The sequence below is a fragment of the Ammospiza nelsoni genome, chromosome Z (genome assembly GCF_027579445.1).
Source record: "Ammospiza nelsoni isolate bAmmNel1 chromosome Z, bAmmNel1.pri, whole genome shotgun sequence".
Taxonomy (NCBI): Eukaryota; Metazoa; Chordata; class Aves; order Passeriformes; family Passerellidae; genus Ammospiza; species Ammospiza nelsoni.
This window is the reverse complement of record NC_080669.1, coordinates 38,369,074-38,657,431: the sequence shown is the minus strand read 5'-3', so window position 1 is coordinate 38,657,431 and position 288,358 is coordinate 38,369,074. Positions and strand designations below refer to the sequence as shown.

The following is a 288,358-nucleotide window of genomic DNA, read 5'->3' as shown; positions in this document are numbered from 1 at the left end:
CATTGTATTTTTCTATAAAGTGCAGAGAGGTCAACAAGCAGCAACTGACTTACTAGTGGTAGAGTAGTTGATAGGCACTAAAACAGATTGCCAGTTGGATGAATGCTAATCTGTGGTAACTTAACTGGGCATTGGAAGTAGAGTTTGAATTGGCTTTGAAATCCTTTCTTCTTTCTCAGATTCTATCTTTTATAATTTTAGCAGAAGATACACATTACAAAAAATGCTGTTAGCAAATGGTAAGGCTGTCACAGTTTTAAACAGTCTGTCTATCTTAATGTTTATGAGAAGTGTACATGTTCATAAGCAGAAAAGGCTGCCCCTGTAGATGTGAGCATCTCAAGAATGCACCTCATCTCATACAAATTTTTCCTTGAAATATTTCTGCTATCACTTGGAAGTCAATTGAAAGCTTCCAAAGAAGAAATCTTTCTACACTATATTTCACCCTTTATTAAAAAGCTCCAGCTAAAGGCACTATTATCAGAGTTTTTAAAGGTTACCGCTGTCCTTACATGGTCCTATTAATCCAGAGTGATCTGGAGTTTTTCCTAACCATTTGGTTTTTGTCAGTGTAAAGTAATGAGCACTAGCATGGAGTCTGCATATTTTCTGTCAATGCAGAAGTAAAAGTGTCTGTGGACTCAATAACTCACATCACCAACACTGAATCAGCAACAATGTTAGGTTCATCTCCCATATTGCACCCTCCTTTAACGTTAATTACATTCTCAAACAGGACATGTCTTTTCTTTAAACCACATATAGCATGTGTTGAAAATGTAGCTATGGTCAGAATAGTAACTATACAAAATGGCATCTTAAAACTTAACAGGTTTATGCATAGAAAGCATTCTGACCTAAAACTGACTAACTTCTTACCACTATGAACTGGCCCTGCCTTTTCTTTATTGTGATTCTGTTAGCTCTATGACACTAATCTTACTATGAGAGAGTAAAATATATTCTGGCTAAGACATAACTGATAAATTGTTCACACTTTAGCTCTAGCTGAAGACTGCTTAGGATCTGGGTTATAGAACTACATGAGAAAAGATGAAAGCTGGGTCCTAGAGACTTAGCTGACTTTCCCAAGCACAGATACTGGGCATTCAGGATTTAGTATTTCTCTAATTTCGTACTAATTTTTATTGATATATTTGATCTGAGACTTGAAAGAAAATTTTCTTTCAATAGAAACACCCAAATTAACTACTGTACATTATATAGTGCATATAAACACATAGTGTATATATATATATGTATATATATATATATATATATATATTTTTTTTTTTTTTTTTTAAGCATTCCTGGTATCTTGCCCTGCAGCTGAAGATACAGAACATTGCACACAAGTTTCAGCGAGTCAGAATTACTATAGGGTAGATACCTGCTCTTCTACTGAGTCACCTTTGGTGAAAACCTGAGACGTTTTGGATAAAGCCTTCAGATATGTTGTAAATTACTAAAATAATTAACGATCCTTATAATTCTTGATCCTATACATGTATCTGCTTCCCAGAGTGTAAAAGACAGCATGAAACTTTTGCTTAAGAATAAGAAAGTTGCATATAAAAGTCAACCTGAAACTCAATTCCATGTAGGAAATGTAGGGACTTTAAAACTTAATGTAAGATGGCAAACAGAAGAATAACCAGTTTTGAGTGCAACACCTTCATGTACAGATTTTCTGAATGGATTTGGATGGATTTTATATAACAACTATAAAATGCCACTTGAAATTATAAAAATGTGCACTCTTACTAACCTGAATTTACATAGGCTGTGATTTTAATTCTAATAGCAAGTTGTCTTTCATCTTAACAGGACAAATTCACCTTTAGATATACACAACTGTTTGCAACTTAGAAAAGGATGCAAACATTTAGTATGTGGTGACATGGACTTTATTATGGTGAGAGCTTTCCCTACTGCTAACCTGATATCAAAGTCTCACAGTAGTATTTACATTTCATATCAGCTAGAGCCAAGTGAATTTTGAAGAATTTTCTAAATCAGCATTGATCCACTTGACACCTAGCAAAACATCTTCAGGTAGAAAATGGCCTGCTTTTCATTGTTTCCCACAAAATTCAGGAAGGCTGTTTTACCAAGATAATGGGACACAAAATTTCACAATTATGAGTACACCTCACCACAAAAAAAAGGTTTTAATTTGACACATAAATAACCACAAATTATCATACTCATAGAACTATATAACTATAAATTAATTGGGGCTGGAGGGATCAGCCATAAAGGTCATACAGTTCCAACCCTCCTTTCATGGAGTGGGACACCATCCTCATCTGCCCTTCCAAATAAAAGCGAGCCAAAGGTAGGACCAATTGAAAATTTTCATGGTAAAATAGCTTCTATGTCAGCAAAGCCATGAGACTTGAAAGTTGTCACCTATATGCAACTGAAAAATTTTTGTCTCTTGATAGCTTGAACAACACAACCACTTTCTTAAGGACAGAATGAGTCCAGAAAGGCTGCAAATTTTTTTTTCCTTCTATTCCTTTCTTTCCTCTTTCATTTTCATGAAAGAAACAGAAGAATTTTCACTATTTTCCAAAAACATTTAGTGTTGTCATATTTAATATTTCTGTTTTCTCTGTCAGTGATAGAGTAAAAAATTTCAACAAAAATCTGCAGCACAATAGCACATTTAATAACATTTGATGAAATGAGAATGCAAAAATTATGAATTCAGGTAGATATTTTATCAATATCTTTCCAAGCTCTATAAAAGACTAGAAGAGAAGTCTTGTAGGAGTTTTCAATCTGGAATAAAGTTCTGGTGCATGTAACATTTTTTTTGAGTCCTTGAACAAAAGATTGGCTTTGAAGGTTTCATGGTGCATTCAAAGCTTTAAAGACTTTTCATCTAAAATTACATCCATTTCAGCAGAGTAACATTCTTATTGCACTGTTTATTTTACTTCTGTAGTGCCAGTATATGCATACACATAACATACATGGAGTCAGTCATATGTGTCCCCACTTTGACATTATGCTATTAAGAATGTGGTCTCAGAGCTTTTAGTTGGATTTGGGTCTTAAATGTCCCCTACTATTAAGGCAGGGGAAAAGAATGCATAAAAATTCGGCCCAGAAAATAAAATTCATCAGATAATTTTGTTTAAAAAAATTCTAATTTTTTTACAAGTTTGGTCTAAGATCACAGTAATGATTGTATTCATACATGTTTTTACTCTTTAATAAGTTTTTAAAATAGCCTTTATGTACAAAAAGGGTGGAAAAAATCTCCCTGTAAAAATTAGTAAGTAGATCTTCTACAAAAATTATAGAAGATTTTTGAGCTAAACCTAGATGGTTTTGAACAGTTCTAGATCTTTAATCACTGCTCAGCTCTCAGACTTCAAGCTCCGGTGCAGTCAGAGATATTTTATACACACAGCATGTGCTTCACTATAAAACAAAGCAATCAGCTTCCAGCAGAGATCCCAACAGAAAATTGTCTGTATATGTGATTAAGTTTTTTCCATGTTACTCCAGTTTTGGGAATCATGCTGTAAAAAACCACAAAAGGTAAAATGAGTTCTTGATTTGTGAATGTGTAAACTGCAGAAGCATTTTATAAAAGGAATAAAAAAGGTAAAGAGAAGCCCTCTTTAGTATTGTGCAGCAGGAGCACAGACCCTGCCATATGAGACTCACCAGGGAAATTTAAAGTAGAAGTTCTAGCAATGTAACGTGATTTGGCAAGAGCTGAACTTGAATGTGGTTGTGAGGTCCCCACAAGCAACATATGCTTTCACTAAGCTGCAATATTCCTTCCTTCCTTAGCCCAAACTTTGAAATTATTGCTTTGTATTTAAGAAAATTATATAGCTCTGCGCCAAACCAAAGTTGTTAGTTCTTGATAAAACTATCATATTGTGAAATTGCAACTCATCCAGAGAGAGAGAGAGAAAAAGTGAATATTTAATTTTAACTGCTTTAGGGGAAAAAAACGAAAAGAAACAAAAGTGGAGAGAAGGAGGGGGAGAGAATGAATGAGGAAGGAGAGGGAGGGAGATATCTGCTTATGATTATGAAATGAACTTTGAATCTTCTCTATTTCTGCAGCCAGGAATGTCTGATTTTTTTAATACCTTACTGGAGTAAAAATTTGAAATATACCCTGAATGTAGAAAACTTTTTCTTACGTGATTACACGTAAGAAAAAAATACACGTATATTAAAATGGAAAACAAACACCTTCCAGACACAACTGGAGATTGAAACCCATCTAAAAGCAAAGTTGCCAATCTGGAATTTGGAAACAAAGAACATACTTTAATTTCTTTTGCTTCCCACTCAATGAGTGGGATGACAGCGCTGCCCAGGAAGGTTCTGACATGCCCTCAAATTATTCTGTGTAGTTTTACTTCCTGTATTCTTTGTCATGTGAAATCTGACAAACTTTCCTTTTCAAACTAGATTAATTTAACCATCTTAATAATATCACCCTTCTATTTCTTGTATTATTATTGTTAGCACCACACCAGTAGCATGCCAGGACAGGAAAACCAGCTCTAACATACAAGTTCAGAGACTTATCACAAGACGAAGAGAACAGGAACTTATTCTGAGGCTTGCTTGCTGAAGGAAGACAATGCAAGACTAAAGGAGAAAGACTAGCAGTTTACCAGAATGATCACCTTATTCTCAAGTTACATTTCAGAAACCAAATGTGTTGCTGCCCATAACCCAATCCCTTTTGTAAGGGTGTGGCCCTGGTATGACATAGGTGCTCTCTGCTCTTGCTCTTGTGGGACGGCGCAGGACCCTGAAGGAAAGCGGTGTTTCTCCATGAACCACAGCCTGACTCTGGAGGAAGGATTACTTCCCAGTCTTTCCTTTGTCCCAGATGGGATGTGTCTGATGAAACACCTTCAGATCTTTTCCAGTGGGTGCTTTAGGCTCTTATTCAGAGTGCATCTGCAAACTGCAGGCAAGCTGCCTTTAAGAAACCTGGGCTTTTCTTATGAAGCTAGGGCTGGGAAGGGAGGATTAGGGAGTATTTTCCAAAAAAAATAACCCCAAAAAAGCTGAAATGAAAATGGATATCCTTTAATACCAAATAATAGGGAAAAATCCAGCATCAGGAGGGGAAAAAAAACCAAAACAAAACCACAAACAGAAAAGAAAACATCCTCCAGAAGAATCCCTACACTGCAGTTTGTTTCAAACTAACAGAAGGTACTTGACAGAATCTTCTTACACCCAACAAGTACAAGACCAATGAGACAAGGCATATTGCTGAAAATGATGGTAAATTGTGTGCACTGCAGAGTGACCAGAAGTACTGGCTCATACATTTACATTGTTGGGAGCAACTAGCTTCTATCAATTTTTGTGACAATTAGATCAATATTTAGGTGTGGAGCAACAGGATTGTACCAGACCTGGGAATAGAAATGGGGATTTTTTTTCTCATGGTTGGAGCTTCAGTTTTCTGGTTTGATCAAAGAAAAATTTTCTGAAAGCCATATCTTCTTAAGCACATCAATTCCAATAGGCTAGACCTGAATAACATTGCCACTGCGTTTTCCAGTGCGCTCCCAGCTCTGACCCTGATTATCATCTGGAGCCATCGCTGTGAAACCACATCACATGTGAAAAACATGAAATTCAAGAGGGACCAGTGTAAGGTCCTGCACCAGGGTCAGGGCAAACAGCAGTATCACCAGATATTGGGAGGTGAATGGATTGGGAACAGCCCTGTGAAGAGGGACTTAGCAATACGGGCAGGTTAAAATTTAGACGTCACCTGGCAGTGTAGACTTGCATCCCAGGAAACCAACCTTCATCAAAAGAAGCCAGCAGGTGGAGGGAGGTGATTCTGCTCCTTTAGTCTGCTCTTGCAAGACCGCACCTGGCCAACTGCATCCAGCTCTGAGGTCCCGAAACATGATCTGTCCAAAGGAGGCCAAAAAATTATCACAGGACTGGAACATTTCTGTCATGAATGGCTGAGAAAGCTTGGGCTGTTCAGCGTGGAGAAGAGGCATCACTTAGGTCATCTGGTAATTTTAAATGGGCCCAATAAAAAAGAGGGAGGGCTACATTTTATCTAGAGAGAGAGAGTGATAGGTAAAAGAGGAACAGTTTTAAACTAGAAGAGATTAGGAAGGAATTTTTTATTGTGAGGGTGGTGGGGCACTGGCACGGGTTGCCCAGAGAGCTCAGGAAATTCCAGTGCCAAAAATGTTCAAGGCCAGACTGGGTGGGCTTGGATAAACTTGGTCTAGTAGGTGTCCCTCCCCAGGGCAGTGGGGTTTGGAGCAGAAGACCTTTGAAAGTCCCTTACAACCCAAATCATTATATGACTGTATGATCCTTCATAACAGGAAACTGGAAGCCTTCATGACAGCATCTTAAAACTGATATTTTGAGCTTCTTCAGAATAAAGTGCCCCACCAGAACAACAAATGCTCATAAAAGACATGAAAGGCAGTTCAGCTTGTCTTTTGACTAAGAGGCCATGGCAAAAACATTAATAAATTGGTTTAATTCATCTATTTTTATAACTAGGCAGGCAGGAGTATTAAACAACCTATCAGAATCATTCAAAACACAGAAATTTCAAACCTTCTACTAAACTCAGCCTCATATTCCTCATAGCACGAAAACCTATTTCTGATAGCAAGAAAAATCTAAGCATCCCAAGCTCTGAGGAAGTTCTGATTTCAAAGCCAGCAGCTTGCATAATTTACCATTTACCTATGCAAATATGACCTCCAGGAATACACATTTAAAATAAAAAATAATTTAGGCAGACACCAAAAACCTGACAATAATTTCCAAATAAGAAATATTACACTAATTAAATGCCACAAAAAAAAATCTGTAGGAGTGAAAAAGCACAATCTTAACCAACCAGGGCATAATTTATGCCTCTTACATGTCTGTTGTATCTGATGCCTCAGTAAATAAATGTTTTACGTGGTACATTGGTGATAAAAAGAGCAAAATTTTATGTTATTAAATTCTAATATTCAAAAATATATCCTCAAAACCTGTATTTGTGTGTTTCTGAGCTACTCTTACTTAATTGGCCTCTAGATATAGCCATTGTTTTAAAATTGATAATCTGCACCTAAATTCTCTTTCAATAAGCAAATGAAGGGAACGTAGTGCTAAAGTATTTCTAAAGTGTTTCTTTTTTTCTTCATGTTCTGGGATATTATCAAATGGTCAGAAGAGGTCAAATACAGCTAAAGGCCAGATTTTCTACTGTAGTTTCCTTAACCAATATGACTCTAGATTAACAAAACAAAACTAAACCAAAACCCTAAGAAGGAAAACTTGTAGCAGAAAAGTCTCTTGAATCTGCTTTGTTGCTGAAATTTTTAAGTTCTTCTCAGTGAAAAATATAGTTCCTGGAACACTATGAAACTCAGTAACAGGGGATGATAACTGGCACAGGAAACACTAGAACATTTGCTGTGGAGTAACATTATTTAAAATAATTTTTCATGTTGGGTTTTTTCTGTGTTGCTCTTCATGTTATTGAATAATATTTCTTAAAAAACCTTTTTTTTTCTTTCTAGCATATTTCTTACTACAAAGTTCACATGTAAAATTATCAAGTGCTACTTATATTTTCTTACTTCATAATCAATCAATAACAATATAGGAATGGCATGTTAATGAACTGGTCAAGTCATCACAGTCTAGAATTAAAGATAGTATGAAAAAAGAATTGAACACAGCATTGTTGGTGACCATCTCAGCTAATTTACTTTCTCCAGTTATAAAATAATTTCCTCTCTTACAGTAGTATGAAGATGAGTTTGATTTACTGGGCAAAAATTTTCACAATTTTCAGACACAAATTTCTAAAGGAACATTACAAAAAAAAATCTTACTGACAAGGCCAATGAAAGAATCATAATATCACAATATACTTTGGCACTTAGCTATTTACAAAAAAAATTTTTTGCTATTATTTTTTGGAAATTATTTAGGAGAAATTTTCACCTGCATTTGTGAAATACTTTGCCATTAATTTACTGAAGTTTCATATTTATTTCTGAAAGAGCTCTAGCACCATTCATTCCAAAGTTTAAGAAACAAAATTAAAAGGGTGTGCCTTTCTTATTAACCTGGAATAATTTAATAATTTTCTCTAGGGTATTTTTATTCCTCTTTTTTAATTACTAAGACTACTTGCTAATTTCATCTACTTTTCACATTTTTGCTTCTGGCAGAGCTTTTATTGTATAAAAGAGTAGTTTTATTGGGTTTTGGTTTTTATCATTTAGCAGAAAGCCAAAACAAAGTAGTTGGAAATCATTTTGAGTGGAATTTTGGCAGTGGAAAAGAGAGATGGGTAGGTATAGTGTGTTCCTGGATAATACAGTTTTTCTTTTTCTACAGAAAGTTTTTTCTCATGTTGGCAAAAAAGTCCCAACACCCTAATGCTTTATTCTGTTCTGTAATTTCTCAGCATGATGACTGGCTTACCTTGCATAAGAATGACAATTCTTTGCTGCATTTTCATGCATTCTTACAAAATTCATTGTGACAAAATATTCTGCTTTCAGCTAGGAGAGTAGCTGCTACAGTGCTGCGTTTTGCATTCAGAATGATAATGTTGTTGGCAATGCACTGATGTTTTGGTTTTCAGCTAAATTGTGTCTATCCTAAATAGAGGATTTTTCCTTGTCTCATGCTCTACCAGTGAGAAGGTGAGTGAAAGAAACTGGGAAGGAGCACAGCCAGAACAGGTTACATGAACAGTCCAGAAGGAGATGCTACACCATAAAATGTCATGCCCAGTATATAACTGGGAGGGGTATCCAGAGGGGTCAATCTGGGTTTGGGAAGGGGAATCTGGCACCAGTTAGTGGGTGGTGAGCAATTGCATTCTCTTGATTTTTTCCTTATTATTACAATCATTACTGATTATAGTTTACCATTATTACTGTACTTTTACTTTATTTTCAATTATAAAACTGTTCTTATTGCAATCTACCGGTTTGACTTTGATTTTTCTTCCCATTCCACCTGCTTGAAGTAGGGAGAGGAGATTGATCGAGAAGCTTAATTTCCAGCTGGGCTTAAACCACAACATGCTTCAGAAGATAATCACTGTGCCATTTAAATGATTCAGCTTTTTGTTGTTGTTCATGCTATAAAAAAATCAATAAGACATAAGAAAAGAAAACATATAAATATATCCCTTACCAGATAAAGAGCTATAATTCTTTAGGTATTTTGTAATTTTCTAGTAGTACTCACATTCAGTGACATACATACTTGTTTACTTTTGAGTCATGCATTTTTTATGTACTACAGTAATAGAGTTATACAATAATTGAAATTAATCCATGCTATATTTTTTCAACACATATAAAATGGGAGAAGCCTTAAAAATATTGAGGAGTGTTAGGGTTTTTTTGATTCCTTCTTTTCAGTTGTGTTATTGGGCAACTCAAAGATAAAGCAAATTTAATTTCCATCACTGCAGACTTTAGGAGGTCAGAAAGTCAGACTTTGCATTCTGCACTTTGCAGTAACTTTCTACCTTTAATTGGTAGAATCAGATGAACCTGAATTCGTAAACTGAATGCAAGAAGCAGTGAAGAATCCATTTCTCATTTCTGCACTCTGTTTCCCTATTGCAATAGGACTTGAAGTGCTGGACTAAAACCAGCAGTACTTAAATATTTTGGCATAGCAAAGAGGTATACCAGTATTGGAACAAATATTGTGTTCAATCACGATCCCATTGTTTTACTGTTTCTACCAAAATTGAAGCTTGAATTCATAATGAAAGAAGGGGAAAGAAATTTCCAAACGCGAACATGTTTAGATTTAGATGCTAAGCTTCATATTCCATTTTTAAACTCTATCCACTCTTTAATTAAAAAGAAATAATGCTCACCCAATTAATATTACTGCTGACCATTTAGCATGGCAATGGATGGGAAGAGGAAACCCAATCTGCAAGCAGAAACTACTCACAGCCACCGTGAATGGTTAAGTAGTAGCACTCATGCAACAGAAGGACACCGAAGTCAGGTGCTGACTGATTTCCCTCTCCCTCTGTCTTGCTCTACTCCGCTCCCCAACTTTTGTTAAAGTTTGGCCCAAGCTGCAGGTATCTAAACTTAGCTGCTGTACCTCATTCCAACAAAACAAATCAAGCATGAATCACAGCCCTTCCTTCCCCTGAGCATTGCCAGTAGATCTGAGGCTTCTGTTCAGATCCAAGACTTTGTCTTTTCCCTTCTACTGCCAACTAAAATACATTTGGTAATATTTAATTAGGGTTCCTATTCAGATTATATGGTCTCTACGCTAAGAACAAGACTTAGCTACCCAACTCCCAGTGGCATGGTTAAAGATACAAATATCAAATTGGGAACATAACCCTTCATTTAGATTTAATATGGGGAGTTATTGTGAATTAAATAACTATCAAGTGATTATTAAACTTTACCTAGAGATTAACAAGCATTATTAATTTCATAGCAGTTAACCCTCTGTAATTGTGTCTTTTGTAATCTGTTGGCATTTACTTATTAGTGTTATCGAGAGTTGTCACAGCTTTGAATGTTATGCCACTGTTTTATCCTATTACAGATACTTTAATAGCCTTTAGTTATCTGTATTATGAGAAATAGCCACCTTAACTAATTACAATTTTACATATTTTTGAGAGCTAAAATTCAAAGTTCCACCTAATGAGCATATTACAGTGTGAAGTCAAACAACAAGAGGCATATTGGGCGTGTATTTTTTTCCTCATGTGGGAAAATGTTTTACAAGCAGAAGCTCACATTTAGCAGTGTTAAATAGTGAAGCAGGCAATATTGAACACAATATCTGGCATTTCAAAATTTAGTGTTGTGCACTTGATTCTGAAGAGCACATGTGTAGGTTACTATAAGTATTAGTGTAAGTGCAGTATAAAATGTGATGAGTACAGCAGGAAACAATATGATCCCATATTCTTGAAAGTTTGTGATGTAGTCACTGAGAGCTGCTGTCTGTAAAAAGAAGCAGTACTCAAATAAGAGTCACTAAATTTACTTCACTGGCTGATCCTCTCCCATGAGCTCCACCTCACCCAGATCAGCTTGCTACATAACTATGCCATATCCATTTTTTCTCTATTTTCTTTTAGCAGCCTAAGGCTTGGCAGTAATTTCTCAGTAATTTCTCAGTAATCACTCATAGGTAGTGGTCATTTTTTCACTACACTGTCACTCCCATAGATTTGTGTTGGTCGTGAGCATTTAAAATTTCTGTAATCAAGATGTGTGATTAAAGGTTGTGTTGTTTGAAGTTCCTTTTTCTATTTCCTTTCTGGTTTTTACATCTACATCTATGTACCCATGGTGCCCCATACAAAATCAATATTTTCAGCTTCGCTGACAGCTGGATGGGAATCTTAAAATCTGGCTGCAAAACCATCGAGGTGCAAGGGAAGGATAGAAACCAGGCAAGAACATACAACACATCACTGTCCCAGACAGCACAGAGGTGCATACCTCTGTGAGAGAGTCACTCTCCCTGAGTTTAAATCAGAGCATAGGAGACTTCTCTCATTTGAGTTTTAGATCCTAATCATGTTTCTGTCCTTCCCATGTACACAGATACATCTATGAAACAGTGGGTCTTCATGGTACACCCGCACTAACAGTTGTCCTGGGGAAGAGCTGGAGCATCACGTGAGTGGAAAAAGGGCTGTCCCAGACCTGTCAGTCTCATACTATGGAGATGTTATTAATCCTTGGCAAAGACAGCTTGATAGTCCAGGCATGCTTCCCCCATATGGTAGAAGTCCAATTGTTCCTTGTAGGAATCCTTCTAAGTCTGCTAGCACTTTCCCCAGCCACTCACCTAGAACACCTTCATGTCCATAGAGAATAAGATAATTTCTCATGATATTAGGATAACAGTGTCCACTTTTTCAGGGGTTTTTGAACCTTACTTTGCCATGTGGAATATAGTTCATCTCCTGAGGTTGTCTGGACTAATCTTCTACATATGCAGTACACGGAAAAGTCTAGAGCTTCAGGTGTCAGCAGTACCACGGTCCTTCCAGGTCCTTTTCTGGATGCCCTTTTGCTGCTTTCAGACTGCAGAAATGTTTAAACCCTCTGATAGGTTTGGGGCTATGTGCAGGGATAGCTAAATGAAGTTTTAATGGCCTATGATGTACAAAAGGTGAGGTGGGGTGATATAATGGTCCTCCCTGGCCTATTTAATAAATCTCAGGAAAACAAATTTCAGAAATATACCTTCAGGGATATTTTTTCCTCCTTTTTATTGCTAATTTGGCAGTACTTCTGTGTTCCAGTCAACTGTAGGTATGTCAGACTGATGAAAGGCCGCCCCTGGCTCACCCCTAAGTGGGCTGATGCAGCCATGTGGCACCAGTTCAAGCAAGAACATTTCCACCCCATTTCTGCTATCTGCTATTAAAAACTGTTTTCCCGTGTAGGTGGTAGGAATGTAAGTGTCTGCAAACAACTTGTACCAGCCCAACCATTTTGTACAAACTAATGAAATTACATCACTGGGCAATGACAGACCCAGCCCTCACGGAGACCACATTAAACCCTGAAGCAGTTCAACTCCTCTCTCACAACTGTCTCAGACTATGGGGTAGTGACAGTTTGGAAGATTTAGAGGGTGAAAAATGCCTCTGCTTTTACTTGGCACTGAAAAGAATGACACCAATTATATTTTTAAAAAAGAAGAATTTTGTCTAACAGTAACAACTAAAAGTTCTATTTTCTCATTTTTAAAGACTTTCCATGCAAGTTAGCTGACTGATTAACGGGCATCATTAAATTACTGTATTTAGAAAGCTGGAATATGGTCAAGTGTTGGCTTGTTCTCCTTCCAGGACCAAGGATATGAAACACATTTGTAATTCTATAAAGATGCTTCCAAAAAGGAAAGTCACACAGAGCACATGCCTGCTTCCTCTGTGAAGTAGCTGGTATGTCTCCAGTGGCTTCAACAGAGCAGGCATGATTTATGCCAGCTGAGGGTCTGGCCCACAGTATCCATTTTTTCTCACTAAAAGAAGCTTCTTTTGCCTGCCTTCATTCATGCAAAGATATTCAGCCTATAATCAAAGGATGGTAAAAAGCACTAGGACTACCAAATATGAAAAGAAACACTTCCAGTAGTCATCCCTGGAGCATACCTAAACATCACACATGGGCACAATGATGACATCAACTTACTGCAACTGTTCATGAAAACCAATTTGCATCTTCCCAAAGAGTTAAGGGAACACAGCCCAGCAGGGAAGGGTCATCCTGGTTAACACCTTCTCCCAGCCTGAGCATAGGTGGAAGTGGCCCAGGATAAGAAATGCTTTTGAAAGAAATCTCTTGCACTTGGAAATTTAGTCTCTAATAGACTGAAAACCTGATATCTCTCATTGCACAGTGTGCTGATTTTCAACAGATTAGAAATCCTTAGAACTCGTCAATAACTCACAGTGTATCTCAGAGGTTGTTGAGAGGTTAAAACATAAAATAGACCACCTATGTAGGGAAACTGCCATGTGCCTTTAAAATTTACTTTGTCAAAGAAGGACAAAGGAATTGTTTTAATGAGGTTGTTTTCAGTTGTCTTTTGTTTCGTATTTTACACAGGAAAAAGGAAAATATTTCTTCAGTTCAGGGCATCTGAATCATATTTCCAATGGGACAGGCACTTTTAGGACAGTAAGTTCTGAGGTATAAATAACCTTCAGTGAATTGAATCATAGTCGTTTAGCTTTTACATATGTGGAAACACTCAGCTTCCAAAGGCTGTGCTAAAATTCTGTTTTAGGGAGGTACTACATCTGTGTTTAAATGAAAGGTATTTTGGCACATAAGATCTCAAAACTACAGATTGAGCAATACAGAACTTTACACATTGATGAAAAACTCAGCTGTATCAATAATGCACATTTATTCCAGGTTTCTGCATACAATCAGCACCTTTGGTCCATAAATTGCAAAAGACTAAGTTCAGTGAAAATTTAGTCTAATTGCCAAGTGCTGTTAAAAAGGGAAAATAGGGAATAGAAAAGAACAACACTTAAGAGTTGAGGACATTCATTAATCCTCTTCTCAGAAGATATTTTGAATGGATAAAGTAGCATTCTTTTTGTTTTTCTGCTTGTTTGTTTCAATTCTTATGCTAAACAGACATTATAGGTTCAATTTATTTCTCCAAGCTTTCATTAAGGTTATTCTGAATATCATAGTCAGGAAAATGCAGAATATCACATTTACTGCAGTTCAATTCTATACCTTTTTCTTTGATAGGTGAGGATCTTGATTACAAGGTAGAATAATTTTTTTAAAGTGCATTACTTTTAAAAGTAACAGGTATGGGTGTCCTGGAGTAATGTACCCAGGAAGATGTGATGACCAAGGCCCCAATTTCACAGCCTTTTCCACACAATCTACAAATGCCCAGATCCTAAAATGGCCCCAGAAAAGACAGTCCTTTGGTTTAGAGTTTTGACATCCCTGCCCAATGCCTTTATGTTTCTAGATGTGTGGTGACAGTTTAGATATGGTCTTGGAGGTGCTGTTTGTTTTATGAGCAGAAAGGGACACAATGCTATCATAAAAACACAAACCCCTCAGATTGTGTCTTTCTGGTTCTCTAGAGTAAAATAATTTTTCTGGTTCTTAAGCTTTTGAAGCATTTCAGTGGCTTATAACTCAAAAACAATACAAGTTAAATCTGCTTTAAATGAAGAAAACCTGACTATTAAGTACTGATCATAATGGGTATTGTAAAACACATACGCAAAGAAAAACAGTCAAGACTGTTTCTCATACACAAAGAAAAACAGGTCAAGACTGGCTCTCCATTTGTACCATGAAAGACTTTTACCAAAAGAGCAGTGAAGTTGGCTACTCAGAGTCAAAGTCAAGATAAAACTTTTGGGGTATTAGAACAGGTGTAAACTGCACACAAACAGCAGCTTTCACTATCTGCACATTTTAAATTTCCAGCACTTTCAGGACTCTGAAGAAAACTAACAATGCGAGAAGAATGAATGCTTCTTCTGAAGCTGTGTTTGCTTCATGGAAATACCTTATGTCAAGAACTATATCCTCGTGTATGTTTGTACACTAAGCAGTGAACTTGTTTCTGCATATGACAGCTATGTTAATGACAACAATAAAAATGCAGCATAAGAAACATGATATAAAAGTAATTGATTCAGCTCGCAAGCATTTCAGAAGTTGGAAGAACCGTTTATAGAGAGTGAATTAAATATAGTGCTCCTCATTTATCAGCAATAAATCACAGAAGGGTTTTAATCACTATAAGCCATGTCTTGATGTCTTGATGCTGGGACAGTGCTCAGAACTTAGGCTGGTCTGGCCTCCCCTTCCAGTGTTTCACAAAACTGTCAATGGCTCATGCTCCCATCATGTTTCTGTGTTCAATGAAAGCAAAGAGCATGAAAGACATGGTGATGACCATCATCTTCTAGATGAGAATTATATTAATTCTTATTTTCCTTGCTTTTTTTTTTGCTTATTTTTTACATATTTTTTGTGCAAAGAATGATCTCTAATACATGGTCATCATGCAAATATTAACAAAATATGAGTGAAACCATGCACTGATCATCTGAGTCCAGCAATAATTGGTGGGCTGTGAAAGAAAAAATGTCTTGCTGAAAAGAATAAATTATCCATCCAAGTAAGAAGCATGGCACAGAAAATGGAAGGAAGGACTTGTTATTGTTTAGCAACTCCTCTTTTTCAAACAGCTCTTCAGCCTTGAAAAAATGCAATTAATATTGGTTATACAAGCTACCGTGTCAGAAAACTATTGCTGCTGACCCAGATCAGGTGACTTGAAGTGAAAACCATAAATGATCCCAGAAAAATAAAGATTATTGGCACCATTTCAAATATTAAATCTACCTCATTTTAAGTTACCAATTTTTTTTTTTTTTTATTTCATTAAAGTATCACTAAGTTTTAAATTCAGAACCTATATAGTAAAACATGCAGAATTTAAAGATTGGCTGGCTAAGGGTGTGGTTTATGATGACTAAAAGGACATACTTTATAAAACTTAATAGGAGTTTATAGGAGTTTCAGTTTATCACATATAAAATTTTCCTCTTGTAACTCCCACGATTTGCGCTGAAAAGGGAAAAAAGATACATTTAGATGTAGTCAGAAGTTACTCAGATTCCAGCAAGAAGTTACTCAGATTCCAGCAAAGGAAAAACTATCAAACTCAAGGAATATTTGTCTGAAAAATTCCACAATCAATAAATAGCAATAAAAATAACTCCTCTGTTTCTATCCCTGTGTTTTTCCTTTATTTTTTATAATTTAAGCTCATTATTGGGGAACTTGTCTTACCCAAAAATCATGCTCAAAAAAACCTGTGTGCCCATCTACAGTGGGAAAAGGGGCTTTTTGAAGTATTTTCAGGGGAAAGGCTCTAAATGTAATGTTTAACTTACTTTAAAAGTAAGCCTTTCTTAAAAGATAGGTAATTAATTATATATTTAATGAATTTTCAAGGGGTAATTAAGAAGCTTATCATAGGCATGCTAACTATGAAGACCGCATGTTTATTTCCTGTAGATAGAAAAGTTTGCCACAAGTTTTTATCTCAAAAACTTTTGCCACTTTACTTTTATGCCAGAAGACCAAAGAAGACTTTAACTATGAGTATTGGGTAGAAAAATTTAAAGAACTTAAGAGATTGTTCATCCACGACAAAACTACCAGGTCTCTTTTTTGATCTGAATTGTGTTGCAGTTTCAGATAAGCTTAGATGGAAAAAAATCAGCTGCAGAACGATTACTTTAGCCTAAAGATTGTAAAGATTACAACACTGGTAGCCACAGAAAGCGCCTCCAAAAAATAAATGTCAAAAAATTCCATCGATACAGTCATCCTCACCTTCAGTTCTTTAAACCAAATAATGTGTGATCCTGAGCTCATCTCAGAGCTCAGTTTGATAGTAACAGATCCATTAAAAAGATTGTGAAGAACAAGCACAGACAGGTGACAAGTGAGAAAACACTTTCATTGCAAAGCCCAGCATGAACAAGAATGAAACATGAATGATTGAGCACTCTTTATAGCCTTTTCATCTTTGGATGTTAATTCTGTTTCAACACCTGGAGAAACTGAGACTCATGATTAGATAAGCTGACAAGTTAAAAGAAGCAGCAGCAAAATTAGGGTGAAAAAAAGAATGAATGAGAAGCAGTCAAGACAAAGTTCAGCTTCCTCGCCCAGAATCCTCAACATTTTGGGGACATACCATTGGATTTGAGGAACTCAGCCTGGGGAAAGATCTATGGGGAATGGCTGCAAAAGTGCAAATAAGACCCCTCAGAAGCAGTAAGAAAATTATGAGTTTGGTTTGGCACAGCTGTTCTTGATTCTTCTCCTTAGTTATGTCCACTACTCTATCCTCTCTTTATTTTATCTTTTCTCTCACGTTTTTTACCTTCCTTTCACCCAAACCTTTTAATTAGCCTTCATCACCTCACCACATGTTCCCCCCAACCAGCACACCACTGGCATCTGCCGCTGTTGCACTATTCATGTTCCTTATTGCAGCTGAGCCTATTTGTCTTGTTTTTCTCTATTCCATTCAAAAAGTAATTCAGAGCAATTCTGAGATACTTTTTTTAAAAGCTTCTAGGTCCTAGCATTATAATAGTAATTAATTACATTGAAGCAAGGAGCCAGCAGTCAAGATAAGAAATCTCTACTCCCAGTCTTCTGTTGAGATTATGCTGTTTTGCTGCTGCAGTATAAACAGATAGCTGGATCATCTGCCTCAGTTCTTCTGGACTAAAAACTTCTTGGCTGCCTGTGATTGTGCATTTTGCTTTGTTTTCAGAAACATTACTGTACATACTCAGACCTGGCATAGCTGATGAGGTTAAATAGTTCCACTACCTTCAATAGGTTTAATAGCATGAAACTCAAATCCTCTGTCATGACAAAATAGTGCTAAGTGACATCATGTGAAAATCTAAACCATATACTTCAAAGAGTTGTTATTATCCTCCTATCATCCATCACTAACAACAATTAAAAATAATGACTTCAAGAAACAAAATGGACAAAAATTTGTGAATATAAAGGGGAAAATTCTTAATTTCTGTTTGCAGCCTTCTAAAGATATGTCTCACTACATGATTTTAAGTGCTTAGAAATAACTGCTGAGCACATCCAAGATGGTAAAAGAGATGTATCCTGTAATTAAAATAAATCAATTAATGTTTTTGTTCTCTTCAGTTTTACCTATAGGCTATGTACTTCCCATGGAACTAGGCCACCCATTGAAGCAATCCACCCCAGTGTGGCATCTGTTTGTTCAAAATCCCCACAGAATAAAACACCTTTCTATCTCAACAAGTGTGAAGAGACATAATTATTTGTACTCATGTAACTTACAAATTTTCTACTCAATCTCAAAAAAATATAGTTTGTTTTTCTTCTGCTTTTCCTCTCCTCACTTTTGATGTGAGATTAAATATGACAACCCTTATCAGTCAGCAAAATGAAACAAACTCATTCAAAAGCCTCAGGGGTAAGGGATTTCTTTAATCACATTCACACAAATTATGAGGATTTCAGATAGATGAGGTAATATAGTTGAGTATTAGCGGTTGTAATTTAACTCATGAAGCAACAAAACAACCAAACCCAAAACCACATAGGTTATGTCTGCTTTGCTAAATAAGTGATAAGTGCAAATCATTGAAATATATTTGTACATCAGGTGCCTTGTTCAAGGAGTCCAAGGTGGAAGATGGCTCCTGATAAGAATGTCTTGCTGAGATTGCATCCAGGCTAGTTTACAAATTAACTCAGTGCAAACTGTGATCATGTCAAATTTCTTAAGCTGCAGAAAGGGAAGATCATCTAATTGTGTGTCATCAACACAGGGGATGACTGAGAGGTAGAGACAAGAATTGTGCAGTGGTCAGCCAGGAAAAATTGAGAGTTAAACCTGCCTTCATTTTTGTAGTGGCAAAATATCACCCAGGACTAACATACCTTAAAATCTAGTAAAGAAATTACTGAAGTAAATTACCAAAGAGGCTCCTTTACTCAAAGGAACTCCTAAAGCTAAAGCTGGACTGGGATTTGAAAAGCCTGTTTGATTACTTTTGAGAGAAAAAGTCATTGTACAAATGCAGTTGAGATAATGAGGCACTGTGTGGAAAGTGTGTCTGCTATTTCCAGCTTTTGTGCTAGAAAATAGTAGAAAGTATTATTTCTTAAATAAAAGGTGAATTGAATCTAGGGGTTCTGCAGAATGTCACATGGAGCAAATTCCTGTGCCAAGGACAGAGGAAACCAAGACTGTTTTCTGAAAAGCTTTGTAATTGCCCAAGAATTTCCTCTGTGAAGAAGAAGAAACAGCAGACAGGTAGATCTGGTCTTTTTAGACAAGAAGACAGACATATGTTAAGGTTATTTGTTGTGGTGGCCCTACACAACAAGAATTCTGCTCAGAACCTACCTGTGAAAATGGAGAATGTGAAAACAGGTTGTGCTTATTTTGGTTTTATACTGGATTTGAGTATGAACTACAGGGGAAAAAAATGAGCTATTGTATCTCAGTATCATTTAACTGAAAACAATTAATTACACAAACCATTCAGATGACAATTACCCCCAAAGGTATAGGTATAAGATCACTGAGTTAAGAAGAAACAGATGCAATAAACAAGATTGTAACAAAAAGAATAAATTAAAAGGATGAACAGAAAGAAGTTCTATTATCCATTCCTTGATTGTAGTATCATGGATGGTAGCATAATGAGGAGTGAATTTTATGGTGCACTGATAACTGCTAGAGAAGAGAAAGAGGCCAACAAGAAATACTCTCTATATATTAATATTCTGAAAACATAGTCTGCAAGTTTGGTTGAGAATCCCAAAAGTCAAAGCTTCAACCAGCAGCTCAAGACTAGTGAAATAAATGAAAGCTTAATGCATAATTTTCTAGGCAATTCATTAGTAAAGCAATAAAATATTTCAAACTCATTTTTCCATTTTATACTAAAAAAAATATCAGCATGAAATGTCATAAGTGAATATTTTAATTTTATTATTTCCTTCTTCTAGTCCTTACTGTAACACTTAGAAAATTCTAAGAAGAATTGAAAAAAGCAACAGAGATTTCATCAGGTGAGCTTATACAACTTCATATCTGCAATCAGCTATTTGATATTCCCCAATATGACAGTTACTGAAGTTGACTAATATTCATCCAAGAGCTAGAAAACTCCTGAAAGAAGTGACTTGCTTCTCCTGCAAAATCTTCTCACAGGCTTACTTATTTTCCCTGTATCATAAACAGACATTTGGTTTATTTAGTCACCTTAGAAACACAGAAATTGCATTGACTCAGAGTAACACCATGCAAACATGTCTTTCCACCACACATTGGTAAGTCTTCCTTGCCTTGCCTAGTGACACATAAAGGTAACTCATCAGAGTCCTTCAATCTCTGTGTTGCATTCCCAGTTCCTGCTTCCCATTTCTGAGGTACTATTTCCTCTCAGAACAGTATTCTACATTTCACCATCTTCCGCGTCTCTTCTCCCAATTCCTGGTGTAGGTAGTGAGAAACTTTGTCACAAGCTAAGACTTCAGTGGTGGGATTAACCTCAAATCTAAACTGAAATAGTGGCTTTCTACACAAATGCCAGAAGACCAAACTCTTTTTAAACAGAATATCTCATACCTCTGACTGCTTCAGGTGCTTCAGCAGTCACTGAAATATATTCAAGTGTTGAAAATCACGGTGAAAATAATCCCCATAGTTACTGACCATAGAAGGAACTGTAGCACTTCACTTATCTTTCTGGTAACTCGTTTCCCTTGTGAGAGACAAGAAGAAAGTCTCTATTCGACTGCTACCTCCCTCTGTGTCATGTATCTGGAAAACTCTCAGAATCACGTCTGGAGGTTTGATATATCAGCTGTGCTATAAAGGTCAGTATTGCAGTTACAGTCCGAGCGCTTCCTTGTTAGGAAGGACTAAACAGTTACCAAGACTCAGCCAGACATCTAGTTCACTTTTCACAGTTCCACCAGAACGAATTGCTGTAAGGATCATGGAGAAACACTGGGGTGTCTTAGGGCGTAGTCCATATCCTCAAACCTAAAAGATTCATTGGCAGCACCAGTGGTGCTGTGCTATCAGAGGTGGAGCTTTGCTGTGGGAACATTTGCAGTCCTGGGAGTTAATTCAGGTTAGATGTGCATGCCAAAAAGTCAGATTAACTATGTAGTAAATGTCTACACTCAAAATTGATTTGTAAGATGTTTGATTTAGGGGTTTTCTTACTTATCCACTATTGGCACCTTTTTAATGGCACATGACAATGAATTGATTGATTGGATAGCACTGAGACCCTTGGAAAGGGCTGCAGCAGAGCCTTTCGAGCTCCCAGACACCTTACAACGCAAGCATAGATTGAGCTTGTCACCTTTTGAGGAGCAGAGAACAGTCAAGGTATGCTGAAAAAGCCATTTTTTAACTAGGAAGCAGAGTTACTTCAAAGTTGACAATATTTCTGCAGATGTCTTTAGACCCCTGACATGAACTGTCATTAAATAATTTGTCATTTTCATCTAATTAGATTACAGTATATCACAAAACCCAGCAGCAACAGAAAGCACACGTTGTTATCCACCAAGTACAAGTCAATGGATGCACCTGGCATACTGCAGTTCGATATCCTTAAGGCATTTCAACAAACCAGGGTGGGGAGGCAGGATGGGGAGAATATTACAGCTGCCAGACCACAAGATGAGGCAGAGCTGATACAAGTGTGTGATAGATCCAAGTGTTTATTTGTACATGTACATCATTCAAGCATTCCAAGAGATGTGCTGACATCTTCCAAGATGAGAGCATGCCAGCTGGCCTGGTTTAGGATCTGTGTTATGAGGGGAACCAACAAAAGAGGTTTCATTCTACTCAGAATTCCAATACCTTCAAATTTGTTCATTTTCCAAATCAGAACAAATAGATCACTTTAAATGCAATGGAAGGTAAAAATTTTCAGGCATTTGTCTTTAATTATAAATAGTTCTGATATGGTGGTGGCATAATTTATAAAAGGCAAATCTGGTTGAGAATTTAAACAACTTATTTAAACAATTTCTGTTACAAGTGAAAGTTATGAACTTCAGGAAGCAGGGGGTTGGGGGTTCATTTAGTTTTCAAGTGTAGAATTTTTGCCAAAAATAAATATAAGCAACTGACATTAGAGTATTTTTAAACACAAACAGAATTCAGACCATTGTCTCAGGCAGGATTCAAGGCATTTCTTTAGAAATTGATCAAATCTGCCTTCACCCATCTGAATGCTGATTGATTTTTCTAACTGAATTAAATACAATGAGAATTAAGTAATATTTTTCTTGCTACAAACTGAGGCTTAACTACATATTTAGCTAACAACCTTCTGTAAAAACATATTCACATGCTTATTTAAAAGGGAAGTTGTCCATAATCTAGAAGAAACCTTTTAAGCAAAATAGGTTCATATCTTATAAAATGTGTCATAGTAAAATGAAAATATAATATTTTGACCACATTTTATCCTAAATAATCCTTCCCTTCTTCTTTTAAGTTTTCCAATTTTAGGGAAATCTAATTCCCTATTTAACATTTATATGACCATGCTGTACCAGTTCACATCTGAGGGTAACAGAGGAATTATATAAACTATGTAATAATCTCTCTCTAGAAAAGTCTTTTGACAAAATGGGATATTTCAGTGTATTCATAAATCTCTCCAGAAACTGCCATTTTACCAGCTTTACCAGAACTGTAACAGGTGTGAAAAAAGCCTCCAAGACAGTAGCAAAGAAATAAGCACCGAAAGCAGTTCAAACATCTTCAGCCTTCTCAATTCCATTTCTAAGAAATAAGGAAAGAGAAAATAGCTCTCTGAAGGGCTGCTGTGGAATGCAAGCTGAAAACATTCCCATTTCTAGAAAGAAGATGGCAACATGAGGAACAAAACAGGATTTAAAGCTCATTACTTTTTATGATACTGAGACATGTCAAAAGGCTCATTTTTGAATATGAAGACTGTTACGGAGCATTTCAGAAAAAGGATAAAACCAACTTTTTATTAGCATATAAAGTAATCAATGGTGAAAACACTTCTCTAGGACGATATTCAGAATGAACCATATGTTGATGACATCTACACGCTGGGTTTTGAAAATCAAACAGGGTTATGAAATCCATACAGCAGGTGTAATGTTTTGTAAGCAAGTGCTTTCATTAGATAGTATTTCAAGCATACGCAGAAAGTTACAGAGTTTGGTTTTGGACTTTTTTGATTTTCTAAATGTTCAGTACAGTAAACTATTTGAAGTGGTCAGGATGGATTGTGATCTACCTAAAATTCACACTTACATCATTGTCTGTTGTCACTTTCAGCTTTCATTTAGACCATGGAAAAGAGATTTGTATCCCTGGAAACATTCAAAACAGGAGAGTAGTTTAAGTTTTCAAGATAAAATTGTAAGAGACAGCATCATCATGGTCATGTCAGGCTTTCATTCATCTGGATGGGCTGAATGGCTCTAGCAGATGCCAACATGCCAAATTTTGTTTCCTGAATTACATCCTTACCATGTGAAATCCTGCCATTAAAAACATCCCTCCACAGAACCTCCATATGAAGTAGGCCAAGCAGAAAAGCAGCTGAAAATGGGGAATATATACATCTTGCCTGTCCAACTCTGAGGCACTGGTGACACTTTTGAGCAGATGTGCCAGCTCAAAAGCTGTTCACAGTAGACTGGTGGGTTTTTGGCTCCTTCAACCACTCAGGTTCCTCAGCAGACCCCTCTACTCTTTTTTATTTCAACATCCACTCCATATGCAGATATTTTATGTGCAAAAAGAAAGTGATTATTCTGTGTTAAAAAATAAAACCAATCCAGAACCTCAACAAACAGAGTTGAAGAACTTGTTTTTTTTAATGGATGTTCTATTTATTTAATTACTTTTGTTATTTGTTTTTTGTGAATAGCTCCCCAGGTGAGTTAACACAGATAAGACCAAAGAAAATGCATGCTGATTTTGTCATTTTTCTGCTTAATGTCTCTTACAGTATAAAACTGGGGCTAGATGAAAAACCTGCATGATTGATTTTAGGCACAAGATGTTCTCATCCAGCAGTAAAAAGCAAACTCTCTGAGGCAAAAATTCTTTACCTTGTAAAAAGTACACCAATATAATGTTACTGGTGTGCCTCAACAAAGTGCAATTCTTTTAGTTAAAGGTATTAGTGAGAATGGCATGTTCTGACAGCATCCAGCTTAGAACCGCCAAAGAAATATGTTTCACATGTGCTTAATATCAGCAGCACCAACTAAAGAACAATGCTCTGGACACTTGAAAAGATGCTGACCTCCAGTGTCTTAAAGTGGTCAAACCGACCTCTGCTTTCTGCTCATAATGTTCAAAATAACAAGAAACCTTGATGTTTTAAGTCAGGGCGAATACCGGAAACAGCAAGAGGCAGCAGTCAAACCCGAAATATTTTAAGGTGAAAATATGACATGACAAAGATCTACCTATCCTGGGGACTTATCATACCTGCATATTAAAATGGTGAGGTATATGTTCCCCATTATTTAGGTCTACATTATTGCAAATTTTCATACTTATATTTCTTGCAAAGATTTCTTATCAGATAGATACTCCTCATATCCATAAAACCAGAATTCTGTTACCTCTCAACAGGTTGCAGAACAGACTGACATATGTCCTGGTCTTGCGAAGCAACAAGTCCATTTAAAAGCTTAATTGGAACACCAAACGTTTAGCAGTTCCATTGCTGTGAAAATGCTATTTATTACAAAGTGTTTCCATTGATATAATTGGACTTTTTTTTGCTCCTCTACTCAGATTCACAGCAGTGTTACTAATTCTGAGAATGAATCAGAGAAAAATAAATATTCCTGCTGCTTATTTGTGTGCTTACAAAGGTCATTAAATTTGCCTGCTTACAGGAGTTATATTCCCTACTTTTCCTGGAAATCAAATGACAGAAAAACAAACTTGGAATGAGCCCAAACCCCAAAACCAGATCCAAACCTACAGCAAACATCTCTAAAATGTGAAGTTATTTATAGAAAGGGTGGTGGTTTCGGTATATCTCTAACCAAAACCTCAGACTGAACTTTGGGTTTGATTCAAAGTGTTAAAACTATAGGTTCCTTCTGATTCTCTCTAAATTATTTGGCTCATTGCTTGTCTGAGGTACAAATTAGTCAAGCAGGAATTCTCTGGCAATTTGTCCATGGAATAGTGATTAAATCCTGTCTGCAAAGACATAACATTAGAGCTGATACAATACAGTTTGCATTCAAAGATGAAGCATTTGCAGTTGGAGGTGGCCCACACTGGAAATTCCTTAGGAGGCCTTTAAAACCACAAGCTACTTTTTCCTTTCCAGGGCCCTTCCTTATTATTCCTTTTTTTTTCATCTCAGACTGCAGTTTGAAACTTGATCCTGTTTCACGAGATGGGGGCTGGTGTGGAGTAAGAGAAAAAGGAAAAGAGGAAATTTTATGCCAACAGAAGAAACACAACAGTAACACTCCAGAAATATGCTCTATTGTAACTAATAATGCGAAGTTACAAAATCATGTAGGTACAATTTGGAGACAGCACTGGGCACAGTAAAGGCTCATCACTTTGCTGTCCTCTGTGTTTACTCATTAGGAAGATTGTTTCAGACTGCCTTTCCTGATTCCGAGTACTCACCCTCCCTTGGGTTTGCAGCATTCTTTCCTTTAACTGCCTTATTGTCTCTATAAACCATGGGCAAATCTCCCAAAGGCAAAATAATTCAGCGTACTTCGTCTCCTTCTCTGTTTCCCATCCCTCTCCCTTGTCACCTTCACATGCCATTTTTACTTTAATCACAGCTCTGGGATCAGGGCTGACAGGATACCATTCACCTTCTTGACTCTCTGTGCACACCCCAGCCAGGTCCCAATATCTTGAGAGAGAAGCCAAGACATCTATATTAGAGGCAAGCAAAAGCCTGATTTCTGAACAGAGAAGACCTTAGAGATTTCCTGTGCCACAGTTTCAACACAGGCAGTATTCTTCCTGCATATGCATTGCCTAGCAGTGTAGTTTGATCCTCTCTGCAGCCTCTCGACATTATTGCCATGCTGCTAAGAAATGTTGAGCTGTGAAGTGAGAGCCAGTAGGAAATTAAATCCTCTTCATTTTTCTTGCTTTCTCTTGCCTCTCACTTCCCTGCTCTCCACCCTTTCTTTTCCATGACAGAAAACCTGAAGATTTATTTTCCTCACCTCTAACTGGCATATTTACTGTTGAGCAGCAGATCCACCATTAGGAGTTCTTATAGGAAAACCAGAGAGAAATTTTGAAAACAACTTTTCTATTAAAAATCTGGATTAGAAGACAACTGCTGTCAACACTGCCCACCTGCTGTTCTTAAACACTCTTCTATGAACAGTTCAAACACTAATTATGCCCCTATGCTGTTGGTGCTGAACAAATAACCAAGAATTTTACTGAAGAAGTGAAAACACAGAAATAGAGAAAATTGTTTGAAAGGGAAAGGAAAAGGAAAATTCAAGTCTCTCAGAGATATCTTAATGGAAGGTGTGTCATAGAGCTGGGGACACAGTATGAGCGACCTGTGGCTATGCTACTGTCATGATAAACCCATGTGGAAGTTGTAGGAGGCTTTTTCCATTATAGCACCTCAACAGTTAAATTACAATTTTCATGGTCAGTGTTAAGATTCCCATGACACGGTGCACATATGCTATAGGTGCAATGTGCCTACCACTGTTTGAAATTTAGGACAAAATTGTGGTAATGGGAGATTGTGTTCATTCCCAACAGTGTAAATGCTGCATTTATACAACAGCCTTGCAAGAAGACATGCTGTTGACACCATCCAGGGTAAAACTAGCATCTTGCTGAGAGCTAGTGAGCTGTTTTGTGAAAGCTGGTTGCACACCTTGTTGTGATGTGCAACATAGCTAATAAAACTTTTGAACCAGGCTGGATGATGTGATCTGACTGCAGTTTGTTCAGCTTCATTGAAGAGGTAATTAAAAATAACTTGGAACAGCAATACTTTTAATCCAGCAGGTGAATTGAAGACCTGACTAATTTTATACTGGATAATTCACATTTTGTGAATCTTTCACTTAAAACAAAAAAAAAAAAAAAAATGAAAACCAAAACCAAACACCAACCAACTAAAAAAAAAACACAAAAAAGAAAAAATGAACAAACAAAAAACGCCAACCCTTCCCCTTTCCCCACTACCCCAAACAAATCAAAACACTAAACAACCCCAAGCCAAACAAAAAAAAAAAAAAAAAGAAAAACTAGCCTGGGGAGAAAAGCAGACCCCAAAATGCATAATGAAACACTACTGCAATTGGCAATGTCTGTGGACTTTAGGCCTCTCTACTCTCAATTATAGACACAAGGCTCCCGATAGACAGTAGGTTAGTTTTGTTTTATTTTTCAGTGTTCTGTGTTTCTTTTAGGAGAAGTATTCAGGTGAGCTTACCCAGAAAAATGGCTGGGATGGAATCTGGGGCTGCCGGGAAAGAGGTCATGTCCTGGGAAAGGCTGAGTGAGTAGCCACAGAAGCCAGATGTGGTAGAAAGAACGTGTTGGTGACCAAGGCAGACTGCAGTGTCACCAAAACTCTGAAGATTACAAAAAGCAATTCAAAATAAGTATCCAACCTACCTTTTAGACCACAATAGGAAGTGGAAAATCTTTGTATAAACAATACTTTTAAAAATAAGCCTATTTTGTCTCCCTACATTTTATGCTTTCCTTTCAAAAGCTGAATGACCCACTGGGTTCTTTTAATAAAGCCTAATGATGATGATGATGGTGATGATGATGATAGTAGTAGTAGTAGTAGGAATAGTAGTAATAATAATAGTAATAATAATAATAATTTTCTCACACTGGGAGATGATCTCAGCCTATTCATATCAAACCTCTGTTCAGTTTAGTTCCTGTACTGTATAGAGGACTGTGATCTTGCTCACTAACACCTCTTGCAAGAATTTTTAATGACCAGGGGCCAGCATTTTCTCTTGCTGGAGCTGTACCTTAACAGTTAAAATTCTAGAGAAAACACAGTCAAGCAGCAGCAAGGGAATTTCATTATTTGGAGAGAGTTGAAGTCCTTCACAGAATAGAGCATAAATCCTGCAAGTATCTTAAGCAGTGAGTATCATTTCATACTACAAAGGACTAGACAAATCAAGAAAGGACCTGTAGTCTCTTTATATTTGCAAAAAAGAGTTCCAGAAAAAAAAAAAAAAAAGAAGAATAGTAGAAAGATTACTATCTCAGAGCTAGCCTTGTCTCATGTATTTGATGTTTTTAAACTCAAGTTAGACCCAATTTTTTATTTAACTACCATAGAGAGGACTAAGAAGACAGCATTAACAAATGGGTTTATAGGAAGCTATATGACACATATGAGTGAGATTCTGTGAAACAGAGGATATAATTAGAAGAAAATATATGTCAGTAGTAGATGTAGGTGAAAGGTTAAAGAATGCAATACAGAGGCAAGAGGTCTACAGCAGCTACTGGAATAACTAGAGTTAACCAATACAAGACAGTCATGTGTCTGAAGCCAAAGCTTATGGAAGGCCAACAGTGTTTTGGCACTCAATGCTCTTTAAATAACTTCAACATATTTCTAAAAAGAAAGGCTATAGGAACTCCACATTACAGGAAAATTACTAATCAGACACAGGTTCACATGTTATTGCAAACAGCAAAAATCTGTACCATAACCAGCACATAAAAAGAAATGCAAAGCTTTTAACATTTTGCAAGCATCAGCAAAGTGAACTAAGATAATGAAAACATCACTAGCTAAAAATTTTGAGGGGAAGATGGATGCTGTAGAAGAAATCCTAATCTGAAATACCATTCTACCTGAAGATTCTGTGCATTAGTTTTAATCTGGACATGAGAATTTAATGAATAGTAAAGAAAAAAATTGTATTATAAAAGAAGAAAAACTACATGCATTAGGGAACAGAATGTGAGAACAAGGAAAACTAACTACATTTTTAGAGGCTGATGTCAGTTACCAAACTTGCAGATAGGCACAAGGGACAGAGCATGCAGAGCACATACAGAGAATGCAGTAGTATACAAAGAAAAACAAAAGCCAGAGTAAAAGAATGATTTTGAATTGAGCGCTCCACCATGAGAAAAATCTATTTATCTTTTTTATTAATGAGAACAATTCCAAACTGCAATATTGTCACTGTCAGGACAGGTTAAAATTCACACACATAGGCAATGCCATTTCTTCCATTTTACCTATCCAAAGGCCCTGAAAGAAGATAATAAGCTGCTTCACATCTCTCTTTTTGTTAAAACAGATTACAGGCAGTTAAAAAGCCAAACAGGGCAGATTGAAGAAAGAGAGATTCAGGAAACAATGACCAGAACAAGTGGCATTTATTCTTAACAGCTGCAGTGTTTATTTTAGAAGAAAACGTGTGCATGTCCAGGTGCAAGACACCTCAGGGTTTAATCAGGAATTCTTATGAAAGTCAGCTATGAGGAGCTCTATGAATATGTGTAATTGTGTTTTTGCTGTTGATTGAAGAACTGGACAGTTAATTTTTGTCTGGGATATGACGTATTATGGCACAGACTGTGTCTCTCCATGGCAGAAAAGCTAGGCACCAGGGGTGTCACTGTCATTCAGAGTTAGTCAGTCACTCTTTTGGAGACTAAAGCCATTGTTTGACAGGAACCACAAACTGTAAACCCTGGACTGTGAAGGGGAGGCAAGGCATTCTCATTCAGTGTACATATGTATCTGAGACAAAAGGATTCATGCCTTGGTACAAAACTGATTATCAGCCAGCACTAGTAAAAACTTCTCTCATGATTAAACTGTTCCATGACTTTGTGCCTTGCAAGCAATTTATGTTGTCCATGAAGACACTTAGAAATTCTTATAGACAATAAATTGGCCTAGGCTGTTCATAGGTTTGTTTCTCTTCTGTAAATAGTATACGATAGTTGCAAAGATTTTGTAAATATTTCTGAAATAACTTTGTTGTACCAGAGATTCAAACAGGTTGGACTTGAAGAATTAGCACTTCAGGTGGCTGAGATTCTTCATCCCCATTCAGAGGTTGCTTTGGCACAGAATCTTTTGGTCAATCTTCAACTGCCAAAAAGACATTAGGAAAATCAGAAATAATTCAAAAATGTGCCATTAGTTGTCTAACTATGTAGATAAATATTTTAATCCTGTAAAATATAGATAAAACATAAACATTGAGTTTTCTGTGTGTCCATTTTCTGCTAAATAAAATATTTTAATACTTCATAGTTGTGTCCAGTCACCCACAAAAAAGTAAAACACCATCTCAGGTTTTTATAATAAAATTACCTGAAAACTAAGTGAAAGAGTAATTAATCAGTTATGTATGATTGCTGTCTCATTTTTAGATATTCATACTGCATTCTTAACACAATTACTATATACTGGGGAATAAAACTCCATTGGCAGCACCCAGTGCCATTGTCTTCTTTGCTTCATTTCAAGTGTAATCATCCTGGGTGTGGGTTATTCATCAGAACATATAAACTTATAATTTTCAGTATTTTTCTTCTTCTTCTGTCAGCAGACCCAGAAAGACACATTCACTGAAATTCAAATTTGTTGAAAATATTATTAATATTGATTAGAATTTAACAAAACTGTGTTAAATATGTATTCTTGAATCCCTTCTAAAACCACATCTCTTCCTCAGAGCGTGGCTTTGGTAAAGCTTTCTGATTAAAGAGAGCAGTTACACTATAACTTCAAGTAAAAAGAGGAACAGAAAATAGAGCAGAATTTTTTTATACTAATACATAAAAATATATTGTTGCATTAACATGAACAATACTAGCAATAGTTCTAACAATTTCAATAAGAGCATTTTTTTCCTAGGAGGTACGCTGGCTGGAGTTTAAGGAGATACGATAGCTATGCGAAAGTGTTTGAACCAGAGGTCATTGAAGGAAAGAGCATGAATGATTTATGTTGGAAGAAAGCTGTGGATATAATCTGCCTTGTTCAAGCAGATCCAACTGCCCTGATCAAGCAGGACCACCTGGAACAGCTGGACCAGCTCCAAGGAAGGAGATTCTCTGGGCAATCTGCATTAGTGCTTGGTCACTCTCACAGTAAAATACTTCCTGAAGTTCACAAGAAACTTCATATATTTCAGTTTGTGCCATTTTCTCTGGTCCTGTCTCTTTAAAGAGCCCGTTTCTGTCCTCTTTGCATTCTTCCTTTAAGTATTTATATGCATTAATGATTTTCCTGGAGAGCCATCTCTTTCCAGCCTGAACTGTCTCCAGTTCTTTCTCAAAGAAGAAATGCTGTATTTCCTTTATGGTTTTAGTGGCTCTTTGCTGCACAATCTTCAGTATGCCCATGTCTCTCTTGGACTGGGGAGCTCAAAACTCAACCAGGACTCCAAGGGTGGCCTCACTGGTGCTGAGAGATGAATCATAGAACCATTACAGTTAGAAAAGACCTCGAAGTCCAGCCATCAGCTTGGCACCGCTATAAAACCATAACCCTAAGTGCCACACCCACACACATTTGAAACCTCCTCTGGCACACCTTTAGGCCCCTTCCTCCTCCTGTCCTGTCACTTGTTACTTGGGAGAAGTAACAAAATCCATGCCTTACCACAAACACCTTTCAAGCAGTGGTAGAGAGTGACAAAGTGTCCCCTGAGCCTCCTTTTCTCCAGTCTGTACTAACCCAGTTCCCTTGGCTGTTCCTTGCAATACTTGTGCCCCAGACTCTTCACCAGCTTCTTTGCCCTTCTCTGAACATGCTCCAGCACCTCAGAATTTTTCTTCTAGTAAGAGGCCCAAAACTGAGCACAGGTTTTAAGGTGAGGTTTCAGCAGTGCCTAGGACAGGGGGAGGGGTGTGCAGTGAAGGATCGCCTCCATCGACCTGCTGGCAATACTTCAATGCAGCACAGGATGCCATCTGCTCCATTGGCTATCCTTTTTGCAAGGACACATTGTTGCCTCATGTTCAATTTGGGATCTACCAGGTTCCCTGAGTCCTATTTGCCTAGCTGCTCTCCGGCTGAGTGGCCCTCAGCATACAGTCAAACATCAGCTTGTTTATCCCCAGGGGTGAGACCTTGCACTTCTCCTTGCTCAACCTCACCAAACTCTGGTTGGCCCATTTCTCTGGGCTGTTAAGATCCCTCTGGCTGGCAACAGGATCATCTGGTGTATCAGCCACTCCTTCCTGTATTGTGCCAGCAGCAAATTTCCTGAGGGAAAATTCTGCCTCATCAGCCAGACTATTAATGAAGATGTTTCACAGAACCTGACCCAGTCATGACCTAATATTTTACTGTCATTATTGGCTTCCAACTAGACTTGGTTTCACTCTCTGGGCCTGGGCATTCAGTCAGTTTTCAACCAACATCACTGACAGTTCATCCAACATTAACAGGGATCTTATGGGTGACAGTGGAAAAGGCCTTACTGAAGGCAGGTAGGCAGTATCCTCCGCTCTCATATCATCTATTAAACCATCATTTATGGCAGAAGCTTATAAAGTCAGTCAGTCATTACTTCCCTATGATGAAGCCATGCTTCTGTCTCATCCTTTTTTCATCCTTCATTTGCTTAGCAATGGTTTACAGGACTAGGTGCTCCACCACCTTGAGAGAGATCAAGGTGAGGCTGACTGACTTATCAGAAAAAAGAGTAGATCCACAATGCTCAGACAATGCATGCAGATTGATTTTTTGGTTTCAAATAGTTTAAATGTATTATGACTCAAGCAATTTTTAGGCCAAAAACTCCATAGGCATCCCAAACACAGAGTAAAGTCATTAACAAATGAGCAGGAAACAAAGCGCTTTTGGTCGTTCCACTTCTTTGCTGCATTGGAGTTCACTATAGGAGGATTCATAAATGGAACAGCACAAGAGGATTCATTATATTCACTGCGCCACAGCTTAGCCTTTCAAAATTCTACCTTACACAAAACTTTTCTGTCTCCTCCCACTCTCTACTTCCAGTTCAAGAACATTTTATTTAAAAGGAATGAGAAAAAATAAGCCCTATATCTGCAGTGCTTCAAGTCCACTCTAACTAAACTTGGACTTCAAAGTTAAGCACTGTGCCACACATATTGGTATTTGCCCATCTCTGTTTTTTCCCCTTAATGTAGAAATGCTATTTTTTTTGTTGAGATAATGTCATGTGCCAGAGGTGGATGGAAAGGAGTCAAAAAATTAACTAAGCTCCTGCTGAACATATAGCAATTTTCTCCTTCCTTTTCCTCATAAACAGGTTGGTATTTTTTGTCTTCTCAGAGCCATTATCAACTTCTCCTTAACTGTTATAAATTGTGGGTAGTGGACAACCTCAAAATTAAAACATAGAAATGCAAAGAAAAGTGAGAAAAGTGCTCTGTAAGGAATTACTTCTAAAAAAATTTCATGTTCCATAATGGAATGTTATAACTATGTAAGTGCAATCCCAATTGAAACCTTGTGTTTTGTTAAAAATAAATCTTGCTTAAGACATCAATTATTCATTTCCAGACTAAATAGCAAACTTTCAACATGCTGGGAAATAGGTCCCTTCAATTAGACTACCTGGCAGTTGCCAATAACATGGTTTCTTTGATATTTATCTTGCAGTTTTTATTGCTAATTTATTGCTATTTCCTGAATATTCAGGTATCTGATTTAAATCCCAGTAAGAAAAGAATAGGTAATGGCTCCATACCCTTGATGAAGTACCTTTCTTAGTACAAGATGTTTGCTTGTTCCACACATAGCTACCATATTTGTTTGTTTTCCCTGTCTGATCTTATCTGATTGTTCCACTGGACTTTCTTGCAGGCTTGAACTATTTTCCAATCTAGAAGTGACCTTATGACAAGCATCAAAGCCCATCTGGAGAGACAAACGAGAGGCTCCCAGATATCACACAGTAGCACTTATGCCAGCTCCTTGTCTGAAGGGTGGAGAAAGCACCTGGTCTTCATTAGGATCACTGCACTGGTTAAGGAATTGCAGGTTTAAAAGTATATAGCTAAAATCTTACAAAATACCTTTCGTAATAATGTTAGATCTGCCTCAGGTATGTTTTGTCCTGCCTTGAAAGCTTGAGCAAGCCATGTCCTGTAATTGTGAAACCAGAGTAATCATTTACTGGAAAGAATTCTTTAACAAATTGTAAATAATTTCTCTGAAATTACCTTAATTTATGATAAAAGCATGGCTAAACTCTTGTCTCTATCACCTTCCCTTTTATCTTTTTGCAAATATGATTCCACACTATCAAATTGGCCCAACCAGTCATAATGAACTGCTGCAGCTAGTTCTCTGTTTAATGAATTTGGAACTGGACATGTTTCATAGATTATACTTTCTGGATTGTTGCAAAATTATTTAGTTCATTCCCTGTCATCACTAATTTTTCCCTCCCACTCAAGGCATTGGTGGTTGGATATAAGATATTGTTTTAGTCTCTTATACAGAACAGAAACAGTAGAGGAGACTGGTTCTGTTTGAATTTCTCCAAATATGCTGAGAATGTGGACAAGACTTTGAGTTTTATCTCAATTCAACACCTCAGGGAGGCAAAAAAATGCTTAAAGATCTTGTTTAACTAACTTCTTGCTGGGTAAGATGTAGGTTTGTAAACATAGACAGATATTCATTTTTTTATTATTTGTATTATCAACTTCAGACACGATATCCATTTTTTCATGCTAGGAAGATAAACTGTTCAGACGCAGACCTTAATATGGAAAAGGGAAATACCAACTATTTCACTATATAGCTGCACTGAAAAGAATTATTAATGAGAAACAAATTTTTTCAGATAAATGAAATTATTTTCTGTGTCACATGTTGTCTTAGGGCATGGTAGATTTCTTTCTGAAGTAAGAATACAATATTTTTTTTCACTTCACTCTCTTCTTTTTATCTCTGTGTCATTTAGAATACAATTTTAAACCCATTTTCTTATAATATCACTTATTAATTAAATCTAAGTCCCTAGTAGCAGCTGTCCAAAGACCAGCAATGGTGCATCTGACCTATAAGGAATGATACACGGTAGCAGCTTTGTTCATTTAGGCAGATTTGTTCTGTAGTGGAGAGAAACATAATTTATCCAAGAACAATTTTTTCTTTCTTGCTAGCCATTGGTTTGTTTGTTTTTTTGTTTTTTTTTCTTGGGGGGGGGGGTGGTGTCTTGGTTTGCTTTGGTTTGGTTAGTTTATTTGTTTTGTTATTTCTTTTGTTTTGGGATTTTTGTTTGCTTTGGGTTTGTTGTTGTTGTTTATTGTTGTTTTGTTTTGTGGCTTTTTGGGGGTTTTGGGTAGTTTTTAGGTTTTTGTCTTTTTGGTTTTTTAAGTTGGTTATGGGTAATACAACTTGTGTTAAAACTGGATCTCAATGAGTAGACATTCAGACATTACTGAGATAATGAACTCTGATACATTCAGGCATTTCTTTACCCATCTAATATATCAGTTTTGGATCAATCTTTTCATCAGGAATTTGTCTTTTCAGAAAGTTCTATTAGAAACCTCATGGAATGCAGTCACAAAGGAGTTAAACCACAGAAAAGCAGCTGGGACTAAAATTGATGTTTTTATTCAAAATTTATTTTAAAATTTTAAAGTTTAATTTAGAGTTTAAAAGAAAACTTCTTAGACTGTCCTTTGGAAAGTATACTGAACTCCCTCTAAGCAATTTTATTTATAGGGTTTCCTTTTTCCAGCATGAGATGCAACCGGTGGGCCATAAATCAGTTTTGAATTTCTTTAACGAAAACATTCCTTTCCCATTTAATGCTTCCCATGCAGGATCATGTTCTCTTCTGTGTGACAAGAATGTGTGAATGCTGAACTCAAAAGCACAGACTCCTAAACTACTATAATCACAATCTACCTGCTCCCTAAATGTTTTCAGCAATTTGTTACCAATATTTTGTTACCAAACATATTTTTTAAAATGTAACCTCATTACAATGACTGTCCAGCTTTAAAGCAAATTATATTTTGTACATCTCATTACACTTGTATGACAAATGTATATATGCATGCCATTAAGAAAAGATTTCCCTCACCTTTTTAAATTAAAATTTTGGCTTCCTTACAGAAATAATAATTTCTTCATTATGCAGCAACAGAGCTGCAAACCTTATAGTATGCTGATCTGCAGCATTTGGATAGTCTTTACTTTCAGAGTGTACATGAGTCCTGCTTCTTCGAGCAGGTGGTAGAAGAGAGGCAGTGAAAAGGGATCCAGTTGCATATACAAAACATCTTTCATCAAAAGGCCTTTGTTAACCAGTTAGAGTTTGTTGGATGTAGTTCAGGCTCAGTGACCCCTTTCCTTCTACATATTGAACCTTTCAGCTGAGAAACCTCTCATTCAAGGTTATTAGAGACAGTATGGTGTATAGAGGAAAGTCTCAGTGGGACAGGAGTGTTGTAAAGAGTTCATTACATCACTATTGTTCTGGGCATAGCTATCATGTAGTAATTTTTGCTCCTTTCATGGAAAATTTCACTCTGGATTCCTGTATCCCAAGATCCAGTAATAGGCAAGACATTAGCACCTTTTCCCACTGACCTGTAGTTGGGGATGGACCAGCTGTTGTACAACTCCACTTGCTTCCTTCTCGGAAATTTTCTGTTCTAGAGCCAAATCCTAAGAAGAGTTTCCTACTACTTTAGCCTACCAAACCAAAAGCCCAAAATATTTATCTGATTTATTTCCTGGCAGTACATTTCAGCCCCTCTGTACATATCTCAAACAGCTCCCCACACCTTTCCTCCCCAGAAGAATGACCAAGAACTATACAGCAATCTTCAACAAGTTTGTATTGAAGCAATGGATCAATTCCCCCTTTTTTTAATATATATATATGGCTTTGTCTCGCCAGTACATCTGCAACATCCCCTCTGATTATTCCAGCTGCTTCTAACTGCGATATTCACAGCCATTTAAATTTCTTTTCCTTTAGTGAAAAAGTAATGAAATAATTTTAGTTTTCTCCTTATACTGCAATTATTTTAAATGGCTGAGAAGTAATACGCCTTTTAAAGTAGCAGATACCTTTTACACCTAAAAATGATACTACAGAACAAATATGTGTTAACTTTAAATACAAATGCATGCAAATGCAAAATCTGAGTGGAAGAGAGCCCAAGTTTAGTGCCTGATTCAGGGGAATGGCTGGTAGCTCAGATACCTGCTTTAAGAGGTCGTAGCTGCCCTAGGAAGCTGGCATGGATCCCAGCCCAGACCAGTGCTTCTGCCTGCTCCTTCCCATCCAGTAGGGTACTGATCTCTCCACTAGGGAGATTCAAAAGGAGTTTGAGGTACATAGAGGGTAAAGGCTGGCTGACAACTACGGTTATAACGGTGTGGTCATGGAAGTTGAAAACAGACTCAAATTCACTGAAAATCGAGCATCATTAATTTATTTCACTCACATACTTTAATTACTGTTCTTTATAATTCACACTCCATTCTTACCAGCATTCTTTAATGATCCTAATTTATCATGATTGGTCTTCTCCCAAATTCTTTAAAAATGCCATGATGGAGTAGTTTATAGTAAACTTGGACAAAAACACACTTAAGTGATATCAGAAGAGTTAATTTCAGCTACAATATATTCCTGAGTGAATTCACTATTAAGTGTGTATTTTATGTCGTTAAAATGAATTTTAAAAAGGTGGCAAAAACAGGCCAGTAAGAAGGTAGTAAAATACTTTCAGGATTTTTAGAGGAAAGAAGAAAAACCTCACAATATTTATGTTTGGATAAATTCTGGTCACAGAAATAAACTTCAATGCAACATTTTCAAATAATAAAATTATCTTTTTTATAAAGTAAGTGTGAAGTTGTTTGAGGTTTTGTTGATTTACATAGTGTGGAAGTGAATGCCTTGCTTAAACAGACCTTAAAATTTCCAGTCTAAAAATTTACCCTAAAATGGAGTGCCTTGTGCGGTATTCTGAACACTAATTGGTGAAATATTGCAGTTTGACAGGGAGCAGGCACTCATGAACTCATAATACAGATTTTTTTCTCCAGGCTCCGCCCTTAAAACTATTCAAGGTTTTGCCAGTCTGCTATCACTTGTCAGCACTGCTATCATTTAGTTCTACACAGCTTTCTGTTCCAATTTCTTGTAAAATTTTACCAGTTCCTTCTTAAAGGATTAAAGATTTTAACTTGTTTTTCCTAAGGTAGCTATTGGTTTGAAAGATTACAGTAACTTTGGAGAATCCTTGAAGTGTTCTAAGTCCCTTTAACCATTCATTTGAAGCACAGGAACTTCTGCCTTCCTTGCAAACAACAGAAATTTGATCATCATTCAGTTTCTGTTTGCTGCTAATTGAGTGGCATTATTCCCCAGCCTTTTATTTGAATGTGCCATATAGGTACAGTATATACAGTATATGTTCATGTATCCCAGCAACTGCAACAACCCAATTATGCTGATACAGGAATTCATTTGCTCCAAAACAGGCATGGGAATGAACCTTAATGTTTGTCAAAGATCCAGCTAACCAATGTCAAAAAAAAAAAAAAATTCAGTCTGTATGTAGAGCTCTCCCAGTCAGGTAGTCCCAATTGTCCACCCTTTCTCTCACTTTTTCCATACAGTGGTAACTCATCTTTGTCAACATTAAGATATAGATTGACACCTAGGGCAATAAAACCCTAGCGCCACTTAAACCTCAAAAATATCAAGTAGTAAATTGCTGTGCTACTGTCATCTTAGTGCCCCTTCCTCAAGTTGCAAAATGTTCACGCAGAGGATAGCAGGGGCATTGTTTCTCTTCAAAGAGAATGCCTATTTCCTGTAGTCCTTGTCCCACCAAGGCAGACTTGTATGACAGTAAAAAAATGAAACTCAATTTTGTTTTGCTTAAATTACAATGTCATAACAATTCCTATCAAAATGCAAGTATTTACATAGAAGACTTCAAGCTGTTCACTAGATTTTACTCTTACGCAGACACATGATGAGCCTATACATGAATATGTATATTCAGGCATATGTATTTTTATTTTGTGTGCAGTTACATATTTGTAATATCTCAATCCACATACAGAGACATCAATGCATAGATGTGGAGCTCTAAAGCTAGGAGTTCTGATACTGTTGCTTTGTAGCAAAAAGAAGTGAAGAGAGCATCTACTCCCCCAGCCCTCCCATCTTATTCTTCCTGGCACACTCACTTCACTCCTCCATGATTCCAATACCAACTTAATAAACAGCACTGAGATTAGCTGAGCTTGGGCTGATGTTTTGGCAATTATTCTTATACTTTAGCTGAGTCAGGAACATTTTCCAGGTAGCTTTCACACAAAATTAAACTATGTAGAGAAGTTGAGCCAGGGCAGTATTTTTCTCTAATACTACAAGAGTTCATGCCAGAGTTTATCTCCTGTCTCTTCCACAGACTTTGGTTCATGTGTGCCAGTTCAAAATCCTCAGTGTCCTGACAAGTTTCAGCTAAGGAACTCAGGATGAAAACTTCCCTACAATTTGTCAGCCACAGAGGAAATCAAGTCAAGTGGCCTGCATTTCGCATAGCTTCTGGCTTGCCTTTGTGGTGCTTGAAGCAAGGAAACAGGATCTGCAGACTAGTCACAGTTGGATATATTTAGCCACTGTCTACAGACTTCGCATGTTGCCATTTGGCATTTCTTCTTGACACAAGCCAAGTGTAAAGAATAAGAAAAACCACATGCCAAGCTGTTATGCACCTCCAGCAAGACAATGGTCTAATTGCACTGTGGTCTGTCTTAAAGACTTTAATGTTAAGTGGAAGAAATAGTTTCTTCGATGTGTGGTTTGGAGCAAGGCAGAGGATAGAATGGAAAGGTGTGCAGTTTGAAAGACAATTAAATAGCAAGACATGATAAATCATGCATTTTTATAGTAGTCATTTCACCTTATGTGTTACCAGCCTAAAATATGACTTAGAAGTGTCCTGGTTCTGTATGTCACTTTGATTTGACTTAGGACATGAAGCATAAAATGTGTGATGCCTTTGCTTTGAATATTTCTCAAAATATTAACCTCTGCCTGCTGAAGTGAGCAGAGTGTAGCAAACATTTGCACTCAATCTCCTTTCTCCCACAGACACAATTGCTAGTTGAGCTGAAAGGCTTTAGTTCCTCTCCACACCTCTTCACCTACAGCACCTCGAGCTTGGAGATGTTCTGTGTTATTCACTGCATTTGAATGGTGACTCTCACTCTTCCAGAAGTCAAAACCACAGCTGATCTGCCTTGGAGATGTTCTGTGTTATTCTTCTGATTTGAGTGGTGACTCTCACTCTTCCAGAAGTCAAAACCACAGCTGATCTGCCTCTGGCCTGCTAGGCAAATTGAGTTTTATCTCCTTTTTCTGCCTTGGCTTTCCCAAGTGCAAAATGACAAGGATGTTATTTCAAGGTCCATAGGTTTAAGTTTGTACGTCTCACTCCGGTAACTGGCCTTAGAAGCTGCTTTGGACCTTATTGTCTCCCAGCTGCTTCTTGCAGACTCATACATACAAAACCAACTCTCTGTGTTAGCTGCTTCAGACTGGTGGAAGTTACTATCACCAAGTTCAGACCCTGGGTCTCTGACTTGAATCTACTGTCAGTCCAGTGGACAACTCTCAGACCTTCTATTCTCAACTGTACCCAGTGCAGGCCACCCCAATTCAAGGCTCCCAGACCTTTTACCCTATTTACCACTAATTTCTCCATTGCAGGCACCCTGTGCACACCCCTGTGACCCATGTGATCCTGTGACCCATAACTGGCACTGAGCCACCACACAAGAATACTCACAGACATGCCCCATTCAAAACAGAAATGATGATCAGTGAGAGGACAGACAGTGCTAAACACACCCTGCTCATACATGTCCCCTTGCAGTAAAATACTGGACCTGTAGGAAAAACATGGGAGACAGGGCCACACTATCTAGAGCAAAGTTTCTGGTTTTCCTACAACTACACACCAGGATGTATTTTTCTTCCTGCCACAAAAGGGACTTCTAATCACCTCTTGTATCATGAAGGCTTTACAGCAAAGTGAAAGGGTTCCATTTTCTTGCTAGATAGAGGAAAATTGGAAAATGCACCATTAGTTTTTCTTGTAAATATAGGTAGATTTAGTTTAGTTTTGTCCCTCTGTTTACTTTTATGATCTGGTGAATGAACTGATAATGGTGGGTAATTTTCACATAATGACAGAGACATAACATCCTAAACAAGAAGTAGACCAATGAAACCCCAGGAAAGTAATGTCATGCTGTTCCTAAAGCCTTTCAATAAAAACGTATCCCATTGTCCATCAGATTTTGTGAGGCTGAGGATGTTTGGATGAAGGAGAGCATGTAAGTGCAGCATGGGAGTAGGGACTTTTTTTAGATGCTTTCAGTCTAGCGCACTGTATTTGTTTTACTGTTCTGATTATAAAATGATTACATCTGGGGAACACATTTCAGAGCTGTAATTCTGCACTCTTCTACCAGTGTCTGTCTGCAGGTGACAGCACAGACAAAAGGACAAATCCTATCATCTGCCTAGCACGTTATTACCTTACTACACATGTAGGTCCACTAATTTTAGACTGCTCATTGACTTTGATTTGACAATGATCAAAAGAAGAAAGTACCACAAAATGCAGAGCAGAATAAAGTAGGCAGATGTATGATTTTTTACTGACCAAGTTGATTGAGAAGTAGACCAACGAAAAGCTGGTCTGAATGTTGATTAGAAAAAATTAGATATTGCCCTACACATGAATGTTGTTACACAGGCCTGTAGTTAGACATTTTTGCAGTATCTCTTTTTTTTTCTTTTTAATGAAAAGCTAAGCACAAATGAATAGCCCCTTTGTAGAAAAAAGCACCTATTGTTTTTTGTCTTAATTTGTTTATATTTTAAATACCATTGGCTCAGGAAGTCTGACAAATCCTGTTTCTCAGAAGAGAGAAAAACATTGTTGACTGACAGGGTTTTGGGAGGATAAGTATTGGCGCAAATCATCCCACCCTTTTTGCTAAACATTTTTTTTCAAAGGCAGTTGGGCAACTAACTAAATGATTCCATATCCAGTTTGATAATTTTGATGCTATTCTCAGTAAAATTTCCATTGTGCAAATATTTTGCAATTCCTCTTGTTTATATTTAGTATCTTGTCTATTGTAGGCTAGGATGAGATTTGTATCAATAACCACGAAGGCCTCATTTTTACTCCAAAGCCAAAAAAACAGAAGGCAAAATGGCAAGTGCAATAACTTAACCCCACAACTACATCTCACACACTTACAAAACTGCTTTATAAAATTCATCAAAACCATGGTTGGCTTCCTGACAAAGTACTGTAAGTGTACTCTAAGTACACGACCACTCTGTGGAAGTAAACCTGGCAAGACTGAAAAGTGGGAAGGGGGACTGAGAGTATCTTAGTATGCACAAAAAAAGTACAAAACCAAAAACCTTAAACCAAAACAGAACAAAAAAAAAAAAATCGCTGCTATGGAAAAGAAAACATGTACACTCATAAAGGAAAGCATGAGTAATTCAATGGAGCTGCTGTTTAACAACAGTTTGTCCAGCTGAAAATATTACTTCTGTAAAGCAGCCAAGGTGAATGCCAGCTTAGGTTATCTGCTGTGGAAGTGCCAGAGATGTGGGTGAGATCTTCACAGGAAGACTCAGCAGACACGTACTTAGCTGTGAGGTCCAACTTCAAGTTTTCTTTAGTCAATTTTACTGCCATCTCTTTTTGCTTCTTACCCATCTTCCTGTGTGCTTTGCAGACTCCCTGCTCATCTTACCTTCTCATTCACCCCTTCTGAAGAGATATTCTTGGGAGAACATTCTGGCTAGTATCAAGGGTATTTAGGTACACAGGGGTTTTTTCTCTACAATCCATAAAACACAAAACATGAGACATTTTAAACTGGAATAGCCCTTTCATAATCTTCTTTGTGTTTTCAGGAATGAATCAGCCCTTTCCTCAACCCTCTGCAGAGTTTATCTCCTTCCTTTGAACTTGCTGGACGTAAAAAGCCACAAAGTTACTTACCTTGGAAAAGAAGAAAGTCAAAAGTTATTTGTCCAGACAGAAACCTGTGTTCAGCCATGATTTTGCTAGTCTCAATCTGGAGTAACTCTCTAACAGTCCTAATGCACCTGAGTAATAATGGCATAAGACCTTGCTAAGCCATAACCTTTTCAAAAAGATGCTGTTACCAAGCATCAACAGAGTTACAGCACCTCTAATGGTGAGCTACGATCCCACATTAATGGCCCAAATTTTCCTGCTCTTCAATAGACTCTTTAACTTGGAGTGATGGGATCCCAGACTTCACATTGTTCCCAGACATTTGGACACACTGTATGTAAAGGATATATTTCCAGACAATGCTACTTAGCTTCAGGGAAAGCATTTTCTTATTTCCACATTTATTAGCTGAGCAAAGTCAACACTTTACTGCATGGTCATCCACTGCATGTCATATGAAAGAAGGGGATCTTAGTAGACAAAGAATCGGAGCACTAATAGAAAAGTTAATAAAAGCTCATTATAGCTGCAGCCTGGTGAGCAGTCTTGGCATTCAATTATTCCCTAAGAGAGACTGATGTGTAAAGAATATTTCCTGCTCTCATATGCACTCTGTCCCTCTCCTAGTAAAGAAAATGAATCTTTCTTTAATTAATTTAGTGCAGGCCAATAGTGTTCAACATCGGAAATAGTGTATTACCTACATTTTTATAAAGAATTTATAGTTCCACTCAAAAATATCTTTCAAAGGAAACTGCTAGAAGGTGACCTGACTCATAAAGTCTTAAAAGGAGTGAGGGAGTGGGACAAAGAAACATATTTCATAACCAACAGGATACCTAGGAATTGTGATGGCTAACTCTTTACCACTGGAAGGGGTTTTGCAACATCTTCAACAGTGTTCATATCAAAAAGTTACAAGGAAAGATCACTAAGTCTGAAATTTCATAATCATTACATTACCAGTTCCTCCTCTGTGTTTAAAAATAAAGAAAAAGTCATTTTTTCTTCTAAGGTATCTTCTGAGATGATCTGTTGTTCAGCACTCAGTCTCTAGGAGGACTTCCTTCTTCTGTAACTGCTACCCTCTTTGTTTTTCCTACTAAATCCAAAAAAAATAGTGCTAATGGCATTTTTTCTTGACTCTTGATGTTTTGTACAGATATTAATAATCTAATGCCGCAGTTCCAGCAGAAAGACGAAGCAGTTAGGTGCTCATGGTGATAGAAGGAGGCAGTGACATAACTTGCACTAGAAGATATGCTCAGCTGACTAAGTGACTGACTGCTGCATAAAACCACATTTCTCCTTCACCAATTTCTTGATGTTTGAGTCACAAGTGTATACACACATGAAAGAAAAAAAAGATAAGAGAGCAGACAGACCTCTTTTACTCCTGTTAAAATGACACTGGTCACTTCTGTGAATCATAATAAAGGTGAGATTTAAAGCAAAACTCAAGCTGCACACAGACTGTTGGAACCATGCTTTCCCTTGAGCAACCCCAGTAATATACAACTTTATTAATCTGGTTTGCTTTATAGAGGATATACTTCCTATTTTTCTTTCCTGTTTCCCAACACTTTCCTAATAGGAGCCTGTTTTGTGGAACTGTTTTGTGGAAATCATTAAAAATTGATGGAAGTTTAAATTTTGCTGGCTTTTTCTGAGAAATGGAATGGAAGCATCAAAACAAGAAGTCATCAAGCACAATTAAGTAACAAGGTCTGCTCAAAATCAGTAATTTATCTAGGACCTAGAGACAGCCACTTTCAGCTCTGTAAAAGTGCATTGGGGCAAACAGTACAGTATCTCTGGCATCAGTGCACCCATATCTGTCAGATAAAATGTTTAAACCTGCCCCACTCATTATATATAATTAAAAAAAATATTGCTCTAATAGAACAGTGTCAGAAGATCAGCTGTTTGGAAAATAAATGCTTCTGCATTCATGAACCAGCAGGAGGTCATTGACCTATTCTAGTCCATGGGCATTGGCTCTTAATTATAAATCATTTTAAAATGTTCTGTGAAATGAATATTTATTACAAATATTTTGCTAGAAATAAAGGGTTTATTAAGGAATTTTATGATCAGCACACCCCAACAGCATGTCTTTAACATTCTCTTTTCATATAATGAGGCTATAGAGGCAAAACCACGAGTTAGGGACACCAGGACACAGAAGAAATCACTTCTTGTCTCTCCAACAAATACTTTTTGTGGCTTCCCAGAATTTATCATCATATTAGAAACTATTATATATGTATGTCTCTTTAGTAACTCTATTTGTCCAGAGAACCACTTTTTGAGGCTAGTGTGCTGTTCTTAACTAAATTGGATTCATTATTATTTTGTAGGTTTGTGGTGATAACTGTTTCCTCTTTTTATTTAAATTCCTCAGAAATAGAACACAGCAAACACTTCTATATACGTTTTTAATATTAAAAGCCTCAACTTTACAGTAATAACTTGGAAAAGAGGAATAATTAACTAATACCTGTAATTCAAATATTAATGTTTTATTGGTCAGGATTCTTTCTGACCTTAAAAAATAAAAAGTATAATAAGAAAAGATTATAATATTACTAACACTTAAATTTCTAAATATGATCCAATGGTCACAAATTTTTCTGTGTAGTCTTTCAGTTTAAAAAAAGGGAAAACTCAAAAAGCACAGCCTCTGGATACTCCTCAACAGGCATCATCAGAAAATCTGACTCAAAGCTCCAAAACTAGGAAATTTCCATGTCTCCTTACTACAGTCTTCTGTGAGAAAAATGTATACATGATAATCTGCCAAGAGACCCTGAAAGAGTGGGTCAACTTACATATGCTTCAGGTACACCTGGAAACCTCTATGCTTGACTAACCCTGAGCTTTTTCAGAAAATGTGTATCTTTAAAAAGAAGTAGATGACTGAAACACCATCAGTCATCTTTTAATTCTGTTCATGCAGTATGTCTGTTACCATCCCAAGTACATAAATTGTCCATTTCACATCAGCTCTAAGATTAAGTCTTTGATGTATTTTTTAGGATGATTCTGAGCACAGAAAGGACATCTTGGAGCAAGTCCAGCAAAATACTGTCAAGTTTATTGGAAAGATGGACCACCTCTGAGGAGGTGAGGAAAGGCTGGGGGAACTGGAGTTCTTCACCTGAAAAAGAGAAAACTCCAGGTTGACTTAATTGCAGTGTTCCAGGACCTGAAGGGAATCCACAAGAGAGATGGAGAGACGCTAGTTCTGTAGTGACAGGACAAGGGGGAGTGGCTCCAAACTGACAGAGAGTAGATTTGGACGAAATGCTAGAATAAAATTCTTTACTGTGAGGGTGGTGAAGAACAAGATGCCCAGAGAAACTGTGGGCACCTGGGAGCGTTCAAGACAGGGTGGATGGGGCTCTGAGCAATCTGTTCCACTGAAAGGTGTCCCTGCGCATGGCCACGTGTTTGGAACTAGATTCTCTTTCAAGTCCCTTCCAACACAAACCATTCTATGATTCTATTGGTAAAGCTAAAATACCATGCAAAAACTGCATTAAAATTTTTATGAGTCATCTTTAATGCATCCTCTAACTCTCTAGTGTAACCACTACACATTTATTTTAAATCTAATTAGAGGGTTTTAAGAAAAGACAGCTATGATTGTCCATACATCAGGGGCTGTGATCTGTTTTAGGCCTCTCACTACAAGACATTAAGGACTGTGTCCAGAGAAGGTCAGCAAAGTTGATTAAAGGTCTGGAGTTCCGTGAGAGGCACCTGAGGGATCTGGGGTTGTTTAGCTGGAGAAAAGGAAGGTCGGGGGGGACCTAATCACTCTCTACAACTTGGGCTTGTGGCAAGGTGGGATTCTGTCTCTTCTCTTGTGTAACAGGAGACAGAATGAGACTGAATGACCTCAAGTTGCATCAGGAAAAGTTTAGATTGGATATTAGGAAACATTTATTCACAGAAACCAGACAGGCATTGAAAAGGGCAATCCAGGAAAGTGGTTGCTTCATTCTCCCTGAAGGTACTTAAAAGAGAGGTAGAAGTGGCATTAGTAGTGAACTTGCCATTGTCAGGTTTATGGTTGGACTCGATGATCTCACAAGTCTTTTCCAACCTAAGTGGTTCTATGAACAATGACTGGATTATGTGGACCTTTGTATTCACTCTAGACTTTAGCAGGTTTTGCAGTCAACACAACTGTAGCACTGTAACAAAAGATTTTATGCTGCCTTGAACTTTTGAGAAAACAGGTCCTATTTGCCTCCCTCAAGCAACATCATAGGAATACATGTGTTCAATTCACAGAAGTCACATTTAAAGAAAATTTTCACTGAGCTTTTATAGCCCTACCAGGTGCTACACTGCCAATCTTTTTTAATTAAAGAGAATACTGCTTGCTTTTCTGCCTGTGCATTCACATGAAGATGGTCTTTTGATTTTAATCCTACTTGCTCAATAAATTGAAAAGTTTTGAATTACTGCCCATGTGTCCATAGTATAGGTCTTCAAACTACAAATTTTTCTTCAATGCCTTTGAAAATCATGTTTTGGTATATAATTCCTGGCAATACCGTAAATGCCAACCAAAAATTCTGGGAAGCAGGTTTACACCTTCTGCAAATACTTAGCAACACTATGTCTTTGCTTTATTTCTTGTGTGAATTGTGGTCTTACCTTTAAATGCTCTGGCTTTTGTCACTCTAGGCTTCAGTCGCTGCTCTTGTCACTATAATTTTGTCAGAGAATTATCCAGGCAGTGCAGAATGGGCAGGAATACTCAGCACAGCAGTGCAATCTTTCACATTATCCTAATACTGTCTGGCTTGGCTGTATTAAAGTACATAGCTCTAAGACAGGCAGCAGTGGAAATGTAATTTGCAAAGACTTATTGGAAGGCAGAGAGCCCCTAATGAGATGAGTAATTTAGAAGTCATGATACCAATCCTATTTCTCCCAGTAGATTCTTTGGCAGCTTACTGGTTTCTCTTTTCCTCTCTGCCCCACACCCACTACTTGCCTGTGTTCAAAGGGTTAACAGCAAATCAGGCTGAAGTGGCATGTATTACCATGTCTTCTGCATGACTGATACTGCAATCGATCTGCAGCGGTTCATTTTCTCTCTGGAATCTCTGCCCACTGAGAACAAATACAAACACATGTGGAACCAATAGGAAGCAGACCAAGGGGTTTAAGAGTGTGTACCAACCTATGTCAGAAAGTTCTCACTTAACAGATGGGGCAATTAATAAAACAGTCAAGTGGTATGACTGCGTCAAGGTGCCTTTAAGTGCTAACAATCCTCTTTTGTCTTACTACTGTAGTGTACAGATGGATTTCAGCTGAGAATAAGCAGTGCATTGTGCCCATGTTTGCCATCGTACAGTGTCACAGTATTTATAGGGTGCCAGGTGTCCAGTGCCTATTATTTTAAGTATAAATAGGAAACTGGTTCCCTCCCTTCTAATTCCCCCCTGCTCTAAGTATTTCAAGTGATGAAGTGATCACTAATCAGGATAGAATTAAACTTTACAAGTAAATCAGCCTTTTTATCAATTTATAAAGGACGGATTTGCCATAAAGTAAAGCTAACATAATGCTGCCTCAGTTAACACGCATTTTTGTGCACTGATCCCACACAAGAAAGTGCTTTATAGGGTAGTCCAAACCCCACAGTATGCCTCATGACATCATATGTTGATTCTCAGAATAAGATAATAATTTTTCCCTATATGAATGAATATGAATTGCAAAATTTTCTATTTCCTATTTATGACTTTCAGGGATTCTTTACCAAGATTATTAAGCTTTGTGTCCCCACAAATTCAGCTGCACTCCTCTGCACTTCTGTCTCATGTTCATTCTCCTTTTCTTCTCTTCCTTTTCCCTTTTTCTTTCCTATTATCTTTTTTTTTCTCAAAATTGCATATCATAGCTTGCACAGAACATCTCTCATCCTTGGACAGGACTGTTTACAGTTAACCACAAATAATTTTAGTGTCCTTTGAGATAAAAAAGCTGTAAAAATACTTTTATGCTCAAAATAAAGTACAATAAATGTTGGTCTGTATTTTGTGTACACCAAAAATTCCTTCTCAATCCAGGACAGAAATAGAGCAGTGAAGGTGAGATTGTTTCCTCAGGATCACTGACTTAAGCCTTGGAATCATCATATGCTGCCCAGCTGCCAGTTATTGTGCTAGCAGTGCACTAGAGGAGGGCATTTAGCGACACACTTGATGCACAGGCAGCCTGATATATTTTGAATTTTACTTTCTCCTTTTGTTAAACTGCTAAATGGAGGAGTGAAGTCTAGCAAAACGATGACATTGCAAAATATTGGAGTGTTTTAGTTCTACTGTTGTAAGGAGTAAGTATTTGATTCCATTCCCTTAACATTACATGCTTTGTCATTACATTCTGCATAACTAATAATATTCTTTATTGTGCATTATTGGTTTTATTTGGGTTATCGCTATAATGCTTCTTACCTCAAGTACGCATCAAAATAAAAATGGAAGACTGATTTAAACCTCAGAGCAGACAAGAAAGTGTATCCCTTTATCAGCACCAGAAATATTCTATTGATGGTAAAAAGGGAGGAAAAAATATGTTTGTTTTGATCTTTTTTTCTCCTTTATTTCGCACATAACAAAGGCATTGACTCACACTATTTTTCACTCTGGTGAGTAAGGTTTGCAGGATCAAGTCCTGGTTATTATAAATGTAATGAGCTTGTCAATTCACCAAAAATTGATGGAGTCACCCCCACCCATTTGTGAAATCATTAAATTAGATGCCACTCACAGAGAAATCTCTTACTATGACTGATGATGACTACATGCAATTTCCCCAATTATGTTTGTTCCAATTTAAAATAGAATTTGCTCCTGGCTTTTCTTTCCCTTTTCTGTGTTCACTCAGCTTGTACACCAGTTGGCCAGTTCACCATAGGGAGAATATTTTTACTCAAGACAAGACTTTTAATTAAGGCTGGAGAGCATTGTAGGAAACCTGTGTAGGTTAAAAATTAAAGAAAATTGCTGTAAAATCAAAGACCGAGTCTTTATGACAAACTAATTGCAAACATTCATAAGCTTGAATCTGAAGAAAAAAGAAGCATCAGCCAGGCCTAACTAAAATGAGTAAAATGAGTCCTACGGCTCACTAGTGTTAGTCCTTTAGATGGTAAGCTTTACAGGCATCTCCCAGTCTATTGCAAATTACCCATGTGGACTGAGAGAGTAGCATGTTGCCACATCTGCCCACACCTTCGCACTGGGTTGCAGAGCATGTATAATAGAGGTGGATTTACTGCCATGTCTACAATATGACATCCTTGATCAAACATCCACTAGCCACTTACAGTATTATGGAGTGACAATGGTAGGGGAAGGAAGAACATGTTAAATTTCCACAATAAACATTACAGCATCCTTTCCTCTTGTGGAATCTTTATTGTCTTTTTCATGACTAAAGTCTGGCACTAAAGTAGCTGCAGGGCTCAGTTTGGCTAAAGCTGGTTGGTTTCTTTGTTTTATGCTGCGCATGCGTTGTTTGTAGATTAAGACACCTTTGGAGGAGAAATAGTCTCCTGGAGTTAGACCAGATTCTCCTTTTCTCCTCCAACACACCTTGGACACCTAGTGTACCTGCCTATAATTAAGGAAATAAATGTCTCTACCGAGATCCATTGACATGTAGATGACTCATCTGCACAGGAAAGAAAGGAACTCTAGACACAGCACATCAGACAATTCTTTTCAAGTTTTACAGTGTGGTGGGAATACACTCATGTCCAATGGGGTGATGTGTTCTACTGATTTCCATAAAGTTGTAACTGTTGTCTCACCACAGCATTATCTGCTCCACATTTCAACTTACCCTGTCATTTTTGCAGCATAATAGTTCTTGTATGGCTGGCAGATTCTGAGTAGGTGGAAAGCATGTGACTCATGAGAAGCATTCCATTTTGTTATGGTTTAACCAAGCCAGCAAATAAGCACCACACAGCTGCTCATTGAGGCCTGCACAGTGAGATGGGAAAGAGAATTGAAAGAGTAAAACAAAAAGAATTCATGAGTTGAGATAAAAACAGATTAATAGGTACAGCAGAAGCCACACGTACAAGCAAACAAAACAAGGAATTGATTCACTGATTCCCATGGGCAGGTAGGTTTTCAGCCATCCCCAGGAAATCAGGGTTCCATCACATGCAACAGTGTCTTGGATGAAAAAGCCTACTCCAATTCCAATCCTACTCCAATCCAACTCCAAATGTCCCACTTCTACCTTCTTCCTCCAGCTCAATATGGTGAGCGTGTCACTGCGTGGTGACATCCCTTTGTAGGTTAGTCTGTGGCAGATTACATCCCTTTGGTCAGCTGGGGTCAGCTCTCCTGGCTTGCTGCACCCCAGGACCCTCAGTGGTGCAAGGGGCAGTGCAAGGAGCAGAAAAGGCCTTGATGGTGCATCAGTGCTGCTTAGCAGTAACAATGACATCCACCCTTATCAACACTGATTTCTGGCAGAAGTCCAAAACACAGCCACACACCAGCTACCACAGAGAAAGTTTACTCTATTGGCTAAGACCAGTACAAATATTCACCAGCAGAAGTTTTGCTTTTCATTGGGTCTAGCACTGTAAGGCAACACAAATGTCCTTGTTTATGACCAGTGAACAGAAACTCAACTTTCTCATTGTTATTCAAACTTGCTGCCAAAATTCATTACGCTCCTTGCTTGAACCACCATTGATATTAAGCAATTGCTACTGCAAATGTGCCAGATGGTATCACACACTAACTCAAAGCTGACATCTTTTAGTTCAAAGCCTTTCACAATAGTAAAAAATCTTTCACAGTTGAACAAATTGCAAATAATTTGCAAACCCCCTTTTTTAAGAACTAACTTCAATTTATTTTGGTGGTTTCAGAAAATGCTGTTGACTCTCAGTGACTAGATGGTACATTTCTAGATATGCCTACTGGAAAGAATGGGAAAAAAACCACAAATTCCACTTCCCAGTTATGACTGTCCTTCAAATACAATCTGATTCAACAATCCCGTCCTAACAGGCTTTAACTTCTTGTGTGCTGTATGGAAGGCTAAACTAGTTATCTGGTTGCCTGTAGAGATGTATAAAACCCACAAATTGCTCCAGACTACTTTTCAGGAGAGAAGCATCAAAGAAAGCCAGAAGGCTTAAGAGTAAAGGACTCCAGTCTAATGAAGAGCTGTCTCATTTTCCCTCATTGTAGGAGCTTCCAGATTGCAGCTCAGCTCTAAGAGTTTTGGAGAGTGACTGAGCAGGAGATGCTGCCCAGGCAGCTGGGAAGCATGCTTGCTCAGCACACACACTGCAGCTTTGGCCAGCTGGACTTGCATACAGCGCCACACAGAGATTAAAGCTAACCTTCTGTACAATGCCAGAGTGGCACTAGTACAACAAAAAAAACTGGTCAGCTTTACGGTTTGAGCTGTGATACACCCAAAAAGTAGAAGGACATCTGCTCTGGACACTGATCATGGGGACTGACCAAGTTAATGTAGAAACTACTGCCAATACAGTGTACTAGAAATAAACCCCACTGGGATGGACACATACAGATGGGTGGTTTCAGCTCCATGCATTCTACAGTGTGGCTGAAGCACAGCCTATGAGAAAAAAAAGTGTGTGTAATATGCCAGTTATATTTAGCCTCAGTTATATATTGAGAAATCACACCCTCTACCCATTCCTCCCCCCACTTACCCTTGCAACTCAATTAATCTAACAGCAAATATTTTAATAAAAGGCCCCTTTGGGTATGTATCATGCCATTGTTTTGGGAAAACAAGTTTATAGTTTTTGTAATGTCCATCTTCCCCTTCCCCAAACACTCTGTTTCCTGCCAATCATACAGGAACACAGAGTGCCAGGCACATTGACAGGATGTTTGTTTGCTGCTGACGTTAGCTGAGTTGCAAGTCTCAGCACTTATACTGAAAATCCAAGCACAAGAAAATTCTCAAACAATTATTTTAGCATTAGTAGGGTTGTTTATACTCTAAATGAGCAATAGATTACTCCCAAGTGAGGAAAACTTGCTGGTGAACCCATAATCTTCAACAGTTTTCATATTCTAATAGTTCTGCAAAACAGACACCAGAAAACATAAAATTTTAAGCTTTTAAACACAACTAGGTATTGTCAGTAAAGAAACAAATAATATCAGCATTTTGCAAGCTGAGGGATCTAAAGACTTTTTTTTTTCCTCTAAATTAATATTAAATAGTTGTTATTTAGCATTCTATAGGCAGGCTTCTACTCTGATAATAAAACATAATTATTTCGGTACATCAGTACATTGTTGTAACAGGGTGATATATAGTGCAAAGACAATCAAAAGACATTTCTAGGTATCACACTAGTGCATTATGTATTTTCTATGTGCTGCTCCACTCTCTACTGCTAACCTGCTTGTGGATCTTCCAGATAAAACTCAACCGTGTCATGTTTGCATCACTATAACTGAAGAGGCTGGGTCACTTTAAGCAAAACAGTGAAAATTTTGCCTGTTTGGACAGAAGAAAGCAAGGACTCCAAGATAAATTTGATCCCTACAACTGGTTAAACAGTAATAAGTGTAGTATTATTACTCTGTATTAACTAAAAAGCCACACAGCAATTCTGATTAATTCAGAACAAAAATGTTCACGCTTGTCACAGGCTAGAGGATTATTCTATTCACAGGCTTCTGTCCCTCTCTGCCAATCTATTCTTAAGAGTTGGAAAGGTTCTGTTTATTTTTTCTTTCAATATTGTATGCCTTCATACATATCTCAAGTATAGCGAGTGTGCTCAGATTCGGAGTCCTATTTTTTTAATCAAAAATGCAATATGTGACTACAGCTAAGTTAACATTTTAAAAAGGACTTTAAAAAGCTGCAGGTTTCTGAAGACATATTCCGGAATTTACCAAGATTCAATTCAAAGTAAGAATATGATGCACTAATTATCAGATACATGTTTGTGAGATGAATATAGTGAAATCAGTGCACAACTCTGAATGATGGAGTGTGTCTATTTCCAAACTAAAAAATGCTTACCTTCTAGGCTTATTCATAGTTCTTAGGTTTCCAGCTTGCACATTTTCTTAGAGCAATGAGCCGCATTACCCCACAACATCTTTCAATGCCTGGACTTGTGGGTAACAATAAAAAAAAGCAGCACTAGAGAAGCTTTCAGAGTGGGGCTTTCCTGAGTTGTTGATTTGTGCATATCCAGAAGGGGCCAATAAATGACTCTGAAGACATCTATTAATAGCATACTGACCTAGGAACAGAAAGGATAGTCAGCCTCAATAGACAGTACTGATCAGGTTTTTCTGCTATGGACTTTTTGTCAAATTGCCTTTGCAGAGATATAATTCTAACTGAGATAATATTCTACGTAAATAGAAACATATTTGTGTCATAGTTCATTTATCCTACCTCTTCAGCAGTCTCTACGCTGTCTTAATGGCCTGAGACCAGTGCCTGTTGATTATCTACTGGCTCCCCTTTTTACATGTCCAATACAAAAGTCTGGTCCTTCATCCTGACAGTCTCAGTGGACTGAGGGCAAAGTGACCTCTCATGTCCACATGATTTGCAGCATCTCCAAAGAACTGCAAATCACATGTGTGAGAATCATCTATGTCTTCAATGAATCTTATAGAAATTAGGTCTTGTGCTTAAGGACCTTACAAGGACTCAGAACAGGAAAGTAAGTTTCTTTTGCTGCCAGCAGTTTCTTGTTGTGCCATAGGTACATTTGATTTCCTGTCTGTACCTGGGCTGAGTGGAGGATTGATGTCATTACACATGCCATGATCCTATCTTTACATTTGTCAGGACTGGTGTGTGGTAAAAGTACTCCCTAGCTCTACCAGGCCCATGTACTTTGGCAAAAATCCAGACTGAAGAGTGCCATCCTGGTTCTTTGTCTTCCCCTGGAGAGAGCACTGGAACAATATCTGGGTCTGGGAAAAGTGGGTCTGGGAAGCCCTCCTGAGACTAGATATGACCTTTGTCATAACTGTTCTTCTGAAGACTCACACACACAGAAAAAAATTGTTTCCTTCTGCATTTTGACTCAGATTTGAAGGTTTGTTTCAGGTACTGAGCTGCAAGGTTTTGTAAGTGGGGGATTCATGTTTTCATAACATGCACTTACTATATCTTCTAAGTAGGCAGTCTATCATACATACAAAATGATGAAGATGACATGCAGTTTCTGTGCAGCTGTGAAAAGCTTTGCTTGAGATCAGAGCATGCTCTAGGCAGACCATTTCATTTCCCTGTGGAAAACTATCCTTCCATATCAGCTGTTCTTCCGCAGAAAAAACATAGATTACAAAAGCAGAGAGAGAACGTGGAAAGATAATATAATGATATGAAGAAACAAATCCAGCCCCCTTGAAGTAACAAGAGTTTGGTTTGGGTTTTGGGGCTTTTTTTCCTATGCTGCACGTTAGCATTTTGGTACTGTGGTGAATGAATATCTAACTAAAACAGACACATCAACTAGATTAAACAGCCAACTTTTTTTTTTCTTTTTTTCTTTCTTTCCCATGGCTGGAAGTATCTGTGAATACAGTAAAAAAGGTTTGAGGAATGTTCAGGACCACAGAGATCACTGACATTATTGTCCTACCCAGGCATTTTAAAGTGGGAACACCAAAAACAGCATGGGAGACGTACTTCTTTACGGCTTCAGAGAAAAATTATTTTCAGAAAAAAATGCACCAGAAATCATAGCACAGTCTTTAGTTACAGTTGAAAAAAAGTACAACCAAAATTTAAATTGTATGACTGAAATCTCGTTTAAAAAAATATGGTCATACAGATATTGAAAATATTTTAATTTTAGAAACTAAGCTGTAGTAATTCTCTTGAAAACAACACAAGAATAATGGGCTTGTTACAATAGGAAGCAAACTTCACAAAAAAATGGAAAGGAAAAAAAGGAAAAATTAATGAAACCAGGGGTTAAGTGAATTTAGTTTTGTTCTTTACATAAGTTTCGGTGTTGTAAAATATGGCACATTTAGTACTGTGCGTTCACTCAGAAAGCCAAACAGAAACTTGTCATCATGGTTTGGAGAGCACAAGGGCTCTCCTTTCTCATGTTTCAACTAAACAGTCTCCACTTGGGCTGAGGAACATATCATATATCATAAATCACTCTCTGATAGATATTTGGCAGCTAGTCAGAACCCCAGGCTATGCAACATACAGTATGGAACATTTTTAAGGTGGAATCTAGATTTTGTAACTTAAAGACCTAATAACAACTCAAAATGTTTTATTACTTTCTGGTATTAAAAAAAAAAGAAGGAGAATGCCTAAGAAAGAATTCTCCATATGGTTTTGGGTTCTGAAGAGTGCATAATAGTGCATATACACATGCATGTACATACCTAACTACATACATAGGTACATATGTACAAAGAGTCATGGAACTTTAAACCTGAAGGGTTTGTTCAAATGAATAAAAATGGAAAAAAAAAATTAAGGAGCATGATTACAGCTAACTCTTGAAGCTATGAAATATCTAAGAAATAGCAAAGAAGCTATGAAATAGCAAAGAAATACTGGAATCTATTTTTCATCAGTTTAAGGTCTTAACTATTTCATTGCCTTGGAATGCAAGAGGTTTTAAGATACCCAAGCACATGTACTCCAGATTCTGGTCGTTTTGATAAGAAGATTACATGCAAAGGTTTTATCTTCTTATTTATGAAATGCCATGTGTGCATAAGGTGGAGAGAGTACTGATGACAAAAATGGTGTTGACTACATCACTGTTGGTAATTAACCCCTTCATCAAAGTGCGTCACTGATCGGTTCAGGAAGGCATGCTTTATCACAATTTCAGGGCTGTGGCAGCTTCTAGAAGTGTGAATTGATTGACAAGATTATGGAGGCACTGTTTCCCTGGGTTTGTGCAGTGTGTCACGGGACACTTAAGGGTTAACTTTATGTTTTTGGAATGTGTCATGGTGTTCTCAATGTACTCAGTACTTAGACTGAGCAGTTCTTAGAAGGGTGAAATGGAAATAGGAGAAATTGCAGAGCATGTGGTATGGGGGTTGGACTGGAAGAAACAGAGACACATGAGAAAAAAAGAAAGCTGCTGCAAAAAGTCCAGAGCAAGTTAAATTAAAATTGGGTATTTACTGATTTTTTTGGAGAACAAAGGAGTAATTTTCAAAATGTTTTCTAATTTAGGTTCTAATCTTATTAACATGCAGGACAGAAAAAGATTGCACTAAAAATAATTTTGTTTACATTTGATTATGCCACTTTTGTTAAATTTATGCAATGCTTTTCAATGTTTTATTTTATATAAAATGAGAATATGAAAAACTGCAACTCAATCACTGCTTTGCCTATGACTGTGACAAACTTAGACAGATTCTGTGCTGAAACCCCACAAAAATCAATTTAAGCTTAAATTGATTAAACCACTACTTGATTATCTAGCTTACATCAAGGAAAAGGAATCCAGGGCCATGCAATCATGAAGCGCTACGATATAGCTGTTTTGCGTATTAACTTCTCTTTCTAGAGTTTTCTAAAGCTAGGCATACATATAAAATTTAATCAGCAATTAATGTTGCACTTTTCCAAAATGGTCAGTACAATTAAGTGGAACACAGATGATCATCCTGGTTATTTACATGTTTGAGAGTTTCACTCTTCGTCTGATTATCAAGCTGATATAGTACATTAGTGAAAATACACTTTTCTGCTCTATGAAAAGACAGTTCTCTGAGTAGGTAGCAGGCTATTTAAGACATCAAGAAATGAGAATTATTTATGAATTTCTGTCCTTGATGCTCTGACTGCTCCTTCAATTCACAGTCTAAATGATTAACATCCTGTTTATATGTATGCATATGGCTACTCAGACATCCTACAATAACATGTTACAAAGGTCATACAGTGCTTTCTATTCTAGCCCTCTTGTCCTGTAGCTCTGAATTTCAATTTATCACTTTTCAGTCTTAAAAAAGACTGCCGAACTCTGCATTCTTGGTTTATACCTGGAGGAGACTATTTATTTATTTATTACTTTGCAGGTCAAGCAGGTCATGCTTAGCTCCTGCGGTTCTCAGGATTTCCTACCCGGCATTTCTTGTTGTAAAAATACTTATGTCCATGTTTATAAACTATGTTGTACTCTCTGAGAACTTTGATAAGGTTTAAAAAAGATACAGTCCACAGATGTGCGGATCTGTGGAACAAGATCCAAAATCAAGAAACAAGAAACAAGATTCCAAAATTCCTTTTAAGAGTTTGTGAATATATATATATTTTAATAAAATAGTAATTCAACATTAATTATTAATTAAACCATAGCTGCAGTAAAATTAAAAAAATTTAATCCAGTAGACAGGGGTATTACATGCAGTATTGAATCCTGATAGTCTGGCCTAAATCATCATGAAAATAAACATAATTAATCCTGTAGTTTACAGAACAATTTGAATATATAACAAAAAGCTCTGCTAACTTTTCAATAAGTAAGAAGAATGTTCTTCTATATGCTTCATCTATGTGTTTGCTTTCATAGCATCATAGAATTGTTAAGCAAAGCACCTCTAATATAATTGATTCCAACTCTTAACTGAGCACTGCCATATTCAGACCTAACCCTTGTCCCCAAGTAACATATCTCCTTTATTTTTTTTTTTTTTAACACTTCCGGTGATCCCGCCACTTCCCTGGCAGCCTGTTCCAGAGTCTGAACACGCTTTCATAAAAGACACTAATCAAGAAGTTGTCAGAGCTTAATTTTGTTTTTTAGATCTATTTTGACTATATTAAGTGTTTACAGGAAGAATAAAAGGATTACCATGGAAAAACCTTGCCACTTCCATAGTAAGGCAGCTCTAACCAGGTATTTTAAAGATCACACTTTGATCTTCTTTCTTTTCACCTTTGTCTTAGATCTCAGGTGACTTCTTACACCTGAGGATATTTTATGGTCATGTTTAAATCTTCAAAATACTTTTTTAAGTCTGCCGATAAAGCTAATGTTATCTGTCTGCTGCTAATGAAAATCAGTAACCTGGATAACAAATCTATAAGGTACCTTTGAAAGTGTTAGGCTTGTTCTACTGAATAAATTGTTAACTTGTAATTAAACTTTTAGTTTCAGCCTTCATTTCAGTTTAAAACAGAGAAAAGCAAAAACTTCTCTTCCTAAGTTATTTTTGAACAGCGTCCACTCATGCCAGCCTTTTAGGACTGTTACTATTCATAGGGAAATAAAATTTAGTAGACTTGTTACAATGAATTCTAAAATTTGATTCACACATCGTTTTAATTCCTCTCCACTTCTTTTCTATCCAATGACTGTTTAGAAAGAGTTGAAAATGTATCAGCAAGGGAGAAGGGAAATGGATCCTCGTTATTAGAGTCTGTCAGTATTAGTCTTCTTTGCCTTTGAAAGAGCAGCCCTGAAGACTAAAAAAAACTTGATATTTGGGGAGTCGGAGAACATTATTCAGTATCAACTATAAAATAGGCTATTTAAAGGGGAAAAACTGTCATGCTAATGAAGTTTCAAAGCTGTTACTTTCTATAATTTAGTAATCATATTTATTAAACAAAACCAGAAACAGCGCTTTCACCAGTGAAGTTAAATAAGGGGTCCCAGAAAATGTTTAGGTTTTACAGAACAAAACTTTTGATTTTGTGTCTGGCAGCACAATTTAAACAAGGCATCTTGGAGGAACCAACATCCATTTCCAAGAAAACTGGCTTGGGTATTTTCTCTTTTTGATGTTCATAAATTGGCCATGGATGTGTCCAAATCCTAAAGTGTTTAAACAAGATGTCAGCTACAGGAGTAAAGTTTTACTGTTTCCTGAATAATCTTTACTCTTCTTCACAGAATGGATCCCAGCCAGCTACCTTCCAAGCTGTGAGAACACTTTCCATAAACTGCTACTTCCACGTGAAGAAAAACAACAGCAGAATCCTTTACACTCACAGGACAGAAAAGAATATGAGACAAAAAAGAGGAAATGAGGCAGTAGCCTCTCCAATGAGAGAGATAAAACTCACCTCACCTCATTGTAGAGGTGCAATTTATTAAACATTTTCTAATTGTAAAGGTTCCAGCGAATCCCCTGGAGAGAAGAGCATGTGGAAGGTAGCCTGCCTGCTCATGGGGCTTCAGGTGAATGTGAGCATTTCTGGTAAAGTGATCAGCGGGCATACGAAGCTGCAGTACACAGTGCTTCAGGGAATAGCAATGAGTTTGGCACAGGGGAGTGAGGAGTACCTGAGCGCTGCTAGGAAGACATCCCCAGAATTTCTGCAACACTACTAACAACAGCTGAATGTGGCATTTTATATTCACCTAAAAGGCAGCTTAGCAAACTGGTCTGACTTTGCACAGCATTTTGTTTAAATGGAGCTGTAGAGTGGTCTTTTCTGATAAAAGAAAACAAGAAAACACCAAAAAAGCCAAAAACCCCCCACCCCATCTCCCCAAAACAAAACAAAACAAAAAAACAAAACAAAACCTCTCTTTGAAATTAGTTTAATTACCTAATGTTAAAACAGCACTAAAAAATTTATTTTTGGATATTTTAGCTTCACGCTGACTGAGTAAATTAGTTTTCCATACTTGTGTTATTTAACCTGATGTCCTAGAGAAATGAACTCCCACCATTACTTACCATAAAAAAATCTACAGTGTTTTATTCGTTGAAAAGGAAGACGCATCTTGGCTGGATTCCTTGGGGAAAGATAGCCTGTCATATTTGAAAAGACTTATTTGTGAAAATACACTCAAGAGGATTTTTTTTTTGCCCAGCCCTCCTTGTTTCTGCTTGGAGCACCATTATCAGAAACCGAGTTTCGGGATTCATTTGAAATCATAATCATGAGAAGTGAAGAAGGACTTTTCTCTGTAGTCATTGGCTCTTCCACTTAGTTATTCAAAATTTCCTTGTAATTATTATTGCATATTTCAAAGTCACGCATCTGGTTCTCCTCCATTTGTTTCCCTGCTCCCAAGATAATTGCATTTTGACAAAAATTTATTGAGACATCTGTTTTTTGCTTCAGATCTCCAGGTCATTCTGCAGCCATAACAGCAGCGCAGCACGGCTCAGCCATTTTCACCAAGGAGGGGGCTGCAGAAACTGAACTGATGGCCAGGCTGGGGAGGCACCTCAGTATAAATTTGCCAGCTGGTTTAAGGTGGAAAGAAAGAGAATGCTTATGAATGGAAGGGCAGATAAAAAGGAGCATCTTTCTGATAATACTATCCTTCCAGCACTTGTAGTTCACTTCTAATGAAGTTAACTTGTACAAAATCAGCAGTGCCAGCAAGCAATCACTTGGTCAGGAAAATGCTGAAAGTACAGCAAGGCACAGGGACAACTGGCAAAAAGTAAAAGGAAATTTTAATAACACAGCAGACAGAATCTCAACTAGAACATTTTGTGAAGGAGCAGGCAGGAATAAAAAAATTCATTGAAAGAAGGGGGCCATGTCTTTAAGTACATGTGTTTAAAACTACTGCCTTTCTGGCTGGCCCTAATTAGGATCCATGACACTGTAGTCCAGATAAATTACATTTCAGTATACAGTCTTATCTTAGTTATTTTAGAATTTAACACACACAAGCAAAATGGTATGATTTAAAGACTGCATAATCAGATGATATTCAGGAGAAGCAGAAGCTAGAATGCTTTATATTTGCTACCACCACAACTTAGTCCTAAAATAAACTGCCAATCCCTTTAGTAGCAGTAATACCTCCTAATTTTCTCTATTCACTTTTAGGATATGTTACAAACATTATGTGCATGATCAGTTGTATTTCCCATTTCACGAACTACCAAAATAAAGTCCAAAATATTCAGTGAATGTTGACATTAGCCAGTATTTATGTTCAGGGTAGGGAGAACTTGCAGTTCTCTTACTAAAGTTTTTTATTAAGAGCCTAAAGCGTATTTTATTAAATGTCTCCCAAATCCCAAACAAACCACAATTTATCATTATTAGGCCTCATCTTAGCTAAATCCCACATAGTGAAAAACTTCCTGTTGCTCTATAGGATGCATCTCACAAACCCCAACAGAGCCTTTCTAAAGTTAACAGAAAAAGTTACTTTTCCAGTTTTTCTTTAGCCAACAAATTTTCCATTTGGTACTGTTACATCAGTAATCTGTTGCCTTATTGCATTTTGTAAACCTGGAGATATTTTCCTGCAGTAACAAAAGTTTGTCTTTCAGCTGTAGCAAATTACCTGCCTCTTTTGAAGAAGTGCTGTTCTCTTCATACTTCAGGGCAAACCATATAACTTATACTCTAGCCACTCCCTTAGTGCAGTTGAAGAAAGGCATAGTGATCATGGGTTGAGAAAAAGAGGTATTTTATGAACTATTTTCGTGTGAATTGAAATTAGTTAGTAATCATCCCCTGAAGAGAAAGATGTACCACAAAGAAACAGGGGGCCAAAACAACAAAAAAAAAAAAGAGTAACAAGTGCTCAGTTTTGTTTGAGGTTTTTTAATGTTTGAGGTTTTATAATGACACAGCACTTTCTTGGGTTAGGCCATTAGGTTTACAAGGAAATAACTTACAAATAGCACTATGCAATTGTAATTGCAAAGTTTAACTGGCTTTTACAGAGACTTTTCCCCTTGCACCTCAAACTGGGCATTTTTCTTGCTAGACTGTTTTCTGATCAGTAATCTTGGTAAGAAGTTTCCCTTCTTTTCTTAGTTTCTTTTGTGTCATCTCTGTTTTAATGTGCTCTTTGTTGCATCTGAGCAAAGTCAGTTTGACTTTGGGAAGTAGTGTGTTTTGGAGAATGGAGGAGGGAAGTACTTATTATGTTAATTCATCCCTATACCTCTGGGAAGATAAATGTTTCCTCGTCCCTCCATGATCCTGGGGCAGAAGCTGAATGCAGGGTGCTTAAACTGGTGAGCACTTGGCCCATTGCCAAACATTCTTCCACTTGTTCACTTAAACATTTCCCTTGAGAAAATACCCTTTATTTGATATATGAGGTGTAAATTCAACCTCCATCTTCACTCTTTTCTGTCATTTATTGAGCTTACATTTCCAGCCACATCAGTTGGACTAGTGATGAGTTTACCTGTCAGTTTACAGGTTACCCCAAGAGGCCCTGCAAACTTATCTCAAGTGTAGAACTCATTTCAATATCAGATGAGATCATTCAGATGAGAGAGACAGAGAACCTGCTTTCCTTTTGGCAGTGTGAGGAATGTGCATCATTGAGAGATGCTTATAAAAGCCTACTTAAAAAAAAAAAGGACCTCAAGCACAGTACACTTTTTTCATTATGTGTTCTGTAGACACTAGTATGATGACCCAAGATATTTCTACTAAAACCGAACTGAATATGCAGGAAATAAAACAAATAAATAAACAAACAAAATGCACAAAGCAAAACAAGACATTCCTTGATTTTCCTATGCACTGACTGAAGAAAGTACAGTTTGTTTAGCGTAATGAAATATCTGACAATGGACATGGACACGAATGATTAAATGTATATAGGACAAAGGAGGTCTCAAACCCCTACATCTTTGTAAAAGTCAGATGTTTTGCTGGCTGCTCAGGTTTGATAAATGTTACATTAGTAATGACCACTGTATAACAAGAATTTAATCTCACAGACTCATTTACAATTTTTTCCCATGCCATTGCTCAGAAAGGCACAATATTTGTGTTTTATGAAAACATAAATGTTTCTGTAATTGTGCTCTTATTTGTTGGCTGTTCTGCGTTCCTGTGTTTTGATGTATCTGTTTATGTCACATTTGCTATGGCAAGTTTTGTCTGACACAGAAAGCATTTTGATTCCTGAATTATTAATACACAAATATGAACCGTGATTGAACAAGAGCCATTGAAACTCAAGTCTGAATGAGTATAATATTTTGGTTTAATCTAATAAATAAAGCAGCAAGTCCTTCTTGAGTGTTCCAAACTATTCTGTTTTCACAAGTAGCAATATTTTAGAAGTCTTCAGGACTCTTCAAGAATATATGCAGTAAAAGAATACATAAAAATATAATTATTGTTACCATACACGTTGTATTTACACAGTTCATTGTACTGTTTTGGTCAATTGGCTTTTTGGAAATATGTTAATCCTGTCAGTTCTCCAATGGTGTTCCTACACAGAGACAAGCAATGCTGTTACTCTTACTGTACCTCTCCCTGATGCTGGGCTCCTTTACTGTGTTCCCACTCTGAATTTGAATTTAGTTCTGCTCTAAAAAAGAACTCTTAAAGTATTGTATTTGAACCTGTGTGTCATTGAATTGTAACACAAGATAGTGTAATCCTAAAAGGCACAGCAAGAACAAAAATATTTTAGCTGTTTAACACACAATCTTGAAACACTATCTCAGTCATTGTGTGGACAGTCATTAGCCAGAATACCCTAAATCACACCCAAGAGACACCTTTTTACTTTCTTGACAGGAAGGAATGATTTTGTATTTTTAAAAAAAATATGCATCAAAAAAAATTCTTTTTTTTGTTGTTGTTGTTGTCTTCAAGCATGCAATATCACAAGAACCTGAGTGTCTTGTGACATGAGAATTACCACAATGAGCTGGCACATGTGGGAATGCTATACATGGAAAGGTCTGATTTTGGAGTCCCAGATCCTGAAATACCTGCCAGTACTCCAGGTGATGTCAAACACTTGGGCATACCAAACAAAGGCTGAGAAAATGCAAGCGGTATTTGATGCAAAACTTTTCTACTGGCTTTGCCTTCACCAGGAACTCCTGTGATAGGGCTGCAGCCCACTTCTGTGTATTTCCCTTCACTCCAAAATTATTGTGTGAGACAGGAAAAACACCTGGCTTCTGGCATCATTTTGTTTTTAGTACCTTATTGTTAGTCTTGGGTTTGTTTTGTACGTCGTCTCCACCTCTTTGCAATCATGTACAAGCCTGCTCTAATGGCTTGAAGGGATTAAAATAATTTTGAAAAAATCATTAATCTTAGCTAGTCTCTGCACAGCTACCATTTAACAAAGGGCCACACTATTTTTTCTTCATCCCTGGGAAGAGTGTGCATAAATAGTGACAGCCTCTCACAAGTTAGATCAGCCCTTAGCCCACTGCACACAGAGAGAACTGTAGTTGCTCATATTCTCTGTGATGTTAAAACGTGTGCAGCCATAAGAATTTGTTCTGTTGGGCAGAGCTTAAAAAGGAAGGACGTTCAATTTATTCTTTTATCCCTAGAAATAAAAAGAGCCTGTCTTTTCTCTGATGACCAGAATGAGCGAGGCAACTGATCAGTTCAACTTGTGCGTAAGTTTTACCTACCATTGCAGTCTTCATTTTCTTGTCATTAATCAGTCACAAGGCTTGCTGCTCCCTCGGCCCTCAAAGTAGCTTGCACAGCAACAATAACGTCTGTCTCCACTCTTCCACCTCAAGAAGTGACTGGAACATTTTCTTTTCCTACTACTGAGCTAGAGCCCTTTCAAAGGAAACTGTAATGCATCTTGTTTTGGAAGTTAACAAGAAAGGAGCTATTTCAAAGTGCTCAGATAAACAAACCCACAGCCACAGGCTGGCTCTCTGCCCTCTGCTTCAATTCCCAAAATTTATTCCCCTTCCAAGTACAGCCATTGAGAAGCTCATCACTCCCTCCATAACTTCATTCAAAGAATCATTTCTCATCAAAATCAAAATTGCCAGTAGGAGGAATTTTATATGAGTGGTTCCACAAAATAAACTTTGGCTACAAAAACTTTTCTGTTTTCTTGCAGCATAAAGTACAGTTATCTAACCTCTAATCCTAAGGATAGATCAGACAAAGGAAAATGACAAGCCTACTGAATGTAGGGGTCAAGATGTTGGTATGAGTTTGCCTCTGTGGAAGAATTTAGTGTGCACTGTGCTAGACACAGGCAGTTCCAACAAGACCCATCACAGGACTCGGCTGAACCCATCAGACAAGTTGTGACACCTTGTGGAAAACATATTTAAGACGTAGCAAAAAATACTGCACAGATAGTGAATAATGGGGGGAAGAGGCTGAGCAATGGACCGTGAACGCCTGGGTCGGAAAAGGAGATGGAGGGAGAGATAGAGCAGACCACACTAGAGCACTTAATTCCCTGTAAGCCATGGGAGGAATACACCAGAAAAGATATCCACACTACTGGCCATGGAGGATCCCATGTTGGATCAAGTTCTTGTTTCCTGGAGGCCTGCTTGTATGAGTTACCTCACTTTGGAGCAGGGGAAAGGTGTGAGGAGGAAAAGGCAGCAGAGAAGAGTTGTTATGGACAGACTGTAACCCCCTATTCCCTGTCCTCTTGTGCTTCTTGGGGAAGGGGTAAGGTAGAGGATTTGGAGTGAAAGACTGAAGTTGTTCCTTGGAAAAAGGGGGAGGTGGAGGGAAAGAGATTTTTGGTTTTGTCTTTGTTTCTCAGCAGTCTATTTTTAAATGGCTATAAATCAAATTATTTTTACATATGCCAAGTATGTTTTGCTTGTGAGGGCAATTTTTAAATTATATACCTGTCTTTATCTCAATCCAACAGCTTTTTCATCTTATTTTCTCTTAATCCTTTTCAGAATGAGCAGTGACAAAGCAGATGGGCAGGGGTCTTGCAGCCAGAAAAGGTCAGCCCACAACAGACACAAAAGGAGAAATTCTGATTTCAAGAAAGTTGTATTTCCAGCATACACATACAAACAGTTTACCTGTACAGTGGTCATCCTAAGTTTGAATAGCCTGATAAGAAAAGAGAAGAAAAAAGTAAAAACACTTAAAAATTAAACCTAGGTAGAACTCAGGAAATATTTCAATATATTACTGAAAAAAAATTAAAATATAAATAGCAAATCAAAGTTTAAATAAAACTGATGGAGCCTCTCAGACAGAAATAAAACTTTTAAAACCAAACTTGGATAATGTGCAGACTTTATTTTGAAAGTATAAGGCACAGTTCAATAGCCATTTGGTTTCACAACTGAGAATTTTTTATTTGTACAAAGAGTAAAATGGTCAAGAAAGAAAACCTTCAAATAAATCCTGCTTCCACCAGTTCTTCAACAATCATCTTAACCTATTCCTTTTTACTTTCTTGTTAGCAAGTCACTCCTTGGCAAAGATACTGAAAGATAACAGAAGGAATTAAGGCATTACATGTTCATGAACAGGCATCTGCAAAAGGCGCTAAGTAACACAGTATGGCACCAGTCTGGTTTGAAGTCCAATCATTACTGTTTAGTTAATTTTATCCAGATATTCTTATTTTGATATGAATGTAATTTTTGCATTGGGTGGAAAAACAGCTTAAGAAAAGATGTTTAAAAAAGTATTTTATTTGAACCTGAGAGCTGAAGACTCTACCATCTCTTTTGGTTGCTTTGTAGTAACATCAATCTTTAAAAAAACCCAAAATCTACGTGTTTTTAAATTTTAATTGCCCTGCTTCAGCTTAAAGGCATTTTTCTACTACTGTAAGTCATATATAGTTGATAAAGAAACCACTCTTAATTTTAAGTACTCTAAATTTCCCACAATCTTTTTTTCTCAATTCCAAGTATATAAAAAGATTTCTTCCTCCAAGATGATCCATTCTCACTATAGCTTTGAGGTATTCCAGGACAACCATAGTACTTTCACTGTCATTGCAGACACACAAAGCCACAGCAATGCCCCGGTTGGATGGGAGTGTTAATCTGCTGGATGGTAGGAAGGCTCTGAAGAGGGCTCTAAACACTCCAGCTCGATGGGCCAAGGCCACTGGCATGAGCTTCAACAAGACCAAGTGGAAGGCCTTGCCCTTCAGTCATAACAACCCCATTCAAAAAAAACAAAATAAAAAGCAACTGTCTGGGGGAAGAGCAGCTGGAAAGTTTACTAGTGGAGAAGGACCTGGGGGTGGTGGTGAACAGAGGCTGAGCATGGCCTAGCATGTGGCCAGGAGGGCAAGAAGGGCAATGGCATCCTGGCCTGTATCAGCAGCAGTGCAGCCAGCAGGAGCAGGGAAGAGATCATTCCCCTGTCCTTGGAACTGGTGAGCCTACACCTCAAATCCTGTGCTCAGTTTTGGGGCCCTAAAGGCAAGAAGGACATTGAGGTACAAGAGTGAGTGCCGAGGAGGGAAATTAAGCTGGTGAAGAGTCTGGAGCACAAGGTTCTTTAGGAGTGGCTGAGGTTGTTTAGGCTGGAGAAAAGTAGGCTCAGGGGAGGCCTTGCTTTGTTCTAGAACCACCTGAAAGGAAGTTGCAGCAAGGTGGCAGGCAGTCTGTTTATTCAGGCAACTAGCAATAGAACAAGGGAAAATGGCCTCAAGGTGCATCAGGGGACATTCAGGTTGAATATTAGGAAAAAATTCTTTACGGAGAGAGTAGTTAAGCATTAGAACAGGCTGCCCAGGGAAGCAGTAGAGTCACGGTTCCTGGAAATGTGCAAAAAACAAGTAGACTTGGCACTTTTTGATAAAGTTTAGTGGGCATGGTACTATTCAACAGAAGGTTGGACTTGATGATCTTGGAAGTCTTTTCTAACTTTAATGGTTTGGTGATTCTATGAGTAATTCGTCTGGATTTTATCAGTTCATATTACTTTTTATGATACAGTTATTTTTTAAACCACCCATTCAAACTTTAACATTTTTTCAGGCTTTTGGAACTTCTATGGTGCTTAATATTTTTTTAAGTTAACATGTTGCATAGAATCATAAGATAGTTTGGGTTAGAAGGGACTCTAAATATTATTTACTCACAGATCCACATTTATATACTTGCAGGTACAAATCACCTTTGACTCTCCTCGAGAACCTCCCTGTGGCCCTGTGCTTTGCAGATACTGCTCTTCAACCTTGGCAAAGAACTGAGAAGCATGTCAACATCCTGACGACATACAGGGACTATTTTCTGCTTCTTTGCAAATAGGAACACCTTTTAGGGACCACCTCTCTGGAATCAGTCTCTCCAGCATCATTATGAAATTTTCATCATCTCCATTTGGTAATGGTCCTGTTTTGCTGCAAGGGTTTCTTTGTTCCTAATGTATCTGGCTCCTCTTTATTCTGAGCCCATTACTTTTTAAGTATGGGGGATTTTCCCTCTATCATTTTTTGTCATGTTACATCTCTCCTTTTTTGTACATCTTTTTAGCTTCTCTTTTTGCCTTCCTTTCTTCTTTTTGTTTTTTTTTTGAGATGGTTTTCACTTTTGGTTTGTTTCGATATTGTTGCTGCTCTTGCTGTTTTGGGGTTTTTTGAAACATTGTATTCGGATGCATCGGAAAAGATGTCAGATTAATTTCTTTTCACTTAAGAGGACTGAAATCCTAAATTATCCATGAAAGTGTTCAAGTTGGGAAAAAAAAGTCTTGCAAGGTGATTCTTTTGTGCTGGATTAGTTAATTGCTGTCTAGGAGAAAAAGGCATATCCCATCAGCATAAACCTAATCAGAAGACAAATCTCTTCTAAACGTTTAAGGCAACAAAACACATAGTAAATGAAGAGAACAGACGTTGCAACTCATGCTACACATGTTAACAGAACAAATTAAATAAATTAGGTTGGCTCTGGGCATATTATTGGCAAAAAAATATGATTTAAAAATTTTTACAGCCTATGCAGCATACAAATTCCCTCACGACAAATGACATAGACACAAGGCAGACTGAAAAATGGCAATAACTCATTCAATAGTGTCTAAAGGCACCCCTTAATTACTTTTAGACAATGCTTGGTTTTTCTATCCCAGCCTTCTGACCTAGACACCAAATCCCATCTAGAAGGTGGGTTCCTCATTTGCAGATTTTGACAGCAAAACAAAGGAAAAGCATCAGGTAAGACCAACAAGAGTGCTCCTCCTGCCACTCTTGACCCCTCTAAATTGATCCTTCTAAATGGAAAACCAGGCCATAATTCAGCACTACATTCCTGCCCTTTATTGACAGCAGTTCCTGTCATCTCTTTACAATGTTTGCCCTGCAGATTTGTTCATCAGGTCACCTCTGCTGTGCTCTCAGAGCAGCTGTTCAGCTGCAAAATGCAACACCACTGTATGGGACACTTGTGTTAGTTTAAAGCTGATTCATTCATTTGTGAGCTGACTTGCCATCCAGATATATATCACCTTTTTTAATCAGCTTCAGCTTTTTAAATTTTGATCCCTTTCAATGAAGATTCTCATACTTTGGAGAACATTTTCAAAAAACAGGTATTTGGTAAGGGAACAAAGACTTCCATCCAGGTTCTGAATGTACAATCAAAATGGAAACAGAACCATACAGATCATGCAAATTGTGGAAATGAACACCAGCAATCAATTAATTTGATAACATTTCCTCCAACTGAAGAATTCTTTTTGCCTCTAAGTATAATCCACATCACTTAAATAGCTGAAAAGAAAGAACTTAATACAGAATGTGAAAATAGTAAATGGGGACAATGTCAAAAAATTGTAACACTCAACTTGGGGAACTTTATTCTCCAATTATTCCTGCATGTAGTGTTCAACATTTCCAGTGGCCTGCTGTGGAGGTAATGCATTGCTTATATTGAATCAGGCATCTCAGCCATGAATCCCCAGGTACAGGGCCCATATATACAGTTATGTAGTTTTCAGGAGAATTTTTTATCTTTCTTCCAAGTATCAGATTTTTTTAACTCAGCCACTTAAGGCTGTCTTTGCTGCAAAAAGTTTCCACTTTTCCCAATTCCTCTTCAGAGAGGAAGTCTCAGCACTAAAATACAATATAACACTGCATTTTTAGCAATGCAAAGGCTCTCCCTTTGAGCAGCAGTCATATTAATATTTCCTTTTCTCCTATAACTGCTAAGGTGATGACATCACTGGAAATCATATCCCTCTATTTATTTCATTAGCAGGCGAGACTTCTGCTTAACCAAAGACCAGTTGTCGAAATTAGATGATTTTACATATTTCACTAACAAAAAAAGCAAAGTAGTACTAGGAGCCAAGGCAAACAGGTGAATGTTTTCATAGTTTGCAAGGTTTCTGACTTGCAAGAAAACTTTGACTGCAGAGGAAGTGATTTTGATTCCTTCACTCAAGTTAGAAAACTTCAGCTTGAAGAATTTGAGGTCTGTTAAAACTCTTAATGTAGCCGAGTGACTTCCACAGAGAAAGCACTGATCATCACTCAGACTTTGTGAAAATAAGCTATGTTAGAAGGTTGCCAAATCTGGTTCTTCCAAAAACGTGAATTTCGTTTGTAATAGTAGTTTCTTACTTATATTGATGGGAACACGTAGAACCCTCAGTGAAATCTAGGCACATAAGTTTTTATAAGCTAAGTATGTGCTGTTATCCTGTTTGGCCATATAGAATCAAAGATACAGGAAGGTTAAAGCCTGACTATTCCAGCTTTCAGCCTCCATGGGCTTTCATTTTGACAATGTTTATTGGAAATCATAATTCAGTTTTGCTCTTGCTAAGAACACTCACAATTAAGCCTTTGATGGTGCACATACATATTTTATCAGCAAATCAACTGGAAAGTTCAATGTGTGGCTCTCAAAACACAACCTTGAAAAAATACTGGCTTCAAGATCTCCTTTTTTCTTATGAAACAACATTAAAAATTGTTGCGTCTTAGTGACCTTTATAATCTTCAGCATCTGCTCCATTCTCTACTAAGAGTTAATGATAATGATTATGATTTGACCCATGCCCCTCAGGAAATACCTGCATTTTTAAAGCAGGTTTTTAATTCAGCCCAAGTATCTTTACACTTGCATAGGTGTCATCAGTGTGCCTGGATAGTGGCACACAAGCCCAAGAGCAGAGCACACAAGTTTGGTGTCATTACACCGGGCTGGATGGAGGCATTAGAGATTAAGCTCCTGCTTGCAGACTGCTTTTAATATTTCTGCTTTTAATCTCCTATAGAGTCTGTGGTACAGCACCTGGAGCCTACCAGAGTGCTACACATACCAGCAAGCACAGAGCAGAGTTTGGTCCTAGGGCAGGCTCCTGACCCCAGCTTACACCCCCCTGCTTTCTCAGCCTGGGGACTTGACTGAAGCACCCAGCCCCTGAGGCATGCTTGTCACAGGGAACAGGGAGGGAAGACATCCTTGAAGCTGCTTTGAGGTGCCATTAATTTGAAACATTCCCTTTCTATACCAATCCTTCCTTCATTTTTATAGATTGTCCCCAATCCACTCTTTTAAATGATGCAAGAAAACATCATTTAAAACCATAATTTTGCCTTATACTATGATCAAGCTGCAGGAATTTTCTTTTTGCTGGATACTTCTAGACAGGACCTCCCCACCCACTGCTCCACTCATGCCTAGCAAAGCCCTACAGAAAGGCTTTGTCTACCAGCATAACTCAACCATCTTTGTTCTTGCTTTCCCCACAACTCTTGATCAAATATGTCAAACGGAGATTGTTTTTCCTTACAATATTAAAATCACTTGACTTTCTCTACAGGATAAAATAACCCAGCCCCAGCAATAAAACTCTCAACTTTTGTTCATTTATTTTAAGTCACCATTAAAAACTGGATTTAAGTGCAGCCAAGACAGAATATACCTTTACCTGAAGATTAAATTCTGAGATGACTGAGCCCAGCAGGTCCCACCTTCTCAAGAGACATGAGGTCAGCCAGCCTGGAGATGGTCTTCTGATATAGTGGTGCTGTGGCACAGCTACTCCTTGCAGAATTGCTGCCACTGGAGGTGAAGAAGAGGGTAGGATATCTGCCATCTCTGCAGGTGCTCTTGGTGTTCATTTATCTCTCTACTACTCCCTGGGATGAAAAGGGATCCTACCTGAGCTCAGGCTCACCCATTGTTTGCCACCTCCCTCCTTGGGGCAGAGCGATCCAACTCTACCACCTTTCATCCTCAGGAGAGACAAGGAGGGCACACGGCATGAGGGAACTTGTGATTGACATCAGGCTGAGATAGTGGGGAATGGCAAGTAAGGAGCCTTAGAAATTGAAGAATGAGGGCAAAGACAAGAAGAAGAAGAATAAGGCCTAATTGAAGAATTAGGGCAAAGATTAGGGTAGAGTGAAGGGTGTTTACTGGCAAGAATCCAAGCCTGCAGAAAGACACTGACAGGACTGGCAGCAGGAATTGTTTATGAAGGCAGCTGTTAGTCTGGATATGTCAGCTGCCCATCTCTTCAGCCCTAGAACATTGGGAATAGAGAGTTTTAATGTTTCACAGTGAGATGCTGTGCCAAGCTAAATTTCAACGTTGAGCACAGGACAAGACACTTCCATTTCTAGTTTTACCCTAATATCATCATCCTGGGATACTCTGAACAATTCTGAACAATTATCAAAATTCAAAGTGAATTAACTTGTAAATGTATAAGATAGCAGGGGTTTCTGTTCCTCACATTGTTCTTTGCCTGAAACATCAAAAGTCTGAACAGAAGGCTTATATATCAAAAAACTGCCGTGAAGGGTCCATGCATATATCCTTAAAAACAAGATGATATGACAGGAAAACTAGCTACTAGAAGATATCACTCAATTTATCTTCCCTATTCCACTCTACGTAAGTGCTCCAAGACTTCTTAGGACCAAAGACAGAAAGCCACTGTCCTAAAGGAGCACACCATCCCCAGCAAATATTGTTGGAGCTTCCTATTGATACACCAGTCCAGGCTTGCCAGGACCCCACAGCTCTTGCTGCTGTGTCCTCCTGAGCAGAGAGATCCTGGCCCCTCTAAAGGCACAGTCATCCTAGGGTGATGCTAGCTTGGCATGCCCAGAAAGCACGAAGTAAAAATGATTAACAGGTGGACATCTGATTGCAGCAATTTTTTTTTAGCATTATCCACTTACCTTACTTTCGCACTGTCTTATCTCCAGTCCACATATTATTATTTCCAACTTGTGCAAGCTCTGAGTCTTAGAGGCATCATGTATATTTAGTTAATTTTCTCATCACTGTGTGGATTTTAGGAGTACTGTGGTGTATGTCCTCCTCTCCTGTTCAAAGTAAAACCAAACTAACATACATTAGATACTTTAGGTATTGGATACAAATGAATTCCTATATCACATTCCTTCAAAAGGAGGGACTGAGGGTGGAAGATCAAGCCACCTAAAAAGAAGAAGAAAAAAAAAAGGCAACAAAAGGAAAACCACCAAAACACCACCAAGAAAAAAACCCAAACTTATCTTTGTATTTTTGTCTCCATGAAAGAGAAAATATACTCAGTTTCTAATGGTTATCACAAATCAATGTTTTCTGGTCCGTGAAACCAGTCCACTATAAGTAACTGTGATATTTTTCCAGTGTACTTCAGCAGAAAACTACACTAAGGGAAATATTTCTATCTCAAATAATTTGAGAGAGAGGTGTTTTACAAACAGAAAAAATCCTGGAAAATGTTTAAGTACTAAAGCCCCCACATACCCTTGGGTGACCTCATTGCATTGTGTGGAATTTCAGTGCTCTAACTGAGAGAACCATTTGTTTCTTGAAACATCAGCAACTATCTGATCAGAGAGTTTCTGAAAATTGAATAGATAGCTGCTTTCAATTGATATAGTTCCAGCTTCACAGTGCTGCAGTGCTTGATTTGTCAGTTATGTAGAGACATATTGCTTACTCCTGCCCCAGTCCTTGGTGTATCAGACTTTCTTGCCTGTCTGCCCACAGCAATGAGTGTTGGTTTTGGCAGCTGCAGTACATCTAAACAAAGCCAATGGAGACAATTGTTTTGTAGTGAGCATCTTAGCTGCAGAAACTATTATTTTCTGCTTTGAACATCTGCTTTCACCCTAAGGCACCCATCTCAAGGGAAAAAAGAAAAAGGTATAGATATTAAGGCCTGGAAAAAATGTTCACCTTAATTTTAAGATGCTTTGGCAGCAATATAGGTGTTTTCTAATAAGACCTGTTAGAAATCAGTTGAGGGATTTCTTTTAATTCCTAGTGGCATCAGTCAGGTTTCTCAGAGGAGATATCCCACCTGCTCCTCAAGCCCTCTCTTTCTAAAGCAGCAGATTCTGTTCAGATACCTGATAACAGCATGTGCAGACACCCACTATAAGAGAATGTTGATATGAAAGACTGGTGGTGTCCTTATAAATCCCATATGTTTCTTTTTCCTTAAATTTCATATTTTTCAATGTCCTCTAACTTTGTTCATTCCATTCTTTCTCTGGAGAAAATACTGATATGACAGAGTAAGAAAAGTGGATACAGGGTATACAACATAATGGTGAATGCCATAAAAGTTAAATTGAGACATAGAGTTCAAGACACACTTAAATGCTTGCTCACCTCTTTAGAGCTCTCAGTATCTCAGTCCATCAACATTTCTGGGTAATGGCCTAGGTCATTGTGGCTGGTCTCATGTCAAGAACCTTAAATAAACTACTTGTGAACACTAAAGATGCATTTTACAGGTAAAAGTAGGATATCTCTTCTAATGAAGATCTTGGTTAGGTCCTGTCTGTCAAAATCTGACAATGCCAACAGTTTGCTTTAGTTTGGACTCTGTTCTTAAATCTTAGTGGACATAGTTCTACCATTTCTTGGGGTGACTTATATAACCTATCTATGAAAAAATCTTGTAAAACAATCCTGTAGTTACCTTACCAGAAAGACTTGAAGTTGCAGCTCTCGAATGAAGATGTGAAAAAGCGCATGAGAATCACCTGGATAGCAACAATCTTCTTCTCTCCAGCAAACTTCAGACAAAATTTGGTTCAGTCCTGAGAGTTCAATAACCTTGTGTTCATAGACACTCCTGGATGTGACTCAGATACTGGCAGTTAAACACTCCCAAGGGTCCCCTAGCATTCAGGAGAACAGATCCAAAGAAACAGAATGCCAGGGGAACATCTCCAAAGAAATGGACACCCATGGGCTGAGGCTCACAAGCAAGATGCCAAGAAAATGTTTGGTTTAACCATTACCCAAGAAATCAGAAGCTGATTGACCAACAGTTTTACTGTGCAAATTTAGATCTGTAACCAACATAAAAACTAAGATAAGACTCAAAAAGAAACTCAGATACAACAAAGATTTCAAAACTTAATGTAATGACTTGAGCAGCAAAAATCTTTGTGGTTCCTCTGCACAGTTCTACTTTGTTGTTCGTGCATGTGTTTGGATCTGGTGTCAAGACTTATGTTGTTTTTCAATTATAATTTTTATGCTCATGGGAAAATACACAAAAATAACACTGGACCTGTTAAAAAACAACTGTTTGTCCATTTTTTTTCAAAAACCTTGTAAATGGGAAAGCAGAAAGCCCTGAGCTAGAAGTGTTCCTCTTTTTGTACCATCACAACGTTGCAAGTCATGCTCTTCGCATTCTCTCCTTCCTGCTACTTTCATATTGGTGGTATAGGACACTGCGCTGTGTATCTTGAGCATGGCATTGCAGCTCTGGCTGTGGCGTTGGCAGTCTCAGGCAGCTCCATTCTCCTTCCAGCTGTTTGCACCAGTGTCACCATGGAGCTGGCATGCATGGAGTGGGGCTCAAGGTCGCGGAGGATTGCCGCACCCTTCATCAGCAGCCTGCTTTGCAGTCAGCTGAAGAGCGGCTGGAGAAGTAGGGCAGGTTTTTATCAGAAAGAGGAGGCTGAACTTAATTGTCTCTGGATTATTTCAGGAAAGTTTTCTGGTTTGGAGCTTTAAACATGGAACCTGAGGGCCTTAATATAGTCTTCAAATCATGGCCAAATGGCACCACTCAAAGAAACCCCAACTGGAAAAATCATTTGAATTTCCTAAATTTTCATGCCTGACAATTTGTTTTAGAAATACACACACACAGAAAAGGGCCTCTCACAGAAATAAATGAGTGCATTTAATAAACAAATAGTCATTGTGTTAACAAACCAGTAGGGAAAAATTTAAAAAAATATCTATTTCACACTACTAGTTGCAGCTGGATAAAACTTATGCTCTAAAAACTGAAGAATATTTTCATCTAAGTATATGGAGAGCTGTTTCACTTCACTGTGGGACAAAATTTTATTATTTATATATAATCCAGTTTAAATGCTGGCACTCTTATCCCACCAGTAATTTGACCATATTCATGTTACTTGTTAACTGTTGGTACTGATTTATGGAATCCTAGTGGTTCAAGAAGAAAACTTTCTATTTCCCAGAACATGAACTGAATGAAACATCCCATATGTACATCTGATTCACACATACGAAAAATAGTTCTTTTGTAGAGTGGAAAGATCTTGACCTAACATAAAGATTCCTGTTTCAGGAAGAATTTTGGGAAGATTGGATCTTCCTGTTTTTATTCAACAAAAATGTAATCATGAAGATGGTTAAGAAATCAAGGATTGACTGTCTGTCACAAATCAATAACATTAAAACAAAACAGAGGTCTCCTGACCTTCTGCTATCATGCCTAATTTTACATCACAGGAGATGCAGTTCAGATTGATGCCTTTTTCTGCTCCCTGAAATCATGAGCTAGATACAATTAGGTGATAAAAGTGCAGCTACTTTTTATGAAAGGCCCCGTCAGGTAACATGCTGAAATAAACACCAAAAATATGCCCAAAATGCGCACATGACACAGAGGAAATACAGTTCTATAAGTTTAGAAAATCAGCATAATTGACAAGAATCCCCAGTTAGAAACACGGGTGTTGAGGTAATTCCCCCTTTTGGTTCTACCCTCTTCAGAAGCCTCCTTTCCTTGCTAGCTGTTTGTGGGACAGTGTCTTGACCTTCGTTCTCAGAAGAAGGAAGATAGGACAGGGGCCTAGGAATGTAGTTTGTCTTTCTGTCAAACAGGATAGGAAACTACTAGCACAAATCTATATAGTTATGCCATAGTAAGCTACAGAGCTACAAATATTTCTGAACAGTATATAAAAGAAAAAAATAGATCTGGCATCAAGACCACCTGTATAATTACTATGGTTGGTTGAATATGATGAAAACTAAATGTAAAATTTAAATTGAGCTGATTACCTGATTGCATCTCTTTTGCTCTTGTTTTCCTCCATTTACAGTGTAAGTTAAGCCCAAATGTGTGCAAACAAATATGTAAATCTAAACTAGGTATACACAGAATTCCATAAGTTTTGCCATACTATCAGGCTACAAGGTTTTAGGTTTGTTCCTAAGATATTCCCCATTATGACTTTTAGAGACAGAAAAGAAAACATAAGGCCAGGTCTGTAGCATAGCTCATTTTTATTGTTTAAACAGTTTTTGCATAGGAAATATATCCGCTTCCAGTAATTGACTGCAGTATGAGCAGCTGCTAGCAGTATAGGCTGGATATAACAGTAACAATCACATTAAGTCAAGCTTGATTTACACCAGTTTAAAACTTGTGGCAGTTGAGTTCATTTGTAACCTAAAAAAAAAAAAAAGTACCAGAAAGAACACTTTATCCTCCAACCAGGCACAATAAAAACCTTTGTTAACACTCAGGCTAAAATCAGGTCTGATGCCAGAGGGCTCTAATTCCAAAATTAAGTAGCTGTACTGTAATGCATCCTACTAGTGAAGGTTCATTACACAAAGACTCTGCACGCACCTTCTTTTTAATTAAAATGTAACCTTCAGGATTTATGGCCTACAATATGGGAAAAAATGCCAAAAGTTTTAAAATGGATCAACCCTGGTATGTAGCTAGCAAGCAATAACTGACTACTTGTCACCTACAGTTGTACTAAATGTATCTAAAGAAACACACAGCCCTACAAAAGTTTTCTCAGAGAAATATCATTGAGATGGGGTGCCTCTTCCCAGATTACTAAAAGTTCTATATGATATAAGCACAAATTAACAGCTTGATGAAGACATAATCTAATGCAGCTCTTCAGAAGCCTATGCCTGGGACTGAGGAACCCCTCACATTCTACAATGTTGTAGAGATTATTTTTGAAGAAAATGTTATCTGAAACATATTTACAACTGAACTCAACAGAGACTGTGAAATTGAACAGGCACTGCTCATTTGTTTGAGTTTTTGGTAAACATTTTGCTGGTTTTTGTTTCTTTCTCATTTTGCATCAACTTCTATCAGTCTATGCAACTTCAATGCCCTCAATGAAAAATGCATAATAAGCCATACTTCTTAAAAAACTTCCTTCTGCATATAGAGATACATTTGCCACATCAGTCCCTGTAGCACAGTTTTCAAAATCATTCTGTCAAAAATACAGTAATACAAAGACTAGCTTTAGTGTCACTAGCTCACACTGCTCTCCATTTATTTAGGCCACCTTTTGTTTTACTGTACGGTATCATGCAATGAAAGTATCAAAGGCTTATTCTATTCATGATGCTAGTGGCACTGAAGCCCTTTTCACAAATTCAACATACATCTGAATTGCAACACACAGATATTTCTAAAGAGTACTAACTAGTGAACCCTTTTATCATAAAAAAAAAAAACCAAACAACTACTTACAACCATTGAAGAAAAAATTGCGACAAAAAAAATGTAAAAATTGACCGTCTCCAACTTGTCCCCTTTACTATTGACAACGTGACCAACAGAGCTGTGGCATGGAAACAGTACAAAGAGTTGTCATGGCAATAAGTTTGGCTGATGCAAAGGTCATTGTGCAGGGTTAAAGGGCAAAATCAGTGGTCCATGTTATCCTCCAACTGCAGTGCTCCACCACACCCACACAATTTTGAGGAATTAATGAAACTGGGGAACTAGCAGAAAGTGCAAATAAGAAGGAGGCGGTTTTCAGCTCCTTCAGTATGGAGAAGAATATTCAGCTTTGAGCCTTTCCTATTTAACTTGATTAGCTGGCATGGGATTTTACTCTCTTTTTTTTTCCCCTAAAGTTTTCTGTAGAAACCCAATAAAAAAATCCAGGAGCATACAGCTGGTTAACGTTAACAAAAGACCTTGACAGGATCATGTAAACCATAGAGGATGTCATGCCTGGGGCCTTACTGCCAGCAACATTAGAGAGTTTTTCATTAAAAGTGAAAACAGTACACTGAATATGGGAAAACTTTCTGCAGCCTTCATAATCTCACACAGTACATATAATTTAGGTTTAGGTACAGAACACACTCTGGTGTCACAGATGTCTTTGTGCAATCTCTTTCATTAAGTCCTTATGAAGCTACAAGTTGCAAATCCAAAATTCTGCTCCCTGAGGACACAGCTGTGTGAGACTTAAGTACTGTTTTAGCTCTCTGCCTATCCTGAATAGCTCTGTGAACCTAATCTTAAATACCATCATGTAACAATCACAAAAACTTTTGCTAAAGGCCATATATACTAATAAAAAAAGACAGTGGTGCTTCCAACATTTTGAAATGCTCTGAAAACCAACTTTTCCAATACTAAATACAACAAAATAACCTTCATAAAATATAATTTTCTCCATTTACATTTTTAAAGGATTAGTACCTATGCTTTTCAAGCATAGGAATATGCGAAATAACTCCTAACATGGACAGACTTTTTTTAATACATAAATTAAGAAACTGGAGAGTTTTAACCCAAGTCCAGTTTCTAAACAAAGAATATTCTTGTTTAAAAATGGAAATGCATTTCCATTATAATTGTTAAAAAGTTAGCTTTACAAACAAGGGTATTTTAATTAAAAAAAAAAATTCTTAACAAAACTATACAGTGTACAAATTACTGTCTACAAGGTAGGCGGTTTAGTCAGAAGATCATCCTTTCTTCTTGCTACTTGCAGCTTCACAAACTCATTCACATATTTTCAATGGAGCTGCCCACCTGAACATCACCCCACAACTATATTGCTATAATTAATATTTTTGCCATGTCTTTATGTACAGTCTCCTTCACTGCCTTTTTTTTCCTTAGTCAAGCCTCAAGCGTTCATGTCACTCCAGGGGAAACACACTTCAGTGGCACAGCCTTGAGGCCAGGGCTGCAAAGCAACTTAATAAAGGCAGAACAGTGCACATAGAACGGGGTGGCTCAATTTAGTCAGAATACACTTCCTGGTGAAGGAGGAGGCCAGAGACTGGATTTGAGTTCTCAATCTTATCTTAATCTTTTGACTGCTGAGCTTAAAAAAAAAAAACCAACCTACAAAGCCAAACCAAAACCAAGCATACAGTAAATGAAAAGCTCATTATCTTCCAATGAGGCTTTTCTATTAGAGAGGCAGGTAACAAAAACCCACAGTTCCTGAATAACCCAGTTTAAAGGAGGAGTTTACTTCTCTAAAAAATTGCATCTTTAAGCTCAATTTTTTTCATACAGGAGACCAGATTAAAAAAAAAAAACAAAAAACAAAACAAAACAAAAAAATAAAAACAAAAACAAAACAAAAAAAAAAAAAAAACAAACAAAAAAAAAAAAACAACAAAAAAAAACCAAAAAAAAACCAACTCTGTTAAGGGCATCTTTCTTCCTACAAAAGGCAATTACCATTCTGGATATTTCATGTTGAAGCCTGAACTTGTTCCAGTTTTGTCCCAGTGTGGTATTAAAAGCTTCCAGGGAACATCTTTTTAATGGAACTAATCAAGGATATGCCATCAGCACAGCTCTGCTCCCAGACTGCTCTGTATCATGACATGTGTAAAGGACAACACATACTTTGTTTTACCAGGTCAAGGCCTGAGGTACGTTATGATTGAGTCTAGCAGACTTTGCCATGTGCTTAGCAAACAAATTTACTTACTGAAGGGTTCTGAAAGAACCAAAGAACCTCACATTTCTTTTTGTGTCTGTGTCTTATCTGTTTCTTTCTTGGTTTTTTTTTTTTTTTCCAGTTTAGCTAAATCTCAAAGTTTATTTTCCTACAATTCCCATCTCTGTAGCCATTCAAGCTCTGCCTTCACACTCTGTCCTCCTGGAGACATGGGGATGTGGCACCACTACTGTTCTAACCACAGCTGGAGCCAGAAGGGACTGGTGGTGGTACACCCCGACCTGGGCCCATTGGGGTGGCTGCTGCTGGAGTTGTGCCTCTGGCACTGCTCCAGGGTAGGAAAACCTCCCAAACGCAGAGACGACTGCAAAGGGATGAACTTTCCCATCCACGTGACTATACGCTCCTCTGCTTCCACCCTAGTAGAAGACTGTGCTTTAAAGAAAGCTTCACCCGGTGTAGAGCCATACATTGCAGAGATCCCCTGTGTGTAAGAGATCACCAGCAACAGGCCCATTACTGGTCTGCAAAATGAGATCTTACTGGAAACACACTTTTATTTCCACCGTGGTCTAATTCCTTGCGTAAAGAAACTCCTCCTCCACTACACCCCAGAGGTCTCCATCCGATCTCTATGAGAAGACTGCAAACTTCTGACATAGCCCGATCAGGCTGAAAATTGTAATTCAAATGCTGAATTTGAATTGGTGGGGCAAGAGGGGAGCGGAATATAAAAAAAATTATGTAGAGGAAAAAAGTCAAGCAGAATAAGGGGGGCAAATTCTCTGCTTGAGCATCTCCAGAGTCCATTGGAGTCAGTGGAATTATGCCAGCAAAGATTTTGGCCCTGTACTTGCATTTCCTAGACAAAGCAAACATCGTTGTCATTCTGAGCTAAAAACATTTTCTAACATGAACACTTCAGGATGCATTATCTTTGCCAGAATGGAAAAGACTTCATCTCACTGTGGGTCTTGACCTCTTTCTCTGTCTGTCTCTCTCTCTCGTGAAAAAAACCTTGAAGTAAAACAATTTCCTCAAGTCAAGTCTGCCTCCAACAGAATTCATTATTTATTTTTTAAATCCAGAAATGATTTAAGCTTGCACCCCAGGTGGGAAGTTAAAAAGAGGGAACCTATTTGAAAGTTTGTCACAGTAGGCAGAACAGTTGCTTTGCAGCCCTTGCCTGGCTAAGGGTGCACTGCTTCACAGCTACACTGTAAAGTGTTAAAAATCCTCCCCCCCCACCCCAGAATATATATATATATGTATGTATAAAAAAAAATCCCCTGTCCACCTCTCAGTACAGAAAAGGACCTCATCACACTGCAAAAATAGCAGTACCCACTTTGGTCAATTAAAACAAACAAAAAAAGCATACATTATTTTTTTTTTTTTTAAATCTGTGTACTTACCTATAATAACCAATACAGCTAAAAGCACTACCTACATAGGCAAAACTTGGTATTGCATAATTCGTATAAATTTGTATCCCCTCCCCCCAATATTAATTGGAAGATGAAAAACATGAAAGGTTAATAGAAAAAACACCAAAATACTGAAAATATTGCTGGTCGATTACAATTCTTAAGCGGCAACTATACACAGCCATGATATGCTCTATAAATGTGAGATAAAGGTATAACTGTCTAAAAAATCCATGATGTCACACATTTTTCGCATCTGGAGTACAAAATATTTTGTCATAAAAATGGTAAAGATTTAAAATTATAATAAATGCAGCAAAACAAGTGTAGTGATGTCAATTTTTTTGTAGTTTTTTTTCTTTTTTTCTTTTTTTCCATTTTTTAGATTTCAAGGCAAGGCACGTAATGTGGACATTATATCTTCGTGCAAATTAGGATTACTGGAAAGAGTATTTTAAATTTTTAAAGAGACATAGAGGCAAAATGTCTGCCCATGCACATTATATTTCTGTCAATATGTGAAAATTGTTGAACAAGGCTAACTTCTGAAAGCACCATGCAAGTTTACAGCACCCTGTAATTAGACTTACATTAAGAGTGCATTATTTAAATACAACATATCCCCATCCTGGTATTACCAGTTTGTAAACGGTAAGCTTTGCCCTTGTGACATGGATTTGCCTATGTCTTTGTCTCTATGATGTAGATTTTACAGAAACATGTAAACCCTATGGGTTCTTGATGCAACAAGTAACTTTAAATAAATAAATCCTACCCCACTGTGGAGGCAGCAGCTAAACCAACATAAGTGCTGTGTTTCCATTGACTTCTTATTCTCAAGGACATGATTTGTCTTGACTTAATGCCTTTTAATGCCCTCAAAAACCGAGGGGAAAAATAAGTTTGTTCAAAGTAATTTTCTATTTTTAATCCCCTCAATTTAGAGTCCAAGGGCTGAAGGACTTATAATGATGACCTCTTAGATATGATTTTTAAATTGCACTTGCCTCTGTAAGTGTTTCTTTACTGGGGAAAACGTCACTTTTTTTCTTTTTTTACTGTTGCATGAGAAGATAACACTTTTACCTGCGTAGAGGCATTTCTTCCATAGAGCCTGTGTGTTCATACTGATTGAAAATTTTAACTGCATAACACACTAGAAAAAGGCTGAATTAAGGGCCAAAGTTTAATAAATCCATACTGATAACTAAAGGCTACAGAGCTTATTTTTAAAACATTTAGAAATCAGACTGTTGAGAAAATGTCTGGCTCACGGCCCTTGTCCTCCTGCAGCTCTGCTGTCGCTGCCTAGCCTTTGTTTTGTGAGATAACCAGGAATAGTGATCTCATGCGTAAACAACAAGAATACTAAACCAACAGAACTAGCTTATCATGCAAATATTAAGGCATCTAGAAAGTCAGTTAAAATATATTGTCAGAGACAGAACATCTATTTCCCAGCGGACTTCATATAACAAAGGCTACTTAGGAGGAACTGCATTCTACTCATCAGTGAAATATCATCGACCCTTTGTAAATCATTTCAGTTTCAACCATAAGAGAATTAGTGATTGTAAGAGCTGCAATTGCTGGTCTATTTTTGTTCTTCTTTCTTCAGGTTCTTTTCTCATACTGTCTTCTTTTCTTTTTCCTTTTTGCTTTTTTTTTTTTTTTTAATTTTGTTTTTAATCTTTTTCTCTCAGTTGCTTGTTTCTGCTTGAAGGAAAGGCTCTCCAATTATGTTCAAACCATAATTTGGGACATTTGTTGGCAGGATCGGTGTCCTATTTGATACTTGGAAAGGAACCAAGCTAGCCCAGGTACCAGGACTGTTGAAAAGGGGAAAGAGACAAGGAGGGAAAGAGAGAGAAAAAAAACCATATATTAAACATGTATACAATGAATTTGAATCAAGGTCCAGTTAATATTCATCAATAATAGCACTACTTAAGGTAAAGCTGGAAAGAAAATTTGTGAATGTAACTTGAGATTCTACTTCCTAGTTTTCTTTGTGAAAGTATGAGTTGTTTGAAAGAAAAATAATTGTTTTGAACTCAGTAGCAATTTGTATGATTCCTGAGTTACACTAAGTGGTCTGTTTGTTTATGAAACCCCCCAAAAATGTCATATACAAATATATAGCGAAGACACAACTAAACCATACAAATGACACTACATAGTGCAATGGATATCATTTAAGTGCTAGTGAAACATATACCACAGGGTACAGGTGTTCTTTTTTCAAGAATAAAGCATGAAGATTCAGTAGTTCAGCATCCTATGAGATTTCCTCCACTCTTACAACACATCACTTTATCTTGTCACCATCCCAAGATGGGCCTCTGAGATTTAAGGATGCCCATAAGAACAGAGGATTTTTATGTTCAAAAAAACTGCTTTAAAAAAAAAAATTCCCTAAGAATGTCAGTTTCAGAAACACCAGTTAACACAGGATCCAATCATCTAAACACTTGCAGCTCAGGGTAGCCATGAGTTGAGGGTAACAGCAAGTACCATATTTTTTAAAACAAGCCTCTGAGAAAAAAAGTATTTTCAAGGACGATTCAATGACTAGGAAGTTAAGTCATCATTTTAAAAGAACTCTGTCACTAAGGAGCTCAACTCTCAATGGCATTCACAGGTTCACCAGGCACCAGTCAGCAGTACTTGCAAGATGGATGGATACTCAAAGATGGTCTCATCTGCTGTGTTCAGTATCCAGAAGCCTGAGCAGCCCTTTCCTTAGATGTGGTTCTGCCAACCCAGAAGTCCAAACCAAACTATCCTAAGCTATACGATTCTATGACTTCAGAGAAAGTTTTGTCACATTTATTCAGAAGAAAAACAGCCTCATCAAGTCGGCATCATTGCCAAAGAGCTAATACCAGCACTGGACATAGAGCATGCAAACCCACCCTTCCTCTGTATTTCATTGTATTGAGCTTTTCCACTGTTTATCTCAAACATAAGTGCTTACTTCGAATTATATTCTGGGATTAGGTTGACAAGCTTCCTGATAACACATCTGAAGCCCTTCAACGTGTGTATTGCGGAGGCAAAAAGTTTTCTTCCTTCTATATTTTTTGGCCCATTTCTTCACTGCTCTCTCCCTGGACCAGCAGATGTGCTTTTATGGCATCAGTTATAAAGAGCAAAATTGACCTTTTTTATCTATTTCCAATGTTCATGACATAATTACATTTCATTGGGCAGCCTTTTGTGATCATTTCAGTTGCTGAAAAGTGGTCAACTTATTTGGTGAATTCCAGGGAACACGTTTCTCAGGTCTTTCTCATTAAAAAAATACAAAGGGCTTCTGTAATTTACTTCTGTTTGAAAATACTTACCTCTCTAAACTTGCTAATTTACTATTTTAACTCCTAGCAATTAATTTCAGGTGCAATGTTTTACACACACAGATAAAAGTGGAAATAGTTCCTGACCTGCTTGTCTCAATAACGACCATTCAACCATTTTCCCAAAGGGGAAGGACTAATCTTATTTCATGAAGAAAATACAATAAATATTAATATCTTAATGCTTTCGATGTCTGAAGTACAAATGCTTTTCAATAAGGCTGGTGGTTTTTTTCTTCAGTTGGGTATATTCTCAAAGAAGACCTAAAAATCTGCAGTCTTAATTTTTATTTTTTTCAGAAAATCTCTTTTTAAAATTGCTGTTTTCAAAAATTTAAGATCAGCTAATATGTTTAATTTTTTTGTTGTTGTTTTAATTCTACTGACTATTACAAAAAAAATCTGCTATTGGAGGAAAATGAAAACCCTTTTGAAATTTGGAAATCACAGTTAGACCTCAAATCTTGAAGCACTCACAAAAAACTTAAACCTTGTTATGCATGAAAGATTTTTCCAAGATGGTATAATGAAAAGAATATGTTCCAAAAAGAAAATAAATTTTAATACCAGAAGTTCGTTTAAGTGGCTTAATTGTTTCAACTTATTCTTCATCTTCCTTCACAATTTGTTTTAAAATGTATTTTTTGTTCCTTCCTCTTTGGATTTCAGTGATGTTAACAAGTAAATTCTGAAATAATGGACACAAAGCAAATTGCCTCCAAGCATGTGGATTTATAAAAATAAGAACTACTAATAAAAAATAAATACCCAATCTGATTTGTTTGCTTGGGATCTGTCTGAATATAAGTTTTACAATGCACAGTTCTTTGCTGTCCTGTTACATGGGATTTACAGTGTTTAGTGACTTCAAAAAAATAGAGCACTAACTCAAAGAATATAAATTTTGTTTGAGGTCAACACTCTATTTAAAAAATTTCTATGGCAAAGGCTAAACACACAGGCTCCAGGTTATCTTTCTGAAGATTTATAGTGCATTTCAATTATTGGATAAATACAGTTTTGACTTTTTTGCTTTGTTTTAAAGTTGCCAGCCCTCTAGAGACTACAGTGGGTGAAGGAAACAAGTCTGTGTTGACTAAAAGCAAATTAGTATTTGCAGTGAAATTTTTATCGGACACTTCAAATACCAGACAGAGACCATGATTTTTATGGAAACTGCTCAATAAAAATAAGTCGTAGCAAGTTCCTAATATGACTGTTGCTGCCATATGACCTAACAGTTTAATATAGGTGTTTATTTAAACCTTTCAAGCCTCCCACCTCGTATTATGATCATGACAAAAATGCAGACTGCAAGAAATTTGTCAGTACTACTTATGAATCCTTAGGGAGTAATACATCACCCATGTTAACACTGTGCATATCCCACAGGAGTTTCAAAGCCCCTTGTCTCAAAGCCAAGCCTTCTTCCAGAGTTGTTGTGCAGGCAGCAGATCACCTGGGGAACCAAGACAGCCACACACTGCCTGTCTGCAGGGCTGGAACAGCCACCTCTTCCCCATCTCTGGAGGTGCTTGAAGTCCTGGTCCAAGCACACATACTGGGCAGAGTCTGGCTGCACTGGCCCATTCCCTCTGTTTGCTGGCATTTCCTAAGACATTCTTTTCGAGGCTTGATGAGTTCTGGTTGTAGTTTAGAAAATAACATTATCATACTGCAGGTGGATATAACTATCTTGGGCCACCCCTGTCCAGGTACCACCATGAGGGGCTTACTGCAGACAAAGGAAGAAAATTGAATGAAAGCTATTGAGGAAAACAGCCCTAGTGACAGCACAGAGCTCCAAGAACCACTGTGACACAACTGTGAATAACCAAACACACAACACAGGCTCTGCTAAGCTACATGCATATGGCTGTCTACCCAATATTCCCATGCCCCCCTTTTCATTTATGGTAAATTTAGTTGGACTTCCATCTGTCCTATGAGCCACACTCTGCTTTGTAGCTCCCCAGCTCTTCCCCAGCATGAAGCCAAGCAAGGCTAGCTGCCCAGAAAAGCAAGGTCCCCTGTTAGCCTTCTCCAGCCTACTCAGAAAGGATCTCACTAAGTATTGCAGAGCTTAGCTTCTGCCATGGAAATCACCCACTGGTTTTTTTTGCAGAACATCCTAGCAGGAGTGACAGATGCTTCAGGCTGCAAAGCAACCTCTGTCTGAGTGCCCACATGAGCAGGAAATGGAGGAGCACCTTTCCCTTTACCATACCATCCAGCAGTTGCAGTGAGTTAAAATTCAGCACTTGGTTTCACAAAACCAAGAGGCAACACTCTGCCTTTGTCCACTAAGTGCCTCAGCCAGGGAAGCCAAAATTCTTTCCATTGCCCAGAACAGAGACAAGGTGGTTGCACTTGTAGAAGTTAACAGGATGCCCACATGGCTGCTTCCTCAGATAAGAAATCTTTGTATATGAGTGGAATAAAGCAGGTCTACCCCACACTCCAGCTTACTACTCCTGAGGAAATCTGTTATCCATTTGCTGACAGAAGTTATAATATAAATGCCTTTCCACTGAAACATGAACTGAGACCTAAAACACTGCTCAAGGCTAAGTTTTGAAGAAAATTACGTGAGAAGCACCATAAGAGTCTGTTATGAGATTCGGATCCATCTTTGTTGCAGGACTACCTTCCTGAAGCATCACACTTTTAAGTGATTTCACTACTGCTAGCAGTTTTCTCTTCACCATAGCTAGACTATCAAATACATTATACAGTCAACAGTTCCCTCTCTATCTACAGGAAGTATAATGTATTTATCTGTTCAAATGCAATAAAACAGCAAAGGAAAATTCTGCAAGCATACTACAGGGTTAACATTCTCCATTACACTTTCCATTACAGTTTCCAGATGTTAATTCAATCAAGATTTCTGCCATGATTTCCTCTTAAAGATAATAATTGCTGTTTCAAGAACCTCTGATTAAAATATTACTGGAATGGACCACAAGTAGTGCTTATATTATATGTATATACAGTCGACTTTGGAGGTTACAATAACATAAAGACCATAATAATGTTAAACAATTAACTAAATGCAATAAAAAATAAATCTATTCTGACCTGAATAAATGTAGAGGTCTTTCATATTCTTATTTTCCACCAATTCCTACCTTCTTTCTTTTACAGTTTCAGAAGTCTGTAAGAGTATTTTACCATTCAGAAAGTACATCTAGTGCAGTATTTCCTTCTTGCAGCTTTACTATCATATACATGAACTCGCTAGCTTACAGAAGGTAGAGGAGAGCCTGCAAAGTCAGTCCTTGGACAGAAAAGGTAGAAATACCTTTCAATCAATGTTGAGTGAAGTAACAGTAGTAAACCACCAAGCAAGGAACTTCTCTCTAGTAAGTGCTTGCCCACGCAAATACAGAGAGTTTTTAAATTTAAAATTACTTGGATCATAAGAATTTTGGAAATGCAATTTTGCTCATCTTAGTGTCCTGGTTAAATTTCCACTTCTGCGTTTCTGCCAAAAGAATAACCACCCTTCCAACATCCATTTAATGGAGTACTTCTGTTACCATTCTGAACTGGCATCCATATGTAAACAGCTTCCAAATTTCACCTCCAAGTTGAGTACTTGTTTCAAGAGATGTATGAAGTATGTCAGGTTAATTTAGGATGGCTTTTGCAATTTAGCAGGCACATAACACTCATCTAGCAGACAGAGGAGTTAAAGATTTATGCCCACGGAAGGGAAAAGGACATTCTATTTATTCTATTTATTCTATTCCCTGCAAACATCTTTTTGTGGCAGTGAAACACAAAAAGGTACACAAAGATCAGGAAGAGGCTACAGAACCCATTACTTACAAAGGATACCCACAAAAGAGGGAGTGCCCAGAGAAATCGTGCATTTCCACGCTGTGCTTTGGACCATTCATGTACGAGAATCTGGTGCAGGAGCAAGACTAACAGCAGATTTCAAACATGTGCTTGCACAGAGGAGGCTCTGACCAAGCCAAGACAAACCATGGAGAACTTGTGCTTGGTTACCAGAGTCCACTGGGATGCCCGTGAAAAACTAACTCTCAACTTTACACATTTGCACTATATTTTTCTTTTCCCAAATATCACTATTTTCATTTCAAACCATTAGAATTTTTACCTTAACATTAAAAAAAAATTAACTACAAGTTTATCAAATTAGCATGACTAAATAATAATGCAGATGATCCTAACTGTACCAAAAAACAAACAAAATAAACCTCAAATAAATCAGTTCTGCTGACTCAAAAGAAACAATTGGAGGTAACATGATGAGGAAGTAGAAAGCTGGAGTAACCAAGGGGTTAAATATAAAGTTTATACTTGGGAATTCTCAGTAATATGCTCCTCCTTCCCTAGCAGCTGCCAAAAATCATCTGACAGGAAACATAAGATTAAGTTTGTCCCACCTAAGTGAACAAAGAGATCTCAGAACAGGCAACCAGTTCACTGCAGAGCAAGAACTTTTCTAATTCTGCTGGAATCTGCAGTGCTGCTCAGAAATTATTACTGAAGTTGTTTTCTTTATTTTAGCATCTTGCTTCTAGATCAACTCATTCATTTTGGTCACACTGAAGTCCTTGTTGCTTCTCCCATAAAGTTTGACTTAAAGCTCCAAACATAATCATGTGGAAAATGGACATTATTGATTCCTATGGTCCATTGTTCCCCCATTCTAAGTCCCTGAAGTTCAAGTTCAATCTGGAATTACATCATGTCTGGTTTCTCCTGGTTACCAGACGGCTTGAGACGTGACCACAGCTACAGAAAAAACAAACAGCCTTCTTCACGCTTCGGCTCCCCTATCGATTCAAACATAAACTTTTTTTCTTTCTCTCAAGTATGCCTCAAGTATGGAGCATGGTTAATTTAGAGATTAAGTTCCAAATTAGATTATCTAATGGCATCTTAATGGATTGCTGACCCATTTCCTGTGGGATGGCAGCATGCAAGTCTGGCTTGAATACAACTAATTTCTTAGGAAGTGTTCTTAGGAAGTGTTTCTTAGGAAGATGCTTGCCTGGATGGGGAGGAAACAATGTTTTGTACATTATTACACATTACAGAGTTGTGCAAAACTATTAGAATTAGTAATTTAAATTTATAAAGATAAGAAATCATTTGATTGTCTCTCTGTGAATATTTTTTCACTCAAGAAACTTCAGCCTTTTTGTTCTTGAATTGTAACGAAATGCTACTTTTATTCCAAACCATTGCTGGGCAGAGGAATGAGGGAGGGACACAGGTCACAGTGTTTGAACTACTGCTCTAACAGGTGTCTGTGTTTGCCAAAATGGTTTCCACAGACACGCTGCTGGCTGTGTAATTTTAGCTATATGCATTCTCAATACCAGTCATGTACAAGATATTGTAAAGCAAAGGCAATATGCACCCATTCTCAATTCCCCTTCGACTTCTATCTCTGATAAATCAGATTACCCCATTTGATTGCCTTATCAGCACTTTTAGCATAAATACACAGTGGTGTGGGGAGAGTGGGGAGTGGGAGGGGGAGGAATGATGCTTGGAATGCTGAATACCCCACAGCTACAGCTGAGAAAGAAATTCAGCACTCTGAGAACAGTGCTCCCCTCAGCATCTCCAGGAATGAGCCAGCTGTTGTACTATGCTGATGTGTCAAGATAACAGAATGAAAGCATGAAATTCTAGTCTAGTCCATTTGCCTGAATAGGGTAAACGTAATGTTAAACACTTAATGCAGAATGATTGTTAAAATAATTAATATAAATAAAAATACATTTTTTGATAGCTGAATTGAAGCGTACACTTTGGCTATGCAAAGTTGCCAACAGTCTGTGGAAGACATGCAAAAATTCCACATGGTCTAGGAGAGACCCGTCATGCCAGCTTTTATGAGTATTTATACTGGAAATACCATCAGTGGTGTAATGAGTGGCTTAGATTTAGGATCAAACTCATGCTATCAGCCTCACACACACACCCCCACTTTTTGTCACTCACTTTTTTCTTAAATGTACTTTTTGCATACACTCTTGCCCTCACATAGTGACTGAGACTGTATTTTTCTAAATGAGCCTTACAGATTTTCACAGCTTTTCCTCACCTTCTGTCTCTAGGAAAACAGAACTGCCATTATCAAAAAAATAAGGATTTGGGGGTTTTTAATGGTTTTGAATATCTTCTTCGCATGTACACCAAAAAAATTACCTAAATGATCATAAATGTATTGGAGAGTTTATTTCTACTGATGTGTTTAAATGGTGTTCAAATTTCAGCAGACACAAAAAAATACATTTATGAATAAATATAAAAAGTCATATAACAACAGAATATGTACCCTAAATGTTCTAAGTAAGCAATGAAAAAATCAAACCAATCCAAACAAAAGCTGTAGATGGTTTGGCATGAGGAGCAAAAGTAAAAATTGCTACTTCTAAATACTTCACCAAATAACTAGGATAGGGATTTTTTCCATTTTATTTTGGGTTTTTTAGGATGCTCACTGAATGTTTAATATAAGCATTTCTTTTAAAGATACTAGAATATTTAACTCAGCTATGCAGAACATTAATCTATTTTTTGTTATCACTTTTCACTGCAAGACTTCTGGTTTTGTAGAAAATGCTGTATCAGTGATCTAATTTTTGTGGCTTTTTGGTCCTTTTTTGTTAAGCATTATTCATATTCTCTTTTCGGCAAAGTTCAGTCTTTGCATACAGACCACTACGGTTTTATACCTGAATTTTTAGATGCCAACAGACACATAATTTTCTAATGAAATAAAACAAAAAAAAAAGAAATTTGAAATCTATGCATTGTACCTACCATGAGGTAGGATAGGCAACTATAAGTAAGACAAAGACACACAGAAATAACAGAAAGTTTTTTGTCATTCACCTTTTCCAAACTTCCAAGGTGTGGTTCACCAACAATGCTTGAGACCAAAGGTTTCAACCTGAGCATATCTGCTACCTGATGTCTGTAGAGATAGAGCAGCTAACACTGAGGGACTGCCAACATTTTCACCTGCCTGAGGTCAATAACCCTTCTGAAAATCAGTATACTTAACCACAAAAGCCTGATGTAAAAGGTGAGATTGAGTACAATCAAACTGAGCTCTGCAGATCTAAAGAAATCACATAATCAAACATTCATCAAACCATTTAGAGTTGCAACAACTTGTTTGGATTGAGATATATTTCTTTGCCCACATGTAACAATTATTTTTGAAATATATTCTTGTTTTTATACCTGCACTGTTAAGGAGCTCTTTAACCTGTGCAGGTATAATTTCTCTTCTTAGGTTCTTATCTCTGTGGGATTTGAAGAATGTCATCTTTAAAAACCAAACAACTAAAAGCCATCTGCTTAGGCAGAACTGTTTGCTTCCTTGTCCTTCTAGGCTGCGCGAACCCAAGAGCAAGTGGCATAGCCTAGGCCTCGAAAAAAACGCCCATGGCAGGTTTTGTGGCCAAGCTCTTCTGGCAGTGCCTGTGTTTGTTGGCAGGGCCAGAGTGGCAGGCAGCGTTCTGGGAGTGATCTGCAAAGAAGTGGGGTCTGTAACAGCAAATGGATCGTGGAGAAGGCTTTCATTCACCACCAAAGTCTTCTTGACCAGTACATAGAAATGTTTTCCCCCGCTTTTCCTTTCTTTTCACAATTTATGCCCAGGGTGTTGTATGATGGTACTGAAAAACAGAATTCAGCAAACACTGGGACAGTGCTTCTATCAGTGTAACTGGCATTGCTTTAAGGGGGGGTCGAGTGACGACTGATTAAAACCTGGTGAGGATGCTCCTAGCTAGGTTGTTGTGATGTAATTTTCTAATGCCTGTCAATGCCGTGAAAAATGTCACTTTGTAGTGGGAGAATAAATCACCCCCTCCGTGCTATAAAAGCTTAGTTTGGATTCACTCCTGGCAGTACATTGAAAACTCTGGCAATTACTGTGTGATGGGGATTTGTAATGTGAATCACAGCCCTTGAGGAGATGAGGTGAATCCATTAGCTAATTTTTCATTGTACTCTCTAATATAAAGGAAGGAAATGACAAGGTCTTATTTTACTGCCACAATTCTTTCAGATTTAAAACATTGTTTCATATAAATTGAAAAAAAAAAAAAAACAAATACATAAAAAATTAAATTTCAGATTTTTAAACATCACCAGTTTTTAAATTCAGTAATTTCCTTTCCAAGTTGATACTCAAAGCTCCCAAAATTTCTAGCAATCCATAGGACCATCAGCACAATGCATCAGAAGGCATTTTGTATATAGTACATATAAATTACACTCACACACATACTAACACTAATTATTCAGAAGTACATATATTTTCATGTACACATAAATTTCTAAAAAATATTTTAAATTATTTAATGAGTGAGTGGCTTCTATCAGACTTCATCTGATAAGCTCCCAACCTACAAGCCTTACATGGACAACTCTCATTAAGTATTGAGTGCCGCAGATAATCCTGTACATGAAAAAGATAAAACCTGATGTATCAAAATTATGTTGATTAGTTTATATGCCTATTTAGATAAACACCTTCTGCTATTATCATAGTCCACTATATATTAAGAGATGTAAAATCTAATAAATTAATAATATATCAAAGGTTAATGAAGTTTATTGTTTGGTTTATTTGTTGCAGGGAGGACAGGGTGGGCTCATAGAAAAAGAAACGTCTTTTGTAAATCGTTCCTAACTTTTCTGTTATCTAGTTGAAAAATAAGATGGTTTATATCTTACCTTCAGGTATATATTAGTGACCTAAAACTACACCAGCCAATTGGTAAGAAAAGTCTCTATAAATAATATAGTTATTCTTCACCCAAAACCAACCACCACCTCAGTCATTTATGATTATACTCATCCATACCTCTAAAAGCACCGTTTTCTTTCTCTTAGCAATCAGGTCCCAAAAATATGAGAGCAAAGACATTTTTAAAGCCGAAGATCAGTATTTCCTTCAACTTGCAAACCTTTTGCATAGGACAGCATGATGTTATTTCAGGTGTCACATTAAGGGATCATCTAAAGCCAGCTTGCATGAAAGATAACCTAAATGTGTTTAGGAGAAATGTTACACACATATTTTGATCATAATGCTGTCACATATACTCTGGAGGCCCACTAAAACAGATATTGCTGCTCTATGCAACTTTTTAGAGGCAGTGTAGGGGTGGAAATAATTAAAATGTTACCTTTGCCAAGTAATTCCCAATGTATCCTCACTGGCACTGGGGTATAAATGCCTGCCGTTTTGATTCATGGTCCAGTCACAAATTCTCAGCTGTCAATTGAAACCTAGCAGTCAGATATGGATCGAGCATACTACAGTTTTTAGTACTTAAATGAATACATGCAAACTAGTACTGTACATGGCAAAAGTCTTACTTTCCCAATAAGTAACTTTAAAAAACAAAACAAAGAAAAATAACTTATTTTGAGAGATAAATGCCTATAGACTTGTTTAATATAATGCCACTTTAATATGATCCTCTATTAATAAAGCATAAAAGAGTAACTAGTGTGTAGCACATAACAATTAGCCATTATTAGATTACAAACTGAGCTGGAATAAAAGGAAATGTTAATAATAAATAGTGCGATACTTTAAGAAAGGAAATAATTATGCTGTCTTTTTAAGCAGTGCTCTATATAATGTGTATTTAGTATGGTAAAATATAATCAATATCTTCTAGCATGCTTTTTGGTAAACATAGAAGACATGCAATTTATAGAAAAATTTGCCACCAATTCTATGTTGTTATCTAGCCATTTAAGAAGAGTAAAGATATTTTGTAACTGAAGTTTATTAATCAAGTGTTACTGAAAGCGGTATTACTTAGCAAGAGGTGATAAAATTATCTAATCGTGTTCAGACTCAGAAAAGTAGAATTTAAAATACTTTACTGCATTTTAATATAAAGACAAATGTACTAAATATTAGCTGAAACAAATTCTTCCCAGATCCTCAAATCTTCAGTTCTGCCTTCGCAGATTGTTCAAGCAACCCTCAGCAGCTCTGTTTACTTAACAGCTGCCCAATAGTGTTAGCAGATTTATTGAAAATATATGCTGCTTATTTTTAAGCTTAAGAAAGTGAACTTATCTGGTTTCTGAAGAAAATATATGTTTTATTCTCTGTATAGTCATGTTTATATAAATTGCTGTACTATTATATATGATTAGACACTCTGAAGATAATGTTTAATTGCATTCAATGCATTTTAGTTTTCTCTGTCCATGTTCACATTCTTGAGATAGCACAGGCTATAGCAAACAAACTACAATAAACTGTTTTCACAGGAGCACAATTTATTGCAGTCTTTTCCTGAAAAATACAAATGCTGAGGACAAGACAATATTGCAAACCTGACCCTGTCTGGCTGTTAGACTAATAAGCTTCCTGCTGTTAAGGTCTGAGAAGTGGAAATGTTAGTCTTTGATGTTTTCATAGGGATTGTTTCTTGTTTGTTATCTAAAGAACTCCAAGGGACCTTCTAAAGGCCATTAAAAGCATGACTAAACCACATGAAATTAACCAGAAAAGGAAACATGCAGTTTAAAAGTTTGCTAGAGGTAACTGTGAATAATATATTAAACATGTTTAAAGAAATGGGTAAGTAAACATTTGATTTAGTCACTATACAAAACAGGATTCTGAACTTGATTTTTATAATGGAAACATAATAAAATATGTCAGCCCAGTTATTCAATGTACAGTAGACATATTTCTGCTATTCTCCTTAAGGATGTCATCATCTTCATTACAAATGCATATTTTAGAGCTTCTTAACTTAGCTATAAAAACTCACTTGCAGCTGAAACAAAAGACTAAAAGGTTAAACCCTCCCACCCACCCCCCTTTTTTACTTTTTCACAAAATATAAAATCTATGTATAAACAACCTGTGGCTGATTAGAACCATTAAAAATATACTAAAATCACAAACTTAGCACTACCAAATTATTATATTCACTTAGTTATAACTCAAAAAATCTGGCAAGCACTTAGCTTGTTATATAGAACTTAATTGCATTTGCCATTTGGGGAAAAGAGCAAGAGACTGATATATTGCATTTCAGTAAATTAGCTTCTGCACTATATCACTGTATTCTTCCCACAGTCTGTGTGAAAACCTTCCACTCATACAGTTTATGTGTCAAATTTATCATTAAGAAAGCACCACAAAGTTTTTGAAACATATTTCATAAATGTTAGTAATGGCATGCTGCTTATTATTTACAGTTGCATGTACCTCAATTCACATACAGCCAAACACTGCAAAGAAAATAATGCAACATGTGCATTTCATACCTAATCTGTAGGCATGTACATGCACATTTATAAGAAGGTTCATGCCCCATGAGACTCCCAGTTAGTACTGTAGTGCTGTTCACTGCACCATGCTTGCAGTACTGACAACACCATGGAGAGGTGCAGGTTTGCATGACAGCTGGCTCTGTGGACAAGCCCAGGGCTGTACTAGTTGTACTGAAATACACCTTCCAATGTAAAAAACTGCTGCTCCACATTCCTCATTTGGCCCGCATGGATGCCCCATTGTCTTTAAAAATTAACCTGCCTGAAATTTTTAGTTTTTTAAACTCTCCCTCACGTAAAACTTTCTCTCCCAAGTCACTCCTATTGAAAGATGTCTGCAGGTCTAAGGTTTAGAAACACCACTTCCAAAGTCTGCATCTGCATCCTTTGCATATGTTGAGTGGCTTCTAGGTAAAAACACCGTAGAATTTAATAGAACTCTGTAAGTCTGGACTCCTTTTGATGGAAGAAGTCTGATCACAGCAGCAGTGGGAGGCTGCCCTGGGAGGATGCCCACATAGCCCAGAAGGGAAAGCTTGGGTGATAGACATGACATGAATACCAAGCTTTGGAAGGACATAAGGCACTTCACTACAGTATTTCAAATGCTATGTATAATCTGGAGTAATACTGAAAGCTTTCTGTCTACTTATTCTCCTCAGAGTAACTTAGGTACCTCTAAAATCATGCCACAGTGTTAGCTGGAGTGGAGAAGGCACAGTCATTCTTACCCACTATAAGCCACCCTAAAAGTATTTCTCTGCAAGATATGTGAAGAGGAGAGGCAGGAAACTACTTGAGAAAACTTACATTTCTCAGTAGAAAGTCATAAGAAATGATCCCCAGGACATATCTAATAGCTGCTGAAAACAATACTAATTTCCTCAAATGTACATTATAAATGAAAAATAAATGACCTGACTTGACATATGACGTGGTGAAAAGTCTTCCCTAGAAGGCTGCTGAAAAGACTTGACATTCACTCCACAGTTCTGTGGATTTTAGCAAAGCAAGCCACAAAAACCTCACTCCATAACATCTTCCACACTCAAAACATTAGCAGCGATTTTCTTATTTATCTCTTATGTAACTACAAGAGAAAGAGGATGAGTCTATATTATGAAGTGGAAATGGATGCCCAGCCTTGCAGAAGATGAGGAGTCCTCACAGGTAGCTCAGGCATTTTCCTAGTCCTGGATCCTAGGCTCTGCCCTTATGCCTGTGATACAGCCCCACTGCTGCAGTCATGAAGCAGCCGAGAGCAGAAAACACCGCATGCATCTCTCCTGGGAGGCTGTGCAACCTCCTCATTTACAGGAAGGGAACACAAGCTTGGAAGTGGACACAGGCCTGGAGACAAGCAAAGAAGTAGACTGAGTGCTTCTCTTCTGTAGAATGCCAGGAAATTGATTTTGTTTTGCACTTTCCAGAGCTGTGAGACATACTGATGTGAAGTTCTACCCAAGAGCTTGATTTTACTATAGCTGTCTTCACAATTTAAACAGTACCCTGCAAGCATAACCATCCTGTAGTGTTTTAAGTATGCAAATCACACATACATTAAAACCCCACAGCCCAACAGCTCAATCTTTAATCACAGTATGAATGACTTTTAGGAGTTGGTATTTAAGCAGATTTTGTAGCCTTGTATGTAAAGAATGGTTAAGACTAACATCCATGTCAAGTTTCTGTGACAGCTAGTAAAAGAAGAATTGTATTTTGGAAAGTGTAATAGGAGACTGCTATAGCTTCTGTTAGTTGAGAAGAGCCCATAAAACTTAACATTTGCATATTGTCATTGTTCTGACTGAAACTTCCTTTAAATGTGTTTCCTTTCCAGCAAGCTTATGTGAAAGGTGACCTCTTAGCCATTTACATACCTCCCTGGCAATCATGTGACCCAGTTTTACGTCAAACTGTCAATTATGATAAGGGACACAATAAGAACAGGCTAAGTGTTGATAACCTGTTTCCTGACTTTACTGACAAGTTCTCTTTAGGAGTCCGCCTGTGTTCTTCTTTCAGCCTGCTGCTGAATGCAAGAGTAACATCCACTCAAAACATTTTGTAAACAAATACTCTGTGCTCAGTGGACATTGAAGTTCACAATTTCCATGATTAATAGTATGAAGGGAACTACATTTTGAACTGTGCAGCTCAGTAACTAAGGGATGCATCTGGTAAGAAGAAATTTCTACTGAAGAGACAGGGAAGGCATTTGTAGGAAATAAAAAGCTATCTACAGTTTTCTGATCATTTTGGAGACCTTACTACTATATATATTGAAAAGGTCTCACTCATAATTTTAAAATCTGTGTGAAAATCATGAATGCAACATACCATCATACCCAGAAAGTGCAAACTTTAGTGAAAACCACGACACTGAGTTTATCAGTGCAAAAATTGGAAGAGTTCATTAACTCCTCAGCAACTGGGACAGTATTACTTAACACAGTGAAAGTTTTAGAGATTATTGTTAACAACTTTAATAGCTATTCCATTTATTTATGTTTTCTAATTAAAAATAGAATCATCCATACAAGGCCAGAGGTGCACTAAAATTAAATGGTCAAGAACAAAAACCTTGCAGTTATTTCATTCATTCCAACAGAAACCTTATTTTTTTGTGGTGTCATTCATCTGCACGTGCAATAAATACAAATGTCCATCCATCCATCCATCCACCCATCCATCCATCCATCCATCCATCCATCCATCCATCCATCCATCCATCCATCCATCCATCTATCTTTTTAAACTATTTACACAGGCAAAGTATACGACTAGTATTTCTGGCAACTTTCTAGCATTATTGCCAGAAACAACATGACCTGACTCTAAGTGTTTGTCATTTCAATACCATAATAAATCCATGAAGTTGGAGAACCATGACACAAGGAGGCTAAAGAAATGTCATCACATAACTCTGAGGATCCTGATCATTAGGACTTTGTTACTGAACTAATGATCTGGTCATTAAAGTTACTTAGCCAAAGTAATGCAGGCACAAGTAGAATCTGGCAAAGAATTTATAGAGGGCAGAATTTGACTGACTTTCCTCAGTTTGTTTGTTTGTTGTTTTTTTCCTCTAGTCTAGGCTTAGAAATCTTCAATAAATGCAAATTAATAGGGAGGAGGAGGATGAAGGTGCACCCATATAATAGCAAAGATTATCCCACCTCACTTTTATTTTATTTAATTTAGCTAGGATGTTTCTCAGCAGAGATAAAGAACAATGAACATTAGATTTGGCTTCAGAAAATACTTCCACCAATGACCAATGATAAAATTTAGAAAAATTCTCTCATTCAGATACTAGCTCTTGTCATGTCCCTTGCCCTCTCCCATGGTGTTCTTCCTGCAGTTATGTTATCAACACTTAACAAGTCTCAGAAGCTGATGCTGAATCAAAAAAAAGAAAAAACAAGTGGTCATCAATAATTTCTAATAGACAAGAAGGTATGATATGAATTTTTTACAAGAAAGTGCCAAGATATATAGGATTCTCTGATGCTATTTTTTGTAACTATTTATGCCACAGCATAGAAATAGCTGGCATTTCAAGGCAAGTAATGGGGAGATCCACCAGCTAGTGTATCAGAAAGTGGACTGCATAGTTTTCATTCCCCATTAGAATCCAGTCTTTCTAAATATCAATGTCACAGGCTAAGTAATGCATATAACATCACAATTTCAGAGTATCCAGATCAGTAAAAGCCAAAAAATTCTCTCACTTGGCCTACTATGTATTGTCTTTCAAAGTTTTTTTCAGTGCTTCCCATCTAAATGTGAGCATTTAGGGTATGCTTTGCTGTACATGGTTTACTGGAATTTCTAGGAAGCTATCACTTTGTCAGGAATCCATGTGAGTGTGCATTGCAAAATACCTGTGTAACTTTTTAATTTATTGTGTTACTGCAACTTAAATGGGCTACATAATGGCTCTTCTTAACAGCAAAAAAAACCACTCGTGGGTACTTGCTATTATTCCTCATAACCAGAGAAAATAAATCTTCATAAAGACTCCTCCAATGAAGTAAAAAAGGTACTAGTGACAATATTTATTCTTGAGGGGTCACTGTGCATTACAGGGAGGAACGTTTAAAAGATTTCTCTGGAACTAAAAGCAATGGCTTTCTAATTGAAAATTTCTCTCCACTAATACAAAATGATTAATCGCCTTATTTCACATACCCCTTGATTTTTCTTTTCATTCATCATGGGTTGCTTTAAAGCAAATACATTTAAAATCTGCCACAAGAAGACTGGTCTCTTTTGCATTGTTGTAAAGTAATGAAAGGACATAGTAAATCAATCCCATTTCTGCCTTACCAAAGGATAACCTTGGCTCTATTGAAGTTGTTTAGACAATTTCAATGCTCTACATTACTTTCTACACACACACACACACACACGTTTGTTTGTGTGTGTGTGTGTGTATAGTCTGTCATCTTTAGAATTGGAGATGAAGGTAACTAACGAAGGTAACTAATGAAGGTAACTAGTGAAAGTAACTAATTCATTAGAAACATACCTATATGTCCATATTTATCCATCTGAAAAACTTTAAGTATTCTGTTCTTTCGGATAGTTTGAGCTGGGCATACTAGTCCTTAACTTTCTACACATCTGTAGGCATTCATACACACACACACACACACACACACACACACTCAGGCAAACACAGATATGTCCATTGCATATGTTAGAAGAGAATAGTGAGTTAAGAGCAAAGACAATAAAACACTGATATTTTTAAATATATTACATGGCTCATTGGTCACCAATTGATGCTCTTGGATTAATATAATGAGACCATGAATCCATACACTTTAAAAAGGGGAACATTGGTTTAACACAGTAGCATTAAATAATTTTTCTGCTTCTGAAGTGCATATTAGATTTAGCTTAGTTTCCCCTTCCCTTTAAGCCATTTGGCCATGTTTTACCATGGAAGGGAGTATCAGACACAACACATGTCAATACCAAAGACCTTTGAGATCCCCCTCACTTAGATGCTACAAGGACACTGCTGAAATTTTGAAATCTATTTTGATCCACACAAAGACAAAAATAAATAGAAGATGCCAAACATCAGCAATATATATGTCAAGTTCAGCCAGGACAAAATTAAATATGCTTCTACTTTCTGGCATGTGACAAGACATTAAGAAGTCTTTCAATGAGCTTGGAAAGTGGAGTAGGCCTAAGCAGGAGCAGTCTGCAGAAAGAATTGTGTCCAAAACTACAAAGGGGAAAAAACATATTGCACATCCCTAAATTAAGAGGATGTCAGAGATATTTCAAAGAACGCTGTATAAAACTTCACAAGAACTCTACAAATTACATTCACTCTGTATAAAAAAGAGAGGTGTTGTGTGTGCTTTAAAAAACAATAATCATATGTTTTGTATCTTGAAAAAAAAACATTTCATAGTAATTAAAACATATTTCATAATAAAAAATCTTTGAGAGGTTTAAAAAAATCCAACAAAACAATATGGCAGAAAAGTTATTGAGAAATTAATGGCTAGAAGAGCCACTAATAATCACTACATATTTTCATAATAAAGTGCATAGATGTTTGAATTTAAGTCTTACTGGTTAAAAAAATAGTTGGCAACACATCAGCTATTTTGAATAAATTATCATCTTTATGATTTTCTCTGAACTCTGCATGTGGTGACCTTTAAAATGGATATACTGCCTCCTTGCCCTGTGAGTGGGTATGGATAGGGAGTTTCAGCTGAAGCAAGGGTCAGCTATATCTTAATGATGTAGAACAAGTAGGTTTTACTGAAAAAAGAAACAGGAATGCATATAAAATGCTGACAGTAACACAAGTCTGAGAAAAAAATTAGTATAACAAATACCAAGCCTATTTTACGTCCTCTTTCTTATTGCCACATTCAGCTTTTCTCCTTGCAACATTTCTATTGCTGTGAACTTCAAAGTCCTATACTGTTAACATCTAAGAGGAACACAAATACACATCATAAAGTACATTAAAATACTAAAGGTTCTGAATTTATTTTTGAAATGTACCATTTCTGTATGTGCATGGCCTAGCTACTGACTGCAGCTAATTTATTTGTATGCCGTCATTAATCTCAGCTCTATATTTTCACAGTTTGGGTAAACACTTCATTTGCATTAAATTTGCAGCATTAATGAGATGTGAAATTTAAAATGCTACTTGAAATATAAATGATGTAAGAAACTAGAATAAAAATGTGTTTTTGTCACATTTGGAATCAGCAGACCAATTTAAACCTATTATGCTAGAAATGATGATGTGCTGCCTTGAGAATTCAGTTTTACAACTGATCTTCTAAAAGTAAAATGAAGACATGTATTAAACATCTGGAGGAAATGGAAACAAAACTTGAAAATAATAAACTGTATTTTTTGCTTTGAAAGTTTTGCTTATTTTTATAAACTGATTTTGAAATTAGTATTTGTTTCTTAAACACCTCATTCTACTTCCTAAAATCCTATTAAAGATTAAATGTATGAACTTCTGAAAAAAAAAATATTGAAAGAAACATATCAGGAGTTCCTTAAGATGGGACCAGTCTAAGAAAGAAAGAATAGGCTGAACTGATATTTCTTAAAGCATTCAATTTGTTTAGAATAAACATCATCTTCACGTGACAAATACTGAAAACCTCAAGATTTCAGTCTAATCCAAGATACCCGTGGCAGCATGTAGGAAGGTAACACCACAAAAGCTTCTCTACGTCATTACACCTATGTGAAACTTGCCCACCTGTTGCTGGTGTAGGAAGGATGGGTCTCTTGGGCTTAGTCCCACATATCGATTGGCTTGGGATGTGCCTGAGGCTGTGTAGGCTGATTAAGGAAGAACAAAACATATTGATAAAAATACCAACCTATCATATCTATTACCTTGTGCAGGTACAGTACAAATATGAGAGATCCAGAGTTATGATTTTGCAATATATAGGAAGTGTCTTTGGCTTTTCTTTTAGAGTAAGCAAAAGAAATATTAGACCAAATTTGGAAAGGCATGTGTAAATTCCTATAAACTTCAATGGAAGCTGCATGTGTAAATCACAATGATGTCTCTTGACAATAGTAGTTGGATTGATTAATTTTTTTTCAAATTATTTCCTAATTTATTTATTTTAACTAATCACACTTTTAATTTCCATTATACCAATCTAAAGCAACGATGAAACCACTAAAATTACAATGCTGACAGAAAATATTCATGATCACGTTATTTTTATTTCTGTAAAGGCCCTGTTTTTACCAAGTACCAAACAAATGTAAAAGTAGAACATAAATTAGAACAAAAATTTTGGTTCGCTTATGTGTCATTAAATGAATTTTTGCAGTCATGGGATATAATCTGATTAATATTTTCCTAAGAAGGGAGCTAATTCTTACTGTGCAATATAACAGAAAGTATTCAACTCCATCATACACCAGAAAACAGTATTTTCTGAGGGGAGCGACTAAAACAATTCTCTCTCTACCTGCTTCAGAAGACTGAAGAAATCCTTTTCTGAGGAGAAAGGGAATGTCAAGAGAAGCTAGGATTAGCCACAGGGAATGGATCCTCCACCTGTAGGACAAATTCCTCTCTGGTATCTCCCACTAAGTCCTAAAAGTCATCATGTTCTCATGTGGCACTTATCAAATTAGTTAGGTGGTCTTACTCAACCTCCCAGTGTGGAGATGTCCACACTGCAATCTGTAGCATCATAGCCTGGAAATTTGCTGGAAAATTACCAATGACTTAGTAGCAAAATTACTAAAACTGGACAGACATATACAAGCATGCCAGTGAGAAGCTAGATGAGAGTACTTACTAAACTGGCCTGCAAATATTAAGTTAAAATGGTAAAAAACCAAGAAAATGTATTCATTTTTCAAAAAATTAAAAATTCTATATACAGTAAATAGGCTTTATTGAAAAACTATAATAAGAATTAACTAATTATTAGAAGGAAATTATGATGGAGGCCACAGGGTTCCACAAATATTTTTGTAAAGCCTGATGTTCTTTCTCATTATTAAAAATTCTGCTACAGCACTTCAGAATGAAAAGCAGTGCAAATCATGTGTCAATTTATTTCCATCACACTGAATAATAATGATAATTTTTTGTCCAAGGTATATAAATATAAAACTATATGTATTTTAGACAAATCAATCAGTCAATTACTGCAAATAAAAGTAAAACTATGCCATAAATCATGCTAAGTGTTGATTTTCCCATTAGGTTAACATCAGTAATCTGTGTGGCGGACCTGTTATGACTGATAATACAGTTTGACTGATTATACAGTTTATACGTATTCATATATAATTTATATATCAGAAGGACACGATCCCTCATTTTATTGTTATTTTCTTTATCAACAAGCTATATTTCTTCATTGTTTTATGCTCTTACAGTTATCAACCCAGTGTGAAAAGCCTATATCAAGGAAACAGTTTTCTAAGAATCATAACACACCTGAGCACGTAAGGTGCTGTACCTATCTTGTAGGCAGTGCGGTCACATTCAAATAAAATTTGCACATAGGGATTTTTTCTATTCTTATTTATGTACTGTAGTGGCAAGAATTTACTTGTAAACTAATATGGAAGCATGGAGGAAGCCTTACTTTATGTATCTAAGCCAAGGTGTTCTAAAGGTTCAGCGGGAATCAGCTACTCAGGTTCCCATGAGTTGCACAAGAAACTGGGTGATGATTTAATTGGAAAATATGATCTAAATAGTTCACTTGGTAGTAGGACAATGTACAGATTAGGTATGCTTTCCTATGATGATTAAGGTCATATAACCAGAAAATATCCCGAAACAGTTCTGGCATTTACTGTGTTCTTTTTGCCATTTTTATCAGAAACCATGACCTCATCTAAGAGAGATACACAGGCCAAGAACAATCATGTCAAAGTGGAATGAAACCACAAGTACTTGAAATTGTACAAGCATTTAATTTTCTCAGTTTTCTTTTCTGGTGCAAATGTTTAGAGCAACAGCTTTTCTTTGCTGCTAAAGCTAACTCTTCTTAAAAGATCAAAAAACTGTACCACAAATCACCAGTGAAGCTACAGATATACTCACGGCAAAACTATTATATTAACAAAACTAATATACTGAAAGGACAGATAAAATGCTTCCATATATATATGTATATGTGCGTAAATATATATGCATATATATATATATATACTTCAGCAGTAGTTTCTCCAAAAGTTACTACTATCTTTTTATGATAAATGCTTAAAATAGTTTTCACTTTTACATCTTATGCCTTTGAGTCTCACATCTTCCTCAGATTCTAATGTAAAGTTTTAAAGTGGTATAACACCTGAAAAGGATAGTTTATGGTCTCCATTAATGGCAGACCAATAGTTAGGGACTGTATTTGAAGTTCAAATATTAAATAGGTCTAGAACAAGTAATTTAAATGTTACAAATTCTAAAGAGACTGATACTTTAAAGACTTAAGATTTTTTTCCAAGAATATGGAAGTGTCTCCTAAAAATCTTCATTACTCTGTTAAATGCTGGCAACATGGCCATCTCAAATCCAAATAACAGTTCAAGAACAACAGAAATTCAGAACACAGTTAAAAAGCAGCATTCTGCACCATTTATTATGAATACTCTGAAGGGAATAAATTAGTCTAGATATTTGCCTGTATTTCTAGAACTGCAATTCCATTGAAGATAATAGGATAAATAACATGATCCTGTATGTAGTAAAGAGATTAAAACATTGAAGTTAGAGTTTGTTACTTTCTATTTTAAAAAAAAGCAACAAGCACATACAGTGGATCTACCATCCCTTGTAGAAATGACAAAGAATGAAAATTTTCTTTTGCCACAGCAGTTGTTTTTGCTAAAAATGACACAACCTATATTAACATGCAATTATCATAGCTCAGATTCAGTATGTGTTGTAGCAAGGTTCGATTTCTGTAGGAAAGTTCATTGAGGAGCAAATTTTCCAGTCCTTGTCTGGAATTCCATCTCTGGGTCATTGTAAAACCTTACTGTCTGGGTGTGCTTCTCAATGTCTTAACAATGTCCACCTCAGATGAAAAAAAACATTTTCTTTTTCTTGAATAATGGTCAAATATGCAGGCTTTTCCCTTTCATTTTGCTTGTCACGTCACAAACTTTGGTTCATGTAACATGATCTATGGGTTGAAATTTTGGGAGGGAAAGCTTTGCAGTCAGACCAGGTTTGCTCTCCATGTAAAATGAGGAGCACCCACTTGGTCAAATAGTAGGAAAAGGCGCCTTTTTCTGGCCTTAATTTGAAATTATTTCAAATCTTTGATGGACATTTTTTGTTTCCTAAAGAAATACTTACTGGTTGCTGTAGGTGAAGATGCCTCACCTTCAGTGGATGTAGTGATGGGTTTAGTATCTGTCATGGTCAGGGTCACAGGTCGCACCGCACTGTGATGGGGAGAGGGTGCCAAAACTGGAGTAAAATGGCCAGGCACTTTCCCTACTACTTGACCACTGCTGTTAGGCTACAAAACAAAACCAAAAGAATGCCTTGTGAAACATACAGGTTGTGTTTTAGGAGCCTACCTATCTTAGGGATTTCCAGAATTGCCCATCATCATAGCACCTGTGGTTTTGAATGTGCTGCTCTAAATAGGCTATGTATTTCTATGTGATATTTTCACCAGGCAGGTCCCTTTTCAGATAGGTAGTACTTTTTGGATGCTTAGGTAGCAGTACTTTTTGGTAAGCAGTCTTCCGCATTCTTCCTACCTGGGTGCACATGCATTGGATTGTTCCAAAATATTTTTGCTGCTCATGCAGTGTCTGTGAACCAAAATCCCATGACAGCAGGAGTAAACTGACCAGGCACAGGTCCTAAGGTATGAAGTATTAAGAGCAAACAACTGATGTAAAACCTCTGTTTTCACATGCCATACCACTCTGACTTGGAGAAAAACCAAGACTTGACCACAGCTGTCCACAGAGGTTACTCACACTGGAAGGCTAAATAATGATTCACAATTTGGGAATAGGGTACAGGGTTTGGATATGATGCACTATCATGTACACATTGTAACATCTGGCAAAAAGTCACCTACTAAAAACACAGAAGTGTTTAATAATGGGAACTTTGCAATGCAAGAGCATAATAAGTAACACTTGTTTCATAGATACAAGAGGCTGTCTGCATATGACCTTATGGCAGGTACAGGTCATCAAGCAATATGGTGCTTTCTACATGTAGGTACATCTGAATATGGCAATGTTGACTGGTAAATATATGTTTATCCAGTGCTTAAATATACCTTAGACATTCTGCATGACTGCAAACACTGCAAGGGTAAATAACTTGCGATAAAACTAGCACATAGTAAATGGTTTTTACAACAGCAGCTGATAACTTCTGTCTTAAACTGACTGTGTGCTCTATGAGTCATAAGTATTTTAAAAGAGTCATACAAATATGAAATACTGGGAATCTGTTAATCAGAAGCATCGTGTCAAATTAAGATAACCTAAAGACGTGGACTGATAAAGGACACAATTCAACTGATTCAAGGAAAGGTTAAAGGAGGTAAGCATGACAACGGTAATGAAATAATGACTGGACTGACACAATTACCACAAGTATGTGAGAAGTACAAACACACAGAAGACGAAGGAATTTTTGGAAAATAGAGGAAATGCATACTTGAGGTAATGGAATGAAATTGAGAAGGAGGAAATTTAAAATTATAGCACAAGAAACTTCCTGGCAGTATGATTCACTAAACTTTGCAAATGCACCCAAGGGAGAGTCTTGTTTAGGACACCTTAAGCTAAATTAGCAGAAAACACTAGAAAATACAAGTGCAAATGGAAACCAATATGGTATCCATAGGAACACAGAGCAGTTACCTGACTAACTCCTCTCTCTAAAATCACAAGCCTTACAATGAAAAATAACAGTAAAAAAACCACACTAATTATGAGCGGCAAACTACCCCTCCTAATGAGAAAAAGTCACTCTCTAGACACAACTCTTGTCAGGAAGACATGCTCACTAAGTTGGACTGGATTTTCACTATGCTTCTAGGGAGTGTGCTGCAGATGCAAGCCTCCTCTCCTGTCCTAGCAGCCCAGCTGTCCACGGAGCCTGCTGGAGGGAGTACCACCTCTCAGCTGCATCTGTAGCTTGTAGGTGGAGTCCCTGACCTGCAATCACAAGGCTACCTCAGGAGCCTTAGCTTATGTGGTGTGCTAACATCACAAAAGTAGCTGAGAATCTCTTACCAAAATGATCAACTTTTATTAAATCTAAGAAAGAAGATTCTGTGAAGTGTATGGATTTAAACAGACAGTATAATCAGGTTACAAAAGCAGCTGTCTCCAAAGACAGAAGAATAAATTAGAATAGATTAAAATAAATTAGAAGATCATGGGAGACCATGATGATTTACAGAAATGTATCTCCTTATATTGTACCGTAGGGATCCCAGCCAGGGATCCAGTGGCTCACATGGATCTCAGCTTTGCCCTTATCCATATGGCCCAAATGAGCAAACACACTCCTTGTTCAAATGAAGGTTAAGAAAAAGATTATACTTATACTCCATTTTCTTCTAAACTAAATTTTTCCCTGTCTGATATCATAATGGCAGTGCAGTGCATCACTCCACTCCATACAAATGGAGGGTGAAATCCCATGCTTTTTGACAGCCATAGAGGATTTACCAGTGATTTCAGTATATGCAGTTTGTGATCCCCCACACCAAGTGCCTCCATGTCTTTTTCTTTTTTAATTCCTCGAATTTCCTCCTAACTGGAAGTTCTATATCTGTCTCACATGTAAAAGAGAGTGCAGATGCAATACAATGACACTGAGGTCTTCTATTCACAGAAAAGAAATCTCTGAGGTAAAAAACAGTGAAAACTTGTTACTTTAGTAAGGTTAATTCTTATAGATCCAAGACTTCACACTCTGCATAGCAGATTTCAAATCCAGTTGTAGGTAAGCACATACCTGGTGTGAAGTTTACAAATACAATTCTTCTTCAACAGTCGAGCTGTCTTTGAGATGTAAGCCAAGGTCCTCCTTTTGACAAATGTTTTCATGGGAAATGGTACACTTGAAATTTGGTTTAAAATTCAGTGTTTTTTGTAAGTGTGCTACTTTTGAAAACAGAGTGTATGAATGGTACTCTTATACTCTCACAAATTCTATTAGAGCAACATCTCTCATAAGAAGCCTTCAAAAAACATCCAAATTTGGTTTTTTTGCATGCAGTGAACAAGAGTGGAGCAATTAACCAAATTAATATTTAAGTTATCACAACTAGTTTGCAGCTTAAGACTGGAAAAATACTCCTAAAAAACAGATCATGCAATTGCCTCAGAGTTATTGCTTTGGCCTGTCTTCAGATTGATGCAGATAGTGCTGCATCAGTTTATACTCAATTCACACTTCCATGGTTATCTTTGGAAACAGAAAATTAAAATGATAGCAGTACATGAACATCGGCTCTCTCAAGTGTCTCAAGTTCTCTAACCTGCTTTAAGTTTTCAGTCCAAAAAGAGAAACCCTTTTGTCAGAAACAGCTCCTTCATAATCTTATTGAAAACTGAAGCTAGAAAGAACTTCTGTGACCTATTCTCCTTTTGCCCTTTACAGTTATATCAAATAATATTTTAGCATGGAAACTACATATCTATTTGGACACTACATATCTATTTGGACCACTTGAATTAAAAGTACTTACAAATACTTACAGTACTTCATTTAACACAAATTAATTTTTTCCTTATACAAAACAAATTCAATATTCTAGTTCCAGTTTTCCTCAAGAGATTCTTACAGACAAACGCATTGCAGGTGAAGAATCAGCTGTTACCATCAAATAGGGCATCAATATGTCTATGTGATGGATTCACAGAGGCAATGCCTGAGGCATAAACCTCAAGCAAATTCCATAGAGTCAGCTGTGTTAGATAAACAAGCTGTGCATTGGAAAATTTGTGAGGAAAAAAAGTAAACATAATGAAGGTCTGGGAAATATAGCCCTTATTTATGCAGGCATACATTTTTCTACTCTTGGATTGAACACTAATTTGATTTTCAGATCTGTTACAATTTTGATCTTTTTTAATTCCACCATCTTGGTTTGCCACAGTTTAATTCATTTATGTGCCCAAAGGCAAAGGCAAGTTGCATTTGCTGTCACAGCTGTAATGTAACTCAGAATGTCAGACTGTTGTTATCCAGTGGTGTGCACTGTGCACATTTTATTTTAATCCTCAGGTGTGAAGTCTGAACAGAAACCTGTAAACAATATGAATATGGACTTTCTTAAAGTCAGGATTCACTGTATCTTTTTGCCCTGATAGGATTTTTAAACATATTTATAATCAATATTTAATCAACCTCCTTTCAGACTTTTGTTCACATACATTCCCAAATACCATCATATTTAACCTTAGGTACAATTCAGGACAGTGTTTTTTCATATAGTCTACTACTTTCAGTGTTACAAAAAAGTATTTCTGATGCTATAATGAAGTAGAAACTAACATCTACAGATGACCTAACCAAACACAACAAAAGTATGAAACATCTATTAAAAATTTTACATGAACTATTTATTGCTTAAATTATAAAATATATTTGATGCTCACATATACACTTTTTAAAAAAAAAATTAATTATACTTCTCAATTCCAAATTAAATAATCCAATTTTCCTTGAAATCTTAAGTACAAATCACCTTCAAACAAATAATTAACAAAGGCCAGAAATTATATTAATCTGTGCATGTCCTAGGTATAGCTACATATGATACTCTGCTAGGTGTTTCAGAAAGAAGTTTCAAGGCTTAACAAAACATTATATTACCCCATCTAACCATTACACTTGGAGGATAGTATATTTGCTTCTCAAAACACAGGTTTTTAATAGAAATTCTGTGTTTCACAATGTTATCATATTATAGCTAGCTGATAAACCAGTGAATGCCGTTTAGTCAAACTGGATATCATGCATTTGGAAATACCATTTCACCCATTTCCTCTCAAGAATTCCGTTTGCTTGTAAAGGCAAATTTCCAGTATTATGGTGAACAATATTACTATAAAAACCTATGGCAGGGTAGTTTTGAGAAGGCTGATTGAATTAATTTTGTTGAAGAAGGTATAGGAGATATAGTTTGGGATATTTTGGTCCTTTGTTCTCATACCAAATATCTTACATTAAAAATTGTTTACTAGACACACCTCTGAACCTGGAGATCATAGCTGGTAAGTTCTGGTTTTGAGCCCAGGTCATTGTGCTGTACAGTGCCCATGAAGAGTGATGAATTTTTTAGAAAACTTACAACTGAAAGAAATCAGAAATGTCTTCTATTTTTCTAATTTCCCTCTCTCCTTTTTGTCTAGGGTGCCCTAATGCTCTATCACCTCTAAAAATCGAATGGCCATGTTATTCTCACACCAGACATAGCTGAATGGTACAGCAGTCAGTTTCACAAAATGTGTGAAACACATATCCTCAATTTATTACCCATATGACTAATAATGATGCTTCTGAGACTCTGCTGAACATAAGGAAATGGCATTACTAGAGTACCACCAGTGTGACTCTAGAAAATACTTTAGGGCATTTTGAACCTGGTGGGTTCCATAAAGGATTTGCTTCTCATAAATCAAGGCTGTACAGGTTTCCTTTCTGCTATTGAACACTAAGGTAGCAACAGGAATGCACTTTGTCTTCTTTTAGTGCCCGTTACCACTTTTCAGCGGAATGATCCTCCCTAACTTCCCTATTAAGAATCTGAGTAACTCATCATGACAGCATATCTTACACAGACCTCTCAAATACCACACCAGAGCTTTATGTGGTATGACATGCAGCTACCTGCACAAAAACTTAGCTTTAGAGAAATACATGTTGCTGCCAGTTCTTGGCTGACAACATCCCTACTGTGTTTTCTATAAGAAATCAAGGTGTCAGCTTTGATCTAGAAAGGCCCAAGTCTCATTCATTTGGTGAACTGATGAATGAATTTTCATCTTGATGTAACGCTGCTGAAACTGAGAGCAACTGCAGAGCTTCAGTAATCCATGTTCAGACTGGATCTCATAAGACAGTCTAGAATCTTACATCCTGAATCACAATTTTACCTGTGATAAACTTTACCTGGATAAGTTTGGGTGACAGAAGCATGGGAAAGGAATTCTCTTTGTAGATAAATGTTCAAAATATATTTTTCTATTACATAGTATTTCATGCACTCTGAAGACTTAAACTCATTCATTTAGAGAAATTAAATACAAGATAATAATTTACAACTGCAATTAAATCTTAAAACAGCGTGTCAGTAGATAGTGTTAAGCTAGGACTCAGTCTTTGCCTCCCAATCACAATTAAAAACCGCACATTGCCTTATTTAATCTTTAATAATTTCTTAAAAATTACAAGGAAAGACTTGCTCAAGAAGCTGAAAATTATTAAACATCAACAAATAAAAGAAGTCCTAGCTGTACCAAAGAAACCACATGCACACAATTTTGCATGTTTTGGATAATTCTGCTAGTACTCTCCCAGGAATTAAGAGGAAACACTGTGACCAGCCCAGAGAAAGCCCCACAAGATCCCTTCATCAACACCAAATGACTGTAATTATTGTATTGAAGAATGTAGAACAAAGCATCTGCCTAGCATCCCTGAAGAACGGTCCTTTCATTGAACAAAATGTTCCATATCCCAATCCAGTACAGGAGGAAAATAAGTGGCCTCATCAGCTTCCAGAAACAACTATTCTCAAGCGCTACAGATATTTCTGTCTTCAGACAAAGATAAAACCAATGAAAAGACAAAGCTGCAAACTACCCCACTCTGCAATAAAGTATGTTTTATCAGACACAGGAATTTTAGACAAATATGCAGTCATATATACTGCAAATATGCAGCAGATCACTCAGCCTGTATTAAATAACACATACAAGCCATTTTTTGTAGGAAGAAAACAGCCCAATACTTAACTCACATCAACTTCAGTTAGTTTTACCATATCATGAAAACAGCATATTTCATCATAAATATCACAACATTTGAGGTAAGGTTACAGAAAAACTGTGCCCTTTATTATGACATACTCAAACATCTTGGAAGACTGTTTGGTTCAGTCAGAAAAAAAGATAATTCCTACTGATACCAGGATGTTCCTCGGCAGGATTCAGCTCAACTGTTTGCTTTACTGCATTCTTTATCACAGTTTCGGATCTTTTTTCTGTGATTTGCCACACCTTCATCAGGAAATTATTCCATTTAACTCAACCGTGAATTATGTTTGGAGGTTTTGGTTTTGATTTCAGCCACACAGGTGATGTTGTGCTTGACTATTTTTTCAGGCTTATTGGATACCTTATTTTGATACTGAATATGATTACTACACTCCTGAGTAATAATGAATTTCATGTGTTTGCAGATTTGTGTGCATGTGTGCATCTGTACTTGTGTACACAGATACAGAGGAGGTAATACTTTCTAAGATTAAAAGATTGACCCATCTGGAATCATTCAAAAAGGAAATACATGCTGGAAATTTGTGGTAGCTTTGAAAACCTCACTCTATGTGGATAAACCCCATAGGAGGATTAGACACATACCAATCAATTAGTTTTTTGATGAAACTTGCATTGAATAACCAGTATCAGCCAGGGGCACCTGTACCCCATCATTATACAGATCCGTCCTCACACATAAAATCTCAACCAGTAACATGTGTACCTAGCTAAGAAGAAAAGCTTTGAAATAAATACACTAGAAAGGGCTTAGAAGAAATTCTAAATCAGTGGATAGTACAAAAGTTCTCAAAACCCTGAGAACTTACCAGACTACTAGCTTGAGACAAGTCCAGCTCTGTATCTAACAAGATCTATTTCTGTTCAGTACATTTGTTTGTTTATTCTCCATATTGAGCAGGGGATGAAAAGCAGATATTCATGAAACCAGCAGCAACAGCTCCCTTTTGTTTAGGATCATCCATTGTTGAACCATTTTTCAGTGCAGCCAAAGGGCCTGTTTGAACTTCCTGACTGTTCATCACACATAATTTGGACTATTTAACATTATGTCAAGAAAATTGCTCAGTGCTTCCCATAATGGGAACCTACGAGATCTCTATAGCCTTGAACTAATTTTACTTAAAGTATTCCATTGAATAGCATGACTGTCTCCCTATAATCAGTGCAGTAGTAATGTAATTAATCTCAAAATTGCTGTGGGGAGTACAAGGCATCTCAGTTGCTTGTCGTAACAATCTAAATTAGTGTATTACTGAAAGATGTTCAGGAGGAGCAGTTCATTTTAGGTAAATGCTGTCAGGGTATCCATTCTTTCTATTTCTCCAGCTAAATTAAAACTATCATAGTTCTCCTTTTGAAATCCAAATGGGTATGTTTTGAGGTGGGAAAGTATAATTAAATTTAATGTGGTATTCCTACAGATGCAGTTTTGAATTTTATAATAATTAAATTTGTTTGAATAAAAATTCATGTTTTATTTTGAAAAGAAAAACTGGTTTGGCTCAAAGCATCCTATTGTTATCAGAACAATTCCCTTTTGTCACTGAAACTTCACTGACAGTTGCTTCTTCTTTTCCTAAGCAAAAAATTAATCCTGCTGTTTTACTTTTCATACAGCCAGACTTTAACGATTTTATTTAGTGATATTTTGACTAGGCATGCAACTGCTCGAACTTACAGCAAATCTAAGAGATGAAATTCAAAGAATTAAATTTTTAAAATATTTCACTAATAATAGTGATTAATGATAATAAATTATGGTATTTATATGACGTAGATGACTGAAACTGCATATTTTGTGTCATTTACCCTATCTCCTCTTGCCAGGAACTAAACCAAATCTCAAATGAAACGAAAAAAATTACCCTAAAAAAGGTTACAAAAAGTGATGAAAGTAGTAAACTTGGGCCAGTTAAATCTGTTATTCCTTATGGAGTATACAAAAATATGAAGTCGTCTCAGTTTGCTGCTACTCTGTAACAAATCATCAGACTAAAATTTAATCTTTTAAGATCAAAAGATTATTTTTTCAACCAGAGGTAAGGGAAAAGAGTTGGGCAAAAAGTTGAAAGCATAACTCCTGCTCAATTGATATATTCTCCAATATTAAAATCATAAGACAGCACATTTTTCAACTGAAAGTCAGATACTTCATTTAGATGTAGTTTTTTTCAGTAATGATCCGAAGTAGGATGTGGAACAATCCAGAGAGATTATCACCTAATCTGCTCCTTTAACATATATAAGAAATCAAAATGTAAGTAAAACAAGCACTGAATAATTAAAGAAATGCATAACAGTAAGGGCCTGATTTAATTTGCATAATTTTTCCCTTAATAGTGCCTAATTAAGACATCAGTTTAAAAAAAAATCCAACAGAACTCTGAGATTTTCCGCACTGAATTAAAGCTAAGGACTTTTAATGGGTGTCTTAATTAGACTTTGTTATTCATGGAAATTTTACACAAATTAAAATCAGGTCCTGCATGCAACATTCCCAGCTGAGTCTCAGAAAAAATGCTATACAGGATTGAAAGAATTTTAATCCATGTGCAGATAGCAATTTGTATTCTGAAGTCAATATACACTGTGTTCAGTTTTTTGTTTAATTTGCAGTAATACTGTAACAAGCAAAACCTGCATAGTCAGAATTTTTTTCTTCAAAGTAAATTTTGATTTTATGGGCCCACCTTTTTTTTTTTTTTTTTTTTTTTTTTGTTAATTAAATATATCGGAAGTCATGCAGCTTGACGAGGAAATTAGTCCATGGGGACAATAGCCACCATGAACAGTCTGCACAGTCCTGAGAAAGTATGATGAATGCTGCAAGGCCTGTCATTATTGGTGAAAAAAAACCAACCTTAGCCCAAAACAAAATACTGTCATAGCAATCCCATCATCCCTGCTAAGAAAGTCCTTCCAAAGGAACCTAACTCTTAGAGGACGGAAAACCTGTCTGCAGTTTACATACCCAAGGCTCTTCCAAAACAACATGCTAAAGCACAAGCAACAGGGCTCCAAAAGAGCCTTTCAGGAAAGGCATCAAAAGAATAACAGCCTCAGCAGCAAAGATTACATTACACTGACATTGGACATATTCCAGGTATTGAGAGACCAAGTCTCAACTGCAGTTTATTCTGTAGTGCAAATCACATGGTAACTGTGCGTGCTGATGTTATCATGGAAAGCATTTTGCACACAGACCTTTACAAATGACTTTACTAATGAAAAACATGTCAATTTCCAATATCAGACACAACTTTGGACCCGTGCAGTTGCCAGGAATGCATCTGCTATAGCATGTTCTCTAGAAAGGGAGGAAAAAAGAATTTGTATGTCTCACTATGCCAAGAAATATCAGTACCTGCAAAGAAATATCAGCGCCTATAAGTGTTGTGCTCACTGTGCAAAGAAATATCAGTGCCTATGGAACAGGGCAAGTACTAACTTGCAAGAGTTTACTTTTATAAAGTAAAATTTATAGCCAGGCTATAAATATACCTGTATGTCTACGCGTGTACTTGGACATGCATGTGTACCAACGCACTCCTCGGAGTGGAGCTTTGCCTCTGGTGGCCCAGCCTGCAGGAGGGTGCAGGACCAGGACCTGACCTGTTGCTGCTGGCAGGGCTTTCAGTAGAGTATTTTTCTTACACTTGACGGAGGAAAACAAGTAAATATGATTAACCTGCACCCTCTATTCAATCATGATGAACAGGATAAGTTGTATCACTTTATATAGCAGATCCAGATTCCTCTAACACCAGAACTGGCTAGGCACCAGTCTAGATGCCTTACACATATTCCTCACAGGGCTGGTTTTGGAGTTATTGACATAATTTTACAGTACCTGGCTGGTCTGCGGGCTGGACGGGTCGTAAGAAGGTACATAGTTCTTCAGAGTATCCTGAGGATTCAGGTGGGGAGGATATCTGATCGTTGGATGAGAGAAGTAGCTAGATGGGCCAGGAGGGAGAATAGCTTGTGCTGGAAATGGCAATGGTGAAGGTGGAGGTGGAGTTCTAGTTGAGATGACTGGAGAAGATAAAATAAAATTAAAATTACTTCGCATCTTGTTTCTTCTAAAATTCTTCACCTCTGCATTACAGCAAAAAAAATATAGTCAGTTATAAATCAATGTATTGAACTCCTGCGTAAGGGCATTTTTACAGAAAAACTTAAAGCCTTTATATTATCTCAGGAAATGAAAAGTGTAACTGTTTCAAATTCATAAATAGTGCATCTTGTTTTGGTTTTGTGGGTTATGCCATCATAGTATTTTCTTTTTTTTTTTTTTTAACAGGAGTCATTCTCCAACATAAAGGTTATTCCAATTACACAATTCTCCCATCTGGAGCCCAAAGAAATCAAATCAAATACTAAATAAAGCCCCCACTTTTATTTACAGCACTGCAACACTGAGGAAAACCACCAAGTCCCAAGAAACGAAGATTGCTCGCTGTATTGCAATCTATCCTCCTCATTTGGGGACCGGACAGTATCTACTCATTAATATTGCCACAAATATTTGCTGACCTTTATGAAAATGTTAATGAATGTTCAACTTCTTCAGTACCTGAGAATCCAACCCACCCAGTAAAATTATCTTTGACTAATAAAAAATTACCTACACTACCCATTTTTATTATTATCATTCTCTTTATTTCCAGCCTCTACAAACATACAATTTTCTACCTAAAGACTGTGTATAGTGTCTAAACTAACAATGTTTTCACAGTGCAAGGAAGGTACAGCTTGTCCTTCTGGTGCCCAGTTGCTGGTCTGGAAGCGTAGAACTTTCTTCTATCACACTGCACAAGAACACACTTTCCACCCTTACTACACACCTAGAGAGCACACACTTGGTGTATTGAAACAAGGGGTACTTAGTTCAATGGAAATGGAGAAGAGACAGGGAGTTTCCATTTTCATTAGTGGAAAAATACAAAATCAGGTCTTTAAAGAAAGGTTATTTATACACTGTTCAGTGGTTCTCTACTGCATCAGCGCAAGCACATGAACACTGCTCTTCTGGAACACCTTTCACATCTCTGAGTTTCTTCAGCTTAATTTTTATAGGACTTCCTATATTTTTGGGCATTGCTCATCAGCATAATAGAACAGGCTACAAAGATTAAAATGGGGTTCCCAACAAGTAAATAATTCACTAAATCACAAGATAGGTTATGATCATCACTCAAGAATGTATATTATAAAACTATACTCTAAATTTAATATAAAGAGATACTCATAAGTGATTTGGGGGATTTTTTTTTTTTGATTGGCTGGGGTTTTTTGGGTTTGTTTGGGTTTTTTTAGAAGGTTCATTTTACTGACAGCTCCACCAAATTCAGTTTAAACAAAATACTAATTACTCCTCTGGCGTGTCAGAGCTATGAAAAACAAACATGAATAAAGTGAAATCTGTCCCTTCCATTTCACCCATCATCTCTATATGCTTGAGTGTCTGCTGGTAGTGGAAACCTCAGACTGACCAGAATGAGTTCAGGACCATTGTAATAAAAAATAAGTGGATGTTAAGGGGAAAATAGTTCTTATAGATGAGCTTAAAGGGAGCCACTTGAAATCATGGAGGAAAAATAAAACAAACTTCTCAAAGCAAAACTTCATGTGAAGAAAAAAAACAAAATTTTCAAATCTGTTTTACTCTAGTCACTTAACTCTGCTCAATAAATTAAAACTTTTATATGTAGTTTATGTCAAGGAGACATGATGAGATGTTGAAGGGACACTTCTGATCATCTGAAAACCAGGGTCAGTCTCACCTATAAAATTAAACACACCACGATGCTGGAATTACCCTGTAACTGATAAACCCTCAAGACAACATGCATTCCGTCACATTTCACATACCTCATCCTTACTTCAAGTGAATTTTTACTACGGATTTACTAATGATTTCAGAAAACAGGTGTTGAAAAATACTTAATCAGGACTTTTTAGACTCAGCATTCAAAAGAAGCACTGGTACTTATTTCATTGTGTCACATGGTGAACATGGTTGTGACTTCTCTTGTGTATTAAATCCTGCCATTCTGGTATTTAAATACAATCTAGTCATAGCAACAATAATAAAAAAGGGATTTAGGCAAGAGGATGAAATACAGGGAGCATTTTTCCTCTGTCAGTTTCTTTAAGCATTGTACAGTTTATTTTATTCACTAATTAATCCTAAATCCTTTTAAGTGACTTCCAGCAGTCAGATTACCTGAAAAGCTAAATGAGCACTCTTGCAAGGATATCCCAACCTTTTCCATTTTTATTTTCACCAGTATTATAAATTCGATTAGGTCTCTAAGAAAGTCTGCAAAAATGCATCACAATCTGATTATAGCAAAGGAGAACAGAGCAAATGAACAGGGAGGTTTTTATTTCCTGCGACATAACCCTCACCACTGTGTGCAACTCCTGGGATTCCTGGGTGGTGATGCTGGGGAAAAGTGCTCAGTCTTGATGAAGAATCCTGGGGAGAAGTGGGACTAAACAAAGGCTTTTCAGGTTTCTTCATTGTAGGAGAAGACATATCTACAATTAAAAAAACAATATAACAATAACATTAGCTTAGAACCTTGCCTCAGAACACATCATTTTACAGACTGAAGATATTTCTTTCTGTTTTTCTTGCACAAATATGATATGGTGATCCAAATCCCATATGGTGAATAAACTAATTTTAAATTACTGCTTTCAAATTTGAGAATTAAAAATTATGTCCTAACAGGTTCTTGTCCTGCAAAACAGAAACTACATTTCTTTCATACCATAGAAGTCAACCTGTGAAGAAATTTATGTCTTTAGAACCTTCCTAGACACCCGTCAGCTCCCTAGTACATCACCAAATCATCTGTTCCTTCAACAGCCACTTAATTTTTATTGCGTTTCTCAATGCAACACCTACACACAGGTGTGTAGGGTAATTGCCATACACAGGCCAGTTTATGGTATTTATTATTTTATTACCTCAAAACTTATCCCCTTATCACCAAAACCATAATGAAACGATGTAACTTCCCTAAGAACAAGGGATACTTTAACTATTGTCATATTTTCCACGTCTCAAGGATTGTCTTGTCACTTCTTCCTTTGAGTTTACCAATAAATAAAAGCATTTCTTTAGAGCTCACTATGTGAAGATAACAGACTGGTAGGGACAAATGTATGATTTCTACCAAGTTTACTGAAGTTCTCCAGAGCAAAAATACTGGATTTTTTCTGAAATTTCACATTAATTGATCAATATTTGTTGGACTTTGTACCAAATTATTTCAAATATAATTACAATATTTTTGTAGAACAGACATCAACATTGTAATTGGTTCCATTTCAAATCAATGAAATTTCAAATCAATTACTTCTGCTTTCAACCCATGTTCAAAGCAGAGGTAATTCGTTAAGCACTTTACTGGACAGGGGCCACATTGAAGCTTTCTTACATGGACCACGTTATTTTTAAAATTATTTTGACCCTTTTAATATTGGCACACTCTATTACTCTATTCTGCTAAGACAGGCCTGCAAAATGTGAATGTCTTACTGAGACCCAATTGGATCAATGTTTTCTGAACCGAACTTAGAGCAGGACAGATGAAACTGAGTCCAATTCCTTACCCTGCCCCATCCTGCTGTCAAGCCCGGCACAGGCACTGGCACTAGACACAGAGCAGACTCTGCCTGTGACCCTCCACCATCCCCTGCAAGTCCCACCCTCCACTTTGATCCTGACTACTATGTCTGATGAGTGCCTGAATATCCCGAAGAGTTCATCTCTTCAACAATGCTGCAGAAAAACAATTTATTTGTTTTTAAGTTTCAGGAGGGGATTCCAATCCTTATTACTTTGAGAATGAAAATAAAACAGACTTTTGGAAAAAATAATCTGAAATACAGATGAAAAGCAGAAAGATGTCAAAAGCACTACGACAAAGTCATTTTAAGGTCAAAATTAATCAGACACAGTGTCCTGTCCTGCTGAGAATGTTCTTCAAATGTTAAAGTCTCAGTGCTGTTCCAAATCACTGTTGTTTGTATTCTCATATTACTTTAGAGATACAGCACACAGGCACCCAAACAGGTAGCATGTTATACATTCCAAAGCATCACATCAAAGTAAAAAGGGCTTATGCAAATAAAAAGTTAGAACATCTCATCTTCCAACAAGGTAAACCAGCCTATGTAGGAGGGCAGAAGAGCTGCTGTGAAACATAGCATATGTAGCCTGTTCGTCAGCAGCTTGCACAAATGGTGCTCCAGATGTATAGCTGCTCAAGACAGCCCAAGGCAACAATTTTGATCAACTCTAATGTGATAAAATGCTGCAGGGAAAGTGCAGAAACATGTTTACATCAGCCTTTAATTAAACTGTTGTTCGCTTCCAAAGAACCTTAGGAAACACTAATGAGACTTGAGTTTTGGCAATTTCCTCATCAAAGCTAAGACCCTCTTCCTCTGTCTAAAGCAGCTTGCCATCCAGGCAGCTCCTGGATGAGTGTCATCTTGACACAGCACTTGGCAAGCCACCTGTAAGGAGAACTCAGCTGGAACCAAAGAGTGACCCAGGGCAAGTTTAAACATCCACCTGCCCATTTCTGGGCACCTGACCTACTTTCTTGATCACCACCACAGCATAGCAGCTTCTCTTTCTTGCCGATGAGGGATGCTTATGAGAAGAGCTAGAAGATTCCATAAACAAATAATAAATATATTTCAATCTTTTAATTCTATAAATCTTCTTATTAGTATATTTTCTGCTGCTTGGTTTCACAAACCTTTTTGTACAAGTTACACTCTTGCAAACAGCAATCTGTAAAGATTTATTTACACCTCAGTAGTGTAGCATCACTTCCAGAGAAAGTAAGATAAACCCATATTCAGCTTACAGTATTTATCACTGTCATGAAGGACAAAAACCATGGAGTCCATAGCACCACTGTCAAGTTATAAGAAGCATCCTTCCATGCTACAGCTTTAAATGAACTTCTCTTTCCCAGAGGCAGTACTTGGAATGATTTCTGCTGGCAGGATACACTACACACATCACAGCCAGCTTGACCTTAGTCTTCACCTCATCCAATGGGTACTCTTGTGTGAAGCACATGAAAACTTCAGTAAAACTTTGAATTCACTTTGGACGTCTGTATAATGACAAGAAATCTCACCATGGTCAGGAGAATTTGTTTTGCTTTACACCTGCACATGTGAAGAAGGCGCAGAGCCACTTTGCACAGGCAAAACCAGCATCACCAATTTTTCTGATAGCTCAATATGATTTCCTTTAACATTGTGTATTTCTCAACTGTGCATTTTAATAAGGCACCTAATACTGAATACTGACAGCTGAGTTACTTTAAACCACAACCACCTCTCCCTTATTGAAAAAAGGCTTTGTTATATCTGCCCCAAACATTTGGCACTGGGGATGGATGAAAACTAAGGAGCATGACAATAAAAACATTTTAATTCATTTATCTTCTCCACAAAAGGAAGAAAAGGAGTGGGGACATATTTTTTTATGGATATGTGAATAAATATGAAAGAAAGATAAATGCGCCTGAACAGCTGGATGTTTGCGATACTTGATGTTTGTAACAAAGACTGGCTTAGAGATCCTGTTCTATACCAAACAGAAACCAGTCTCTGCAACTAGCTCATCCCTTTTACAAATCTGTGCCCTAATCCTTGACTTTTTGGTGTCTCATTCCACTTCACTGTAAGTGTTATCTTGGACCAGAGGTAAGGCTTCTTAAAAATTTATTTACTTCCATGAAAAATTCTGGTAATTGATGTTCTCCAGAATTAAAAATCAACAAAATAAAACAGAACAAACAAATCATGGTCAATTCCATGCTATGGATTTCTGAGGCATATTTTAACAATTCTCAAGGTGAGCTTTTGCACTCACTTTTGTGAGAAACAACAGGGTCATGCAGCTGCATGCATACTGCTTAGCAGCTGAGAGTGTTCTGAACTTTAGGACCAGTGTCAAGGTTTGGAAAGAGCTGTTCACTTCACATTCAAAAGACTGATCTGTTTTACCTCACATTTTAAAAACTGATCTCGGTTTTACTTTTACTTCTGCATCAAGTGTGGAAAACCATTTTACATATGAAAATTTTATACTGGATTAGAATTTTTCAGTGTATGAAGACTTGATAAACTCCCATTTTCAAATCAGCCTACTTAGTGCCAATGTTATTTTCACAGGCACACCTCTGATATTACACAATCCAGTCTACCAGACTGTGACACCTGTTTTCCCATCAGGAATCATGCCCAAGGCTAATCAAATGCTCTGTTGTGCTATTATGTCATTTCACAACAGATAAACCATTTCAATGTATCATCTTTTGAGATTTGTATTTAAAACCCAAGAAGAGAAACTAGACTAGAATTTCTAGTCACTTTCAGTATTGTAAGCTGTCAAGAAAAACACTAAAACAATACTGTAATTCAGAACAACAACAGCAAAAGCAAAATTAATTGCAAAAGCAACTGAATTATTTATTTTTCCATTAGTCATATAATTAATTACACTATTTTATTTTGCTTTGCTCTTTAAGTAGTAATATACATAAGAGAAGAAAGTGATACAAGAACTTCCAGATAACTGAAATAGAAAAGTCAGAACCCTTTTGATGGAGCAGACATGTCATTCTTCTCATCCTTAACTACGTGAACTTGAGGAATGCTGCACTCCATTGCCAACAGTATCATTCTGTGGGCTGTGTTTACCTTGAAGATTTTCTTTACCTCAGCAGAAAGGGGTTTGGACAAGAGACAGAAGGGTTTTACCTACCTGCCCTTACACCTCCCAGCATACAGGGTGAGGGTGGATATAGGGAGGCAGCGTGGAAAACTCAGGCAAATCCCTATATGAATGAATGTAGGACACTCTTTGCTGGTGTTTGTGACTGTATAAAATTGGACAACTGAAATTTTCCATTGCATTACTGACTATCCTACGTTTTACCGACAGAAAGTAGAACTCAGTGCAGTTCCTGTTAAAATTATATGCACTAGCTTTTGGAAAGTATAATCTAGTGCATGGATATTTAAACTAAAGTAATTGGGAAACCTGCATACACAATTCCCCAATATTTTTTTTTTTCAATTTTAACAGAACACTATTTATAAAATGGGGGATGACCAAAGCTATGATGGTCAGATTGAATTAATATTGAATATGTGAACACTAAAACTTTCCCCATCCCAAAATAATTTCAAAAAATGTCCCCCTATAGGACAGGACATACAGACCTAATCCCATAACTGTTGTTTGACAAGATCATATTTCACGTAGGTAATTAACTCCCATACTGAAGAGATGTATGTCTACGTAAACCCACAGCTATTCCCACCAAGATTAGGCTGAAACTGTGGTACACTGTCCTGTAAAGGCTGTGGGCAGCAATTCTTCATTCTCATCTATAAACACACCTCACCACTTCTCACCAGGAAGTAACAGTAAAACACCCAGGGAAGGTTTATAATCAGCACTACTATGTTACTATAACGGCCCTGTTTCCTGGGAGAAGAAACATACCTTTTTTCCCATGCACTGACCTTCTAGATAAAGCCGCCCAACCTTCCTCACCTTTCCTCATCCTCATCTCATACCAGAAATACTGTCCTGCTGTGAGACCCCCAAGCTGCAGGTGCCATCACGGAGATCACTGGGATCTGGGATGCTGCTGTTGGAAGGAGGTGAGAATACCTCCACCCCCTTCACAGTGACCCCCAGGGACCAGCTGCACCTCTGCAGCCTCTCCTGTCTCACATCTTCCTACAACTGCAGACTCAGTTCATCCAACCACTTCTGTATCAACACAGCACATTGGATGTTGTATGGGAAGTACTTGGGACTAGCACAGAGCTCAGGCTACCTATTAAACACAGAGTAGGCGCTGCAAGTAATGGGGCTGACTTTGGAAATAGTGATAAAAGCCATCAAACCAAAAATACTGTGTTGCTAGAGCAAATATATATACCATCACTAAAAAGGCCATTGCCATAAAAAAAACCCTTAAGCAGCTCCAGTGTATTTCAGGTACTTGAGTACTTTTTTGTTTATCTTTACACTTCAGAAATAGGGTGAGCCATTTCATCTTCTATGAATCACTGTTAAGAGGTGTGATTCATGTACACTGCTGTGATAGAAGAGCATTGTGGAAGAATGAGAAAAATGTTCCTAAAAAACCAAAAAAGTTATGAAGATTTTGGAGTACATTTTAGTCATTTATTAAGTTATTCTACAGAAAGTCATCCAGACTTCAAGGAAAAATGTACAGCTGTAACATTTCATTAAGACTGAGACTCCAAGGACCTTGGCCAGAAAATAAAATCAATACTGTAATCATAACTGCCAAAGTCACAAAAGTATTTCCAGTTTCTAATGCAATAAGATTAAACGGCTATTTGAGATAAAATAATGTGATGGAATTTGTTGATTTAGAAGCATTCAGATTATGAAATCTTTTTATTACTATTATCTAATGGTTTCTAATGGTAAGTTAGGAACATTTTAAGAGTTGTGCAACATTAGTTGTTGATCCTTCTGGAGAATGGTTTTAAAAATCATTAAGTCAAACTGAGATATACTCCTTTGATCAAGTTTGATACAGATTGTTGGAAAGTAGTAAAAAAGTACCTTTTCAAATATATCTATGTATAAACACAGAAACACAGAATATGTGAATGAAGAGAGGTGCCCAAAAAATGACAATACCTCTTCTTTCCATAAATGACATTCTGCACCACATACTTTAAATTATGCAGAGTTAGACATACCCTTTAAGTTCTGAAAAGAAGTGATCCGTTTCAAAATACTAAATCTCTTATTCAGCAAAATTGGAATAAGAAAAGTACACATAATAGCTCCTGGGACAAATCTTGCATTAAGACACTCACTGTATCACTCATTTCAATCAAAGGATGTCTACCATCCAGATAAGAGGATGTTGCCATGATACAAAATTCATCACAGGATAATGGCCATGAATACAAGAAAAATTCCTTTTGCACTAACATGTTTCATTGATCAATATGGAGACCTTGAGGTATTCACCTGACTAATCACACATAGAAAACATTAAGTAATAGCTCTTTCCACAATATATTGTAAAAAAAAAAAAAGACAAAGAATCTGTAATGAGATTTTTTACAGCAACTTTATTGAGCAAATAACAGTCATTTCCAGGAATGCAAAAAAAAAAAGCAAACCTTTTTTGTATGCTTCCTATTGCATCTCCAACTATATTTGTCCTTCTGTTTATATTTCTAAACACTCTTCATTCAGTTGGAAACTTAAGTGTTCATGGACTGAAGGAAAAGTCAGGTCTCTGCTCTGCCCAAAAGAAAAAGTTCCTCATCCATTATTCTGAACACTTGAAGATACTTATGAACAGTTGTAAATTTGTCTAAATCGATTTTAAATACAGAAAAACTGATATAATCTTTGTTGCTTTGTTTTTTGAAGGCAGCATAAACTTATCACTCTCAATAATGCAGGATGTCAATTTTCTTGATGTACAAACAACTTACTCATTCTAAGGTAACATTTTTGCCATCCTGTTCATAGTATGTTTTCCTTTCTCTGTATTTTCATTAAATAAACATCTGGGACATCCTTCACCTATTTTTCCATACTTAGTGCCTTTCAACCTTTAAGTGTTTTTCATCTTTATAAAAATAACTTTTGACTTATTCCAGGTACCAGCAGCTTTTCTTGCAAAATTGTCACTATGGAAAACAAAAGCGAACCAATTCCCTATTGATCTTGGATTTGTTTAAACTATCCCAACATTTGACATTATTTTTAAGAAGCAGACAAAGTTCATGCACTGAACTCTGCCAACAGTTCCTCTTTTTTCTGCAATGAGGAAGAACAAGGAGGACTCAAATACTTGAACTCTTCCTTGTAAGGCTGTTGTTTGTTACCATGATGCCATTTTCAGAGGCACAGTGGCCAACAGGCTCACAGAAGCCATGGCTAAGAGTTTACTCTGGAAATACACTTTGAGAAGTTAGTCTTGGTGAAACATATCTCTCGTTTTACAAATGTGAAGTTATGAAAATTTACCAAGTGGTAGTATTTGATTACAGCGCTGAAAATAATCCTATCAGACTAGTCAAAACCACATAAAATTATATGTAATACATAGAGATACAGAGATATGAAATGCATGTGTATGTGTGTGTATACATTGTTTAAGTATTTTGAAATAAAAATATACAAAGTTAGAAGCAACAAGCTACTAATAAGACAGAAATTGCTTTCAAATATACTTTGACATGGAAAGATTTTGAAAATTCAGACTAAGTCAAAAACACAGAATAGCATTTAACAGATATTCATCAGGTAAACCTTTGCAAACTGAACTGATCTGTTAGATGGAGAGTGTGCTTCTAAAGTATTAGCCCTCAGAAGGAGCACCAGGAGCTGGAAAAAATCCTTTACCCTGTCCAACACAGGATACCAAAATGCCAAGGTGCTCTGTTACTGTTCTCAACTCCTGGACTACATTAACTACTTCCTCTTTTAGTTCCCTCACTTCAGAAATGAGAACATCCATCCTCGACTGTTGATGAGAAGAAGACCCAAGAAAGAAGCAGTGATCAGGAAGGACCCCAATGGGGAGGGAGTTTCCAGTGGATGGGGAGAAAGAAAGAGGGGACAAGTGTCCAGAAGAGGAGTATCCAACAAAGGGTGTCGGGACCTGAGAAGTGGAGGGTCCAACAGATGCTGGCCAAGCAACAGGTGAAGGCTGTCCAGCTGTTTCAGTTTTAATGGAATGATGGCATCTTGGCTCTTGACTGTTGGTAGAGGTGGGTGAGGTGTAAGAGAATGAACATGATGAAGAAACTGTAAAATTAAAATTCAGTTCATTGTATATTGATATTCAGTATTTCCAGACACCTGACTACTATGGAAATCCACATGAATCTCTCCACTTTTGTAATGAACAGTGTGCATTGATGACAACTGTTATATTTATTTCCAATGTACACAGTGTTGTAACACTATAACAGTAAAACAGATCTCAAGGACAAATACGGAAATTGTCTGAAATTATGTTAATGAACTTTCCTAAGCCAGCTTTCAAAAAGGATGCCATAGATGGGAACACTGTCCTTCTCTTTTCTGATATTTCTGTTTCCTTACAAGTTAAGAAAAAAAGCATCTAATTTACTTGCCAGTCAGTAAATCAAGATGTTCACCAACAGTTATTAGCCTATTAATCCTAAAGATCCTTTAGCACTGCACCAGTCACAAGAGTAATTTTAAAGTTTTAGTAACTTCCTCTCCCATATTTTGTGAGGGAATTTTTTTTTTTTTTTACTGCATAAAATTTCTAAATTGCTCAAACACTCATCAATTTTACTCAGGCAGAAACTTAGATCTATCTCACAAAATCTTACTAGTGCAGGAACTTAAAATTTTGTTTGATATGGAAACAGCAAAGAATTCAGTAACAGCAACCTGGAGAAAGGAAGACTGGGAGAGATCTACAGTAAATTAGTTACTAGACTTAGAGGTATTTCTAACTGATGGAGATTTAAGACATGATCCAGACATTATTGAAGTTATTCAGGCATCCAATTGGAAGAAACAAGCCACAAGAGAGAAAAAATAACTTGTACAAAATCTGACAGAAGACACAGCAATTGAAATCCCAATTGTCATGTTAGGGCTCAACTTCTAAGTAATGCGGGATTCTCAGAGATGACTTTTCCCTTTTTTGGGCTGTAGGATTTTTGGAGGACAGTTAGTTACTTGAAAGGCTAATGGCAAAAGTCTTGGGAGAAATCTCTGCAGTTATAAAACTGCCTATTTGCACTACCAGAAAACCTCAAACCTGTTTCAAAAAATCACACAAATAGAAGCATATTTTTAGCATTTCAACATAGCAAAAAATAATGGCAAAAACTACAGAATCTTCCCACATTCACTGGATGTCTCCAAAATAAAAAACAACACTGTCATTCCACAGTATTTTTTTAATCTGTTTTTGAAACAGTTACACATACTCTTGTGGTTACATATATTTTTAAAATAGTCAAAAACTTTTTTGCAAGCCAGTGGAGCAAATCTCCAGGACAGTATCATGGCTTAATAAGATTTTCTTTTTTTCTATAAGGGTCAATAATCCAACTTCAATAAATAAAAATGTTTTAAAACTTATTTTTCATGTTAATTTGGGTTAATTAGAGAGGACTAATATTTTTATATCAGATTGGTAACATAATTCTTTGTGGATTTTTTTCTTACTAAGTGTATGCCATCTATAAAGTTACTAATTTTAGGGTACGCTTGCTTATTTCTGCCCAGAGTTACAACTTCAAAGAAACAGCTCCCCCAAAACGGACTATAAAGCACAACATCTGGAAATCTTATCAAAACATTTTTGGAAGTACTATGACAGGAAGACAGTTAACAGCAAAAGGACAGTCTGGAGTTTTACAACTGAAAGCACAGTCTGGCATGAGCAATATTTTACTGTAACTAGGCTAGATTTCTTTTTCCTACTTCCACAAATGCTACATCCTGACGACACCACAAGTACTCCTGTATTCATGTCCCCAACCCTCATAATGCACGCCTGCATAGAGAAGTTATAAAACCTATAATGAATACAACAAAATCACTCCTCTCCTAAACTCTTCTTACGTACTAAACTATGATTTTTTTTTTAAGCAATGGAAAGCTAATCTAACTCGTTTCACCCTACTGCAAAATTTTCCTCTGTCCTATTTTTAATTTCAGTATATTTCTGTGTTGCCCATTAATTTCTGTCTCATTCTCTCTATCAAAACTGTTAGAATGCCCCTCAGACACCTAGGAAAATCCTAAATATTTTATTCAAATGTGTTTCAGATGTTATTGTTTTATTACAACTTCCAGTTCCAAACTACCACTCATGACATTTCTGTTACTTTAGAAATATTTAAATAAAGATGTGAAAAGCTTTAATGATAAAAGAGTCTTTCAAAACTATGTCATTTCAATTTCTATGAAAATACTTTACATTTAGACATGGTGATGAAGAAACTAAACTTACTTCATTTCAGAAGTTAAAAATCTCTCTCTGTCAAGTCCAAAACTGAGACAATGAAACTGAAATTAACCATGGTAGATTTTAGTATCAACACTATTCCTGATGTGGTCTCTCTTAGAAAAGTTAAAATTGCATTTGCATGGTAGAGAAGCTATTTACCCATAAACATGATATCCAGAGACATATTTATTTGTGGGTACTGTGAAATGATTTGCATTTTTGGTGCTGATGACCTGTGGATACTAGCTGAAGAAGCAATCCGATGTGGCCACATGATCATTCCTTCTTGACACTGGATAAACACAAACGTGATCCCAAAAGTCCTATTTCTTTTTAATTTATCCTAACCTCATATAACACACAGATTTACATAGATAAAAGAGAAATAACACAAGTGAGATCTCTGGCATAAAAACCACCTCCAAAATTTACTTATATTATCTTTGTGTTTGCAGGCATATGGAAGCAAAAAATAGATTTTCATAAATACAATATCATGATACAACATCTGTGTCTGAAAGGAGCTTTTACACAGATGCATATAAGTAAATGAATCATCATAGAATATCCAGAGCTGGAAAGGACCGAAAAAGGATCACCATAGCCCTACTCCTGGCTCTGCACGGGGCAGCCCCAAGAACCATATGTGTGTGAGCACTGTCGAAATGCTTCTTGAACTCTGTCCGGTTGGAGCTAGGTCCACTTCCCTGAGGAGCCTGTTCCATTCACCCTTTGCGTGAAGAGCCTTTTTCTAATATTTAACCTAATCTGTCACTCCTTTGGGTCGCACCACTAGTCACCAGAGAGACTAAATCAGTGCCATGAAGATGATATCCAGCCTCTAACAAACTAGCAGCAGAACAAATATACCAGGAGCTGCCCCACACTCCTTCCCACTAAGCCTGGGCACCAAGGGTAGGGATTGCTTATCACTTACTACTTATGGTGTTTCTGCAGCAGCAAATAATCTCAGAAAGTGATCAGAGGCAAACATAACTTTTTAGGGGCAAAATGCTTCTAATTCCCCCAGTACAATGCTTTTTGCGCTGGACAGTGCTGCATCTGTGCCTCTGCAGGAATGGAAGAACATCTTAAGGATGGAAGAAAGAAAGTCCATAATAGTGACTTAAAGGCTATCTCTCTGACAGGAAACTGGTAACATTTCACTAAGCCCATTATAGCTGGAGGACAGGACATTCAGGGAGGGATGCAAACTCCAGGAAGCAAAACACCCTGATTTAAGTCTTTTATCTTCCTCATATTGGAGTTCCCTGTTTTATGGAACATATTAAAAGTTATTTCACTCCAGAAGTCTAGCTACCTAATGACACAGAAATTAAGTAAAGGTTCATTGTAAATACACATCAAGCAATTTAAATCATAACATTATTTACTACTGATAACTGCAATGCGAAGTTCATACAAACATAAATCCAACGTTCATGGAAAATAATTCTTTGCAGAATGATTCAAAACCTAAAATGCAGTTGAGATACTTGAGAACTATAAAGATCACCTGACAAAGGCTCTGTCAGCAGGACTTGTGCTCAGGAGTCTATTTGGCAGAGTACTTCCCAAAAGCCCCTACAGCTCACTCAGCAGGACAAAACTACATTTCACAAATGGGGATACATGTCTTCCCTACAACTATAAAAAATAATTTATCTAGAAAGTAAAAAAATTATTTGAGGTATGGTCCAGTCTTTTATGAAGAATTTTAATACAGTTTCATGGCAAAACAAGTAGCATTCACAGAGAAAAATATTTTGCATAAGGAGGAAGACTCTGGATGGCAGATCTGCTATTTATACTGTTCTTAGATTATGCAAAACCACAGGCAAGCTTCTTTTTAAAAAATACAAAAGTGAATGCTTTGAACAGTCAAAAGTAAGTATCAGAGGCTGCCTAAGAAATGACGTAAAAAAGAAATTATGAATAAAAAACTAGTTAACACTGAGTGAGAAGAACAGCCTAATGGAAAGAACACAGACAAAAAGGTAGGCAAAAGCAGATTAAAATGAGACCCTCTATAATAGAAATGTGAAAGTTTGGCAACTAAAAGAAATACCAGTCAGATGTTTCCTTGCACATGGAGATGAAATAGGAAACTTAGCAGGGGGGAAAAAGAGAGTTGGGGTTTTTTTGGTTGTTTTTGTTGTTGTTGTTGTTGTTGTTGTTGGGGTCTTTTTATTTTGGGTTTTTTTTTTTTTTGTTTGGTTCTTTTTTTGTTGTTGTTTTTTTAAGAAGCTTTAAAACAATACAAAAATGAGGTAAGACCAAAGGGTCACTCAGTTGCGGAAGAACTGAGAGCAATGATCAGCAGTCGATGTGCAAACTAAGGACAAATATTGAAAGATTCCCAAAGGAAGGAGCTGCGTGTCTTTTTAAGTATTTCCCTTTTACATACTATGCTTTACATGTCACAGTCCCTCCAGACAGCTGCAGTACCTCAGCCATAGGATCCATTAACCAACACTGTTCAAATATATGAGTTTAAACACATTCTCACATAACAAAGGGGAGGGGACAAAGGGGAGGGAACTGCACAGGCACCTAGGTTTATAAAACATCAAGATAACATGAGAAAGAGCTATGACAATTGATTTCACTCTTTTGACTCTTGATTAATTTCACTCTTCTTCTCCACAGTAAGCATGTTTGTTGCTTTGGATAACCCAGAACATGCCACTACTTACCAATCCCCTCAGAGTCCCACAGAGCTACATGTGGGCTCTTCAGAAAGAGCCTATTGAATCTAATCTGAGTCACATGGTAGAGACTAAATGTCCATGCCATGGTAGTAAAGAAATGGTGTAATCTTATGTTTTAGTAATCATATTAAGGAGATCTTTTGATTTCTGAAAGCACTGGACTCCAAATTCTACTAGGATGATCATGGCACAGACTATATCAATAGTCACATGTCATTTGTCACATGTCTTTTCAAACAATAATGCTATCACCAGATAGAAAAGCTATTACTGTTATTATTATTATTATTATTATTATTATTTATAAAGAATAATGTTGTTTATGGTGGTTGTTTATACAATATCCTGTTGGTTTTAAATACATTTACAAAACCAGCAAATACATACTCCACACAGAAAAAAGATTCTTCTAAAAAGCCATCATTTTATTGCAGCAATTAAATGGCTATATGAGCATAATTCAAGTAAAATAACTCCATGCTACTCACCTTGATCTCTTTCATGCCATGTCCTACTTCCTGCAGCAGGTGAATTTGGAGAAGGATAGAAGTCTCCTGTGGGGCTTGGCTCCATATTTTCATCTATGGAGATAGTTTTGGGTCTTTTGCTGTTGAAGAATTGTGAGATTTTTCAGTGAATATAATACTCATTTAGTAGTGGTATATAAACTACCAAAGCCAAAAAAGCCAACAAAAACCCTGGATATTACAACCTACATTACCTTGACAGGCAATGTTAATAATACATGATGCAGGTACGCACTTGTGCTATTCACATGACTAAATATTTCAAAGATCACATGAATGGGCAACATAACAGTCCACAGCATTTCATGGAGAATAAACCAGTTCCTGTGGCCTACAAAAGACAGATTGTGTCATGAAGGTACTAAACGCTATGCAAGAACCATGAAGTGAAGCAAGTCACTGGAAAGTGTTACCAATAACGCCAAGGTAGAACAGGAACTTTTGTGAATGTGGTAATAAGGAAAAAATATACTTTACTGCATTTCATCAGGTCAAACTCCCAAACTTTTCAAAGAGGGCTAGTACGAAACAAACACTTTTCATTTTTGACTAGTTTAATTAAAAACAACAAAAGGCCCAACAATATTTCAAGTCGCACCATGTAAAATGAGGCAGAACTTCAAAATAGTGAAGGAAAGTGAATAGCAATATATACTGAACCTGTGTTTACTGACTGCCAAAGAAAACAAGAATAAGGTTTTAATGGTGTGGTATTATTATTATTATTGTTGTTGTTGTTGTTATTACTGCTGCTACTACCACTGCTACTACTGCTACTACTACTACTACTACTATAACTGCTATTGCTACAGTATGATAATTAATCCATCTATTCTAATTAACCCATCAATTTCTAAAATACATTTGGTATACTGCCAAGCTGAAAATATGATAGAATGAAATACAGAAATATGAGCAAAATAAATCAGAAGAATCAAGCGCTGGTGGAAGACCAGCACCCTGATACCTCAGCACCCTGATAGTCCTATTAAGTCCTGTCCCATTGTGCAGACACTTCCTGACTGACTGGGGTGCAGAAATGTGGGGCAATGACAGCTCCTATAGTGCTTGTGATTTCATGGTATAGCAGGCAGTTTCAGAAAACCAAGGGGCCCTAGGGGTCTCACAGACACTACATGAGCTGGTAGCCAGGAGGAGGGCACAGCAGGGCACAGCCCTACATTCATGGGCCCACCAGCTGTCCTAAGGGAGGAAATGAGACCTTTTCTTCAGAGATGGGAGAAGGGAGCATGTTGAACAAGGGGGAAGTCAGTCCCTCAGATTAAATCACCTGTAGCAGGCAAAGGGAGATTCTTGAGAAAAATTAACCTGTAACTATCTCACATGCTCCTCCTTCTTTCCAGCCTGTTGGGAAATGCTGCCTGAAGAGTTGAAGCATGAAACGTATTTGCATGAGCTGGGCTGTTACGGATGAAAACGTCTTTATATACCTGTCCCAAGACCTTTTCTAGAGGAAAGAGTACCTGTCCAAACATATCTTGCAAGACGAAGGTCCAAAAGGGAGCCCTGAAAGACAGCCCTTCTTCCCCCACAATCACTCTGAGCCGGGCCAGCATGCTCCCAAGTGCTGGACCTTCCTGCAGCTCAGCAGCACTTTGGGGATGTGTAGCTGTCCTCCTGGCAAAACCAATTAGTGGGCACCTCAAATCCTGAAGAAAGCTCCCACCATCTTCAATGTCATGCAAGATGGCAGGCAACAATTACAACATTTCAAATGACAAAATTTATAATTTACAAGTCTGTACAGAGATTATGGTGACATACATAAGTAGCCAGCCTCACAAAATCAGAGGAAATTAACAAAGCAGTTGACTGTTAACAGGATTTGTGAATTGCTTGTCCTACACTATTAAACATGCTTCACATTAGCACTTATTTCAAGTTTTTACCTGCTTGGTGGAGAGGACAAGGACCTCTGTAGGTTTACACCCGAATTCATATCGTGGTAATATGGCTGGCTCGGAAGCTCTCCAATTGGGAAGTTTACTCCACTTCCTTGGGTTATGGGTGCTGAAAAACACATCATCATAAGAAGTCAGAGATAATCTTTTATCTTTTTAGCTATCTTTTCTTTTTTAACACTTGGAAAAATATCAGGATGTTACTACAAGTACCTAATTTTCTGCCTCTTGTGGAAACCAAGTATAGACAAGTTGCATCAATGATTATGTATCTAAAAAGTGAATTGTCTTCTGTAGTATTGACTTAGCAGTTGTGCAGACAGAATACATTTATTTTATAAGAGATAACATGGAATCACCAATATGGAAAAGATAATACAAACCTCAAGGACTATAATGAATGAGGCTGGGTTTATGCAGCTAGTATTATTTATTAAAGAACTGAAAAAATGGAAATAAGAAACCTGGATAAACACTAATTCCTTTTCCTTAATGTTAACTCTGCTGTATTAAAAATAGCCTGCTGTGTTGACAGCCTGGTTTTCTGCCTTCTTTTTCTTTTGCCCAGTGTCACGTATTCTGCTTTGCATATGTACACCTACATGCAAATACACACAGTCAGTGTTACCTTCACCTCCTTATAGGGTCTGTGTACCACACAGACTCTGGTAATTCAAGAATAAATTATGTATTACATATTGTGGTGTATTTACCTTTGTTCATTGTCTGTGCATTGTGCATTTTAACTACCTTTGGCAGTTAAAAGAATAATTGCACATTCTGTAATGTATTTGAAGGTTTGTATTTTTCCTGACAGTTTAAGTACAACTCTGTTGTGGCTTGAGGTTAAACAAATGCATGGTAAGATATCCCACAGAAACCACATCCTTTAATGCTTATTATTAGAAGTATATCATGTATAACAGCTCCATAATGCACAGTTTCATAGCACAATTACAATATTGTTTCTTTTTTAACCTGAAGGGCCTTACACTTTAAAATGTACTTAACCACCTGACAACAAAAAAGAAAGCTATAATTCACACATCCTCAGCCTTCTAAAACAGCAAAATCATATCTTCAGCAGGCACAAGAAAGGATATGTCTTAGCACTGCAGGATTGCAATGCTCACTGTTTTGCTGAAGGATTTAACAAAATTTCAGTTGTTGAATATTCATTTCTGACCACAGAAAATGAAATAACCCATGCCTCTGAAGCCTCAGAAAGTTAATTAAATTCTTCAAGGACCCTGCATGATTTAACACCTGTGCAAAATATGGACAGACATTTTAGAAATTTTGGAAGCCTCTTTTACTTTTTCCTCACCTCACCAGAAAAGAGATTTTTCTGGACCATTCAGTCTTTACAATGTTGTATCATCACTGTGGACACTTCTACACTTCTACAACTTTCAACTATTCTTTTTTACTTCCTAATGAAGTCTTGAGAGAGATACTTTAATAGTGTTGAGAGTAAAGGGAGAAAAGAAAGGGTCCGGAAGCAATGCAAAATGAAAATGTGGACGTTTTATGCTATACTATTACAACAACTGTTAGATGCTAACAAAAGAGATCTTCTATTCTTTATGTTTTTTTATTCTGCAGTCAAAGCTTCACCTGTACTTTTATATTTAATATTCATGAAGATTTTTACATGTTCATGTGTGTAATATTTCTGATGGCAAAACAAGACAATGTAATTAGAAATTCAGTTACAGCCAATGCTAAGACTAAAAGAAACACAAATATTTCATACATTGTTGATCATTCTTTATATCCATACTGTGATTTTTAACGGTTGCAAATTAAAAAAAAAAAACCTAAAGGAATAATCCGATCTTTTAGCAATACCCAAGGATGTGCAGGGCATCCTTAAAAAACTTAAGTCTAACAATGGAAGGTTTTGCTACATATGGTAATTTTATTGAAACATCAGACCACTAGGTGTGCAGAGGGAGATATAACAAATTGATTCCATCTTTAAATATCAAAGAGATAGGAGACCGATTTGTTTTATTACAAACATGTGCAAGATGGACTGTAATACTGTGGTAAAATATATCAAAATTGGGCATTGGTATAAGCACTTCCTATGCATCTTACGTCTTGTGGAGAAAAAAGTTCAAGGAAAAAACCTTCACTTGATTATAGGAGGCTTTGGAAACAATTAAACACAAATGTTAACTTACTTCTTGACACCCTCACAAGCTCTGACACGTTGAATACTCCAGATTTCACAAAACTGTCCTCAAGGTACACTAAAAAAGACCACAGAACCATAGTCAGTATAATGAAAAGATTAATAAATAACTATAGATAGATTTATACACCAGCTAACAATGGTATTAACGGAGTCACAGAACAATAACACAAGATCAAAGTGCATCCAAAACTGATCACAGGATCTAATGTGAGTTGAAACTGAGGGTAAAAAAAGTGCAAAAAAGTCTTAAGGATCTGTGATAGAGGAATTTTTAAAAGAATATGAAAACTAACAAGCAATATACTTAGTCCCTAGCTATCCATCCAAAAAGTGTCTGAAAGCTAGTTTCTTTTACTAGTATCTGGAAATTTAAGCTACTATTGAATTACAACCAGTATCAGCTGGATAAGCAATATCCTCACAGAGCAGTCCTGTCCTTGCATATGTTTCTGCTAAAGAGATTTTTACTTAACTCTCACCTTGTTGATTGTGACTTTGCAGTACAGCCTGCATTAACAAATCACTATCTCTGAGGCAGGTGAGGGATTTGCTACTATTTCCAGGAGAAACGGGAACTGAACAAAGTGGCTGAGCTATTCAGTGGGGTATGTTTTATACATATGCTGAATTTTATATTTAGAAACCTATGTTTAAGAAAACACATATTATTATTTTGGCCTGTATTCACTTACTCTAAGATAAATGTATTTTATATACTTTCTCTGATGTGAAATTCAGGCATAAGTTGAAGTATTGCTGTGAAACAGCAGCTGATAAGACTTATCTCAGCAGTGTAACTAGTAACCTTATGCAAAGAGAGCCAAGAAACCCATTTTTCTGTGGAAGCCTCACATGCAAAAGCTGTTTAGTGAATTTGAGATTACATAGCATCATGGCCTTTTATAGGTAATAATAACTAGCATTTACAAACAAAAGTATTTAGATCTATACTTGGTGCACATTGCTGCTTCAATAGCGTTACTTTTTAATTTCTTTTCATGTGAGACTGTGCACTAAGAATTTCTTACTGTGGTTACTCTAGTCTCTTTTCTGAATAAACATAGTTTTTTTCTTCTGGAAATAAACTGCCAACTTTCTCTTCCCAATGTTTGAAGGGACGAAATTATTTTAGATATCTTAACTAACAAAACAAATAAACAAAAATACTGGAATATCTACTGATTTAGAAAACAGTGGTTTGGTAGTATTCTCTTTGGATTTCTTTTGGAAATTTCTCCTTTTATGTTCAAGTAATTTAGCAAAAACATGGCCACTGTAATCAGAAAAGTAACTATAAAAGCAGTGCACACTACCTGAGAGGTCTGTCCTTCATATATATGGAGAAACCTCTACTTATTTTCCAGGGTCAAAAAGAGGGCAGACACAAAAAGAGTGGTTTTCCCTGCTGCCTCATCCAGCACCCCTGGTATTATTTACCAGCGCAGGTATAAACAGTGCATCAGAGAGCACTAGCTGAAAGAATAGGAACCCATCCGACCAAGCACATTTCCCAACATCTCTGTTATGCTGTCAGTCTTTCCCAGCTGGGAACCATCCCATGACCAAGCACCACGGGTGTACAGAGCACTGAGGGCCTGTGGGATCATCCTGAACAGTGTTCTGCCAATGCAGTCGTCTTCTCATCTCCCAGTCAATGTCACTTCAAACACTATTCCTGCATGTCTTTATTCCCTCTGGTAGCTCTTCAGGTCTCCTTCCCTTTTTAATTCTCTTCCTTTCATATTTCTTTATATCTAATTTTAAACAGATTTTCTCCATATCCATTACTTTTTCCTCTCTTACCATCCTTCACTGCCATCTGCAGTGTCTAAGAACTGAAAAATTTCCCCTTAATTTTCTCTTGCACTGTTTCTCCATGTTTTTTTTGTGTGGATGAAAACATTACATAGCTTCTGAAATATGTACTCCTTTATTTGACAGAACTTGGTATAACCATTTAATAAAAAAATGCAAACAGTAAATTTTTGCTTTTCCTTTCCTCCTCACTTGCTGTTTTTTAATCTAAGATCAAGCAAGCTGGATTAATCCTAGTAATTCCTCAAGCAGTGGCAATCTTTCCCTTCTCTGCTTATTTCCTCCAGCAGGAACAATTTAAAATACTACATGGAAGGGAGATTTCCAAAGAGAAAATGGTTTCTTGATTTTAGTTGGCTCATAAGTGAAGTGTGGCATAAAGCCAGTGTACAACTATGCAGCCAGCTCTGAAGCTGGTAATGAGACATGACTGAACTTCTCTGCTGTTTATCCAAGCACAACTACTTTGAAGCACAACGTCTCTCCTTCAAGCCAGACTAACTTGAGAGAAGCTCTAGCCAAGTGTAAATTAATCAAGCTATCATTATAGTAAGAACAAGACGTAAGGCTCATATTAAAAGAAGAAAAAGCTTGTGTTTGATTTTATATGCAAGAACACAGATGTGTACATGTGTTCATGCATACACACCCAGACATATATGTTTAATCTTCAGTCTACTCTCATGGATTATTAGTTTTTCTCACTGGCAATATTGAGAATACATACATAATATAAAGAGAAATACAGTGTTTCTCTCCTTGTGATAATGAAATTGGAGCAGGAAAAGTATTTTACCATGAAGTGGTACCACCATCTCTCATCCCCTCACAAAAGGATGTATTGTTGACTGATGGGACATGTGTTTTTCACTCCTGCCTCAGAATGGCCAAAAATAATGACACTCACAGATATATGAAAATGCTTTGGCTGGCATAAGGAAGGAAAGGGAAATTTAAGCTATTTTCAATCTCAATCAACATGAAAAACAGCTTGAATTTTTTCTCTATGTATTGTGACAAATTATTATCAAAGAATTAATGCAAAAATAAACAATCAGTGTCTTAGCACTGAGAAACTTCATCCTGAGCTTTATGTTCTGACAGGGAAGGTGGACTCCAACATGACTCTGGGTGCATGTTAAGGTCCAATACCAGTGAACTTCAAAAGTTTCACCTAGTTATGAAGATCACCTGCAATGAGTGTGTTAGACGACTGTTACTTGGCTCCCAACTGTACAAGAGGAAAATATTTTGTGACATTAAATTGCTGTAATTTGTTGTGGAAACACATTCTATGTAACACAGAGGTTAAAGAGCAAAACTCTTAACATGCAGAAGCTAAGCAGTATAGGACATTTTCTGTTTATATTGTGAGATATTGCCTTTTACCTAATGAATCTGATCACACCACTGAGTAAGAGTTAACATTTGTATTCACAATATAACACTTCATGCAAGACAAAAATATGTAGTTTATATCAATATACTTCATACAATATAGGCCTTACTGGGTTTTTGATTGCCCCTTCCTAATGCACTGTTTACATTAATATGTTAAAGAGCCTTAAATTAGCACTCTTGGTGTGTGTTTCTGATCTGTTCATTACAGAAATTAATGCACTTGATATGTCTATTGTATTGCTCACAGACAATTTACTGTACCATTTGATGGTCATTGTAACATTGCTGCCTTTATCATTCAAACCTAACAAAAGCATTGAATATTGTTTTTTAATAAAACTCATCCTGAGAGATGGCACTCTGAAATGATTGTTACTAATTGTCATTGTTCTTAAAAATCTGATTTCTACAAAAGGAGAATGTCTGACAAAACCGCCATAGTGAGATCTTGTACAAGGAGTCAGTAACTTCCAAAACCCATAATAAGAGTGGATTTTTTACATTTTCTCCTAGTTTTTGTACATGGAGACTGTAAAATCTTTCTCTCCTTATCTTTTTTAAAGAAAATTCACTCATGAAAAATACACTTTCCATACAATTCCACAATGGCCAAGCCAGTGGCATCAACAATGAAAGAACAGGTTAAGCCAAGCAGCAGTTCTGATCAAGCTCCCATATGGAGTCAGTAAAGGGAGAAGCCTGCAGCAATGCCTCCAACTGCTGTAGAAGTTACTGCCCTACTCCTTGCACCTCTCCCACTCTAATTCTGCACTATGCCTTGTACTCTGCCTTGAAGAGATGAGTTACACGTGCAGCTTTTAACTGCTCTAACCACACAAAAAGTTAAAGGGTTGGGAAGGAGGAGGAAATATAGTTCCAACTGACTGAAAAATTTCAGTTTGCTGAAACAATTCCTTAACAAGCTTGTTCTCACATTACTTAAAAGCTTACTAGTGATGTTTAGCTTTGAAAATTTTTAACCGATCTTTTTATGTCTTCTGATTTAATTGTGCTTTAATGAATAGAATGCCTGTTTATGTTCTGCAGCATACTGGCTACCACCTAACCATAAAACTGTTTCCTGGTATGATTATAAATATGTTTTCTCATTGATACTGCCTTGGTTTTGAGCAACTTATAAAAGAAGGGTGAGGACCCAACCAATACCGGAAACAATTTTTTATTAATATACTTTTATTTCTGGAACTTTAAAAAGAGGAATTATAGAATAGCAAATAGACTTACTAGCAATAAGAAAAATACACAAACATCAGGAGTGACTGTGAGAAGGCTGAAAATTCTGGTTTAAAGCAGACAGCAGTACATAAACTTTAAGTTATGCGGGGTAATGCTGCTAGCTACAGCTTTGTAGAGATATTATTTACAGTCAGAAGTGGTAGTGAAAAATTAGTCTCACATTTTTCATAAGTCAAAATACAGTCAGCAGACATACAGTTTGTTTTCTAGTTACTGCATGCATTTTGAAACCAGCACCTGAAAAACAGTACTAGAAACAGGTTGCTACCAAACAGAATATCTTAAAGACTGATATGGGTGGATAATATTTGCCAAGTAGTGATAAAGATTTCAGTGATGATATCATTGAAACAGTTGAACTAAAGTCTGCCTAGAGAATGAGGCTATTTTTGTTGTCACACAACCTTCTGCAGTCATGCAGAATACCCACAGCTTGGTTTGGGCTCTTTTCCCCTGAAAGTTGCAATAATGTTGTAACCGGGACAGGAAACAAACTTGCAAAAAGACCCCCTGACTCCACTGAACTTTTAACAAAATTAGGATCTAAAAAGCCAAATGCGCCATTTTCAGAAACAAATGAGATATTTGACATCCTCAAAATTATAGACAGAAAAATAGTCATCTGTGTTGCATTAATTTGAAGAAGTAAAAACCAGGTTTAATGGATTCTGAAATCCATGGCTAGAATTCAAGAAGTGAGCTGCCCTGAAACCTAGCAAGAAACAGAAAGGGTAAGTAACACATATACATATTGCTTTCTGTTCCAGAGGGTCTCAGGATATACCAAAGCTACAGCCAAGACTTAAGAAAAAGCTGGGGGAACTGCTTTCTAACAGCTATAGGACTAGTAGGTACCAAAAGGGAATTTTCTGATGCCAAAGGAGGTTTCTGGAATTCTAGCTGATAACATAAGAGTTTTTAGTAATTTTTTTCTCTGTGCATGCTTTGAAGTAAAACCATCACATCCACCATTGAACACAACAGCATCTGAATCAGCATGAGAATTGATCACAGCATCCCTAATTCACACAGCAGTTTCATAAAGGACAACCAACCCAAACAAGAATGTAAAAGTAATACTAAACCAGCAGACAGTAGTAATTACCCACACCAAATTCCAAGCCATCCTGAAAGGCCAAAAACTCTTTCTTTTGGAAAGCAGGGCTGTACAACCTGTGCAGCTGGGCACTGACCCCAGAATGCCCCACCCAACCCTCTCCAGCTCACTGCTGGCAAGCTGGTAAAGAAAAGTATCATCTCTCAACCTCTGACATTGCTAGTTCATAGAACATTTGGGAAAGGGAGAACTTCACAGAAAATCAAGATCTGACCAAACCCAACCCTGTTTTATTTGAAGATCACTATCTGAGATGGCACAGCTACAAGCATATGAGAAACAGCAAGCATTTCAGGATATCTACTTCCATGCTGAAAAAGAGGTGAATATTTATTTAAATACAATTCTGTTGGAATTCCCTATACTGCTACTATGCCATCATCACTTCCACAAAAAAAGCTGCTTACAATGATGAGGCCAGGGAATATCTCTTCTATTCCAATTAATTATAGGGCTAATTCTCCACCCACAAGACAGTAGCTTGCAATAGAATAAAATAATGAAAGTATCTGTGGCCTGAGACATTCAAAATTCAAAGACATTTGTTTATTGCATTTCCAAAAGGGTGGAAAGGTTGAGACCATGTTCCTCTTCAGAGGTTATTTCTGAAACTAAAAATTCTAAAACTTAATACTGAAATACTTCTATCTGAAACAGAAATATGTAGTCACATTTATTACACACTTCTAAGGGCTTGACCCAAAAAAAATGTTCACCCAATGGCTGCTAGGCCATAAGAAAGTGCAAGGAAAGCCTTTGGGGCTCTACAGCTGCAAGACAGATTTGCATATTGAGAGATGGGTGAGGCTCATTGCAAGTTTTTTTGCAACACCTTCTTTAACTAAAAAACATATAAAACAGAACAAAAGAACTTCAGAGCTGGAGATTTCACTCAGGTCTTCTTTGGAAGTGGTACCTAACATAAAATTTCTAGGGAAAATAGAAGAGGAAAAACAATTCCAGTACAGTAAGGATGGTGCTATGCCTCATTCAGATTAAGGATTTTATCTCTATTCAAATTCTCTGACAACATACCCTGGATTATTGTGAAAGAAAGAAGGAAACCAATGGGGTGTAATGAAAGGCAAAGACACAGAGACAGTTTGTCCATCTCTTCATCTAGAAGTGTTATCCCATATAAATAATTTAATATTTATTAGCACAAAAGCTCAAATCTGAGTTCTCTGCATCCTGACTGATCTTACAGTCATAAAAATTTATGAAAAAAAATTTTTAAACCAGCTAAAATTGAGTAAACTGCATCAAGAAAAAAGTCAAAACAAATAAAAAACCTAGTGTTTGCCACTTGCTAGGAAACATAGCTCTAGTAACCCGAACTCATTTGCTTGGATAAAAGGAAAAATCTGAACACACTCATCTTCTCTCAACAAAAAGGCTCATACCTGTCTGTGTCAGGATAGCTAGGTTTTCTTTGCACTTCCTGAAAAGCTATCTTTTGTATTCCCCATTGCTGGACAAAACTGGCTCCAAAATATAGAAGGCATCCATTAAAAATTGATTTAAAATTATCTTCACAGCTAATTGAGTCTCCTCCCTGTCCTATCCACATGGTGTTTAACTCTATCAATATTGTTACTTTTTACTCCTATTTTAGTTGCTTATAAAGGCTGTCTTCAAAGATTTGAGCAGCACAGCAACAACTGGACACAGTTGTGTTAATGCTGATGTATAAAGCAAATCTGCCAAGCAGCAACCTCAAACCAAGGGTAAATGGTAAGAAGTCTTAATAATATCAAGTCATTGTGGCCCTCAGGCAGAAAGGGAAAGAATAATAAAGCAAAGCAAAATCTAGAAAATCCTCACCAAGAACAACTGGCTAGTAAGAACAGTATCTTTGAAGACCATATTGTTATGGTTGGGGTCAATATCATTAGCTTAACTACAGTTCTAGATATTTTTCTCTTTTTACTCACCCTCATAATTTTCTCATGCTTAAGAGATTAATTTACTAAAAGATGATATCTTCTGTCTTCAGTACATATCCTGCCACATCACTGCCCATATTTCCAGATACACTTGTGAAGTTATTTTTTGGATTTTCTTAAACTGTAAAAAAGACCCATGGAACTTGGAGGAAGCAAATAATGATGCAGCGTTAGACTGAAACTGCCAAACTAGGTTACCTTTAACAGACTGCTTCAGCTGTAGCTCAGAACATTCTGAGCACAAAGTAAGAAACAAGACAGGCCTAAAGTACTTTGATTATGTTTGGGTTTTGGTGGCTTGCTGGTGTTTGTTTTTTGTGTGCAAAAATATGGGCATTTTCAAATTTCTAATCAGGTGTGCCTCTATCTGTTCAGACACCCTCACTGGGGCCTTTGTCATGTCCATTCTCTCTTTTAAATAATGTAAACTTTTAATTGTTAGGACTATGCTAGTACAGCACAAACTTTTATATACCAGGAACTTGAAGGCTGATGCAGACAACAGTAGTGTTCAGATTTTTCTCCTCTCTCAGTTCAGTTCTGCTCACCTATCTGTCTGGAACTTATTTAATAGTACCTGCAGAGAAGCAAAATTTACAACCCAGCCCTCTGAAAAACAAGATTAAGCCTTTATAAAAATATGCTAATACAAATATATATTTATTAATATATTTTATTTAAAAAATAATTCAAAGTTATGGAAAAATAAAACTTAGAGGACGATACCCCTGGATGTAGCCATAAAAGCTACATACCACTATCACCACAAGCTACACCACAAGTCTTATCACTGCATTGAGCTATCAAAATATTAGGAACATATTGTAAAGAATTCCAACAAATGCTCTTCATGTTCTTTTGTTTGGCAAGTGACATTACCCTCTCTCCAACTTGTTGTTAGGACAGCAAATTACCAGACACCCTAAAGAATGCAACAGTCTCGCCAAACCTAGGAAAAAACCACTCTTAACACCAACAGCTCTGCCAACTACCACTCAGTTTCCAGCAACCTCTTCTTTGGCAGTATCCTTGTGAAAGGGGTGGCATCCAAAAGCTAGCAGCACACATCCCTTGCCAGCAACCTGGCTCCTTGACTACAGGCACTAGAACAAAACATGCTAGAACTACAACCCTCCTGGCACTACCAATCCACATACTCCTGGCTGAGGACTGAAAACAAACCTCAGAGTGGATATCCACCAGGGTTCTGACAGAAGTGACTGTCTGGCTCTAACAATAAGAATCGTGTGAAGTTTAGTAAGAAAGAATAGGACAGTAGTGGTTTTCCCAGAGAAGCTGAATGGCATGCAATTCCTTCTCATTCTCCTGCACAGCCCCAGAAGTCCTGTATTCTGCTATCCCACAAACCACAGCACTTTCACCTTGCCAGTTTAACTCCAAAACAGTATTACACAGGGAAGCTGAACAAAGCTAGAAGGTCATCATCCAACAGATGACATTCAATTACCCTTCTGTCTCTGCTTAAATGAAAGGTTTCAAGGGAACCAAGGCACAGCTTCTATTTTCTGTCGCCACTTGGCAGCAGACAAAGGGATAATAATGGCTGCAGTGACACCAAATCATGAGAAAGTTCTATGCTCAGTTTTTAAGCATAAAGTTTCATGATGTTTCAGAGTTATCTGCTTTTTACATCCCTTCAGCTTCTGAGACAGTGGAGTTTGTCAAACATTACATCTTGACCCATAAGTCTGCCCACAAGAAAGCCTATGCAGCTTTTCTGCTGCCTGCCCAAGGCTCTGCTACTGGCAACAAGATCACTCCTTACTGCAGGTAAGGCTGAGGGCTGGAGGGACTGGACTCACTATAGGGTGTGATCCTCACTAGTAAAACACATACTGCCACCTTCCTACTCCAAATGCTAAACGGCACTTCAAAACCAGAATTTTAAAATATGCTGAAGGAGAGTTGATTCTGCCTTCAGCTTCCCAAATCCAGAAGCTACAAAAAAGTCCTTCAAGATCACAAGGGGTAAGGTAATGTGCTTGACTTTTCGTGCACTTACAGGGATGTTCTAAAAGCAAATAAATTTTCTATGGTTGAATGGTCCAAGTTTCAAAAACAGTAATTATCTATAGAGCAATTCTCATATTTATTTTATGAGTCAATTTGCTTCTTTGGGTATTTAAACCACTATTCTACATATTGTGGGGATGTATTTAGTAGAAAAATAAAATTTCACTGTCAAAATCCCACACAGTTTGGAAAGAAATAGCATCAAAGTCTCCAATTGAAACTGATAACAAACCTGCATGATCCCTTAAAGAAAAAAAAATTGCTTGCATTGGAGCTTAGAATGATATTATTTGACTTGTTCTGTCCTCTTATCTCTAAAATACATCTGCTATCTTCAAGTATACATATCTGGGGTTTATGTTAAAGGAATATGACTTTATGTATAACAATCTTTGATGGTTCTCCCACTTTTGGATATTCACAGGCAATACACATGACATATTTCACAAATAGAGAATTCTTTGATGATACGCATATTATAAAATGGTACAACCACAAAGCAGACTGTTTATCCTAATGTTGTAACAGATCCAGAAAATATACATGTATATGTTAGCTGCCCAGCAACACAAAATTACATCTTGGTTAGAATATGGTTAATTTCTTATTTGGAAGATCAAACTGAGTCAGTTGCAACTTGTTTCAAATACACATATCTTCTGAGAGTTAAAATGAGAAGATACAATGTGATGATGGTGGGTCGAGTCACTCCTTGGTCATTAAGAAGTGATATAGTGTCTGTCACAATTGTTTGTCTTAGTCTGATAAAATTCATAACGTGGCAAAGGTTTACAAGATTTACTAGCACAGCCCAATTGATTAGAAGGATAGGCTCATAAAAATTCAAGGAACCTTTTGTCTAAACAGACTGGAATGGCAAAACTTGGGTTTGATTTTCTCCTGTGTTTTTATTTTAAAAGAATCCTTGAAAGGATGATTTACACTAACATCTCTCTCAAAGGAATATCAAGCGTCACCAGCCATGATGCATTAACATGTTCAAAGACTGCTCTGAGCTGATGCCAAAAAATAATTTTAAATTAACACATTTTTATTTTATAAAGCACATATGAAAAGTAAAAAAGCTGGTAGTGTAGTCACAGAGTTTAAACATAGGTCAATTTTCTTTTGCCTGAGATGAAAGATAACTAATAGTATTGGAAGACTTTTATAAAAATAAAGTTATTTAGGACCTTGTTTCTTTACTCCCACCTCCTTGCCCATCCCCACTTAGAAAATTCTAAAACGCATGAGATGAAAGTAAAACTCCTTAGATAAAATTAATATTGATGAAATAGCAATTAAGGCACTGCCAGTTTAGAGGAACTAAAGTATCACAATTTATCCTGATTATTTTTACCAGCGCAAGATAGGTTGCTGAATAATTAAACTCTCTTTAGCCATTATCAGAAGTATCATTGTTCTCAAACAATGTTAGATGCACATGTTCTGGAACTTATATTTACCTGGTGGATTCTTGGCAGGATCATTGTGGCTTGGACTTCCTGGTTGCCCAGAATCTATAAAGAAATGAAAGAAATGTTTTAATAATTTGTTTTGCAAGTATCTCGCAATCTTTTAATACCCTCTATTAACTATTAAACTAATGCTTTACTTTATTCTTTAAAGGTCATTTCCCTGACTTTCTATGTGACGCATTATTGAACAAACACTCTACCTGTAAGCTATTTTATGCAGAGGTAGAAACATTGTGAAAGATGCAATGATCCTCGTAAGAGGAACTTGTAGATCACTGAATAAGGACAAGAGAGTCATTCAGTTAAATACTAAAGTTGTAAGCACATTTACAAGGGTACCTTTTCATTCCCTTTCCCACCATCCCCCAAATATAATATTGCATAATGAGCAAAGCAGAGGTAACTTCTCAGGCAATGACCAGAGAGACACACTGGATCAGGCAATTAGTGGTGCTTGTGGTGATGATGCTTTTTGCCTTAGCTTCTCCTTAAAGCACAAAGGTCTACATTGCTTCCACAGGCTCATGACTGCAATGAGGATACGACAGTCTGTTTAAATACAATATGGTCTTTGTGCTCCTAGCCCGTGAGAACTGCTGTTGTGAAATTAAGATTATGTAACGTAAAAACTAACAAAACTCAAATACTGTAGACTTCAAACTGTGTTCTTTTGCACCTACATGCACCATACATGCACCTATTGAATCAAAATCAGAATGCAACTTCATGTTAATACACTAAATAATAAATTATATCCTTATTCATAAAAACAGTTTCTTTTAAAAATATCTACTTTTCACTGTATTCCCACATCAATAGTACAACAAAAACCTGCTCCACTGCAAGAAATAAAGATGTAAAAAACAAAAAATGCAGAGAAGAAGAAAATTAATTAGGCATCACCATTTTTTCCACATACAGGCTGGTTTTGGAGCTGTTTTAGAGTCTGAATAAAAAATATCAATTTTTTTAAATGTAGTGATGCTATTAATAGCGTAAGATCACCAAAAGATTGCATCATAGCACCATAGAAACTGTTACCACCAAATCAGTTCCAGTTGGATGTAGAGTTGTTGAATGCATTGCTGCTTACAGTGCCCAAATTAAAGAATAAACTTTATAGAAAAGAAGAAAAGTGCATATCAACAAATATTTTTCCTTCAATTACCATTACTTCTTCTTATAGCTGATGTACTCCACATCTTAGAATGAGAGATTCCCTCTACCTGCTACAAGAAGTTCATTTAATTCTGTTGCTACCCATTATGCATCTTCATAGACATGGCTTGACTCACATTTCTCTCAAACTCTTTAAGTTAGCACAAGCTTGATTCTACAGAAGATTTTAACTGAGATGGAAGTCCTTTTCACAGCTCAGGTTCTACTAAGTTGATCTAAATGGCAGTTATCCCAAAATTTATACACCTGTGTAGCTACCTGAGTGCTGGAATTCCAAGGCACATGTGAAACGCAGTTCCAATGGTGTTAAAAAAAACCAACTAACTTTTCCAAAACTGAATTAAATCACTCTTGTGCACAATAAAATGCACATTGAATAGGGAATTTCCCATGAAATTTCATTTATCTTCTTCACCCTTGGGCAGGAAACATGAAGGGCAAGACTATGAGTTGGACTCTGCCCTTACCATGGCTTGGCACCTTGGTACTCTTAGGTGTCCCATTGTGCAGCACAGTATGCAGCCATTCAGTCTGTTTCTCTGCATCATGTGATACTTCCCTTAAAATAATTAAATCAAGTTAATTTAAAAACTTAATCAGCTACAAGAAATGCTAAGAGTCTAATGTTTCTCCACATATGGACCAATTTGTGGAGAATCATCCTTTTTCCTGTGTGAATTAGAATGTTCTTCTAATAGACATTCTTTGACTCTGCAAACCATACATATCACTATTTAAATTCAAATTATAAGAGAGGATTAATGTTACACAGCAATGTCCGAGTGTAAAACTACAGCAGATATGTGGCTAAATGAACTGTCATTTTGGTAGTAGATAAAACCAATAAAGCTTGAACAACATAGCTTCAGGATCACAGAGATTTGAAACTGAATTAGTGAGACCTACCAGAAAATAACTTTTGAAGTTTTCTCTTGTCAAAATTCATTTTAAAAAATGACAAAGTGAAATAATTTTTCAGATCTTGCACAGAAATTTGCCTTTACTTCTAGTTTCTGTATTCAGGATTTAAAGATTAATGGCAGTTTGAACAATTTTTATTATAGTAAGAAATATAGCAAAGAATTTTCTAATTGTAGGGATAAGCAGTTGGCTATTTATTATAATTTTCCAATCAGCCTTAGCTTTGGGTTTTATTAACTACTCAATAATCATGGCTTTTACGTATTGATTCTCAATCTGTCTTCTGAGATCTCAATGAGATTTGGAGAATACTGAGGAAGAATATGAGAAGAAACTTATCTAAGCCTTCACTAAATGCAGCTGAAAAATCAGACTTTTATTCTGTATGAGAGCATCAAGCTATGGAACTCTGCACTTAAAACACAGAGAAGCATCTGATCCTCAAGATGAAAGACACAGACTTGAGATAGCCTGTGATGATCCAATTCTCTTACCAATGTCAGTAATTACAAAGCACTCTTCTGTTTTGATTGGATGCAAATAGCTTTGCAAAGTACAAAAGAATCGTGGTCATTATAGGATTAAATTATATAACTTCATATAAACAGAACACTGAATGAACAACTACATTGGAGCAATGCTCTTCTAAAAGAGGGAGTAAGAAGCATTTTTGGGAAGGCACAGAAGCTACAGAAGTAAAAGACTTGTTAAGACACTTTAAATCTTTCTTTGTCCTCATCTGTACAAGACCACTAATTAACAACATGAGCCCTTTCTTCCAGGAAGGGGAGATGGAGAAAGACATAAAACAAATTCACTGTCTAGCTGGATTTGCATTCAATTGTCCCAGCAAATAACTCTTACGTATGAAAAAAAAATTAAAAATTAAAAAATAACCAACAATCAAACGCAAAAGCAATCAAACCACCAAAAGAAAACCCAAGCAACTTCATAAGCTAGAAGCTGGATGAAAAGATACTCAACAAGAAGAAAATCAAATCCCATCATGTTTATGCAATGAAACTGAAATTTTTGTAATTTTCATTTAGGTAGCTCCCAACTGTAAGTTCTCTTAGTTTTGTTGTTGTTGTTGTTGTTGTTGTTGTTGTAGTGGTTGATAGGGAGCAAAATGTCTCCTACACATACCATTTCCCCAAAATGGCTTTCATGCGCACCTCACAGCTACAGTAGCACATCTTCTACTCTGTTCTTCTTGGTGCTGACTGATAAAACTTACCTTTGATAACTTATTGCCCCATGGATCAACAACTCATATGAAACAGATTCAAGCCAGACTTTACTTTTAACAGGTCATGTAACCCTGATGCCCTTTATGTATAACTTATCATGATTTAGCACAGCTATCTCCAAGATATTCAAACTCTATATCAAACTACTCTTGCTTCTGGGAGACTGTATGAAAGGATGAGATAAGAAGTTGACATATATTTAATACTTAATTTTTTTCCTATCTTTTCATTTCCAGGGGTTGATCACAATGAGCATCTGTGAGTGCAGGTAACTCCCGGCGCAGCCAGAGTTAAGACTAACTGACTGCTGAGGCCTGCTTCAAGTGAAAAAATAAGCTTCCATTTTCCCTGTGGTACACTAGGAAATGTCTTGGCTTCATAAGACAGAGGAAAATTTTAAAAAGCTGTGTCCATAAAGTCCATTTAGCAAAGGATGAGATGCTCTCTCCCTTTGAGCCACATTGTCCTTGACAAGCAGGAAGGACACCCATGCCAGCAAAGCCAAGCAAGTCACATTGTTGCTCACCAGCTTCCTGAAGGGTTTTTAGTACTGCTCACCTCAGTAAACCAACCTTTCACTTTTTAGCTGATATGATACTCTCTTTAAAAAGTAAGCTGCTATACCTTCCTTATGCCCCATCCTGTACAAGAAATTTTGGTTTTAAGGCTCTCTGTTAGAGCATAATACCAAAGGCACTGAAACAAGTAGCAGCAGAATGTGTTAAAATCTGAAGATATTTTCTAAAGCCATGTCTTGGGGAAATAAGTAGATTGTCCACAGGCATCACACTAATGAAATTAACTTGCTCAATGGTTTCAGTGAACACATTTCTATTTGCCACAGGCTATGAGGACAGCCTTTAATCAGCCTCAGCTGATCTCAGCTGATAGACACTAATTTAATCATTCACCACCAGGTAAATATATCCTTGATCTTTGATAGTCTCTGATTTTGGGGTGAGGGATAAGGAACCACAGAGATGTGGCCATCACCAAACCATGTATGACGTTGTCCAAACTTTCACATTCATATACAGCACTTGACAGCTGACAGAGTCACTATCATGAACAAGAATCACAACAACCTTCCAGAATGTCAGGATTACTTCGCCATCTGACATCACTTGACATAAATGTTGTACCCCTGAAAATCACAGGATCACAGGTTACCATAGTGTGGTAGAGACCTCGAATGTCTTCCATTTCAGCCCCTGCTTGATCTCTCAAAGACTCTCAGAACATCCACAGCAAAGAAAAGTAAGACATCTTCCTCTTCTCCAAAGCAAATAACATGAGCCACAAAAATCCATAAAACAAAGAGATAACTAATTTATCCCTGTACTTTAAATTATTACCTTGACTTATAATTACTCTAATTTTACTACATAACTACCTTTTACTGCCTACACTATTTTACCTTGACAAAGCAACTGATTGGTTTGATAAACTTCCCAAACAATTGTAACAATTTCATTTTGAAAAGCAGTGTCTTTCTTAGTGTAGTCTTTCTCTATCGGACAATAGAGACCATCTGTACTATTTTAATAGCATTATTCACACCAATTCTTGTCATAGAACAGGTAAAAGTGTTTTGATGCATTATCCACTGAAAAGTGGATAGCATCCACTGAAAGGCTGCTACCAACATGGAAATGCTACTGTCACCCTTGTTTTCGTAAGCGTGTTAACTTGAGGGGGGATTTATTTTTCACATCTTCAGAGATCGTTACACTTAATTCAAATAGTTCTGCAGAAAATTTTGGCTCTTTGAGGTCTTCTGATAAAATGTTCACCACCACCAATTTGTTTGGTAGAACACAAGTCCTGTTAGGAGTTCTGAGGGAACTGACATTGTTTAGCCTGGAGTAAAGGAGGCTGAACATTATTGCCCTCTGCAGGAGATTGATGGGAGCTTGTAATCGGGTGGGGACAGTCTCTTCTTCCATGTACCAAGCGATAAAAGAAGAGGAACACAGCCTACAATTGCACCTAGGGAGGTTTAGTTTTGACACTAGGAAAAAATTCTTCACCAAAAGGTGGCCAGCCATTGGAATCAGCAACCCAGGGAAGTCAGGAAGTCACCTTCCATGAAGGTATTTCACAGACCTAGAGATGTGACAATTAGGAGCATAGTTTAAGGGTGGACTTGGCAAAGTTAGGTTTACAGTTGGACTTCAAGATTTTAAAGGTCTTTTTCAACCTAAAGGATTCCATGATTATATGTCCCTGAAGAGATATGGTATGCAGCACAGTTCACAGAAGGAGGAAGCAGCACCTTAAAAAACAAGTAGGGCTTCACTGTGAGAAAGTCATGTTTGCCCTTGCATCTTTCCCAACAGTGTTTACTTGTAAGCCATATGTGTTCATGACACCCAGACTGGAAACATCCACAACACTGAATCAGTGACTTCTTTTAAAAACATTGTTCTACTACCCTTATTCTGCAAGGACTTCCTCTGTGTTTACAAGACAGCTCTGCTATTGCACTGGGTAACTACACAAAGAGCTAGTCCTATACATTTTTGTTGTGTTTCATATTCATACAACTGGTGGTAGATGAGCAGCATAGAAAAGTGACCCAGGAGGCATGGTTGGTACCTCTCAGGAGACCAGTGACACAGCAGGAGCTACCCTGAAGGCTGGATGTGGTAATCCTTGCAGCCAGGCATCATCAGCACCCATGTGTCTCACCAGGAGCTGTAAGAATGACTTAGGTTCTTTACGTCAGAAGAGTGCTGCTGTCAAACCTTCACCTACCCAATAAAGGCAGCAAAGAACAGAGCTGACTACTCACCCCAGAAGCTGAGCTGTCTGTTGGTGTTGGTACCTAGGCTTTAGTCCAAGCAAGCAAGTCACTCCACAAAGCCTTCAGGGCTCAGCCCATAGAGGCACTTCTGCTGGGAGCTGGTCAGGATAGCCAGCAGAAGCTGGGCTCAGTTTCCAATTCAGTTTAAATTTGTTTGCTTTGGACACAGCAAGAGCTATTAAGCCATCAGCTGACCCATTTCACCACATGCCCCCGTGCCCTCCCAGCCCAGAGAAGCTCGCCTGTGGCTGTGTGAAAGCCCACGTCTCAGCCACTGCAGAAGCATCCCCACGCGTGGGCTTGTCGGGGCAATGGCAGTGCCATGTGGGCTGGCACTGAGATGGGCTGGGGCATCAGAGCCCAGCGGGTCACAGCAGGCTCCCTGCTTCACCTGCTCTTTTATCAGCAGATCTGCCTCCGCCAAGTCACCCAACTGGCCATTGTCAAGACAGTTAACTTTCCTTCAGAGTATTTTAATTGGGTAAATAAAAAATGGTAATTAAATCAACATTACATAATGTGTTTCTGATTTGTAATCTCATTTAAATTAATTAACTGACTCAATCCTTGTTTAGTTTTTAAACTGCCCTAGTTAAGAAGTGGAGCTCTGGGAGTAAATTCAGATTTTATATAGTTGAAAGAAATCCAAGGACCTAGAAGCACTTACAAGAGCAAAAATAGCAGTACACATAGTAGGATTTTCAGCTTTATATCCCATGCATAGATTTATCTTTTTAATTTAAATTCCTTTATTTGTTTATGTGACATAAGTCACAACAATTATTTATTCAAAATATTTCTTATACAATTTATAAAGACCATATGTTGCTCATATTGAAAACTGAACAAATTTCCCCAGCTGTGTTACAAGTTGTGCATGGAATATACACATATGTACACACACACACATTTTTAAGTTCAGAAAAGGGTTACATTTTTTCATGGCCTGAAACAAATATTTCCCATACCTCATAATATTAGTTGAGCTCTTTCTTGACATTTACATTAAGAAGAGATTTACATAGGTATCAAGCCATATGTGGATGAATGTGAAAGAATGACAGTTCTTTCCAAAAGTTGTTGGATTCAGTTGGAAAAGATGAGATATGAATGCTTAATCTTCTCCATCTGGAGGATACTGTGGATACTACTATAGTCAGAAATATTCAGAAGTCGGTTTTGGAAACCAAGAACTTTCAAATTAAGGTATGTCTCATTAAGAGCTTTTTTCTTCAGAAAACCAAAAGCAAATGTAGAACACAGTGAAGATTTATTGTGATGTTCATAAAAGGAAGAAATTATATGATAGACTATATTAATTTAACAGTTCATATTTGCAAGCAAATAATAGGAATTTCCTTGCATATACGCATCTTCATCTACATAATAAACCATCCACTTTATTCTGTTCTGTAAGACAGAGTTGACCCTGATGTATATGCAATGCAAATTACTGAGATCTTTACAGAATCACAGAATCAATTAGGTTGGAATAGACCTCTGAGCGTATTGAGTCCAACCTATGATTGAATTTCACCTTGTTAGCTAGAGACAGCACATGTCAGACATGGCAGTAAGAGACAGATCCAGTCTTTTCTTAAACACCTCCAGGCATGGTGACTCCATCACTTCCCTGGGCAGCCCATTACAGTTTCTAGACACCCTTTCTGTGAAGAAATTCTTCCTGACATCCAACTTGAACCTGCTACATAGATTCTGGTTTCAGGGAAGCTAATGTAAATTCTACCGCTGAGTCCCGTGCAATCAGGACTTTATTTTCTGTTGAACTGTAGAGCAGTAAAGCAAAAAGAGTTCAGGGAGATAAAATTCACATTTCCACAACATTCTTAGGCCAGGGATAAGGATGACAGGAGTAAGAAAAAGTCCGTTTTGTTAACATGAATCACAGACAAAGGTTGTTAAAATCACTGAAAAATTGCTCCATCAAGTTTTGGATGAGGCACTTTATGGTAAATTACAGCTTAAAAGAACAAAAAAAAACATAGTTCAGCAAATACTGTAGGACAGATCTGCATTTTTTTTTCTTCCAAGTGCATTGCACTCTCCACTAAATCATACAATAATAAAAGACAGATTCCTCAGCAGTTCAGACATTTACAATCGTGTGCTACTTAACTTACTTCTAAGAGACATGGGGCATAAGGAATGCCATAGTTCTGTGGATCTTCAAGTAACACTTTTTTTTATCAGAGATCTTTGTGAAAAAAAGTCTCAAATAGAAGTATATACACATGTTCTTTATAAAGTGGGTTTAATTTCATCTGCTGTAATCTAAAAGTTCATAGACAAAATATGCATCACTGTGCCTAACCATATTCTCACACACACACACACACACACACACACACACACACACAATTAAAACAAACTAACCATGACAAAAGAAGGATTAAATCTATTAGTGGGCACTAAGTACGTAATATACAAGAACTGGCTGAGAAAATTCACCCCAACTTTTCGTGCCAGTGGTTCAAAGCTTGATTTTAGTTTCATGTGCACTCACAGGCACCATGTTTACACAGAGATTTGTAACAAATGATGAGAAAGTACTGAGGCAAAAGTGATAAAAAAATTATGACTTACAAATTAGTTTTCTCTCTACTTTGACCTTTTACAGTAGATAAAAATCAGAAGTAGCTAGTCAAATTATGTGCCACAGCAGAATTTAAAATGTAAAACTGACTAAAGCATACAAATGTACAACCAACTCAGTTTTGAGTTTGTGCAGCAATGTTCTGCAAATAAATGCAAGGAATTATTTTTAAAGCATGTAACTTACAAAGAAAAAAGTTATCTTGGTTTAAAGCATGTAAACCATGACTTTCAAGCAGGTTCCTCATCTCCCTACTAGCAAAAGTACAGCCATTGCTGTCGTACTGGTCAAAAGCTATTAAAAATTATTAGAAGTATTTAAAAAGTATTAATGTATTACATATTTGATCATATTCATTTGTGCCTGCCCAACATACCTCTGTAGTTTTGTGGCTAATATCACATGCAGCATCTGTTTGAAATTCTATAGTTTTCACTGGATATTACACATCACATCTTTAAAGTTCCCTAATTTCTAATTTCCCTAACTTTCTAATCATCTATGTAGGTGAAGTTCCCTGGCAGGGACTATTGTACCTGATAGGTACAATACTAGCTGCAGTTTTGCAAGATATTAAAATATGCTTGGCCATTCAAGCAGTCAAGCAGAGACTGCTTTTGCTCTTTCAATTTTGTTTTATTTACAAAAGTTGGCACATGTTCTTGCAGTACCTAAGGGTATTATATACTTGAAAAAAGGATACTACTTTTTATCTAAAAAAAACCCAGATGGCTCAAATTCCAAGGCTTTCATTTTTATTGCTTACTAGTTGTTGGGGGCCTTTGGCATGAGTAAAAATTGAGTGCTAATTAAGGGGGGGTCAGAGGGGAGAATGAAGGAGAACAAAAACCCTGACTCAAAATTCTTGCTTCACCTGGTAATTTGCCAGTGCCTTGAATACTATTTAACTATCCACTGTTTCTAAGGCTTATTTTCTTACCATTACTCTATCACAGCAGGACCTTGAGAAAGTTATCAAGACTGGTTTGGTCTGCAGCTATAAAAAAGAAAATCTTTGGAGTTAAAAAACCTTGTACATGTTTACTGAAAATATATCAGAAACTCAAGTTTCAGTCTGCGTACAAAGCAAAAGAAGTTGCACCACCCAACAGCTCCAAGAGAAGAAGCCAGAATGAGTAACCTTAGATATTCAACATCTCCTATAACGGCAGATTTAATTTCTTATTAAAGGCCCACTAACACAAAAAAAACACCCTTTCTGCTTGTTAAATATATAAAATAAAATTCAATCCAAACAGAACTTTCCATTTTAATAACCCTTTATATTAATGTATCTGTGCATATATGTGTGTGTGTGTGTGTGTGTGTGGAGAAATTATAAATTCATATAGATCCCGGCTTATTTTACTTATAGTCAATGTTTTGGGCTTTGAGAAGGGGGAAGCCTAATGGGTTAAATATGTTGACTCTCTTGTGCATTACTGGAAGAACAGAAATAAACGTGAACAATAGCACTTTCACAACAGCATTCCTCACAGAAATATTTGAGATTTTTCAAAAAAAGTGAGAGCAAAAAATAGCAACTTCATACTTGCACTGCCCTTCTTCTGTGAACAATACTAATCATTTTCCCTATTGTGCACCCACATAGCAGGTTCAAGATCCAGTTTAATATCTTGCATGTATTCAAGCCCCTTGGCAGCCCTGTTTTCCTGAACAAATGGGTTAAAAGCACGTGACCTGAAGGAGTTAGATGAGACACAATGTACTGCACAATAGTTCAGTTGTATGCACTGAAATTATGGCAGACCTTTTTACAAGTGATTTCAAGCATGTGGCAATACTCTAATGGAAACCTGCAAACTCATTTTGCTTTACCTTCCTCCATTCTGCCTGTCTCTCCCTGCTCCACAAAAATACACAACACACCTTGTGTGATTCTGAAATGATTACAGCTCCCTTTTCAGCCCAGCCTTCTTTTGGTGTGGTTTTTACTAACACTCCAGAGCAGTGTAAAGTCAATCTGTCTGTGCTGCTTGAGCAACTTAAAGTGAATTCAGAAAAGTGCACAATGCCAAGTCTAAACTTCATTCACATCTGCCTAATTTTGAGCAGTTCAGGTTTCCAGGTTTCTAGTTGCTAGAATTTGTATTGATATGCAGATGAGACCAATTGGCTAGTTTGATATTAAATTTTACACTTATGAACAGCTGTATTAAGCAAATCTCCAAAGCGCCAAAATGCTTTTATCCTTTCAAGTAGTTTTCCAGGAGGTGTTGTACCTCTAAATAAGAATTGTATCCCTTTAATGCCAACTTAAAAGTGAAGCATGAACAACAATGGAGCCTTTTCAGGACAGCAGTATGATATCAGTGATGGCAAGAACATGAGAAAATACAATTCTCACGTGAAATTCACCTTGGCCTGGGGCAGTGTTTCTCCACCCAGTGGGTGTGACTGACAGGCAAGCATTGAAGAGGGCCCACTAGTAAATCACACATCCCACTTGTATAAACAAACCAAGAAAAAGAAAACAAACCAAAAGGGGAAAAAAAAGGGCACTGATCCCAGGACACAGCACAGTTAAGTCTGCTGGTCAGAATTCCTCCCAGATTACTTCCCCCCCGCCCCCACCTCCACAAAAGTGTGGAGCTGCCCCACAGCAATAAATACTTCTCATATGATACTCTTCTGTTCAATGGCCCACATTCATTTGCACATGTGGAAGGACAGCTACGGTGTGTGACCTGCCTGCAGTAGAGCAAACCAACATCAGGATTGGTAACAGAAGCACTCCACCAGCAGCAAAGTAATGTCCAGAAACTAAGCATAGACCAGCACATTGTTTGGCCAATTTTTCTAAAGTGATTCTGGCATTACCCTTCCTACATACACAATTGGTAAAATTAAAGCTGTGTAACTACATTAAAGCACATTCCATATCAAGTCAGTTTGTCTGCTCTAAGTCTAAAGCCCTGTGTCCCCCCAGGAAACAACAGGAATATTGTACGGACCCTTTCTTCTATTTTAATCAAATGAGCAATGAAATCACTTCCATACACATAGCTAATGATAACAGCATGATGTAAGTGTTCAGAAGATGGAAACAGTGTATGAAGACAGATAGCCATGACAATACGAATAAAACTAAGGTTTTATACCAAGTTTAGTCTAGAGATTACCACAGTTTGTTAGACAGTATGTGACTGTATATAGGAGACAGCCCAGAAAACATCACTGGGAAGACTGTTAAGCTTGCAAACCTACAGTGTTTTCATATACCACTTGGCTCAGCCACACTAAGTGCAGGTATCTTTGCATGGTTCTCACCTACACCATTTCAAACAACACACCACAGCCTAACATTAAGTTCATGTAGAATACAGGCAATCACATGAGGATCTCTCTGCAAAGGCGTATGTCAACACCAAAGGGATAGCTGCCTTTCCAAATGTATTAGCATAAGTCTACTTTAATAAGCAGCAGATGGAAAAAAATGAAATCAGTGTGTTGCAGTGTTACAAAAAAAAAATACTAGACTAAACACAGATAAAAACATTCACATGTCAAAAAATGACAGTTATTAAGTTATAAGGCATGAAAAAAGAAGTGCACTGATTTTAGGGCAGAACAAGGTAAATTCTCTGGACTGTATTTTTTCATGAGATTATTAGGGAAGAAAATATGCACATGTACATATTTTTGTACATGTGCAATTGTCCACAACCAATATTCGGCCCTAGAAAAGGTACAGTTACCCCATTAACGACTTTGGCAGCTCCATTTACCCAGGATCAAGATCTATAATTAACTTTAGGCATATTGCATTGTTAAAGATTTACTGTATTGTTAAATTGTTAAAGATTCACTCTAAGATAACTTGCAACTACCTGTAGTCTTATCCCTATCTCCTATTTACATCGTCTCTCTACCTTCCTTGTGGCACTGCTATACACCTTGGAATATTCTTAAACTCTGCAATTTTTGCAGTGCCCAGGAAAATATTTTTATTTAAACAATGTAAAACCACTAAGAGTTGTACAGGTTTCTTGCTCATCTGAATAAGAGGCAATTCAATGCTGCTTATTATGGAATTATTATTATCATGCCTATTGCTGAAGGTGTCCTTGTGGGTTTTTTTTATTTTGCTTCTCGCCATTACTTTAAAGACACACCGTCTCTTTAAGGATGCGAGGGTAGGGGAGAAGCTGAGACAGTGATGAGTAAAGTTTCATTTGAAGACTGACTGAAATAGTAAGCTGTGCTTTTCAACATGGGCTTTGATGAATCATCTGAACAGAAGGCTTACCCTACAAGTATGGAACTTTAAAACTCATGGTCAACAGTCTTTCTGCATTTAAGGCTACTATTGTCAGTCTAAGTGTTTAGGTTAAAACTTGGAGGTTAAAATAATAAGTGAATATCATTATCATGATAAGAAACATTACAGGAATAGAAGTGGTAAGTATATTTTTCTGCTTCTATCTCACAAGGTGAGGAGAGGCTGAACCACAATCAGAAAAATTAATTTTATGCTAGAGAAAATATATAAAACCATACAGTTCAGTTTTCAGATTTATGTTGATTAAGTTTCTTAAAGCTGCATACTTATTATTAGAGTTTTCAAATTATAAATATTACAGAAAGACAAATTTTCTTAGTGGTTACAACAGGGTCACAGATATTAATGCAGCTGTAGATCCAACTGCCGAGATCTGTAGTCCTAACTTCCAAAGGAACTTGACTCCTCAGTATAGTAAAACAGCAAGAGTAAGAAAAATCAAGTTGGTTGAGGAAGGGGAGAGACATAAATTCACAAAATCAAAAGGTTATTATATGTCTTAAGCACTTAGAATTCCATAAGAGGAATATTAAGAAAGGTTCAGTGCTCCCTGCCACCATGAGCACTTTTTAGAACTATGGTACAGGTACATTCTCCTGCAAAAACTTCTCTGTATGCCTGTCTCAGCTATGTGGTGTGTACTTTCTATTTAGCCAAATACAGAAGAATAAAAGGGAAATACAAATGTTGGCACAGGTGATTTCAAGCCTTAGTTGTTTGACCTTTCTGTATAAGCTTTTGGCATCTGTGACTTGGCAGGCAGAATGCAGGCCAAGCCAGAACAAAGAGGAAGACAGGAAGCAGAAAGCTGGCCATGTCTCCTTGGCAGTCAGCATTGCAACAGGGTGAAAAACCATGTTGTTGCCAAACCAGAAACAGTGGGGGAAGCCCAGATAGTTGGCAAGTCACATACGGCTGTATTGTACATCCTAAACACTAAATGCTTGATAAACTGAAGTGCTATACCAGAGCCTAATCTATTTAAACTCTTCTGCACTACAGGGTAATACTTCATTTGCCCTTGCTTATGTGTTTCCTAAGGAACTGACACAGCATCGTTACTATCATCTATGGGCTGGCAGGGTAAAATCCTGCTGCCACTGTATGAGTTTCAGCATCCTTCTAAAGAATCCAATAAGACACTGCTAGAGCATGGAATCCCCTCCACACACATCCCTGTCTTGCCCCCAGCCCCTGCTCTTGAGGATCCAAGATTTAAAGTACCTGTGCTTTAAAGGATGCATTGGCAGCAGATTGCTAGTTGTGGCAAAATGCATTTACCACTTTGAAAATAGTTTTTCAACTCTTGCCATATCATCAGAACAGTATTATTTCATGTCCAGCATTTGCCCAAACATTATGCCAACATTCAGCTTCAAACCCAGGATGAAAAAATAGCTTTGGTTTTGCGTACTCCCAAATACCTGAACAAAGGGAGGTTGTTTTGGACTCTTCTGTGGGTACCCTGGGCACAGAATTGGGGATGTCACTTCCAGCCCAGTGCTCCGCAGATTGCTGCAGACTGTTGCAGCCTGGGGCAGTGCAGCAGTGGTGCTCATTGCCTCAAAGGAAGAGGTGGGAACGTTGCCAACGTGCGCAGAGGGAGGAATATTATAGATGTTTCCTCCATTGGTTAGTCAAGGTTTCTTGCACTTACAGCAGACCACAAATTTCAAAGGGGACATGGGAGAGTGCGGCAACTGTTGCTCAGCTCCCCAGGAAGGTCTGGCTCCCTGCTAGACATGGAGATTTTCTTCCACATAGGGGCCCTCAGCAGCCAGTGACCCTCAGTGTAGACTGGCCTCTGCTCTCCCAGACTGGTACAAAATCACAAAACTACCTCTTGCCAACCCCAGCTGTTTAGGAACTTATTCATAGAGAAATAAATACAAGGGCTATTTTGTCCCCAAATATCACCCATGGTTCAATAAAGCCTTGGGGAGGGAGGCAACAGGGGGATAGCATTCTACAAAGATTATTTACCAATAATCCATTAAAGTACTGGTGTCAAAGATGACTGATAATCTCTTTGTAGGTGTGGAATGCATTTCTCACTGCTTTTCAGATCTTTCATTCCTGTGGCCAGGCTTTTACTATCTTGATTACATGTTATTTTAACACCAATGAATTGCAAAGCATAATTTTTTTAAATGTTGATTCTGCCTTTGGGCCATGACTAGCATTCTCACAGGCTCCCATGGCCAAATAAAGGAGAAAATAAAGATCCCACTCGTCACAGTCCTTTGACACCAAACTGAATTTTTATTGTTAACAGAGAGGCCAGAATCTATTAAAAAGTTTCATACCACTCCCCAAAGCACTCTGTTCTGTAATGTAATTATACTCTCATCACAGCAACAATGCTGAACAACTGTGTTCCTAATAAAGGAGAGAGCACTTGAGATAAACAGATAATTCCAATTTATCAGCAAAATTGATTGATTGATTGATTGATTGATTGATAGAAAGTAAGACAACTATAAATTTAAAGCAATGATCACTTCCTACAGTAGGAATGCAAGAAAATTTCATGTGATCATGCAGGATAAGAAGTTATTCTGGATTCCTGCAGTAGTCAATTGTATGGGATCCATAAATAAACTAAATTCCCTTCCTCACAGCTAATCTTTATAGCTCAACAGGTTGCAGAGATAGAATTAACACTACAACCTGGTCCTAGCTTATGTCATTAGTGTTTAGCATCTGCTTTTGCTGACCTTCTTCAATTAGTTTTTTAAATATCTATGCTGTTATGCTTTAGTACTGAGTAACTTAATCACATTTCTATGATATCTAGTATAAACACGTAAATTCACTTTTTAAAAAATGCATTTAAGATTAATTCCAATGAAAGTTGGGAAAAGGCAAATCAATTGGAAGAAGCTCTTGTTTTTCTGATTGCCTTTCACTCATACTAAGTAGCTAAATTTCTGGAATCCATTAAAAATTTATGTAGTTAATTTCACTAAACATTTTTTGGGCCATAACACACCCATTTAAAAACGTTCTGGTAAAGTATGCCCTCAGTCTTTTCACTTTTGTATCTACTTGCATACCTTCCTTCATTTGAAGATTAAAGCAAAAATACTACAACAGTCCCCAACAAGTTTCTGCACGTCAACTGTAAAGGCACTTTGCTGTCCTTAGCCAGTCGTCCCACTGCCTCACACCGCCACATCCTGGCCCCACACACAGGGAAACCAAAGCTGAATGCTCTGTGGGGCAGAGACCTTTATCCAGACTGCAGTGAGACTATCGAATGCCTTCATTCTGCTGCTGCTATGGCATAATTATCAGAAATAAGTGGCTTGGCCTGGAAATATAAATGTCAAAATTAAAGTAGACAAGACAGCTTCTTTTGGCTGCCCATCCAAGTTTCATAACTAAAGTCTCAACATAGTTTCCAAAAAAAAATAACCAACAATCAGTCCTACTCCTCAGTTTCTCCAAACTGAAGTGATCCTTTAAATCCTGAAGTCTGGCATCCCTAGGGAGCATGCTAATGTGATCCTGTGACTGTGCTTACTCTGTGTTGCCTAGCTCCTGAATACAGAGCCCTCCAGACCAGGGACAGCCCCTCTGACATGGTCTGATCCCCCTCAAAATTGGGGAGGGACTGTGAGGAAGGACTCCACCTTTTGGCCTTTCAAAGTCACGCTTTTCATTCCCACAAAATGCAAAAGTTATTAGAGAGAGTTACTTTAATTTATTTGATAGTCAATGAAAATATTTTTTCTAATATGCCTTTTTATATTATAAAACATTAAGCAATTCACAACGCAAATTAACTCATGCCATTATAAAATACTGCAACCTCCAGCATTCTGGAGTTTTCAGGAAAGGCTCTTTAGCTGCTTTTGCCATGTAAGGCTGAATAATGTTTGTGATAGGAAATTATTTTTCTTTTACTCCATGAGAACAATTACTGCAGCTATCACACAATTATTGCAATTATAGTTGTAAAGACTGCTGTTCAGAGCTATTCTCTGTAACACCATTTTGCAATACCAGGAACATTTGTCTTTTCTAATGATCACCACCAGCACAAATGTCCTTTTGTAGCTCTTTAAGTGATTTCATTTCTTCCTATTAATATCCTGTTACTTGCTTTGGGAAAAACAAAGGAGACAGGCCCCAATTAATATATACTTTTAAAGCAAAGGCTTTTAGTGAAGCCAGAGCTAAGGCATTTTAAAACAGGAATTGACACTTCCCTTTACAACAGCCTAACATTTTCAATGTGCCTCGCTAAATGGATAGAAAGCCCCCAAAATACTTCAGATCTGTGTTTCATAAACTGTACTCTAAGAGAAGCAGCAATAAAGTTTATTGCAGACCTAAAGTATCTGCATAAACCCGGTTAATTGAAAAGTGGGCGGAGAGGGCTGCCAAATTAAATGTTTACATTAGCACAGCTGTATTGTAAAAACATTCTGCCCCCTGTGCTTTGTAATTATAAGATATTTCTGGACTGTGTATCTCTGCAAAGTTTATCTCTACTGCCAAGAGTGTTTTGGCACAGAGTGTTTGCATTTTTTGGCAGCCAGAGAGCTCTCAGCACAGGCAGTATCTAAAATGGCTGCCAAACAGTTATCCCAAAATGTCGACGATCTAGTGTTGTCCTGCATGAAGGGCAAAAGTCAAAACTGGTTCTAAAACCATCAGATTGTTTTAAGTGAGGCAAGGAGTTGGTTTTCCAGACAAGAGTGGGACCTGGCACCGCAGGTCAGTCACACCAAGCTCACCAGTACACTGTGCACAGCAGAGGGCTAAAAGACATGCTGACTGCTCCACACATACCATAACTGGGGAGAAAAGGGGGAGGAGGGGTTTCCTGAAGGGAAGCTTACTTTATTGTTTTAAATTATGCACAAATCATCATATGCTTCCCCTGTGCCAGGAGCAGACACGTTGGGACATTGCAAAGCACAGCTACTCTGTGCTCATGCACAAGGCGCCAGCAAAGCCCCAGACACTTTATACCTCTTTCACACTGATTGCATTTGCCAGCTTTTAAAGAAAATTACTGTCTTTTCCAAGCTACCAGCAAAATTTTAAAAACCCTTCCAAACATCTCAAGCCTTTGCTGCAACTGCCTCTATTTTATTCAAGGTGGACTGCCTCATCAGGATATGCCAGCCATGGACAGAATTAGAAAACCGTAACTATTCTCTCCCAGGTCTATATAACAGACAGAACAGTGTTCTTTCATTGTGTCTAATGTCATGACAAATGTAAATTGATAGATTCCTTAGGCCTTGTACTCTGCTCTAACCATAACTGTGCACAACCAAAGCAAAAGCATTTACTGCTTTCCTATGTCTTGCTGGACAGTTTCACAAGATTCTGGTGGTTTGGATAATGACAACTGACACTTGAATGCATCATGATGTTTTCACTGAATTGTCTTTACAAGATAAAACTCTACAGGCATTTTAGCATTGCTTGGAATTAAAAAATAAAATAGGAAGTGTCCACACAAGAAAAAATATTCCATTAGTAGAAGAATCACAATCTTACAGACACTAAGTTAATATAAAGCTTGTCTTGTGGGTGCTGCCCCTATCTATTTACAGTCCTAAGCATCCCTATCAACTATCATTAAATAAAAACATCTGAACATGAGCTTTTTGTGAAAATGCTAGTCAACAGATCCATTAAATGCTTCTTTCCCGTGGCCACATTACATCACAAGACTTCAGATCAACCCCAGTCAATTATTTATATAACTATATTTCATTTCTAATCCTTTCTACTCTGTTGAGAAATTTTTGTACCGCTAAACAGAGAGGGCATTCACTTTGATGGTTATGTCCACTCAATATGCTTCTGAATTAAGTGACTTTCACCTTTGTTTAATTAGTAATCAGGGTCGAAGTCACACAGCTGTGTAATACTGATGTCCTTGTAAGGTCCCAGTGAGCTGAGGTTAAGGTTCCAAAGAGCATCTCTTCCATTAATATTTAATAAGTGTATCTCTAAACTGCTGTCTCTCAAAAAAAAAAAGGAAAAAAAAAGGGGGACAAAACTAGCAAGGGACTATGTTTATCAGTCTCTCATGCAAAGGGACATCTTCAAAAAATCACACCACTTTCCATCTTATCTGCTGCTTACATCCTCTACAGATGAAGCTTCATTCTGTAAATATTGTGCCACTCTTCTTCCTTTCAAAGACATATATGCATTTTAAAGATAAATATCTACCTGTTCCCCATTTCTCATCCTCACTGAGCTAACAATGCACTTTTACTTAAAACACTAAAAAAACACAGGCCATTTTCCTCTATGGATGCACTGAGTACTTCACTTACTGAGAATCCCAAAACTTCCCCTGGACTGAAAGAAATACTGAAAGTGCTCAAGAATACAATTCTGTTCATTTATGAGAGACAAAACCCAGATGTACAACAACAGCTTTGTCAAGCTTAAATTCCAGGGTGTCACTTTATCTGACCATCCTGATACCAGGCCAGTGACTTGGGATAAAGATGACTATATGCTTGCAGGTAACTCAGCACCTTCATGCTGTAAGCAGTAAGAAAATGAGATTGCATCCCCAGTCCCTAGGATCTGCACACTACTGGCAAACTGGTTTACTAAATCCAAAGTGAACAAATTTTACCTATTCCAGCTTTAAAATGACTGTGAAATTCCATTTACAGTATTAAAAAATATTTCATTATATTTATGTTATACTTTTAATGCTGTAGGAAACATCCTTGTATCTTATCAGTATCAGAGTATTTTAGTATCTTAGCAGTTCCACTTGTGTATTTAGAAAGGTTCTACCAATTGGATCACATTTTCGCTGGTATATGGCTTCCTGAAGTAGTCAAAGGAAAAAGGATCAAGATGTATTTTATTATTTACACTTATTCCTACATGATCTTCCTTTAGTTGAAAATTTTCAAGACAGGAAAACTCAGAGTATTTCCTCTTTTAGGAGCACTACTAAAGATGTTTCAGATTTACATAAGTGTTATGAATAATACCTCCACTTTCCTTGTATTTCTTAGCTAATGGCTAGAATTTATAGCTAAATCTCATAAAAATCTCCTGGAAGAGAACACTAAATTGTGTACTTCACTCTAAAGCATGAAGGGGAAAAAGTTATCACAATATAATTCTGGATTTTGCATCAATCTATTATTTGTTTATTCTACAACATCCAGAGGTTCCTAATCTATCTTGCCTGAAGTATACAAAGCTATATGCAAAAAGAAAGTTGCATGGATAGATCCTTGTAAGTCAAGGTGTCACAATCAGTGTTGGCAATATGTTTCATTTTTTTGCTCTCTGACCCATATGCATTTTAGTATTTGCAGTACTTTCCTAAAGTTCTGCATCAAGTAAACCTAATATCTTAAATATTCGTGCTGTCCTGATACTCATTCAGCACCTGGGCACATATGTATGTGCAAAATTAAACCAAAAGTCTTTATTTTGCAAACAGACTCTCTATTAGTATAAGAGTTCCTTCCTTTTATACAGAAAATACGTTCCTAAATCCAAACCTCCAACTGGAGAGGATCTACCAACTGCAGCATCTCCTTAAGAGCATTGTTAACTAATTACATATGCTCATGGCCAGCTTCAGTTTTGTCAGGCACACAGTTACTCTGTTAGAGGCTAAAGGGAGGAGGAATGTAGACTGAACTACACCTGGGATTCTGAAGTGCTATTCCTACAAAAATACTGTGTGCATCACCCACAAACCTAAAATAATCACTGTAGCACTCTTCAGTAAGAGTCCCCAGCATACAGTTTTTCTATCTCCACATATTTGTCACAGGAAAATAGTGTAAGCATCTTGTGACAAAAGTCACAAGAACATTCTCTTTTGATACCAAGGGCTGTCTTTCATGAGTCTCCTTGTACATGCAAACCATTGCCATCTTCTTTGCTTAAATTACATGCAAGGCATGACTGCTTTGTAGGGGACCAAGCTTTAAAATTTTCAAGTCCAAATGAGAGGCCTGACAACAGAATGGAAACTTTTATGAGAACTCAACAGTTGTCAACATGTGCTAATATAACAAACTATTTAAACAGATGGAGGCATTTTTATTTAAAGTTTCTGCTTTGCTACTAACTCTTCATTCCATCCCCTACTAAATTTCATTTCCACATTCCTTTCTGTATTTCTTAGTGTTATCTTCATTAACTCTATGATGATTTTTTTCTCTGATAGTATTTGTAGGCTTTAGAAAATAGCATCCAGGGACTGGAAATGGGGATACTTTTTAGTGAATAGGGACTCTGAGTTACCACTTTTATTTTTTAATGATGGAAGGAAAAGTAATGAATCAGCCTTCTTTTAAAAAAAGTGTTCACATATCTCTCTGTCCTTGTGCCCAGGCATTAGAATTGGAGTATTACCTAGTCTTACCTATGTCACTGTTTGAGTGAACCCTAAATTTTAAAGACAGGTCAGAGGAACCATCGCCTGTTGAGAACAAATGTTTGCAGAATAACAATTAAATCACATCAGACAACCAGCCTACCAGTAACTGACTTCTGGCATTAATTTTGAAGCCATTTACACTATGTTAGCTCTTACTATAGTGTGCACAGATTGACAATGTCTCCACAGCCATGTAGCCTTCACTGTCTTTTACAGTAAAGTCCAACCAGAAATTTTCAATACTTTTTCTGCATGAGAAAGGAGTACTCTGAGGGCAAAAGGTGGTGCTAGCATGGAAAAGAGAATTCAAAACACAAATTTAATATCCATGCAGGGCAAAGTTTTGCATTATGAGAAGAAATATGCAAAACTGTCATTAGCAAACATTAGGAATATCATCGTCAAAGACTTAACATTTACTAGAAGGCAATTGCTTGAAAACCTGGTTTTAATTGTGCATACATATTTTTATTCATTAAAATGAGCAACCAATAAAATCCCGCACTATGGTGTCCCAGCCTCATAGCACATTAATAAAGTTTCTTAAAGGTTTTGGCAGGGGGCCAGCACAGTCCATTAACTCCTTGCAAGTTGTAAAAGAAGTAAAGTCATTTTGGGCTGCCTTGTGGTTATGAATGAAACAGCAGGCAGTCTGTATGGAAACGTCACTTTGGATATGGCATTGGTAATGGATGCTTTGCTGTTCAATCAAAGCAGCATGGGGATAAGTTAATGCACTGAATCACAATCTAAATCCTGAGAAACTGCAAAACTAATTTAGTTAAAAGTGGAAGGAAAATACCAAAAGGTTCGAAGTTATGAAGCTCTGTGTATTTTACTAGTAGGCTATCACATTGTAACAGGGCAAACTTGCCCACTGTGAAACCAAAATTACATGATAACTTGTTATACAATTAGTTTTCAATTATTCTAATGATTCTGTAAGACTTCTTAGTAAGATCCATCACATTTTGGGCATTACTTTTAGCAAACAGCATAATCAAATAAACGACCATTTTGCCTTATCTTACCCTTTTCTCTCTGAATGTACAAAACATTTTAATTTCCTTGTTTTCTTCTTTTACACAAAGGAGCATAAATAACTTAAGCAATTGGTAACTAAGTGGCTGTCTTTAGCTCTGTCAAACAATTTGAATTAAAGTGCTATACTTTCCCCTTAAGCTTTATGCTACCATCTGTTCTCCCTTTTCATAACATTACAAGCATTTGGTTTTGGAGAAGGGATTTAGTGTTTTGCATCCTTTTGAGAGCAAAAGGCAAATTTGAATGGTGTTGAATATTTTGAGAGCCAACAAGATTTTCCAAGCAAGGGAACGAGTAAGCTGTAGAATTAGAGCATTTTCCTTAAGGTGTGGCCAATCTTTCCTCTTGCCTTATCGTATAACATCAATATGTTCTTTTTGATTAAGAACATATTCTGAAAAAACAGCATATTGAAGAGGTTTTTGTAAGGAACGGTAAACGGAAAACAACTTGGGGAACAAAAGACTGTGCACTCCTTAGCAAAACAACTAAAATGCCGCAGACTGTTCATTGATGCTGTAGTAATAGTTTTGGGTATTTTGATGATTATTTCAAACTAAAAACTTGAAGGTTACATGAAATTTCCAGTGCAAACCTCCCTGAAGGATTTGGGAGGGACAACCAACTAATGAGTTGGAATGATGTATTAATCTTTTACCTCTGACAGCCCAGTGCAAATGTGGCTTAAATCACAAAAACAGAAGTTGTTTGTCTAGCACCTAGTGGGACTTTGCCACACTACAAAACCACAAAACATGTGAAAATTAGCAGTATCTTCAGAGGATGCCAAGTAGTGAAATAGATGGGTTCTTGAGGCCAAGGGGGAAACCCAACAGATCTTACTACAAAAGCTTACAAGAGCTTACAAAATAACTTTGATACAATTATGTCAAATTCTCTTTGATTTAGCTGCCACTGGGCACCAAGCATTTCATCCATAAGCAGCAATGACATATATCTGCAGCAAAGACAGCTTCTATTTAAATATATAAGATAGTTTTCAAAAGCTCATTTGGTCATCTGGAAATACAACTAATTTGTTTTTATTGTATGAAATATATTCACACCCTTTAGAATCAAAGTACCTCCAGCAACCTGGTTATCTAAAGATTTTCCACTGCCTGGGATGGAAAATGAGAGAAGACACAGTCATCCTAAAATGGCTAATAAAGTCTGTGGCTCCAAAACTTTTTAGAACTTAATATTTGTTCATGTACTTTGTCTCTGAAGTGAATGGCATCTCTCAGTAACTCCAAAGTAAACCAGGAATAGTTCTACAGACATCTTTTGAATTAAAGCAAATTTCTTTAGACAAATGAAAAGTTTGGTCCGCAAATTGCATTTCACACACAGCTGAATGTCAGCCACCTCTGAGATATGCTTTTTAAGCCACACACAACTCACAGATGCCACAGTTTATAAACCTAACTAATTAATCTGTATTGTTGAATACACATCTAAACTTCTGAGTTGTTATATTGGAGCCCAGTGGACTAATTTAGGCAAAAAGAAAGATATTCCACCTGAGCCTTCCAAAAAATTAACTTTCATACAGAAAACAATCTGCAAATTGTAATAACATATCTGTCAACCTTGCCACTGAACAAAATGTGCTGTATATTGGAGAAATTGAATTGGAATTTAAGTTGGGTATGATACACGTATCTAGGTTGAAGTGCTTCTATTGTTTGGGCTCTTAGGAAAAAACAGTCAAATTGCTGTATTTTTTCCTACCAGCATCCACCTTGAGAGGGAGCAGAAGATTGTCTGTGAAAAGTGTTTTTGAAAATTTCCCCCAGTTGACTTCTGGAAAAATTTATGTGATACCACAGGACATGTTCATCTTCCCAAAAAATACCATATTCAATTATAATACCCAGTCCCACAACGTGCAGGCATAGAAAGCTGTAAGAGAGGATAGAGATCTCAAAAACATTATTACCCTGGGTATGTTTTCATACTGTAAGTAAACAATTTGTTTTCTGAAATGGAGCACAGAGTTTGTCCATTCTGAGTAGTCTCTCCTTTGCAATGATATAAAGGACACAGATGAACAATCATGTCTCCCAGCATGGCATAGTTTCAAGTGACCATTGCTCTGTAAATGTAGATCAGTCTGGCTGGGCTTTTTGCTATTTGATTTTTATTTGCCTGTATTTCTTTTTAGTGTTAAGCAAAAAAGAGTGAAGGCGCTTGATCTGCACTGAAAATAAAGGACAAGATCTTTCTCAATTTTTAATTTTTTTTATTTTACATGAGTTTTTTAAAATTGTTACTATATATTTAGTGATTGCAGTGAGAAGTCTGGAATGCTGGAATAGTTGCAAAAGAAAATGATCATCTTAATGTGGACAACAACAACCAGTCTATGAAAAATAGTAGGAGGAAAAAATCCTGTATTAAATAGTATAGACTTGTTTCCATAACAAAGGAAAAAATGCATCTTTTGTTCCTGTAATGATGTTTGTGTTACAGAAAGATGGTGTCAGCTCTTGTTTTACCACTCTCAGATGAGCTCCATGGAAAGAAATTCTCAAATTCTCAGACTTGACAAAAATTCTCACTAGTTAAAAATAGTGTCTTTTACAGATGAGACTTCTTGAGGTACAGCCTGGGCACAAGCCACAGTAAGTAGCTTTGCTAAAATTTAATCTACTTAGTCTCTGACAGTTTTGTTAGCCATTCCTGGCATGTACATGGTAACACTGCATGCCCAAAACTTATCTGATGTCAGTCAGGAGGGGAGCCAGAGTCTTCAATGTTGCTGACAGCTTCATGTACCATTTACCAGAAATGGAAGAGGCCTTCCAGAAGAATAGCTTATCTACGGATGCTCTCTAAAATCACAAGATAGAGCAATGTGCAGAGCAGCTACGACTGCCATTAGACTGTTACGTCTCATCAGAGAAGCAAAACGGGGCAGGGTCATACTTTTCCTAGACCACCAGCCCTGCAAACACAACTTTGCACGTAAAAACCACAACAAACTAAAAAATGTATGTGAACACCTGTGAAAACCAATCCTTCTCTGACCAGCTGAATTACTCAAACTTTTCTCTGACTCTCCTATTTTTTTATGCCTCTTAGCAGCTCCAGTTGGTGGTGAAGGAAAAAGAGGGCAGAAACTGGTGGAAGCTATTTTCCTGCCATACCTCTCTCATCTTGGATCTACTTAGTGTTCTCATTCTTGTTTCTGGGAGAAGAGAACTTTAAAAATGTAAATGACATTTTGTTGATTAGCACAGGAAGAGGATGCAATGAGACCCATCCACTCTAGTGGTCAGACAAGAAACCTGGAGTCTCCACAATGGGAAAAATGTCATGAGACTGAGGTTCCCAATGAAAAACAGAGGTTAAGCAAGAGTGAGAAGGCATGACAGGGATACGGAGCAGACAGCAGACAGCACAGAAGACAATCTGCTCCCTCCATCTATACAGTTCTCCAAGAAATGCAGAATCTTAGCATCCTTTCCCTAAACATGGATGAGTGCATCTTCTGGAGATGTGGGCAAGTGTTCACTGCAAAACAAGAACAAGGGTATTTATGCAGTGCCACAGATAGGTCCATTCTTTTCCAAAGAGAAATGCAATTTCTTTTTGCTGAGTAAGCTGTGCTTTTGCCTTGAGAGCTCTAAACATGCATATTGATAGGGGATTCATTTCTCTACAAATACCACTGTAGGATGGAGTGGCATCATCTCATTAATTAAATCGGAAGTATACTACATAATGCTAATCCCTCAACACTATACTCTTAACTGGGTTTGCATAACTTATACCCAGTTATTACAGCACTCCATTGACTTTTCCATTTCACCACACTTCAGGAATGTCTAATGAGTCACAGTTTGTCTAGATGCTTCTGAGAGTCACGATCTTCCCCACAGCAACTCATTGTATCCAGGTGTAAAACAAAATAAAAAATAAACTCATTCACTTTTCTACAATATGGTAGCAGAGTGGGGCAAGAGATGGAAACTTCAACAGATGTTTTCAAACTCTTTTGAGAGAGAAAACAGTAGAATTATGTCTTTTTCTCACTTTTTTTAGCAGATTAGTAGATTTATATCTTTTTACTACACATGGCTAAACTCAATCTTCTTTAAATGTGCATTTGTTAGACATGAATACACAGTAAAATAAAAAAATTGAAAGAGAGAGAGGTAAGTCCTCAGAGTGACAAAATATTAGCATGAGCTGTGTGCATTCTACTTTTAATGTTTTTACCACATGCAGAAATCTTTTTTAAAATAATAGTATATATGACTGTTCAAGGGATCACGCAGGGGAACTGGCTGTATGTTATTTACAGATCTATGAGGGATATTTATGATCATTATCAAACATTTCTCCCTAAAATGCTAACCTATGAATTATTTTTTCAGCATGAATTGAATATTTATTACACATAAAGACAAGGATATTCCCAATAAAGCTATAGGTAATTTTTATTAAGAATAATTTGAGAATTCATTTTGTGGTATTCATGGTATCAGCTGGAGTCTTCCCATCTAGAGATGGAGTTGATGTCTATGTCAAAACATTTATGCCTCAGGGAAAAAATTAGGCATCTTACAATAATCTAACTTTCCTTTACAGTTCTTCTGCCTTTGTCTTTTTTCTTTCTCATACAAAAAAAATTTCTCGTTCATAAAAGTCTTCTTCATCCCATATCTCCCTCACCTCGTATTTTTCCTGTCTTTTCTAAATTGCCACACGTTGTCCCTTTCGGAATCCAGCATTTTGATTAGGGTGCTCACCCTAATTAAAAGCAGCTTGAATGCTGGTTGTTTGCAGGACTTCTCCCTTCTAGTGAAAAAAAGTACAGGGGGGAAAGCCCCCCAGTTATATCACACAACTGCACAGATACCTAGAATTCAACATGTCCACAAGACAGAAAAGAAATGCATGTGAAAAGATGTCAATAAATGTGTTTTCAAAAGAGAAACAAACTTAATAAATTCCTTCATTCAGTCTTTTACTAGGGAACACTGCAGAATGCACTGCAGATACAACTGCCTACCCCACTAGGTCGCACCTCCCAGTCTTAACTCATGATCATATTTCAAAAAGTGATCAGCACTATGTAATTGTGATGATAATTTACAATTTGCCCATTGCAAAATTATGAAATATTAGACCTAGGTAGAAAACTTCCTTTTTCTCAAAGACAACATTAGTCCTAGAGCATAAGTGCTGATGGCCTTCCAATTTTATTATTTTTTTTAGTATTTCTGTCACAGCTGCTAAAGCTGTAGTGTTTGCAGGCATTATTTCTTGTAGAGTTTTGAGGTCATTTAGCAGTCAGTGGAAAATTATCCAGTCTGCCTCCTTGGCCCTCAAAGCTGCCATAAGAAAAAATGCAAAAACATACTGCTCTTAGATTGGTCTAGACGACTTTACACATACCAGCTGGCAGCGTCTTGTCATTATTCATAAATATGGTGTAAGAAATAACTGCTACCCAGATTTTGATGAATCCCAAATATAAGTGCCCACATTTAGAAGGCAAGTTGATGCTGGCTTATGTAACACTTGGGGATTTAAATTTCCTGAAAAAGCAGTGAGCCTCTTAACTGGAGACCAAGCAATTTGACTCTGTGATTTCTGTGCTAGTTGTAGGCTAATTGGGCCTGAGGTAACCTATTACACTGAAATGATATTTGCACTTGCTACTGGTTACAGTAATTAAGCTCAAAGAGCCTGGAGAAAATCATTAGTGCAATGTAGTTGGTTTTATTTGATATTTCTCTCTGTAAAGTACTTTGTAACTCTAAGATATAAACCACACACACCTGAAAGAGCCAACTTCACGTGCATTCTTATTCACTAAGAGTTCTAGTAGAATTAGCAAATCACACTACTTGGAAGAGTAAAATTAGGGAACTTCAGAGAACATTCCTACTCTGCAACTGCAAAAGGACTCTGCAATGGCAAGTGTATTTTACATATGAACTGAATTTTAGTTTGGGAACATTTTGCCTCCTGTTGTTTTTTCTCAATAGGAAAGGGAAAGCTCCAAAAGTAATTTTGAATTCTACTTATTTTGGTTAACAAAATTATTTTTCTTATTTTTCTTATTTTCCCCTCAAGCACATCCCTGTTTTGGAAAGCATTCCCTCTAAATGTTTCAAAGAGGCAAAAAAGTGCCTGTGGTTTGGCTCCCACTGAAGTTTCTCATGGATGGCTTCTGGAAGAACTAATTTATTTAGAATCTTTCATCGTTACTATAATTACTATTATACACTTTCAGGTTTTTTGGGGTTTTTTTTGCTGTAGTTCAATCCTATTTGATACTGTGTGGAAAAAAAAATCTTGTTTAATAGGTTTTTTAGCTGTTTTTGGGGGAGGCAGGGGAGGAATTTGGCATGGCTAAATTTCATATGCTACTTTAACAAGAGATGTTATTTGTCCTCTAATTTTGATTTTGAAATTCAGAGGTTTTAAATGCAACAAGATATCTCTGGTGCTAGAAAGTTTTGAAAAACTACCTGAAAATTGTTTGGTTATTTACTTCTATTGTAAGTCATGTAAGAAAATTCTGCAAAGCACCTGTGCAACATTGGGTCGGCATGCACAGGAACCCCATTTCCTGAATTTTCAGGTGTATTTAGCCTACCCATCTTCTGGTACAAGAACAGGGCTCTGAAAAGCATTCTCTACTGACCTGGCTGCATTGCCATAGCATTACTTTTGAAATCAATAGTCAATTTTGAAAATCTCACCTGAACATATTTCTATTGTATTCATGCCAGGACACCAAGACACTTAGATGACCTTTCTTCCCTTTGCATACACAAAACACAAATTTTGAGTGAGTTCCAAAGGCAAGATAAAATACTCCTGGACATTTATCTTGTGCAGTGGTCTCATGAGCAGAATATGGATGTTATACACTTTATGATACGTGATGGTGTACTACTTTTGAACACAGTTCAGTCCTCATATCATTCTGCAGCGTAATGGATCGGCAACCTTTTCCTTCCTCACTCCCAGCTTCTTCCATCCATCACAGGTGCCAGTGATCCCATAGCAAGCCTTCTACAGAAAAATGCTATTTTAAACATTGACATGACATGGAGGATGTCATAAATTAAATTCCCACTGGAACATGGAATACTGAATTTTTTAATGCTTTCATCTTAACTCTGGAAAGCTTTGGCAACAAGAAAAAACATCTAGTTTCCTAGTTCTTCATCTTTTGGCTTGATGGAACTGGATTGGAAGAGAATATGGTTTTACATAGGAGGCAATAACCTAGAAGGCACTCCAAGTCTCTGCCTGGCACAAAATAATGTCATGCTTGCCAACAACCATTCTCAGTGCCAATATCAGCCTCCATGCTCTAGTTACAGTTCAGGACAAAACTTCTTAGAGGAAATGTGGTCTGACCAGGGGCTTTTCCTTGTCCATAAAACATACTTTATCCTGGCAGAGGCTGTAAATAGGTGGTGTGCCACCCCCTGTAAAACACCCTCTACATGGAGAAGCTCTCCACTCTCCATACTACAAGCATCAAAATCTGGTCAACTGCTGTGATTAAAAAAAATACCTTATTTCAATGCAGTGTAGAAGGAAGATCAACCCCATCTGCAAAACACTCTGTGTTCATGAAGCCTTTGGCAGCAGATATGTTATCACAAACAATTTTGATTGCATGTGAAAAAAAGCCCTAAGTGAAAATTATTTTTTCTCATCTATTGTGCAATGAAGAGATTAACTCCCTTAACAGTAGGTTCTCTTGTTGAAGGTGTACATCCTACTTTCATTGTCTTATTTTTTTACTAATGAGAGGTTTATAGCTGATTTTAACTTAAGAATGATTGCTGGTGGTGAAATGCAGTAATTATGTGATGTATGACAAGAGACAAAGCTGCATACTAGGGAACTTGCATAAAATGCAAACTTAATCTTCCTTATATGAAAAGGAATACTTTACAAGCTGGCAGATCCTCAGCTTTGAGTAATGAGACCCTTTTCTTTTTCTGCATAGAAAAAAAATGTGTTAACAAAAGCAGGAACTAAAATATCTCTATTTTCTCCTCTCTCTTGTTCACAAATTATAGTATTACAGGAGTTCTGGAATTTGAAATGTCATGATTTGAGAAGTTACGGGAAGCAAAAGAAATGTCCTCTGATAGTAAAAAACCAGTCACATTTGAAAATTAGTTCATAATCAGTTCATACTGAAGGCCTTTGAGTTCATCATATCCATCATACTAATTTAATTTAGAAGCAAAACAGAAATCTTAGGTAAAAAGGCCAAAAGGCATTATGGGCATGAAAGTTAAACTAACTCTGCATTCTGTTGAAAAGAAAGAAAAAAAAAAAAAAGGAGGAGGAAGAGAAAGAAAAGGAGCAGCAGCAAGTAGTGGGCAAGTCAATAGTGTTTGCACAGTTTCTGCATGACTGCATTTTCTCATGCAAGAGGTACTTCTGAACTACAATGGGACTGTGGTAAACCATCTGTTTAGAGATTAAGGATCCATCAACACTGAATGTTCAGTTCAACATAAACTGGTAATTTGTTTAACTCTGCATTTGCCATTGTCCCCCAGAACCACTCAACCAATATTACCTCTTTAATTATGTGGACAAAGAGAAAATGTATTTTTTACATGATCTTGCAATAATAGTGAGGTAGCTATAAATTTTAATGAAAATTAAAATCAATCTGAAAATTTAGGTCCAGTAACTTGACTGCAGCTGTGGAATTCAAAGGCCAGTTGGTGATTGTCAACAGATATTTGAAGCATTCAAATAGTAAAAGTACAAGGCATATAATGAAATAAGAGTGTAAACAAGCTGGGAGTCTAAAAATCGAGAAAAAAAAAGAATTTTTACTCTCGATTTTAGGAAAAACTTCATTTTCATGAGATATTTAGCCCTGTTTATGTTTTCCCAAAGGAGTGACATAACATACTTTGCCAAACTATACTAGGTTTGTGGAAGTAGGTGTGTTTGAGATGCATATTTCAGTGAGATATCTGATGAGAAAGGGTTAGGTATGGAAGGCCTTGGTCTCAATTACTGATTAGTACCACAACCCCAAGGACTAGAATATCTACACCATAGACTAGACTAAAATCCCTACATCAATAATAAGCAGTACATTTTGGCCTTACTGGTTAAAAGGCAGATTTTACTGTTTATGTCACACCAGGGTTACAAAGTTTCCCACAGCCACGTGAAAGCTGCTATTCAGCTAGCAGAACTGCTTGCTCTCTAAAGACAAAGTATACAAACTCCTGCTAAAAGGCAAAAGAAAACCACTAATTGCCTGAGCTGAGAAAGCAACTTCCCCTATGGGCAGGTTATTCTCTAACTGTCAATTAATGTGTTCTTTGCACGCTGCTATCAAACATGGAGTGCTGCACCAAGAGCTAAGTACATGGACCTGGACCACTGAATCCTATCTGATATGGTAACATTCCTGTGGTTACAGCACAGTTCTGTTGTAGCATCTTATGCACTTCCACACAGAATTTGTGACCTCTCCTCAATGGGTCCTCTTACAACAAGCCACTTCTGCCTGCCCAGGGCAATAAATCATGTATTCAGTTTCCATAAGCTCTGAGAACATACCTCAGGATGCCCTGTAGAGAGAATGCCTTCCTGAGCTGGCTCATGATCTGTCAGCAGTCTGCCTCCTTCCCCAGATGAGGCAAAGAAAAGGGGAGTTACTGAAAACAACTAAAGAATGCAGCATCCTGTACCCTGAAAATTGGTTTATCTGTTTCAGATATACTGTATGCTTGCTTATTAGTTGACTCCCACTGAATGATATGTTCGCATGGGAAAAATATTTCTCATCTTACCAGAATTGTAAGAGAAGAAGAAAACCCTCAATCACTCTGTTTTATGAAAATATTATTCTTTTGGAAATAAAAGTTCTAAAGATGTATGTCAGCACTGCTCCTCTGTAGGAGTAGATATATCAAAAACCAGACCATAAACAAGGAGTTAGTAAGCTGAGGCCCAAAACCTCCTGCCCAAAAGTGACTATAATAAAATCTGAGGAATAGAACTGACAGTAGCTCTGTCTCATAAATTCACCAGGCCTGTCACAAGACAGATGACTAGCCATGATTACCAAATGCAATGGTGTTTTTGTTAGCTTCTTAACCTCACTGAATGATGCTGACACTGAGTAGAGTGTTTATCTATCAAGACAGGATAGTCACAAGTTCCTAGAACTACTACCTCTTCCTTGTTCTCACTACCTGCTACACCCTCTCCTGGCATCAAGCCCTGAAATAGTCCATAAACTCCTTAGGGCAGATATTATGTCTGTGTTGGTTTTGCACAGTGCCCAATGTGATTAAATTTTGATCCCAACCATCATTTCTAGAGATTTTTCAAATATACTTTTTCAAGGTGGCTAAGGAGGAGTTTTGAGTATTGTTTTTATCAAGTGTCATCAAGATTTTGTCCACATTTTTCTTGGCCTCCATTTTACTTCATGTAATAGAAAACTGTGATTCAAAGTATGAATAAAAATATTTTTAAATCTTTATTGAATATTCAAGAGGAATCACAGGTGCACTCTCTTCATGCTTTTGCTGCCCTTGCGCCCTCACAGACATTTTCTATCCATACAGCTTCTTCAGCAGAGGTGCAAATATCACATTCCTAATTTTTCTACTAATGTAAGGGTTCCTTGATGTGGGAAAAACAAACAAACAAACAACAAAAAACTCCTAACCTTTTCTAATAACTTTTTTTTTTACAAGTAATGAAGCAATGAAAGATCCTTGACCATGTGACGAAGCTTAGTGCTTTCCAGATAACAGTACTACATTTACCTTATTTTCTAAATTATCTAAGCAATCTAAACAATATTCAGTAAGTTTTGTTATTATTCAGTCTCAGTCCCCCCAGAATCCACTTTCTGAGGAATGTATCAGCTAGACAAAGGAAGAGAAGCCCTAGGCTTGGCTTGGGCAAGCATTTCTGCTGCCCTTTGTGATTAACAGTGAACTACCTGACTCCTAGGCATCCCAGGGATAATTGCTCAGCTTTAAAGCCAGAGTGTCCTAGTCACAAAATATTGTAAGAAAATTCATATCTCTTGCTGGGTTTATTTCAGGTTGAATGGCTGCAGACTAACAGGACAGTTGTGCTTCACAGTAAAGGATGTGCTCCCAACTGCAACAGAAGCATTTTTGCTTAGCATTGAAGTTCATAAACACCACCAAAAAAAAAATTAGAACAAAGGAAATACCATCAGAACTAGTAATTGAAGCTGCACTTCAAAAGAAAATCCAGAGATGAAGTATAGGAATTATGTAATGCAACATCAGAAAGTTCTAGGTGTCACCTTCATGGAAAGTCATAAAATTTAAACATGAACTCTTAAATGTATCACGGATTGGATGGGGTTCAAAAATCAGATCTACAGAGAACAAGTAGGTGGTTTGTTGGTGGAAAGAGGCAGTTGTTTAACTTGCTGCCAAGGACAACCATGGAGTGTCCCCGGGGCAGAATGCCATTTCAGGACTGCATCTCAAGAACAGGTGGCCTTCAAAGCACAGGTCCCTATTTAATTTTACACACACTGGGATGAACTCCTGAAAGTCTCCTCCTTTGCATGAGATCTAAAATGTTTCCATATGTTCTTGAGGAGTTAGGTTTGATAAACTTTGTATCATGGTCTTCTTCCATGCATTTTACATAGTTCTTTATTTTCTACCCAATGTCTGTAACACAGCACGAGGTATTGAAAAAGGTCATCTCCCTTTCTCCAGCTCAGTGACTGACAAAACTGATGGCTAAAAGCTACTTTTGACCCATTTGTGAACTATCTGCTGACATTATTATAAATTTTGGCACAGACTAAATATGTTGTGCATCAATTGAATTTGGCTGGTGGGAAAAGATGGACATCTGTATGGTCCAGCTTCTCTTCTGCCACCCACAGAAGACTGTTTCATCCAACATTATCTGGTCATACAAGCAAAAAACATTACCTAAGGACTCAAAGGTATACTAAGTTACTTTGTCAATGACACTAAATTGGACAAAGTGTTGACTGCCTTGAGGGTAGAAGAGTCCTGCAGAGAGACATTGACAAATTAGAGGGCTGTGCAATCACCAGCTCTATGAAGCTTAAAGAAAATGAGTTGCACCTGGGATGGGGCAACAATAGTTGTGTATAGAGACTCGGGAAAGAGAGGCTGGAAAGCAGTGCTGTGGGAAGGGCCCTGGGGGTAGTGACTGACAGCAGCTGAGCATGAGCCAGCTGTGCCCAGGTGGCCAAGAAGGCCAATGGCATCCTGGCCTGTGCCAGCAATGGTGTGGCCAGCAGGAGCAGGGCAGGGATTGACCCCCTGTACTCAGCACTGGTGAGTGCTGAGTTCAGCGCTGGGGCCCTCAGTTTAGGAAGGACTTTGAGATACTGGAGCGTGTCTGGAGAGGGCAACAGTGGTGGAGAAGGGTCTGGAGCACAAGTGCTATGAGGAGCACTTCTTGATGGAGTTGATGTATTTTAGCCTGGAGAGGAGGAGGCTCAGGGGTGAGCTTATCACTCTATGACTGCCTGAAAGAAGGCTGTAGGGGTCAGTCTCTTCTTGCAGGCAACCAGCAATTGGACAAGAGGACAGAGTCTAAAGCTGTACCAGGGGAGGTTTAGGCTGGACATTAGAAAATAAATCTTCACAGAAAGAGTGATTGGACATTGGAATGGGCTTTCCAGGGTGGTGGTGGAGTCACTGTTCCCTACAGTGTTTAAGAAAAGATTGGATGTGGCACTTAGTACTATTGCTTAGCTGATGCAGCAGTATTCAGTCACAGGTTGGATTCAATGATCTGAAAGGTCTTTTCCAACGTAATTGATTCTGAGATTCTGTGACTCTATCCTGGTCAGTGGCAAGTTTAACATGAGTCAGAAGTGCCTGGCAGCCAGGAGGGCCAACCCTGTCTTGGGGTGCAGCATCACAGCTGGGCAAGGGAGGGGATTGTCCTGCTCTGCTCTGAGCTGGTGCAGCCTCACCTCCAGTGCTGAGGGCTGGTTTGGGTGTCACAAAAATATAAGAAGTTAAACTACTAGAGAGCATCAAAAGAGTGGCCACAAAGACAATGAAGGGTCTGGAGGGGAAGTCATGTGAGGTCACTCGGTTTTTCAGACTGGAGAACACGAAACTGAGGGGACACCTCATTGCACAGGATAGTTCCCTTCTGTGGGGAAGAAGAGGGGCAGGCACTGAGATCTTTTCTCTTATGCATGGTGACAGGACTGAAGGAAAAAATATGAAACTGTGTGAAGAGAGGTTTAGGCTGGATATTAAAAAAAGCTTCTTATCCAAGGAGTGATTGGGCCCTGTAAAAGGCTCCCTGGGGAAGTGGTTACAGCCTGAGAGAGTTCAAGAAGTGTTTGGACAGCACTCTCAGGCACATGGTGTGACTCTGGAGTGATTCTGTGTACAGACAGAACTCAAAGATTGCTGTGGGTCCCTGCCAACTCAGGATATTCCATGATGATTCTATGGTTCTGATTTTGCAATGTTTCTGCTGTTGCCTTTGTGATCTGAGACAGAAGTCCTTTTAAAATTCACTTTGAAGGACATGTTTAATGATTGAGACAGTAGTCAGAACTGATCATTTGCTCTCTGAAAGACACGTTCCTCATTAACATAAAACCAAAAAGAAACACAAAATGTGAAAGCTCAGAGGGATTACAGGGAGAATATGATATAAAACAATCAATGTTCATCTCTGTAAATTACAGGATGCTTTTCTCGAGAACTTAATTCATGTTATGTTATCATTTTTTCATGTGCTGGAGAGCCCATATAATGCATATTTCTCTGTTCCTGCTAAACCTCACAAAAATTTTTGGATTCTGTGTAGAGAATAAGGACGTATTTTCGTATAGTGTTATTGTTTTACTACTTCCCATGTTTATTTAGACAGATTCATAGCACTGGGTAGAAAATGTATTGGTTGGCAACTTCAGTTTTGGAAGAGAAAGTAAACACATGGTGATTAGCAAACACTGAACTCTACTGTGTTTAATTTTGGCTTAACAAAAACTAAAAACACATACAGACAAATGCATGAACCAGAGACCCTTTTCTATTTTGTTCCAAGCAGGAGCATTTGTCTGTATGCTGCTTCCTAACCCTTCTTTGGAGAATTTCCAAGATTATACTTTTTTGCCTTTTCTTTAAATATGTTTACTAACACCAACTTCACATGCCAATAAGGCACTAGTTAACAAAAGAAATTTGCCTCTGAGATGTAACTGAAATCACTAAACTAACAAATTAAACACAGTTTAAAAACAAAACAAAAAAAATTGAAAAATTATGCCTACTATTGTTAAAAGAAAGGTCACAAGAGTCATTTATAAAAGACCCCAGAAAAAATATTGGAAAGATTCTCAATGGATTTCAAGGCTAAAGATAAATACACAACAACCACCTAACCTTCCAGTTGTCATTGTTCTTTTTAGTCCTTGAGTTACCTACCCTGAAATTTGGGGGGTTTAAGGCATTGACTCTTACTACCTGCAAATGCGTTGTCTTTTCAAAGATTATGACAAACCCCTTTAAGTGGAGTTAAGTTCTCAGTGCAGAAAATAGGAGCATGAAGTCATAAAGCCTATTTTTGCAGCAACCATTGAATCTTCAGGCAAGAAATATTTTTTTTTCTGTGCTTAGTTTCATCTTATTGTTGTCATGTTTCTCAGATTCAAAGAAGGGTTGGTTGTTTTACTCACACCTGTAAAACAGCCTCAGAAAGAGTGCAAGTGTTAGAATTCATTATCTCATCTCCCTTGCCACACTTTTCTAACAACTTGGCAAATATTTTTCCTGAAGACAAAATAACCTCAGAGCCACAGGTGACTATGAGGTATATAGCAACACACAGTAAAGCCTTTTACATGTTTGCCACATGCGATGGACAAAGTAATCACTGAGCAACTTTCCATACTCTATAAAGATGAAAAGCATTTCCTTCCACCAAGCCCTGAAGCAGAGGGCCGCATCCGCCAGAGCCATTTGGTTGATTTCAAACAAAGGTAGGAAGTGGCTGTATCCTAATGCCTCATTGTGGTCCCATGAGTCAGTGCTTTGGAACTCAGTACCTATTCTTCACTCTTTTACCAGAAGAAGGAAAAAAAAAAAAAAAAAAAAAGCCCACCCAGAAAAGTAGCAGATAAACAGAAACAGCAAGGGTGTTCAGATAAACGCTTTGCTCAAGAGAGAGCTCCTGGTCCTTAACTTTTCTTTTCAATTCCTAATCTCCAGCTCTGCAATAACATTTACTCACCAGCAGGAAATCACTTGTGCTGAAGAGTTTTCCTACTGCTACGATGGCCCAGCACTGAACTGACCTGTCAAAGCCATGTTGTTGGGGAGAAAGACAGAAGTTCTACAGGCTGAGAAGGTGACTCAGTAACCCTTCTGAGTGGAAAACCACTCTTGCAAACACAAACATAGGAAGGTTATTCACAATAGTAACTAAGGTAGCCAAGCCACAAGAAGTAAATTTTCACTTACTGGTTAGCATATTTTTTTCAGGGTTAAGAGATACCTTTTACTGAAAGCATAAGCATGAAGGAACAACGGAAGTGTTGCCAAAACCACATCACACAGCGTTGACCATGCTATTCTTCCTAGCTGACAAAACTGCTTATGATGTGGATGACCAGATTAACATTACAAGAGCTGTGGTACGGCATGCTGATATGGTATGCTACTGGGCAAAGACCACAGCATTTTAAAAATTCCTACCAAAAAAAAGGTATTGAAAACTTTGCTATTGTTTTACCCCACTAGAAAACATGTTGTCCACCACAGATATGCAGCTGCCTCTAAGTTGAACAGTGACAAATACTTAACAGTGAAATTAAAAATACTCAGTGTTTCCAAAGCTCAGTATGTCAGAAATACCTCAAGCTGAGTATAATAAACCTCTGCCGTTACAAACATTCACAATTAACATAATTTTGTCTTCTCAAAGGTACCTATGGTGTCTGCAAGAACCTGCACCATGATCACTACTAGATAAGATTACATGGATAGGATACAGGACAGGTACCTCATTCAGGGAGGGGACACTTTACTGTTCAAATGGAGATATCAGTTACATGATCTGTTAGAGAACAGCATTAAAAAGCAAAAAAAAATTGAGAAGTTATAGCATGGACTCAGTGGTGCTTTATATGACCATTTCCAAATGTAAAAATAATGTAATTGTTCTTCTGTTGAAGAGATAAAATTTCAACCTATAAATGTATGGGGAGTTTGAAATACTTTTTGAGATTTCCATAACATTCACTAAATTTTAGAGGTTTTGAATTTTATTAAAAAAGTACTCCAGTTCTCCCTAAACAAAGCAGAACACTATACTTTTGTTTTTAGAAAATCTTGATCTAACTGTTGTTAAGGTACATCATTACATACCCTCTGACTCTCATACTGATAACTGTGGTTTTGCTCATTTAAAAGATATAAATAATGCCCCTTTGTTTTGTTTTGTTGTTGGGTTTTGGGGTTTTTTGTTTGTTTTTTTTTGTTTTGCTAACATCTAACAATAAAATTCTATTCACATCTTTAGGATATGTTAGGTACTCAGGCTGACCATATTACCAAAACTGTATGGAGTGCATAAGATCATATAACAATAAGTAATCTGCATGAAATTCCCTTATACTTTGCCAACATATCAGATAGTCAGAACTGTTTACAGAGGTACAAAAACCATGGAGAGCACAGTTTATAAAACAAAAAAGGAAATGTACTCTATGCAACAGGAAAATTAAAACACAGTAACAGCACTCGCTTGTTAGAAACACTTGGCAGCATGTCTAAAGCATCATGGTCAAAGGCATGATGCAGTATGTGCTGTGTTTCAGTCAGAAGCATTCCCAAACTCCAAACCTCTCCAGCCATCATCACCACCTCATTTGGCAGTGGCTCCAAAAACTCAGTTCATCTAGTCTAAATTTACTCCACATGAAATAGACACAAACTTACTAGAGCTGCGTTATGTTCGTTAAAAAAAAAAAAAAAAAAAAAAAAAAAAGCATTGGCAACAACACCACAAATCGGGCAGCTACAAGACAGTTGCACTGTATCATGAAAGCCGTCCTCTACATCATGTGCACATCCTGTTTTTATTTTAAATTTTCAGTGACACTTCTCTTTATTTGTCTTCCTTTCTGAGTTCTTCCAGTTTCTCAGCTCCATGCTTTTTTCCCATGTTGCTGCTGCTGCACTGGACAGAGAACCAATGTGTTCAGAATAGATAACAAGCAGTGTTTTGAGTGGATAAAAAGGCAAAAGGACACCAAAAAAAGAACTGACATATCTTTGATTAGAAGCTGAGCTACAAAACTCTGAAGACTGTATTCCACTTTTCCAAAAGTTATTAACTAAAATTATTTTCTCAGATTCTCTAAAAAAGCCCAGCAAAGGAAATTATTACATTCCGCCACATTGAATTCACATTACTGTGAATTCTGTATTTCTGCTGTGTTTCTTAAAACAAACATGCATAAACTGAAAGGGGTCTTTTAAAGCAGCTTTGAGGATTGAGAGATTTGCTTTTCAGTACACTTTGTCATTTGTGTGTCACTACTCAGAAGAGTGAGGACAAGAAACAATCTCAAAGACAGACTGGTGCATACCAGAGACTGTGTAGAAGACACAAGCTAAACTATCTGAAAGCAGAGGTGTTAAGGTAAACAAAAATATTTCTTTTTATGTCTTCAACTTGCTTGAAGACAACAAAAAACAAAATTTTTCTATTATCTGTTAAAAACCCTTTGAGCATTCTGAGTAGATGGTTCCTTTTAAGTTCTTTCCTATGAGTTTTCAGACAGAGAAAACAAGAATGCAGGGCTATATTCCCAAAATTTGTTACTGAAAGGCTTCAATCATGAAATTGAAATACAAAATTTCAATTTTGTATTTGAATACAAATTTGAAATGTTTGTATTTCAAACAGCCTCAATCCAGGACAAAACATGATGTAGCTCTATAAAAAAAAGGAAAGTGGAAGAAGCACCATTTTGTCATCTTATTAGAGAAGAATGGAGACAAAAACCTTACTTGAAATTTACAGAGTAAATCCTAGACTTCTTCAAAAAGAAATAAAAAAGTGTTTTAATTGGCATGTGTAAGTACCTTCATAGGGAGAAAATAACAGATCATAAAGAGGTTGTCATTTTATGTGAATGGCACAGCAAGAACTTTACAGTGAAGCTAAACAACCTCAATTTAGCACCAGCAAGAATGACAAAGCATTGGAACAAACTAGCAAATTACCAAATTTTAAGACATATTTTTTTGTCTCAGAAGAGTAATTTATTTCATGTATCTAAGCTTTGAAAATAAAATTTGTGCATATAAGTGTCTATTCTTCTTTATTAAAGTAATTAGACATATTGTTTGAGCCAAGGGCTAGAGCACTCTTGTAACCTATATTCTTCCTCTTTCAAGAGATGTGACCCTGACTAACTGACTTTGCACTTCTACCTTAATTTCTTCATCTGTAAAATGGAGATAGCACTACTTATTTACATATCTCAGTGCATTATGTGAATTAACTAATGTTTTAAACTGACAAAAAGATGAAAGCCAACTTTAGGCATAGTTTGATTAAAAGAACCATTCATGCCATCTGCAAATTATTTTTAAAAATTCCTTTACAGATTTCTTGCAAAGATCAATAATAATTATACCAACCAGGGAGTCCAGATATTAATCACTTAAAGGTTATTCTGTCATATTCATGAATGTCTCAGAAATATCAGTGTAGCTTCTAAAAAGTGACTGAGAGTGGCCCCTTTGAAAACAAAGTGTTCAGGAGTTCAGGACTGAAGTCCTCCCACCTTCACATAAATTCTGTGGCTGTCATGAGCCTTTCTCCTGTTCTATACATCAGATATGTCTGCTTGTAGAAAAAAAAAAGACTATGAAGAAAGCCAAGTTTTAATTTAGAATTTAATAAAAATTGATTAAGCATCACAGAGCGCAAACAAAGCTGCTCCATAAATCTCTCAGCTCTTTTTATGCAGGAATGAAAGAAAACACTGTCTGCTGAAGCAGATGACAGATGCTGGCTTAAAGATAAGTATTATTTATACTTCTGTACCAGATTTCTTCTTATGCATATCTTATCATGCATGGATATACAATCAACAAAGCAATTATTCTGTATCAGTCAAAGACCTTACAACATAATTTTTCTCCATGGGAACTGATTTTATGCAATTCATTGTTCAATAAAAATTGAGAAAAAAGAAATTTAAGCATTTCAAGAAAATGTTTAAATTATGTCTGAAATACTCTTTCCTGCTGAAATGCTTAAATGAGGCAGTTGAAAAGTCTATAAACTTTCTTCCTCAGAAGTGCACTGAGGCTTTCCAAATCACTGAGGAATATCTCTAATATCTGCAAATATCTGAAAGCAGGGAATTTTTAATAAAATTAGCTAATGCAAGTCATTTCTCCTCAGATTAGTCCAACAGACTCTTCCCTTGCTGCAAAATGTAGAGTGCACAGCTATAATCCATGGTACCAAGTTTTAGCATTATTATGGGTATGAACATATACTTTTGATTCATAAGTAAAATTAAATACAACTTCCACACTATATTTTCTTCCTTTTCTTATGTCTTTCCTTTCCCCTTCCCCCATGAACATTCATTTAGTAGTAGTTCACTGAAACACTGTATTTTTCTGGCTTAATAATCAAAAAGAAAAGAGAAAAAGGATACAATAATCTAAATGGCTGAAGAAACCTTCCTGCAATGATCTACTCTAATTTGTTTAAGACCAGATTTTGAGTAACAGAGACACAAACAGCATGTTTCTGCCATGATATACAGGCACCTCCATCATAATCACAAAAAAGTTGTTCTGAGAGAATTCAAATGATAATTCCTCAGTATTAAACTGGCAAAGAAATTAGTTTCAAGGCACTTTCTTTAATTCAATACAATTGTGTCTTGAGACTCAGAAATTAATAATAAAATATATTACATAAGCCAGCACTTATGCTACAATACAGAATTAATTTTACTTTTTTGAATTACGCAGAAATACACCATAGAAGGATAGAGAGGAAGATAATCAATTAGAGAATAATAAGTCTTCATGAGTTTCTAGAATACTATTGTTCCCCATAAAGATACACCACACAGGGAAGTTTATCTGAGTAAGCAAGAAGTCCTCTTTTCAAATCTGGCTATTAATATCCATCAAAAATATCTTGACAGCCTGAAAAAAGATTAAGATTGAAGTAAATTAAGAGCTTTAGTGCACATGTATATCTTACCTCAATATGAACAGTGTGCTTTTTTATTCATAGTGAATGACACTAAAAAGACTAGCTACTATGTTTATGGGATTTAAACAGTTTTGCATTCTTCCTTTCAATTAAAAATGCTAAAATTTTTGCCATGCCTGAACCCTTCAAAGTGATTATGTGTTCATGCTAGCAGTTATTTACAATGACTGGCCAGTCCACTGATCAGCCATTGTCTGTCAGGCCGACATTTGAACTAATTATGACCTAAACCAAAGAGGCTTAAGAATAAGGTTACTTAAAGTTTTAGAAAATAAGAGGAGAAAGGCTTCTGAAAGAAGCACCAAAATACATTCATTTTAAGTGGTCTAAAGTAGTTCCCAAATTGCCACTCACTGACTGGAATGTTGAGGGCAATGTCTTATAAATCAGTGGAGTCCAAGTATTATTTTCACAGCAGAGGATAGGAAAGTGAAATGTAAATGGAGTTTTCCAAAATATTTAAATGAAAACCTTCCAAAGGTATCCTCAGAATGTATTCTTTTGTTAATTTCTCTGCCTGCCATTTTCTTAAGTAGGAAAATAATTTTCAAATACAGCCAATCTGAAGAACCAGCTAACTTGCACTGTAAGAAATGCAAAAGTATGCCAGTGCATGTGACACATACAGATTTGACACTGTGTCTACACACGTAACAGATGAAATACAAAGACACAAAATAATAAGCTTTTATGTTTCTCACAATTGTAAGAGATGGAAATGTCATAAAAATTTTCACCCACTTCAGAAGAATTTGGATTAGCTTCTCTGAATCATAATAGTAACACAGGAAACTCCTTTTTTGAAAATTTAGAAATTTATCTAAAAATGTCAGTGGCTTGTTTTATATTATTATTGACCTTAAGACAAATTTGTCTTGGAAAAAAGATCACTATCAAGCAAAATACTACACAAAATAGCCACTGAAACCATATCTATTCTACAGACCTAATTCTAGCACTTCTTTCTCTTTTGTGGGACAGTACTGTAACTGTATTTCCACCAAGTCACCTGATAAACAGGCCTATTGCTAATATAACCTTTCTTGTTTCAATTTATGACTTGTTCATTACACTTCTGATAGTTAACAGTCTTCTGTTTATGACAATCACATTTTCAAAATTATTCAGAAATATAACTCTCCCTCTATGCCGAATATCCCACTTTTTGCTTTTTTTTTTCCCCCAAAGATGTGAGAACACATCAAAATTTTTATTGAAATATCTGAGTTTGTCTGTCACAATAAACACTAAATGTTCTGGGCCTTTCCAAGGGTTGACTTTTCTTTTGCCTGTCTTTCCTCCAGGAATTTCTGCAGTGTAGGACCTTAGCAATGCTGAGTAACTAGTAGAATGCAACACTTCACTAAAAATGAAACAAACCTTAGACACTGCAAAGAAAAACAAATCTGCTGGGATTTATCTGAAAATTGGCAAGAAAGGCATTAGGAAAGCAAAAAATCAAACAAGAAAAGGAGACTCCTGCTCCTTAAGAATAAAATTTATAACAAGTGAGAAAAAGTGGCATCCCTAGTCAACAAAGTCCTCTCTGGCACCCATTCTTCAAAGGGAGGCACGGTCAGGGCTGAGCTGCTAAACAGTTAATCTTCAGTAACTCCACTAAAGAGCACTAGTGGCAGGCTGCCCATCATTCTCTTAGACAGAGCTTGTCAGAGAAAGTAGGGCAGCTTGTCCAGCCCAGCAGTCAACTGATTACTAGCGAGCTCAATGGGGCCGCCAGCCAACTCCTGAGACTGCTGCCAGCCCCTTGGGTATTCAAAGGCCAGGATCCAGTGTGGCTCACTTTGCCAGAATCACATGATGTCAGTGCTGTTTTCTCCAGACCAGAATAACCAGTCATTCAGGTTGCTGCAAATGGTATGCAAACAAATGTCATAAGCTCAGCAAGGCTTGCACCTGCATTAACTTCCAGAGGTTACAGGCACAGGTTGGATCCTCACTTCTGCACAGCGCTTCTGAGATCCAGATGGGAACAGAGTTGAGTCCCTTCAGGCCTCCTGCAGCAGCTATAGTTAAAAAAACTGCTACAGCAGTTTCACTGACCAAATCCCCCTCTGGAAACTACATTTCTAAATATTTTTTTAAAATAGAGATTACACCAGAGAGTTGAGTCTGGTAGACCTGAACAGAATCCAGCTAGGTATTTACAGTGAGATGTATGGAATAGAAATTAAACATCTAAAATGTCTAACAAGAAAATGTATATTCATTTAATATCTAAGGAAATTCAAAATAATAAAAAAACCCCTGATTTCTAAGCAGTATATTTTTCATAAAGATTTCTCTCCCTGCAAATTTTACCCAAACCAATACACAGACTTGTCGACTTCTCATCTGATATACTCAACAGCATATATAATACTGTGAATGTGCAAATTATTTGCAAAGTGAAATGCAGTGATAGTAGAAAAAAAAGAACAAAATTTCTACTTCAAAATTTGCAGATTTGTAAAGCTGAGAAGCTGCATGGATGCTGTTAGGGTTCTGAACTCTGAGTCTGACTAAGTGAAGAAAAAACAGGCAGCCCATTCCCTGCAGGGTTTTTTGGGTTTGGGGGTTTCTTTTGCAGGTCCTGCTGCCTATATGCATGTATGAAACCCAGATAAATATCCCAAAGGTATTAAGTGGTGCTGCACATGGGTCAACACAGACTGGGGGATGAACAGATCAGAGCAGCCCTGCCCAGAAGGATTTGGGGGTGCTGGTGGATGAGAGGCTGGACATGACCCAGCCATGGGCACTCCCAGCCCAGAGAGCCACACGTGTCCTGGGCTGCATCCAGAGCAGCGTGGGCAGCAGGGCCAGGGAGGGGATTCTGCCCCTCTGCTCTGCTCTGCTGAGACCCCACCTGCAGGGCTGCATCAGCTCTGGGCTCCCAGCACAGCAAGGACATGGAATTGATGGACAGAGTCCACAGAAGGCCACCAAGTTGATTAGAGGGAGGGAGCACGTCTTGTATGTGAAAAGGCTGAGAGAATTTTCATTTTTCACTCTGGAGAAGAGAAGGCTTTAGGGTGACCTAATAGTGGTCATCTGGTACCTGGACAAGTACTAGGACAAGACAAGGGGTAATGGGTTCACAGTTATATTATGTTTAATTTAGGTATTAGAAAATTATTTGCTGTGAGGATGGTGAGACATTGATTGCCAGAGGAGGCTGTGGATGTCCTATCCCTGGTAGTGTTCAAGGCCCTGTTGGAAAGGGCTTGAAGTAACCTGGTCTAGTTGAAGGTATCCCTGGTCATGGCAGGGGATTTGGAATGAAATTATCTTCAGGGTCCCCTTCCAAACCAAACCATTCTATGATTCTATTTTTAGGAAAGTCCTCTGGACTTCATGGAGAATAACCACTAAGAAGAGTGAAAACTAAGTTGAAGAGTACCTCTGGCATCCTTACAACTTAAAAAAAAAAAAAAAAAAAAAGTGATGAAGTTAACAATAATTTTCGCAAAGCCAAATTCTACTGATTTTGACCACTTTTAGGTAGTATCTTTGTGTCTAAACCAAAAGAAGCCGTGATTGAAGATACAAACCAAGGGGAGCGTTGTGGAAAAATTGGCTTTAAACACTGAGCTAGAGCCTCAGGCCCAACACAGCTGCCCAGAATACTTGAGGAAGCCAGGAATTCTCATAACACAGACAGACTTGGGAACAAAAAAAATCTCTAGCTGACAAAGTAAGCATGTCAGGATGGCCGGGTGACAAAAGCAGATGGGGTTGAAATGCAGTCCCAAACCCCTTTGGCTCAAATGTCTGTCTCTGGAGATATGTGCCAGTATCTGCCTGCAAAAATGCAGGGACCCCTTTTAATTGGGAGGATCACTGCCAATTTCCAAAGTCAATCCAATAGTAAGTAACATCTCAGCTTTTGACTTGTCCTTGTTCACTCTAGTGTCTATATGTTGCAGAATTATGAATTAGAGTTAAATCACAGATAACTTTAAACGTCAGCCAACTATCAGCAGAAGCATGGCACTCTAAAATAACAACAGGTGTGTGTTTCTCAAATTTCCTTGGCATTAGCAACATCCTCTCCCCTCCAGCATCTGAGACTTTTGACAAGTGGCCCTTCTGTCTCTTCCCTAGCTTAACCAGAAAGGATATAAAGTTGCACCTAATGACAGCCATTTCTATCAACTTGAAGAAGCAGCTATGACCATAAAATGAAAAATAATGTCAAATTACATAAGTTAGAAAAGCAGTGATCCAATAATAATCAAAAGAGGTTAAAACTACCACTCATTTAATTTTCAAGACAGAATAACAAAAGTAACACATGGTTTGTTCAATTTGGAGCAGAAACATATTTTTTTGTCATTCAGACGCAGTACTCTTCCACCTGGTGGCAATTAGGCTTGCAGTATATATTATTCTAAATCCTAGAATAAAGATACACCTACCACACAGTATCAGAGATCAAATTACAGTGCCTGTTTTTCAGAGTAATGTCACTTATTCTTGGGAAAAGCACAGTACAATAGCTACACTATGTACAAACTAAGCAAAAATACGACTCATGACTCACAAATTAAATCCAAGCACTTCATGTAAATCTTTTGGAAATGTGAATATCCAGGATGCAAAGCAAGAAGCTGGCATTAGTATTACAGCATTCTCTCAAAATCCATTTAAGCTAAGTGTTGTGCCATATGAGCCTCACCTCCTATGAGCCTGGTAAATATATAAGGCAAATTCATCTCTGAAAAATGTGCGTTTTTAATGAACTGTGATCTTCACTGCCACTAACAACTAGTTCTATCACTTCATTTGGTCTCCTTTGCTATGAAGTATCTCAATATATTATACAATCTGTCATTTTGACATCCCTCTCTTACTACTTATATCACTGTTGTCAATCCCAAAGATAAAATTTATTTAATTAGAGGTATAATATAGGAGTCGATTTCAGATTTCAAGGAAACTCTAGTTTTGGTTCCTCTAGTTACTGATTTCTAAAAGAATTGTATTCAAGATTTGCATTTCATACAAAGACTGCATACTGTTACTAAAACTCCGTTATTCTCAGCTTTAAAGTGTTAGAGGCATGCCACATGATGAGCCCTTTGATTCATTTTTCTTTCGTTATCCGCTGGTGGGGTTCTTTGCTCCCATATTCTAACGTTTACTTCATTAAATTGAATTTAAGATTAAGGAAATGGTGAGGGAAACGGAATTTCATATTTTGCTTAAAACTCAGAGCTACGAAATGGTCTTACAATTTGCTGTAATGTATTTTATTGTCACTGAAACATAGGACATAAGTTGTAGTGAAGTATCAGTCAAATATCCCCTTCATATAAGCAGGCCAAAAAGCAGTTAATTATCATTTTCACCTTGATAGTGATTGTTTGCTCACTACCCAAAAATTCGAAAATAAGGATGGAAAAGCTCTCTGAAAAGTCTACTCAATGGTCATAAATCACAGGAATGGAGTTAGCAGCAAGATTTTGTGGTTTTACAGAGCAGGTAATTTCTTCAACTGGTCTGTCTCTAAGGTACAGTGAAACTGAAAGTTTAAAAATAAGGGAAAGAAGTCATCTTATCATACAATGAAGAGAACAGCCAGATTGGACTGAAATAATCCTGTCTGGTGAACACCCTTGCCTTTGGTGTTTCAGTAAGTCAAGCAGCATGCTGGGTCCAAGTCCTCACACACTCACATGGCCAACACAAGCCCAGTCACCAGTTTGTCCTGTAATATAGGAACACAGAATCAAGCCTGGGGGACTTGGGCACAATCCCTAAGCCACTGCAGTCAGGGGAGTGGGAGACTCAGGAATTCTCAGCAAGTTCTCAGCAGCCACTGAGGAGCACAGCACATTGTAGAAACAAAACAGTTTTTTCTGCCCATGCCTTAAAGAAATTCCCCAAACTTTTTCTAAGTTTTCCACGGTAGGCTTTTACACGATTGCATGAACACACCCAGAGGTGGCAGGCAGCTGAATTGCCTTAGAGCTCTGCATTTTTTTAACCCATTTTTCTTTTTAAGTCTACTCTGTGTTTTTTGGAAAGCTGATGGAGAGCAGAACTTTTGGGCACTCTCACTCTCACTTTGGAGAGGGTCATAATTTGACACTGCAAGCCTCATCTTACCAAATGGGAAAAAAAAAAAACTGAAGAGCAGCCTGGTCTCTTGAAATTCTTCTTTGAAAGTAAATGGATTCCGAGCATATTGAATTACAGTCCTTAATGAGACAATTTAGTCAGAGCCTCTCAAGTTCATAATTTTTCATTTGTCTATACACTTTGCTGAGATGAGGCACCTGCCTCTACAGGAGTTATGCTTCCTTCCCTTCCTCCCCCCCCCTTACACATACCACTGCAAATCTGAAGGAATATTTCAATCACCACTTTGATAAAGAGGATAATTTTGGCATATAGGTGATCTCCTAACAGATTAAGGATATTTACTTTCTTCCTGATGGAGCATTCCCAGAGATATCAGCACAACACAACCTACGCAATTAGTTTTCACAGGTGGCTGTTTTGCCTCCAGTAAAACTGCTTTCTTTCTCCTCCTGCAAGTCATAGCAGAGCTAATGTATATAAAAACATTTCAGATATGAAATAAACACTTTCATAAAAGCAGCTGTGATGCAATGCATCATTTCTGTCTGACCTGAGCTATGGAATGAACTTTTGTTGCCAGAATCAAAGACGGTAAGGAGAGAGTGGAGGACAGAGGCCAGGACAGGGCTGGGGGAAGATCAGGGCTCAGAATAGCACAGTGTAAAATGACCTCAAACACTCAAAGGGTAAATGCCTGGTTGGTGCAAGCACACACTCTCTATGTACTCTGCTGCACAATCTGTGCAAACAGGCTCATGCTGCCATGCAAGAAAAACCAAGAGAGTTATCTACAACTGAGAGTTAGGAAAGGCAAGCCCCTCACACATTATGTGCCACAGGCAACAGTGGATTTCCTCAAGCACAGTAAAAAGCACACCTGAAGCTGTAATTTCACCTTCATATCCTTTAACTGGTCACTGTCTATGAAAGTATAAAAGAAAAACTTCCCAAAACTGCTGCCTGACATTTTCAAGATAATACAATGTCAATGGGGAAATCTCAGATTTGTACATTGTACATTATGTATGTATGTACAAATGTACATTAATGTCTCTGTGAAAAGAATCTCAAACTGTTACACAGTAGGGATTCAAGTGAAGTTTTTTGACAAGTTCCTTTAAGACTACTCTACACAGGAATCTGGCTGTACTATTTAAACATTTGTGAAGCTTATTTGGAAATGGGTTTTTTTTCCAGTATTCAAAGAAGAAAACATAGGAGAAAAATCTTATTCATTTTTGTGAAGTATTTTCTTTATATGATCATTGCAGGGAGCCTACAAAGATACTAGAACATTTAGGCTCCACAACTGATATGGGTTTTTTACAACACTTCCTAAGCACAGGGTGCAAACCTAGGCATGGTATCTCAGGTTTCACTTTTAACTGGTACCACCACCTTACTCATATTGGAGTCTACCTCAAAGTGCTGGTTGAGCAAGAAAGTTGTTCTGAAATTATTTTTCCTGGAATTCAGTTTTTCTCTCAAAGATGCAATGCATACAGTAATGTTTTAATGCGGGGTGGGGGGGGAAGACAGAAAGAAAGAAAGAGGACGGTTTTTGATAACTCCTCCAGCTTATGGATTTTGGTGAGCAATTACAATTTTTTTTCCAGGTAATTTTATGCACCATAGCACAGCAAGTGGGAGCTCTCACCAGAGGTTTCAATCTTTTTAGGGCAGAAGCTTTTGGCATTTTCAGAAACACCAAAAAAAAAAAAAAAAAGAAAATAAAAAGAGTAAATGTGATTATAATTGTGATGATCTTTCATGTAAAAGTATTGATTACTAGGTAGGAATGTACACCATAGAAGTTTCATCCTCAAATTCAGTGCACAAAATATATGTAGCAAGAGTCTAGAGCTCCCCTAAAAACACCTGTTACTGATTCACAATTCTTGGGATTGTAGTTCAACCAATAGTTAAAATTATTTTATGCAGCTCACTGAGATCTTATGAGGACGTACTGTATCTGTGGGGATAAACTATTGTAGATTTAAGTATATTATATAATTAACCGCAAAAAGATCAAAGGCCAAATCTGTCATTCTTCATGCAAAGTATTAATAAAAGCACTTTCTTCTATCAATACAAGAATTGACCAGAAGGGTTTTCTTGTGTAATCCAAATATAAAATTTGGAGTGATAATCTGAAGAAATGTGAATAACTGCAAAAATGTGGTCAAATTCTTGAAAATACATACACTTAGTAATATGAACACATTTTTTCTTAGTCTGTAAAAAAAATGTTCCACTAGATTAATTGGAGAGTGATGGACGCTGGAGTGGGGATTCACCTTCAAAAGAGCAGAAAGAATAAGTAATTTTTTTAAAAAGTCTGAAAAGACTAATATGAAAATCTGTAAAAATAAGTGGTAAGTTCATTATTAAAACACCAGCAACATGTTTATCCAGGGCCAACCCACTCATTTTGGAACCTAAAGAAGAATTTTTGAAGATATATATAGTTAAGACAGCATGAGAAATAAATTCTAGCCTTCTATTAGAGCTACATTTGTTTATTAAAGTTGCACACCTGTACAGATTGTCTCAAGGCAAAAGTACAATTGAGGATATAATTTGGCATTGGTAGAATATTTTTTACATGAGAAGGAGCAAGTCTCATACAGCTATAACATACGCTGGGTAAGTTTGTAAGCTGATAGGGTGGAAAACAAAAATAATTTACACTGTGCTGCTCAGACACAAACAGAGAACTCTCCTTCTCAGGATAATGTTTAGAGTTTCTGCACACTGTCATACCAGCCTCTTTACATAAATTAATACTGCCATTCACAGCAAGCCTCTAAGGAAACCCAAACTACCTCAACTTCCATGATGTGTTCAAAACACTTTGAAGAAATTAGGGTCTGATTTGGTGCTACTAGGTAGCTTATTTTTCTTCATATCTTTGCCATTGAGAGTCCCTTGCCGCAGAAAAGAACCAGCAGTTTCTGACTCTCTAATGACTAATGGCTGCTGACCACACCAGTATCAGATCTGAAATATGCTTCATAGCTCTGTGGCTTCATGGTTTCACAAGCATTTGTATTTCCAAGAAGAAATAAATAATGCCAAAGAGGCAAGAAGAAATAGCTGAGGTCTGTTCATTCACTACTGCCATTTCAGCAAGCCAAAAATTAATTCTTGTTCCTTATTTGAAATGATCCTAAAAAGACATATTTTCTAAAGCTGTGTTCATTTCCATTAATAAATCAAATATGATTAAATTATATTTTTAATGGTATAATGTGTACCAGTAATGTGTTCTTCTTTATCCTAGGTTTTTACCATTCTTCTGCTTCTCAGAAGAAACTCCTTATTTGCACTATATTAAAAACAAACAGCTTTTCCCCTCACTTGCCTATTTGATGAAGAAATGAGACAAGAAGAGAGAACATATTCCTCTACTTAAATCCAAAGAGAACCTCAAGAGCTGGTAGCAAAAGCTGCAGAAAGTCTAGCACTGTTCCTGAGCTGGAAATGCTCAAAGCACTCAGCACCCTCAAATGGATTTTTCTGCCAAAATGTGATGTGACTGTAAGCTAATATGCAAAGTGAATCTCTGCAAGGGCTTACAACTTGGCCACATCCAAGTCTTTTTTTCAGAAGAACAGCAACAGAAATACCCTGACACCTCAATGACCTCTATGCCAAATTTCAAGACTTTGCTCAACAGCAGGGAGAAGGCAAAGCTTGTCAACAGAACAGCTGTAAGATACATTTATACAATCAAATAATTGATATTTTTTTGTTTATGTCATTTTTAGGAATGTCTAGCTCAGTTTTGCTGAAACTTTATAATAAAGTTCAGCCCCAGGTACATTCTGCATGGCAAAGTCAAAGTTCAAAGTGAAGTTTAACTGATTTATAAACAAAGGGAAGCACCCTTGTAATGGGAAGATCCTGGCCACCTCAACACTAAATAGGGATACCAAGCCCATTTAGAATAAAAAGAAATAATGAACTTTTTAAGAAAAAAACTAATCAATTGCAGACATTTTAGAATTGTAATAAAATGAACATAGGAAAAGTCTGTATTTTTGTGAAATATCTGTAGATATTTCACAAAAATATCTTTCCAGATTGCTTCCAAACAGAAAATGAACACTAGCCAAGTTTGACATAGAATTTGGATCTTCATGGGGTACAGTGATAGCATTTAGCCTCATCAGGATTTGTCTTTGATAACATCCTGGATTAAAAAATTCTGGACCCAAAAGGTGTTGACCAGTCTCCTATTCTATCCAGCTGCTTTAAGCAGAAGTCTAAGTCACCCTTCTTAGCCCATAAGACACTGCACATTCACTGTTTTTAAGGAACTTTTTGGGTTCAGAACAGTGCCTAGCTAGCTGAAAAATGGTTGCATCTCTCTACCTACCTTCTTCATGGCAATATGGAAAGGACAAAGTCAGATTTTTAAGATTTCCATGATGAATGGAGGCTTTGCTTCTCAGCTTAGATGCACTGTAAAAAGCCCTTCATTAGAGAAATCCATAAGGTCCTCTGTCCCTTTAGAAGGCAGGCTCTTTTGTGACTCTTTCCACTGCTGTGATTAGGAAATCACCTTTCTCCAATAAAATCTACCTAGTGTCATGCCAAGTAAGAAGACCACACAGAAATCTTGTTTCCAAAAGCACATCATGTCTTCAGAAACAGGGAGCAGACTTGACTCTTCCTTAAGTGATTTACCTAAGTAAATGTGCTTTTGAAAACTCTGGTAAAGAGACAACTACGTGGTATAAACATGATATAAAATAGGTGTAAAGGGAACAATGTACAGTAAAAACTTGCTAAATCACAGAAGCCAGTAATTCACATATACACAAGAGAAGATTTCTCTTTAGCAATTATAAAATAAAGAATTCATACGCTGAAGTCCTAGATCATAAATACATAGATTCATATTAAACTGTCAAAGTACTGCCTCTGTCAGGGGATTTGTCTGACTTCAAGGGAATTGTAGCCTCTTTCAGGAGATTCTGCTCCCTGGAAACAGTGAAGACCTCAGATATTCTAGCTCCACTAAGTACTTTGCATACTGGGATTCTGGATAAATTTATGTCTCTCTCTCTTGTACTTTATGAAGCAGTTCATCTTGGCATGGGATAACACAGAGTTTTTGCTCCTCTTCCAGCTTTATGTACGGTAAAACACAGGATTCAGTTTCACCTCTAGTTATGTTAGTAAGGCTAGAACGGCTGCTGGAATAGCATTTTCGGAAAGGACGGAGGCTAAGCATTTTGAAATGCCTAGATATTAGCTATTTGCCAACCCACAATTTTAAGAAGTTAATAAAGTTAGAATCTCAGTACCCATGCATTATTATAAAGAGAATATAATAGTAATTTAAAGCTTTTTTTAAAAAGTAATTTAAAGGTTTTACAGTGAATGTATAGGTCATAACCCCAAATCTTTCCCTATGGTTGGTAATGACACTGAGAAAATTTAACTGTTCACTCCTTTGAAATAAAACTGATACATGATACTTATGAAAGTACAATACTTTGTGGCCATCAAAACCTGCCAGTGTTTCTGTTTTTATATTCTGTGCTCTTTTGCAGAAACTAATTCAGTTGATTGCATATCATCTTTTCTTCACTAAAAAAATTAAGTCATAGAACAAAGTACTCACTTTTTTGAACTTACTGACTTGCTAACCTAGGGAAATGCTACAGAACAAAAGTTGACTACAACACAAACATTTCTGCAGCTGAATTGAGCACAGACTACAGTTTTATTGAAAAATTTCACAGCATCTAGCCAGCGTTATTCAACTGGTAGAAGTTTTTGTTTTATATCTGGCCCTTGCCTCATAAGAAGATATTTCACAAAATGTTGGGCTAAAAATCTTACGAGATCAAGACAATACTTTCTTTCTCCAACTGAAGCATAAGTTTACAAATTTACTGATTTGCTGTATTTCAGCATTTCTGATCCCAGATGGAACCAGGAACTAGAGAATAATTCCAGAAAAAAAAAAGTGAGAATCTTGTTTACTCTTTTACATCCTTGAAAATTCATCTGATTCAATACATCTTTAACTAGCTGTTAAACAGTAGCTCAAGCAGCTCAAACATTCATAAAGAATTTTTCTTCTTGAAGCTCATATGTTAGAGCAGCACCTAGTATAAGTAACTATTTCTGCCAAAATTACACCAGTCATTTGCCAAAGACTTTCCTGTTGACATAAAAGTGATTCACACTTGTTGCCACATTCATCTTATCGTCACTTATATATTATCCGTTACTCTTCAAAGTCACTGTAATTCATATTTGTGTGATTATTATTCTTTGCTCTATAGAGTTTTATTTTTGGACAGTCCTGAACTAAACAGTAGTGACTGCAATGTCAGTGATTTTTTTGCTATAGCATTTCATTGTTCCTTTTGTGTCTGCGATTTTTGTCACAGAAGAAACTTTAGGCCTTGTGTGTACCTTTTCCTACAGTAAGGATCAGAAACACTTACTATAGGAAAAAGACATTAACATCAGAGAAGAGTCTCCATTGATTACCAACTCCATATGCTATTATTTTCATTGTTAACATCTATTACTGGAATGATTATAGCCATCTTGTATAAACAGAATAACATTTAATGAAATGAAGTTAAACTTTTACATGTGAAGAGACTATGTATTTCACATTCACTTTAACCTCTTTTGAGTTTTTTCCCTTACAAGAGTGCTGAGAGATTAGATTGGTTTCCTAGGGACTGTTAAACTTATTTTAATGTATCTTAAACATCTTTTAACTATTTTTTTCCTTGAGTCTGAGATATGGTGCATCTGGGAAATTGAAAGACCTTCAGGAAAACAAGAAACTATCCCGCAAATACACAGTTAAATGTTCAGTGTTTTAGAAAGAGTAAACCAAAGCAAGCAACTAATGTCTTCTTTTTTTTAATGTTCATTTGGTTCTTTTTCAGACAAAATTATCACCAACTTCAATATAGGCAATATGATTAAAGGGTGAGAAGGAAATTGTATGAGGCCCTTAGCAGCAAAGTTTTTAGTATATATCCTTAGCAGGCTGATGTTCTTTGTGTCCTAGCAGATCTGCAAACTCTTTTTTTTCCCCTATTGCTAGATATATGATTTTGAGGGTGATTGGTGTTTTCTGCTTTTTTTTAAGAGGACAAATCTTAATCCTATCCATGCAGTTGAATGAGATATAAAATAGTGCCATTTTGGAGAAAAGTTAAGGACCAACATCTTAATGTTTACTAGTCAATCAAGGGAGAAAAACTAGGGATGAAATGGAATTAAGGTAAGGAATAATATATGGAGAGTCCAACAACATCAGCTTCCTGGTGCTGCATGAAAAGGTAGAAGAACCAAGATTCCTAGGTCAGTCTGGCCACCATATAAAGATGTACAACAGAGCTGTGCTTTGCTGTTGTCCCCTAAAGAAATTTAATTGCTCGTGTTCTGAAATGTTGCTGCATTACGTTCTCTTCTTTTTAAATTGTACTATTCCAGACCCTAGCTATAGAATTCCTAAAAGGATAAGGTCAGCAGGTCAGAAAGAGTCCATGGACTTGCTGAAGGACCACCATGAAAAAAAACACTGCTAAAATTAAGGAAAAAAAATTCTTAGACCAATGCATCAAGGAGTTTCATCCATTCATGAGAGAAATAATTAATCTTTGATTTTTGGATGCCATATTGCTGTCTTGTGAAGCAAGTAAATGTACTGTGTTCAGACTGGAAAATCAAATCTGAGCTAGTAAAAAGAACATTGTTGTAAATAAAATCTTAGTTTGAGCTTTTATGACTCTTACAATCCTTACTGAAGAAGATTAACAAAGTTTAGAAGTCAAACATACCAAATAGTTAACTGTGCATATTTGTATAGAATATAAAAATGTCCTTTAAGCTCTCTGTCCTTTTAAAAACCATATTAACTACATTTTAGACAGCAATGAAAGATCACATGTCTTGTACATCTTGTCATGTACCAGTCATGGTCAAAGAGACTGTAGGAACAACTTCCCTCTTAGTACCATATCAGTCTGCAAAAGACTTAGCAAACTATCAATGCAGATAACAAATAAAACATAAAGGTATATTACTCAGAACATCATCTTTTACCAAGTGCAGTCACCTGGATCTTGTGATATTTTTATGCTGTATTTAGTATCACAGGCATCTATTTCTTTTAAGTCATTTATACTATACAACATACAATCTATTGATTTCTGCCAACAAAGGGATTTTCTTTCTCCACAGAACTACAATCTATGCATATACAGTTTTGAAAGATACGATGGAAGCTCCAAGTGTTTTAATAGCCCATTATCAAAAATTATCCCTTGGCAATAAAAGCCCAGACCACTGGCTTGAGATCAAGTCAATGAAAAATGGGATTATAGAATTTTATCAAGAGAGGGAGAGGGACAGAGAAATGTGTTTTAAAAAAGCCTAGGATTACAGAGGGGGGGAAAAACCCAGAGAGGGTAAAAGAGAGATCCGTTCCATTTTCAACCCAATCTACTTGTCTCTCACATACAAATCCTCTGGATTTTGTAAGTGGTTTTGATTTGTTTGGTTTTTTTTTTTTCCTTTTAAAAGAATAAAAATGGACCAATGTTTTATATTTCCTGGTTTTTTTTTTTAATAAAGAAGAAAAAAATCTCACTAGAAAAAAAAAAAAAACAAAACAAGAGGTGACAGGAAACAAAACAGCATTTTGTCTTAAATTTGCACAACCTAATTTATAGTAATAAAGCAGAACCTAAGAGTTCTGGTAAATGTCAGTGCAGTCATGTTCATTACATATGTTGATAGGTATGAAGCAAAGTCTCTGTAGGCCCTTCAAAAATTGCACACAGCCGATTTAATGCAAACCAGAAGTCACTGACTGCTGGATGAACATTCAGTTTCATTCCCACATGGATATTAAGACAAAGCAGAGGGAGGGGGCTTCCTCCACATTTATTTACAGTTAAAGGGTGGGTCTTGAGGAATGAGCATGAGGCCAGTGAAGAATGGATTTGGTTTATGGGAAGACACCTCCCAGCCTGCCATTCTGCAGCCACCGCAGCGAAAGCGCCTGGGTTGTGTGTAACCTCCTCCCTCCCCCATCTCGCATCTGCCTTGCCCAATCTCGTCTGGGCCCGCTCCAATAACAACATCTGCTTGGCAGCTTTTCAAACCCATGGATAGTTATCTAACTGAGGCTTTTGTGCTGCACTGTTTATTCTATGTGAAGAAATGCCTCCTTAGTTGAAAGAGTACTTTAGAAAAGCTGTGCAGCTATTAGCAAGTGAAGCACAAGGCTAATAACCCCCACCTGCTCATCAAATTAATTATGACATCTGAGTCATTATAACTCAGAAAGAACACATGACTGCAGACTTGTCACACGTAGAAATAAAAACACTCCACATTAGAGGAGGGAAATATATGGGGTGGGTGTAGGGGGGTGGGGAGAGATAGTCCAGGAAGAAAAGAAATCTAACCTTCCCCAATTCAGTTATTAAAAATGTGCCTTACTAACTGCCCAAAGGCAAAAACTGAAGGAGAGAGGATAGGAGTGGCTAGAACTTTCCTGCAGAACACATTTCTACCCCTCTGGGTGGGCTCTATCAAAAAAAGAAGTAAAACATATTAACAGATTGATCTTCATAGAATGATTGTAAATATGCATGTTTTGTGAAAAATCTTGTTTCCATAAGATTTCATAGTAACCTGGTAATTCTTATCTCTTCTTTCCCTCCCCAGTTCAGTTACTCCAAATGTAACAGACATATCTTAATCTTAAGTAAAGATATGTTCAGACTTAATGAGGATGAGAGTAAGGAAAATGCTGTGGGGGGAAAAACTCCAATATATCAGCAAAACTTTAACTATTTATAAAATAGCAAAAGAAATAAAATACTCAATAAGTAAAATATCTGCAAGGCAGATTTCTCTTAGTTCAGACTGCAAAGGATTAAACTTTGCCACACTTTGTATGCACGTTGCCCACTAATTTGATTACTGAAGCTACTTTGCCACAATTCACGCAGATAATAAGTTCATTTCTTTCAAACACAGGTATGAACTCAACTAAAATGTTTAAACCATACATTTGTTGCTACACTTCTAAATGTCTCCAGCATTAAGACAAAAGATATGTCCTTCCTGTACTTTGTAACACTTTTCTGGAAATCATAACAATTTTTCACTGTGAAAGACAGTCCTGCACCTCACCCTGTTCTTTAGTCTCAAAAGTGGTTTTTAAATGCAAACTGTAACTGATGGCTAATTAATTTTAAATAATTCTCAGACTCCTATCAAAATCAGAGATAGGTAAAACAAATCATTAATAAGTTCATATACAATGTGTTTTAGTTCAGTGAATAAAAATAAATTGGGCAGTAAATACATTATTGTTGGAAAAGTCTTTTGTCTTTCCTTTCTGATTCACTGTCAATAGTACTTCCTCCAAAACAGAACACAGAGTTGCTGAGTAACATGTCTGTTAAAAAGAGCACACCTCCAATAAATGTTTCTATCACAGGCAAGGCTTTTTAATCAGTTACAGAAATAAAAACCATTTTCAAAGTCGGTCACAAAACACAGCCTGAAAAGTAGATAGGAAATTACTTGTTACAGATCATCTTCATCTACACCATTGCTCCCATCAGTGCATATTTTTCACTGTGTTAGTTAGCAAATACCACCCGTTGCAAGTAAAGACCTCCAGCGCTATTTCTGGTGAAAAAATGTTGTAGAATTAGCTTTCAGACAAGATGATACTGGTTGTCTGGCTTCTTCATATTTTTCAAGTAATATGTATGCAAATTACTGTGAAAACCATGTCAAAACTTCATTTTAACTATTCATTTTTATTTGGTTATACTTCAATTATTTTTGCTACTTGAAGGAAAATTTTGGTTGATTTATACAACTTTTTCATTTAGCCCAAAGTTGAGAGGTATAAAAAGAAAGTAAGTACTAAAGAGGAAGTCCCAGCTTTGCTTTTGCCAAGTAAAACTGCTATGTATCCTAGAAAATAAATTACTATCACTTGAATGTGTCAATGCCATAGAACCAGAAAAAAGAAGAAAAAGGAAATATATTAATCACATAGACAGGCTGTTCTGCACCGATTTTTATGCCTGCTAGGATAAGCCTCACATTCTGTCTTCTGAAAAGCTCCACTTTTGGAGAAATTCTCTTTAAAGGGGGCTTGATGTCTTGGTACTGAAACCTATGGCTTCCTCCACAGTATGATTAGGTCTGTAGACAGAAAAATTACCCTGCTCCTCCCTGCTACGCTCGTACTCCCTGACACAGAGCTGTTTGCAGTGCTTCCCACAATCTGTTCCTCCCCTGCCTGATCCATAGGTACATATTGCTCCTTCACATCACAGAAAGCACCAGGAAAACAGTGAAGAAATAAAGCAAGGAAGAACATGGTGCATGCAGGATTCTCACTGACTTTAGTCAAATGGATTATTTGATAAAAAGGATATACAGTTTTTATTCACTGATAAAAGCATGGGTAATTCAATTTGCAGGAATGTACTGCTTCTGTTCTTACTGTAAGAACACACAAATTATATATTGCTCTAGGACATGCTGCCCTGCAGAAGCACTTAAGCATAGCGATAAACCACACTGAATCTGGCCCTGAGCTAATATGTTTAGGGAGTTCTAACAGGAAAGAAAAGGCTTTTTTTTTTTCCTCAGCTGCTAACTGAATCTACAAGATTGCACACAACCAAAGTTTGAGTAGTACCATCAATTTACCAAATACCTAGTAAATCTAAATTTCGTCTGAAGGCTCTATGGATTTTTCCCAATATTATCTCAGAATCAGAAATTAAAGTAAGTAGAGTCATAGAATTCATGAGTCTAAATTTAAATCCAGACAACTGTTTGCAAATGCAATATCCAAGTGGAAGAATTTACGCTAAACTGGTCTAAATATTTTAAAGTTATTTTTTTATAACTAGTTCCCACAGTTAAGGAATTCCTTTACCATGATGAATGATAAATATGTATTCCAGAAAAATGCAGCTAGACCATGAAAGCTTGTGCACCCACACACAGACACATGCACTGCATACACATTATGTATGCTAAAGTGCATGAAGGGAACATTATGGAAAAAGTGTGATCTGTGATAACCACATATGAAAAACAATTCTACACAGAATTTTCAGGCAGGTTGCTAGATTTAACAACATTGTCATTGAACTCTTAAAAATGCCAAAGGACACAGCAGTTAAGGGTGCATATTTCTCCAAATTCTGCAGTTCCTAGATCTTTACAAAGCATATTGCTTCTCATATCCACATAATCTCTGCACACATCTCCACCCCTGCTTCCTTCCCAATGGTACGTGGTCTTGAAAATACAAATGTTCAAGTTTCCTGGAGCTGAGTGAAAGAGGAAAAGTCACAGTCCCCAGGGGCAAAACTAAAGGTTCTCGGCGCCCCTGAAGTTGTTAACTACAATACAACATAACGTGTCACTTCACCATAATTAGTAAGAGGGAAACAGCCTTTTTTTCACCTCCAATGGCATTAACGAGATAAGACAAGGAATTTCAGATCATATCTGAAGGCACAAAAGTGTCTGATCAAGAAAGTGCTTATATGGACAAAGAGTGACATTTTGTGCAACAAGTAGGAAACAAAAACAAAACACACCAAAAAAAAAAAAAAATCACAGCAGCACAAATCTGCTCAAAACTAAGACTCCTCAGATTACTTTTTGTCTTCAATTTTTTTCTTGATATGGAGAACATCCATTATTTCTCCTAATTTTATAAATGCTCTTTTCCTCTTCATGTAGATATATCTTTTCTGAGCATGCCACTTTGGGTACGCAAAATGTTTTGCTCTGAAAGGCTCAATTCTCCAGCCTTTTGTAACTAACATAAATTACTTTATTTTGTTTGTCCATCCATCTTTCACTCCTACACTGTAAGTAACTTTGAAAGTGAAGAACCAGAGATGGTACCGCAAACTTTTACTTTTCTGCAGCTATTTATCCTGCAACTTGTGTTTACACATTCCAGTATTTTAAGGCTTCTACAACAGTTTTGATCTTATAAGAAAGGGCAGGATGTACTATGTGCTACACTTGTTCAGATTTAGGCATGGAGGAGGGGTGTAAAACACAAGTAAAAGTAGCACATAAAACTGGCCTGCTAATGGCTCAAATCCCCCAACTACAGAGCAAATCACATATAAACAGGGACAGTGGTTTCCTCTCATGGATCTATCAATGTGCCTTAATGATTTTCTAGAGTAACCACATCAAAGAGAGCAACAATTGCTCAGCAAACCATGCCTATTCATTCTCGGGTTTCTCTGCTGAGATCACCAACCATTTCAATGATGCTTTTCTATAAAACAGTCACCAGTTCACCAGAAACAAGACTAAATCCTCAGTCTTTTATCCCAATAAGACCACATTCTTCATCAGGCATTTCTGACAACACTTTTATTCCTGACTTTTACTGGTAAATCACAGTAGCAGCTCAAGTTTCTTGAATGCAGTTTTTACCATTTTCAGACTGAGATTTGTTCATGTTCAATAATCATCAATTAGTGTGTGCTCCAACGACAACAGTGCTTGGAAAAAACACTGCAGCAGACAATCCTACCACAGACCTCCTCTGAATGTCAGGACAGCAGACAAGAGGACATCCATCATTGGGACAGACTAAAAAAGGGAAAAAAATTAAGTTTGAGGGGCTTGAGTTTTGAAATTTGTGATTGTTGGGGGGCTGCAGGGGGTGTTCATATTTTCCTATATTTTTCCTTTGATGCAGCATCCTTCACTACCAAAGAGAAGGAGTCACTGTAAATCCGTTCCACCACCGCTAGATAAATTGTGGCCAAATGCGTTGTCCTGCCCTCAACTACAATTTCTGTTTCTGTTCTAAATCACGCTCAATTACAGATTATACCAACAGAGTGTATGTTTCTGGTGCTGGCTGCCAAAATTATTTTAAAAAGCAGTGTAGCTCACTGTGATTAAGCCAAACCAAAACTCTCATCAGTGCCAGATGTGACACTACTGCCAAATGTTAGACTATACCACCCATTGTGGGATCATTCTTCCTCTCTATCTGTGCAATAAAGTGGCTGGACTTTGTTCTCCCTGAGTGACACATCAGAGCTTTATTCAGAAATGCAAACTCATTTTTGGGCAAAACAGAAGCCTTTCCCCCTGCCCCAGATGACAATATACTTATGAGATTTTAGACATAATTGAGGCCACAAACTAAAGTTATAAAGCGGGACTTATATTTTTACAATGACACCCTTAAAAATGAAGATTTTATTATTTTATATAAGAACACAACTTCATCTCTTTTGTGGATCTACTAGAGTGCCCAATTTTTCATTTTAATTTTATAGACTTCAGGGAAAAGGTTTCAGGTTTTTTTCCCATGAGCATAAAATTAATATTGTAAGGATAAAATTTGAAAAACTTCCCCCAGTCATCAAGCCAAAACAGAACACTGAATTCTCAAAAATCTGTTCCAGAGATTTTGGATTCTTATATATACTCCTTATCAGGACTTATCGACAGTTCCAAAACCACAATCTGTGAAATGCCACGGTCATTTCCTATTTTAGAAACAAGGTAATACAGCAGTCTCCAAGACAGCATAATGCAATATCCATGAAGAATTGCTGATTTTATACTGATAAGCACTGCAGTGCTTTTTATTCAAGTGTTTCGAAGAGTCTTACAAATATGATTTTGCCTTACCATGACTGGAGATAAGCAAATGTGTTAAGAGTTTCAGTCTACGAGCAAAGCTGAAGCACCTAGCAATGTCCAAATGAGCTTTGCCTTTTAACTGCATTCAGGCAGGAATCAAGGAAAAGCTCACTAATAAAACTGAAGAACCTGATCTAAATTCCAAGAGAATTCAAGTTCCTGGCCATTAATTGACAGGAACCAAGACAGTTTACAGTCTGAATGAATGCATACAAAATGAAAATGGAGATTTTTGACAAATCTATGTGCAGGTCCAAAAACATATGCTGGAAAACTTTTGTTAAGTCAAGATCTCATCTTCTATATCATTTTCATAGAAACACTACAGGAAATTAATTTCCTGCTTTAGTGTTAGGGATACATAGGGATATATAAAAATGGCATTCGTTGTACTGGATGCATTTTTCTGTTCCTACAACAGCAGAATAACATTCATTGTAATGTTCATTTAATGTTTTTTTTTTTCATATACTTTTTCCCACAAATTTTTAATCACAATTCTACTGACGATGAATTGTTAGTCTAACTTTTTTTTTTCTATTAAAAGCTACAAGAAGAATTGCTAGATATGAACTGTATATATGAATTCTCTCCTCAGCAGCCCATCCACACTAGTTGCACAGGAAAATATGGTAGCTTCCAAGTTGTATTTCATTTAACAGTCTGTCTACACTGGGCAATCGTTGCAGCATTGTCCAGACTTAGCAATGCCATCATATTTCTAAACTCTGCCAATGCAATAAATTTTTCTGCACAAAGCCACTCAGCACAAGCTAAGAATGTTCACACCAAGAGCTGGTACAAAGCTTTCACTGGAGTGCAGCAGAGAGTAGCTGAGTTTGCAGCTGTGCTTATTTAGCTTACTTTTAAAAGGCTTTCCATACAGAGAGAAAACTCTAAACCCATTTGAAGAATATTTAATATACCACACTAGTGTCCTAAAATTTCTCTATTGTTTGGAGGAGGCAAAAGGGTGGAAGAGAAGAATGAAGAATAGTGGCATTTAGGTTGGAGTCTCCAAACACAAGAAGAAAGTACACAAATGTAAAGTTTTTTGTCACAAGTTTTGAAATTAATAAATCAGTCCTGAACTACTAAACCACAGTTTCCCTCATAGAAGCCAAAACACTGTTTACCCACACTAACTCAAATTTTCCTCACACCTCCTGATTTAAGCTCATTCCAGACCTCAGCTGAAACAACTGCTATCAGGTCTCATCCTTCTTACAAGTACAGATGTGTTTAAAAATTGCCGTTCAAAACAGTGAGTACAATTGTTATTGAATCTTTTTTTCCACACCAAGTCTTTAAAAAATGTAATGCAGAATACATCTGTGATGCTTTGCATATCTGACACATGCTTAGCTTAATGCAGTAAGCGTGAAGTAAGTATGAAGGAAGAAGTCTCACTTCCTTCTTTTTTACCTATTAAGGAAAGACTTAATGCCCCATGGCATATGCAATGAATGAAGTCTTCTTCCAAGAGGAAACACCTTTCAATGCCAAGTGAACTGGGTGTACGTTGCCAGGAGCTGGCACTGGGGGATGCAGGGCTGGCCTCTGTGGAACAGACAGTGTCTGCCCCGGCCCCAGCAGACTGCAACAGATCCACCACAGGGCAAAGCCAGACCCTCCACCAAGATGGAGGTGCCCCTAGGAAAATGTATGCAACAAAGGGCAAAACAATGAGGACTGAGGGAAAACAGTGATAAATAACCCTAAAAATACTGAGCTCACAGGAGAAGGATATGGAGGAGGCGCTCCAGGACGTGTGGTGGAACAAGTATTTCCCTGCAGCCTGTGGAAAGGACCACACCAGAATTTTGGAACGAGTAAGTTTGGAAGGGAGCACTGGAGGTAATATGGTCTGACTTCCTTGCTCAAGAAGAGTCCCCTAGAATATGTAATTTAGGCCTGTGTCTAGTCAGCTTTTGGGTATCTCTGTATGAAGAAGACTCCACAGTCTTTTTGGGAAACCAGGTTACCCACACAATAAAGTTTCTCCTCATGTTCAGATGTCCACACTGCAGCTGGTGGAGGACTTCACATTGGAGCAGGTTAATATTTCCTAAAGGACTACATTCCATGGAGAAGATGCATGCTGGAACACGGGAAAAGGGTGAAGGAGATGCAGAAAGCAGCTGTTCTGAACTGACCAAAACTCTGGTTCCCCATCTTCCTGCACCACTAGGCCCAGGAGAGAGAGTGGTAGAAGAGTCAGGAATAAAGATGTAAAGCTGATCCTGTAAAAAACCAAGAGGTGGGAGGAAGATGGCTACGTTTTCCCTGTGTTTCTCACAATCTAACTCTATTTTAGTTGACAATAAATTAGATCAATTTTCCCCAAACTGAGTATGTTTACCAATGGGGGTAATCTGTAAGTGACCTCCCTGTCTTTATCTCGACCCACTAGCTTTCTGTCCTCATTTTCTCCCCTGTTCTGCTGAGCAGGCAGAGTGAGACAGCAGCTGGGTGGGCATGTGGCAGCCAGCCAAGGTCAACCTACCACAGTAAAAAAAGACAAAACAGGCTCTGTCTTTTTCTTGTTGCAAAAGAATATGCTGTGCTTGCCTGTCTCTCCTAGTAGTGTCCAGACTAAAAGCCAGAATCTCAATTCATGACATGTTGTCTTTCACCGCTATTTATTCATCAAGAAAAAAAAAAGGTATTTTTGCATTTACAACTGTGAGGTGACAATATTTCCACATCAAAGGTTTTAAAACCTAAGAAAATTCAGATTTCTCTCAATTTTTATACAATGTCGGTCATTGTTCTGATGAAAGACAGACATAAGTATGGACCAGAGTACAGACGCACCTACCTCACTTTTTGGCACATCAAGTGTGCAATCAAATAAAAGCTTGTTAACAAAAGATTTGTCCAAAACAGCAGATTTACCAGGACAGCTATTCTGGTATAATACAATACCGCTTTAGAAAACTTGCCTTGGAACTAAAATATCCTTTCCTCTTCTAAAGCATCTTTTTTCACTTCTAAACATTTGCAGCTAAAACAGTAATTTATAGTGAAATAGTGCCAACAGAATACACTATTTAAAATTTTGTATTTTTACATCTAGAGTGACAAAGAGGCATGATAGAAATGAGGTTACTGTTTTAAAGCTAAGGGGAAACCTCACACCCCTTCAAAAAATGAAATGGCTGCTTACTCTTGTGCTGTGCTTCTTTCCATTATATTTCAAAGCATCAAATCATTACATCTGCTTTTTGTTAATAGATTATTTTAAACCAATGTGTTTCCAGACTAAATTCATCCTCTGATTACCTAAATACTTCCCACTAGCACAAAACAGAAATCAGCAAAGACATGAGACTAACAACCAGCAGTTTCAGGGCAAGAGAAGGCTTCTGTGGGAAGCTGTAGGGAGATAGCCAGAGGGGAATATGGATGACTTCTTTAAAAGAGACTCTAAAGTCACGTCAGCTGTTTCATGAAGTTGTACCCTTAAATTTATCTGAACATTTGAAACACTTTACTGTGAAATAAAAGATGTGTCTAAGACCCTAAAGAGTCTAACACGTGGGAAAGTGGTTACTAAAGGAAGAAAAAGACTGATTTCCTGATTAGAAAATTTATTTTATGGAAAAGGCTTCTATTCTAGTTTTGAAGTCTCTAAACAGTGGTCATACTCTATTTTTAAAAATTCAACAGAAAGAGAGGGAAGTTATAGCAGAAAACAAAAAGGGGGGGGGGGGGGGGGAAGCAATTCTGACTAAGAAATAGTCTTCAATACCTGTCCATTTTATGCGCACTGCCTCTGTAAATTTTCTCTTAGTGAAAACAACACCATTTCTCACAAGCACACATACATACAGACAAACAATAACACAACCACCACAAAAAAACCGCATCTAGGACTCCTGGTAAATTAGTAGGGACACATAATCATTGTATCCCAGAATTCAAACATAACACTTGGCTTTCTGGCGGAGCTCATGCTTAACTCCTCCAGACACTCAACGCGTGCTCACAGGCAAACATTATAGAATTTTTGAATCAGTAAGTCATTTGGAAGAATCTCCAGAAGTGTGCCGAGGCATGCTTCTGGTGCTGTGCCAAATTATGTGCTTCTGTTTGTGGCTTTCATATATAGATTAGAAAGATGCACAAGCATGTACTATTTGGCAAGTAGTGACAATAGCCTATTCTGAATTTAGCAATTCAAACTTTACTGAAGTTTTACTAGGTGAAAGAAAAAAAATAATGACATAATATTTGGGCTCTGCCTTTATATCCTTTTGGCGTCTTCCTGCTCACTTGCAAAAGATAAGAAGCCCCTGTAATTCCAGAATGTCCTCTTTAGATCATTCTAATGCAGGAATTTCAAAGCAAAGGTTGAAATGTCAAGTGCAATTAAAATGGTGGTCACATTAATTTGCCCTTATTCTAAACTCTCTCAAAATTTCCTGAGATTTCACTGCATAAGTACCTAATACTTCCATTTCTGGCCACAGATCCACCTGGAAATTAGTTAAAGGCCCAATTATCCAGCCTTGTGACCTGACCATGCCATAGGTAAATACAGACTTTCTTACAATACATACCATGGGTTCACAGGCTTAATAACCACAGAGCTCTTCCTTCCTCCTTCCTCCAGAGCACTTACCACAATAAGGTTGAATGACATACCTGGGGCAATGCTTCGTGATTCTCTACACTTCAGAGCTTGAAACACCGGAATTTCAAACAAAGCTTTCTTCTAGATCCTGCAATCATTACAATGTTCTGCAAATAACAGACTTTAATCTTCACTTTAATCTGCGTTTACCAGGAATATAAACACAAGTGCCATTGTCTTCTATAAATCACATATAAAATGTCGTGCAAGGTCAGTCCATTCACAATCTGCCACTTGCCTCAGTCTATAGGTAAGAGTTAGACATGGAAAAATGTACAGAAACCAGGAAACTCTTTTTTAAATTATAGAAAGGATTAGATACTGAAAGTGGCTCATTGTTAATTGAGTCCCATGTGTGAAAGCTACAGGAAGATTAGTTTATACAGCTGCTGCTCTTTGTCAAAACATTGCTAACAAGGTACACATGTTAAATCTGTACATCTCCTTTCAGTCCCTAAAAAAGAATGACCACATTAAATCCCATGACAAATATTAATTTAGAAAAAAATCACTGTTATTTCCTGGGGAATTCAACTATTTCAGACTGTTCTCATTTTATTATGATAATAAGCATTTTTTAGGCAATCTTCCATCAAATGAAAACTAAGTGGAGAGCAGAGAGGTAGGAACAGAAGGAAACTGAAGGTTAAATCCTAGTAATTTCTCCTCAGGGTCTTCAAATCTAAGTCTTCAAGGACTGTTTTGAAACAAAACAAAAAAGTAATGTAGCAGTCATTGCCAGCAGAAACAAGGACCTTTTAAATCCCAAGCATTCATAACTCATTAAAAATAGTGTTCTGAAACTAATGTGAACTTAAAATTTATTCTGATTTTTTACAGTCTCAAAAAAAAATCAGGGGGACTAGAAATTGAAACAAATGAGGAAGCTCCTCGACAAGGAACCAGAGAGAACAAAGCCTACAGCAAGCCTATCTCTCCATCACTCCATGCAAACTGTAAATAGACAACCAGGCCTTCCTAAGAGGGAAGAGAGTTAGCTGGAGCCACTCCTGCTGCTGCTAGGTCATGTTACAAGGGTGAGCTAAATTGCTAAGTGGCAGCTGGGCACTTCAAAGGGAACCTCTAGAAGACAGTAGCTGCATCTGAAAAGCAACTGGCCTCACCATCCCCCTCCCAGACACATGGCCTCCCTCATCCCTGTCACTTGAGCTAGAAGGGAGCTGTTTGTGAGGTCAGTGTGACCACTCCCCTGTTCACATTGCTATTACAAGTATGGGAGTATATTTGTAGGCAATGGAATGCAAGCCTTGACTGTGCCATGAGCCAGCAGCTGGCCAGAACTGAGTGCCATGTAGTTGCTGCAATGTGCCTGGCGGGCTCAACATTGTAGGGACAGTTTGTTAGGTCTGCTCACAAAATGCCGTATAAGTATGTCCTAATCTTGCTTCAATTTTCTTAACCACTGGCTGGCTAAACCACTTTAGCACAAAGCACTTTTCTAGAAGGTGAGTTCACACTTTTCTGCGTAAAAGTTAGGTTGTGACAAAAATGTCCTGCTATCATATGATTCGCAGCAGTGCCCAGAGATACCCTTAAAAATATACTTGTGCTCTCCCTTCTAAAACTGGATGCCAATACAATGGTACCCCGCAAGAATAATGCAAGAGGAAGTTTAGTGGACTCTCAGGGAACCAAGAGGAAACATACTGATAAATGTGGTTAGGAAACCACCCCTGATTTTCAGCTGCTGAGAACCAGGTAATGTGGACCATTTGAATGGGCACAGGAACTGTACACTGGAAATCAAACTTTCCTTTTCAATTTTTTGTTTGGCCTAAGCAAAATTGCTTAATACAGTAAATGAAGAAAGTTTATATTAACTTCAGACCTCTTGCTACCTGTTATATCCAATTAGACCCTTCAGTATCTTCAGGTCACTTAGATCTAACTCTTGCGTTCCATATTTTGCTAAACGTTTTTCATCATATAGATTATGAAAGATTTGCATCTTTTCACGTGGTGATACTGGTGATGGTCAGGAAATTAAATATTTCTTGTGTTGAATTAAACTTTGCCTCAGTAAGAAAATAATATTTAAATATATGTATGATTATGGCAGGAAGAAAAATAAAAACATGAACCACAACAAATAAGCTATATTCTGCATACAGAGTATTCAAATTTAGCTGCCAAAATATATAAAAAAAATTATACATGTAAAATAAATATACATGTAAACTTCTGTGCAAATGAGTTGTATCCTTAGATGCTCAGACTTCCATTGTTAGAGAATACCTATTGCATATAAGTCTTAATTATACTCATTTCAACCTTAGAGGCAGCTGCCTTATTTAAATATGTTTAACAAATGTGAGCAAGCAGTAGAGAGTAGTGGCTGTGACACTCCACAGTTGAACTCTGATGTATGTGTTTTAACCTTGCTTACGTAATTCCACCACTAAGGGTAAAAACTGCACTGGTTCCACACAGCACAAAGCCAGGTTAGAAAGTCATTATCTGGAATTTACAATTTTGCTGAGTCAAACGAAAGAAGTAGCAAATAAGAGCAACAAGAAGATATTCACAAAACAGGTAACTTAAACTCTCTTTGAGTGTTCACATAAATATAACAGACAGTGGTAAACCCCCCCAAAACCAAATTTAAGTAACAGCCATCATTAAACCAAAAGAATGTATAGCAATGATTTTATCCTTTCTTGATGTACTACATCAATGGCATATCTTCACTTTCCTAGTTTACTGCTAAGCTATGAATGTGGAAGTAATTGCAGTTGCTGACTTCTAACTCTCTCTGTAAACTATGGAGAGATAAACTGCTATTACTGCACATACACACTACAAATAAGAATGTTTTGACAATATAGGTGAAGGATAAAAAAAATCTGAAGAACACCAAAAGGAAAGCTAATGACAGCAATCATAAAGATCGTGGCAGAAAGTGCATGAAGGTCACTTATGGCACATATTAATTTGCTGCAGGCCAAAGGTTCATTCCATTCACATGAACAAATGCATTCATATTTTAAAGTAGAGGCCTCTCAAAAATCTGGAGTTGCTTAGATGCCTCAGATTTCTCACTTCTCAGCAAATGTGTGAGAATGCTACCTGCCACTTTCAAGTATTTACTTTGAATAGGAAATAAATTTCTGCAACTCATGAAGTCCATAAGGCACATATTATTTTGATATTGTTATCTGGATGAGTGGTATGCCAGAGTCACAATTTTGTGGTTTCCAGGATGAACCTCTCAAGTGTTCTGGCAGAAATATGCTATTGTATTGTGTAATTTCTTTTCACTCCTTCCACAGAGAGTCTTCAAAAGAACTGCCCATGCTATCCAAACACTTTTTATCAATGAAGACTCTACTAATGATCTTCACCATTTCTTATGAACTACCATGAACTTTTGACATTAAACATTTAATTTAAAGGGGTATTTAACGCACTTCAGTATGATTCTGTGGACTGGGAGCAGATTACTTAAATGGGTAATATGTACACTACAGAGTGAAACACACTCCTTCTGAAGCTTATGCATTTATACATGCCAACAGTCAAACTAAAAAATTTAGCTGTGTCTGAGGAGTTTTAAAAATCAAAAATTAAGAAAGAGATATTATCATTTTAAAAACACTATGAATTCATTAATGAAATTTAAATGAATGCTTGATCCAAAAAGAAATCATAGCAGCATATGGCATGATCCTACACTTTCATAGGGTTAGAAACTTTTATAGATTACCTCTTTTACATCAACAGCAATGACAGAATCATAAGAAGCATCAGCTACTGATCTCTCAGAAAATACCAGGCAATTCCAAAATAATCTACTAGATTAACTCATCCTTTACATTTTTATATACGTTTTTGTTTGTTTATTTTCTTTTGAACTAGTGAAATTTCATCAAAAGCTATTTCTTTTCCTTCTTGGCAACTTTTAAAGCATAATTGTGTTTATTTACAATGTGTCCTATTTGGTTTGGTGTATTGAGATTTTGTAACAGCTATAAAGATTAGGAAATATGTTTTCAGTATAATTAACTGAAATCTGGTTTTCTATGACAAAATTTTAGCTTTCTTCCAGAGTTTCCTCTACTGACAGCCATTTTAACAACTATCATAGGAAAAAAAAGTTAAAAATCTAAGCATTTATAAGCATCAGAGCACAATTTCTCCATTGGCTTTAGATTTTATTGTCAGAGATAAGATATGCAAACACAATAGTTGTAAAGAACACGATGTAGAACATACTTATTGATTTATGCTTGTGAAAAAATATTTTCTTATTCAGAGAATTTAATTTCAGAATACAGTACCACAATGAGTATCAGAAATTAACAAACCCAATCAGTTTAATGATTTGTTTTATCTAGCAGTAAGAAAGTGCTAAGAATCACAGCCTGCAGGCTGGGATGCAGCTATACCATGCTGAGTACTGCTTTAGCACAGAATTCCGCACCAAGCATTTTAAATACCACTGTGCACCACAATCTCAACAGAGCTGAAGATCCTGCTGTGCTTGGTGCTGAGCTGAGGCACAGAAGGATGTGGATCTCAAATACCTGCATTCCTTCTCCACTCAGACACTCAGTTGCAGTGTAAAGCAGTCTGTGTAAAGCATCTCTAGAAGCAGCAAGAAAAAGGTAGTGTGTTTATATGAACAGTTGTCATTTCTTAAATAGGCATTTCAAAAGTGAAATTCTGCAAAACTCTTTTTTGCCTTCCAAAGGTGTTCACCTTCAGCAAGAGCCCCATAACTTAGCAGAATGATAGGAGATCCTGTTATCTTAATGACTTAACAGGGTACATTGGTTCTGATGAAGAAGAATGTTATTTCTCCTGAGATACGAGAAAGAAATATAGAAAACTATGGAGAATGAGACAAGGAACCACTTGTTACAAGTAGTCTTCTGAAAATAAACAATGAACTATTCAAAACTAACTGATTGGCTTCCTTCTTGTTCAGAGTCAGTTCTACTTTCTTCCCATGCAGTCACAATCTTCTGTAATGTATTGTCAAATTCTGGCAGGATTGATTTAAACGAGGATTGATTTCAAATATCAGAAAAAATCTCAAACAAGAACAAAGTCCTATTTAAAATTTAAAAATGTTTGTTACATTTTTTTATATTTACCCTTACACAAACAAAAGACAAATTCTGACACTAAAGAACTTACATTTCTTGGGAGTTGAGACAGGGGAGGCAAATTAAATAGAGTGCACAATTGTATTTCAGTAAGCTTGATCTTATACACTTACTATTTTGAAAATGCTAATTCTGCATAGTTCCAAAAAAGAAGAAAAAAATTTTCTGGTAATTTAACTGATTACCACTAGCAAATGAAGATGACAATATCTCAATACAGAAAATGAATATAAGTGTTTGCTTGATATTTTCATAATATAAACGAACTTTCTAGCGATTTTGCTTGCCTTTTTTTTCTAAAATAATTTCCTATTAGTATATATGAAAACAAATGTGTAAATTGTTTTTCTCTCAGTCTCAAGACTTGTTCCCTGAAGTAAATATTTTGTAATTTTGGTTGACGTTCATCTCCATTCTGCTTTTTTAAGCATAGTATAATAGATTTATGTTGCATATTTAGCATAGGTCTGATCTTTCACAGAGCTCAATTTAAAATCTAGAAAATACTCCCTAAAGCATATTGTTTGCTTCTCAAAAGCAGTTACTTCTAAGTAAACTGGTACATTTAAACTCACATTAAAAATAATTAAGAGTATAACTCCTAATCATTTCCTAAAAAACATGAGGGAAAATAACAGGTCTATGACAGGGAAGGAGGAATTGTGGTAACCACAGTGCAGAAATACAGGTGACATAGTAGAAAAACCTATAGTAAACTTTTTTCCCCTAATAAAAAGTATGCTTAATTATGAATCTTGCACACTGAAGGAAACTTGACTCATAATAATCAGAAAAGATAAGGAGACAAAAAGATGCTGTAAAGTTACAGCTTATGAATAAAAGCACCACCTTAGAACATGTTACTTTCTGAACTGCACAGAAATTTTATTTATATTCTAGTTTTTGCACATCTGTTAAATACAGGTCCCTCAAGCCTTGCCTATTAGACTTTGAACACTATTTATTCATTTTACAGAGGTAAAAGTATAATCATTAGATTATACTTTAGCAGGAAATTTTGCAAGAATTTGCAACTATACAGAGGAATAACATGCCTCTGGTCCACCCACCCTGCAGTTGCTGACAGCAACCTAGCACAGTAGGCATATTTGAAATCTTACTCCTTTTTTCCCACTGATCCCATGAAATGAGTAACAGTAGCTTATTGTCTATTACATGGCTCATGGAAATCCCAGGCCATTGTCCTTGTCATGTGCAGACTGACCATAAATTTTAAGTGCAGGGAATCCAAAGCACGGATAAAGTGCTAGAACTATTGAGCATGTACTTCATTATTGATAGAGACTCCCTTGGCTTTTGAACTTCAGATCTTTAACCCTGACACATAATGGCCCAACTGACCGGCCCAGATATTTTGCGCTTCTTTTCTACATCTATTTTATTAGAACCTCTGTGCTGCAAGGGACAACGAATGATACTTGTCCCTATCTTCAGCTGCACAGCCCAAGGAAAGTTATTAAAGGAAAGTAAAGGAACTGGACTTTGCTCATAACCACTTTTTGCTGTTCTTTTTTAGTTGCTTGCAGTATTACCTATTGACCATCCGTGCTTCCACAGCGAATGCCCAGTGAACTCTTTGACTGTTATACTTCAGTTAATTCAGCCAAAGCAGCACAGCCTTGAACTGCAAGACCCAAAGGACCTAAAAATTTTACTGAAGGCATTTATTTCTCTGGTTCCAAAACTGTAAAACACAATGATAGTCTTTAACCTATGTGCCAAAAGCCTCTTTCAGTATCTAAGCATATCTGAACATCTGCAATCTGGTTCACAAACTTCATACAACATGGGTGTGGGACAGCAGCAACCATGCATAGCCAGATATAGCATTTTTCCTAGAGTAAATAAAAATATGTAAGAAAGGAAGAGAGACACAGAATATAATGAGAGTTGCTCTTGGTAATAATCCACTTTATAGCAACAGATAACAGTGTTACTATTTTGCTGTTTTCTTTTAGTCCAGATAAAATGTTTCCTCAGAGTTTTCTTTAACAGTCATGAGATTATCACAGTTGGTGCGACAGATGTTGGTCCCTAGGAAGAATGGCCTGATCCTGTAAAACCTGCTTTCTCATGTGCAGGCCCTTTGAAATCAGTGGGATTTATGTAAATAGGGATTTGCAGGATTAGGTTTACAGTCTAGGGAGTCTGCAGTACTTCAGTCATACGTGTTCTAGTTTTGTTGCCTGGGAACTCAATGCACCAGAATAGCTTCTGAACAGGCCTTTAAAGAACATCCTTTACAGAAGAAGTATGAATCTGAACACAGTCCTTGCAAGATGAATTCAGCATTAGTACTGAATTACTGTAAAACAACCAAATAAGATTCAAAGAGATCAGATGAGATCCATATTAACCTACAAAATACAAGAATGTCTCTCAAATTTACAACTGTGAGGAAGGGGAGGAAGATCAATCAGAGACTCTTTTTTCCTTTCTTTGTTTTTCTCATTGTTCCTAAAGAGAACACGATATTCCATATGTATACTTTCTTCTTCCAGCATTAAAATGCAGAGGTACAAACATTCTGTATGAAGTAACTTTGGGTTACTAAGGAGACAGAAGAAGAAAGATTACTATTCAGAAATCAACAGACCTGTCTAGTTCAGGGGTTGCAAAACTGGTGCTGTTGGCAATAAAAATGGCATCTTCCAGCACCCCCTACTCACACACACTCTGGGGTTGTCCTCATGCAGCCCCTGCCCGCTCCTCCCTAGCCCCACACCCTCTCTCTTCCCTCACCTCACCCATTCCCCACATCCACACAAGTTGTGGCAGGAGTTGGGTTACTGCTGCAGTTTTTCATTGGCAAGGAGGCACAAACAACTCAGAGCCACTTAGCACTCAAATAGTGACAGAATCCAAAAAGGCTGATGAGTGTGAACTGTCTGTGAAAACACTCTGTGAAGATAGGAAATGCTGGCATATTTATTCATCACCAAGGATGTCCAGAGAAGCAGTTACTCTGCCACTCAGCTGTCTGCCCCCCAGGCAATGAGAAATATGTCAGCATGGCACTGGTGGGGCCTCACCTTGAATCCTGTGTTCAGTTTTGGGCTACTATGGCAAATACTTTGAGGTGCTGAAGCAAATCAAGGAAAAGGGCAAAAGAGGTTGCAAAAGGTCTAGAGAAAAACTTCCATGAGGAGCAGTTGAGTGAGTTGGCATTCTTTAGCCTGGAAGTAAAAAGGAGAGTCTCCTCCTGAGAGGAGACTTTGGTGCTCTCTCTGTAACGATCTGAAAAGAGATTGTAGCCAGTGGTTGTCAGCCTCTTCTCCCAAGTAACAGGACACAGGGCAAGAGGAAATGGCCTCAAGAACCACCAGGGGAGGTTTAAATTGATTATTAGGATATAAATTGATTACCAAAAGAGGTTTCAAGTACTGGAACAGGCTGCCTAGGGGAGCAGTTGACCTGCTATCCCTGGAGGCAGTGAAAAGAGGAGTAGATGTAGCACACAGGGATTAGTGGTGAACTTGGCATTGCTAGTTTCCTAGTTGGATTTAATGATTTTAGAGGTCTTTTCCAACTTAAGTGACTCTAGGATTCCATGTGCCACTTTCAAAGAGGCCATGTGTTACCAGAGACAGAGAAATCATCAACAAAAACCAAAGGCACTTTTGTCAATAAAATGCATAATGACAAGGATGTGTACCAAACAGCAGGTACTCAGACTGGAAACTACATATCAAACACCTCATGACAGACACAGTCATATGCATATATTATTATTATTATTATTGGAAAATAAAACACACATATAACAGAGACAAGTTCAAATTAATCTGTGGTTACTCCAATGGGCAAATTTTTCCAGAGTAGATTGACATCATCCTGTAGGGAACCCAGAGGAGCAGTTTATATGAAAGCACATGAAGATGCCAGATGAATGCAATTTTGCTGCTTTCAGGACCCACATGAGCTTCCTCAGACCTCAGCATGATGTTTCTGGTTATCGCTGTGTTTTTATAACGCATAGGCAAACTTTGGCAGAATCAAATTTAAAAACTGTAGAGTCTTTTTGGAACTTTTGTAACATGTGTACATTAATCACTAAATTCTGTTCCGTTCATTTTGACACCTGTTTCCAGGGCATTATCCACTACTACTGCCACTTCATAGTGTCTCAACTGCACTTTTTGGTCTCTGACAAGGGTGCCCATCAATGGCAAGAGAAGTGTCATAAGCACAGAGAAGACGGAATCTCATTCTACTGTAACATGGAATTTAAGAAAAAAATCTATGTATAGCACTCTCTCTAGGTTCCTCACCAGATGGAATAGGGAGATCTGTGTTTATGCTCATCCTACTGTGAAACATGTCAGCAAGCCCAAGTTACCAATAATATGAACTTGAATTCTGACAAGGTCAAACTGGCTGGACTATATTTAAAACACTTTTATCTTACTGGAATAGGATAATGTGTTCTAAGACTATATACCAGAGGAACATAAGACCCTTCTGCTGATTTAACCTAGTCTCAGAAGCTTAAGCTCTATACCGTGCTTCAGGTCAATTACAGCTGAACAACGAAGAAGAACAGCAAGGACTTTAACACAACACTGGCCTTCTGATCAGAGACTAAGCAGACTTTGTCCAGAAAATCAATTTAAAGACTGCAAAAATCTGAGAGAAAGTTTGTGTGATTTTAGTTGCTCATTGTTTGAGAAGTCAAAGCTCAGAAAAGGAAGAAATTTTACTCCTGTATCAGGACCACTGAACCCTGGTATGTCATTTTAGTAGATGCTCCCTAAACCTGTCCCTGATTTAAAAAACACTGTTTTTTAAACTCCTCATCATTAGAAAGATCCTGAATTTTTTTCTTGAGCATATTCATAACTGATGAAATGTTGTGGCTTTACTTCTTGACCTACCTATAAGGAAGGCTAATCAGAAAACTAGAAAGTTTCTAGCTACCTCCAAATAATTCAGACTTTTTTCCTCATATACATAGAGCAACCAAAACTAGACAGCATTGAAAAACATCACTAGTTCTTTCAGTTGTATGCAATTAGTAGTGTGTGAGTCCTACCAACAATTATTGCAACTTCATTCTAGGACTTGGTTCACACTACTGAATGATCAATATAAGTATTTGACTCTATGACAATCCTTATTCTGAACCTGAATTACATCTTTGAATGCACATTCTTTATGTCACACAAATATTGAAGGACAAACAACAGATTAATTGCTGGCCCTAATGCTGTGTTTGTGAGTGCTAAGAAGCCATTCCAAATGTTCCAAAAAGGATTAATGCAGTATAACAAGTCTATTTAATTACTGAAAGACCAGTGATCCTCATTTTACTATAAGCAGCTTTTCCTTTATTTGGAAGTTGTAAATAGAACAGAAATCACTACAGGACAACTACAATTCTTGTCCCAGAACATTCAAGTTATATCCACAATATAGTGGAAAAATGTATGAATAGCCAGGAGGATCTACATACACACACTGATTTGTGTATGGTAAAGCAAGATCAGCAATACACCAGAACTCCTCACTATAAAGTGCAAAAAAACAATTTTATGCTCTAAGTAACAATTTGATATGTTTTCTTAACTAAAAAAAAAAAAAGGCAGCCATTAAGCCAGTTAAAGTAATTATACATAGCTTTAAAACACGTTCCCTTAGGTTTAATAAAACCACCTAAGGCTGTGGCTCCTACAACAAAAGCCTCCACAAGTCACTGAACTGCAGGCCATAAACTCACCTATGAATGCATATATGGCAAAATCACAACCTGATATCCTTTAAATTCTATGTCTGAATCCAAAGGGCTAATCAATTTTTCAATTCTCTTTTCTGCACAAGCTGGTTATTCTTTAACTGGAAGTTAAACAATAGAATAAGTTTTTATGTTAACCCTTGTTTTGCTGTAAACTGCACTGCTTCAGTATCAGCTGGAAAAATGCATGGACACACTTAATTTTTGAAAACTATTGCCACTTCCCACTCTAAGAAGCAGACACAGTAATTTTGTAGGTGTCAGTATGGCTAGCTCGTTACCAAACCTAAAATATCATCGTAAAGGAAGGAACAAGGAAAGCAGTGACTGAAGGAGTAAAAGTAGATGGCATACTGGGTCCAAAAAACACAGGCTACTAGTTACTTAGGAGCGTTTCACTACCATCATTTGGGGCTTCAGGGAAAGCTCAGCCGCCCTCCAAGACTCAATCCTGGACTAAGCCCCTACAGACCAATGTTGTGCCCATTAGCTGCCTCACAAATCAGACTTCTCCAAGCCTGGGAGATGAAACAGGATGGCCAGCATGTTCCAGATAATAGGTACACTGTTAGATTAGCTTCATGGTGGGTTTCATCTCACACCTTGCCAAATTCCTGACCATCCATCCTGAGCATGGGACCACGGTGCAGGAACTTCAGTATTCAGACCTTTCTGTCTGGGGTATATTTTTGCTTCACGGTCACAGGCCAGGGAAACTCAGCGAGCTGTCTGTGCCAGGTGCCATCCCAAGGGCCAGCCCTGCCCTGACGGAAGCAGGGTGACAGAGGAGCGCTGCTCCCAGCGCCCCGCTCCCCTGTGAGGGCCAGCCCTGCTGCGGGGTTTCGCCCAACGCCTCTCCTGCGGAGCACTACCACCGCAGGGCTCAGAGGCAAGGAATGCTCCGTGCCGGCCCTCCCTGCTGGGGCAAGTTCCTTCTGTCTGGGCATGAGAAAACTGGGTACAACATTTCTTTATGATACAGAGCCCTCTTGGGGGCTGGGCACCAGCACATGGGTTTTGCTTGCAGGAATACAGTGACTTTTTAGCCAGTACTTATCTCAGTTTTTATCACAATCCTCGCTGGGCCAACACTGAAGCAAGAGGTTTTCTCTCTCCCCGGGTCCAGACACACAGAGATATTAATTAACTTGCCTGCAGTCACCCGGTGAGACAATGGCAGGGTTGGGGACCAGGGACAAGGACTTTTAAGTCCTTGCAACTAAACATTGAGTCATACTTTACGTTGTCATCACAGCCACAACATTCAAGTTCATCTTACACCAGCATTCCCACCCTCTTCCTTCAGAGGAACTATGTAACTGCAATTAGAAAACACACCTAGCTTGCAGAGTTTCACACAGAAAAAAATGTTTCAACATATACAAGTGCACAGGAATGCTGTATGTAAACATACCATCTGATTTCTTTTTCAAGAAGCAAAAAAGAATAAGTTTACAAAGAAATCAGTTGTACTGCAGAAATACAAACCTGCTCATGTGCTGTGAAAGTCAGTGCACAGTGCTGTGGAAGAATATGGGGTTTAAACTATGCCAACTCAATTGAAAAAATCCATTCATATGAGCTAAGTCTAAGGCTAAGGAGTTAAAAAAAGAGCATACCAATTATCTGATGACCACAGGAATACAAATTTACTTGCTTTATAATGGTATCAGTACTAGTCTATAACCTTTCTTAACTTAGCCACAGTTTTTTGACAGATCCAGCCACTGATTTTGAAAGGCTCTACTTCCTTAAAACAGTGTCACAATGCGGCACATAATTAGATGTAATACTCATTTCTACAAAATAAACTGTGCCAGCAGTCAAATTGTTGGTAATTATGGGAAGCACAAAGTCTACATCAAGAAGCTGACATTAGCATCTGAGGTACTGACAGTAGGCGGCCTGTCAGGCTAAGCATCCAATGACTGCCCCCCACCAAGAATAATTTTTAGGGACAAGTAGCTTCCACTAGAAATAATGTATTCTACTTTTTTTTTTTACAGAAGTCATATAAAGATTGTTCTTTCTCCCTTTTACTAAGATTAGATACTGCATCAAGCATAGTGTTTAAAGTCCTCTGCTTTAGAAACCATGACTGCTTTTAAATACAAGTTAGGTCATTAGAAATTGATGCTTTGGTATTAAAGAAATCAATAGCCACTTATGACATTGACAGGAAACACTCCTCCATTTTACGCCAAAAATCTATTTTAATCACTCTTGAGTCCTAAAAATTGAAATACTGTGCATACTCATTAGATTTTCATCACAAAATACTTTCAAAGCAGAACATTCTTCCCAGCACATCCCACTCATACAAAGCTCACAGTGAAATGGAATTGACCAAGACTAATGGTGTTTCCCCTTGAAAAAAGTAGTGACCCCATGCACCCCAGCACAACAGGAATGCACAGCAGTCTGAGAGGGGATGGAGTTTTCCTCCAGCTCCCAGAAATTCCCTCACTACCTCTTCTACTATGAAGGGCTGTCAATTTGTCCCCCTCACTGTCAGCAGACAATAGGTGGTGACATCACCAAAGGACTTCCAAAGGAGGATACAGATGCTCTGGAGGGACACTGAAAACCCACTGGGGTGTAAATTCAGGGCCGAGGTCTTCTTGTCAGCAAGCACCACAAAGAAGTGGAGGAAGTGGCATGGCCATTGAACAATGGAGAGGTCAAGCAGTTCACAGCCATTTCATGACCCAGACAAACCAAGGTCAAGGGATTCAGGTAGCAACTTGGCGTGGGCATGAGTTACAGCACAAATGAATTGTTTTAACAAATCAGCTTTGGTCAATTAAACCTAACAAGATGTATTGCATCACATAGCCAGGTTCTTGACACTAAGGCCAGGAGCTGAGGCCAGCCTCGTAAAACACATCTTTTAACATGGCATAACAAATTTAAGGTAATCCATCTAGAAACTGCAGATGTCAGAGTAAGTTGTCTTGGTCAGGAGAAATTTTCACACTTTTAAATCAGGGACACTGGAGTGGAGTTATCCCTTCAAAAAGTCTGGGATAATTTTCAATGGCATTACTCAGGCAATGGAAAGTTGATGCTGCAGTAAGTATATTTGCTATCTCTCAGACACAATGCACATCCGTAATAATCTTCTAAACATTTCCCTGTTAGCTACTTCACAAAAAAGGCTGAAAATGGTTTGGCATTTTAGCCCAATGCAATTCACAAGCAAAATTATATACTATTTTATTTCATTCAATTTCTAAAGGCATAGAGTTTGTAATTACTGAATTACATGCATATTGTTTTGTTTCTATTTTAAAGAAAAATATGCAAATTTTATGACACCTCAGAAGACAGCTTGTGGAATATGAGGAATATGGCAAGAAAATTGACTGGAAATTAAAATACAATGCTAGTTTTAAGACAAATAGATAACCATCTTTCAGTTGTTTGAATTGATCCTTTATGAAAAAACGTGTAGTAACTCAGGTTAATATTGCTTGGAGATCAGGAAGTCAAATAGGTAAACAATATGTTCAAAAGATGGATACTTATAATTATCAATTGTTAAATAATTCCAAACAATATAGAATATACTTACGTGTGCACACCATTTGTCTCCGACAAACAATCACAGAATTTTTTCCCTAATTTCTCAACAACCACACCAAGTTTCTGAGAGTTCACTACCTGTTCATTTTTTGCATTTGGCTTTCCTGTTCACTTTCTGAGGAAGAAAATGGGAACAGTTTTGATCAATTTCCATATGTATTTTATTCAGAGGGGAAATAAAAAGCCTACTTAAAGCCACTGAAATGTCTTTAGTGAAAGTGCCTTTATGGAAGGACACTGGAAAACTTGACATGTCCCTTCTACTCTGGAGATTGTGCAGTTACTTAATAAAAAAGTGCAAGGTTTCACTGAGAAAAAAGAACACAATGATTGAAGGGGATTCAGCTAAGCTTTCACACCCTTCCTCATCACAGTAACTTCTCCTTATTTCAATAGTATTTCTTGGGGTAAAAACAAACAAACATACATGTCATTTAAAAATTCCAAACACCAAATGCAGTTAGGAACAAATTAAGGTTAAAATTACTCCAAGGTCCCCAGTCACCTTTCTGCCTTGAAGAGGGGTCTCATATAAAGTGGAACATAACACACAAGAGTCATAACGCATGTAGGCAAAAGCTCTGGTCCTCAGGTAATCTAAAAACATTCTAAACACTATGATTGATAAACAAAATTTAGACTATCAGCTGTTTCTGAAAATGCCCCCAAACACCAAGTGCCCATCTGAAGTGCCCATCTCCCACCACTCTTTTTGGGGACAGGGCAGAGATGGGACTTGGCAGGATGGGACTAGGATAAAAGTCACATTAAAATGTTGATGTTCCCAAGAAGCAGCTAAAGAAATAAGCTTATTTAAAATTTAAAAAGCACAATATACTTCAGAAAAGGAAAGAATCCCCCTCAGAGAAGAACTGGTGGGGAGAGCACAAGTAAACTTTTTGTCAATAAAAAGATGATGGGGGGGAAATATAAACAACTGTGCTAGAAGAATGCTTCCAGGTTCACACACAGCTCACTGCTAAAAGACAGTACAATAGACACACCAAAATGAACTCGGCTTTCTCTAAGACAGAGCTAATAATCTGAGATTTACTTCCCTTTTCCTAGTTCTGAGACTTTCAAACCTCTTCTAATCCAGGTTTCAATGCCCTGAGCCATGGTTTTAGCAAAAACTTCTAAACAGAGTTTAAAATTACAAAAATTAAAGAGAGATACAGAGTAAAATCATGAAACCTCCCTATAATTAATGACATCTTGTTTGACATCTGTCAAACAAACTGAATAGTATCAGAGACTTCCTTCCCTTTTCACAATCACTGTAAATCTGTAAATCTGTAAAGCAGCTCCTCATAAGGAGCCTTCTTCACCCCGCAGTGGAAGGAGCAATCCTATTCAGTTAACACAGCCATTTAACTTGATCTGAAAACCATCTTAGTCCCAGCAATTACATCAAAGAAACATTTCACCTTGCTGGTGAGACTGGAAAGTAGCACTTCAGGAAACCTCTTGAGTTACAGTGTTTGGCATTGTGGACCACCATTTCCGAGGGCCACCTGTCCTTGACGTGTCTATGCTACTACACTGGCAGCAGGGAAGAGGAGAAGGAGGAAACACAGGGGAAAAAAAAGAAAGCTAGATAAGGAAGTGGACTTGACAGCAACCTCATGCAATTAATTTTAAATTCCAACCTGCAGTGGCAGTTAGTGTTCAATTATCTTAATGAAGTTTTCACAGTTAGAGTGAATTCAAATATGCATGAACATTTAAGAAATGTAAAACATAAAATCCTGCTTTAAATTGAGATATTTCCTTTATTAATAAGTACTCTTGTATATAGTTTAGAATAATCCTTTTTGTTTACAGTATTCCATCTGAAACTACCACAATGCAAGAATTTTCTGATTCAGTTTCCATTCTTTACTTTATCGCTTCTTGTTTTGAACTAAATGTCGCTCATAAATTAACAATGACCTCTATGTTTTCAAGTACCTGAACAGAATTTATTTAAACTTAAGTTTCTTTTATCTTAAACACAATTTATGTTATTAACCCTGTGAAAATTAGTGTATCAGGTAAGAAAAATCAGAATTAGGTAAATGTTCCTTCTTGAAATGCACATAAATGTAATTCCTATTAACAGTAAATAATTTAGCACTAAATAGTGCTAAATAGTGGAAATTTTCCTTTTCTTTTTCCTGACCCGCATTCCTGCTCTTAAGAAAGCTTTTTTAAATTAAAAAGAAAAAATTAAACATTTTGAATTCTGCAAACCTACTATCTGAATGCTAGTTCACACAATCAATGTTCTGAAAAAATGAAAATTGGTAAGTGGCCTTTCAAAATGTTTCAGTATCCTAGATCTTCATAAACAAAAAAACTATAATAATAAATTAAGAAATATTATTACATCCATATATAGACTGGATTAACCTCCATTTCCTAATGGCAAATGTCTTTCTTGCCCATAATTTTCAATACAATAGAGACAGTCAACAACGAAATAGTTATCCAAAATTTTACTTTAGAAAACTAGAAAATAATAATAACAGAGTCTTTTTCAGTTGACACAAAAAAGTTTTTTTAAATTTGCGTTCTCTTCACGCCTCAACAGACTGGAATTGTCCAGAGCGATTCAGTTTTTAAAAGGTTGACTATTCCCTATGAGATTTTTAAACTACTAAAAGCTCTTCTCGTACTAGGGCAGACAATATATAAACTCATACTTTTGGTTCTGTACTGGCTTTCTGATTCAAAATTGAGATTTAGAGCAGGGGATCACACACCATTTCACTGTGCTAGAAACAAAGTCCTGGAGCATACAGAAGCCTGTAGGTACAGGCAGTAATAAGCTCTATTTCCTGCTGTTCCTGCTGTAACTCATCATTTGCTCTGTAAACTCCCAACAAATCACCTCGCACTTTGATATGTCCTTCTGCAAAACAGGTAAAATGTTCTACTGCGTGTTCCCAGGTAAAGTATTCAGAAGGAGGCAAATCATTAAGATTAAATGAAGTAGAAACAATCAGCAAATGGTTGATTCATCTAAGCTCATTGCTTTTTTATTAATTGTATGTGGGATCATCAGTGCACACAAAAAAATGCGAACCCTCATCCAAAATCTAGATCTAGAACCCTCATCTGGGTGGCGTGGTATTTAGGCATATAACCATAATATGACTTAACCAGGAACTGCTAAAAACATTATTTTGAGTGGGATTTTTAAGTGGAAAATTCATGTAGTCACAGCAACCTAACAAAAACCAATTTCATTATCATTTTAAAATATTAACAGAATGACTACACAATAAATTTTCTCAGCTTACAGAATGAAAACTCAAATGTAATGTGAAACTACTATGCAAATCTTTTTCAAAATTTGAGCTCCCTATAGACATAAATTGACAAAATTCAAAAAAGCTTTTAAAAAGATTAAGCCATTGATAAACCCACCCACTCCTGCAATTCAGACATATCTCATTAAAAAAATAATTACAATTCCTTCTGGAAGAGGGCATGTTTTCCAAGTAAGACAAGACACACGTGTTGCCAGGACTGTCTGAATTGGGAAAGCGATATCCCCACTTGGCTGGAGATTGCCAGTTTGCTGGCATTAAGCTCAGGGCAGAAGCATTTCAGCTTGATGCGGCGGCAGCGCCCTGGACCCAGCTGAGGTTATCTGCAAGTGCGCTCTTCAGGAGTGTGGGCACCACACCGGGGTGTGCCCGTGCCCCCTCCCACGTTCCCCCAGCAGGGCATGGCACCTGCAGCGCAGCAGGGCACTGCCAACCTCCCCGCACAGGGCCAGCTCAGCACGAGAGCCCTGCATACAAAATTCTCCCCTTGGCCGGCCAGTGCCCTCGCTGCTCTCTAAGCTTTCTCTTGCTTTTTTCTGTTTTCTTCCCCGGCCCAGTACCCCCCCTTCCAATCCTCAAGAGACAGGACACAGTCTAGCAACTCAGGGACTCACATAGCCCAGGCTTCCTTCTGCGCAGCCCTTTGGGTAGAGCTGCTAATCCTTCTTATTAATTAACGAGATAATAGCAGTTAACCGGAAAGCAATATTAATGTTAACTATCTAGGAAACTTCCAAGAGAAATGATTTATTCTTTTTGCCAATTTCCTGATAACAAAGTTGCACAGCTGGAGCTGTGGTAGCATCTTGATGGTGTAAGAAGTTAAAAAACAAGAGTGCCTGAACACTACGGGACTAAGGACATCTGCACCTATTTTCTTCTCCACTCTTTTAAAAGAGCCTCTCCTCCTTTGACTCCAGACTTTATTAACAACTGGGAACGTGGGCTCCCCCAGTTATATCACCCTTACATGAGGACAAAGGAGAGTTTAAACAGTAACATGACTGTTCAGATAAATGTACTCTGAGAGACACATGCACTAAAAATACTTAAAAATCTTAACATTTACATGTAGCACTGCTTCAGTTGTTTAAACTCTTAAACTACCAAGGTGTACTATGCTTCATTCAGTATATGCTGAATTACCTAACATCAAGTTTGCGTTTTATTCATGCTGCAAAAAAAAGTAGTGGAGATGAAGAGGGAATTAGAATTATGCAGACAAGGTACATTGCTATAGGTATTTTAAGTTTTGGAAAAAAATAAGGCAATTTCTATTTTTTTTTTTTTAATTAGTCACTGTAAGAGTAAGTAAAATGTCCATCTCAAGGAGAGATTTATATTATCTTGGTTCTGTTGCAGCAAACAAGTACTGCAGCTTTCATTCACTGATTGTCAAAAACTTTCCAATGTGCCCACTGCAATGCGGATGCCAACCAACGAATCAAAGGCATTCAGCAACTAGACAAAGAGGGTCTGATGCCAACCTCGGTGCCACTGGCAACCATTATTGGCATCAAGCACATTGTCTGCCTTTTTTTCCCCTCTCCTGGCACTCGACAAACAAAATGGCGGTTCTTGTAGCAACGGGAACACAGCATAAGCGCTGCGCTGAATTAAATACCATCAAATGATTTTATGGACTGAAATGCATTTCATACTAAATGATAGACACTCTCTGATGCTCACAGGAAAAAAAAAAGGACAATTCTGTTCATAGAAACAATGTTCACACCATTTTCAAGTTGGGGTTTTATAAACAATCTGTGTGGGACACATGCACCCCCCTGATACACACAACACGCAGAGCCCCATAGAAGCCCCTTGTGATTAATAGTTATTTTCATGTTAAACATTGATCACAATGTATACTTCCCATTTTCTTCCTCCTTTTCAGTCAAAGGAGCAGCATTGCAACCTATGTCAATCTTCTTTTTTTCTTTTTTTTCTTTTAAGAGGATAGCATAAAATGAATAGGGGGAAAAAAGATGCTGAATTTGAGATGAGCGAAAAGTAGCATCTGATGAAGTTCATCAATGATAGGACTTCATAGATCAGTCCTTATTTCTTCTTTCAAGACAGACATGGAAGTAGAAGCTCTTTTTGTTAAGAACTGAAAACATTATTGACACTTCTAGATCTGGAAATTGTCAATATATTGTAACATTACTCTGCACTGCAATGCGGATGCCAACCAACAAATCACAGACATCCTAGGCTAAACAAAGAAGGTCTGATGCCAATCCTGGTGCCACTGGCAACCATCACTGGCACTCGAACTATCCTTCCTCCTCTTTTTTCCCCTAATCTTTTATTTTAAAGCAACAAAAAAAGCAAACTATTTGGCCCTTTTTTCATTTTGTGTGCTAATTCCTTCTTCATATTTTGTTCAGTGATTTAATTTTTTTATGTGTCCACTTAGCTGTTACATGGTGCTATTAGGCGTTTATATGTTCTGAAAGATAAATAAAAAGCAAAACGCCATAGGTATAATGCAACATTTTTGGTTGACTTCACGCATATCTTTCACAGAGCCTGGCACTCTTAATCAAGTACCCTAAAAAGTGCCACAATTAACCTGATTTCAATGAATATAGAGAATCAAAGTTTGATAAAATGGAAAAAAAATTACATAGACAACTTAATATGACTTTTTCAAGAAGAGAGCCAACAGATGTTAATGGAAGACTTAATGTAAAGCAGCAAAATACAAAAGACATGCAGTTAGCAATAAACAAAAGGGTCTTCTATGAGTGACTTGGAAATAGAAATAAGCCAGCTTCATTTTCAGTATATTCTCAAAGTAGCGCTGTGTAACTGAAAGTTATAATATTACAACATGCTTAACTTCCTCATTTCCAATTAGACAAAAGTGTTTTAAACAAACTTATATTCTCAATACATTTAAATCAACAAAATCAGCTATGCCCTGCAATTCCTTCTCCCACTTCAAGTTACTGCCTTTCAACAACTTATAAGTCAACAATGTGTTAAGAGTACTCTGACCCCAGCTTCTTTAGCTCAAGAGGTACTTAAACTGTTTTGCCTCCCTTTGTAGTTTTGACTTTTAGAGACAGGTAAATCCATAGAATTAATCAGTAAGTTATGACTTACGCTATATGCATTCATAATATAATTTGATTTTTTTTTTCTACAAAAGGAATGTAAAGGTAAAAATTACTTGTAATTAAGCTATTTTGTTTAATGTTGTCAAAGAAATCTTTCTTCCTATATTATTTGGGATCAGATTTACCAGACTCCGCAACTACTTAAAGTCACTGTAAAATACCTAAAAAATACCTAAACGTGTCTACTGCTGTGGAGAGACCAAAAAAAAAAAAAAAAAAAAAAAAAAAAAAAAAAAAAAAAAAAAAAAAAAAATACTAGGGGGAGTGTGGGAGTGGGGGGAGAAGCCAATATTTTTTTCACAGCAAATAATACATACATTCACAAAAACAGTTCTTCATTTGCATGAGTAAATGCTAAAAGACAATTACTTAAAACAAAATATTTCATTTTGCAGCTCTCCTCTTAAAAAACGAGTATACACCAAATGAAGCCATGCAATTTTACTTTTTTGTTGCTAACAAAATCAATTCAATTTGTTTTCCAGTTAAATCCCATAGTTATTTACCAAGCATCAGATAACAGCCTGCCATCTGCCCTTCTGCAGGCCATTTCTACCTACTACCAGGCCAAGTTGTGAAATGGCCCACCATCTGCAGATGGTCCAACTTTCCCTAGTTGAGATCTGTGGCTAAAAAAGAAATGCATTATTACTGCTGATCAGCCAGCATTACAAAGACACTTAGAAGACAGTATCATTATCAGAAAGAACCAAAATGACCCTAAAGAGAAAAAGTACTTCAGAAGACTTACAATCAGAGAAAAAAAAAAGAAAGAAAAAAACAAACCAACACCTTTATCTACTTACAGCCATTTACAATTTTAGGGAACCTGCCTATGGGTATTGTTATTGAATATCCAATATATGACATATGGCTAGTAGGTTTTTCCCCTGACACGTGATTATCAGAAGCCCTGTTTTTATTTTCATTCTGTAATACTAAGTTTAAGAAGCTTTTCCATAGAGCTCCTGCAATTTTCCACATTTCCATTACCTGCCAAATAAAAGTATATGAGTGTGATTATGAAAATATACTCTTCATAAAAATTTCTCAAAATATTACGATCTGGATCTTTGTTTTAAAGCTCAAAGATAAGATGAGCTACTGATGTAAAATATGAATAAAACATTACATATTGTGTGCTGCAATTCTGATTCTATTTGGCATTTATATGAAATACTGCCGTGATAAAGTATTTTCAAGCTTTGTTTTATAGGCATGAGAAAGTCTACAATTGCTCTTCAACATGATCAGTTTAAGGACTGCTTCTTGATTAATTATAACAACAAAGACAATAATAAATATTTGTAGTATTTATTGTGACTGTGCAATTGCATATACCTGCATCTATTCTTAACAGTACTGGGGTCGGGGGTTTTGTTTTGTTTTTCTTTAGAAACCCAATTTGAAAACAATAATGTTTTCTGAAGTCGCACTTTTTCACAATAAATAAAAGGCAACTTCAGTGGAATGAAAGTACTGCCTTGGTACATGTCTCTCTCGCTCGTGAAAGAGGCACGCATGTCAAATATGCATGTCATACAGGTCTGCAGGAATTTGTGTGTGTTTAAGTACATATGTATATAGGCTGATTTACAAATGGATATGTAGCCACACTCCATCTATGGACCACAGAACAATGTTTCACTGGAAGCCAGCCCACAGGGGAAACAGGGCTGCTTGGAGTCAGAGTCTGACATACTAACATAGAAACATGACAGTCTGCTTCCTACCTTGCTCCTGCACGTAGTATGCCAAAAACAAATCAAGCTCCTTGACTGATACTGTTATGTGATGTGGCTGGACGCAAAGTGCTGGATTTGTGCAATGGGGGGATTTCATGAGACGTTCTCCATCCGTACTTTCCAAGGGGATGCCTTTGAACAGGATCACCATGACTAGATCCAGACGCCAGACTTTGTCAGCCTGTCGCAGGCAATCGATTCTCCTAATCTTGCCCTTCTGGTCAGGATTGGACAATACACAGCATGGGTGCTTCTTCCCAGTAACTGTGAGCACAAAATCCTCCCGGAACTCTTGGCGAATATCTTTGCGCAGCTTGGCCAGGAGCCTGGATGCCCACTTCTGTTTAATTTCAGGCTTTTCACTAAGTAGCTCATCCTTGACTGCTCTTTCCTCATCCTTTGACATTCGTTTCTCATGTTTTTTAAAGTACTTGCGTTTTCGAGCCTGAAGATTGAACCAAGTATAGGCAATTGCACGCACATGTGGAAGAAGTGCCTCAATGAACGGGTGAAATTCATCCTGTGGAAAGAAGTGAAGGAAAAAAAAGAAGAAGAGAACAAGAAAACTCAAAGTCAGCAAGTTCTCATAACCAAAGCACCATCAAGAAACATTTTTGAAAATCTTTAAGTGAATACGAGATGAAGAGAATAAACACATAAAATTTACACAAATTTCATATTTCATTCTTTGAAAGAACTATGTGAAAATTTTATTTTGTACTCCTCCCCTCGCTTCATCCCACAACTCTGCAGAGACAACATAATTTAAGAGATGCTACCAAGATGTTTTGTTCCTAACATTTAAATATTTGAACAGCTAACATCAAGAAAAGTACCATTGCACAAAGAGGACACTGCACGGTTTTAAAAAATCTGAGCAGAAATGTTCAGAAGGCTGAGGCAAATGCCACAGTTCATTTCTCTTCTCTGTGGCACAGAAACACAAAGCATATACATGCTCAGTGTAATGCCACACAGTTCCCGCTTTTGGAGCATGCTCTCAGCAAGAGACTGCTGGTGGCACAAAGAGCATGCGCCATTAAACTTGATCCATTTTCTTATCAAACGTCCAACATTCCAGCACTGAAACAGCACCATTCCAGTGGTGGTAACTAGAGAAACCAGTATACAGTAAGGAAAAGCAGGCAAAAGACACATGTCATATACAAATCCTGAACAGAAGCTTCTGTACTTGCAGCTCTTCTCGCTTCCCTCCCACCACCCCCAAGCTCTGTAAAATTAAGACTTTATGAAGGTGAGAAGAAAAATTACATTTATGTCCTTCCAGCAGTTCCAATGTGAATTTTGAAGCCCCACAGAGTCAGTTAATTTGCTAACTGATCACATGAGTGTGGCAATTATTCTAAACCCCTTAAAAATCAATCTGAGGTGTACAATGAAAAATGGCAACTTGGCACAAAGTTTGCATTCTTTGTGTTTCTACATGCTGTGGCAAAGAGACATTATGAGTCCACCACTGGTCCAATGCTGCTTTTGTGAAAACCATGCCATTTATTTACAGTTTCAAAATAACCCTTTCTGTTGTCTGGCTTCACCTGCAAGTTCTTATCTTCTGCCTAGCAGCAATATGGATTGCATTAAGGAGGTAATGCTTAGTTGTTGTCTACAGGCACATCCTATAGCAATTAAATTAATTTCATTTGTCTGCTTAAAGTACCATCCTACACATCCATGTTAATATCTAAATAGACCTTCTCCAAAAACTTATTTTCCATTAACAAGTCTGCTGTTTAAAACACTGCAATCTGCTTATCAAACATTACTATATTTTGGGTTGAAAGGGAGACCCTAGGGGAGGTGTCCTTCTTCCTGTGTGTAGGAATATTTAGTTTTAAATACCATGCAGATTGCTCATCATACTTAGTGGCACAGTGCAATCAAACTAAAACCGAACCTTTTTTATGCAATTATATTCAAGAATACAATTAACAAACTACTATTTTAGTTACGCTGCTAGACAAGGAATGAATTATGTTTAATCAATAGGCTGATTAACTCCATTAGGTAAAAATGATGAAAGTATAACTAATGGTCTCAATTATAGAGTGCAGACTGCCATTGCAGAAGCTTCAGGCAAAGAATTCCATATTTAAATCTTTGAATTTCAAACAAACTTCAAAATTTCCTGAATGTTGCAAAACCCACTAGATCTAGTTACCTCTCTAACCATCCTCAAATCAAACAGAAAACAACAGAAAAGTTACAAGCAGTTTACCTATGATCATGTTGTCTTCATAGGAAAAAAAAAAATTAAGCAAAGGGGGGGGGGGGGTAAAGGAAAAAAAGAACAGAGAGGCAATATAGGAAGATACTTCAGGACATAAACAATTTCATTACAGTATGATGCTTGTCAAAGACCTACAAAGGCAACAATTAAACTGATTAGTAGTTTCCAGCAGAGATTTGAACAATTCTGTTACTATACTGGTACATAAAACTAGGCCGTGGAAAGAGTTAAACCACAATCTGTTCTTTGTGTGGGAAGGCAGTACTGCTCTGAGCAACCACAGCCCATGATAAGACTTCCCTATCTTCATATGCTTTCTGATGCCATGCTTTTTTACCTTTCAATTATAACTACTAAAGAAAGTTTACTTTTTCTCCTACAGAAGTCATCTTAATTGAAGTATTGAATTTTTTTTTTAATTAGTGGAAGCATAACAACCATACTGTGTTAAGTCCTCGCAATTCATTTTAGGCTGAATAAAACAGATTTACTACATATTTTGAAAATTCTAACAGCTGGGGCTAAAGGTGGGGTGAAGGCAGGTGGCTGAAGAGCTTTGGGAGAAATTAATTTTTGCCTCAATACAATGATTTCTCCTACATCTAAACAGACTTTGGCATTTATAACTTAAAATGGCAATAAAATAAACATGGACGTATTCTACATTAGTAAATTATTGCACATCTGGTTTTAATTTTGAAGAAGATCACCATAAATTAATAAATTATTTCAGATTGACTATGCCTTGAGGTAATGCATACAGCATTAACAATATTAAACTATAGCACTTTATATCTCTGAAAATTTTATAGAGAATTTCACTGATTAAATTCCAGTCTGTAGTACCTGAATGTTTCCTTTTCAAAAATAGGGAGGAAAAAACCCACAAAAATATGCCCATCAGAAATGCCAACCTTTTAAAAACTGTATTCAGGTTTTTCTTTCACAGTATTGTTAAGTCGTAAAGACATACATATACGTGAAAACTGTTGAGAAGAAACACAGCAAAGAACATTCTGTTTGAAAGCAATTTTATCAGATTTTTTGAGCTATTCTTTGTGCATTTTCAAATGAAACTACTACTTGACATGGGGAAGTGCCCATAAAAATGATCCTAAATGGACATTTGCAATTAATCACACACATTCTCCACCAAATCTCCTAAAAAGATATCAACAGACTTTTTTTTTCTCTTTAATATTCATATAGACAATAGTAAATTATTTTTTATTTTTATGTGGCACTTGCTCATGTGCCACAGTTGCTCTTGCAATGAAGCAATTTATAAAGGCAAGATTTTCAAATGCAATATCAAATAGCTAAGGTGAACCATTGTGCACTGGCAATTTAAATTAAAATGGAAGTTACTGTACAACATCTATGTTCCTGGTAAAGAAAGGAAAAAATAGCAGCCATCTAATGACAATAGGTAGGCCAAGTTTTCTTTATTGAAAAGATAAGAGGATATGCAGTGCTCTTCTCCTATCTTTCACTTTTAAACTTTGTATCAGCCCAGAAAGCTCAAATTGAGGACTGTGCAGTAAATGCACTGGGCAGAAGTAGGGAAATTTTATACAGAAAACTTCGTCTATTCAACTTCCCTGCACGGATTTTCTCATGCCTAGTGAAACATATAGGCGCAAAAGAAAACACTACATATTCTGAGATTTTGGACTACTGTGACATAATAAACCACGGCAAAAATATCACAAGAGAGCAAGCACTAAAAGGCATGCAGTAAACTGCATCCTATTCATGCCTCAGCAAGAGAGATAAATCCAGTTTCCAGTCATTCCAAAACATAGAGAAAGAGGTATGTGGGAAACCGAGGAAGGGGGCCCGCAAAATTAAATGGCATTTGGTAAGTTTTCTTCTACCTTGGACTTATTTTCACTCACTAAACTTTTATTTTAAGTGTGATGTGTAACACTCAAATTGACAAGGTTTGTCTTAAAGCTGTACTTTGGATTTTAGACTTGTATGCTTCCGCGCTGTCTCGGCACAAACTGAACTACCACTTTCATAAGTAGTTCCATCCAAACAGGTGTTCTCTGTTTACTTTCACCAAAATATTTTCTTCTGAACCTATACTACCACAGTCGATGAGCATTGCAAGAGTCCTAGAGACAGAGAATACAATAGAGAGTACAATTGTGGCAGTAATGCTTTAATGCAGTTGCTACTCCACGTGAAATGAATCAATCTTTTGCCTTAAACAAATGAAGAATACCAGGTTTAAGTTATCATTACTGGTGTAATTTTAATTTATATAGAGAAAAAATATCATTTCTAAACTTGTCTTATCATTCCAAGCAGGTAGAAAAAGATTCCAAACTAAAATCAATTAGTTGCAACTGTGTTACATGTATGTATTACCAAATGTGAACTGTTCCTGCATGGCACGTGGTAGAGCATGGTTGTAAAATGTTATGGAGAAAGTATCAATGTGCAAAAGCCAGAAACTGCTTTCTTGGATTAATGGCAGTAGAAGTACAATGTAGCATTTTTTATATACCTGAGTGCAGTATTTTAATACAAATTTGTAAAGAATGAGGAAATCTATTACATCAATGAGTCCAAACAGAAAAAATAATTTTTAAAAAAACATTAGAGAAGGAAACAAGATCATGAAATACCGCTGTAAAAGAGGTGGTTGCGAAAACCTGTGTCTCAAATGCAAAAACTGCTTTCTTGTACTGTCAGGTTTATATTCTGATGCAGAGGTCTTATTGCCCATCAATAATTCCACACGGTGGACAGCCTCCACAGAATTAATTTTGCTAACCACAGATTCCACACTAAGTAGTTATTTCTATGTGTGTACCTGCAAGCATGTGCGTCTCTGTTACACAAAATGCTTCCTATGTTTCTCTTTTGAAGAAGAAATATCTCAATAACACTTTTTTCCATCTTTCTTCCACTGCAGCTCACGTTTACTTACTGAAAATATCCATATCTAAGTCAATCACACTTAGATGCCAAACAAAATATAAACAATAAAAAATGTGTCAGCCAAAAAACTGCAGGACTGTGTCCAATCACTGAATAACCCTTATCATTGTTTCCATCTTCAATCACAATTTATGAATACTTTAGTCCTTTCGAATTACAATGGTTTGTAACTGCGGAATAATTTAAATCACACCTATTTATTCACGGTGCAACTGTAAGTGCATCGTTGGCCTCTCCGTAGCAGCCTTGCAGCAGACATTACTTTCGCACATTTTCTGCTTCTTTAGCTGTTTGTTGCACCAATGCAGAAGCAAGCAGTTATCGCTTAATCAGTTTACATCACATCCTCCTAAGACAGACTTTCACGAAAGCTGAAAACTATCCCCGAGCTTTGCAGACAGGGTTTACCGTCCGAAAAAGGCTCCGGTGCCCCAGCGCTCGCTCGCCGATACCGTACACCGGCCGAGGACGCTCCAGGGGCGCCCGGAGAACTCCCCAGACACGCTCCCGAAACCCCTCAGGCTTCAAAATGCGCGCTTTGCCGCGGCGCGGACACCGCTCGGGCTGCCCCCCGCCCTCCGCGCCCCGCTCCGCTCCGCTCCGCGCCGCGCCGCGCCGCGCCGCGCCGCGCCGGCCGCCGCTGCCCTCCCGCCGCCCGTGCCGCTGACAGCCGCCGCTCGACACCGAGAAGCGGCCGCAAGCGCGGCGCTCAGAAAAGGGTCGGTCTCTCCCCGTGCTGGGGAGAGGGCACGCTCCTCCGCCGGCACCGCACTTCAACGGGGAGGGGGAAAACGACGTGGCCTTGTATAACCGAGCGAGAAAACGCTGCACAGCTTGGTCATCCCCGCTCACATCTCCCTCATTGTTGGCAGCCTGCATATTATTAATTAAGAATAAGACGGGATTACTTCGCGCCGGCCAGTGGTCGTGTTTAGTCAAAAAAAACACTTTTCCTTTCAAACCTTTTCATTAGGCTGTGTGTAAACAGGCGAGATGAAAAGAGTGCAAATCGTTTGATTCCAATCAAATCAATACTTCTCAAACACGGTTTTTTAGCATAATTATGCTCATTTCCAGTTTGTTAACCTTTGACTTCTTATGCACCAACAATTAACAGTATTTGTATACGGGTGACACTTTGAATGGATCTCCCCAAAACAATGGCGTGGTACAGTTTATTCTTTAATATTCCCTCCTGAGAGAGGAGTTTGGATCTGACAAACAGTTACGACTGTGCTTTAACCCGTTACAACTACTAGCAATGACTCATTAATAACCCACACACATAATTTTTTTTTAAAAATCCCAGCAAACACGTGAAAATAAACAAATTAACAAATAAATTAAATAAAAGCGTCTATACCTGAGTGAGACAGATTGGAGAATACATCATGACTTCGCTTTGAGAACACGCTGCCCGGAGAGCCCCTAAGAAAAGCCTCAAAAAGGAATAATTTCATCTATTCATTTTACAGTCATCTGAGACTCAAGGAAGATGAAATCAATGAGGACGGGGCTCTGCTCTGGATCACCACAACTTCACAACAAACCCCAGTCCTCCTTAAATAGCCAAAGATTCAAGTTCACTCCGTGTGCTAGATTTCCCGGGGTGAAATCCAATCTACACTTTTAACCCTCTTGTAGTCGGCGGCGCAGGAGTCTTGCTTTTGCTGCTGCTGCTGCTGCTGGTTGTTTTGCAGATGAGGGGGGAAGGACTCGGGGTGGGGGGGAAGGGTGTGGGGGGGGGAGGGTGTGGGGGTGGGCGGGAGGAATTTTTTGTTTGGCTTTTTTTTATCCTTTTTCTTTTTTTTTTTTTTTTTTCCTTTTTTTTTGGGGGGGGGGTGGGGGGCGGGGAGCTGTGTTTTTTCTTTCTTCAGAAGTTGGTGGTGCTGCCGTAAAAACACGACACTGTCACCACGCTTTCGAAAGTTCAAGGTTACAGCCCGGAGCGGAGCAAGAGGCTCCCGAACAGCGACGGCAAGCGAAACTTCGCCGGGCGGTCGGGACCGTGCCGCGGGGCCGCGCCGAGGCGGGGGCGCGCTCGGGCGGGCAGGGCGGGCGGCGCGGCCTGCGGGCTCCTCCGGCAGCCTCTGCTCGCCCGCCCGTCCTCTCTGCGGGCAGCGGTGAGAGACTGCCTTCCAAACGGCCACCGTAATAAAAATGATCTCCTGGAAATTCAAACGATAAATCTCTCCCCGGCGCTCCCACCCGATTTGCTCTCAACGTGTCCGTGAGTGTCCCTCCACTACCCCGCCCCTGACTCTGCAAAACTTGGAAGTTGAAAAATTCACCAGTTACACCCTGTGGACCCTACTCCAGGTCTCTCCTCAAATGAGACTTAAGTATTTTTGTTTAATTATTTAATTACACAATCACCGTTTACACTCCTCCTCCTGCAAACACATTCCTCCTCCACCAGATCCCCTTCCTCTGCCCTCCCTCTGCATTCATTACCACCGAACGCTGCAGAAGGAACAAGCACGTTTCGCAAACATCCCTCCCTCATTTTCCCGCTCTTCTGGTGGGAGAAAGTTGCGGGGGCGAAGGGGAGGGGGGTGGGAGGGGGGGCTGCCATCTGCGAGAGGTTTCCTTTTCTTCTTTCGGGGTACGACTTTGCCAGCTGCGGCGGGGCTCAGGCACCCCCGCTTCCCCCCCACCCTCGGCGGCGGACACGGGGGAGGGCAGCCCCCTCCGCCCCGAACGGGGGGAGCCTGTCCCGCACCGCCGGAGACTGATGTCCCCGCCCTCGCCGGCTGCGGCCGGGGGCTGCGAAGGAGACCCGGCTCCCGGGCGGCAACAGGGTGCCAGAGTCTGGTTTCATTCTCCGGGGGCAGCTTTAACCAGGGGAGCTGGGAAGGGGGGAAAAACAGTGAGTAAAAATTATTTCTGCTCCTGTGAGGCGGGCTGCGGTGCTGTGCCCAGCTCAGGGGCGTCCGGAGTGTGCGGCCCCCAGCACCGCCGCTGCGGGCACTGCAGCGCTCCCTCCCGCTGCCCTTGCGCAGCCCCCGGCGGCGTGCCGGAGGGACCGCTGACTTCCTTTTTGCCCAAAGTGAGAGTTTATTCACGTCAGGCATTTCACAACGACACATCAAGGAAAGTAAGCAGGTTCAAGTCAACCATGAAATGGTCACTTTTTAACCCCGTACTGTCCTCATTAGGGAAATGCTCAAACACAGCCCATTTTCAAAGAGGCCTCTTAATGAGGGGAGCTTGCCAAGGCTACCAGCTGCAATTCCCATAAATTTACAAACCAAAAGAAGCAGGGGGATGACTGGGGGAAGGAGAGACCCCATACAAGACAGGTAATGTCAAAGGAAACAGCAAGAGCCCAACGCGGTAACCTTTGCAGAATCCATGCCCCATCCCCACTGCTCGGTTTCTGGCTGGCTACTCTTGCCCAGCACCCTCAGATTTGCAGGGGTCAAACAACCATCGTGCCTCTTCTCTTCTACAGACTATACTGATAAGGGACAAGTTAAGGACATACATTTAGGCAGAGATGAATGACAAAAACTTGGGGTTAACCATAATTAGCAAAAGTTATTTTTATATCTGGTGTAAAATACCCCTGAAATCCCATTGTTTTTCCCTCTACCCAGACACAAAAAGCTGATAATGCCAGCTCTAAATTATGGAGTTTCTCTTTGAATAAGTATTCTATTTAACTGGAGTTAATTTACCATAAAAGACATTCCTCTTGGCACAAATGCACTGGTGTCCTTGAACACACCTCTTTGAGTGCTTGAACTCTTACACAACAAACCATTATTGCAGACCTGATTTAAAATGACAATAACTCTCCTCTGTCCCTTTTATCACTCTCATCCCTCCATAAATATGAGGGCAACCTCACCAAATCTGTAACACCACATCAGCAAGGCTGCCCCTGTGAGCTGCATAGATGTGAGAAGTCTCTCCTTTCCCAGGCAGGGCTTGCAGAAGGCCCCACTCCCTCCCTTGGGATGGCCAAGGGATTACAGTTGCACTAGGGTCCTGTGCACGAAAAGCAAGAACTACCTGGCAGTCTGGCAAGCCTGAAAAAACAAATGTAGTGAGGTAATGGCAGAGAGAAACCAGTCACTTTCTACAGCCTTTGCTACTGCAAGGGAGAGGGAGTCAGTGTGAGATTGTGTTTGAATTGCCATGAGAGCTGGCTGAGGGTGGGTTTGCATCTCTACCCAGAGGGCATAAGGCAGGAGATGAGCACAGACAGCCCTACAGCTTGTGCCCGTATCCCCCAGAACAGCACTGCTGCAGAGCAGGCAAAGCCAGATACCCCCACGCCCAGAGCCAGTCTGTTGGCCAAGATTGAACAGGCTTCTCATATGAAAGCATCTTGGGGGAAATGGAACTGCCCAGCCAGCATGGCTCAAGCAGCATTTTGTCCTCTGTATGATCTATCGGTCATGGCAGGTGTGGTACATGGTGCCATTGGTTTGCTCACGGGTTTGACCCAAAGGCTCCCAGTATATCACAGAAAGCAAGCTGTACTGGGCACCCAAACATGTGTTTTAGCTCTGTTGCTCCTGGTTAATCCTAGTGGGAACCCATAAAGGATGAAGGCTTTGTCCTGGGAGAACCCTGCTCAGATACACATGTGTGGACATGCTTATGCCCCCCCATCCTCCTCCATCCCACCCCGACCCCTCAGCTCCTTTCCCAGAAAAGCAAGCTAAAGATCTTCAGAATGGATAAAGAACGACATGAAAATCATAACAAAGTGTAAGTCCCTATCACTTTGCTGCAGAGGCATGTTTAAAAGGGTATGTGGTAACTGGGTTAGCCTGGAGAAATATGGCATTAATGCAGCAAGGACACTAGGCATAGTGGCTGGCCCTTGGCATGCAGGGAGACCTTGTGAGAAAGTGGTTCAGTTACTTTCAAATTCTGGCTCGCATTATTTCCTCAACCACCCCAAGACCCTTCTCTCCATCCCCACATACTAATGCTGCAAGTTCTCTACCCTTGAAGCTCCAGGCTGGAGGACAATTGCTTTTTGTCTTCACTGCCAGAGCTATGCCACCTTCATGCTGTATCTGGAAGTTCAACTAGCATTTCAATGTGGGCAATTAAGAAAATGAACGTCACTATCTGACCTTCCCAGTGAGACACACTGAGAGTGGTTCTCTGACACTAATCCTAGCCCATCAACTTCACAAGGCCAGGCTGTGAAGGGATCCCACTCTCAGGTGGGATGCAATATGAGAACACTGCTTGGACACACACACAGCTAGGCACCTGCACACAGCTGCTAGAAACCTTCATGTGACAGAAATGGACATTCAGGAAGAAAAGGCAGCTTTCACATTAGTTAGCGGCAGATTCCGAAGATTACCGTGAGCCTGCACTCTCCAGACTGGGGAACTGCTCCCATGCTCTCTCTGCCCCCACTCAGCTCTGGCAGGGTGGCCAGGATGGGAGGACATCCACTGCCCACACTGCATGATCTGAGATGCTCATCTCACAGCAAAGAACCACAGAGGTTTTTTGACACCATGGGGAAGATGGGCTCACTCTCCTCCACCCATCCTAGTTTGCCAGGGCAGTTTCATGCCAGTGGTGCAGACCATAGCATGCCAAACTTGCACTAAATGTGGAAAGGGCATTTAGACCATTTATATCACATCTAGACCAGAATTTCAGCTGCTGTCCTTTGGCTGAACAATTGCTTGAGTTTTTCAAGTTTTGGAGCACAAGACTATTATTAATGGAACAAAAATAAAGGAATCACTAATGCTGAAGCGTGAAGCCTAAGATTATCTCAGAATAAATGTGGGCAGTTTGGCCAAATATCTAAACATACACATACTGAGCTTCTAAGAAATCAAGTTTTCATGAAAATTCCAGCCAGTTGTGTCTTTATAGAAATCAGAAAGAACTGATTCTGGCACATGCCTTTTCGTCTAAAGTATGGGATATCTAAGAACTAGCACCAAAACTCTTATGTGAGAGGTCTTTGTGATCCAAAACACAAGTTTTTGATCTAGTTTAATAATAATATCATTAACTCCTTTTTCACCTTTTGTTAGAAAATGTCATTAGTGAATATGTCCATTCGATAAACAATTACTTGAGTACATGCATAAATACTGAGTAGCACAAATGGAGTATAGTTAATGTCCCTTATGCATAACAAGTAACCTAAACTATATATTATATTATATTATATTATATTATATTATATTATATTATATTATATTATATTATATTATATTATATTATATTATATTATATTATATTATATTATATTATATTATATTATATTATATTATATTATATTATATTATATTATATTATATTATATTATATTATATTATATTATATTATATTAATAATTACATGATGATTATTGTATTTGTATGATTCTATCATGAGGCCTTGCAAGTCTTCTTGTACAAGCATATTAACCTACAAAGTAAACCTCTGCATCTTTGGCATAACCAGAGCCTTGGAGAGTTTTTTTATGTGCAGGAATGTTGTCCGTGTAGGGCGACATATATGTATATGCAAACATATGTATATGCACAGAAATACAGAGAAAACAAACACATAAACAGTTAAATAAGAAAACAGTTAAATAAGATAACTGTTTGGCTTATAGGGCCTTGATATGCTTCACATGAGACTGAATTTTAAGTTATTTTTGACTTAAAATGTAAACAACAGTCAGTACAAGTATCATACAACAATAAAATTATGTATCTTATAATGACTAGCATTCTTTACCTGGTTTTGGGTGGTAGGAAGAAACACATATTGTACATAAACTATGTACATGTATGATCAGATGGAAAGTGTGCATATATACAATGAAAAGGGAAGAAATACACTAGTTACTCTAAACAGAGACACACATACATATGGCGGGTGTGTGCGCTTGACCCCTGTCCACATATGGTTTGATGGGGACTACAATACTTGAGTTTCCCACAGCTCCCAGACCAGCAAATAAAAACATCAAACCTCAAGTGTAAAGCTGTAAAACAGAGCATTTTGGGTTACACAACTGTGCAGTTTTTGTCCTCACTGCAGGTCGCATCCTTGGCCTTACAAAAGCATGAAACTCTCTTTTTCCAATACAGTAAATTCTTTAAAAATTCACATGTGCTGATTTCAAATGACCTGGACGCAAACAGCAATGACAACACCACAAAATTCCAACACATTTCAGTTTTGGCAGTTTATATCACTTGCCAGATTTTGAGAATATTGGGATGGAGTGGGGATGGGGGCAGCATGTAGAAGCTGGATTTAAATGTCTCCCTAAATTAGACTTATAGTAGTAGTGCTTGATCTTTTTCTTGTGATTCAACGTTAAAATTGCAAGCGTTGCAGCTCAAAACCGCTTCAGAGAATGTTACGAGTTAATCCTGTGTGTTTTGGCGCCTTTTCCCTGCCAGCTACTGTACTTTGGAGAAAAGAAGAAGAAAAAAAAAAAAAAGCTGGAAATCTTGTCTGTCCCGTCACAAGTTGAATGGCAGCACTTTCCAGCAGCGGGAGGAGAAGATGGCTATGTTCACAGAACTAATAATAATTCAGATCACGCCACATCGGCATCTTGTGTCAGAGTCGAAACTGGCTTCCCCGCCCCCTTCAACCTGAGAGCTGCCAAGTCCTCACACACTCCGCATTCAACCACAACTTAATGGATGGGATATTGTGCATTAAAATGTGGCCCAGACACACAGGGGAAGAGAGGACAAGAGGGAAAGCAGACACACGCACACACACATACAAACAGACACGCAAGAGAAAGGAATGAATTAAAATACGCACACAGGTCCTACAACAAAACAGCAGTGAAAAAAAAGGGGGGGGGGGGAGGAACAAAAAGAAACCCTCCAGAGTAACTTTAAAAAACAAGTCAGTAATGCCACCCTAACACTGCATCCTGCTACATGGCATGAAAGAGACCAGCACAAGCCCCCAGACAATTTATGGAGCAGACGATACACAGCAGCAATGCCATTTCCTCCACATGATACATTCAAATTGCAGTCCATTAACTACAAAAACCGCTAAAACAGCCAGAGAGAAAATATTATATTAAAATGTGAGTAAGGAAGCAATTTCTACGGCAACAAGAAAGAGAGGGAAAGATCTCTTACCAATAAAGTAGCATTTGCATTAATCCTTTCCAGCATTTAACTGATAATTGTCTGCCAGAGAAAAGGGGGGAGGGGGGAAAACTTGAAGCAGGAAACATGCCAAGTTCAGCACTTTTGGATGCAAACTCCCATCAACTGATTTCTGGCATAAAAGTGTGACCCACATGGAAAAGTTGCCAAAAAAAAAAAACCTCCAAATACAAACAATCCACCACTTATATCTTATCCTGTAAAGCAGAAGTGGTATCAGCATTTAAGAATAGGGTATAACATCCACTTTGAAACCACAGAGACATAATCTCAGCCTAGAGGAATTACAAAAGAAGAGTCAATTGAACTAAAAATAATATATATATGTAAAAATACAAGCACCATGTGCCATTGTGGTGTATTGTATTAAATAAATGAGATCTTGAAATCTGCAACATACCACTCAGCCTTTGGCTTCACATTTTCCTGGATGCATCTCAATTTTTTCAAGGGCCCAGTGGTTTGGGGGGTTTTTTGGGTTTGTTGTTGTTGTTGTTTTTTGTTGGAGGTGGTTTTGTGGTTTTGCTTTTGCCGTCGTTGTTCTTGGTATTTTGTTTGTATTTTTTTATTTCCAGAAATGACCTTTTACCTTTTGGGTAAAACCCCTTTGGGACGGGGTGTATGGGGCTTTTTTGTTTTGTTTGCTGTTGCTGGTTTGGGACGTTTAAGGGGATTTTTTAGGGGAAGAGCTGGAGATTATTACTTGTATTACTATTGTTATTACTATCATTATTATTATTTGCTCAGGTTGGTTATTGGCTTTGTTTTGGATTTATTTTGTTGCCAGCTTTTTGCCTGACACCGCGCGGGATGAAAATTCTTGGAGTGAGGGAAGGAAAAGGCGTTAAAGTCACAGCCTGTGGGCAGAGCGCTCCTCCTCCTCTTCCTCTCTTCCCAGTCTCCTTTCCTTTCTTGAGCTGCCAGGCTGCAGAGCACGTTTCAGTGGCGTCTGACTTGAACTCGACCCAAGAATTCCTTCCCCGCCTCAGCCCAAATTTTAAACTCCTATATGTCCCCACACATATAGATGTTTATTTTTACGGCAGGGACGCTTCTGCGCGCCGATGCCCGCGTTCCTCCTCCGCCCCTCATGCGAGCGCGGAGCGCAGCGGCTGGGCCGCCCCGGCCTCCTTCCAGCTCCGGCCCCGGGCCGCCCCGGCCTCCTTCCAGCTCCGGCCCCGGGCTGCTCGGCCCCGGGCTGCTCGGCCCCGGGCTGCTCGGCCCCGGGCTGCTCGGCCCCGGGCTGCTCGGCCCCGGGCTGCTCGGCCCCGGGCTGCTCGGCCCCGGGCTGCTCGGCCCCGGGCTGCTCGGCCCCGGGCTGCTCGGCCCCGGGCTGCTCGGCCCCGGGCTGCTCGGCCCCGGGCTGCTCGGCCCCGGGCTGCTCGGCCCCGGGCTGCTCGGCCCCGGGCTGCTCGGCCCCGGGCTGCTCGGCCCCGGGCTGCTCGGCCCCGGGCTGCTCGGCCCCGGGCTGCTCGGCCCCGGGCTGCTCGGCCCCGGGCTGCTCGGCCCCGGGCTGCTCGGCCCCGGGCTGCTCGGCCCCGGGCTGCTCGGCCCCGGGCTGCTCGGCCCCGGGCTGCTCGGCCCCGGGCTGCTCCTCCTCCTCCGCCTCCTCCATCCCTGCCCGAGCCTCGCCGCCGCCCGCGGAAAGCGCGGCTCTCCGCTTCCGCCTGGCGGCTGCCGCACGCAGCGGGTCCGCCGCAGATCAGGGACGAATAATATTTTAGTTTAGCCCTCTCAGGCTCTCAGGCCACGCTAGGCAAGTACGTAGCTTCGCACTTTTTTTTTTTTTTTTTTTTTTTTTTTTCCCCAGGAAGGTTTTTGCGCGCAGGTTGTGTAATTTCGTGGTTTCAGATGACACCTTTTATAAGCTATCACATCACACTGCTCGCTCCCTGTAGGATTAACTGCGCTCCAGAGGAATTGTTCTCCAGTCCAAACCCGACGGCAGTAAGGCAGACTCACAGAGGAAGGATTTCACATCTAAAACTTCCTACACAATTAAAGCACTTACAATGAAATAAATAAAAGTGCATGAAGTAAAAGTGTGTGAAGAGTTTTAATCAATCAGATAACAAATACATTCCTTCCTGTAAGAAATTGGCAAGTACAAACTGTAAGGAATCTTCATAATTACTTGGAGGCCATTGCTGGGAGAATGGGGGCCTCTCAGGAAGTTAATTTTCTTTTGTTTGATTCGAGAAAAACAGTATAAGCGTCTAAAAATGCAGTCTACACTTAACATTAAGTAGAAGTTGCCATAAAATAGGGGAAAAAATTGAAATATAAGCGTTCGTACTTAAGACCAATCACTGTAGAATTCTGCTTTATTTTTCAGAGTTTGTCTTTTCTGATCCTTTTACAAAGAAGGCAAACCTAGAAAAAATGAATGATGAATTTGTCTGTTCAGTGGTCAGAGGAAATGACTGTTAGTGCTATGTGTGGCAGATTTTGAAAACTTTAAACCAGCTAGTCAGTCGAGTGGAGAGCAGACCTTTCCCTATGACAAAAAGAATTTGCAGGTGTTGTTTTTTACAACATGTTTAAATGTTTTTCCTTTTTTTACAGAATGAAAGTTTTATTTTTGAAAGTTGCACACAATTAAAAATTTGTGCCAGTCATCAATGCTTAACAGAGTTTTTGCAAGAACTTTAGAAATATTTTGTTTAGGTTTTGAGGCATTTATTTTTTACTCCTTATGTTTGACTTTGGTGTTGCTGCTGTGATTGCTCACAAAGATTCAATTTCTGGTAGACAATCCCATTACTCTCTGCAGCTTTCTCTGTTTTGTTGATTGGTTGGTTGTTTTTGTTGAGTCCATATATTTGCTAAGCCTAACTTGCATGTGATTTAGCAAACAATTGCTAAATTGATTTTTTTTCTATCAAATGACAGAAATAATGACATCAAGAAAGAAATAAATATTTCAGTCCTTTAGAAAGAAAAAATGTATTGCATGAAGTTGTCATACTCTATCACTTTAGTCTAAACTTAGATGGTCATAAGCAACTTTTGTGAACTTTTAAGTTCAAAATTTCTGTTACGTATAATTTCCATTGCTTTTGATTTCTGAGTTCCATAGCACTAACATGTGTTGATTATGGCTTTCTTCTCCATAAATGTAATCAATGGCTTATATATTTTGTAACAGGTTGACCTTGATTCTGGAATTTTTTTGATCTTCTGAGGTTTTAATATCTATATACTTAATACTGTTTATCATTCAGAATCAGTAAACCAGGAAAAGACTGTAAATAGTTTTCTTCCATAGATAATTGTTATCAAGTCAGTTACCCATCTGTGTATGAGCAGATAGCAATCTGGAGGAAGATAGACTGACTTGCAGAATTTCCACTAAAAAAAAAAGAATTATTTGACATCTTTACGACAGAATTTGTGAGAAATACAAAGTGTTTCAAGATACATTATTTTTGAAGATGCTGATGTAAATTTGCTACATTAAAATCTCTGTGTTTTCAAGGTTTGCTTACTACCTGACAGGATAGGAAAACTAAATGAGTGAAAGGGAACCTGGTGAATCAATGGTTCAACAGTCCAATCTGTGAAGAAGTCCAGTCATGGGATAGATGCAGCAAACAAGGATCATGTTAGAATGCAAAAATGCAGTAGGCAGGATCTCAGTACGGTTTGACTGGGTGCAATGGCATAAGCCATTATTATTCATAACAGGATAGCTGAGAAAACCACATAGCTTTGGATTAATACATCATTTTGCACACACGAAAAAATGCTCTTGACCCACCAGCTTTCAAGTAGGAGCTTCCCACTTTTCACAGAAAGGCCACTGTAGTAAAAGTTGCTGCTTCTTATTCCTGAAACAACTCTTTCAGGTTTGTCTGAGCAGGGCACCATGAAAACTCCATTATTTTGCACATGTGCACAACACTTGCTCATTACTTCTGGAAGTTCATACTTTTGCTGTGCTGCTCTTTACAGAACCCCAGCCCTGCCGAGCCTCCTGCACAGTCTCCTAGCAACTAGGAGAATTATAACTCTCATTTTGGCACTGGCGAAATGATTCCTTCTGCTGCTTCCCCCAGGCAAGCGCTCTGCAGTCCAGGGTGAAATGCACTGGGCAAAGAGATGGAGAGTACTGGTCAGAAGGCTTGCAGAGGCTGATGTCTGTAATTCCCTGTGTTGCCAAGCAAAGCCTGGAGTTCCCACCCGCTGGGGCAGGGTCAAGTGCCAGTTGTTTCCTGCCCTGCTCTGGCATATTAGATAGGGGAGAATTCAAGCAGATTCCATAATTTTTTCTTTTTTTTTTAACCTTGTGACTTCTGTAAGAAGTAGCAAAGTTGTTGCAGTAGATGAGAGTTTTCATTTTGAATAACTTCATTTTGGAAAGGAAATATGGCATATTGATTTTTAGTCAGCAGCAAGTCTCCCTTTACTTGTCCAGGAAAGCAACTGCTGAATCCTGATGCACAGCATATCTTCCTGCATAATTAATAGTCTCATACTATGTACTTTTATTTGTTTAGACGTCTACTTCTACTAAAATATGGCAGAAACAGTATGACAATATCACCACTCAACCATATCATCACATCATCACCAAAACAAATTGAAAGATTAGGAGATAAGTGAAACACTGAAAGGTAGAAAATCTTGTGCATGTTCCATACAAGAGCCTTCAGCTCTTCTTAATAATAGAGCAAAGTGTAATTTCTTCCTCTGCACCCTCGTTTCTCTCAATCCACAGGATTGCTAAGGAACTGTAACATCATTGTTTTTAATAGGGAAAAAAAAAAAAAGGAAAGCTGAGGCTTAATGGTAACATTTAAATGGCATACAGAGCCCTTTGAGTTCACACCTCATTAAGGTGAACAGGAAGAGAAGGGGTGCACATCTTTGTTGTTACTTTTGCCTTGCAGCATTTTCAGCCAAGCTATGTGAACAGACCAGCAGCATATTAACTTTGTAGCAGCTATATTTTTGTAGCAAGTTTTTTTTGTTTGGGATTTTTGTTGGTTTTTTTTTTAAGTTCGAAAATTGCAAAACATTGTGAAATGGAGCCAGGGCAGGCCCTTAAAGGAGAATTATTTTGGCTTCCTATTTTTTGCAGGCCAATCTACCAGATCCAAATTTCCTCCCTTATCCAGTTTGAGGCGTTTCTTTTGACTAAACTTTACATGCTCTCCTATTTCTGATATGTGCTCCCTAGCACCAGAAGTGACTTGGCACAAGATTTTTTGCCCTGGGCACAAGCATGCTTGTCTGAGATGACCAAATGCAGGTAAATTTAAGTTGTCTGTTACATACTCCTGTAGCAAACTCTATGTTGTCATTGCATAGGTGATTGGATTTGGCCCTAAAATAGGTTTGGCACTGGGATCCTTCAGCAAGTTTGCTGACAACAGCAAGCTATGTGGTAAGGTCAACAAGCTGGAGGGCAGGGATACCATCCAGGGAGACCTTGACAAGCTTGAGAGGCCGGTATGTGCACACATCATGAAGCAAGGCCAAGTACAAGGTCCTGCATCTGGAGTTGGAGCAATCCCAAGTACAAGTACAGGCTGGGCGGAGAATGGATTGAGAGCAGCCCTGGAGGAAAAGACTCGGGAGTATTCATGGACAAGAAGGTCAACATGACCCAACTCCAGAGAACCAACCACATCCTCAGCTGCATCCAAAGCAGCATAGCCAGTAGGTCAAGGGAGGTGATTCTGCCTCTCTACTGTTGACGTCAGACCCCACCCAGAGTGCTGCATTCAGCTCTGGGGTTCAACATAACAAGGACATGGCCCTGTTGGAGTGAGTACAGATCAGAGTCACTAAGTTGATCACTGGACTGGAGCATCTGTCCTGTGAAGACAAGGCTGAGAGTTGGAGCTGTTCAACCTGGTGAAGAGAAGGCTTCAGGGAGATCTAACAGTACCTTCCAGTACCTAAGTAAGGCCACAAGAAAGCTGGAGAGGGACTTTTCCCAAGGGCAGGTGGTGATAAGACAGGGATGAATGCCCTTAAGCTGAAGGAGAATAGGTTTAGGTTAGATATTAGGAAGAAATTCTCTACTAGAAAGGTGGCAAGGCACTGGCATATGTTTCTAAGAGAGGTTGTGGGCTCTCCACACCTGGAGTAGGCTGGATGGGGTTCTGAGCAGTGTGGTCAGGTGGAAAGCTCCCTACTCATGGCAGGGGAATTGGAAAGAGATGATATTAAAGGTCTCCTCCAATAAAAAACTCGTCTATTGTTCTATGATTTCTGACCATATCTTCCAAGCTTAGCACATATCAGCTTGAGAGCATGATTCAAAAGAGTCAGAGGAAGGACTTCTGTGCAAAAGTTCTTCTAGCCTGCTAACCCAGCTTCTCACTTTCATTTCTATCCTTTTCTGTTACATCAGTTGAGTGTGGATCAACTGCTCCCAAATATTGCTTTACTGTTATCATGGCAGCAGAGATTAGGGAAGGTAGTAAAGGTTATTTTCATGCAACTTGACACGGGGATGTCCAGGATAATGGAAGGAGACCTTCTTTTTGCTGGTGGATCATCTGACTGTCTGGCAGACACTGACAGCGCATGCCACAGTCATTGTGTGTTGTCCTGTAGGCATACCATCATGAAAACTTGTGCAAAAGAAATCTATTCTCTCAGCATGTGGTGTTGGGATATTTAACACTTCTGCATGAAAAAGAAATATGCATGAAGATTGACCATAAACTTTTCCTGCTTCCATCTCCAGGACCACCCAGCAGGGCAGATGTTTTCGTCCAAGCTGAATGGTTTTGACACTCCATGTCTTTTTCATCTTGACTTCCACAGGTCTTTGTCATTTTGGTGTCATCAAGGCAGCTGAAGATCCTGTGGTAGAGAAGATTTTTACAGGATTGATGATTTTATTCCTGTAGCTGGAGTACTTAAGATCATAGCTAGGGTTTAGAAGAATGGACTTCAAAACCGCTCTGCAGACAGTGTTAGTTCTGTGGATGTATGGCACTTTACCAATCTCATAGAACACCTGACCATCTCAGCCTGAAAGACAATACAGGTTTCTGTCACCCACAGAATAGAATGATGATCAGAATGCTGCTTTCCCAGAGTGACATTCACCATCTTGAACAGCAGGGATCTTGCTTCCTCACGAGAGTATGAAGAGTGATAAAATGTGTATGTCATTTTAAGAAACACCTCTTCGTGCACCCAGCAGAAGATTTTCAGCTGGTGGGGAGTGGTAAAGTGTGAACTCAGCAGGCTAAGAAAAGGCAGTCCTTCTTACTGAATAATTTCTGAATAAAAGTATGACTAGTGACATTTCTACTCCTGCCTTCTACAGTGTCCTGCAAAATGCCTCTAAGGAAGAGGACCTCCAAGGCTCTCCAAGAGTTTTCAAGGCACAAAAGACCTGAGGTGGCTAGCCAGTGTGCTTGTCATCAGTGGGGCACAGTAAGCAGCAAAAGAACTAAATGAAAGCACTTTCTTCGGTGTTTTTTAATACGCAAGAGAAAATTTCATACTATGGAAACAAAATGGGAAAAGACACTCTTTTCCAACACCCCTGGATAAGTTTTCCATGAGTTTTTTGACTATCAGGAAATGGAATATTTTAGAGTCCTCCTAATTTCTTCTTCCATCCTGCACATTTTCAAGCCTGTGGATACCTGTGAAGATTGTCTGACTTATTAAATAATTTTTAAAATATTAGAATAAAACTGTTACAGATCATCTGTTATATAAGCACTTTTAGAATCACCACAGGCATACCACCTGCTTATAATAATGTTTTTTAAAGATGCAGATTTGCACTGCCAGTAAGTGCTGGCAGTAGTCGCACTAGTGGTTGAGAATGATTTCTGAAGGATACTGTTTCCCTTTGACCACACACCAATGCACTCTTTCGGAACAGAGTGAATGGTGAGCAGTACCTACTTCCAGACTCAGACAAACTGAAAATCTTGTACTCTCTGGTGACAGCTCTAGCTCTGTGAGAAGACGGTGTGCAGGAGAGGGCACCAGTGAAATATCTGGGCTGATTATGTTCCAGGACTGGAAGGCTCTTGCCTTGGAAACCATGGAACAAGTCACTGCCCCTTTTTTGTCTTCTGTCTTGCTGTGGGCTCTTCAAGTCCTCGTCAGAGAGGTCACTTTAGATTATTTCTTTTATTTTTTCTTTTGTTTGGGATTTGTAGCTGTTGTTGGTTGGTTGGCTGGTGGTTTTTAGGGGTTTTTTGGTCATTTTGTTCTGGGTTTTTTTGGTTTTTTGGTTTTTTTGGGGGGTATTTTTTGGTGGGGTTTTTGTTGGGTTTTTTTTGGTTTTTTGTTTTGTTTTTTTTATTTTTTTGTTAGGAGTTGCTCCGTCACTTCACTGGCTTAAATGTTTATCCAACAGATGTCCAGAGTCACAGTGTACTTCATGCCTATATGAGCTCTTTCATGAGCTCTGTTGATTCTGCTTTGCTTATTTACTCACTCTAAGTGGAGGAAGGTTTCTTCAGGAAAAATTATGAGCACATCTCTTGTTCTCAATTCAAAGAAAAGAAAACTATGTTCTTTGTATTCTGTGACCTGGTATGACCACAGAGTTCCTCCTTTATCCCTGCATTTTGGCCCATATGTCATCTGCTAGCAAGCAGGTACCCAGTTCATGAGTGCATTTTGGGGGGAATTTCAGGTTAATTTCTGATTTTTAATAAATCACTGGAAAGAAAAGTCAGGGAAAATGGACTTGGTGGTCATTCCAGAATGTTTGTAAGGAGAGATTACTGGTCAGAAGACAAGTAAGTTTCTTGTGTGTAAAAATCTACACCTGACACCACGAGTCACTTAGAGCACACCATGATAGAGACAGGGTTGGTGAGATACAGGAAGCTTTTTCTGGCCAAGAAGCCTACTCAGTGTTGATATATTAATCTTTAAATGCTAAAGGTAAGTACTGGCATCCTGGATATGAGAGGGGGACAATTTAAGCAGGCATTGACACAAGACTAAGGTGAAGATTAGCCCAAACTGTCAAATTTATTCTCTCCTTCCCTCCTAGGATGTGAGGAATGGGGAACCTCAAGGAAAGCAAATTCCACAGCCTTGGGTGGAGATTTTTACAACATGCAATCACTGATGATCTACAGTCAGGACTTGGAGACAATGTCTCAGGAGTATAACTCCATGCTGTTGTCATGTTAATGACAGAGAGTGCTGTCTAGAGAAGCAAGAAGACAGAGCAGCTAAAGAAAACTCATAGTTTTCTTTTAAAAATAAAATATTTATTTCAAAAGCAGGTATTTTCGGCAGTCATGTGGGCTATTCAAGTTCACCATAGTCACAGCTGCGCAGGTGCACAACAAAGTGTGTTGTTGCTGTATTTTGCTGCACGGGATTTATAATGGCACACCCTGAAATCATACAAAGCTTTCTTGTCTTCAACTCTGAACATGCTCCACTAACAGTGTCAATTTTCCATTTGGCTACCAAGCTGAAGCTGTAAACCATGAGAGTAACCAAATCCCTTGATGAGCTGGGTGTTATGACCTGGTTTACCTCAGCAGCATGTCCAAGGTAAGAGAAGCATGTAAAAATGGAATGAGCTACATTACAAGAGATTACATATGCATAAGGCACAGGTGACCACAGGTAATTTGTGTTGCATAGAGGTAAGCCACTATGAGGAAGAGGAGTGGAACAATACAGGCTCAGGGAACAGCACTGTAGCCCTGAAGAGTTACCGAAGTGTGGCATAACAGTTTTGAACTTTGCCAGGAGCCACTCACTCTCAAAGCCAGTTTTAGAATGGAAGCAACTCCTGGACAAGCATTCCTGTCTCTCAGGTGCATATAAGTTCAGAGCAAAAAAAGTTACTTGGAAGTATATAAGCGAAAATATCAATCCTACTTCATACTTTAAACTTATAGTGACTTTCTGAAAGACTTGGTTTTGAGTTCAGAGGAAGACTTCCTGGCATTTTAATATTTTTTACTAGACACAGGAAATTTGAGTTCCAAATGTGACATTTTCAGAACATTTTGAACATAGGAAAACAGGCTATAATGGAGCTTCTCTGTAGTTTAATCATACCCAGTAGTTCTGTGAATACTCTAAATACAGAGATGCATGCACTTAAGTTACTACGGTAAGACTATTAATCTTTTTGTTAATTGGTTTAACTGATTAATGAAGTAATATATTTTGCAGCACAATATGTACTACTGCAAGCAAGTGGCAAAGCAGGACACCATGGAGCTCTTGGGTAATGGAAGCAGAGAAAGTCAAAAGAAGGTGTGACTGCCAGCAGCCAGAAGTCAGTCTAGGCCAAGAGCAGCTCGATTTGACTAGGATGAGGAAAAGCAAGCCTTGTCACAAGAATGGTACTGATTGGTAAGGCAAAACCAAATCAAAGCAAGTTTTACTTCTTTCATTAGCCTCCTACCCCTCAACATTACCATTTTAATCATAACTCCTCTCTGTCTTCCTTCTGCTTCTTGCCAAGCCAAAGAAAGGAAAATATGTTTGGAAGTAAGAGGAGCTGAAGCAGCAGAAAGATGTGTAAAGGGCATGAAGATTGGTCTATTAGATTTCACAATATGTGAAGAAAAGTAATACATGAGCTTCTCCAAAGAGGTAAAATTAACTTACAGCCCATAAATAGAAATTTTTAGAAATTATAAATAGAAGTAGTATTTTGCATATCTGTATCATAGTCTCTTATAGAGGTATATTAGAGAGGAAAAAAAAAAAAAGTAAGCAGTGCTTTTCCATTGGAATATTATTTGGTGTTGTCTTCTGCACCAATGAGAGGAGTTACTTTTTTTCCTCCAGTGAGGGTTTTACTTTCCTTCACTGAATCCCATTCTCTTTTGTTTTCTGTGAAATTTTGACAGATGAAGTTGAGAAAAGATGGGTTTCTTTGTTTCTGGAATGCATTGTGCCTATAACTCTAATGGTCTCAGTTCAGGAGTAGGATTTTTTTTAAATGTCTATTTTCATTGCTACTCTCTTTTTAAGACTGAGCTGTGATAGTGGAATGGAAAATATTAGAAATAGGGCTTTTCCAGCACCTACAAAGCTGCAGCTTGTCCCAACACTGCTCCTTGAAGGCAGGATAAAGATTAAATCCAAACCACACCAAAAGGACACAGCACCATCCTTAATGCAGCAATGCCCACACAGAGAGGTCCAAATTGCAGTTCAGATCAGGGTGATCCCAACCCCATCCTTGGCAGCTGCCCCAGGGCATAGGGCAGGCTACTGCCCCTACGGCAAGGACCACATTGATGCCCACTCTCTTTTAGCCCAGGGGAGTCAAGGCAACTGCAGTGGGAAAGGTCCCATGGCAGCCAGTGTGGGGCTACACTGCTATGCTGCCTCCTCTCACCCCACACCGGGCAGGCAGAGGTGCCACAGCTGGAGGGAGGCGGCTACAGAACAGCAGGACAGGGAAGACATAGCACTCTTGGGCTCCTTTCCTTGCCCTGCCAGGAGCACTTGTTCAGCATCTCTTTTTCTTTCTTTTTTTTTTTTTTTTCTATTTCTTTTTTTTTAATGTTTGTTTTAATTTTATTGTATTTCCTACAATGTGGGAGGGAGCTGCAGCCAAAAATAATGTTGCCAAGCCAAGGGGATTGGCACACACTGCTTGGAGTCTGCAGCAAGAGCAGAGGCTTTAAATAGACTGAGCTCTGGCTCCACGCTGCTCCTGGAGGGCTGGCAGTCTAACCCCAGTGAGCAGGGACACCAACTGAGGTGCAGGATAAGCTGCACCTCCCTGTCCCTGTGCCTGTGAGGTGTTTTACTCCCATCTGTGTTCAGCCCCTTCACCACCCCTAGCTCCCTGCTCACCCCAGGGCAGACTGCAGGGCTGCAAGGGCTGGCAGTGCAATCCATTCCCTGGAAATAACTCTATAGAGTTACTAGAAATCTGTCATCAGTAAAGCTGTGGTGGCCTGGTGGCAGCACATGTGCATGGTGGGGAAGCCTCTGCTCCAAGTGTTACATGTGTGAAATGCCAAATGTGGTGAGAGCTAGCCCAGTGAGGAGGTATTGGGATGGCTTCACAACCCTGCTGCCACAAAAGCTGTGCAGTAGTGCTGTTTCATTACTCATTGAGCACTGGTGAATTTTTTGAGATAAAGAAGATACATGATTTCTGTTTCATCATCCTTTCCCTGAGCCAAAAGTAATGCTTGTGAACATCCCTCACCACTGCTAATTAAACAAAAACCTCAAAGTTGACCGGCAAGCCCGGTCAACTCTACCCCTTGCATGACAGTGCCATCCATGGGGGCAGGGTGACGAGCTCCGTTTTGTAGCAGTGCATGATAAAGCTGTCTCCTGCCCCTGTCGAAGACATAGGAGGGCCCAGAAAAGAGCTTCTCTGAAGTCTACAGAGTTCTTCGGAGTATCTCCTTTTGCTTAGGGCTTTACGTGCAAAGAAAGCACGAACTCCTGCAAAAATGCAGTGCTGAAGCGTCTGTTTGCTCCTTTGAATTCTCTCCTGCCTCTCATCCCTCATTTCCTCAGCACCCCGTATTTCTGTCTCACAGCAGCTGCCGATGACTTTGCTCTCGGGGGGGAGAGGCCCCCTGCCCGCTGCCCTGGCTCCCTCCCCTCCGGGGGACGCTGGGGCCGCTCGTGCTGGGGAGCTGGAGGGGGCGGCGGGCGGCCGCTCAGGGCAGCATCTTTCCTCTTGTTCTGCGGCCTCTCGCTGCTTCCGCTTCACACTCTCGCTGCAGGGCAGCTTGGCATGTCCTTCCCTGAGCTTTCAAAGGCTGTCTGCGCAACTGAAGTCACTTTCTCCGCTTGCTAGTTTCATTCCCTAACTTCGGACCTGCTTCCTCCTCACAACCTCAATCTCCCAAACTGACGAACTCCAAAACTGGGAGTTATTACTTCTGTCGTTATTATTCTGAACTGGTATTGCTTCCTCCTGAGAAAGAGTTATATTTTCAGTCTAATATCCTTGCGTAGGATAAAGAGGACAGCCGTTAACGTGAATAAATACTTAGGATACAGCGGACATATGTTGGTCATTTCCTCTCTGGCATCCCAGTGTTACTTTTACGGCGACGGCAGCACCACTTAGGCATGTTCCAAAGACAGGATACTCTTTCTAAGAGAGTATCGTCTAAGACGACACAGAGCAGGTAGGGGTGCCGCTACCCCTCCTTTTAAGACACGACTGTTTATTTTGTCTCTTTCTCCGATGGATACATAGAACACGGAGGGAACAAGGAAATGTTCATACTCTTAGGCTTCACTAAATGGAAACGGAACAAAAACAAAAACAAAATTAAAAATCCACAAAACCAAAAACAAAGCAAAAAAAAAAATCACCCTCCACTAGCGTCTTCAGTCGCATTAGGAAAGTTTCCTGTCACAATAGGAGCTGCAAAGTTGGCTGATAGATCGACTGGTATTCGTGGCTAAAATTCACATATTTAAACCTGAAATAATGAATGTGCCGATCACTCTACCGCCACCGCCCCGCTCCCGAAAAAATCCCACCCAAACAAACAGCGAACGGGCTGGGTCCGCCGCCGCGAAGCCCGAGCATAACCAGAGCATCGGCAGCAGCAGAGCGGTGCTTGGCTTTTGTCTCCGTACGCCTTCTTCCGTTCCTTCCAAACTTTTGGACGCTCTCTCCGAGCTGTATTTATAGACCTGGAGCACACGGCTGTATTTTTCCTTATGCCTCCTTTGGCTTGGGCTTAAGTCACTGACGGGGAAAATAAAAAAGGCGGCAGGCAGGCGGGCAGACAAACGGGAGGACAGAAGGGGGAAAGCTGGAAGTCCCGCAGGCGGGACGCGAAGGGAGGCTGGGGCAGGAGGCCGGAGGTGCGGGACTTGCTTGCTCCTATTAGGCGATAGAGAGGTAAGGGTGAAAGTCCGGCCCCGGCTCCCTGCGCGGGGAAAGGAAAGCCTCTTGCCCCGGGAAAGAGACAGGCCAGGACCGCCGCCCCATCCCGGTGCAGAGGAGCCGAGTCAAGAAGAGCTTGTGTTTGTGTCCGGAGGAGGGAGTGGGCGGCGGGGGAAGGAGAGGGGGACACACACCACACAAAGTTTGTGTCGTAGAACCAGATGAAAATAAGGTAAGCACGAGGGGAGCGAGGCTGCCGTCCAGTGCCGGGGGGACAGGAGAGCTGGAGCCCCGACCCGCCTGGCTGCGGCGGGCGGCGGCCCCGGAGGCCGGCGGCTGGCGGGGGTGCCGGGGCCGGCGGCACGGCGCAGCTGAGCCGGGATGCTGGAGGGCGGCGGCCGGAGCCGCGGGCGGAGCGGCAGCGTGCCCCGGGCAGCGCAGCTCTTCGCGGGGACGGGCGCTGGGGAACAACGCCGCTCCGCTAGGCTGCCGCCGGCTCTGTTAATACCATTCTTCGTCTCTACAGTGCTTTAAATATTTAAATCCAAAAACAAACCCACAAGCCGCTCACGAAAATAGGGACCTAACAGCTATCTGGAAGCACGCTTATTGGAAAAGAGGAAAGCTTTCCCTGCTTGCAGAAAAAGTGATTGGGAGATTAAAAACGTGGGCGTCTGGGGTTTTGATGATGTTGTTTTGCTTTTATTTTCTCCTGCAGCCTGCAACTAAAGAAGCTCTCTTTTTCCACACGGTGGATGCTGAGACACTAATCAAATATCTCAGTAACGTGGATGGTGTAATTATCATGTTGTTAGGCATTCCCTTATTGACGTGCACCACACTCAGCGTCTGATCTCCGAAATATACGTCAAAGCAGTTTCTCAGTTTCTGACATGTTTAGAGAGCCTGTCCTGCAGGTAAGTAAAACATAAGGCTTTGGAAGGAGCTTCCTTTCGGGCTGAAAATGAGACTTTCACGTTTCGCTTCGAGTGGCAGAACGCCTGGAGCAGCATTACACTTGGCTGTGCAATTTGGCATTACTGTGACCTAGTTCAAACACTGATGTGCCATAAGGAAGGTACAAAATTATTAAGTCTCCCAACAACCCATCAAATCTCGTTCAGAGCCCCGGCTCTGGACTCTGGTTTTTGGGTTTTTTTAAGCACTGACACTTCAGAACTTTCACCCTTCACCTCTTCGGGCAGATTTTTCTGTTTGATTATATTAATAATCTGATTTCTATTTGCCCTTCCAAATGTGAAAATCAAGCCCCTTCCAACACAGGGAGGGGCTGTTATTTTTAGCTCGTTCGCTGGAACAAAATGTTCCAACATTCTCTGCTTTGAATCTCACTGCGGTTTGACTACTCTTTGATATATAACACTGTTGGTATCCTTGTCAAAGTACCTGTTATAGGAAATGGCTTCCTCAGCCTGGCAAGTCACTCTGAACTAAGTAGACAGCAGCATTTGCCTACCTAAAGAAACGTTTATAGTATTGCAGGAAAATACCCCAAATATTAAACATTAAAATTTTAAATATTAAAAACCATTAAAAATGGTAAATCTACTGTAGGTGATACCTTTATGATGTTATTAATGGTGTGCCCAGCTATCAAAATAAGTAAGAGGTGAATCAAATATTCCTATGTTTTCTTGTCTCCTCGACAGGTATATTTTGTCAGCACTTGGTGAACAGTTCCAGGGAGTTCCATATGCACTTGATAAACAGCACTAAAAATGTGAATCCGATTCAAATATCACTTCAATAGCCCTGTTCCCCCCTCTTCCCCCTCCTTACTCCTCCGTTCCCAGTTGCAGTTCTGCAGCCACTGTTGCGGTTACAGAGTAACATTTAAACGCTGTAAAGTGCGTTTAAATGTTCTTCAACCCTGCCCCCTTCCCTCCCGCGTCCGCCGAGGAGTTCCAGATGACGTTACTTCTGTGTCCATTTTAAAAACCTCTCTCGGTATTTAGCTACAAACCGTCCAACCTAAATGCAAACAGTGTTATAAGGGGACATAACAAAGTAGGAGAGAAGGAAGAGAAAGGGAGATACACACTTCTATCAAATGACGCTTCCCAAAGAGAGAATTACATTGATCTAGATTTTAAAAGCTTGCATCCTTGAGGTCATAATGCTGTACACATTTCTATGCACGCACAGGTATAGTCTGAGGTGTAGGGGTTATTACAAGAGTTTTCAACTGCAGTTTCCACTGCAGTCATGGCTACAGATTTAGAAAGTTCTTTTATCAGTTGCGTCTGGACACCCGCATGCATTAGCAAAACCACTGCATTGAATCAAGTGCCTGAACATTGCAATCTTCTTCACAGGATTTTCTGTACCACCAGAGTATAGCCGGGTAGGATGCCCTCCTTGGCCAGAGGCCAGCAGCTGAACGAAGTCAAGTGAATAAAATAAGTACAAAGTAGGGCTCTTTGCAAAACGAGGGTGAAATGCACGTACAGGGAGCATCTAGAAAAGATGAACATCCGAGTTTTGTAGCTCGGATAATGAATCATTACATTCTCGGTAACTGAACACCGTCATTATTCACGAGTGAAAGCGACAAAATCCTGGTCATATGGTGATTATTGTTATAACGAGGACCAATAACGTCTTTGTTATAAAAACAGTGTTTGTTATGAAGAAATTGGGTGAGCAGCCATCCAGATAAATACGCCCTGTGCCTAGCAAGCCCACTGTCTTTGTGATGTTTTGTGTGTTGCTAACCGCTCGTCGATTTTCAACAGTTGTGGGCTTTTTTTTCCCTTGTAATTACGCACATTGTTTCCCACTTACCCTAATTTCAAGCACTAAGGCTCCGAAATTGTACAGAGAAGTAAAAGAAAGGTTATCTCTTCCTGCTTGTGCACTCAGATAAATTCGATACCGACTAATGCTGTGCAGTAACATCGTGTGATTCTGCAGAGCCCACTCAAACATTAGAGCCTCTAATTCCTCTCTATTTTTAATTCACCTTAGTTGCCTTTTGATGCCTTTTTTTTGAAGAACAGTGATCAATTATTTTTACAGCGCAACACTGACGTTGTTCTTCAAGTTAGGCGCCTTTCATTTGTATCTGTATTTACTTCGCTCTTACAACATCCCGCGGGACCGGTGTATTTAAAACAAGAGGACGGGCACACGCCCAGGGAGCCACGGAGAGCCCCGGGAGCTCGGGGGCAGCGGGGTCGCGCCGCGGCACAGCCCGCGGGCTGCAGCCCGCACCGGCGCTTCCCAGCGAGGGCGGCGCCGACCTGGGCACCCGGCGGCACAGCGCTCCTCGCAGAGGCCGCCGCGCTGGAACATAAAGCCCCCATAAAGAGGCTAGACACAAAGCCAGGAGCCCACAAACACAGTTTGGGGATGATGGGTAGCGGGAGGACGTGCATCCGGTGTTCACCACGGGAGCCTTCGGGAAGACTGATTCCAACGCCGCGTCATACTCGCTGCCGATGAGCCGGGTGCGGGCGGCCGGGTTTGGCCAGGGCGACGGGCCCCGCGCACCTCCTCGCCATCGCCCTCCGCGGCCGCCTTTTCACACACGCACAGCCAATGCCTCCGGGAGCGTGGGGCAATCCTCCCCTGGCCTTACAGACCACTTCCCGCCCACTCAGGCCGGCGGGATTCCTGCGGTCTCCGCCGCCGACCCGCCAGCGGCACCTGGCTGTCCCGGGGCAGTGCCCAGCCCTCCTTTTCATCCGCGGACCGTCTCGAGGCTTTTCCGCATTTAATCGTGCACGCCGGCGGAATCAGACCGCGCTGCCGAAGCCGGCGGGCGAGCCGCAGCAGTTTCCCGGCGGGGGCCAGCGGCAGACGCTCCCTCCGCCGAGGCGGGAACGCCGGCCGCACCCGGGGTCTGCGCTGCACCCCTCCTCGCCCACACCCCAAAACCCATCTGCCGCCTTCCCCCGCAGCGCCGAGACCACGGGCGCGGCCTCGGCCGGCACTGCTTTTCAGGCGCCCGAGATTTCCATTCCCCTTGGGAAAACAGCCCCCGATCTGGCCAGCGGCCCTCGGTGTCCCGCGGCCGCCGGCGACACCCCCAAGCTGCCTCGCGGGGCGAAGCGGGCCCCGCACGCCCCGGGCGCGGCCCATGCGCGACGGCGCAGCGCTGCCTCGCGGGCCCCGCGCGCCCCCTTGCGGCCTGCGCCCGCTGCTCCGCGCCGGCAGGGTCGGGCCGGGGGTCCGCAGCCCTGCCCGCTGCCCGCTGCCCTCTGCCCTGTGCCCTCTGCCCACCTCCCTTACCCCTAGGCCGGAGGGCTGTCCTGCCCTCTGTCCACCTCCCTTACTGCTAGGCCAGGGGGCAGCCGTGCCCTCTGCCCTGTGCCCACCTCCCTTACCCCTAGGCCAGGGGGGCTGTCCTGCCCTCTCCCCACCTCCCCTGACGCTCGGCCATGGAGCTGCAGCCCTGTCCTCTGCTCTCTGCCCACCTCCCCTGCCGCTTGGCCGTGGGGCTGAGTCCGCTTGTGTGCTCCTGTGCCCCCGGGCCACGACAGCTCCCCAAGGCAGTGCTGTGGGCTCTCCCCATGGCATCCCTGAAACGCCGGCTGGCTGGACTCCAGACTATAAGCTTCACTTTACGGAAGGGAACCAATGGAAAAATTACTAAGTTTATAGGCTCTTTTGAAATGATTAAAATCTAGTTCTACTCTGGACTCCCTAGTACCGCACAATGATTATGGACACAAATTTGTATTGAGGCTCCAGAATTCATGTTAGTTTTTAATTATCTGAGCCCTGGTGAGAACTTAAAACTGTTTACTGGGTATTGCTGCATGCTGCTTCTTCATTAAACTGAAAAATAATGTTTTATGGAATCATTTTGGCAGGTTTTCCAGAGAGTTTGATGCCTGCAGAGATCTTTATGCAGAACTTTTCCACAGAGCTGTCAGTTTCCTGCAATCTAAGCTTTGCACCATGTGCTCCAGGATGCCATCTCGTGATGGACAGATATCATTGTTTGTGGGGACCAACACCCCCCACCCTTTTCCTGATTTCTTAATCAGCTCAAATCTGACATCAATTGGCTGCTTATAGGTCATTGCTGTTACTAACTCAGTCCTGCAATCAGATCTGCAAAGTCAGCCAGGTGGTCCCATTTCAGGAAACAGAGGTGTTTCACCAGTATGGAACTGTCTCCACGAGGGACAGTGTGCCACACTTGATCTCTATTTTGCTTTAGGTAGATAAGCTTGGCAGAATTGTGCAGCCCACCAAAATGGAGAGCATCAGCTCCTACCATAGCTATGAAATGAAGTACAGTTTTCCCCTTACTACAGAACTTTACTAATGGAAATTTAGACTAAAATCTAAAATCAAATTCTTTGATCGACATACATGTGACCACAGTAAAGAGGCATCTTCAAGAATAAGAGGAAATGGGACCTAACAAGAAAGGATGAAGTACCTAGATTTCTTCTTGAAGGCTGAGGAACACCATGGTGATGGCCTATTGCCCCTTTAATGGCAGTGGGAAGAAGAAAGGGAGATGGTGTTTTGCCCTTGCTATTTGAATATGTCCATCCCTAACTTCCCTATGTTTCCAAACAGAGTAGCTATCTGGGAATTTGTCATGCACCTTTGGGAGCTGAGGAACATATGGCCTATTTAGAGATGACAGGTGGGGCAAGGATGACTCTTCTGATGCCTGCTGTTAGAGAAGCCAAATTAGATTTTGGTGTAATTTATCAGAGCTGGAGGCCACCCCATGTTACAGTAGTTGTCCTAGTTATACTTATGCTCACAGCAAGCTGTACTTTTTATGCTAATTTCCTTCCCTTTATGGCCCAGAAAGAGAAAGAAATGAATAATGGTGTTTCTAGTCCACCAATAACTGCCGAATACCTACGAGCCAATATAAAGTGTGAATGAAGACCTCTCACAGGGATTCCAGCAAGTCCAGTTGTCACATAGGCTGTCATGTCTCTGCACATAAAAGTTTCTTCAGACCAGAGCATAGCAGCAGAGACAGACATGAGAGAAGGAAGGTTGTGAAAGGGTTACTCAAGACTTACTCCTAGGCAGAAGGCTCCACCCCGTCTGTTAATGGGGGATGTTCAGCACATATTTCTGGGCTTAACTCACAGTATATTAACATTACCCCTGGGATGAAATATACCCTCTTTTATGAGCTCAGGAGTGGTAAAATAAGAACTTTGGTGAATTATGCAGAGGTCATCCTAATTCATAAATATGAAATGGGTTCCTTCCAAAAATGATTTGCCATGTTTTGTTACCATATATTTGAATTGCCATGATTTTCTATACTTAATTTTTTTGTGGTTTTTTTTTTCATGGGAGTTCATTTCTAGGGAATTTTATACTCCTGCCCTGGTCAAGATTCTAGTATGTAAAGTCAGGTTTGTTTTAATTTTTTTAGTTTTGTGATTCACCCCTCAGAAGGCTTTTGGATTCTGAGGGAGAAGAACCTCTCCTATAATGTTAAGACAGGGACCAACAGAAAGGAAAACAGAAAAGTAATTTTTTTACATTTATGCCACTCCTTGTGAAGCTTATTTAGAGCAAATCACATGGTAACTCTGAAAAACATACTGACACTAGATCCTCACCTGGTTTGAGCGGTTTTCATTTCATTTCTTTAATTTCTTTAGATCCTCTTCACATCCACACCTAAGGACACTAACTTATGGGTTACATATATATATATAAAATAACTTATGAGTAACAATGTCGTACTCATTACACAGGTGATGTAGCCTCCATAGAATCACAGAATAGTTTGAGTTGGAAGGGACCATTTAAATGTTCACAAGTCCACTCCTCTTCAATGAGGAACATCTTCAACTAGACCTTCAAGATTGTTTATCTTTGAATAGAGCATCAGATTTGCTACCTCACTCTGCACCCACAGCAGACCACACCATAAGGCTACCTACATTCTTTCTCAAGTGACCTGCCCTGCTCTTTGCTTTTATTCAACAAATAAATGAATTCATCATGCCTGAAAGGGAGAGATGCAGAATTCATGGGGGACTTACTGGGAAGACCCCCACCATTCTTCATTAAAATAATACTAATTGGTCTGCAAGTTTAAAAGCAAAGAGCCCAAGCAAGTTCTACTGGTGGTGAACTGAATATGTGTTTGCCAGGGGTTTTCTACTTAACCCTCAGAACAAAGAAGGTAGCTTTGTTATTAAAAATTCCGTGTATCATTCCTGAAAAAGCAGCCAGAATTAGTGGTAACTGGTACTTTATTTCTGAGGCAAGCTCTGATGAACAGCTGATACTAAGCAGGAGGGAATTGTTCAAACATCTGTCTTTGTGGCAGAATTGGAAGCTTCTGAGATGATTCCCCATAACTGCAGATAAAAAGAAGAATGAACAGGCTGATTTTAGGAAAAGTGTGATTAAAAAAGAAAAAAGAAACAAAACACCAAAAGATGTTTGAATTCTTAGACTGTGCAAGACTTTTCACTAGAAAACAGAACATATATTCTCAAGCATTTCTTTGTAATGTCTTTCCATCTGTTAGACATGTAAGTATTAAGACTGCTACTCTCTTTTTTCAGTAAAAAGGAATACAAATTGATGTGTTTCCCTTCTTTTCATTAAAGGAAGGAAGTGAGAAGTGAATATAGACTAAAGATATATTTATGGCAGTTTGCTGTCATTTTGCACAATTCCAGAAGTGTATGTAAAATGGAAAGTACAGGCCAATAAAAGTAATTTTCTGAGTCCTATTAGCTGCCAAATGGAATCACAATATTCAGTTAGCTGGAAATCTGCAAGATTTCACACCTAATTCTACTGGACTGAAATTTTAATTTGCCATCAGAGCAAAACCTCTAATTGCAAGCAGAAGCAGCTTATTACATCTTTTATGTGACTCTGACTCACACATTGACCAAACTGTAAGGAAATAATTTTCCTTTGCATAGAGATGATGATCCCACTTGGATGTTCTGTACCTAAGAATTCCTCACAATTTACTAATAAGAAACAGAAAATGAGAGGAAATTATCTTCACCTGTTTCTCTCACCCATAAAGCCCAAAATGGACAATGTGTTAGAGTAATTGCATACCCTTGCACCGTCTCCAGTTAACTCCTCTTGCACAGTCCTCAACTAGCAAGCTGTTAAAGAACTTTGGGGAGAGGAACTTTTATATCTCAGGTATCAGTGAAAGGATTGTAGTAAATGCAGGGGCAAAAGAGAAAAATAGTAGAGTTAGGAGTTAGAAGGGTAAAGGGAAAATGGGGGAAAGGGCGCCTACTGAGACTTCTCTCTCCAGACATTCATGATCAAAGCCCACCACTGCCATTAGGGAATCAATCTGCAGTTGCATACATAAAACTTTGGCAGTGTGTAGTCTCCACTGCTTTCAACAGAGGCTTTAGACATCTGAAACTGGGCACTCTCCCAAAATTTAGATCCAGTTGCACTGTACATTCCAGAGAAGGCAGCATCAAATCAGAGGCCTTCTTTTACCATGTTATATTCAAGCTGAAGTGAATAAAAAGTAATGCTCCAACCTCTCTGTTTAACCTCTTGGGCTGGCTATGTTTGTGTCCTCCAACTTCATAAAATGGCATACACTGCTAGTAGACAATTGCTGGCTAAATGTATGGTTGTTTTAGGAGACAATACTGATAATGTGTGCCTTTCTTTCCTGACTAATTCTGTCTGGGATCATTCAGTTACCTACTACTTCTTAATTTTGCAAACATAAATCTACTTTGATATCATATCCTATAGGTGTAATGCACATTGTTTTTTAAGATGAGTGACTCTGAATCTCCTGATTTGCTTTGGTTTTCAGATTTTAAACCTTTCTGTCTTTTGTGGTAGGACATTCTCCTAGACTTCACTCAAAAACAGTACTAGCAGCCAGCCAAAGTTTTAACAGTTTCCTATTTTTACTCATGCCACAGCCAGAAGTTTCTCAAGCAGCTGCACTGGATTTCTTGCAGAAAGATATACTCAAAGAAACTCTGCAATCAAATTACAGAATGCAGCCTCGGTTACTTAATTGTAGTCTATTTACCTATACCTCTAGATCTTTCTGCTTTCTTCTGATAAACACATATTTAGAAATAACATAATCTCTGTGTATCTGAAAAATACAGAGGCTGCCCTACATTTACTAGATTTCACAATTACAGACTATTCAATTTCTTGACTATCTATCTATCTATCTATCTATCTATCTATCTATCTATCTATCTATGTCTTTCATTCCTTTATCAGAAAACAGTACTGTAACTGTAAATATATGGGACATTTGCTGAACTCTTCCACATCCACAAAAATGCCCTTTGAAATGTGCAGACTTCAGTGAAGTTCTGCAGAAGAGATCCTTCCACAAGAAAAAGTCAGAGACTAAACACCACTTAATAGGATACACATAGAAGTGTGGTGAGATCCAGAGCATGCCCATGAAATCATCTGTTTATTTATGATAAGAAACTCACTTCCTCTTGGATAACCTCAGGATTGCTTTTGTTAAATCCTTGGCAGCTTAAAAGTCATCTTGCTTTCCAGCGTCTGAGACTTCTTCCTTTCTCTTTTCTTCTTCTCTCTTCCCCATACAAGGGCCCCCTCTCTTCACTCAGCTCCCACTCTCCCTCTCAAATGACATCTTTCGGTACTTGTCTGCACAAACAGCACAAGGCCCAGGCTGTGCTTCTGCAAGCCAGGAATAATGCCTTAGTCTTTTGCAGTGATTGATGCACTATCCATGGAGAATGCTGTACCATGGTCAGAGAGGTTCACAAAGCCATGCACTATTAAGGTACCTGCTGATCTACTTTTTACTTTCATTGTAACTTAAACAAAAAATGTGGTGGATGTTCCATGACTATATGGTCATTTTTGTTGTTGTAAAGTTGTAGCTCAAGATTTCAAGTCACATCCAGACAAGGAATCACACACACCGAGATCTATGTTACAAAAAGGTCTATATTTAATATTTAAAGCAACTAAAACTGGAATAAAATATTTTGCTTGAACAGACCTACAAGGCAAGTCTTTAGTTCAGGCTGTGCTGCCTAGTCTAATCAAACACACAAATAACCTTACTTTGATTAGTATATCTAGGGATATACTAATATACATAGCATATATACTAATATATATACTATATACTTATATATATACTAATATATATATCAGCTCACATTTCCTTTCCTAAACCTTTGACCTGACATTGCACAAGTATACCTTCCATGTGTATCCAAAGACTAGAATACAGCCAAAGATGTTAATACTTGCACAACTTGAGTGAGTAGAGACAATGTGCTTTACCTTATGCCTGATCCTGCACCTGAGGCATGCAGACATCTATTACAAGACAAGTTCTAAAGGCTTAAGAGATTTCAGTTTTATTGTGATCTTAGTAGCTGAGTGGCTGAGTTCTATCCTTTAACATTAAAGTCAACCACAGAATTCTCATTAACTTCAGCATTAAATGGGAATATTCACTGAGCATCTGTCAGGGGAAAAAGAAATAGTAGAAATTGGAGAGTTTTAAATACCTATACTGAAAACCCTGATACAGACATACTGAGATGCTGGCAGTTCAGGAAGAGCTTTATTGATAACTCCTTAAGAAATTAACCTGCTGCTTTTCTCTGGTTATGATTTTGTACACGGAAAGCTTAACCCTTAGGACATTGACATTTTACCAAATCACCAAACAAACAGACCACAGCTGGATTTCAGTCAGAAAGTCTCCTGGGCAAGCTGTAGTTTTGAAGGTAATGAGGTAATTGCAATATTAATTTATATAGATAATTAAACAATTTAGTTAATTTGTAATTGCTAATTATATGCTATATGCTATTTTTCTGTATGTCCAAGTCTCATGAGTAAAGCCTGAAATGACTCTGTAAAGCTCACAAAGGTTTTCCAAGTTTCAACAAAATGTTGCCATCTACTGTTAGTATAATAATAATAATGAAAATGCTATATAAAACTTAAATGGGTGAAACAAGTACTGTAATTGTGGAAGAACTTTGTGGTTATTTGCGTCCTATTTTGCTGATGCACAAGGGACTTTTCTTTGAATGCACAGGCAATAATGTGTTCATAAATCCTTCTGTATGTCAGAAGGAGAATAGAGTTCATTGTTTGCAATATCTCATTATTATTACTTTCAGCTCTAAAAATGTTGTAATAGTTTCCAGAACTAGCATTTATGGTATTCAGTATGTTGAGAGAAAATAGGCTTAATTGAAAAGCTTGTTCAAAATGTTCCTCATCTATGTTTTTTTTTTCTTTGACCAAGCACCCAGAAAAGTGATAGTCTCTTGCATAGCAGATTGCCAATTATTTTACTTCTCCTATTAGAAAATAAAAACATACACATACATACATGCATGCACCCTTTACTGAAAAATGCATAAGGGATACATCAGGGTCAGGCAGGAGTATCTTAACTAAGGACATAAAGACCTATCTGTTTAGACTGCTTCTGGGCCAACAATAGCAAAAATACTGTCAGTCTTTTATGTTATACACAGCGGAAATAGTTAAAAATTGGTTATAAATTTCAAACAGGAATTTATCTCTGAAGCACCAAAAGTGAAGACAATGTGCTTTTTCCCCATACATGATGCTGGAGCAGGACGTGGATTTCAAACAATTATGAGATCTCTGAATTCCTACTGTGTGGACCTTAACTGGCATACTTATTTTCTCATGTCCCAGATTTGCTCATTAAAAAGAAGCCCCTGAATTTTCTACACCAGATTTTGATGGAATAGTAAAATCTATTCCACTCACAAAGCCTAACATGTTTCAAACAGAACTTGCCATAAATTAAAAGAGACCTCTGCTCATGTGTTCTTTTATTACAGTCTCAAAGAAACAACCTCAGCTGCCTGTCACAGGTATGAGCTGTGAAAAGGTCAGAGGCTGTCCATACTATCTAGAACAGAAGGAATGTAAATACCAAAAGAGCAAAAACCCATGGCTGGTGTCATGCAGTGCCACCTGCACCCAAAACTGTGAATTGTAAGTGATTTTCCAGTGAGACTGAGGAAGTTTAGTGCTGCTTCTGATGGAGCATTGATGCAGAATGGCTCTTGATCAGCTGTGTAACAGTCATGAAATGGAGGGAATATTAGTCATGTTTATTGTTTCAAAGTATGCTTATTCAAGGTACAGGAAAGTGAACTTCTGTGGTGTAAGTTCTGATCCAGCAGACAAGTGCAGTTGTGTGAAGTACAGTCTGGAATGGACTATGTTAAGAAACAGAGAGCAGTAGCTCTGGCCCCTGGAACTCTGTGCTGGATAGCTTTTTTCACCATTGTGTGTCAGCCAAAAGCAGTTTCAGAAATAGCATGCAGGTTTCTTTGTTAAGAGGTTATGCAAAACGGGCCAAAGCGCCAATAACTTTTTGAGAAACAAAAAGGATGGAGTTAGGAAAGCCCTTACTCAGCAGGAGTTGATATGATCAAGGGACAGGAAGAGCAGCAATAAGGGATAGAAAAGTCTAAGACCTCCAGTGACATCTTTGCCTTGATTTTTTACTAGTTGTGTTTGTCTTCGGGTCTCTTAGGTCCCTAAACCTATTATCAAGGCCTTGGAAAATGAAACGTCACTGGGATAAGGGATGATGAAGTTAAGGACTACTTAGGCAGGCTGGATGCAGCAACCCCATGGCACCAGATAGACTGCCCCTCAGGATGTTGTGAGAGCTGGCTGATGCCCCTGTGACACACTTTGTACAACCTTCAAATTATCATGGTGTTTCAGAGAGAGGTTTCTGACAACTTGAGAAAGGTAAATAATGTATTGCCTTGCTCAAAAGGGTCAAGGAGGTGGGTGGGTCTAGGGATATCAGGCTGGCCAGCCTCACCTTAGGTCCATGGTAAGATTATGAAGCAAGTCCTCTGGGAAGCCCTGTCCAGATGATGGAAGGAGAATAAAGTGATTGGGAGTATGGACAATGTCCTTAGCAAGGACAAAGCACACCAGGCCTGCTCGATTGCCTTCTGTAACATTCCATGTAGACAAGAGGTGAGAAGTGGATACAGTTTCCTCAGCTCAGTGAGGCCTTCCAAGCAACCTCCTGTCGTATATTTACAGAGGGATTGGTGACATATAGATACTACAGACAAACTTTACAGCAAGTGGAAAAGGTTCTGGGTGGCCAGGTTCATAAAGTAATGATCAGAATTATGAAATCTGCAGCCAGGTACTTGTGAAATTGTGCAGGAACCAGTCAGGGAATAAGAAGTGCTTAAAGTAACATTTTGCTTGCAGATTTTGTAATTATGAATCTTTTGATTCTAAATAAAAAGCAAAATTTTCTAACTTTCAGACTCTTTAAGACACTGAATCAAAGCATATGCTGTGATTTTTTACTTTCTTTGATAATGATTCCTGTGTTAGATTTGTCAGTCTGTAATTGTCAATCTGTTGAGACAAGACTGGTCATACCAAACTATTGCTAGATGTAATAAAGAAAGCATCTTACTACACATGAGAATAAATGCCTATTGTCAATAGTTTTTCACTTTGCCATTCTTTACTGTGGCTGTCCTAATCCCAAACTCTTCTGGGAGGTGTCCTGCATTAGCCTTTTCAGTGGTGGCAGTAAAAATTGCTTTAGAATTAAAAAGGCTCTAGCTGTGATTTACCTAGTGCTGGTGACAGGCTGGCTGGTGGACACAACAACAACAAAAAAATCCTGAAGATGATATGGCAATGTCTTAGGACTTCCCCCATCTAATGCTGTCAGTGAAAACTTTTGATTAAAAACCCACAGTGGAAGTATCTGACTTCAGCATATCCATAATGTTGCTCTTCTGTGGCATAAAATACATGCCCTGTTCATAGATGAGTTGTGTCTTTTATTTGCATGAGCAAACTCTCATGGTGATATTTCTTCCATGGTCAGAGCAGAGATATGGCATGAAAAATGAAGCCATGGCCAAAACAGTCTTCTCTGTGCAAAAGAAGGCTCAGTGGGAATCTTGTCAATGTGAAGAAAATTCAGTGAAGCTCTTTCCTGTGGCATCCAGTGACAAGACAAGAAGCAATGAGTGCAAATGGAAACAGGGGCAGTTCAATTTGAACGTCTGAAAACACCTTTCCACTGTGAGGGTGACCAAGCACTGGCACAGGTTGCCCAGAATGGTGATGGAGTCTCCATCTGTGGAGATAGTAAAAAAACAAACTGGACACTGTCCTGGACAGTGCTTAAGCAGCAGGTCGACCAGATGACCTCCAGAGATCCCTTCCAAGCTCAACTGTTCTGTGATTCTGAGCAGCTTTTTACCATAGGAAATGGTGGCATAATCTACTAATCCCAATATTTAAGAATAGCACTTTCTTAATAGATAGGAATGTTATGGTTAGACAGGAAGAAGCAGAAAGTAACATGTAAATGGCAATATGTAGCTTTGCTTAAGCACACAATCCTCCTCCAGCCATGTAACCGAGCAAAGGGTTCCTGCAGTTATCTGAAAAGACAGCTTTGTCCCTTCTTCACTTTCAGTTTTGTTCTTCAGTATATGCATATTATAGGTCAAAATTTAAATCACATTAATAAAACCCAAAAAGGTCTAGTTATGTAACTTTCAGTTATTAGATTGCTACAAAAATCATGGAAGAGGAGTTAAATGCAGTGGGATTTATGAAAACCGGTTCCCAGAGGATATAACACTAGATGTGCAAAATAATAAAATTTAATATGAAACATGCTGTCTGTCTGTTTTGGAGAAAAACTAATCTTTCCAAGAGAGCTTTCTAGGCTTAATTGGTCACAGTTCCTGCTAAGGACAGAATGTTACAATTGTCTATGAAACTTTGCAATTTGGACCAAAAACATGTCACACTTCTCCTCCTCAGTTCATTCACGTCAGTTAGCATATGCTGAGTCCAGGGACAGCAATAATCCAAAGGACAAACATCCTTTAAAATGGGCACATTTTGTGATAACTGGTTTTTGTTTTGTACCAAACTTTGAAAAATAAGGGCTTTTATGCAGATCATATGAATTGCAGTGTCATTGAATGTAATTGTTCTGATTTTCATGTCTTTTTTTTTTCTTTAAGCAACTATTGGAGACTGAGGACTATATAATAATTATAGTAACATAATTATAACCATCTAATCATATTTATAACTATATTATTATAATTAATAAATACTATTCAATAAAATTATTATTATATTATCATACAATTCTGGAATGCTCTGGATATGAAGGGACTTAAAAGATCATCTAGTTCCAACCCCCCTGCTATGGTCAGGGACACCTTCCACTTAGACCAAGTTGCTGAAAGCACCATCAAACCTGGCCTTGAACAGTTCCAGGAATGGGGCCCCCAGAACTACTCTAAACAAACTGTTCCTGTGTCTTATCACCCTCACAGTAAAGAATTTTTTCCTAATATAATATTCAACACTATTTTAGTACTAAATCTACAATCTCACTTATTCATAAAGAATAAGAAAATTTGCTTTCCTGAAATGAACGGCAAAGCCCCAACCACTGTGCAGCCCTCATCCACAGGACCTAGGCAGATTCACATTCTTTGCGGATCCAGCAGAGGGAGCTTGTTTTACCCAGAAAAAAAAAATGCTCAATTGAAATAGCAAGCTGTTTAAATTTTGGGGAAAGAAAACATTGTCTAACCACATTTAAAAAGTGAAAATTATATGAAACAAGTTAATAAGTCTTAACAGAAAAATAATTTGGAATGGTTTTCATGCACAACTGTGTAATCTAGTAATACTACACAAAAACCCCAAACCAAAGCAAACCAAAACAAAACAAAAAACCAACCAACAAACCCCACAATATGTGTTTGACTGTAATAATTGCTTTCATTGTGTTACATGTTCAGTCAAAGTGAAGTCTAAAATCAAGATCAAGTCTGTCATTTCAATCACAATAAAAATGTATCTCATGAGAGGCATGGCAGTTACCTTTTTTGCTTAAAATTGTTGTTTGTATATGGCAAGAGCATCTAAGTAAAACTATAAAATTGTATTGGTACATAGGAATCCTTTAAATATTTACAACCTATTATCATGGCTCAGAGTGTTTTTAGGCATTTGAGTTTGTCACATTTAGGAGATCATTATACGTGCTGCTGTTAAAATTATACACCTGTTGTGGTTTACCTTCTTTCATTTGTTTCATCTAAGATTTGAAAAGCATCTTTCTATCAGTCATGATAATCTGTACTTTTTTGGCTTGATTTTACATATATTAAAAATAATGTTGTCTGGATTTCCCACATATGAAAAATAAGGGTTTATTGTTAGATGTCTTGCTGAGGATTGGGCAAGAGCAGAGAGGAGAAATCAAATATCTGGGCTCTATTTGGTTTGCTTTCCCCACAAAACATGACAGCAACAAATGCACTGTAGGCTGAGGACACTGATAGCATGCTGCAAAATGAGGGAAGATAAGGTCATATTTGATAAACATTTCTTAGTATTGGTTATTACATAAGAAGTGATTAATTGTCTCTGGTTTACCTTAATCTTCTCAGGTTATATCCATTTAAGACAACTCATATAGTTATTTTTTGGAAATTGCTTGATTGCATAAATATCAGGATACTATAGTTGTGATTGCTACTAATGCATCCTAAACAGAGTTATTTAATTATGCTTAGGAATATATCTGATTTTGAAATGACACTGACATATAATTTATATTATTAATATCTCCATATCATAGGCAATGTACTATCTCTTCTGAGAAACAGAGATTTGCTAACATTAAGAAATTACATTCTCACTGTGCCTTTGAGAGTCAATTTACAGGTGTGTTCTAGTTTTGGACAGGACCCGGAGATTTATTCCATACCACCTTACACCATTGCCAGGGGAGGGGGCAAGGTACTCGCTGTCTTCTGAGAAGAAGAGTGAAAACACTGTGGCATTTTCTGCCATTGTTCTTTGTCTCTAGGTCTATGCTGAGCATTTTTGCATTTGGATCACACTCTTTTCCATTCTTCTGTCGTTAATATTGTTGCTGTTACTATATGTTTTCCCATCTCATTGTTGTTTAAAGTAAATTGTTCTTATCTCAACCCATGATCTTCACCTTTTGTACCTCCAAATCTCAACTCCATCCTGCTGGAGTGACAAGGGGAAGGGTAATGGGGAAGTGAATGAGCAGCACCTGATTTGGGAGATTCTCTGTGGGGCACTGTGTGGGGAAGTACCACTCCTAAACCATGACAAGGGCCAGCTTAGAGCATGACCACAAGGCTGGTTCTACCAGTGGTAATGACCTGGTTATAACCTCTGGTGAATGTAGAGGGGATTAACAGAGGAGAGATGGCAGCAGAAAACCTAGTTCAATTACAAAAAGAACAGGATGTGACACTTGCAATCACTTTACAGCCCCAAATTTCATAAAATCTTTTTCCTCATCACATGCTTAAGGTGATTCTGATGTATGTCAAAAAGGGAAAGATAGGAACATGGTGAGAATTATGTGGCAAACAGCACTACTGTTTACAGAGAAAACCTGATGTCACTTTCCTTTTGGCACCACATACAACTATTTTCTTTTTTTTTTTTTTTCCAAAAATGTATGTATTAAAAGCAAATTTTAAATGAAACAAATCAGATCATATCAATGAAAAACAGAATTTTCCAAATATTCAAAATGTAAACATGATTGGCTAAATCACTATGAAATAACAATGCTCTCTTTTTAAGATCACATTAATAACACCAAACAGATTTTAGTAGTTTTTAATTCAGTTATGAGGTTCAGTTAATAATCAAGTTCCTAGACTCATTTTTAACCTGGTAATATTTTAACATTTTGTTATTTCACAGATATAAATTGACTGTTTGAGTTTTTCTAAAAATAGGTATTCTCTAAAAATGTTCAAACTTTCCTCAAACTATTCAAATACAGAGCAAAAGGCCATGAATTAGATTTCTGAAGGAAGTCAGAAGCTTGACATTATTGTGTCTGTTCTTTATGAGCTCTTGCTAGCTAAATCTTAACTACCAGACAAATATAAACTATATCATTTTTATACCCTGCAGATTTGGAACATAACAAACCATCATGAATATGAGATCTTTACCACTTTTAGTTGCATGCAAAATCTTAAATAAGACAATTGAGGATTTTTTTAAACAATATATGTGTGGGGTTTTGTAGAAATGTTATGGCTTATTCAATTGTTTGCATTCAGCAGATAAAATAAAAGACTACATCATGAAGTGTAATGTCTTTCTAACTTTAGGACTGAAAACACTACAAAGTTCTGCTACCTCCAGAGTCTCAAAGGCCTCTGTTATAACTGGCTCTCATTCTGTCATCCCCTGGGCAGACTTTCCTTACTCCAAATAGCATGTTGAAGAACTAATTTGCACTACAAAATCTGACCATAATAATCTGAACACCCTTGTTTTAATGTTAACTAACCTAATAATTTTTAAAGTCTTCTGTTTTGTTATCAAGAATAGAAAATGCATTCATGTAGGTTTTATAGTGCAGGTTGTTGAGCTGGTTACTTAGGTAGCTTTCACCACACTGCACACAATATATGAGTCCCAACTGAACTAATAAAAGCTATCTCCAAAAAGATAAAATGGTACATTAAATAACAGGAAACAAAAATTACAACAGCTTTTTATTTCAATCTTAAAAGTCTCACAGAAGCAGGAAAAATGCTAGCATGTTTGTGGTGAACATCTGACGGTTGCCGACCGGATATGTATAGAGAAATGAATTTGAGTTCTCATGGACACTGTGCTACATGGCTGTTATGTCATTGATTATTTTACTAGCTTGATGCTTTAGATGGTGTCGTAACGCAGAATGAACTCGTGATATGTTTATAATATACAATCCACTATGCTTGTGAGGTTGTTTAAAAATTTTTAAGTCTGAAGAAAACATCCAAAACAGATGAGAGAAGACTTTTTGACAAATAACAGCCAAATAACAACTAGAATAGTCCTGTCTAGTTTATGTACAGGGATTTGAACATGGGACGTTCTGAGCAATGTTCTGGTGATATCAAGGTTACCTTTCTTTGAAAGAAACATTTGTAAGGAGTAAGGAGTGGTAATATATCTCTAAAAAGGCTCAGAGAAGAAACCTGAAAGCATCTGTACAGAATTACTTTTCAAGAAAAATTATACAAAGACTTGATCAACTTGCACAAAAGTTCACATAACTGATCTGCTTATGGACCATCTTGTCTTTTACTAATCTCTTATTACACAACACTTGTGTTGTGACTTGATTTTACACTGGAAATCATGACCTACTGGCAGCAGCTGAAAGATAGTAGGATTCTGTGTGAACCACCAGTAATTTAGGAGGTGGTATGTTGGGGTTTTTTTGTTTCCTGAAACAGGAATGAGTGCAGTCTGATAGCTGAAGATAAAAGCTTGGCTGTATCAGCAAAATTTGTACATTTGCTCCAGCCACAGGTGCCATGAGCTGGTGATAGTAGGCAAATGTGGTTGCCATCACAGAACAATGCTCTCTGGCAGTGACTGGTATTGTTTCTGATCCATGCACTTCCAGTGCTTGCTAGGAATGGCAGTATATTGCTAGAAGGATTATAGGATGCTGCTAATGACTATTAATGTATTAGAGGAATTAAGCAACAAGCCATTAGGATGAAGATTTCAGGAAACCACCAAAGTGTTTTGAACTGAAGAAGCACAGGACTTGAGATGCACACAATATTAAAAAAAGCATTCATTTTTACTATTGATGCTGAGGGGGACAATGATGCCTACACCCAGGTGAAATTACGAACTGTTTGGCTGTGGAATTGAAACATAAAGGTCATTTCATGCT

At 38.0% G+C, this 288,358-nt stretch overlaps 1 protein-coding gene and 1 long non-coding RNA gene across 6 annotated transcripts; one reads left to right on the top strand and one right to left on the bottom strand.

Annotated features, from left to right (window-relative positions):
- Positions 1–78,408: 78,408 nt before the first annotated feature.
- On the bottom strand, positions 78,409–248,279 carry NFIB (nuclear factor I B). Of its 4 annotated transcripts, none has more exons than XM_059493119.1 (12): positions 248,000–248,279; positions 241,425–241,956; positions 150,485–150,538; positions 139,435–139,503; positions 137,234–137,354; positions 135,285–135,403; positions 121,428–121,559; positions 118,864–119,048; positions 108,313–108,478; positions 104,722–104,804; positions 95,828–95,916; positions 78,409–85,100 (listed from the first exon to the last, which is right to left on the bottom strand). In XM_059493119.1, exons 1-12 carry the CDS (start codon positions 248,027–248,029, stop codon positions 84,971–84,973), a joined length of 1,710 nt encoding a protein of 569 aa, XP_059349102.1. In that variant the 5' UTR covers positions 248,030–248,279; the 3' UTR covers positions 78,409–84,970. The 4 variants fall into 4 exon arrangements, with proteins under 4 accessions (XP_059349102.1, XP_059349104.1, XP_059349105.1 ...); XM_059493121.1 differs by having other exon boundaries at positions 108,340–108,478; XM_059493122.1 differs by lacking the exon at positions 95,828–95,916.
- Positions 248,280–268,488: 20,209 nt separating this feature from the next.
- LOC132086749 (uncharacterized) lies at positions 268,489–271,411 on the top strand. 2 transcript variants are annotated; one of them, XR_009420436.1, is made up of 3 exons: positions 268,489–268,593; positions 269,297–269,495; positions 270,249–271,411. It is a non-coding gene; the product is annotated as an uncharacterized LOC132086749 (long non-coding RNA). The 2 variants fall into 2 exon arrangements; XR_009420437.1 differs by lacking the exon at positions 268,489–268,593 and adding an exon at positions 268,657–268,810.
- The last annotated feature ends 16,947 nt before the right edge of the window (positions 271,412–288,358 follow it).

Bases quoted from the DNA above. Each gene is read 5' to 3' on its own strand.
- NFIB (XM_059493119.1), bottom strand. From the start codon at position 248,029: ATGATGTATTCTCCAATCTGTCTCACTCAG. The intron at 241,957-247,999 runs GTATAGACGCTT...TTCTTTCCACAG, and splicing joins CTCCAATCTGTCTCACTCAG to GATGAATTTCACCCGTTCAT. The intron at 121,560-135,284 runs GTGAGTAGCATG...TTTTAATTGTAG, and splicing joins ATGGCATGAAAGAGATCAAG to ATATGTCTTCTCCTACAATG.